Genomic DNA, 251,703 nt, shown 5'->3' with positions numbered 1-251,703 from the left:
ACAGAGGAAGAAATGGATGATCTCAGCTCAGGATCAGCTTTCCCTCTCTGCCACTGCTGTTCTCTGACTGTCTTTGTTTCTCTTCCTTTCATATTTCTTTGGTGCTATTTCATTCTTGCGCCTTGTGTCCCTGTTTGCACTCTCCATAGCTTAATATCGTTCTTTCACTCTCACTCACTCACTCTCTCTCTCTCTCTCTCTGCTTCTTGCTCTGTCTCTGACTCTAGACACTGTTAAATGTAGGTCAGCCTGTCTGGAAGCTCCTCTCTCTCTGTCTGTCGCCATCCATTCAGTCCACCGTTCTCTGCTTCTCATCCACTGAGGCTGCGACGTGTCCGTCCAGGGCACCGGGTGCTGGATAGCTCGCCTGGCTGGACACCGCTGGACTGGATATGATTCATATTGCATATGGAGGGTGCAGGATCTGCACAATTACAAGGCCCGGCTGCATCTATATCCTGGAGTGGGCACAGCAGATTTCCATTGCCTTATCAGCAGCAACATTGCAGGTGGAGACAGAACGTAGCCAGAACCCGGGGGTCAGCTGCTGCAAGAGTATTTTCAAAAGAGAGCAGCGAGAAACCTTTTGGCATCGCTCCTCATCCGAAAACGACCCTTGGAACACTGCATGTTCGAACACTTCCAAAATCCACCACATAGGTCCAAATTTCCTTTTTCTTTCTTCGCACTTTGGTGTGTCTCTGTGTTGGTAGGCAGGTCGAGTTGTGCATATTCCTCTTGTAATGTCGATACTCCAGACCTCTTTGAAACAACTTTGAGGACAAGGCAAGAAAACAGCAATCCCTGAAACGTTCTCTGGATTTTACAGCAGATCTCCATAAAGAAACGCAAGACAGAAAAATAAAACGCTGTGCTGTCAAGCTTTAGCTCGTTCCTCGTCTCTTCCCTTCCAAAAAATAAGGGAGTGGAGCAGAGAAGAGTGTGTGTGAGTGTGTGTCTGCTTCCCCTGCCTGCCGCAGTGCAGAGCGACTGGCTTGGAGAAGTGAGGGAGGCAAAACGCAGACTGTTGCTAACTCTGTGGTGGCAGACTGGCAGAAAGTGTTTGAGCGTGGAGCTGTCTGGCTGCAGCGCTGAAGCTCAGCAGTCATCTGAGGCCATCAATCAGCAATCAATCACTGTCACCACAGACTTTTTTGGCTTTACAAATAGCTGTGTGTGTTAGTGGGAGGGTGAGTGGGTGTAGAGTGGGTGTGGACACTGCATCATCACTCTTCAGACCACGCAGACACACAACACAGACACCAACACTCAGCACAGACAAACAATTTTGCTTTGTCATTCTATCTAGTCAGTTTATTTGAGTTTGGATGTCTTCCAAATGTGAATTCTCAGTGGATTTTGTAACCAGCACACATGTTAAATTCCCTGTTGTCCGATTATGTTTTAATTGACTGAAGTGATTATATTACGGCAACTAGAAGTGTTTATTTGATCTTAGATTTATGTTCACCTGCCCAACAGTACCTCTGAGGCAAACATTATGTCTGAGACACTACTGATAGTAGAGTCATTAAGTACTTAAATATAACTCACCAAACCACAGCACACTGCAACTTCGTTTGCACATGACAAATTGGAATCCTTTGAAAACCAAGAGGGAACATCTGATGAGATGCATCTTGGTAGCAATTAGGAATTTATATCTAATAAATCTCAAGTTGTGTGTGGTTTTAAAATAACTTCAAAGTAGCGTAGAGCACATAATAGTGATGCTCTGTATCTAAGAGCATTTCAAGCCTCTCTATAGATGTGATTATTCTCCTTTGTGCATGGACAGCTGCAGACACTACAAATGTGTAATTGTTTTTACTAACCTACTTTCTGGTCCGTTTGAAGGCTACTGAAAGACGTATGCATTTATTGCCTATGTATTCTGCACATGCATACTACTGCCATTGTAGCGTAATGCAGGAGAATGGTCTGTATGGACAAAAGATGACAAAATTTACATCATGTGGACCTCTAATATAATACAGAGAGTATAAGACATACTTAAGGAGCTCTGCAACTACAATGTCGGCCTGCTTGCCTGTGAGAAATAACAGGGAGTTGCTGTTTTCTTGATTCTGAAGTGAAGAAGATGAACTCTGTTGTTGTTCTTCTCGTCTTCGTCCCCTTTTCTTGCTCCTCCAGTGCTATGTTTCTCAGTCTTTCTGCTGATGTTTTCTGTTGTCCTACAAATCAGCTCCAGAGGTGATGCTTTGGCCCCATTTGGATGATACTTATTTCTGTAATGTTGCTGATCAGTGATTATAATACCATCCAGATTTTATGTATGTTCATCATTGTAACCTGGTTCTCTGTTCTTTTTTTATGGCACTTCTGGTCCCTCCTTTTAGTCAGAGGTAAATATCAGAATCTTTGTCTCCCATTTCAAGTTTTATAATCTGCAGTGTTCAGCCTGAGTTGTATGCCAAAGGATGGGAAAGAGAAAAGGTTTCCGCTAACGTGGCAGATGCCTACAAACATGGCTTCACTACAACTGTGCAAATAATTACATTTCAAATTTCAAACTCATGTGAGTGCAGGACAAAATGACAGTTTCATCTTTGTCTGCGTAGATTACCATTAGATACTCCAATTCCACAAAATGTAATATTCCCTCTACTGTAAGAAAGAAAATAATTGCACTGATGTAAAAAAGGCAAAGCGAAAAGCCAAAGGCCATACAGCATTCTAAAGGCTGATAAATGGAGCAGTGGTGGTTAATGGTGCCATTTTACTGTCAAAAAGATGAAAAGTCAGTTAGGAAGGATTGCCTACTTAGGTCTGGTTTCAGTTTGTTGCTTCCTTCACCTCATTTTTGCTTTCACATATTTTGTTCTTCATGTAAAGCTCTCGATGCTAACTTGCATCATGTCTGCCTGCTGTTGAGATAAACAGGAAGCAGCACAATTGTTACTCCTATAACTGCTCCAAGACCAGTGGACCTTCCTCTGCTTGTATTTCCACTTATTTATAGAGTGAGCTCCCGAAAGAGAGAAAAAAAAATCTATTTTCGTTTCTCAAAGTAATCTTGCTGTAAGAATCCAACAAGTCAATGCAAACTACAAAAATAACCTTATGAGGCACCTAAAGCAGATTTTTCTGTTTGATCAGGAGTGTGACTGCTGCCCTTTGCTGGCCTAATGAGCCTCATCTCCTCCAGATTTTCTTTTCTTTTCCAGGACATTATGGACTCACCTCTACCAGCTCTATTTCACTGCTCGAGTCTCTTCTCCTTGTTGTTTTCCGTGTTTTTCCATCTCTTTTCTCTCCAGTTCCTGCACTTCCTCCTTTACACTCAGCATGGCCAAAGTCTTGTGTGTAAGCCTTCCTTTTCTTAGCATTTTTTCTTTCACTGCTGTTGAAGCTAGCTCACCTTCTCCTGCCATCAGTCTTTCAGTTCCTGTAACTGGTTGATTCACTCTACCTCGACCTCTTGGGCATTTTTCAAAGGCTTCTCTTATCTGATTGTTCTTCTAGGCAGCACGGATGGTGTCATTTTCCTGCATCAGAATGTGGAGTTTTTCTTATAATGAGCAGATCTGCTTTCCTTTCTGCGTTTATTGTGTCCTCTGCTTGGAGAATTTTGCCTCTTTTTCTCTTCCTTTCATAGATGGAAACAATTTATTCTCCTATTCATCATGCACTCTGTCAAGTTGCTTCACTAGTCAGTTTCCACATCCACTTCCCTGCTGAAAACCTTTGCTGTTGGTCTGCAGGTTTGCATTTGCTGTATGCATAGGCCTGTATGTGATAGTGGAGGCACCTCTGCAGCTCGTCTGTGATGGTGTTTTTATCACAAAACAGTATCCGATCAAATGTGTAAAAATGTACAAAGACTGTAGCTGTTAGCTATGTGTACTCAAACATTGCAGTAGAGAGTGATGTTTTTATTTAATGAACCATCTGTTATGTGATCAAACATAGATGTAGATTTGTCCACGTGATAATTTACAAGAGAATATGTGTCGTAGATATTTGTTCAATGGAAGTGCATGCAAATCTATAATTCTTTGTGAGATCTGAACAGTTGCACATTACTAAATTTGGACTGTCACCAGAATAAGGCTCCACTTGCAACACATGGCCTTCAGCTTTCAGACTAATACAGTGATGACACATAGAGACTGATTTTGACATGATTTTTCAGGATTTTAAACACCTCTGGTTTTAAAAAAAACTCCACAAAGTCTTGTTTTTGGAAGTTTATAACTAATCATTATTCTTGAGAATTGGTTACTAGTTCAAACGTGACGAAATTACTAAAAATGTCGTAAATGAGCTGGTTGGTGAATCTCACTCTACATATTTAAAAACAAGATGTAAATATGTAAGTTTAATTCACAGTCATGCTATTTTGGTCAAAACTTCAGGTTGTAACCATAAATTGTATTTGCAGATGCAACTGAGTCTTAGTTTTGTTACAAACCCACACAAAGAAGTGTGAAATGCTCACTGCAAGGTTGACCAGAGATGACCTGCTCAACTTTTTCCAGTTTGCATTAAACCTTACTACACAACCCTACACAATTGCTAACCTAATTTAACTTAAACCACTTTCAAACTGCCTTCTAAAGGTTTCTAAATACGAGGACGCCAAAAATAATGTCATTCCAAATTTTCCTGATTTTATCCCAAAGTAAAATGGCCATTTAGAATACAAAAAGACATCATGTGAACACGGGAAGTGTGATATCGCAGAAACACAGATATGCCATTCAGCTGATGACGACGGAGGAGATGTAAACACAAGTGACAGCCTCTTTAAAGCCGCTCTCTGACTTCATCTCTCTCGGTGGCTCCCGCTGCCCTTTCCCCCCTTTACCTCTCGCTCTGTCACACACACACATGAACACCGTCAGCCACATCCTCTGCCTGCCAGGTGTGAAGAGGGAGATGGCAGTCTGTAATTGGTGAGAAAGCACTTTGTCACTTTGCTGCAGGATAGATTACATCCAATATGTTTCTAATGTGATGGAACAGAGAATAGAAATCACATCTGGCCTTGTTACCGAAGCCCAAAGGCAAAGTCCAAAAGTGAAAAATGAAATGTAATGTCACATCTTACTGCCGTTTGTTAATATAATGCACTTTAATGGCACATAAACAAAGCAGGATGCCAATTTACTATTTTGAAGTCATTTGAGGTCTCCATTATGACTAAAACTGTTGCATTTAGCACATTCTATTGGATATTTTCAAGGAATAGTCAGACTCAAGTAACACAGAAACACAACAAAAGGAAACATTTTCAGACATTTAATGTACATCCACTCCCAAAGATAGAAATTCAAAAAATGTTCTAGCCTCCTAAATGGCTCCAATAGTTCCAAGCAAAGTCTCCTTTTGAAGGCAAATTCATGTCTTCTGTGTCAACGTGATGCAGATGTCGTCATCTGTCCAATTCTATGTGTAGCACAAAATTCGAAAGAAAAAAAAAAGAAAATTCTGTATGTTTTAAGGGTCAGCTATGTGTGGACGCTAGCCGTTATCCACACCACAGCTGAAATTGCCAATGGTGCTTTGATTTGTACATGTTTTCTAGCAATGGTGCTAAAAGGGAATTTTCATCTTCTCCAGAATCCTGTGCTTTGTCCACCTGCTGTGCTTGGTATGGGAAGGCAGCAAGCTCCAAATCAATGGAGCCACATTGAATTCAGACCATGACTGGCCTTTAGAGCGAGCCACTAGTAACTATCACAGTGCTGAGGGACTCTTTAGCGAAGGAACAGTTTGACCCCAGCTGCTATAAATGACAGAATGATTCTGAAATAATTTACTCACTGCATTATTAAATTGATGCTTTAGAAATACATGGACTTTGGCTTGATGAACTGACAGCTACGTAATTTTGAGTTCACCTGTATTGCTCCAAAGAGCTACAGGGAGGTTTTAGGGATTCACAAGGATTGTCCTCAACTTCTCACACACTTAAAACTCTTCCTAAATGTTTGCTTGTTTCTTTTCTTTCTTCCCATTTCCTCTTCCTTCTCTTTCTTTGACCCTGATATTGACTGACTGCACCATCAAGCCCCTGAACGAGCAGAGCTCAACTTTCCTCATGTCAAAACCATCTACGTGTGTGTGTGTTTGTTTTTCATCCATGCTCTAAAGGAGGTAGTTGATCTCAGGAGATGTGAACACACACACACACACACACACACACCGACATACACGCTGCTGCCTCATCACCTGAGCTTCACTCCTGGGACGCCTCCACGCAGCCTGCCTGGGGCGGGCTAGGAGGAGTCTAAGAAGGTACGCCACACACACATACACACATGCACACACACACACACACACACACACACACACACACACACACACACACACACACACACACACATATTGTGTTTTTCTATCATTGTGGGGACATACCATTGACTCCCATTCATATCTAACCCCTAACCCTTACCCTAACCCTAATCCTACAGTTGTGGGGACATTTGGTCCCCAAAATATAGCAAAAACATGGACACACACACACATACACACACACACACAGAGATCGGAGGTGACAAGGTGACACCACGTCTCCCTGATACCTGTCTCCTGTCACAGCTCAGTGACAACTGGTCACCTCTGACACACATGTGAACACACAGACTTCACACACACAGAAGTACAAGCATTCCTGTGCAGAAGAACTCAGATATGTGTACAGATATGTATATATATATATATATATATATATATATATATATATATATATATATATATTTTTTTTTTTTTTCAGGACTGTTGGCACAGATCATCTCGCTGTTTATACATTCATTCTGATTTGAGCTCCTCTACAACCTGCCGGTGACCATTACTGCTGTGATGACATGATGTTACACAATGTGTCAGATGTCAAGTATCATAGCTACTTTAATATAAATACGTTAATATGAATCTCAGAATGACAGCAAGAGTGTCAGTCCTTTTGATACACCCCAGAGTCCTTTACAGCCTGCAGATGTTTTGTCAACACTTTTGGGATCAAAATGAAAGTTAGTGGACAGGGGTCATGTTTGTGCTTTTTAGAGGTCGAGGATGATTTCTTTTGTCTTCTTGATGTTCAGTGTAAGAATGTTGTCTGTACACCATCTAGTCAGACTGCAGACTTCATCCCTGTCATCCCTGTTTGTAATGAGGTTCACCAATGTTGGGTAAGCTGCAAATTTAATTATTCTGTTTGAGGGGTGTGTGGGAATGCAGTCAGATGTGTAGAGGGAGACGATCAACACTGAGGGACCGGGTGGAGGAGATCAGTAGACAGAATTAAATGTCTGTTGGGCAGAAAGTCTTTGATCCAAAACTACAGAGAGTTTGGAGACCAACCAGCAGGGGTCTACTGTATTAAGCTGCACTCATTTGTTTGTCCTGAGAACTTTTGCCTCCAATAGTACTCAGACATGCCAGAGCTGGACACTAACACAATCTAGTCCAAGACAGTGTGACAGATCTTCTGAAACAGACATTTTTAGTGTCTTGGATATTGATATTTGTACTGACATACACTGAGGACATCACAACGACACCCAAGTTCCATCTCTGCATCGAGACAGAAATATAATTTATGTCTAAATTGCACATGCTTCTGAAGCTGACGTTGCTATGCAACAAGCACATTTTTGGGCTACAATAAATGAAAACTAATTAACTAAACAAACCCATTGAACAATGTACAGACTCACTGATGCTGAACTTTAGTTGTTAAATATTCTGCACTGCCTTTGCTGATATTCTTACAAAGCAAATAATCGAATCCATAAGGCTGCACAAGTCTAAGACATATTTATGATCATGCACGTATAGGTTTGCCACACATCTACCTGCTGAATGTGTGTTCCACCTATTCACTTCCTTGCTAGTTTAGCCCTGTGTGTGTGTGTGTGTGTTTTCTCTCACCCACAGAAACAACCTTGAAATGCGACAGATGTTCAAATTCACCTGCTGAACTTCACAAATCAAAGCTTGGCCACTAATAATGAGCTCTTGTCAGTTGCGAAAAGGAGGGATTGTGAGGTAAAATAAGTACATATACACACAGACACACACACACACACACACAGTCCGAGTCACACACCACCAATCATTAACAGCTAAGCTAGGGTCATACTTTGCAGCTGCTCTTTCTGGATAAGATAAGACTTTGCTGCTGAGACAGAGTGTGTGTGTGTTCTTGTGTGTGTGTGTTTGTGTCTGCATCTTTGTCTGTTTCTGTGCCTGAAGACACCTGTTCAAACAAAGCTTGAGAAATATGACTGAATAAATACATTTCACATATACAGTAACCAGCCATCTGTCTGTTACAGGGTTGTAAAAGACTTTGCAGGGAACACGGACTTTGAAGACTGTAAAAATATAATAAATCAAAGAGCTTCATTGTGTGCGCTCTGGTTTACTTATACACTGTGTCGACTCTGACAAGTGAGCCAGTAAAATTTGCAAAAAGTTGTGTTTTCTTGCCGAGTTTGAAATATCTGCCACAATGGATGAAGAGGAGCAATAGGGAGTCATCTAGCGGCTCACTGTAATTTTGATGTTTCTGCCAAGCTGTTTTTTTTTTTTGCATACACATGGACCCATGCTGTTTTAAGAAAAGTCCCAGTTCTCCGTTTTTTACGTTCCAGTTATCTGAATCTCAAATCCATTTCGCTTTCGTACATAAAGGCTCTCTCATTCCACTGATTAAATCATTTTCCAGGTACTGGAGGAGGCAGGTATGTGGTCCATTTGCAGGGTCTAATTTGACTGCCACGCATTGTCAGGGCGTTATTAAACACATCAAATCCACTGGTTATCTTGATTAACTCTTGCGCAACCAACATCATGCTGTTGCAAAATGACCCGGCAGATTTCCATGTGTTTGTGCAAATTAAAGCGGTAACTTACTGCTTAGTATTCCACACAACCTGCCAGTTTATGCACCGAAAATAATGAGTGTTAGAGATGGCGACATCTCTGAGATGCATGGGGATGCAGAGTTTATTCATTTCCATCAAAAAAATCCTGAAACAATTAAAATGTTTCTATCTTCTTTACATCGCTGACACCCGTCCAGACAGAGCATTCCCACCTGCTCTCTTTCAATCCTCAATACCACAACTCTTTCTTTTTAAATGGGTCTGACAAAGGTAGAGCCTGAAGCACTGCATTTTTAATTGCAATAACGGTCGACTCGTGGCAGGGATGAACAACACAGAGCACAATCATGATTATTATTATTAGAATTGTGTTGGTTTTTGTTAAGGTTGTCTATTACGTTGCTTAGCTTTCCCATTAAATATCATCATCATTTTTGAGAAGCGTATTTGTCATAGAACAGCATATTTTCTGTCTTTATTGCTTATTTTTTCACTCATGTCTGGATGTAACCCATTGTTTTAAGAAAGATCTTTCACTAATTTGCTTATTCTGTCATTAAAGATCAATATTTCTGTAATGGATCGGCTGCTGATATGATTTAAAGTTCGAGCAGCTAAACTCCAGGCAGGGCTTGTGACAGCTGTTCAATACACACCTCCATCAATATTTAAATATGGGAAGATTTTAAGTTTTCATGAAACCGAGTGGATGCGCTCTGAGTGGGTGGCTGACCATATGGTGTCGGTGTTCTGAATAACAGATGACCTCAGATCAGATTTATCTTAGGAGGGAGACGCGGAGCAAAAAGAAAGAGAGATGGGGCTGCTTTGGCAACATTCTTCATCTAACATTCATGCCAATAAAACAAACTGACCTAAAGTGAAGTGAGAGAGAGCTGAGAGGCAGAGGAGGGGATGACAGAAGAGAGAGTTCAGAGGGAAGACAGTGAGAGATAACTCAGAGGGAGGACGCCTGTTTAAACAGAGAAGCACCAAATTCCTCACCAAACCAAAACTCACACTCAAAGAGCCTGACATGCTCCCTGATCCATGCAAATCTGTTTTGCAACTGAAGAAATGTTAACATTGTCATACCACTACATTAGATACCAGCAGAAAACTATCTCAATCTATACTGAACTTCTAGAATCTTTGAATCTGATCTATTTTCCTTTACAGCTCTACAATTGCTATTTCGTTTATGTACTACTCTACATCTCATATCATTGTTTTAATAATTCCTGACTGAGTTTTCTTAGCATAGCTGTATTACTGGGTGTATATGTGCATATATAGTGCAATAATGTGCCCATTTGTTAACTTGTTTCCTTACACTTTGATTCTTTGATTGCAAAGCCTAATTAAGTGAACTTAATTATGGTCTTTCTAATGAAGTAAATTCAGTTTCGGGAGGGCGAGAGAGCTAGCACAGTGGTTGGGAAAGTGAAGAGGGGAGTTGAGAGACAGCGAGAGTGAGAAGCAAAGAGTGAGGACAGACAAAAGAAAGTTGGGGGTGGAGGTGGGGCACAAAAAGAACACCTGTTGAGATTAGGGTTGGCACGCGACCCACTCCAACTCGCGTGGCAGCTGCACCTCACTGGAACAATGGCAGTAAAAGAGAGAGAGGGAAGAAAGCGAGAGGAAAGTTTGAATGCGCTACTTATCCTTTCAGGTCATGTGTGCGTGTGTGCACGTGTGTGTGTGTGTGTGTGTGTGTGTGTGTGTGTGTGTGTGTGTGTGTGTGTGTGTGTGTGTGTGTGTGTGTGTGTGTGTGTGTGTGTGTGTGTGTGGCATAATAATGAGAGTGAGTGAGAGAGGGAACAGGGAGGGAGAGAGAGAGAGAAAGCGAGTCAGATAAGTGTGCCAAGAAAAAGACGCGTGTATTCAAGTTAACCATGAAGCCAAAACTGGGTGAAAGGTCTTATTTATCCTCGGGATTAAGAATAGAATAGAATAGAATAGAATAGAATAGAATAGAATAGAATAGAATAGAATAGAAGACACCTGCTCAAGGTACTGAATGAGGTGTTATCTTGAAAAGCCACCAGCTGTCCCTCCAGGTGCAGAGAGTTGCCAAGGAAGACGTATTGTTACCTAAAATTTGGAAAACATTAGTCATCAGTAAGTTCATACTGACCTTAACACATCCCCACAGGGAAGAGTATTTGCATTTATACTTGTAAAAGAAGCCTCAGTGTATATTTTAATGCACTCTCAGGTTAAGTCATCCACCAAAGCAGAACCTCTTCTATAGCGTATAGGCTTATATGCTATAATGTTTTCCTTCATTTTCTTATTAAAATGGCATTGTGCAGCAGTGTGAGTTTATGAGTTAACACTCTTATTTCCACTGCAGTTCTGCTCCATGAACACACAAATTGGAGCCCAATTACCCGTTGCTTTACTTGGATGCACCGCAGATATGAGGCCATACTGAATATAATTGTACTCAGTGAAATGCATCCAGCAACGTTGGTGACTTTACTTTCATACTAATTTCCCAGCGGTGGTCCAAATCACCTCTGACTCTCCTTTCATTAAGGCACAGAACATCTGACCATCTCTATCACACACACACACACACACACACACACACACACACACACACACACACACACACACACACACACACACACACACACACACTTCTTTCATTTTCAATTCATTCCATATTTTTGACGGTATTTTTTAATGTGCAGACTCGTGCTCCCCTGGAAGCTGGAATCATTAAAGTGGTGACTGATTACAAGCCGAACTGATTTTTTTTTTCTCTACTAACCACTAAATTGCTTTAATTTACCATAAATTTCGCAGCCTGTTCTACCTCTCTGTGGTCTGGTATACCTTGCTGTAACACACACACACACTCACTGAACAACAGCATCGCTCGGATGCCTCCCTGTCGCACAGAGACATTATGTAATTCACCCCTGGTAACTGTTCTCAATGCTCGGCCTGATCTCTTTTACCCTCCTAAATTCTCTGCAGCTCAGCCACGCGGCCTTCTCTCCGGCTCTGCGACGCCATCTAGCGGCGCTCCAACTCAGCATTCCAGTTCGCTCACTTCTGTGAGCCTGCCTTCAACCCTCCTTGTTCCTCTCATTTTTTTTGACTCGTTACAAATTTAAAAGTGGGCGAAACCAGAAATTATTGTGTTTACTGGATGCATTCCGAGAACATACAACTCTGTAATCATTAATACTTTCTGTATTTTGGTAAATATATCAAATACAGTAGAAATAGACAAACAACACTAAGAAAATGTAATTTTGGAAATGATGCCAATGGGTTTGAAAGTGTCTATGATAAGATATTAGGCAAAAATGAAATATTTCATTGGTCCTTATTCGTTATCTGTCTTTGTATACAACTTTTACATTCATGTGGGTATATTTACCTCCGTGCATAAAAGTACTTTTGCGCACAGAGCGCAGTGCCGTGCGTCCTTGTGCCACCCGGTCTTGTTTGTCTCACAGCTCACACAAAACTGCACTCAATGTCAGTTTCGGGGTGTGCGGATGTGTAGGCAGTTTGCACACACAGATCTTCGCTCCCCTTCTCTTCTCCCCTGTCTGCTGTGCTGGAGAGGGGTTGGTTCGATGTGTGTTATGTGACAAAAGACCGCCCAACCCCGCCTCGCAGAGAGAGAGGAGAGAGAGAGAGAGAGAGAGAGAGAGAGAGAGAGAGAGAGAAGGGGGGGGGGGGGGGGGAAGCTTGGCTCGGAGTCTTCTCTCACACCAGCATAACGATTATGAGGTGTCCAAGAGACATTTCCCTGTTTGTGCAGCAGTCAGTAAGAGGAGCTCAACTGTTGAACGTGGTCTTGTTTAACATCATGATGAGCAGTGACCACCTGTATGCAAACAGCCACCTATTAACCCAAGGCTCAGTTTTAGAAATTAAGAGAATGATCCCCTTATTCAAATGTATTTTTAATATAAACACTATGTGTGTCTTTATTATCATACACGGTGTGCGCCTCCACCAGCTGCACTGCGCTGCCTCCAGGTCCTGTTTTTGCGCACCATTCACAACATCCCCACTGCAAAGGAGGCTGATATAACAGAGCATATTTCTTTTTTAATCTGGCACAGTGGGAAACTGTACGTGTTTAAATTGCCATATGGCAAAAGTATACTCAGTTTTCCCATATAGCTGCATGTTAATGGTCCACACATGGGCTGCGGGTGAGAGAGTAGGAAGGGGGGTTCATAACATAAGCCAGTGTCTCTTTAAAAAAAATTTAAGTTTCTTGTTGTATTCTGGAATGAGGTCAGACACGAGGCTCCTCATTGCACGCGCTGATTATTATTAGATTCCATTTTGGACCAATCAGATGCGAGGGGGCGTGATTTTGGCGCAAAGGCAGGGTAGCGACAGCGTGCCATTGGTGGATTTTTATCGCCGTTGTATCACGGGAAGGGATAAATGCAGGCGAGGGGGGCCGGGTCTGGAGGGCTGGTTAAAACGCGACTGTAGGTCTGCAGATGGGAGGCGGACAGTGTAACTCGCTCTAGCTGCTTTTTTCCTTCCCCAGCATGCATGGCTTTTGTTTCTAGGAGAGCTGATGCAGAGAAAAACACTTACCTTACACACTCTGGGAGTCCTTTGCAAGTGCCCCAAAACGCAGAGAGTGGCGCCCCGTCTCAGCTGTGTAGACTGTTTCACTGAACTGATTTTATAACACAGAAGGAAGAGACTGAGAGCCATCCAAGGGGGAACAGTGGGCAGTGGGCTGCACCGAACGAGCTGTTTCAACTCCAACAGAAGCTGGAGATTAAACTTTTTTACGCATCCAACCGTTTGAGGCTCCTCTGGACTGAAGTGTTTCCGAGTTTCCTGCGCATCTCAGGAGTGAATTATTTCTTGCACTGTTTTTTCTCTCTCCTCTCAGCTCAGACTGTGAAGAGGGGGAGAAAAGAGCTGAGTTTGCTTTAAAGTGAATCAGAGGACCACGGAGAGAGGGAGAGAAAGAACCAGTACAGCCCTCTCCCTCTGTGTGCAGAAGCGGGCAGCATGGTGCAGAAAATGAGCCACACAGAGAGCACCGCTGAGGCGCTGTCCTTCTTCGCCGGGGATTCGAGCTCCGACTCCGGGGCGTGCATGGACCTGGACCCGGCCGCCTCGCCTCTCTCCCCGGGCTCCACAGCCTCCTCGACCGCCGGCGACAAGTTGGGAGACAACCCGGCGTGGTGTAAAACTCCGAGCGGTCACATCAAGAGACCCATGAACGCGTTTATGGTTTGGTCGCAGATCGAGAGGAGAAAGATCATGGAGCAGTCCCCCGACATGCACAACGCTGAGATCTCCAAGCGGCTGGGGAAGCGGTGGAAGCTGCTCAGAGACAGCGACAAGATTCCCTTCATCAGAGAGGCGGAGCGGCTCAGGCTCAAGCACATGGCGGACTATCCCGACTACAAGTACCGGCCCAGAAAGAAGGTAAAATCCAGCGCATCCAAGCCGGGCAGCAGCGGAGACAAGGGAGACAAACTTAGCAGTAGCTCGAACAACACCAGCACCAAGACATCCTCATCTTCGAGGAAGAATGGATCCAAATCTACCAGCAGCAGCAGCAAACCCCACAAATCACTTTTCGGGAGCAGTAGCACCAAAGCATCACTGTTTGCCTCTGAGCACCCGTCAGAGCACCACCACAACTCCCTGTACAAGTCCAAATCCGTCTCCTCAGCCAAGCAGATACCGGACGGCAAGAAGCCCAAGCGGGTCTACGTCTTCGGCAGCAGCGGGGCAAGCCTGAGCGTCAGCCCGGCTTCCTCCGTCGTGGTCCCGGCCAGCCCCACGCTCAGCAGCTCGGCGGACTCCAGCGACCCACTGAGCCTGTACGAGGACGCGTCCAGCGGCCGGGAGGAGGGCGCAGACTCCCCGGGCAGCAGCGGCAGCCTGAGCGCGTCTTCGGAGCGCCATGGCGGCCACACGTACAGCAGCCGGCGGACTTCCTCGCCCACTCCCTCCGGCTCCCACTCCTCCGCCTCGTCCCACTCGTCCTCCTCCTCTTCCTCGGAGGATGAAGAGTTCGAGGACGACCTGCTCGACATCAACCCGAGCCCCAGCTTTGACAGCATGTCTCTGGGCAGCTTCGGCTCCTCGGTGCTGGACAGGGACTGGGATTTGAACTTTGAGTCCGGCTCCGGGGGGTCCCACTTCGAGTTCCCCGACTACTGCACGCCCGAAGTCAGCGAGATGATCTCCGGGGACTGGCTGGAGTCCACTATCTCCAACCTGGTGTTCACGTACTGAGGAGGCAAACGGGCGACAGACGACAGGTAACAATTCCTGCACGTAAAAATCTGACCACAAACAGAAACAGGGGTTCCTGCGAGTGTGGGCGCAATAGTTTGTTATGACTACAGCAGACTAGTAAAAAGCCACTAAACTAGTCCCCGTCCCTTCCTGCCTCTAGAGGCAAGAGCTGCGAGTCCTTGGAAAGCTCAACTTTAAAGCGAATAACTTGCTTTTTGTCCTTTTCTTCGGATGAGTGGACCGTGGGACTCGGTACCGGTGGAGGAACCAGAGGAGGAGCAGACTGACTCAGTCCTGGACTGTTTGAACTTTACTGTGATTGATTTGCACGTTACGCGGTCCGCCGTTCACTTAATCAATGTTGTTGCTGAATTTGAAAAAAAGGGACATTTCACAACTTTTTACCAATCGCCAAGTGAACTTCACCACTAAAAGGTACAGAAATAGGACTGACTGCCGTGCGACGTTTTTATTGTGGTGTGTCACCGAGAGGGATTTTTAAAATGAGACCGAGGTGGGTTGATGTTTTTGTTTTTTAAAGTCGGATATTTTTCTCAAAAGCAAAAAACCTGTTAAGCATGATAGCCTACTTTGTTTCCTATCTTGTGCTGAGATTTTCTGTGAGACTGTCGAGCAGTTCAACTAGTATTAGGGTTATTTAAATGGATAGGTGGCGCTCGCTTCGGTTCTTCTCTTTAAGAAAAAAAGGACATTGAAATAATCACCAGCTGTCGTAATTTTTCAGACTTCAGGACTCAAACGCAACTTCAAATCTGTGCTGAACTTTATACACGTGTTCTCTGATTCAGGACCAAAATTCTTTAATTTCAGATGATAGCTATAGAGAAATCCTCACCGATTTTTTTTGTTTTGTTTTTGTTGTTTTTCATCCTCTGAGCTTTGTTTTTGTACATGTATTCAGATGCCATTTTATATGGGATGTTGTATTTATATACTGGGCCAAGCATTTTTAACTTTATCACTTTTTTTTAATTTTCGTTTTTGTTTCTTGTACACACGATCTAGTCCATTTCTTTTTCTAACACGGTTGTTTGTCAGTATGTCTGTCACATTTCCTTCTCAGGCGAAGGGCTAGAGTTTTAAAAACACACAACTTTTTTGATTTCTTTTTTATATTTAAATGTACACACTTTTGGACACTTAAAAGAGAGGAAACAGTTTGATTATTTTCTCAGTGTATTTTTGTACAAATCTATATAGAAAAATGGGGGAGTCAACAATCGGTGTGTGTAGCCTACTAATACAGCTGTATTGGATTTCCTAATTTTTAATACCCCGGCAGGCTGGTTTTCATGCTGCCTTCAAGTGCTCATGACAAGCTCGTATTTCTGAGTTTCTGCTGACTGTTGAAATGCTTTTGCAGGGGCAGACAGCAGAACAGACCTTATGAACACTGTGGTGCCTGTTGTTTGATTTTTAGCAGTTAGAGGCACCAAACTTTGTACTTTTAGAGACAGAGCAGAATATGAACCAGGTGTGCAATTCGTGTTTTAAGTCACCAAAATAGCCAAACCTTGTGTCACTTCTACCAGCAAATACTTGTAACTCTTATCTGACACCCAACCCCCCCCCCCCCCGAATCTCCCTGAATATTGGCAGTGCTGGAGTAACAACAGACTGCGATTTGCATTTTTCCCGACAGCACTTGAAAGCAGCACCAGTCTTGTATCAGCCTACCTTCTACGTTTACAGTGCCAGACTGCAGGCTTCTTAAAGACACAGGAGGCTTTATTTCCAGGGGCTGTTCCTGTGCACCACGTGGGTTAAGCAGCAGCATCACTGTCTCCAGCAGCCACTTGTTTTTTTTTGTTTGTTTGTTTTTGCATTTCCTGTCAGATATCTTGCCTATGACAACAATGAGGAGATTGTAGCTTTAAATTTGACGTATTTCTTGATGTTTTCATTAACTGATGTCACATTTGCCAATCAGCCACTGGATCCAACAGGTTCTCAACACAGCAGCAAAGCAAACAGCAAAAGGATGACAACATCAAGCATATTCAAATTTCTGACTTGAGTTCCGCAACACCTACTTGTACTGCGTTTCTCATTGTATTTGAATATATAATCTTTTCTACTTGTCGGCTAACTATTAGCTAATAATTGTTTTAGTATCTTTATGGCATGGTGAATAGCATTTGTATTTCAGATTCAGGTTACTAGCTGTTGTGTTTTTCAGAAAAAAATGAAAAAATGAGCAAAAACGATGAAACGTGAACTCGATCTTTGTATATTTGACTGTATCATAAAGCAAAAAGATTGTGTGTTTATGTACGTTGTTGCTATTGAGGACAGGCAATGTCTAGAACTGCTATCTTTTACACATCCTTACTTACATTTAAGGTGGTCAGTTCAGACTGTTTTTTATATATATATGAAAGCATTTTTAAATATATTAACTTTATTTTTCATCCATCCTGTGCAATATGCTGTGTAGAATTATCATTTATTGTCTCTAATCATGCCATAAACAAAAGAAACCCCCCTTTTTCTGAGACCCAGAGAGAGGACGGGGAACTCATGCCAGCTAAATTGTGTCCATTCACTGCCTGTCAGATTGTTGATACAAACTTGTGTACAGAACTTTTTCAAGGAAGGAAATAAATATCAGCTGGAACTGAAACTCTACAACTCTCTTCTTGATTCTTCAGTGTATTGTTTCCCTCTTGGAGCCAAAATGGAACATGTTTGGTCCACAAATAAGGAAGAAATGATGTAAAATCAGCTCATTACCAACACTGTATTTTGATCAATATTACTTTAAGCATGGGACTTTTGGCACTGCTTTTCAAAAAACACATAAAATTACAATTTAAAGCAACATATAGGTCACTGAAAGCATTTTCTTCAACTTTTTTTTAGCTGCAACACATAGTTTAGTTGTGGAAAACGCTGACTGTTGATAGCAAATGTGTGGGTTGGTTCCCAAAACACTTGCAATAACTGATAAAAAGGGTCTACTTTGTTGAAATCCTGTTCACTTCTATGGCAGCATGTTCCCAAACAACGTCCACATGCACACTTCTTCAAAGAAAAGCAATAAACTAGAGTTCATTCTTTAGTGATAAGTTAGTAAAATCTTGCTGAGAAAGTTCTTGGTTCTCAAAATATTACATGAAGTCCACAACTGCACATACTTCTGACTTTTGTCGCACAGCATCTTATGCATTGAGAGTAAATGGTCCACACATAGTCTGCAAACCTTTTAGAAATCTGACTGGAGCACACTTATTCCCAGTTACAGTAGTCAGGCCCGATCTTGAAAGAGCTTCATGTCAGGCTCCCCCTTATTATAATAAGGGGGAGCCTATAGACTCTATTCAATAAAAAAAAAGCATTTGGGAAGTTGACGACTCCCCTGTAGATCTAAAACATAGATGCCTTTATATAGACTCAGACACAGACAATCAATGAGATTATTTTAACCCCACTGTGATATATATTTAATAAGTTTTCACATAAAGCCCCCATAAGGCCTAAGTCAACATCATACATTCAGACTGCATCTTAGCAGGGGATGCTGACCTGGGACCTGGATGTCTCATATCGATGATTTTATGACCATATGGCATGACCTCGCTCTCAGTCTACAAAACTACGATAGATCTGGTTCTTTAAACTGTGTTGCTCAGGAGGAATATCAGGAGGAAACCACATGAAACCACATGAAAAGCTCCACTCATCTGTTCAAACAGCGATGTAAAATTGATTTGTGGCTTAAGGGGTTAAGAATCAAATGCATTATGTATAACCTGAATCCATGATGTTACTGGGAGAAAACAGAAAATAGCCCAGTGTCACTTGTAGTAAACAGAATAAGCCGCTTGTCGTGCAAACAACACGGAGTCGCATTGATTAACCTGCGCCTCAGATCATCTTATGATGTGCATCATCAGAAATTTCCTTAAATTACTAGAATATTCAGGTTCATGTGATTCTTTAAGAGCATAAAATACCATTATAAATATAGGATGGAAGGAGTGAATGATCTTTCCTGCTGCATATGCCTGCTTATGTGAAAGATTTTCTGTACCTTTTGTCACATAACCCCCCTGGATATAGTCAGAAAACACATCAAAAGCCAAGAATTTAGAACGAAAAGCTATTCTCAGCAGCTGCAGTTGACCACATGAAGCTTCAGCCTGAGCTCAGCTTGTCACAAAGCTTAAGTTATGCATGTCTAATTGCCTAAAATGTGTTCCTTCTGCAGAATAACAGGCTGCACATGTGTAAAATGTGCAGCATTTAGTTGGAGAATGAGCAGTTCAGAAGCTAAACCATCTATTCTATTCTATTCTATTCTATTCTATTCTATTCTATTCTATTCTATTCCAGCCTGTTGTGCTGGATGCAGCCGCTCAGACAGTCATGTTTCCCCTTCCCCCTCTCCCAGACAGACCCTCACGGTGGGGGAAGGGCTGTTTAGGCAGCAGCCAGCCAAGGGCCCTCCAGCATAGCTGACAAGCATGTCTGTCTGTCTGTCTACAGTATGTGCATGTGTGTGTGTGTGTGTGTGTGCATGCATGTCACTACATGACATGGTTATCTCTGGTGCAAGACAAGCCCCTATATGTTTATCTCAAATACCAACCATACATACTTTTTCTATTCTCTTTTCACCTATTGCATAATTGTTTAATTGTCTACTACTACTTACTATAAAGGCTATTAGTGTAATTGACTTTATGCATTCATTATGTATTCTATAATTATGTATAGTACAAACACCATAGTTGTTTTTTCCCTCAGTTTATGGCTCTGTGCATTTTTTAATGCTGTAATTGGATGCAAAATTACCTTAAGATACCAGGACTTTGAGTAAGAGAATTAGTCTTGGTGTTATGAGCGATGATGCACCGGAAAATAAAGACAGGAGGCTAGATAAAGATAAGTGTAAGACATAAAACAGACTGTAAAATGCACTTACTGTATAATTGTCCATATGTTGTGCTACATTCACTGTATGTAAAACATGCTTTATGTATAAAAAAAAAAGAAGCAGCGGGACTAGAGGAAATACAATGAGAGTGCATGAATCCATGAGTGATATTATGATGCTGCTGCTGCTGCTACAACTAAGCCCTTAGCATCAACGTAAAAATGCAGATATATGCATTTTATTGCAGCGTAATTGGCTGTATGCAACAACTAACAGCCTTTTCAGCTGGCAGTCATATGTGTTTTTGTAATATACACTGCATATTATTTTATTTCTTAACATCCCAGTGATAACTATGTATCATGCATAGAGATAATATCTGCAGTGCATGGTATAATCTTACATATTTCCTTACAGTACCTGCACTGGTGTGTGTGTGTGTGTGTGTGTGTGTGTGTGTGTGTGTGTGTGTGTGTGTGTGTGTGTGTGTGTGTGTTTGTGTGTGTGTGTGTGTGTGTGTGTGTGTGTGTGTGTGTGTGTGTGTGTGTGTGTGTGTGTGTGATTAAGCCCCTTAAAGCTGTATGTAGCCTGTTCAGTGTGCAGTCTCATGCCTGGCTCAGCTGACTCCACAGTGGGAGATATGCAGGCAGCAGCCAGGGCAGAGCAGAGCGAAGCAGAACAGGCTGACTGCTGGAGTCAGTGGCCCAGTAAAACCACAGCAGGGGGGATAAGAGCTCCGCCGGAGGGGGGTGGGAGAGGTATGACTGTATGCAGCTCAGCCCAGAGGGGGTGGATGGAGCAGTGGCGGCGGGGTTATGACTTCTTCTCTCCTCTCTCTGGTTTATGCGTTTTCTCCCTTGTTTCTGTCTTTGTACAAATACCTTGTTTTCCACTTGTTTCCACTGCATTCCCTTTTCATTATTTATCTCCATCTGTCTAGCATATGAATGGAGGACATGGTGGTGCTGGACTCTGTTATCTGTAGTTTTCCTACCTGGCTGCCTCTGTCTGGATGTTCCCACAGGGTTTCCTTTACACAAACAGAAACATCACACACAGACGAGTTCCTGTTTTATTTGGCTGTTTTTATTGGACCCAGCTCTGGGGTCGAACAGGTAGAACTGCAGAAACTACATTTTTATCTGGCTGTGGATGAGCGTGGGGTTAATGAAAATATACACCTGTTTGGTTGTTTTCTTTCCAGAGTAGACTTACAATTGGGAGAGAAGAGACACGATTATGACTTTTTCCCAGCATGCACCACAGACTCGAACTCAATAACATGTTGTGTTGTTTTCAGGTCTTGTGATGCTTGAAATAAAAATATTTTCACACATCTTCTAAACTCAGACAGGCCGTCCATGTCACTAATTTACGTATGTTAAAAGTGAAGTTGTCTGACTGCCGTCTTCAGTACATTCCAGGATGTAATCAGGTATATTTTGCATCTGAATGATTGGAGTAGTGTACTACTACTAATAAAAACAGCTAATTTTGCTCATACATATGCATTTAAACAATAAATTTAGTTGGATATAATATTTTTTACTGGATTGCAATTAAGTAGTACACTGAAGAAAGATAATTAGTGAACCAATTTAAATTAATTGCATCAATTAGTAGCATGCAATTGAATTAAGTTTATCCAAATTAAGCGAACAAGTTATATTAATGTCACTGGTTTCAGTTAAATCTACTTCAATTATTTATCTTTAAATGAGTTTTGCTGCAACTTCATTTTACAGAAACTCAATCTGAAGCTTCCAAGTTTACAACTCAAGTATTTGCCTTACACAAACACACAATGTAAAACACGAGCTTGTCATGAGATTTACTGTTTTTGTAATCCTGCTTGAAGAAAAGTCGATTGAGTTTCAGCAGAAAAAAAAATGAAGAAAGGTTGACATAGACATACAAAGCTAAAGGAGCAGAGAAATGGAGTTTGCTGAAATGAAAATACCACTTGAAGGGGGCAAAATGTAATTTTTGGTTGACAGAATCCACTAAAGTGGGTAAACTGCCTTCATCAAAGCATAAAGATCAGTGAGAACTAGTCAAAACAGTATTTTACTTCAAATGCAGTTCAAATGCACTTTTCACAGTGTAATTATACCTTTTTTAAAACCCGAATAGTCAATATATTACATTGAATATAAATATATGTGTATATTTAGTTGTTTTACATAGAGGAAAAAACACAAAGAAATGTATAATTATCAGTTTAGACCCTTCTTTCCTTTTCCTTTCTTTTTTCTTCTGTTTTCACATGTGTGAGAAAGATGACAGTTATTCTAAACCTCATAAGTCCAGATTTAGTCTAATTAATGCTTTTCAGTTACGTTTCCACCTTAAAGCAGCTCCACTGGTCCCTGCCATTATTTATACTTGCATACATCTAAAATCAACCAGACTTTTTTTTCTTTCCTTTTGTCTCCTTTGTTCCTGTGCTGTCCAGACACAATGGTGGTCTCCAGGCGCTGCATCCAGCAAAGTTTCTGTCAGGCAGCCTGCACGGTGAGGACACAAACACCGAGACAAAACACAGAAAACAAGTGGAACAGAGGCAGAAATGATGAAGCTGTTTAATGTGGAAGTTTTCTCGGTGTTTCTTTGAGGGGCCACTATATGCAGACAGAGGAAGAGGTAACATTCCCCAAAGGGAAGAACCAGCCAGACAGCTGCTCCAAAGAGGCGTTAATGCATAAACAAATAGCAGACGACTCAAAAGTGACATAATTAAAATGGAATAAAATATTTTAAAATAGGAGAAATGGCTAAATGTATGACGATAAGATGGAGGAGTGAATGAACTGATTCTGGGAAACTTGTCAAGAGAAGTTTAAATCACCAAAAATGATCTCCAATTAGCCTCCATGTTTGGGATCCTCAGTCCGATATTGTTGTGAGCAGAGTTGTTTGACTTTGAGAGGGCGGGACTCTGTGGAGAGCGAAATGAACTAGGCGCGGCCAAAAGGAGCCCCATCCATCTATCACACGTGTAGACAAAGGGGGACTTCACAACACAAAGCTAGATGTGTCTTCTCAAACTTTTTTTTTTTTCCCGCGACGCACGGCAGCGCGCAGCGAGCCAGCCGACCCCCGCAGGTGAGTTGTCTCCGAGCGGGATCCTGCCGCTCATTTCGGAGCGATTTTTCTGAATTTATTTCCAGTTAAAAGTTGCGGCTGTACTTGGTGCGTCAGCGCTCAAACTTGAGCACAAAGCAGGAGGGAGAGGGAGAGAGACATAGAGAGACCGAGGCAGCGGGAGAGAGAGAGAGAGAGAGCGAGAGGAGCGGTCCCCTTTTCCTTTGTCTGATGCGGGGCTCTTTGAGGAGAGAACTTGAGGGGATGCTCAGACACGCATCTCCACAACGCGCAATAACGCTCAACTTGTGCAAATTAGAATGAAGTGACAGCGCGCTTTCATGGAGGTGAGATGGAGTTTGTGTTGGTGCCGTATTTTTTGTCTCTTGGGGATGTTGCGACACACAAGACAAAGCAACTGGCTGTCAGAAGTTTGCGGAGGAAAGGAGCTTTTTACGCACGCAGAGACAAAGACTAAGTGACCTGGCTCAGAAATAGTTTGTGACTAGTTTTTTATTCTTTCTCCTGCAGTAGTTTGGGGACAGCGGTGTTCGCGGTTTGGCCAAGTTGCCACTGCACTGTGGGAATTCAGCACAATGCAATCAGGTGTAAAGTCTCCAAGTAACTAAACGGTGACAGAATTAAACTTTGTGCACGAGTGAGGAAAGATGTTTGGAGGCAGAAAGGTACCAGGGGATGAAAATAAAACAGGTCCGTCTCGAAAATCTCCGATAAACTTGTTGTAGTTTATTGGAAACAGATCAACAGGTATAAGTCGCTGCAGCTTCTTTGTTACTGTAAAGGCTCCTTTGTTCTCAGTCATACAAAGAAAAGCAGCAGAAAGACGCGCAAATCCTCCAGGAAACAACTTTTTTAGAACTCCTTAAATTAATTTCAGGGGCTAAAATATTTTCAACTTAATAGTTCTATTTTGCAAACTTTTAAATAAGCTTTTATTTGCTTCTTTTACTTTTAAATTTACAAACAAAAAAAAAAAAACCCTGCCGAGCATCTCCAGCTTAATAGTTACTGACTCGAGGTTTATTCCAGGATTTCCTCTGGATTTTTGTCTGATGACTTAAAGTTAAGAAATGAAGTTTACATGATTTTACAAAACTTTCTTTATCTTGTGAAGGTGTGGCCAAACAACTTGTTTGAATTTGCTGCATTCCACTGTACAGTAGCCCTTCCCTTCAACTTTTCATCAGGAAACATACAAGAGGATTTACATTGAGAGGACTGATTTGTAATGTGAAGCAAAATTTGTTTTATGATCTGCAGAAAACTATTTTTGGTTTTGTTTGTTTTTAACCTTTTTCAAGTAATTTCACGCTCTTACAACTTTTTAGGTCTGATTAAGCATTTAATATGTAATTTAATTTTCCATTTCATTTTACAAGTTTTAAGCAATGAGCATATTTGTTGTTAATATAAAGTTTTGACTTCAGTGTTCTCATTTTTTTCCCTTGATTTCTCTGTTAACTGTCCTTAGGTGGAATTTGGACACAGATTAACCAGCAAAGCAATTCCTCCTGCGCGAGGCCGAGGGAATAAAAATATGTGGAAATCACACGGAAGATGTACAGAGTCACCTATCAAGCGACTTTTAAGACGAAGACGAGGATTAAGAGACTGTGCGGTTTTCTTTTGGAGAAGGTGAAGACTTATCTCATAAGGATTTAGACTTCAGCAGCAGCAGTGCCAGTCGGATTGGCACACTTGGAAATCTAAACTCATGGAGACACTTTGAGGATTATAAAAAATGTGTAGTAAGTCTCTCTACAAGACATGTCCCGGGCCAAAGTCCCCCGGATAGCAGGATATTGCATTTCTGATCCTCCTCGACCTTCGCATGGGTAGGTAATATTACTTTTTAGTGGGATGTGGGATTTGGCTCTTGATCAACCACTTGTTTGCAGGACTGGAAGAGCCATACACACTCACATGCACACATCATCCCATTTATTTTTTGGCTAAATTGAGTTGCTCCTGTACTGTAACATGAATGTGTCTGGATATCACAGTACGTGAATGGATGCAAATCATCCATTGAAAGTTAGTTTTGAGGAGAAACTTTAAAAATTGCATCATGATAATTCCCAAATAATTTTTCCACTGACATGCAGTACTTTGTAGCTATGGCATTAGCCATTAGAGATCAGAAAAGAAGACAAATTAAGTGGTTAAAACAATGACGAGTCTGGATGCAACAACATTGCTCTCGCCTACGGTTTTGTGAACTGGGACCACAACTTTAGAGCAGATTTTTTTCACACTTGTCGTGCACTTGGATATGCACTCGGCCGATGAATGCCGAAAGCCTCTCAATGAACGTCTGCAGTTTGTCAAGTTTATGGCACATGAGCAACAAACTAAAAGTTCACATTATCTCATGCAAATTTATTTAGCCATGCATATGGGTATGAGCCACTACCTCGTCAACTTTTATCCTTGAATTTAGGTATATTTCTACATACATGGCCCTGAATAGTTATAGATTATCACACACACCATCACAGTGTGTGTGATCAAAGTTTTGATTCAGCAGGTTTGACTTTGAAAGCTGTCCCACCTCATTCAAGTCTCCTTACATCTGAGATGGTTTGTAAAGCCAGCATTTGACTACAAGTTGTGTGAAGTGCGATCTGATTTGCCGTTTCATTGCACTGTGATTTTGTAGTCAGAGAAAATGTGTCTTCAAGTCATTCAGTTCACTGAGGGGACAAGACGAGAGCGACAGCATCTCAGACTGAAGAAGCTGCTTTTGAATTCTGCCCGTTGCTGCTGCAGCAGTTAATTCAGGCTTCAAGTCTTCTCGAGTTAGAAAAGAGTCACACGGAATGCAGGCGGCCTTCTTAACCTGTACTTGTGCTTTACTTTTTGTGAGTGTAAAGGAGAGAGAAAGCTAGATTCACTCCTTTCTCTCTCTTTGCAGCCCAACCTTTATCAGTGATGTCATTGAGAGCCAATGAGAGAGTACAACGGTGCTTGTCAGCATCCAAGCTCCGCCCCCAGCCTCTTTGTGCATGGCAGCCCACATGGTCCTGCAGCATCACATTTTCTCCATGCAATAAGCTGCAGCAGAGAGACACAGATAGAAGGGATGTGGCTGTAGGCTATGTGCTCTGATGTTAATCTGCCATGTCTATTCATAAGTTAGTTGTTTATCACTGTGAGCATACAGTATGCAATATTTTTTACAAGAATTATTTGCCAAAAATACATGAAACGTTCAGAAATTAAATTTAAATGAGAGCTGAAAGACTAAGACAGATGCTCTCTATTTCACACTTGGCATGACATTCTATTCATGTATGCTGAAGTCTAGAAAGTTAATTATAAAAAAAATGATTTTATATTTTCATTAAATCGGCTAAAATCCAATCAGTAGCTAAAAGAACCTAATGGTACCAGACAGCATGTGTCAGCTTAAAAACAAATTGCATGAACTTGTCAACAGTGGAGTTTTAAGGGCATTTACTCGCCTCCTGCGGCACTTGTGGCAGAGCTTCAGGTCACAGCCTGGAAATGACTGGATCAGTGGGAATCGAGGTCAGTCAGCACTGACACACAGGTGGGACAGATATAGGTCAGTGGTGGAGTATGGCTGCTGATGAGTCATGCATCTACAGTAAGGAAGGATCAGAGAGAGTCTGCGGAGCGTTTTATCCACCAGACACAGGAATCCTAACCTTAATTTCCGCTTAGGCTGCTCTTGAATTTCACCTTTTTCTTTGGCTCCGCTGAACTGAACTGAATTGCATGATGCCTGCAACATTATTGCCACTGCACATTTCGCTAATTTCAGTTGCTTTGTTCGTGAATAATAACTTCAACTTTGGCTCTTTGATGTAGCGTGTAAGTGAATCTGATGTTCTTGCAGATTACAGTGTGCACCTGGAGCTCCACATCTCCCCTGCCCTCCTCTTCACCTGTGATACTGGAGATTACAGATTACAGTGTGCAGATTCAGTCCTGGTAGCCAGATAACGAACCTGTGAATAAAACAGAAACATCAGATGCAGCATAAATAATCATTATGACGGGCCCGGCACTGAGCCTTTAACAGGCATTGCACTGGCATGGTTCCTCTTACAATGCAGCACGCTCCACTGTGTGCAGCTTAATTACATTGCTTATCGGTAAATGCTATTATCAAGTACAGTGCAGTTTTTCGTAGCATTTGCCATTCGGTGGACAATTTACGAGAGCGTACGTTCTTTTGTAGCATCTCTCCAGTGGGAGCAGCTAATCCACTGAGTTACATGGGACAACATTAACACAGCAGTCTGTGGCATCTTCCCCTTCTGAAGTCTCAATATCCATCTAAGCTGGAATGCTCATTAAAACGGGCCATGGTTTAACATCCCCTCTTTCTTTGCAGCATATGCACAACTAAATCTGTGTCACCATAATCTCTCATTCATCTGTATCTGCTGCTACAGTCACATAGAGTTCATTCTCCTTCTGGTGACGAGAGCCGCAAATCATATTACAGAGCTGGAGCGATGTCGTACCTGAGGCTCACTGATAGCCATCCTGCAGATATGAACATATTTAAATCTGCATCATTCTCATCCAGTTATGTTACTGTAATGCGCAACGTGTCCGTAAGCTGGACTGATGTTATGCAAAGTGTATTAGGCTAGAATACAACATTAGGCCTGGAGTAACTAATCGCTCCCATAAGCCTAATTCTCTCAGACATCCTGTGGACAGCCTCAGGAAAGCTATCAGGTTTATTTTTACCGCTCATTGCATGTAGCTCGTGGGCACTGCAGCTCGCAGAAATCGCTATAATACATGTATGTGTACGCGAGTTGTATTTTCTGGTTCATCAAACCACAAAATGACAGCAAATACCAGTTATGGTCCAATCTGTTCTCGCGGCATTTGATGCTTGCACACGCAACATTTGACCCGACGCTGAACATGTTTACACTGCGCTTTTTTAGAATTCGTACTATTTTTACCCTCAGATATGTAATGTTTGATGTTCGGATACAACCGCTGACAGATGGCCAAGTAAATTTTGAGTTGGATCTTCAAAGCGTAACAGCCGCTCAGACCGATTTTGTGTGTGTTATGTACTACAGAAAAAGAGACAAAAATGAATTGGTGGAGACGAGCAAGTTGTCAAAAACAGCAGCAATAATAATCTTAATTTAGCCCATCAGCTGAATGTAGGTTGATGCTCCTTTTGTGAGCAGCAGTGAGCCACACAGGGTACAGTACAGTGAATTACAGTGCAGTAAAACATTAGGCCAACCATTACTAATCATGACGACAGCCCTAATTCTCCGAGCTACAGGCATTCTGTGGTCATCCTGTTGCAAACTATCAGGGCTTAGTTTTACCACTCAGCGCCTGTAGCCGCGAGATAAGTTAACGTGCTCTGCTGGCACGCTAATACATACCAGCACTGGGGGACAGGAATAAATTATTTCTTTATGACTGCGCACAAGGCAGAGCGTTTGAAGGAGGGGAGAGAGGGAACGTAGGGAGATGAAGCAGAAAGAAGAGGCATGGGGCTAAATGATGGGCAGGAGAGAGAGGAAGCAAGACAGGAAATATAAGGGCGCAGACTGAGAGGGGAGAAGACTTAGAATGAGAGATGAAAAGGCCAAGAATAACACAGATAGTCAGCTTTATAGTGCTTTTTATATCAGCCCTGTTTATAGTAATTCTCTCACCATGACTGTGGTGAGAGAAGCAGTCGTGAGTGGAATCTTCATTTTATTTTCAACTTTGAGACATATTTAAGAGATAACCGGAAAGCCTTTCCTAGATAGGTAGCGTTTGAAGCTGTGAGCTCAGCAGCCACACAAGGTTTGTTTTGGGAAATAATAACTGTACAGATGCATTTCACTGCTCTGACCTGAAAACTGCTCAGCCTGAATCCACAAACATGTGACCTTTAGAGGGATTATGTCCTAGTTTTAAATACCCAAATCATGCAATGAGAAAGAGCTGGTGGATAATGTTAAAAATAGTGAAATTATCCTAAAACATGCTGCTTTTAGTGGAAAAGTGATGATACAGAAGCAACATTTAATAGCCACTTTAGATCTCGTAGGAGAAATGTGTACTTGACTTTATGATGTCGATTGCTGTTTAGTTATTTTATGTTTGGGTTTAAATGTTAATGTCTTGTTTTGCGCCACATTGTGTGCTTATACTTTTATGCCGGCTGCACATTTGCCCTGTGGGATTTTAGCGAAGTCAAAACCAAACTGCAGAAAATTGCATGACAAATCAGTCGGAAAACACATAAAGGTAAGCGCCAAATCAAAATGCACCGGATGATGGCTCACATGGTGTGTTGCACAGCAGGTTTAACCGTCTCTGAAGGTGCTGCTTTCTGTCCCGGCACAGGTACAGATACTGGGACACATTTCCGACAGCAGCTTTAACCAGTTGTCTGTCTGTCTATCGCAGATCAACTTATTACCTCCATAAATGCACAGCATGTTGCTGTCTGGGGATGGACTGATAATCCCTCTAAAGACTGGGGTTTTATCAAAGCTAAATCTGCTCCACACACACACAGAGACACACACATAGGGACAAACATGCATCAAGAAGACCCACAAGGGAACACACAGACACACATGTGACGACGGACTCGGCTGGCAGAAACACAGACATACGTGTAAAGACGAGGATTTTATCACAGACAAATCTGTTATTGTCTGGTTGTTAGGAGATTATGAAGCGGTGATTTTATGGGCACAAACACACATGTGTCATTAGAGGATGAACACTGAAGGTAAAGTGCAGTTAAGTGATATCAGCACTGGTCTGGTATATTATTGTGACTTTATTAACGTGATAAATACTCAGTAAATCATGCTTGGCGACAACTTTTATTGTATGCACTGTTGTTTTTTCACCATATATTCTTCCACATTTAAAGCCAAACTAGTATGTTTCTGTCAGATTTGGATTTTGGCTTTTCTAAAAAGAATTAATAGATTCCAGTGGTATCTTCTCCAGTCACCAACCACTGCACATGCAAGCCTTTTTCCTGTTTCTTTCATTGTTAGGAGACATCCTCCCCCCCCAAACCTCAGATGTCATATTTTCCATTTTTAAAACAAGAAGCAAAGAGAAACGATCCCAAAAAGGTGGTGTGATTCCTGCTGTGTCTCAGTGAATCAGGGAACTTTAAGTCAGGCGCCGTATCGTTCAGCCTAATTGAAATGACATCTGTCTCGGGCTAATTGATCTACAGCGGTGCCGGACCACAGTGAGTGAGGAGATGTCAAGATGGGGGTCACAGAGAGAAAAGCTGTCAGTGATGGAGCTCCAGCCTGCAGCTTAGCATGCTGCTGTCCTGAGGTTGAACCTAGACTGAGCTGTTTTCTCAGACCAGTGACTATGAGCAGAGTGAGGTCCAGCATTAGTTAACGGTTCAGCTGTCCTCTGTGTTCATATGAGAGTACATGACCTGACTGTCGCTGCTCTGCTTCATTGCAGAGTCATTCTTCAACTCTATGGACTGTGGTCAGTGAGTTTTGAGTTTACCTTCAGGTTTTCATACAGGTAAAATGTTTCCAACACAACACAAAGTAGTGGTGTTTTCTAGGTTATGCATAATTTGGTAAAAGCAGGAAATGACACAGGACAGGGTGAGGCTGCTTCTCTCCCTTTTCTACTTGTAAACAAATCTACTGTAATTTTCCCTCACATTCCCCGCTACAAAATCCTCCTGTCAGCCAGAGAGTCACGTTCCTTTACATTAACCTGCACCAAGTGTCAGTTGCCACGCAATTGAGTGCCGAATAAAGCTTTTTCCTGCAGGCTGAAAGGAAAATTAACATCTCTCATTCTGTTTGAAACTGGCATCCTTTGATTTTCTGTGGACTTGCAATGTTTTGACAGTAATTATTTAAAATATTTACTTTACAAAACATGCAAAAAAAAAAAAAAACGATTACAGCAAAATAGCAAATACTTCATAAAAGGATAAAAGCAGGAGAGAGTGATGCAAAACCACCAGAGGAAGCTATAAATGAGCTCCAGTCCTGCTGCCCTGGAAGTGTCACTTAGCATTTTTTTCTTGCTTTCCTTCAGTTTTTAGATAACACATTTTGTCTTCACTTACTTAATGATATTGTGTATTTGCTGCAACAGTTTTACAGCTCAGATATGAAACCAAACGTAGAACAGATGTTTAAATGTGACATTGCACTATCTGTCTACTGCGATGCTAATCCACAGGACAGTGGCTATTTTAGAGCTCAGAGCTATTTTCAGAAAGTTACGGCAAGGACAGATTCAGCTGTCAGATTATAGTTAGGTGACATATTAGTTTTAAATAGGAAGCATTTTGCCGAGAATAACTACAAAATCCATCTTTTTGTGTGTTTATTTAACACTCTGTGCTCCATGCTGCTGCTGGGGTATATATATTCGAGCAGGCTAATCCAAAATATTATCTTGTGTCATCTTCTCTCTGCACCTTGTTAGAATTGAGTACTATGGCTGACTAGTGCTGAATCTGATCTGTTTTGATGGAGATATCTCTGAGCTTAGCTGGATATGCTGTGATAAGTCAGATTATGCCCCGTAACAGTAGCCGAGATATCCGACTTTAAACTGTCCCAGTCTCTGCCTTTGTGGGTCCAACACGCCTCATTCTTCCTTTGTGTGTCCAGACAAACAGCTCTGCTTTCAGGAATATGAGATTATTTATGGGTAATATCAAGATTACGGCGTAGGAGTAAAGTCTCTGTATCATGTGACTCAGTGATAACAGATCAACTCAACTCAGTGATGCTGTTTGTGGCCTTTTTTTTAAATCAAATAATTCTTCTGAATTCTTGTTTTTCACTCTAATTTTAATCTGTACATCAGTATATACAACTAACCTATGCTTTTGGGAAGTTTAATCCATAAAAATGTTTATTTCTATTATCCCATGCTGTCTTTTATCCATAATCCCAAACCTTATGTTCTTGTAAGATGCAGATTTTGCTGATTCTTTGCTGTATGAAGGTGTTTATCAGATCCTAAGATGACTCAGAATTTATAGCTGATTACTTAATTTTTTTCTATGATTTGCATCTGAGATCATCCTCATACGGGAAAGTCTGTGATATAACCATGACAGTAAAAAGTTGGCTTTCCTGGAGGCAGATTATGCCTCAGACTGAGAGCTTTCCCGTAAGAGTATCTGCGTTGACACGATTTTCCAGTCCAGTGCGAGGCATAATCTGAGTGCCGGGAAATAGGCTGAATAAGCCCGAGTAAATGTCTCGCTCTCAATAATGTAGTAGTTCTGAGCTGGATGCAGCCTCTGGGATGGACACAGGTGGATGTCTGATTTCACGTAAAAACACAAACATGAAGATGGAGTCGTTGATTCTGCAGAAAGATTGCAGATATTTACTTTGGTCGCTTATTTAGATAGGTAGCATGTTCCTACTGTCCTCATTTCCACTGCCCTGTGCACGAATGCAGACGTGCACGCAATGCACTGGTACAGTGTTGTGTGGATGGTCTGAGTCACTTTGTTTTCTATTTTCAGAGTCAGGGCTGAGTACAAACACTAGATTTTGTTTTTCAGCACACACATTTATTTGGTGCAATTGATTTGAAAGCAGTTTAAAACTGTGGGGACATTTATCGAAATAAAAATATAGAATTTAGCTCGAGGAACGCTAACAATGTCAATTTGTTCCATTTGTATTTGGTAAGAAATGAAAATAACATCAAATTGCAACTTGAAGCGAATGCTTTTATAGACGATAAACAGAATCCAGTGAACAATAAAGGCTGACATGTTTCTTTTCAGGTTTTTTTTTTCCACATGAGGTCAATGCGTAATGTCTGGTGGGAATGTGGCTGAATAAGGCCAAGTCATGCCCTGCTCTTATTATTATGCATCTAATTAATATGCGTCAGCTGGTAGCTATTCTGTACTGTGCTGTGTTGCCAGCACCGGTTCACAAGGTCAAATTCATGGTACTTGTAAATGTCCTTGCTGAATAAAATTAGATTCAGGCTCAGACTGTGTGTAGTGTGTATGTGTGTATGTGTGTGTGTGTGTGTGGGTTGCTGACAGTCATTGAAATGATCACACACAACTTGCACATCCAGCCCACACAGTGTTTGGTGTGCAGCCTGTGGCAAATGCTCACAACACCTCAACTTTAAGCTCTTATTACGACGAACCATCCGATGCTGAATCACATGTGGACACAAATCGTTTCTCAGACAAGGTCAAGGCTGCATCTTCAGCCAACAAATGAGCTGAGTAAGCATGAGTCATGCGTTCAATTATGCATTAGCCAATTACCGTGTGCACTTTGACAGGCAGGTTGTATTAGCTTTCACATGGCTGTCACAGACTAGACTTACCAGTGACTCTGTAATCTGTTGACCTTCCTTGGAAAACGGTGAAGGGTGATTAAATCATCTCAAACAGAAAACCTCACAATGTTATTAACATTTACTTTTGTGTTAATTAGAAATAATCCAGCTAATTCACATCTCTATAAGTAGTTAACCAGTGTAGCCAGTTAACAAGTGTAAATGCTGCACTGTATCTGTGCTATATTCAGGTTAAGAACTCGTTAACAAGCCTAATTTGCTCTTTTTCCAAATTAAAATGGTCCCATGTAAACACCTAAATTGGTCGAGAGGGAACTGAGGATGCTGAATTACAGCTTAATTGTCCATTAATATGACTCATTTAGTTTTATTACAAATTACCTGCCTTCACGTCACCACTTCAGGCGTCCTGACTGGCCTCATTCTGGAAAAAATTAATTCATCTCAATGTTCCTGCACATAGAAACTTAATCCTTTTGCACTATTTTGGTGAGTTTTCTGTTGGGCTTGGTAGATAATCCACTTCCAGCCTCCACAATATTCATGAGCGTAAGTGTTTCCTGCGTACCAGTGACTCTGTATTCATTTGAGAGCTTTTGTGAGTCTTTTTCCTGCTGTTTGTGTTTGCTGTGTGAATGTGTGTCTCTATGCTGCTACTGTTTGTATGCAGATAGACTGAGGCTGCTTTACCAGCTACTTACTGAGCTCTCTGATGTCCTCAGCTACATTTGTGGTAATGAGAGCTGCTGACATGGTAAACTGTGGCCACTCAGACACAAAGATATTCAGTATAAAAGCAGGTAGACACAAGGACACTTGCAAATAGGTGTTTACTCTTTCTTTTTCAACACTCTCCTTCCATTTCACTGCATTTCTTGCCATCCACCCTATAATCTATTCCATCTTGCTCTCCCGTCTGTCTCCCCGTCCTCTCTGCCTCTGTATTTTTTTCTCTTTGACTTAATTTTTCTGTCTGATTTTCTGTATCACACTCAGACACACAGTGAGATGCTGCCTCGCCACAATAGACAGTGAGAGCGCTGCGCCAGCCTCCTCTTCAGTTCACCGCCAGTTCATTTGGCTCCACACTGACAGAAATGATGCGAGACAGAAATGCAAATTTGACAGTGACAGCTATACCAGCCACAAATGTTAGCATTACGCCTCAAAACTTTAGGTACCAATTTGCATTCACTTGAAAGGGAGACTTCAGACTTTTAGACACGAGTTTGTATTATTCTCGTCTCGGTGGAACTCAGACTGCCTTAAACTGATAATATGCTGTCACTTTGTGCTGATTCATCTATCCTTGGAGCTTCCAAAGAATCTAAAAATACTCTGTCAGACCTTGTGAAAACAGAAGGCGTCTCCTTTTATGAAAACAACACACAAAGTGGCATCAGTACCTTTTCAAAATACAGTGTTTTCTGGGACATTCTCAACAGAAGTTAGATATTAATCCCTCTGTAACTTCCTTGTAAAGACTATTGATCCAGTAAAGCTGATGGTTTGGTGCAGTCACTTTTTACAGTGTGGCTGGCTGCTGATCCGGTTGGCTGACAGTGAGAGGCTAGTTTACAGGCTGTTTCACAGCCTCAGAATTCAAGCTAAAGAGGGTGTGGAGGAAAGACAAGTTGTCCTTGTCATGTAGAGTATTTTTTTTCAGTTGGATTGTGCCCTTAGACAAGAATGTAAGAATCCCTGCTGAGTTATGAACTCTCCATCAGTCTGTGTACGTCTCTCTCTCTTCATCTCAAGCTCTCACCCTTCTCCACCACCTCATCTGTCACTTTTTCTCTTTTCTCTCTCCCCTCTAGTTACACTTTGACTTCTTTTCTCTACTTTTCTCTCCCTCAGATTCATGCTGGTATATATTGTTGTCTTTCACAATTTACATTTTAAGTTTCCTTGCTCCAGTGCAGTCCTCCTGTCCTGACTGGGATGCCTGTCTGTCTGTCTTTTCTCTCTTCCTGACGGTTTCTCCTGATCTCTGGCTGCCTCTCTGGCTGGCCGACTGTCTGCTTCTATTTCTCTCTCTGTATGTTTCTGGCTGTGTCTCTCTGTCTGCCTCTTCCTCCCACTCTCCACCTCTGTCTGCATTACAGCATAAATGTGCTCAAGTGGAGAGCAATTTTAATGCCTGTTTCCTTCTTCTTCTGTGTCCTTTTGTCAGCCACTACAGTTCTTCATGTCTATAATAGCTGCTGATCAGTTCTTCTTTTTGCAGGTGCACTGCTCAGAATGACTGAGTCTCTGTCTTGCAGTGTCACCTGTGTTCATCTGATCTCTGTGAGAGTTTGCTGCTTTAGAAGGTTTCCCTCCTCACATTACGTCCAACCTGCACGGGAAGGATCACAATTTATTACTTTTTGAGTGAGTTTCAGATTACTTTGCTCATTTGTCGGGTTACCACGCTTGTTTGACTGCACAGATAGACTGTGGCAAACAAAAACTAGATCAGGTTAGGTTCAGGTCAAATTTATTGACGGTACTTAAATTATGGTGTAGTCTAGAGCAGATTTGCAGAGGTGTTGATTTTAACCTGCTTCTGTCCATAAGAAATTGTCTTGCAGTGAATAGAACATGTGCTGTCCAACATTTACACAGCATTTATGGAGATAAGTTGCATTTAAAGAAAGAGCAGGCAGATGTAATAATTTCAATATGATGTAGTTTGGTTTTGCTAGACAGTTTGTGTCCATGTACCTGCATGTGTGTCTGCGTCAGTGTGTGTCTGTTTATTCCCATGTGTGTGTTTTTCTGTGCTTTTTACGAGTGCATAGCGGTGCGTATGTGTGTGATTTTCTCCAAACACTGTGCTGCAGAATTGCTGAGTTTGTCTGTGTTTACTCTGAGGTTCCAAACCAATCCAGGACATCTCTTAATTGTTGACACAGAATTTCCTTTCCGCAAGCCCAAACCATTGGATCCATTGTCTTAAACTGGAGGCCATAAAACCCAGTTTCCCATAGAGAAGGGAGGTGGAGGGGCATTTTGAAGTCCAAATGTTCTTATCTCATGCACTATTAAGCGAGGCAGTGGGCTGTGTGGGTAACACGGTTTAGAGTCCGTCTGTCACAGCCTCGGGGTATGTAGCTCCGAGTGCACACACACGTGTATAAAAAGTATGCATATTCACACACATGGAACCACACTCTGCAATGCACACAAACACCTCTTTCTCTCATTCAGCCATTAGCACACACAAACAGGCCCACCGCCTCGGGGCTCTGTAGCTCTGGTCCTATACGGCCTTGGCGCAGGTCACAGGGGTCGACTGAGACTCTCACTTCATTAATCACATCTGGGAGGCGAGCAGCTTTTTATCTGTGTGTTTCCATATGTATTTAGCCTTTATTCAACTTTGACTGGAGGCTAATGTATGGAGCTAAAGCTGTCTTTCAATTCTTTGATTTGATCTGGGGAATAATGAAACTTAATGAATAGTACTTGCTCGTTGTATATGAGAATTTGTTCCTTAACACTTCACACTAGGTGGTATGTGAGATTTAGTACAAGTTTTGGCTCAGAATTGAACAGATTTTTGCACAGAGTAATTATTTCTTGTGACTAGCTTGCAGATAATTCAGCCGTACAACTGCAGACACTTTAGTAAGGGTGGACGATAAATTTATGCACAAAAGTGATAGGTAAGAAACACTGCAGTAAGATGTTGATGCCGTAACTTTTTTTTTTTTTTTTTAGAAAAGCAGCGTTTTGTCTCTGTATCCTAGGTGGAATGTCACGTCATGCAGGTGTGTGTGTGTCATTGACAGACCTGCCGGTAGAACCACTTTGGCTGTTTGGAATCACAAACAAAGCCACTAATTTTGGAGAAATAGTTTGACTTTTCAGCTCACAAATTTCCATGAAAGCCAGTAAGCACTTAATCTCCAATCTAAGCCGCCCTCGGAGGGATTTGTGCGTTCCGTCACATTTGATTGTATTTTGTTGAAAATGATTGTATATTTATAACATACATCAGCAAAAACAACTGGCTGCTTTAATTAAGCTTTTCTTTTCTTGCTCTGTTTTTACAAACTGAAGCGCACCAACCTTGATTCCTCCTTCAGCAGGGATCATCATTTGCCAAATCATTTCAGCATCTGTTTAAGTCCATAATATGCCATTTAAAAAGTAGTGAATCAACACTTGCTTGAGCTCAGAAACTATAATCTACACAGATGCAACACAATGGCATGACTGTAACACAGCACTCCTAAATCAGTTGCAGCTTTAAAGCATGAACTGATTAAATGGTACAAAAGCATTAGCATCATGTTGTTATTGAATGCACATGCAAACATGTTGTCATCATTTACAGTAAGCCCGGGAGTAATGCTGAGCAGGATGAGGTGCAGTGTTACTGATGGCACACTTTGTGTGTTGTGTGTTTTACCCTTGACTGCTGCCACTCCCGCATGCTTAGAAATGGGTAGAAAGACAGAGAGACGCTGCATCATTAGACTGAGGATAAAGATTATCCCCTTAAATTCTCAGACAGAGGATTTCTCTACTACAGGCACCACAGTCACACCTCTCAGTTGACTCCAGTTGGCCAACATCAGGTGTATCTCTCATATGTAAGGTGGCTGTTGTGTGTGATGTGTGTGTGTGTGAGGGAGTATTTGTTTGTCTTTGTGAGCCTGCCAGGAGAAGTGATGTTTGATGTGTGTGCACATATGTGAGGGTGACAGTGGGTGAGGGGTGTATTTGTGTCAGCACAATCAACATGGAAGCAGAAGAGAAAGGAAGTGAAGGATGTCGGAGCATATGTGTGTGTGTACCTGTGTGTGTTTGCTGTGTGTGTGTGTGTGTGTGTGTGTGTGTGTGTCGTCGCCATGCTGACATAGTATTCTTTGAAAAAAAAAAAGCACTATGCAGAGCTACAGAGAACTTAATTGAATAAAATGCAGTTTACATTGTATTAGTGGCCCCCTTGTGGTTAATGCTATATAACATTTCACTCACTTGGCAGGCCAGAATAAAATACGCGCAGCTGAAAGGGTGTGTTACCTCTGAGGGTAGTTCATCACTTATCAAACATCACTCTGCTTCTGGCTTCATTCTCAGCTCATTTAAAAACTGGGCCTTCACCAACTAAGTTAGAATCAAATCTTCTGTTTCTTTTACTTTGTTTCCAGGTTATCCAGGACTGTGTTTTTTGGGCCGTCGCACAAAACACTCGCGCACGCTTCAAGCTTTTGCTGAGTGAGTAACACAGAGTACGACAGACTGTGTGTGAAGTGCTAAGTGAGCAGAAGACTCCATGACAGCCTCTCACAGTGCTCGCCAACAGCATGTTGCCTTGGCAGAAGAACTGTCCTTTTTGCACAGCTAGTGGTACCACTGATCAAATGTGTTTGTGTGTATATGTCTGTGCATGTGTGTGTGTGTGTGTGAGAGAGAGCTGTACTTCATACTGAGTATTTCTCAGTTTGTTGAGTCCAAGGAGGCGAGCGGCTTCCTGCTCTGATAATGACAGAGTAAGCATTATGCATTTTGCATTTTAACATGAGTTTGGTGTATCTGTTGATCACATCAAGTTAAGTCCACATTAGAGGGTTTTGTATTGAGATCTGATATCAGCGTGCCATTTCAGCTCATCTGTCGAGTACAGTGGACATTTTTTGCTCATGCATACACAAACACAAATTTGTCCGCAACAAACAGAGTGAGCGAAATCTTCTGACAGACTGGTGAACCCTAAAGTGGGTTTATCAACAAAGCACTTTGCGGCGGTGAGGAGGAGTAAGAGGAGATGGAGAGTTGAAAGTAGCAACGGGGGTCTTTTATAGTTTAAAGTTTACCTGAGAGTGAGCTCAGGATCAAGGCCCATCTGGCTGACTCTCAGTTGACCCAAAGTCCGGGGGGAAAAAAAAACCAGAGCAATTTCAAACTTTAGGAAGATGTTGTCAAAGACTGAAGGTGGAGAACGAGAGTGTGAGCGTTTAAATGATGGCTGATGAGTCAGAGTGACTATTTGTGTCATCTGTGTCCTTTTACTGTATCCTTTCCAGAAAAGCAGGAGTGACAAAATGATAACCGCAAATGAAAACAGACTTACGCAATGAAATCCGAGTTGTCACGCTAATCAAAGTTTTCCATCAAACGAACGAGGGGAATTTGCAGTCTAGAGTTTTAGTCATGATGACCTCACTGTCAGAAAGGTGAGACAAAGAACAAAGATAGATGTCTGAATATGCTGCATTATTCTCTCAATGTGACTTTAATTACCCACCGCTCAGCCTCATCACGATTTTGTAACAGTATCCAATCCTGTTTTGATATGACTCAACAAGCCCGTTCTATTAATTAAACCGCAAAGTTGCCATCGCAGCCAAATTTTCAAGTTTAGGGATGTCCTGAGGCGGCTGGATTTTTTTTTTTTATGACCACCACAGTCTTCTAAATTTGGATGAGCAGACTAATTAGAGGGTGAATCTGGTTGCATAGCACTGACTGCACCACTGATTTTTATCCAACCTTAAAGCTCACCAGAGGGCCGTCTTGGTGTCTCAGCAGAATTCATCACATACCATCACAAATGTTGATGCAGCTCACAGCCCTGGATGTTGTTTCTTCCTGACACTCTTCATTTCATGCTATGAAATTTGGATATTGTGTTTAAAGAAAGCCACCTTCCTGTAAGTTTTTGAGACAAACATAAAATGAAGGCAAAAATTACAAATGTGGGAGAGAACTCCAGGATGCACTCATGCGTATTTTAAGTGTTTTATGCTTGTTCTTTTTCAATTATACATTCTAGCCTGTACAGATTTCTGTCCTTCAGAAAAAATCATCTACAAAATTCCATAAGAATGAGGTCTATGGCTCTTTATAAGCACCATTATGTGAAGTATCAGTCTCATGGGATGTTACTTTCCACTTACAGTGCATCTGCATTGCCAAAAGCAAAAAGCCTGAAGTTCAGCCCATTAAATGGATCCAAGTTATCCTCGGGCCTCTTTTCAGTCCGGCAGGGTTTTATGAGGGTATATTTCACTGACTCACTGGCACAGCTGAGCAGGGAAATCCTTCTCTTCACGGTCTAGTTGGGATGACTGATGCAAATATGCTGCTGCTGAGTCCAGACACTGACACCATCATCACACTGACCCAGTTAACGAGAGAGAGAGGAACAGAGGCGCACAGAGATGTTCCAAGTCATTTGTGTTTTACATTTATTTTTGTGATTCCACACGTTTTAAAGAAGTTTCCGAAGCTATTAAAGCTTTGAGTCATTCATGGGGACTCTGTGATGTGGGAACGACAAGGCGAATGTGCAAGACGTTTTCTGGACATGCAAGAAAGGGATCTGCTTCAGATCATTTGTGATGTACAGTATATTGTATTGTCTCTGTGTGACCACACATGTTTTCCATCTGCACTTTCCTAATTGACACATATGGCAGACATTAGCTTTGCATAGAAGCTCTGTAGGTCATCTTATTCACAAGCAAGATGATGTGACTGTATCATCTTGCCTTACTTTCAGAAAATAAACATTTATTTGAACTTTTTGGCCTTATAGGGCATTCTAGTTCATAGACACGCATTTTCTCCACATGCACCCTAGCGCCAAGTCCGTCAACCCTCTGAGTGGGTCACCTGAGATGTGTTACTTAAAAAGATGGTGGAGCAAGTTCCTGACTAGTGGGTTGATTATGACCATGAAGCTCATTTAGCAAGGGAAGCTGGCAGTCTCCTTTGGCCACAGCTTCCATCAGAAGATGCAGATGCAGATGGGGGTGACAGGAGGCCCAGGTGGCAGTGGACAGGAAGCGGAGTAAGCCGACAACCGACCAACACCTCCACTGTGTTCGAGACCATGCAGCTCGTTTTCTCTCTACACTGTGTAGTTGTCGCAGGCTGTTGGTACAAGAGAACAACATGCCTGGTAAATAAATGGCTGTTTGCATGTCCCTTGTGGCACGCTCTATAACGACAGACTGTTTAGGAGCCGGGGAGGAAGTATACTTGGGGTTTACTCATGCAATTGAATTTTACATTTTCATTATGAGCTAGAGGTCAGTTTGCATCGTGTGTATCCAAATTGTGCCAAACCATACATCACTGGTATATATCAGTATCATTTTATCACAGACGCCTAGATGCATTCATGATGTGTATTTTTGCACCTTGCAAAGTATGTTAATTAACAGCATCTTTGTTCCTCTATGCTAGAAAAATGAATCAGATGGACATTATGTTTGCTTCAAAATCTCATTTTAGTGGTAAATTAGTTGAATGTAAACACTATTAGGAAAGGGCTAAGGCAAAGATACTGTGCGATATGAAAAGAGAGGAAGTAAAATTATTGTAGTTTGACCCACTTACCAACTCGGTGAGCAGTTGGATGTTGTGACACAACTCATGTAAGCAATCATGGTGTTTAACACCTCCAGATTGCCCCCATTTACCCCAAAATCTGTAGGTCTGCTCCTTCTCCGAGTCAGAATTCCGCTGAACACATTGACATGATACATAAGGCTGCAACTAGCCGTTTATTTCACATGGCTGTCTGCATGTCACCGTTTTTAAGATCCCTCTTTTCTACAGGAAACAACAACATCCAAGCTAGCAGCCTTCACAGCAAAAACAAGAAAAGCACTCAGAGAGCGCAGGAGTACGCCAAGGCTGCTCAGTCATTGTATGATTTCCGACAGATAACTCTTGAAATGCACAGCAGTGGATTTGTAGTAGGATTGTGACCATGTGATTGTCAATAGGCAGCTGACGTAGGGTTCACTTGTTGTCATAGTTACAGTGATGCCGTGCTGCTATCTCACAATGATACAGAAGTCTTTAACAAATCCGTGGTTCCAGACTACAAGCAGTATCACTGCCAAAAATTAATCAGTTGGTCCTTGTGTCATTTCTGACCTTCCCTGGAAATTTCATCTAAATCCCTTTTTCCATTTTTGAGTAATATTGAGTACAGACAGACAAACGCATGCAGATTGTCACATAGTTCCAGTTTTCCGTGCTATTAAAGTAATCTAGCGAAAGTTATCTCTATCCTTGGATACTCAGCAAAAAATAAAGTGCTGAGAGACCATTCTGCATGTTTCTAATGATGAAATTATGCAGAATAACAAGTTAGCAAAGAATTACATCATAGTTTAAGCAATCCAGACATTTTGTTTAACCCTTTGAAGCACAACATGGGTCAAAAGTGACCCATATTCAATGAAATATGGGTATCTTTTGACCCTTTATTTTCACTGTAGGGAAACAGGATATGAACTGTAGCCTCATGTAACAAGATCAGACAGTTTTTAATGTCACATTCTCCAAAATGGGTTTTACGGACTTTAACAACATCACAGAAGTTGCTCCTTAGCTTCTGGGAGAGGACAGCCATTATTCTCGTGACCACAGAGTCACTTGTGATGAAACATGACAAGATGGGCATCATGAAAAGTTCTTTTTTGGCTTCTTGGAACAGTGTAAAGAACAAAGTCAACCAAAGATTCTTTTAATAGCTTTTGGAGTTTTTTGGGGGAAGTTTGAAGAACCGTATAATGACCATCCTTTATCCTCACTTTGCATTATAGAAGTTCCATGCTTAGGTTACATGGTGACACCTGAGCCACGTCTGTTCTTTTAAAGTGAAAGGCTTCCACTATTCTGCTCAGTTTTTGAATTCTCAACAAAATGCTGGTTGAATCTTCTATAAACTATGAACCCCTTTGCTGTTATTTCCCTATAAAACGTATTGTCACCATCAAGTTCATGCTTTTCAGTGTCTATGCCATGCAGCTACTGTAATTACATGAATATAAATATGTTTCAAAGCTACTGAGAGCCACATGGCTTCTGTGTAGGGTTAGACTTCTGCAGTTCTTGTTTGTATTCCATGTGAGTGGTGCTGGCCTTAGAGCTCGTTAACCTTTCCTAATACAACCTGCATGTATTAATAACACTCAGCGGGAAAGGTCAATCAATGCATGTGTGTGTGCGTGTGTGTGTGTGTAATTGTTTGTCACCAGGAATGCTTATGCAACATATAAGTGGTTCAGTATAGAAGGTATATGGGCTTGTCAGTGAGCGGATGAGGCTAAATTGAATTTGCTCTTAATAATTAACCAGGAGTGATGGTTTGGTGCTGTGGTGTGCTCGTGTGTCTGAGGCTGCAGGGAAAACATATCTTGCTAATAAGGATGTGCAATCAGATGTATTACATATCATGGTGTTTGCACTTGCTGCACAATCAGAGCAGATTAAAGTACTCCTGCTTTGCCACTTGAAATGAGATTTGGAATGGAAAAAACCCCCAAAAAAGCACTAAACTGTGTGTAAAATGTGTGTGTGTTCTGTGAGATTCATTTCTACACATTTTTTTTTTACCTGAAATTCAATCAGGATATGACAAAACGACAAAAGCTTCATTTGCACAGAATTATCTTGGATGGATGTAAATGCTGTGTAGACATAAATTATTTAATTGAATTCAGTTTGACCTTAAGGGTTACTATAATGATTGTAAATGTATATATCTGACCTCAGTGAGCAGGTTAAGGGCTTTGGATTGATTGGTTCATTGAGATGTTGTATGTGAGTCCAGGCTGACCTTTTTAGTGTGACAGAGCTTGAAATGTGGTTCTAAAAACAGAGCACAGACAAACCAATGCAGCTTTGCATGTCCATGGAGAAGCTGCTTTATAGAAGAAAAAAAGACACTACAAATGACATGATGAGCCACATTGGCCTTATCTAACTGTATTTAAATTGCATTATCATTGTAATGTCATCTCAGGTCGAACGTTGTAAAAAGGACATTCCATGTTCTTAGTGAACAGTTGCATGAGTGCAATAACTTTTATTTTGTTTACTGTCACTATGAGGTCGATGTGCATGTGGATTCAGGAAGCAAAATATAAAAAGTACAAAATAATATCAGCATGCAACTCTCCATTAAACTACTTCATTTCCTGTTACATTTTTACACACTGTGGGCTCATTTTTCACTACAATATAAAGTCCTACACCTCTATGGAAGCAGCAAAACCATGAAGAAGTAGGAAGAATTCAAACAAATTTTATGCATAGTGTGACAGTTATAAAGTTGAAATTTTTTGATGATTTTTTTTTTGCAAAACATTGAAAAAGATTGCATTAACATGTACAACATATTTCCAAGCGCTGACAGGTGTTACTAATGCTTGAAAAATGGCAGCTCTGCAGATATTTTACTTATTTCATTATTTATCTAATCTCTATTTCCATACTTGTCTCTGACCTACTCTGTGTAAACAACCCAGTTTAGCCAAAAAGTTCGCAATTTTTTTTTGTCACGTGACAGTTGGTCACAGTGACGTCACTAATGGCTTCACAGTTTCACCAAAGAGCACAGAGTTCTTGCAAAGCATGTACTGGAACAATTTAAACGGAATATTGATTATTCTTGTGATTTCTGTGGACTACATAAAGAGACAGTTATGCACCTGTTTTTTGAATGTATGTACTGTAAAATATTTTGGATTGATGTTCAGAATTACCTATCCCGATCAATTGGACAAATCATTATTATAAATGCCAAAGATGTATGCATTTACTGTGATCAAAAAATGGAAAAAGATGTAAAATTTGTAATTCAGCTTTACATTTTATTAGGAAAGTATCACATCCACAAAATGAAATGGGCTAATAAAAAAAACAAAGTTTAATGAATTTATTGTAGACATTAACTTATACATTTCTACTATAAATTTAACTAAAACAAAAAAGCTGAAAGATCCATTAACAACCTTAAAAATTCAAACTTAAACCTGGCTCCTCCTAATTGTTTTGTTTCGTTGAGTGTCATTTAATGGTTCACTTTATCTCCCCCTCTTGTGTGATGTGAAGTAGAATATCCCTGGCATTTTCCTCTTTGTTGTATTTTTGTGTAAAATTGCAAATAAAATTGGTTAAAAAAAAAAAGAGCACAGTTGTTTGTGTTCCATGGATCTGTTTAGTGCATATGCTATAATTTTGATGATTTTTTCAGTGAGATGTGAAATAAAGGGATTCTTTTTTCCCCATGGGAGAATAGTACATCACAGATGAGTAGTACAAGAACAGTCGGAAAGTAAAGTAAATCTAACTGAGAAAAGAACTCAGAGAGCGCAGTACTTTCCCAAGGCTGCTCAGTCGTATGATTTCCGATGGACAAGTCCTGATAGGATAGGATTGCAGTCATGTGATCGTCAGAAGGCAGCCGATGTAGCATTCACTAGTCATAGTTACTGTGACACCGTGACGCTGTCTCACAATGATACAGAAATCTTAAACAAATCCGTGGATCCAGACTGTAAGCCGCATCACTGCCAAAATCGAATCAATTGGTCATTGTGTCATTTCTGACCTTCCCTGAAAATTTAATCCAAATCCGTTATTCCATTCTTGAGTAATGTTGCACACAGACAGAAGGACAGACTAAGTCATCATATAACTCTGCCGCATTCCTTGGCAGAGTAATGATTGTCGCTCTGATGTAAAATATGAGAATTTTTAAAAGATAACATGCGGGTTTCAGGGTGCAGATGGTTAATTATTGCACTTGACAGGCATTTAATGAGACAGAGCTTTAGTGTTCATGCTAAGCTAATTGCTCCTAGAGGCTAATTGCATACGTTAAATAATGACATAGAAGTTATTCAGATTTTCACATCCAAGTCTTTTGTAAAAGAAATAAATAAGTATGCTTCCCAAAATGTCAAGCTTTAGGATACTATTCATATTTGCATGCGAAGGGAACTTTTCAAGCCAGTGTGAAAAGCTTGAAGGAGCATTTCTAGAAGAATAGGAGTTCTGTGTAGAAGCAAAGCCTCTTCTCTGAGAGCAATAATCTAGAAGTAGAATGTTTTGTATGTTTAGGTGTTTCGGGTTCATGTTACCAAAGTACATCTGCACCTAAAAACATAACATCAGCTCATAAGAGGCTTGTTTTTAGTTACCTGCTGTCCCTGGTGAGAGTTTGGCAGAGTCAAAGCACACCTGATGCCAGTCCTTATAAATCCAGCGAGGGATGGCTTTCTGCAATGAAAACCAGAGGAGGTAAAGCAAAGAGCACAGTTAGTTACATGATAGCAGATTGTGTCATGACATGCAAACGTTTTTCTGCGTTTACTCAAGTACATTTGATCACCAAGATGGAAAAAAAAGCTGATATTTGTCTGTACTTCCCCAGCTTTGTCTTTAGTTTATGAAACCTTTGATCTGACAACTACAAACTCATTATCTGTCTCAGATATCAAAAAAATATGTTTCATTTAGGCACAAATAATTGGACATTGGCTCCTCTAGTTTTACTGGTTCTTACCCAGAAAGTATTAAACAGAGCCGCTGTTAAAAACTGCACAGAAAGCCCACATATGAGTGTCAGTGTGAACACGGTCGACTGCCAGGTGAATGTGAATGATTCACTCAACCACTGCCTTCCCCTCCAGCCAACAGCAGCCAGTGAAATATATCTATTTACCAGCCTGTTTGTTGTGCAGATCAGTGGCTTTGGCGTGTCAGAGCTTAGCAACATACACACAAAGTTCAGCTTTCATTTAATTGCAACCCACCAAAGACCCAATTTTGGGTCCCAATCCATGTTTTAGAAAAACACCCGACACAACCCACTGCAGATGAACATTTCATGTTTTCTCGGTGTGTGATTTCCAATCTGACTGAGGCCCGATAACGGCGACATTGCTGTTGCTCATTCCCTCAGATCCCCTGCCTTCGTCTCCCCTAATCAGATTTCTCTGGTTGGGTTATTTATCATCGCCAGCTCTGACTGTGAGTGATGCTTGGCTAATGGGTTTAGCATTCAAATCTGCTGGCTTGATGCGACAGAATCCCAACAAGGGTTGTCATTCCGGTGGCAGCAGCAGCTTCAGAGTGGCGTAAATAAGAGGGAAATAACATTGTTGAAATTTGCATTCATGTCATGTTTTTTATTTGAAATATTTAGTTCAATTTACATTGATTTTGAAGGAAAGAAAGAAAGAAAGAAAGAAGGAAGGAAAGAAAGACAGAGGAGGTGAACTTTTGTGATTTATGTGTAATAAAACTTCCTAAGCTTTAGATATCCGTCCACACTTTCATCCACCCTTGCATTGATCCAACCGTCCAAAACCAGTTCTTTTCGTTCCAGAGGTGAAGAGACAAAACAAGAATCATGACTCACCAAAGGAGAGTCAGGAAATGAACACGATGAATGCAACAAATCAAAACACAAAACAGAGGAACTCTGACAGCACACACACATAAAGGAGACGATGTGGTGTTGAATGACAGTTATGGTTATGACAATAATTGTAAGTCATAAACCAACAGCTGGGAGAAACTCTGTCTTTGGTCTACTTTCTCGGCTGCACCTGCGCTGTGTGGTAACATTATGTGGTGTCTAGTTGTCAGACGGCCCCTTTTTGTTCTGCACTGAAGACTAACTGTAAATTACAAGACAGATGTTAGTCGGCCTTCATTCATTTCTTCTTTTTTCGTGTTCCATTATTCGTGGCTGCGTGTCAGGTGTATCATTTCCTAATGTGTGATCTAAGACCATAAATTAACTGAGAGCAGTGATAACAAGACAGTGTGTGTGCATGTGTGCTGTCAGACTCTTCAGTCTTCGCTGCCCCACCACCTGTTCCATGTAAATAGCTCCATATGTGTGGATGAGAGACTTTATGTGGCTCCTGGGAAACATTGTGGACACTCTTATCACCCCATCAGTCAGCAGCACCCTGGCTACAGATACTGACATCACTTGGAACAGACGGAGGGAGAGGATTAAAAATTCGAGCGAAACAAGGTCAATGTGAAGATTTGTGACACTGTGGTGAACACATTAATTATTCTGTTTCCACCTTTAATTCTGCTCCTGTGTGCACATTTTCCTCAGTCAATTCTCTGTCACCCATTTTGGCAAAATTCCGGACAAGTCTGGACTTGCATCGATGCTCTGATGCGGTTTGTCTTGTTATCACTTGATCTTGTTCCAGGATTCTGTTTCAGGCCTGCGAACTCATAAACACACACGTGCGTTGACCAGGAGTTTGCGTCTCTATTAACAGACGCCATAAGAAAACTGGTGTTACGAGTGTATCACAGCACATCTGTAAGACTCATCATGCGTGTGAAGCCGAACAACCTGCTGATCAGGTAGATTCTGACGAAGCAGGAAACACTTTTGCTGCGGTGATTGTATCATTACCTATGTGTTTGGGTGTTTTGTGGTTTAGGCGAGTCTCAGCTGATGTTATGGGCAGACAAACCGACCAAGATGTTTACTTCTGGGTAGAAAATAGTGATTACTTCAGAGTAATGCACTTAAAGTTCCGGCAATTTAATACTTCTACTCATAGCAGAAAAGTCATCTGCTGTCTTCTCTCTTACTTTTAACTCTACACTTTAAGCCACTTAATATTGTTTCGGTGCCTTTCTCCAGACACATTATGCATTTCTCTTTTCTGTCTTTGACCCTTAAATCCATTACATTTGAATCCCTGCATTCTTTGTGATTCACTGGAAATGAATCTGAATTTATTCTTCCATTTCTCATTGCCTTCTTACTTATTCATATAGAACTTCTTCAGCGGTAAAAGCTTAAATGACATTTAATTGTCACAATGTGACTTATATTTTGCTCCTGCCAGGTTGACAAGCCGTCATACTCGTGTATCATTTTGATTTGGTGTCAGTGCGCGAGTGTTTGTTTGCAAAAATGTGCGTGTGTGTCTACATTATGTGTCTCAGCATGGCTTCAAGCCTCCCACTTAGCTTTGTAATTACCTTTTTCCCAGCTATGACTGTTAATTGGAGTACAGGAAAATCACTGCTGCACACACGCAGACACACAGATTAATACGAGCACAGTCGAACTGTCTCACAGAGAGACATCGGAGCTCTTAAATGTTCTTAATTAAGTTAGAGCTCCACAGTGATGTGTATTTGTGTTTATATGTTCTGACTTTTCATTTATCATTTGCTGAAAGGAATCCTTTGTGCCAAGTGGCACTTTGACGGCCTGATTTTTTCACCTGTTGTCGACAGGTTCAGTACATACATTAACGAGAAACTGAGAAATGTCTTTGTTCAGTCAGACTCACAGGAGGAAACCCCGAATGAGTGTGAGCAATTTTTAATAGACTGCACAGAATGGTAATTCATTTTCATTTTTACATATGTTATTACTCAGTAAGTGGAAATGTGCTCATCAACATGTGTCAAGGTTACTTTTTACAGCCTGAAAACGTGACTGACTCTTAAACTATAATTAAGGATTTGACATTGACACGTTTCATGTCAATCCCACTCAGGTGTAATTGCAGTGAGACCCTTTGGTCAGCAAAGTACTTAGAAGCTGCCAAACCGAAAAATAAATGAAAGGAAGTGTTAAACTCCTGCGATTTAGTGCAACACCAGCACAATTAGCCACCAAATAAGTTGGACACAGGTGTATCAGATTAGTTAGGAAACCAGTATGTATAGGAGCTCAGTTTGATGTATGCAGTAAAGACACGCAGACAGAGCATGTACAATAATAGCCTGTGGTTTGCTTCACAGGTTAGCATATATCAGAGTGTCAGTGAAACAGGAAAAGCAGCTGTGTAGGCAATTAGAAGTGAGTTGAGTAAGACTGTCTTTCTGTTTATTACGCTGCCAACATATCCAATGTGTTTGCCTCAAGATGTCACACTGCTTTACAGCTTATTATGAATCCTTCTTGCCTCTCGCTCCCCCGCCTATAGCTCCCTGCTCTTCAAGTTCACTTCAGTCTCTCTTTTTTTCTGCCATCCTCAAGACATCCTTAAATTTTTAAAAAATCTAAATGATTCCAGATGTAAATCTACACGTAAGCTGGTTATCACCTGCAATCTATCAGTGATGGAAAGTTTCTAAAATGACACTTATTTATGTAAAAGTGACACAGATTCTCACTTTGATATAGATTTTGACAGAAGCAAAGATGAGTGTACATCTACTCATTTCACGGTGCTGACAGAGTGACAAAAACAGTGGGACTGAAGAGTGCAGGGAGACAGAGCTGCCAAAAGTGATAAAACTCAGGCTTATTTCAATTACAATGTGAGCAAGTGTCACTTACATATCCCCCTGCAGAGATGTTAGAAGATATATAAAAGTGTTTTAAATAATAACTTGTGTCTGGTATGTTTCTTTCCTCCAACAAAACATGAAGCTGGTTATAAATTCTTAAAATAACATCGACTCTCATTTCAGAAGTTTAACACCTGGACGTTCTGAGGGTAGCAGGCTTCAAGTTTCCACATCACACTCGTATAAGTTGCCTACTGGAGCAGGACTGGCTGATTTCACATATTCCCACAGGAGCTTAAACTTAGATTTTAGAGAAACTTTACAATTTCATCAGTAGACTCTGAACACACATCATTTTGTAGAGTGAAGGTCAAACATCCAAGAGAAATAACACTGATCAAAACTCATTTTTGGCTGGAGTTGAAGTTTAAATACAGTTTCTAACAGTGCAAAAATGTCATGCATGAAATAGTGAGTCCATATGATTTTTTATTTTTTTGCATCTGTCCCTGCAGTCTGTCTGTCTTTCCATATACAAAGACAGAATGTGTGATTGTGCTTATAGTTGAGCCCATTTCTCGTGTGTGTGTGTGTGTGTGTGTGTGTGTGTGTGTGTGTGTGTGTGTGTGTGTGTGTGTGTGTGTGTGTGTGTGTGTGTGTGTGTGTGTGTGTGTGTGTGTGTGTGTGTGTTGTGTGTAATTTTGTGACAAGAAAGCCACAGATTATTGCACATGAAATGTTATTCATACAAAGCAGTTCTAGCGTGACTATCCCCCTGCTACAGCACTCAACAGCCTATTGGAGAAATACAACAGAACAAATCTCAGTGAAAATAACAGTCTGCAAATCTCACAGGGGAGATACTCTCTCACCTCTCTTCATTTTATCATTTTACTTTTTTTCTGTTTTTCCAAGAGCGGTCCTTGTTGTGGGTGACAAAGAAAGTGTTTTTTTTTAATTAACAGAATGGTTAGGATGGTTTATAGTAAGTGTGTATTTGTGAAGACTATTACAGAGAAGAAAAACAGAAAGGTGTTTAACAATTATTAGATTAAGAACTGAGGAAGAAATGTAGTCATAGAATCTACTTATAGACTGTCGTATTGATGCTATAATCTGCAGAAAGTAGTCATAATCGGCTAGTTGGTGCATCTGGTGCACAGAAAATGACTCGTTTGCTGTATTGTTTTGTGTCAGGAGTAGTAGCCACAGAAAATAAATACTGATCAGCTGAAAACAAGTGAAGTGAATGACAGTTTTGCTGGGAAATCTTGAGTGCTGGCATTCATACAGAGAACACACCTGTATATATATATCCATATCTAAGTTTATCATGCCTTGTACATCATCCTTTATTATATCTTTATCTTTCGCCTTATTGTACTTTTGTAGTTCTAGTCCTGCTTCTTCCGTGTCTCGTATGTATCTAGCTGCTGCAACACGCAAATTTCCCCACTGAGGGATCAATGAAACTTGTCTTATCGCTCACTATGGCACTCCTCAGCATCAGTGGTCTTCCCCAGCATCACAATGCACACTGCATAATCTGAAAAAAAGTGCTCATGAACAGCTCAAAGAAGACATCCAAGAGCCTAAGGCATTGAGCCAGCCTCCAAAATTTCCCAGTCAGATCGACTTTCTACAGGATGCACCAAAATATTAGCCTAGCCATGCTAGACCCATGTTTCTGACGGCACAAGGGTCTAGGGAAGCTTGACAGGGAAGGAGGCGGGCTAAAAGGTTGTCTATCAAATCCCTCTGCAGCAATTGGGTAGGTATACAACCAATCAGCGCAACGAATAGGCTGACGGAGTTCCGAGAGCACCGGCGGATTGTGGCTAAGTCCCATTAGCTTCCCAACCAGCGGAGCCGCGGAGCCAACTGGTATATTAAGGATTTTCCATATCCCGTCGGCATAAGTCCAAATACGTCTTCTCAATGAAACACTTCAGTGCCGTCCTTTGTTTATCTTTCAAGTTGAATTTTAGCTTCAAATCTTTAAGGGCTGTGGCCAAAGCCGAGTCGAAAGATAACTGTTTATTGTGCGCTGGTTGTTTCTGTCAGAATCGTCGCGCCTCTGTCGTCACTTCGTTACGCCCGCCTTCTGACTCTACACTTCATGGTGATTTGTCTGGCCAGTTTTAGGAGAATCCAGCCTCGAGCCTTATGGAGGGTAACTAGACCCACCCTGGCAGAGAATTAAATTCGTTGCCGTGGGTTGTCTAGCGCGGCTAGGCTACCAAAATATCTGATCCAGCCCCACCCTGCAGCCGACAAGGCCCAAAGGATCTAATCCCAACATCCCAGTACAGACACCTCAGAGGTGTTCTGCAAAACTAAAAAAAAAAAAAAAAAAAAAAAAGTTGTGTAAAGAGTGTTTTCAATGAATAACTACTGGCTTCTTCATTAAGATGCATATCGTAAAGAAAACAACCTACTATATTGTATATTGTATACTATATACATTTATAGAGATTAAATCACATGGCTGCACTTTCAGGTCCAATTGTTTTCTCTAGTTCTATCAGTAAGTTTCCAAATTGGACAGTCACTCACAAACTCCCCTTTGAATCCGTTCCCATCATCCTCTTCCTGCCCACTCCGCGTTGACAGGGTGTGACCATTCTTCTTAAACGTCCAAATCCATACTGTGCTGCCTGCAGTGGTGAGACAGTAACACAGCTGCTGTTTGATTCCGGTCTCTGCTGCACAACTGATTCTGTGCTTTACCCAGGGATGTCTTTGAAGTGCCACAGAGGTGGATCAGATCATTTATTTAGAGATCTTTGCTGATGTTGGGTCCATTGTGTCTGCTCTACCTGGGCTTTGTGATAGTAGATCCGGATTCAGTAGTAGAGCTAAATGACACAGATTCAGAAATACGTGCAGCTCCACGTAGGTTTAAGGATATAATGATGATAATTATGACAAAAACAATCTGTGCTATGAAACAATCTTGCATTAACTTTTGCGTGCAATCCCATTTTCTGCAAGAGTCAGACTAAAAAGCTGAATAAACAGGTAAAATATGGAAATAAACAGGACTTGACGTCACTTTCTTATAGAAAACAAGGTTTTTCTTGACTGCAGATATTAAAACAGTGCAGGAAAGATTGCAACGATAAACAGCCATAATTCCACTGCAGCCATAAACAAATAAGCAGCTTGTGTTCAAAGTTAATCATAGATCACTCCTGTTTCCTTTCTCATCTCCATTTTTGTTTCTTTCACTCACTTTGGATTCTTCCTGTGTCCTCTCAGTGTCACAGTGATCCAGTCATCCTGCCTCATTTGGTTTTTCTGCTTCGAAACACTCGACTGTTTCTGAGCCAGATCTTGTTGTTTTTCCCCACTTTGTTTCCCTCTTTCTCTTTCCTCGCTGTGCTCTGTGATTTCTCCTCTCTGCTGCTCTGGGTTTGTCTGTAATCTCTGTGATCTCTATGTGACTTGTTTATAACTCCTAAATATGCCACTTCCATAGCCTGACTTATTTTCCCAGAATAACAGTGGAGAGAGAAATGTATTCATTTTCATAGTGCTCGGCACACTTATCTTTTATTTCCCTCCAGATAATTTTTTTATGGCATTCAGTTTTTTCAGATGTTATATGGAGAGAAGTGATAGGTAAAATGGGAAACAGCTTCCTCTCATTGTGGTATAATGTCTTAAAGCTCTACTTACAAATCTTTCACTCTTACACTGATGCTGAAAGTGTTCCTAGATTTCACATTGGAATGCAAACAAACACTTTTTGCATCGTTGTACCTAAAGCTCCTTGTGCCATAACAACAACTGCTGACTGCTCTACAATTGCTCAGATAAAACTCAGGTAATATGAGGGAGCAATAACAAAAAAACAAAGACATATTCTTTTCAATAAACAAGATTTAAATGTTATTTTTCTACTCAGAAAAGTCCTTGAGTAGCAGCTGAACAAGTGGTGGTTGCTCAGCAACATCCAAGAGGTAACTTTTGGGTTGGCATGTTAATTTAAAAAAAAAAAAATTCTGGCTAATGTGGTTATTTGTGTGTTTGCGCACTTTTAAACCTGCATCAGTCAGTCAACAAGCTGTTTTATAACAGTTATTATTTCCACGACGGTGTTCTGGAGGCATTGGGTTACAGCTCATATAATCCATTCAATGCCCTGCAATTGCACGGATGAATATTAAAAGGATTTTTCAAATTCCGAATTCATTTTGAAGCGTTAGAAATGTCCTCTATTGTTCGGTGCATATAAGTGGAACATCTTTATTGTATAGGAATGAACCATATTTCAGTCTAACACCGCAGCCTGGTGTAAAAAGAGATGACAGAACAGGCAGCTGGAAGAATAGCCTCGATTCTCTGCGCCTGACGCTTATGATGCCTTCGACTTTTTAACCCCAACTCCCATTGGATGGAGGAGTCACCCTCTCAGTCTGTTCTGTGTTCTGATTGGCTCTCTGCTGTGTCCGTCAGCCTCCCCCTCCTCACCTCTCTTTCTGTGTCTCATTACTTCTCTCAACCCCCCTTGCACGGTTCCTTTCTTTTCTTTCTCAGCGCCTGTGGTCATTTTCAGTTGGTGATTGAGCCGACTGCGTTTGAAATAGGAGGAGGATTGGGATAGAGGAGGGAGATCCGGTGAAGAGGACGAGGCAATAGAAAGTAACAGGATAATGGGGAGGAAGAGTGGGGAAGATGGAAACAGGGACAGAAGTGTACAGCGAGGTAGTGCCTTGATGTTGGTGCTGACCTACTGACCTTCACATAGTGTCTCTTTCTTCTTATGTGTCTCTTTCTTCGCACTTTCTTTGTAAACTCTTCTTTAAAATGACCAGAACCAATTAGTTTTTGCTCCATTTAGAACTCTAAACTTTCTGCAGCTTATGCTCAGGGTCTCGACCTGCTTCGCAGTCTTTCTTTCAGAATATAATCAATCTTCCTCTGTGTTCCTCAGCTGTCTGTTATCAGCCCATTCCTCTCCTTATATTCCTCTCTTCTAACCATGTAATTTGAGAAGGAACACAGTGAAAAAATCCCCCAGTAGTCTGACCCACCCGTGAACCTTTGCCTGCTTTGACAGATCGCTGCAACACAAGCCTTTCATTTCATCAGCGAAAAAGGGTCTGTCTCGCCCGTTTCTTTTTCAATGTGTTGTGTCTTTCACTGCAAATGGACAGCAGTAAAAAGATCAAGTCCAGTGCCATTAACGTGTGTGATATGTGTTCTTTGTGTATGTTTGTCCACCTCGCTGCTGCTGATGTATAGGATGATTGTGCGCCTGTATAGGGCCCATTTGTGAGATAACAGTAGCTATAGCCGAGATAAGGGACGCTCAGAAAGAGGCTTTGTTTTGTCCAGACGTGCTGAGAGGGATCACAGACGGTTGTAATGATTCATTTTGTCTCACTTTGAACACATCTTACCAAGACAGCGTACCCTGAAACACACATTCAGCCTCTCTCAGCTCGTGTGTTTGACAAGTTCTACATCCCTGCAGATGTTCGGCATTAAAACATGTGGATTTGGTTTTCCAGGTGGAGTGCTTTTTGGGTTTTTTTTTCTAAGGAGGGATACTTTTCTTTTCAAACAAGACAAGCATGAAGTCTGTTTATACAATTTTACATTTTAGAAAACAGGAAGTCTTTTCTTATTAATTGTTCATAAAATCTTGTGTTGAGCAAACCATAGCAGAGGTGGCCCAGAAAGTATTCTCTTAATACTGAAAGATGTTTTTAATCAGAATTATCATCACTTGGTATTAAATGTCCTATTATAAATCCCCATCGGGCGAGTATGAACAGAGCAGTCCTTTGTTGTGGACAGAATGGAAGCTTATGGCAATTGAGAGTGAAATTAAAGGTAATAAATGAAATCAAGTATTTCCTGCATGAGGACATTAAGAAGATAGAGATTGTAATCATTACGGTTGTAGCTGTCAAAGGGTAAAATGGGTTTGAGGTCTATTGTGTACACTAAATGAAAAAGTAGGAGCTTGACATTGCAAAGGTTAGACAGAGTGTATGACAAGAGGAGGAAAGACAGATGTAGGTGGATGGTATCGATGGAGGAGGAGGAGGGAGGAGATAAAGGAGAGCTGGTACGAAAAAACACTGAGGAAGAGGAGATATGAGACAGTGGGAGTCTGAAAGAGGTGGTGAGGAAAAAAAAAACGTGGCCAGGTTGATTTGAGAGGTCTCAGGAAGGTCATTCATTTGACACGGTTGGCTGCTCTTTGCCAACTCCGACCACAGGGTCATGCTCTCCCTTCCCATCTCTCTCTCTGTGGAAAGTAATGTCTCTGAAGATGAAGTTCTGGCAGCATGCCGCCACAACACTTTCTTCCCACTGTGTCCTTCCTCTTCTTTTTCATCACTATTTTCCATCCCTTCCTCCCTCTTTACTGTATCTTTTCTTCTTTTCTCTCTATTCTCCATTTAAAGACACAGACAGAGAATATAATCATAAGAAAACAGAATAGGAATAATTGTGAAGCTACCAGGCACACACATCAAGCAAGATTGGGCATCAGGAACTGGTTCATATTAAAGCTGTCTCCAAAGATCAGATTCTGCTTATCAACCTCTTAGCAAATTTTGCTTGCACCAGCAAATAAACAGCTACTGCATATCTACCACCATCCGTCTGTACCATTAGTCATGAGTTGAATGCATGCGTGTCTTCCTGTCCCGTAATGCATTTGTCTTAATAAATCCTGAGTCCAGCATTATTCTCAGTTAACCTGCACAGCCACTGCAGAAACTGCTTGTCTTGTAACAATCACCTTAATTTAGCAAATGGTATGCTGCAAAACGCTTTTGAGGACGGTGTTAGACAGTAAAGTAAACATGAATATATAAGCCAGGAAGGAGATGGTTAAAATGACTTCATCAAGCACTGTGTTTCTGCTGCATTTATCCATTTAAGAACATTTCACACAACTCTTCTGTGAAAAATGCAAGAGGACGTCATAGTAGCATCACATTAACAGTGACTTTTTATTTTTCTTCTGTGACCGTGAACACAAAACACAGACTTTCAGTTACTATCATGCATATCTTGGCACATAATGGCCAACTAAAGCAGCTTTACTTCACAACACCCCCCCAGGCTGTGCCTACACTAACATCCCTTATTTTATTTTTTTTAAATGTTGAGACTGTGTCAATTCATGTAATTGATAAGTCTTTGTTAACCTTTATTAAAGAATTTGGACAGTGGTAGAAGAATCCTTTACTAAATAAATGCCACACTGGAAAGACTTTGCCCTGAAAATGTTATTCAAGTGTTTTTAAAGTATACTCAGGAAAATGTACTATGGTATTAAAACTTATACTATACCATGCTATGCCATGCTATGCTATGCTATGCTATGCTATACTGTCATGCTATGCTATGCCATCCTATAGTATACAATATAGTACTATAATATAGTGTGCTATATTATGCTGCACTATACTATACAGTACTGTTCTGTGCTGCACAATACTATACTATCCAATACTACCCCGTGCTATGCTATACTATACTATACTGTACTGTCATGCTGTGCTATGCTATACTATACTATAGTGTATGGTATTATACTATACTATACTATATTCTGTGCGTTATGGATTTCAGAATCCAGTTTACTGCAGAGAAAAACAATCATCTCTGTGCTAGAAACCTACTAAAGGAAATTTGAAGTTTGTATTGTGCAGTGAAGCAGCAAAATCAATAAACAGAATCTGTAAAATACAAACATACACAACCCTAACAGTTAGTGATGCCTTTCAGTATTGATCAAGAAAAATAAGAAATCATGGTTTTCTGTGCTCATTGCATGCATCTTCCTTTCTGTTGGTCACATCATGTCACATTCTGATTAACTTCCTGCCTTCACTGAGATATTAGTATCCTGTTGTTAAAGGAAATGTTTTTATGTTTGGAAGCAATGCTTTTTTTTTGTGCAGGGTAAAATTCAGAAATCTGAAATCTTGGACCCTTTTCCTTCGACAGTCTGTATCATGTTTTTCTCAGTTTGTGCTCAGTAGCTGGTTATGCATTTTCTCCACTTTTCTAGGAAACATGAAAAACACTCTAATTGACAAGCTTTCTTATCTCGTGGGTGCTAATTTTAGCTTTCAGTGCTGCTGGAAAAGCCTTTTGGGTTCTTATAATGTTTATCTCTTTAATTTTAAAGTGCCAACTTTTTCTGAACTTATTGATTACAGTACAGCTTCCAAGTGATTAATCCATAAATCCACTGTACATTTTGAATCATTGCACTGCAGGTGTTTAGCGATGGGAGTTTTAGGGATTCTGTCAGGAGCTTCTTCACTTGAACTCAACTGTTTACAGATATGGTGTTGCTTCTTCTTGTTTTCATGGGGTGCTTGTAGAGCATCTGAGAGTCCTACAGGTATGGATGTGCATTCATTTGCTGCAGATTTCCCAGAGCAGATATTTCAACATGTCAAATGCAAGTGAACTAAAAAACATTTTTAACTGCTGACCCACTTCCGGGGTCATAAGGGTGCACCTAAATATATGTAAAGCTTGTTTCCTGTTACTATTACTTTCCTGTTACTATTACTTTCCTGTTACTTGTTTCTGTTACTATTCAAAGTCACAACATTTGGTGTGGCGTGGTGGTTAGCACTTTCACTTTGCAGCTAGGAGATCACTGGATTGCATCCTGGCCTTCCTGGGATCTTTCTGCATGGAGTTTGCATGTTCCTCCCACAGTGCAAAACGTGCTGAGGTTAACTGGTAATTCTAAATTGTCCGTAGGTGTGAATGCGAGCATGGTTGTTTGTCTGTATATGTAGCCCTGCGATAGACTGGCGACCTGTCCAAGGTGTCCTTTGCCTTCACCCTAAGTCAGCTGGGATAGGCTCCAGCCCCTCTGCAACCCTCATGAGGATTAAGTGGTGTACAGATAATGAATGGATGACTCTTTTGTATTTTTGTAGACGGAAGGTCTGTGAGAGTTTTAAACATCTGTGAGCACAAGTGTTCATATTTTTATATTTCCGGTCAACTACACATCTGACATGCACTGAATGCTTAACCCCTTGCAGTGTAGATCTTTGGCTGTGTCGCTTGGCAGGCAGCTCAGGAAACGGCAAGTGTGTGTTTTTGTGTATGTGTGTGTGTGTAATCACTAGGTGTGTGTCGTTGCTTTGGTTTTACTTGGGCTTTTGCCCTAAGAAAAAAAAGTATTTCAAAACAAACAACTAAGCAGGCAGGACCACATTCAAAATATGTATGAACATATCACCATTTAAACTGAGCTGTAACTTCTTATTTTGTTTCTTTTAGTTGAAAGAAAAATGCTGCTGGCTGAAGGCGATGCTCCTGTGAACTCTTGCCATTTGAGCATCTAATAAAAACTGATGTATCTCCTCTGTTTGCACTGTTCAAAGTTACTATTCTTAGAAATGCAACATTGCAGTTTCTTTCAAGTGCAATCACTGAACTACATCTGCATCACTTCTGCTCCCCTCGGAGTCATTAAAGCAGTCAGGAAGACGTCAGTACTCGCCATGTGGAGATTCATCAAGTCTAGAAGTGGCTTCATTTTTGGTTCCAAACCCACAGAGTGGAAAATCAGTCTCTGTTTACCTTCCAAGACCAAGTATTTCCAAAGGAATTCCTCGCTGATTACAGTTTTAAGCAGGTGATCTGGAATCTGTAATAGATTACATTCCAAAAGTAATCTTCCCGGCCTTGTTCACACTATAAATGCTTCTATGAGCCCCAGGCCTTGTACAGTATAAGTCTTTCATCTATAAGACTTTCAGCTGTGTGTTAGCTTTGCCAATAAGATATGCTGTTTAAGACTTGGCAGCTCGTCTCAGGCCTCCACAGTAAATGGTTTGCAGCTGACTTTTATGAGCAGCGGTTTCTAACTTTTCAAATATGATTTTTGTTGCAGCCTAAACTGATTTTATGAGAAGAGGTTACTGACCTCCGGTCCGGCACTGTGTCACTCACCCCTCCCTTAAAGAACCTCAGCTCAACCTTAAAGAAAGTTTTTCCAAACTGATTAACGCAACAATTTTCTGCCTTATCGAAAGTATGAAGTTGACTCTTCTTGAGCTGATTGCAAAATCAAAGTAATTTGCACACTGTAGATGAGGACATGTGTGGAAGCTTGTGTGTGCTGTGGAACCTGCAGACATTGCTCTCTACCTGACATAGCTCAGTAACTACACACACGCACACAGACACACACGCACCTTGTGTTTTAACAAGCCAAGCCTGTTGTGCTTGTTCTCTGTAAAACTGACGACTAATATATATCAGGAAGAGAAGTTAAAGTGAAGATAATGGAGGTTTGCTGTGTATGTGGGTGCAGGGAAAGCTGCACTTTAATTATTTACTACCGAGCAACTGAAACTCCCTCCTCTCTCTCCCAGTCTACCCTATAATCCACAGTTAAGTTATAAACATAGTTAAAGTTTCCATCTCCGTCTCTCATCCTGGGTGGTCAAACTGTGTGTGTTTGTGTGCATCTGTGTGCATGTGTATGTGTGTGTTTGACTCGGTCTGTCGATTTTTTGTTTGTCCATTTGCATCTCTGTTGATGAATGGCTTTAAAAATGTGCAGATTTGTGGCCATGAGATGACCTTTCATGACCTGAACTATGTTTTTTTTACCTACTCAGATGTAGTTTAGGTTTCTTCACCAGGTAACTACAGGAAGAATAACACAGAAAACAAACAAGACATAACATACAAAAAATACAATGCATTTGCATGTTTGTCTGCTATCTTTAAGAGTAGTATTGGACATATTCACAGAATTTCTTTCATGCAGATCCTAAGTCTATAACAGCTATAATCTGATGCTCTGTCAATCCCCAGAAATAGATTTCTGCTTTTACTGAGGTCAGAGGTCAAGCTTTGCTCCAGAAAAGCAATGCTGCAGTTGGAACAGACAGACTGTGGAACAATATAACCCTTTATTGCCTTTTGTCGTTCAGTGTTATTTCTCGTTGGAATCGAGTTTGGATTTTGCTCTCATGCCATGACTGCAAATTGATTGATTGCACTTGCACCAACTGAGATGTTGCAACTTTGCTCCATTTCCAATAATAATCATAATTGCAACAGAAATGGACTTTTGACAAAGATGCTGAGTTGAAAAACAAGGATAAGCAATGACAAAATATCTCTGCCAGCTGTTCAACTACACACAGTTTTGTCTTTCAGTGACTGTTTCCACTGTTGGATGGCAGTTACTGCTTCCCACTTTCAGATGGGCAAGTGTATGCAAAGTTGTTCAGATGTCAGAGTCAGACAGCTTTGATATATGCATGAAATGGAGCTCAGTTAAAAACAAAAAGAGAGAGAGAAGGGGCTGTGAAGTTTTATGGCGTCTCTGGGTTGTCAGGTTTGCTCAGTCTGAATAGAAACAGTGCAGTGAGTCTCTGTGTGTGGTTGTTCGTGTGCTGTGTGCCCTCATTCCTTTCTTCCTCATTTTCTCTGTATGTTATGGCCTCTTTGTCCAGGAATTCTGGGTTGAATTGGTCACAGGTGGGCAGCACTTAGAAAGAGACGTCAGAAGTCTGCCTTAAAGGTTAAAAGCAAGAAGAAAAGAGCTTAAATATAAATATATTTTTAATAACTGAGTTGCAGGTCCTGTGAGTTGGTTGTGCATGGGTGGTTTGGCTATATATAAATATATAGTTTTGCTTATATAATGTAAAAAAAAAGATTAATAAAAGCAAGTAGAGCTTTGAAGGTCAGCCTAAACAGACAAGGTAGAAGAAGAGAGAGAAGGGTAGAGGAGGCAGCAGAGCAGGATGGTATGAGAAGTTGCTGACACCACTCTTCAGCTGCACAGTGTATAGAGTCTCTATATGATCTGTGGGTGGCCTGAAACACTTTGCGAGAAGCAGGAGGGTAGTTTGAGCTTGTTCTGTGGAAAGTGAAACCAGCCAATCCTCTCAAGTCTTACATCAACATCAAAATGTTATTGATGTGCTCTATTTTAAGGTGAAAGCTTTGAGACTCTCTCTCTCCCTTCCCCCCTCTCCCTGCTCTGTCGGCGTGTCTTTAAACATACCTCTCACTGCACAACTATGTGAAAAAATAAGCTGGCTTGGCTAACTTTCCCCAAAGTTAATGATTCAGAAGAGGTGTTGGCAGACTAAATTATCACCCCGTGAAAGGGCCCATTGAGATCCTCCATGTGAACCACACATATCTGCAGTAAAGCTCAACTGTGTCAAGGAAGATTGAACCTTGAACCTCCCAAATAAGCAAAAAAAAATCTCATCTAGTTTTTGTCAATTCACATGTTGCCAAAAGAGGCGCGTTAACCTAATTTCAGATCTAAAATGCCAAATGAAAAACAAACGTAACAACAATGTTTTCTCAGTGATGTATTGCAGAATTTTTTTCCTTCAAGGCATTACTTTCTGAAGCACTTGTTTTCCTGCTCGGTTGGACTCAGATGTGTGCAGGTTAACCATGCAAGCCTTAAACCACTTAGCTGGTGTTTCAGATGGTGCAGCCTCTGAGGCGTTCTGCACATGCACCTCCTTGGACCAATCCTCCCGTATGAAAATCATGAGAGGAAAAATCCCCCCAGATGAAAGAGCAGAAAGTGAGCCGGTGTAATATGACAGCTAAATTGACGGCATTGGGCAGAGTAAGCTGAGTGTTCTGAAGGTCTAATGAAAGGTTTCTTTGAGAGGCCATGTCAGCAGGTGAATGGAGGTGAAATATGTAGGCTCCCTCCTCCTCCTCATCCTCCTCCACCTCTTCCCACCTGTCCTCTGCTCTCCCATGTCTCTCTCTACCTCTTTCTCTGCGCTGAATAGAAAGCCTGTCTGTGCTCTGATAGCCGGAGTTATTATCAGCTCCAGTGGTGGTCTGAGGCCTGTGCATGTGTCACAGAGGCCACAAAAACTCAGGAAAACTCCAAATCTATATCATGCACAAGCCTACTTTGACAGAACTGGTGTCTATCTATCTATCTGTCTTGACATGCATAAGAGAGTGGTTTAGTGATTTAAACAAAACAACATGCTTTTCAAATTGGCCAGCTTGTGGAGAGGTTCAGAGGGTAAATCGCATTCACATTTCTCTGGATTTGTGTAATACTGGATTCTATCTATCTCTCTGTCTGTCTGCCTGTCTGCTTGTCTATCTATCTCTAACAGAGGGAGTGATTCCACGCCAGCTAGCAGCTACCTTTGATGGCCCTGCATGATTTATAGCAACATTAAAAGGCTGTTGCCAGCGTTTGCATTTTTATTTTATGTTTCTTCCTCCTTGCATGAAGAGACGTTGTGACTTATTAGTGCGACAGATTTTGCCGAGGACAGTGTTTCGGTGTGCGTGTAGAGGCAGGTGGTTGGGCAGGGGGCAGATCAGTGAGACTGCACTCTGTGCCGCATTTCAATGATTAGATTTCAAAAATCACATCACAGCTTTCCTGGAAAGTTTTCTTGCTTTAGAAAAAACAAGACGCAGGAGAAGTGAAATGCCTCCGTTGATTTAAAAAACTGCTTTGCTGAGCAAAAACTATGCCGTTTTAATTTACTCGAAGGTTCCTGTGATGTTACTGGTCACAGTGAACAGTATCAAGAGGAAATGAAATTAAATAAACTCACCGGGATGTGTATAAATGATAACTTGATAGCTGAGGGTTTCATTATGGATGTTGTTTTGAAAACATCCTCTGCAATGCACCAGCGGTTTGATTGACTTTGGCAATTCTATTAGAGTTTGGCATAAACGCATAATAAATTGAATCACACTCTTCATTCTTCGTTATCTCCGTTTTTATGTTTGTGTCTCAATGAAGAGTACTTTTCATTGTTCAAACTCCAGCTTCAGACAGAAATGCAATCTGACACCACCTTGCATCAGGCCTCTGGGCTAGTGAGACACAATATGTTGTTCTAATATGTTAATTTTGCATTACAGATTCAGTGAAAATGAGCATGTGAGATGATCACACCATTAAAAGTTAGCATTAGCAATAGCGTATGCTAATCAGGCCAGATGGGACTATTCTGTTTGTGTAAATTAACTGTCTACTTCTTTGTCATTAGACCTGAGAAGATAATTCTTGACAGGCCTTTGAAAATGTTTTCATTAGAAATATGCTGTATTTGTACAAAATATGTTGACTGCAACATATGCATCTTTAAGTAAAAACAACTTAGAAACCCCCATACAAAAATATTGATCTGTTTCAGAAATTGCTATAATTTACTTTCTTTGACAACAAGGACCTACACAATATTAGACAGGTGGTTTTAATGTTTTGGTTCATAGGTGTACATTCAAATTGTCAGTAATGTTGTACTTTTGCAAGCCTTGAATACTCAGCTGTGCTTTTGTCTGTTTTTATACTCTGTAACACAAGACAGAATGTTATCACTTCCCTTTTAAACAATCCAGCTGTTTTTTGTTTTGCTTTCCTTCCTCACATGAAATGACAGAACTGTGGTATAGACTCTAGTCAGTCTGACTGTCATTAATGTAGGATTTTACTTTAAGTTACCGAGTGAGTTTTGGTTGCAGTGAACTTATGGTGTCATTATGTTTAGTCCTTTTGATGAAAACTCTGAATTATTGAATTCATATAACCACAAATGTTCATGAACTTATCTTTTCAAATGGAAATTTCTTTGTGAAGTTGTTTGAAATTACATTTCTGCATGCATCCCCTGTACAAATGCTTGACTTATTCAAGTTGAAAACATATATGTTACATATGCTTTGCTTTTATCAGTGGTTTATCAGTTTTAATTTAGTCACCACACCACTCGTGGATATATGTGGGGAGAACATCAGTCGTAGTACTAAACTACCTGTTGTCTAACAGCAAACTCCTCATGTTAAATTCCATTATTTCTATCCACAGAGTAGTGTCATTATCCTAACAACACTGAAGAAACTGTCTCTCACACAACCTAGTATCCCCCTTTTTTTGGCCAAGACCAGTATTAGTTTTCCACCACTGTCCCCGGGCATGGTCTGGCTCTCTGGCTCCATAATCCAGGGCATATTCTAAGATCCTTCACCCAGCAGCAAGCTTTGTTTTTGGGCTTTAGTCCAGCTCTGCTCTTGGGAGGTCCAACAGCTCCTCCAAACCCCCTCTAGTCATTTTTTTTTTTCGGTGTGAAGGATTTTTATTTTCAATCATGCTGTCCCAATCCCCAAGACAATTAGAGGTTTTCACAGAGCAGTTTACAGAAAGTGCAGAGCAACAGAATGTTGTTTTGGAAAGTTGTAATGGTCCCTTGTGTGAGTGAATGGGTTTGGAACAGCAACATTAATAGAAAGAAAAAAGAAGACAGAAAAAGAAATAGGTTGCTATCTTTTAATAATTTTGACTTACCAGAAATCTTGTTTATCTAAATCCCTCAAAAGTCAAGGCTATCCAAGGAAATTAAATGTTCTGCATTGACATTCATTGAAATGCCTCACCAGATCTTATGCAAATTCCAGAGTGAGAATAGAATATGCTTTCATCTTTTCTTTGCTTGTGCTATTTATCTTGCTTCAATCCACAAGTAGCATCAGAGATCTAAGGCTCTGACACACAGGTTGCACAGTAAGCCTATCACAGAGTGTTAATAGATCTTTAAAACCTGTCAGATTGATGCTTCTAACATTGACTGTTTGTTGAGAAAACAGCAATTTTTTCCTCCTGCGTCACATTCCATCTTTCAACATTATATAAAACACGTAAGTTTCTCTAAAAAATTAACTTATTTGACTGACTTCCACTAAAACAAAATAACTTTGTAAGTTGTTTGTGCAGCAGCTTATTAAAACAAAGTTTTGTTTTACAGTTAGGTGACCTCTTACAGCAACACTAGACAGCATCACTCTGTGCAGTAAACTCAGCAAAGCAACATTTTGATTATTCATGTGGCAAAGCCCTCTTGTGGCCATAGATGGGAACAAAGCAGGAAGTCAAGTATCTGCGTAGAAAGGAGGTTGGGGTGGATGGATGGGTCAACAAAACATTAAATTTTAACACAAGAAACCACTGTTTCTTTATATTTAAAACTACTTGAGTTTAACACAGTTTCATTTAATCCTGACTATTCATATTGTCGTCCATTCTGCAGTGCATAAGGATCTGACTGGTCTTCATTACTATCCTTCTATGGGGGCAAAAACATGAAACATCTGCATGCAGGGAGACGAGCTCTGTCATTAAAATATATAATCCATGTAAAACTTTCAGTGTGGTAGGTTGCTAGCCAGGAGATTGTTGTAGCGGTAATGAAGTGGGGTCAGACCATTTGTAATGTGACCATTTTAACCCCAAACACATTTTTTTCCCCATGTAAACTTAACTAAACAGCCAGCATAGCATTGCTACATCCAAAGAGGGTTAGTTTATTTTTGGCATATCTCCTGCCACCACTGTGCTCCTACATGTATGGGTTGTATTAGAGCCACATATGACCTACATACGTGTGCATTTGAAACTACTCAGAATGAACTGCGCTGAAGCTACAAGGCAACTGTTCAAACAAATTCTCCACATTCTTCTTGTGTGAGAGAACATTTTAACTCCAAATATTTGCCTAAGAAAGAAATCAGGTTACAAGCAATTAATGTAACATGAATAAATTAAAACCAGCCATCGTTGCTCTGCAGCCTTTCACCAAATCCACTAAGTAGTTGATTTTGATGTTTAAAATAATGATGTTGAACTCATTCACCTCTTATGTGTACACATGACTCCAGCTACCAAACCAAACACTGCTCTCTCTCTCTCTCCCTCTCTGAGCCATTATCTTGTCAGCATGAAGTCATTGTCTTGAGCCAAGCCCAATGATGTAATTTCCTTCATAAACAAGTCCAACTTCCTCTTCAGGGTCCATATCAGCTGAGTTTATCCTGTGAGTGCCCCAGAGGGACTTGTTTCAGAGTTTCTTGCCTCCCTCACATGTGGCTGAATTACTTTTTGCTTCTTTGCATGCGACTATAGTCTCTGTTTTCTCTTCATCAGATTTTGTTTAGTTCTGCAGTGTCTGACACAGTATAAGAATAGGCTATTGATGTACTGTAGAACCACTAAAGACTTTCATGGTGAGAGTCAAATGCTCTATAAATCATCTCTGTCTCTCTGTAGAGCCTGCTTTAATTACCCTGACTCATAGTGCAGATTAACTGAGTGAAAGCATCTGACTTTTTTTCTGGGTTTTTAGTGCACCCGTGTTTGGTTTGTTGAGCAGTGTGGCTCAACTGTGCAATCAGCCAAAATGTGGTATTCAACAGCTTTACTCTGACCATTTTAAGGGCACAGAACAGAGGCTGTGTTTCTGTAAGCAAAGGTACAGAGAATGACGGCAGTGCGAATGTTTTTCGGAGGTTTTTATGGAGTTAGGCACAGCTGTAGCCTGCCTGCAACAACATGGGCTGGGTTATTGTATTTAGCCAATATAATCACAATCTAGATGAGTTTTAAAGCTGCTGGTTGCTGGCGGGGGAAAAAGAGCCCTGTTTTCTTTGCCAAATCCCCTCCTTGCTCTGTTTCTCATGGAAGGTTGATATGGGTTAGAAGTTTAGAGCTGCTACACACCCATGTGTTTTAACAGTCCTCCAGCACATGTGTTATCAGCTGAGCCATGAATGTGGGAAAGCCCCGCAGGCAGGATGACATCACTGTGTAAAAGTAGGTATATTTTAACACACGAGGGCGTAACTGCGAGAATGTAGGAAATGGGAGAGATTGTTGGAAACAAGTGAAACCAATGAAAACAAACAGAGATAAAGATGCCAGCTGACTGCTGAGTGTGACTTTCAGATTTGGTCTTTTGTGTACACAGTTTTGGAACGTGCAAATGCGCATTGCATGTATAGCAGGGGAACATAGATGCTAGAATCAAACGCAAGGGTGACGATATTAAATTAATATTGACAGCACGGTCTGTATTGATCTGTGTTAGTGCAACATGGCTAAAACAATTGATTTTTAGCTCCAAGTCATGCATGCAATACCCCTTTAAAAGCCCTGACACTGTGTTGAAATGTTGTTTATTATTGAAATGCTTTAACAGCTAAGGCTTCTCTGCATGTGCTCTCAGTTTAGCCATAATGAGAAAGAAGCCCAGTGGCAGAGTGACATAATTTATAGTTTAGTACTGACACACAGGGGTGGAACTGGAAAATAGTAGGGAATCTTTGGAAATAAGTGAGCATTAAGAGAGATTGGAAACAATGGAAACAATGATGGCTGCAGTTTTTCTGGAGAAGGGGATGATGATATGCTGTAATTCACTTACATTAGAAACTTGAGCATGTTGAAGTAATTGCCTTTGACAGGAATACAAACAGTGAGCACAGTGCCTCATCAGTGCTGAGCAGAGCAATAGAAGACAGACAGCCTCTTCAGCAGTGGAGCCTACTTTTTAGACTCCTGTGAATGGATGTGAGCTCTGTTCAACAAAACACTGGTAATGACACAAGATCAGCCTAATAATTGCAGCTATAGACGTTTCTTTCAACATGTCAACTCACAACTGAGTGACACACAATTTTCTTGTGGATTTTTAAAATGGAGCCAACGTTTAAATCAGACACTGAATAGTTGCATCATCTCGTCACATGAGGCAATTTGAGGTTAGAATGTAAAAACTGCCAGGCACTGCAGAAGCTTTCTCCAATTTAGTGTTGCAGTATCCAATAGAAAAGAGTGCAACATCATCTAAATGTCAAATGATTAAAAATTATAGCACATCTCAACTTTAATCAGTAGGCATTTGGTCCTGTGTGAAATTAAAAGGCAACATTTTAGATTTACTATACTTAAAATACAGGTCTGACACTAGGAACTGAATGCAACAAAAGTCATAAACCTTTTAATATTAAGACTGAAATCCCCCCCCCAAGAGCTCTTTTAATACCATTTCCAATGCCCAATTCTCTTTGGAATGGAAGATACCAAATTTCTGGAGAGATGCCTGCCACTATACAGAGACAGTTTTTAGCGGCTGGAGGAATTATGTTGCATTACCTTCCTCTTTAAATTATTCTTAAATTACAGAATAGGTGTTTAGAATAGTATGTAAGTCACATGGCTTATTTGGTCAGGTCATGTTTATTTTTCGGTGACTTGGATTAATCTTGTCTGCCAGAATTCTGTTATAATCACAACCATTCGTCTATGTGTCTATAAGTGTCATCTGATCAACACTTTTTGCACTAATGAAGCTCCATGTAGTGACCCTACCACCTGCGTGCTGCACTGTAAGGACTATGCATTCTCCGTGAGCAAAGAAAGTGCTCCTCCCAATATTAATCAGGCTTATTTTCATGCATTCTTAGCCAAGTTTAATTTGGCAGTTTAGTACCAAAAACAAAGATTTTTTTCTAGGAAGTTGTTTTTGGGTTCACGTAACTCACAGTCCTTCACACTGTCACAGAAATTTCCATTTATAAGGTCCGTGCCAAGCCTGAAGCTATTGAACAGTCAGTTTTTAGAGATAGATTGTAAAACAGTGTACTGTATTTTCCTTCATATCAGAACAAATACATAGTCAATATTCAGAATACACTGAGGCCCTGATTAGTGGTACTTTGGTTCATGCAGCACCACCCAGTTACTGCTCCAACTGTTGATTTTCCATCTTTGTGAAGTTCCAAAATCAGATTTTTTTTAAAGTGCTTTAGTATTTATTTATCACTTGGAACCAAAATGTAGACATGTAGATAGACACAGGTGCAAATCTGACAAAATTCTGGTGTTCACATGCAATTTATAGCCATGTACATGCAATTAAGCTAATTGGAAGTCACAACGGTATTACATTTTTGTTTTCGAGATCATAGGTTTTTTTTCACCTTGGTTGTATTGAATTTCTACTGCATATGGTACATTTAAAACAAAATGTCTATGCATGGTACATGAGAATGCTGCATGGTGGGTGGGGCTTCTTTTTATTAGCAGAAGTTATCTTTTATTAGTACCTCATTGTTAGACCAACACAACATGTAATAATTCAAAGCAGACTCCATTTCTCCTCCAATCTGTGGTGAGTTAACAATATTAATATTAATAGCTTCATTTCTTATTAGGAGTATTACCCCTCCTACAGTCCCCCTATCGAACAACACCTTTGTTTGATTGAAAGAGGTGAAAAAGATGAAGTCATATACGTCTTTACAGCTCTAACTAAGGAGAAGTGGCGAGCAGCTCGTGTTATTAAACTAAAAGGGAAAAAGCTTTAGGGAAGATTACATCACCATTGTCATCACCACTATGACCACTGCACTGACCAGCACCATCATCAGCACCAACCGCCATCATCATCATCATCATCATCATCATCATCATCATCATCTCCCAAAGCTCAGTGCAGCAGCGCAATAACTCAGAGATTTAAAGCCCTGTTGGAAAGATGACATCACTTCGTTTTCCCCCCATAACTCTCTATTGTATAACTGACAGAGCTGAGGAGCAGGGAGCTAGTTGTGTAAATGATGTGATGTGTTGGCATCTTTGCAGGATTTGTCAGCTGCTTTGCCGTCTAGATCTCACAGAAAAAGACCCCATAGGAAAGCTGACATCATTCACACACTGCAGAACAATAACTGCCATCCCTAATCCCATGACATAAAATTGACATGTGTCTAGAGGAGGGAAAATATATGCAGACGATGGAACTCGTTGGCCCTTCTGCAAAAATCTCCAGCTGTTTGGCGTTGTGGAAATGAATGGAAGGGATTGTGTTTTAGCAGAGCAGCACACTTGCCAGAGACATGGTCCATGAACTGTGACTGCAAGGGTTCAAAAACCTTCTTCGTGAAATGCTGTCACACATCCCTCTGTGATGTTTCAAGTGTATCTACACGGTAATGTCTAAGATCGCTTAATAACCCTCTGGAGTGTGACTTCAGTCTGCCCTCTGGCTAAATGACATAATTCCCAGACAGAGGAAGCTCAAGTAAAATTTGAAACTGATATAAAAAAAAAGGGGGGGGGGGGGGGGCAGAGAAGGTCGAAAGCATTTGAAAAATTAGAAGCTCTTTGGAGAGCTCAAGGTTAAAAATCCAATGTAAATAAATCTTGGTAGCAAAGGTTCATCTGTTACTGGTTCCTTGAGGGAATCATTCAGGTGTGCTAAATTGAAACCAGATGAGCTATAGGCAGAATTAATCCAACTGACTGGGGAAATGCCAGCTGTCTCAAAAAGATGTGTGTAGAACTCCTGGATTAGCAGCCTGAAAATGACAGCATGGTGGGAAATCATGACCACAGTGCTGGAAAGGCCTTACACAATATATTGCACATGTTGTCATTTTGCCCACCAGCCAACCTACAAACACTGCATTAACCTTATTGCTAATTTTTCCTCTCTCAACAAATGTGGCTCCCCTAGTGGCAATTAGATTCTGACCAAAGATAAATGAAAAAACCTTGAAGTGACTGAGAAGATCTACCACTTTAAATTGATAATTTACACAAGATGTTATGCACTGAATTGCAAAGTTTATTTCCTCTGATGTTTGTCCTGATCACAAAGCTCAACTGATAAAATCCCAGTTCAGGTATCAGGAATTCTCTGGCACAAAATACTACGTCTCTTGTCAGGGTGGCTGCATGTGGCACTTACTTCATTTAAATCAACATTTCATGAACATATGTTATGGCAGGATGAAGCATTGTTCTCAGGGTTACTGGGGCACCTCATATGAACAGGAAGAAAGATGAGTAACTTGTTTATTCCTTAGGACCACCGGATATTGCAAAGTCCATAAAAGGACCGATGGGCTTTAACAACCAGAATGACTGAGGCAAAATGAATCGTTCCAATGAGATTTGCCATGAGAACAGAGTTTTTGCATCCTCATACCAGCAGGATACAGCGCACTCTCAAAGACGTGACGGCATCACCGTATGAATAATGAACATTTGCTGCCTCAAGTGTCCTGTATACTTTGCACTCTCTTTAGGCACAATGTAGTCTGGTCTCTGACTCAAAGTGTGACTCACATGAGTCATGGTGAAGTCTATGGAGAAAACACTGTGCATTGTGTTGCAGTCAGTGAGTGAATGCCTCTGCCGGTTGAGTCATTAGGGATATTCACCGCATGTGGCTCATTTGCCTATATGAGATCCAATAGCAGGATTTTACGGGAGAATCTTGTAGTCACGCGGTTTTGTAATTAGTCAGTAAACTGGTGAGTTCTGATATACGAGGGGAAAACTAAAGTCTGATTGCATGCTGCATATGTCTCTGTAAGTGCTTGGAGCTCAAACTCTCACACAAGGATGTGAAAGGATATATGACGAAGCTTCCGCTGACTGACAAAAGGAGCCTTGGAATAAACATTTTTATTGAGGTCGCCTTTGGGTGGAGGTGTTTTGACATTCAGGAGGAGACGGGCGAGGGTTTAAATTAGATGGTGGATGTAAATCAAACTTCAGCTTGTGACTGGGTGATGACTGCAGGGCCTTCATGTGATTGGAAGGATCACTCAAAGCGTTCACCTAATCGTTTTTTTTTTTTTTTGGAATGCCTTACAACAGTCACACACCCAGACACACCGTTCAACTTGTCTTTCTTCCTGTGGAGTGTCAACTCTTCCCTGTTTATCCAGTTGCCATAAAAACATAATCAGCCACAAGTCAACACTGAATGACTCTAAACAAGCTGGATTATTGCTCTAATTAAGCTTTAATAAGCCCTTATTAAACGGCCGCAGGCCTCGTTAGGCGGTTCATTAAGCTATTTCATCCTTTTATTCCTTCATTAAGTCTCTTTTCTTCTCTCTTTTCTTCTCAGGGAGCGTGGGAGTGGTGAGGTCTGGGAGATCACGACCTTAATTCTCTCCAAGACAGACAGTTTAATTAACACTAGAGGAATCCTCACCAACTCCAGACCTCCACATTGAGAGTGTACAGGGGAATTGGATTGCCCAGGTAAGGCGCTACGCTAATGTGTTTTTTTTTTTACAGGCAATATACACTAATAAGCTTTTAATTTACAGGAACTGTGTTTCCTGTATTTATGATGGAATGAGATGGTAATATGGAATGCACAAAAAACATGCAAAAAAATGTTAATATATGTGTAGTTTAGGGTTGTTGTTTTTTTTTCAGAAAAAGAGACACCAGTGCAATTAAATGTGTTTGACTCTCACAGACTCTTTTTATTTTACTTCTGTGAATTAACGAGTTAAGTGGAAAATATAAAACAATTTATTCAGTGTTCCTGACAGTAGAAAATGCTATGGAGTGTTACCTGTCAGTCCCTCTTTATGTAGCTATTTACATGCAGTTTTCTCACAGTCAAAACTGACGTGTTTGCTGTACTGCAGCAGTTCGAAAAAAGTTCAAAATATGACTTTCACACCGCTGTGTAGGTTGTTTACAGTTTGAAGCAGGAAATGTTGACCTATTACTGTAATTTCCTAAACCCACCAAACCAAGTCTGACTGTTAAAGTAAAGAGAAAGACAGTTAGAGAGCAGCCTGGAACTAGCAAATCTTTCTAGATGTTCTACCAGTATTCAGCCATAAACTCATTGATTATTTGCTTTTACATATAAGTTAATGTTGAAAGAAAGGATGACGGATTTTACAGACTTTATGTTCTTTTGGTGCCGTTTTGTCTTTGCTTTTGCTCTTTGACACAAACTCTCCTCTCATTATGTCCCACCACAAAATTCTCTCTATTTAAAATAAAGTCTCATGAGGACACGACGCACATGGTTGTCATGCAGTTTCAGACAAATATTTACTGTATATTTGGACTTCTCCTGGCAGAGTAAAGGGAATAACTGAGACTAGATGCAACAGGACACATATGTTCCAAGCTGATTTCCAAGATTACAATTTTTAAACAGTCCCTTTGAACAGTGCAATAAAAAAGAAAAATATTCACCCCGAAGCTCAAAAGTTAAAGATTATGCTTAGTAGCACCTGCATGTTTTTAAGCGTCTGCTGGGGATTTCCAACTCTGTGTGCAGTATTCAGAGGTGAACCTTGCACACACAGGCCTCTTCCATTTTCACATGTTGTTAGCAGTGAAGAAAGTTATAGCCCTGGGAAATTCTAACAGACAGGTGTTTCAGTTTATCATTGCATAAGAATCAGCAGACAGTTCAGTCTCTTGAAATTGTGAAAGTAAGTAAGCAGAGCAGAGATTAGGGTGTCGTAGTTTGGTGGCTGTGGGTGCAGGTGTGTGTGGAGACAGCGATAAAATAGTGACACATAGAATCAAAGCAGCCAAATTAATCTTCTATTTTCACTGAAGGAGGTGTGTGAGAGAGAGGAAGCCGAGATAATATGTGTCTGTGTATGCACGCCAGCATACGTTTGTATGTTTATTAGCTGTCTGGATCCTGCTGAGGTGACAGATGTTAGTGGTAGCGGAAGGCAGAGTGTCCAAATGAATCCACCAGGGTGTGTATGGAAGAGTGTGTGTGTTTGAAGGAGGGTATGCTTCCAGAAAAAAAAAAAAAAAGTCAGAAAATCTGTCCTTCATCTGTCTCTGTTGTCTCCTGTGTAACTGTATGCGTAGGCAGGTAAAACTTCCACCTTCCGCTATGAAGTGACTGAGTTTCTGCAGATGTCCAAACCCCAGGATTCACCTTCTGCCTACCTCCATCTTTTTCTTTCCTCCTGTCTTTGTTGTTTTGGATTTGCATGAGCTCCAATACTGTAGCTCTGCTTTATTCTTCCTGTCTTCCCTGTCTCATTTGTTTTCTTACAGTGCCACAGTAGATCATGTATACACCTACTCAATGTACACCTAAAGTACATTTGTAAACAGAGATGCACACCACAAACTGTTGATGCTGATTGAAGATGCAGATAAACATGCACCCACACGCAGTCACAAACATGAGGAAGTGTCGGTTTGGACGTTATGCAAAGCGATATCTCCTGCATCGGAAGACACATGAGCCAACATGCACTCGCCCAAAACGTCAAGTGATTGGTTACACAATTAGAACCGTAAGTTCCATCAAAAAGCAGAAGCTCAAACTGTTTGTACCTTTGTGTGGGGAGAAATGAAACTAGTCAAACTCACCAAGCATGATCTAGGACACAGACAAACAACACCAGAGCTGAATACCGTCATGCATTGTATAATTCTGCCATCACTTTGTTGATACTATAAACAAACTTCAAAACTCAGCTTTGTGATGTATAATAACACATTCTATGTCACTGTAACAAATTTCACATTACATATTTGTAACTATCATGGAATTTTTCTCAATTTTGATGTAATGTAGGCTAGTCCAAATGTGCAAATTAAGGGGAAAAGAGGTTCGGACAAATGCTGAACACACTAGATCGTGTTGTCTGCAACTTTGTCTGCTGAGCAAGCCAACCCTTATCTGAGGGGTTTAATTGGTTGTAATTGTAGCTGTAGTCTGCTCGATGAAAGCAATCAAAGGCAAGCCATTACAGGACCTTGGTCACCAGCCCTCAGGGCAGAACTTCAGACCGCGACACATGCACATACAAACACACAATTGGGGACACACTCGCACACAAACACACTTATATACAGGCAGTCACCCACACATTTCCTGAGTGTTTCATGTAAGACAGTCTTTTCTTCCTTCTCTTCTGTTTGGAGAGGAAGTGCGGGTCTAATGACTTTTCCTTTGCGTCACAAACACTGCATGTGGGAGGCAAACAGCCGCACTGCACGTGTGTGCATGTGAGAACCTTCATGCATATATGTATGAGTTTGTGAAGGGCTTGACACATGCGGGTTTGTTATGCATTTGTTAGGAGCCTCATGTGTAGTTACAAGTTTGTGTTTTGGAGAAACCTCACGTTGAATTTGTTAGTGTTTTTCAAAGACAGTTATACATTTGTTTGTGTTCACAGGAAACGTGCACACGTAGCTACCGGTGAGTATTTCTGGTCAGCCTCTGAAAAATAAGCATCTCTGAGGAATTTTGTTTCACTTCACATGTTTGGTGTGACCTTGTGCACCTGTGAGCTCTGTATGTGTGAGCTTTTTTTTTTTTTGCAGGTGCTTCTAGCTTGATTCTTGTAAACAGAGCTACCACTGAGATCCCACACAGGCTGTGAAACTGTTTTTCTTTTCTTTTTTTGTAATACTCACGCCCGATCAATCGTGATCAATATTTTATTCCTTGAGAGAACTGCTATATGCCAGGTTGAAATTTTAGTTATAATTTCATCTAGTAATGCATCACATATTTATGATGGTTGCCGTCAATACTTCTGCTGGCTTTCAGTGTCCCGCCGCATTATTTGAACACTTTGAAAGAAAATTCTACCCCGAAACCACCAATGAGCCGTCAAAGTCAGCTTTTCACAAACACATGAAAAAAAAGAAAACTGTAAACATTTTAAATTTTTGATAAGATACAAGTGATGCAAAGAATCAGAGCTATAATTATTACAGGCATCCTGTGTATGTTTACAATGCATACAAGTATATGCTTAACCTTAATTTTGAATTCATATGTTTTGACACGTCAAGTTTGTCGAACTGAGGCAACCAATCTGTGTTACTGAACTTTGAATTTAAACATATTGTATAAAAAGTGCCTCAATACTGCAAGCTTCTCATACTGAGTAATTCTATTCATGCAGTCACACCTGGCGCTGCTCCAACACCGGTGAGGTTAAACATCTCGAGCGACGTTAAACAATCAGGTTTCTCCTCTAGACTGCATCTCCAGAAGCCTGAATAATTCTTCATGGTTTTGCCAGCGTGAAACACAGTTAGCTAATCCCACAACGCTGGGTTCCCCAAAGCTGCAGCTGCAGTGAGCTCACACAGTTCACCGGGGGCCACGGAGAAATGTTTTGCTCAAAACGAGTACCTATTCAAAGACCAAGGTTGGTTCTTAGCAATGAGCAAGTGACTATTGAAAAATGATTTTAGGTGAAATGAAAAACAGAATCAAAAACAGTCTTTTGATTGGATCCAAGGCCTTTGCTGAACCCTTCCTCCAAATTCATCACTCCCCGTCTTTACCTTTGCTCCTTGGTGCCAACTCCATCATTTTCTACACTGTGTCTCACCCTTATGAACACCCACTCGCCTTTCCTTCCGCATCTTTCTCTCTCTCTTTCATGTCTGTCCTGCTGTTTCTCCCTCCCTCCCTCCCTCCCTGCCCGTCAGTCCCACTCCATCCTCCATCAGCTACTGTGCATCTCAGCTGTGGCTGTTCCTCACATTTTATTTCCTCGTAGTTCTCTCTCATTTTGCCATCACATCCCTCAGTCCTTCTGTTGTCTGTCTGTGTCTGCAGATTAAACTTCTTTCAAACATGGTTTATTGCCAGAGCTATACAGATTGTGTTTATTGGAAGAGTGGACATGTAGACATTTCAGTAAACGAAATAAACGATTCAATTCGAATAGCTACAACAGCGACTGAGAATGATGGAACATTATTCGATACAATATATTTTGGGGAAATCTCCCAAGCAAGATTTGAATTTTGTTGAAACAAAAGTTTTTTTGGGAGAATGTTTATTTCCTTTCTTGGTGAATGAGAAGATCAATAACTCTCTTGTTTGTTATATATGAGGCAACAGCTAGTAACTGGTTAGATTAGCATAGAGAATAAACAAATAAGGTATAATGTGTGAATTAGTGAGTCTTGTAGGTGCTGTGCTTGGATTTTTCTCACCTTAAAGAGCCAGGCTGGCAGCTACGCTATCCTTACATGCCTCTGGCTGCAGCTTCATTTGGCATACAGGCATGAGAGTGGTATTGATCTTCTCATCTGACTCTTAGCAAGAAAGTTGAATGTTGAACATAAATTTTTCATGTCACCATGTCAGTTTCTGCTACAGTTTTAACAAGGCATTGAACTGGAATGTATTCTTAATATAGCTTAATACTGAATTCTGCATTCCAGCAAAGGGCTCACATACTGTTTTATTGATGTTTGAATACGGACTCAGTTTCAGTCCTATTAATTTGATAAAATTTCCTGACAGTAATATTATAAAAGGGCATGTCTTTGGTTTATCATCATCTCCACCAGGAGCATGTAAAGGGAATGAGCTTCGTTCCCCCTCAAGCCTTCTTTTTTCTGCTCTCTTTAGCTCTCCTCCCTGTCAGCCTCCACATCATCAGCTCTGAGACTACTGGTGCAGCTGGGCTGAGTTCAGCTGAGGTCAGACAGATAGTGTGTGCAGCCCTGGGGATATACACACTGGCTACCAACCAGAGCACCAGAGTAAGTTCGAGGGAGATGTCCTTGCTTTCCCTCTCTGTCTCCTCTGAGAGCTTGTTGCCGACACTGGAGGCAGACAGGAGCTTTTGGAAAACCAAAACAGTCCATTAGAGCAAATACAAATAAGAATAATGCTAATCAGTAAAGTGCTAACTGTGTCTCATTTCACTATCACTCCTTCTCCGCCGTCCTCACTTCCTGTCCCTCTCATCTCCCATGTGCACTCTCTCACACAGATTCCAATGATTTATTTATGTCAGCATAATTTACATCGCTGGGAATCTGATCCTGGTGCAGTCTGTGTTTTAGCAGTGATGTTTTGTGGGGCCTCAGTTTCAGCTAATTTTGATCAGTGTGTGCGTGTGTTTGTGTGTGTGTGTGTGTGTGTGTACTTGCTACATTGTGAGGACCATTTTCTGCATTTAACTAGCAAAGTGAGGACATTTTTACAGAGTGAGGACATTTTGGCCGGTCCTCACTTTGAAACAGCCATGTTTGAGGGTGAAGACTTGTTTTCAGAGAACAGGTATGAATTGAGGTTTGGTTCGGGTTAGGGTAAGGATTAAGTTTAGGCAATCAGTTGTGATAGTTAAGGTTAGGGTAAGGCTCTAGGAAATGCATTACGCTTATGGATGTCCTCACTAAGATAGAAGTACAAACGTGTGTGTGTGTGTGTGTGTGTGTGTGTGTGTGTGTGTGTGTGTGTGTGTGTGTGTGTGTGTGTGTGTGTGTGTGTGTGTGTGTGTGCGCAAGTGTGCTTGTGTTTCTTTAAGCTCACTTGACTTTCCCTGACAAGTCTGATCTGAGTAAACAAGGAGCCGGCCAAGTAACTGTGGATAGAGGGGGGAGAACGAGGGTAAGAAAGTGAGTGAAACAGTGAAAAAGGGAGAATGTCAGAAGCAAACACTTACTCAGGCGAAACCCTGAAGCCATGAGCAGGAAGCTGATATTTTCCCAGACTTACTTTACTCTTTTTTTTTTTGGAGCCTGATCCGACAATTGTAGCTTCCTCCAAGGAGCTAATAATACAACAGAATCATTGTGCAACGCGTCGTTTCCCCTCGCCTGATTTAGCAAGAAAGAAGGCGTTTGCGTGCAATCTCTCCACTCCCAGTGTGGTTAGGTGGAGTTTTTACTGCCATCAGATTGGATTGTCACACCACATTGTAATAATGCACCATTATAGTCTGGCTCAGATGAACATGTATACATAGATAACAGTTCTCTTGTTGTGCAGTTCTCAGTTTCTCATTTCCATCTTGTGCTGGAGCTCAGATCACTCCTTCTGAGGCTGTGTCGCTCTGCAAGTGTGTCGAATGTGGGATGTTTAATAAAGATCATATAGATTGTGTTTGAATAGAGGGCCTCACATGGTTTAAGACAGAATCTGGTGTCTGCACGCAGATGTTAGCTGTATGCTAGTTAGTAAGATATGCATCAACCCGTTTTGTGGGAGTGTGTCTGTGTGTATCTCAGCCTCTGACTGAACTGAAGAGTCATTACAACAAAGTTCTTCTTCTCCTTCTATATAAAGTTCATATGGGACTTTCTGAACTTATTCAGATGTGTTTCATGCCATTTTGCTTCCTGTAGTTGAGCTCATGTCTAATCAAATCACAAGTTCATTGACCTCACACAGTCTATGCACGGTCTGTTTCAACACACAGTGGGGGATGCTGGAGTATATTTTTAACTTGCAACTGCAAAAAAAACAAAAACAAACCAGTCTGGACTGCTGTTTGGATTTGTTCTGTTTCTAATATCCAGATTTGCTTTAAAGAATGTACAAAATGGCTTTAATTGTACAGTTAATTCACATTTTATTCAAAGTTCCTGTTAAATTGGAAACTGCACCAGGAGTCACTATTATCATATCACCCCATTAGGAGAACTCAGAGGGGATTCTGACCCAAATGGTGCATTTAGTGGAGAGCGTGACCATCAGCATCATTGCTGCTGTATGAGTTTTGTGTGAAATTTAATTACTATTATTGATTGGTCTAACCATGTATTGTTTTCAGTAAGTCTAATTAGATAACTCCTGTAGATATTGTGTATGAATGTATCTGTGATGTTCTCACATTTGAGCTTTATTTTTCATTATTTCATTCACTTTTAGTTCCAGTTACCTTTAGATGTTTCTGGTGTTTTTTTTTTTTTAAAGAAAGTCTAATAAGTCTGTGTAATACACAGCTGAGCAGCTGCATTAGCATTTTTTAGATTGAACTGATCCATAAGGGCAATATGTGTCTTAGTTGTCCTGTGGGACTGCGCTGAGTTTTATTAGAAACTGTGTTGAGGCAGGTGTAGCAGTAAAACAGTCCCACACAGACTTGAAGGCTGAATGTGTGATGAAATTACTTGTTAAGATGGATGTTTTTTGTAGTGTACTTGACACAGCCTATTAAAAAATATAAATGGTCTTGCAAATGTAATATTAACCCAGGCGTTGCATCAGTATTCACCTGGTACCTATGTTGTGGGAGGCTTTTCTGTGGAGTGTACGCTTTGTTGAATCTTTAAGCACAAAAAAGCCTCACTTATTATTCACCTCTCCTGGACACACACAAGATCAATGGTGGGTTAATAGATTAGAAGATAATATAGCATGAGAAGGAAAGCATTACTCTTACATGAGTTGTGAGTTGAAAAAAATGAGATTTTATGAAGGAGCGCAATATTAGTGAGACAAATCACAGCGAATCCAGAGTCCCTTTGATCATCCTCACAGGAAAAACAGTCAGTCCCTCTAGCCACGATGACCAGTTTGTCTGTCTGTGCTTTTGTGTATGCATGTGTGTGTGTGGGTGTATCTGTTCATCTGGCTTCTGGCCTATCTTGCTGTTTGTCTCCATGTTTGGCTGACCATGCATCTTTCATTTTATCAGTACGTCTATCAGCTTGTATGTGTGTGTGTGTGTGTGTGTGTGTGTGTGTGTGTGTGTGTGTGTGTGTGTGTGTGTGTGTGTGTGTGTGTGTGTGTGTGTGTGTGTGTGTGTGTGTGTGTCCATGGGTGAAATGACCACTGGGTTTCCTGCTGTGTTGACCACATGCTCGACTCCATTCTTTTTTTTTATCCTCAGTCCCCTTCTTTACCCCACTTGGCTGCTCTACCTTGACTACCCGTGTTGTTCTGTCTGGCCTGGCTTCTTATTTTGTAGTGACTGGTCATGTTATTCAGGCTTTTCCATCCTCGGGGTTTGGGACACCGTGTGGGGTCCCTGCAGGTGAAAGTGGAACTGCATGAGAAGAAATCTCACTAGGAAAATAATGCTGATGCAGAGTGGCATAAAGGAGTATTTCAGACACATTTTGACAACTGAAAATTTGGATTTTATGGTAAAATAGCATCTCCATGCCAGGAGATAAAGGTCTGGGAGCCACAGCATTACAATGAGCACCACCTACAGTGACTGAAAGGATACAAAATGAAAATAACAGCAACAAACCCACCAGAGTCTCAAAGAGGGCCTAAACTTTAAATCTGTAGTGTTGAGATTTCTGATATTTTCATGCCAGTGCTGAAGGCAGTTCTGTGAATGCACCACAGACACCTTCATTAAAATCAGAAAGTATAACAAAATCCTTCATCCTTTTTCTCTCCATGATCTCAGGTCTTTTCTCTCTCCCCTTATCGCCACAATCAACAGTAGTCACAGACAATCAAGGTCTCCTTTTTCCTGCCCACAGCTTATGAGTACAAATACCTGAGCAGTAGGCCATATGGTTGGGAGTCAACGGGAAGTGCCTGTCTGTGTGCCTGACCTTACCTGTCTGAAAGCATGACACATTTGGTGTTTGTGAGCATGTGCAGATCGTGTGATTAGTGATTAAGTGTGCAGATATACTAATTTGTCTGTGAGTGTGTGCATGCATACATGCCACTCAGGTTCGTGTCTTTTCTTTATGGCACTAATTAACCGGGTGTGGACTTGAAAGGACAGGAGATTTTCAGTCCACAGACAGGAGGTGAATTAGCATGTCCCGGTCTAGACTGATCTGGATGATTAGAAGGTGTGCGACAGTCGCATTAAGTCAAAAACAGAGGATTTGGCACAGGGAGTGTTTTTGTTTTACCTGCTTCCTTCCTCTGTTTTTAACGGTTTACAAAGGATGCCAGGAAAACAGGGCTAATCTGTGCAATGCTTGTGGCAAAATATCAATACAAAAGGTTTCCAAGGTTTTCTCTGATCCCATTACATTATTGCATGTTTAACTGCGTCTTTCTGCTGATCAAATTATCCCCCAGCAAAGTGCCTATGAATTCCTGAAGGCGTGTTATCGATGGTGAGTCCACTCAGAACAATTGAAATAAGTTCCTGCACCTCTTTGCCCTGCTCTAAACATTCACTTGTGCCCTCTTTAAACTTTCTTCCAGACTCTATTTAAAGGGCAGACACCAGTAAAACTCCCCAGCTGTCTGTTCTCTCTCTCTCCCTCTGTAAACCCAGCCAGCTGTCTGCCCTCCACTTCTGACCTTGTTTTGATGAACACTGTTGTATGTGTGTGTGTGTGTAGGTACACACATATATGTCTGTGTGTGTGCATATATGTCAGTGGGCTTTCAGTGTAACCCTTGACCTTTTGAGACTGACAAGCCAAATCGAGCCACCCTGCCTCTCGTTCTCCCGCTCTCGTCTCCTTTTCTTCCTCTGTTTCCTGACTGATAGCCTGTCAGTGGGACAAGCTCTCTGCTGCAGAATATATATATATAATTTTTTATATAAGATATATTTTTGTTTACTTGAGATAATATCAATCAAACTGAAGTTGAATGGATTTGATTCAGTAGAAAAATAGAAGACAGAATAGAGAGAAAATAAATTATTATTATTATTATTATTATTATCATTATCTCAAGCAAACAATAAAAAAATGGGTTTTCTGAAAATTTATAAAATGGAGTTACCTGTTTTTGCAAATGAACTCTTCATATGTATGTGAGGGTTGGTGGGTGTCTGAATGCCACTGAGACCAGCAGAGAAAGAGAACATGTTCAAGTGCGTTTTTGAGTAAAGAGGTCACACAGGAAGACAGTGTCCAGACATTTCAGAAATAACAAGTCACATAGGTGTGTGTTGTTGGAAAGAGTATCTGGTACTTATTTAGTCAGGCTCTGACCTCCGACCTTCTCCTTTGACCCCACACATCCTGCTCAAACAGGGAGATGGCTGTGAGTAAATTTAGTGGTTTAGTGGTTTTCTTTGACGTGCAGTTTAGGGTGGAACAAGCACAAGTAGACCATCAAGGAACGAGCAAAAAAACTGATCAAGCCGATGTCCAATATTAACTAGAGGAAGCAAACATTCAGCTTTTTTACAGCCTGTATCTCAATAGTTCCTCCACATATACCTGTATGTAGTGGACAGATTGAAGCAAACTCTTATTGAAAGATTTCTGATGATTATTGCCAACAACATCACTATTTATCGATCACTACATGCATCAGATTTTTGTCCATTCAATACAATGACAACAAATAGTTTAATGCATCGCCTTGGCAACCAAGGCTCCCGATAACATAATAATAAAGAAAAGCAGCTTCCCTGCAGGATTGTAAAGTATCTACCCGTAGTGTTTTGTTGGCCTTCTTTATTCATTATATGTTTGTTTGGACAATTGAATGCATATGGGCCAGTAGCATTCATACTAGATACAGCATGAACAGTTTCATTCATTTGATATATATATATATATATATACTCACTCAATCTTTTTACATTGTTTCCAATCATATCACAAGTCCATGACCCATCTGTGCACTTTTAGTACACAAATGGAGTTGTGTTTAACTGCATGGATTAATTAAACACTAAAACCTCATTTCTGTGCATTAACATTAGATTTCCTGAAAAATAAATCCTTTTATGCTTTAAAATGACTTACATGTAAGTCAAGAATGTGCAACTCTATAACGTCCCCACCTTCACCCACCTCGCCCCATTCGCTGCATCTTGGTCACACCAGCTCACCTGCAACCGTTTAAACACTAAAGTTCCTCTCCGCTACACAATAGGAAGCTGGCATATTGGAAGTTATTCACCCTGTCTGACTCACTGGATGTTGACTTTGGATGTAAACCTGCTATTTCCCTCATCCCCTGCAACCATTTGTGTTTTACGGTTTTCAGAATCTCCTTCACTACAGGTAACAACAACAACAAACTCCTAGCAGCAACACACTTGCTTGGCTTACTTGGTTATTTTGGTGAATTTTTCGTTTTAATGACAGTGCTTGCCTTCCGATGTGCAAATATTTGAAATATGCAAGGGCACCTCTGGTGCATCCTGGGCTGCTTAGCTCCACCATGTCTAACTGTGATTGAGTCAATGAAATATGTCAAAAAATGTAAAACAAACAAACAAAAACACTATATGGACATATTAACAAGGTAAAATATATCTATTTTCACTGGAGGATGTTATTCTGTGTGTTGTACTGCAAGCATCGTGGTTGTATTGCCATACCCATGTGTTATCATCCCAAATATCCAAACTGAAATAGCAGTAAACAGAATTGAAAGATGCTTTAAAATAAAGCATAAAGTCAAGAATATATTGGCACCCAGTGACTTTTATTTCACTGGTCTTCTGAAGATATCAAACAGTAAAACACACACACAACCAAACGGAATGCAGCAGTACAGAAAACTAAATAAAAACAATAAAAAACACAGCAGTGAAGTGGAATTCAATAAAATAACTTGAAAGCACAGACTCGGTTACGGTCAGGCTTGAGTTTAGCTGGAGGGAAAAACTTTGCTTTTAACTGCCGGGGCAGGGTGAATAGGTTGACTTAGAGACTGTGTGAAATATTTGTTTGGGCAGTTGTGTGTGTGTGCAGTGTGTTAATGTAGTGAGGCCCCGAGTGTGTTTGTGTGCGGATGTTAACAGATGTCTGTGTATGTAAGCCAAACAGCCCCTATCCTTAATTTCAGGGTGAACTTGAACTTCCTCCCCTTTCAAGTTTTTCTTTTCTTTTTCAGACTGACACAAGACAAATGAGTCATCTTTAAAGCATTTGTGCCTCATTGTTCCTCCCTGAGATCTCTATTGTTCTTAAAATATGTCCCGGCAGAGTGTCCACACATAGATTAGGAGTTTATTAAAACAAAGTTAACATGCATGGAAGTGAGAAATGTAATGGATGTGTATCATACTGTATGTGTTGTGGAGAAGATATATTGAGGCGAGGTGGATGTAAGGGAAGACAAGAGTGAGTACATGGGACATTTTGAAGACCAGGTGAACCATATCAGCCGACAGCCCTTCCAGCTGCCTCCTTAAGTCAGTCAGGACAGTCTGGGCCTGGATTGTGGGAGGAGTGTCGCAGTATTAAGCAGCTTATTCAGCAACTGCAATATACGTGTCCCTCTGGGTAGCCTCCCATGTCACTTCAATTATTAAAAGAACTGTAGTATGTCTTTATGTCCAGTATTCTGGATGCTTCCCATGTGAGATGTTCTCTTAAGTGCCTGAAGGTGTCGAGCCTGCAGCTGTGTGATTGTTCAATGTCACCTCACACCAAACCTAACCCTGCTGACTTTTCACCTTTTGGAGGAGTGAACTCTGACCTTTCAAGAAATGACCCTTGATCTTAACAGGTCCTAATGGTGCAGAGAGGATTGCTGGTGACAGGAGACAGATGGAAACTCACAGTCATGTGAAGGCAGACACGCATGTGCTGCTGTGCAGACATCGAGACACGCTAATAGAGTGAAAAGGGTTGTTCTGCAGGCCCGAGGAGTGACGGCAGAACCGCTGGGACGCTGAAACACACAGAGCTCAGCTTACACAGGAAACTGCTGAGACATGCAGGTCATGTCTGCTTCCATGTTTATAGAGCTTGCAGACACACAAATGCAGGCACTTACAGACAAACACTCATTATGTGTTATCAATTCTCCTTTTTTGTGCAAGCTTTTGCGCAAAGCTTGGATAAAGCTTTGACTGAAACTGTATTGTCGGCTTGACAAAGTAGGACCTGGTTTTGTTCACTCAGAACTACAGGTCAACTTGACATTGTTTTATTGTTGTTGTTTGAGAACATGTATGCAAGTCTGCACAAACTGCTGCAGAACATACATGAATACCACACAATACCACACCTTACCTACAGTAATTGAGCTTCCTGAAGGTTAAACTGGACACAAACTAATTTGTTTTGGCCTCTGAGGGCTTCCTTCTCTTAAAATAATGAGCCTCATAGTTTACCCTTTACTAAACCTCCCCAGTAGACCACAGATGGCCTTTCAATTACTGAGCTAAAACATGCAGAATAGCAATGCATAGTATTATGACTGAACTGCATGAGGGACCACATTCATATCTCCTCGTGAACACACACACATGTAAACACACACAGACATTTGCAAACATGCTTGGGCACATATGCACAGACAAATATGCAAGCATATGGCACGTTCACACGTGCAGGCCCAGATTACTTTCCTTATTTGCTTAGCAAGCAATCTTTGGTAGGGTCACTACTGCTCACCTCTGCGCTGCACCGATCCATAACTGCAGCCCTCTGGGGCCCAGCCAGGCCGACGTATTTGGAGAGTGATCTGAAGTTCGTTACTGTGCTGCTGCTGACTTGCTCACATTGGACTGGGGATTCAAAATTTGAGATGAATGCAGCAAAGGGAGTTTGACTGTCAGGTTATTGTTTCTGAAGTTTCCTTCATGTGACATCTGCCGTTTGTTTTCATTCCTCCAGTCTGTTAGGATAATTCATCTGCTCTCGCTATGTGGCCACAAGTAATATCCAAACTAAGAACGCGGATATTGTGGTCATTAAAATTAGCCCAGGAAGGGTGAAAAGTGGATAGTGGGAGGACTAGAATTATTCTTTTCTCACTCTGGCCATGAGGAGCAGGGGATCAAACCACTAACCCCGCAATTAGCGGCTGACCTGCACTACCTGCTGAGCCGCTGCCACCCCCATGTGCAACAAAAATTTCAGTCAGTGATTTGAAGTCTTTTTTTTACAGCAGTGCTCTTTAATATTCATGGCTGACTTATCTAGTAAAACTTTTATGTAAACAGTCTTGTACCATTTACTTTTTTCTGATCAAAATATTTTCAGTGGATGTCCATTGTTGCTCTACTGATTAAACAGCAAGAACGTTGTTGGAATGTTAAAATGTTCGCTCTTGACATTTTCTATGTGATAAAACATCATCTCTTACTGTCATTATGATATGACACGGTTTGTGTTTTAGTGTAGGCACACAGGCTGATAATTGTGGGTGATTAAGGAGTTGAACATCAACCAAATGTCACAGTGTGGCTTCCATTAGTGTAAACAAGGACACAGCGAAAGAAAAATAAAGTTTGAGAGTCTGGAGTTTGCCAAACTTGTACTTTCTACTCATTATAATTCAGAAAATAACATATCTGAACTTGCTTATACAATATTTATACAATATATGCTGATAGAGGGAGAAATACATCATGACAGGAAACCTCTGTAGTCTTTACGTCAGTCTGACAGCTAAATGCTACTTTTGGATGTTTTTGTGTGAAATGTTTGCCTAAATTTGCCTTTTTTTTTTAAAATAGGCTGATACTGTGACATGATGAGATGAGAAAGTTGTGAAAAACTGTATGTATGCAAGTCCTACTGTTTAGGAATATATAATTCTCTATTGATATGCTAAAAAGACATTTGGGATTGGGGTTTTAAAGGCAGATATCCACCAGGGAGTTGTGGGCTAGCAGAGGGTAGCTGCATAATCAGCTCTACCATCAGCTAACTGATATTCTGCATAATAGAGATGGGATTTCTGGGTCAGTGTGTGTGTGTGTGTGTGTGTGTGTGTGTGTGTGTGTGTGTGTGTGTGTGGCAGTAGCAGTGTTGGTGGGGGTTTGTCCTTTTATCTGCACGGATGTGTTCATGTCTGCATGTGTCCTATCTGCATGTGTGTGCATGTGTGCCATCCATGTCGCTATGTTTATCGGGCTGTGTATTCGTGTGTGTGCGTCTGGGGCGCTGACCTCTTTCCCCCAGAGGAAGGACAGTCCTCGTCTCATTAGGGAAGAGAGATTGAGAGTGAGACAGGGAGACAGATAGACAAGACGGCACAGAAATAACAAAAAAAAAAAGAATCAGAGGGGAAAGAAAGGCAGGGAGCAGCTGAGTAAGGCGAGCCACAGAATGTATTACAGGGTCAGAGGTCACTCATCCATTATCACAATGAACAGGGAGGTTCTCGGCAAAGGAGGTCATGAAGTTTTCTTACTCGCACACACTCACAGTTGTACTTCCATGACTTTGGAGGACATTACATTGACTTACATTCATTTTCCAGAGACTTCTGCTTAACTTACGTTAACCCAGAGGAACATTAAGCTGATTACAACTTGCTCTTCTACTGCCCCCGAGACAAAATTGTCGTTCTCATTTCGGCCTTGTTTTTAGTTTAGATTTTGTCTGATATGTTTCAAATGTCTTTTCTGATAAAATTCATAGCATTGAAGTCGTGCTCCTGTGACTTCAGAGGACATTATGTTGACTTATATTCATTTCCTGAAGATTTCTGCTTAATTTAATCATCAATAGTACTGGCCTACCTCCAACTCCAACCCTAATCTGAACCTAAACCTTAAAATTACTGCTCAGACTTGCTCTTCTACAGCTCCGGAGACAAAATAGGCGTTCTTATTTCAGTCATTTTAGTTTCATTTTTGTGTCATATGTTTCTCAGCAGTCAAATTTCCGTCAGGGCACAGAGTCTTGCTTCCATGACTTCAGAGGACATTACATTGACTTACATTAATTTCCTGAAGATTTCTGCTTAATTTAATCATCAATAGTACTGTCCTACCTCCAACTCCAACCCTAATCTGAACCCACACCTAGAGAAATACTCCTCAAAGCTTGCTCTTTTATAGCTTCAAAAACAAATTTGTGATTCTCATTTAAGCCACGTTTTATGTTAGCTTTTTCCTAATATGTTTCTCATATTTTTCTCCTAAAATTCACTAGGAGAAATAGGTAAGACAAGAGTCATAATTGAGACTAAAAGCCATTATTTTTTCAGTTGAGCTACATGTGAGCTATATATGAGCTTTATTATATACAAGTAGTATACAACATGCTATTTTGTCAAACCTATTTAATTTCAAGCTCATATTTAGCTCACATGTAGCTCAGTTGAGGGAATAAAAAGTATAAGTTCGGGATTATCTTGTTTAAATCTCAAGTATGACTCCTGTTGCTAATTGTTCTCCTCTTTTCTCAACACATTTCTCTCAGTGAATTTTAGGAGAAAATTATCAGGCAAAATCAAAACTGAAACACGACTGAAATGAGAATCACATTTTTGTCTGTAGCTGTCTGTCTGCTCCAGCAAAGCAAGCCTTATGAAGTAAGATTTTTGTGTTTCAGTGGACTTTTAGTTGACTCACATTAATTTTTTGGAGACTTCTTCTTAACTTAACAATAGTATTTACCTACCTACACCTCCAACCCTAATCTGACCTTAAACCTCCTTAAAATTTAATGACTTAAGTTATGAGGACTGTGTAAACAGATGTAGGTCCCCTTAACATGACTAATAATGTGCCCATACATACACACACACATGCACACAACACAGATGAACGCACCCGTTTCCCCTTCTCTCCATGGGGGTATATGTCACAATCCAGACTTGACTGTGGTTTAATTGAATCAAGAGCCAGTGTGTGGGTGTTTGAGGTTTAGGAAATGGGGGAAGAGAGGAGGAGTGTGTTTGGAGGTAAAAGGGTAGAAGATAGTGTGGGTTTGTGTGCGCGTGCGTTTGTGTGTGTGTGTGTGTGGTTTCATGTGTGTCTAAGTGCACCCAGAGCTCTGCTTGCGCTTGCGCGTGTGGTCGTGTACTTTGGTGCATCTGTGCAAAATGTGTGGGTGTAAACACATATGATTACTCAAAACTCAAGAGTCTCGATGCAACCTGCGTGCCAAGTGATGCAAAAGGCAGATTCAGACTTCTTTTCAAGGTATAGAAAAAACGTTTCTAAGAACAGAGAGACTATAAGGGCAGCTGTATAGCTTTTTAAAAAAAATCAAAGGACCGAATGTAGCTCTGGTTGTTGCTCATATTCAAGTCATTAACTGAAATCTGTAGGGGAAAGAAAAAAGACGGATTTGGAGTGAGGGAGAGAAGAGGTTGAGTGATGGAGAATGTCATGATAATCTTAGGAAAAGAAACGAGGAGCAATGAAGTACAAAGCAACCACAACAGAAGCCCAAAACCTCAACAAAGCCCACCACCTCATGATCACAGAGTGGTGCGGTTTATCTGACAAGAGGTTCCTGTACTTATTACAGTCATAATCTAAAATCCTCCTGTGTTCACGCTACAGTATTTGGGTTTACACATGCCTAAAAGATCAAGGACTGTCAGTGGGGCTGATCTCACTGATGCTTTTTCCTGTAGAACATACTTCCTTAGTGTACATTTTGGGCTCTAAAAGCTCCTCTCATATTCCTTTTACCATGACTGACTTCAGATTGCCGAGCCAGAGTCACGCCTGCCTATTTGAATGCTTACATGCAGATATCATGATGTTAGATCGTTGCAAAATGTTATTCGTGTACTGCCTTGAAGAAAGCCAAAGATGAATGGGTTAAGGATGAGAGAAAGATTGATGGCTATAGAGAGAAGAAAATGTGGAGAAACAGCCGAGGGGAAGCAGAGCATTGGACTGAGAAACAGATAGACAGCGAGGACGGAGATAGAGTGAGAGTCAGAGACAGGAAAAAAAAGAGGCAGAGAATTAAAGGAACCACAACAGAAGCCCAATAAGTCCCCTTCTCCTCATGCTGCTGGGGTGTGGTGTCGGGGATCTGGCACAACTTCCTACAGCGCAGCCCCTTTCTAAACATCTCATATATATACCCAGTCAGACACAGAGTCACAGTAAACCACATCACAACTGCATGCGTGTGTGTGTGTCTGTGTGTGCGTCCATGTGTGTGGGTGTGTAACCGCTCGGCTCAGCTGCTCCCAGGCTCTCAGAAAGCACTCGCTGCCTGAGCGTGTCAGAACTGTCTCTTGATCTCATCTGTCTTTTTATTGCCTAATCCCTGTCTCTCTGCTCATTCCTCTCTTCCTTCTATACCCAACTTTTTGTCCTTCATCTTCTGCCTTCACCCCCAACAACCCCTCTCCAGATTGCTCCATGGAGTTCGACTGTAACCTCAGTTGCTCTGGCAGCATCATGTTTTTCAGTTCGGGCCAATAAATGTTGTACCTCTTTCCTGCTTTTCCTGCATACTGTACTTGTCTTTCTGATGTCTGCCTTGTGCACTGAACCCAACACAGATCTCCAGTTTGCGAAAGATGAGTTTCAGATAGTAGCCAACCCACCATATGGGTCATTTATTCTCCCTCCCAATGGGTTGAGAGTGAGACGATGGTTTGCTCATGAATGTTTCATTCTGGTTTACATAACAGTGGCTCAGCTCTTTGGTAGCACCCACTGAATGTGTGATTAGAAAATGCTGTCTGTTCCGCTCACCCTCTTCTTACTCTGCGTCTGTCTGTCAGTCTCTCTTACATTCTCTGTCCCTTTAAATTTGCCTCTCCTTTGCTTTCTGTCTCATTGCATGAAAATAACATCAAGTAATCGAGACATATTCCCATCACGCGGCATCCCCTGCTCTCGTTGATTGTCAATTTGTCTTATTGGCATGGCATGTTACATTTGTGTTGCCAAAGTATTCACAGAAGGAAATAGTAAAGAAACAGGAAGACAGTTGACAAAATATGCCAATAGCAATAAAACTACTGCATTATGGAAAAACATAGAACAACTGAAAAGCATTCAAAAAGTCTACAGGCCAATACAACTGCATGGTATTTATTTGTTTGGTATATTCATATTAAATATATAGATACATTTCCATATGCACTCAACTGGCTAAAAATTCATGAAATACTTGGAGAATGGTAAATGAATGCTAAATTTCAAAGCACCATTGACAAACTTGAGTATGGAAGGGGAAACAAAAATAAATCTACAGATATCTTTACATGTGAAACTTAACATACACACAGCAGCTCTATCACCTAAATGCTAATATTACCATGCTAATGTGTTTGCAGTGACAGTGCCAACATGCTCATGTTTACTGGTGATAATGTTTACAGTGAAAACTGTCTTAATTTAAGGTGTGTGCATGCAAAGTTACAAAATTTGGCAAAATATACAAGGTAGAGCTAAGGCTGATGGGAATGTCATTGGTATGGCAGGATCCTGGTTATGCAAAAGTATGATTTGAGCAAAAATTCTGACTCATTAGTAGAATTAAATTTAGGAGAAAAAATAATGAAAAAATCAAAGCATTACCAAAGTTATTATAAGGGGCCGTTTACACGAGGACGCTTGCTGGTCAAAACGTCAAAATATTTCAACAAAACACCCTATCGTTTATACGAGGACGGCGTTTTGGGGGCTTAAAAACGCAAAAATTTGAAACCGCCCTCCAGATTGGAAAAGTTGAAAACTCTCCGCCGTTATGTTTCCGTCTAAACAGCAAACACAAAACTTTGCCGAGATCTGACCACGTTGCGTACGCGATTACGTCACATACGTGCGCCGGTGCTGTGGTTTGCTGGCCGGTACAAGGAAGTAAACAAAGATGTGTGATTATTTCCATCCTTCGTACCTTCAAGCAACTCTGGCAGCTCTATGTACACTGCAGGAGTCGTATCAACAAACGTACAGAATCTGTACAAATTCCATTCATGAACATTTACCGTGGCGGAGATCTGAAAAGGGAGATTGTACGCATACGCGTAGACATGGCGGAGTTTTATCACAGCGCCACCCAGCTGCCTGGCATGCGTATCCAATCGAATTCCACACACTATAGAGTCACCGTATATACGCAGATTTCCTTCAAAACCGCTTGTCTAAACATGAAATGACAAGATGCCACTTTTGCGTTTTCTGTTAAGATGGTCCTCGTGTAAACGGCCCCTAAGTCATCCTGAGGGGGACATGCAATATATGAGTGGACCAATTTTGATGGCAATGGATAAAATAAATCAAAGAATATCTCTGTCATACTGATGCAAATGTAGGGGACAGCTATGGTAGAGCGGGTTGTACACTAATCGCAAGGTTTGACGGTTTGATCCCCAACTCTTCTGCATGCCGAATTGTCTTTGGACAAGACACTAAAGGCAGGTACCTTGCATGGAAATTCTGTTGCCATTGCTATGTCAATGTGAAGCATTGTAAAGTAGATCACATACCGACAGGGTAAAAAGGCGCTATATAAGTGTACAACCATTTCCCATATAGATGAGCTGAAATGTGCCACAGTTCCTTAGTTAGTGCTCAAGTTTAACTAAAATGTGTTGCAGTTTTTAGATGTTACCTATAGCAGGCTCAAAAACAAACAGGACCAGTACAATACCATCTGTGATAAAAGTATATTTTCTGTGAAGCACGAACAATTGTTTCTTTTTCATCCATATTTGTCTTGTTTATACTAGTTTGTACAATAAATGTAAAGTCTGTATTGCAGTATAGCAGGTAAACGCAGATGCAAAGACTATTTGTCTTTAGCCTGTCTTCCATGGAGGCGGTGGGAGACAAACTCAGTTAGTACTTTGTTAAACTACTGTTACTTTAATATAAATGAAAGCGTTTTCTACAAAGGTCATAAAGCTTGGACTGGCTTTTCCAAATTTTTGGTGCTTTTTATTTCTTTTGTTTTTTGAAATGTGCAATGTGTAACTGTTTGTGTTTTATTTTTTCATCCAGTGATACTGTGGTAGAAGTAGAATTTGCAGACTGCTTTGCTAACTTTTCTAGTCCTGTTCATGTGCACTTGGTCTCAGCAGGTCAATACGTACAAGGTGATGACTGAGCAGATGAATTTCTTTTTGTCTGCAGTTACTTAAGCAGTGACGAATGTTGTCCTCTTTGTGGACAGCTAGAAACCTCCATTGTGTCAGTCTGTCTAATATGCAAACATATAAATCAATGTCTTGATCAGCATGCTAATGTTCAAACTTCAGAATCACATGCCTCAACGAAGTCCTTGCCATTAATGACATAATCTACATCAGAATCTTAGGACTCTATGAGCCAGATTTATGTACATGAAAACACACATTTCATCCAGTTTGTGCATGCAGTCTGCCTGTAATTAGGCTCTGATTTACTGCAGCAGCAGATAATTACATAATCAGCCACTATGACTGCATTGTTACCCATTCCATGTGCATTATGGACTTTGGTTCACATAAATCTAATGACAGAAGTTTTGTGAAATAATTCAAGAGGAAGCTACATGTGTGATACTACCCAAAGATTAATAAAAGAGTTAATATCTGCTCATAAAAACTATTCCTTTGCTTCAGAAGAGGAAAAGAGGGAGAGACATGAATTAGAGCAGGATCTTTCCTTTATTGTGAATGCATTATAGATAAACCAGCTTTAATTGTAATTGCACTGAATGACTCCTCCATCAGTTGTGGTCCGACACTCGCTCCAAAAGCTGCTATTATAATTTAGCTGTGGTGCTAAGTAGAGACACCGCTGTGTATGAGTCAGGTTTGAGACGAGTCCCTCTAACCACCCATAAATGTGAAAATAGCTAATGTGTTTCCATGCTGGTTCAAACGTCTATTTCTGAATCAGTTGTGGTCCCGACCTCAGTTCCTTCTCCTTTAAACCAATACTGCGTATGAGTCAGGTTCTGTTAGCCATTTATAAACACTGTGCTGAGCAGACAGTCACCCATAGTGTCTGCCAATGTCTCCTCCAGCTGCCAGATATCTTACTGCTGGGGCTCTAAATGCTTCCTTAACCGGACCCTGAACATAGTTCAGGATGCAGCGGTATTAAAAGATTTTAGTATGTTTTTGATAGATGTAAATTTCACCTCTTGTATATTTTCTCTCCTATGAATTTTCACCTTTCACTCTGTCTACTTGTCTTTCATTTTGTCGATGCCTGTGTACTTGATAACCGTGTCTGAATCTGGCCTGCTGGTATGTGTAGTTAAGACTTTCCCTTTTTCTCCCTCTCATTCTGTGTCAGGTCCTCTTGGCCATTTAGTAGACTGAGATGCTGACAGACGATGCCCATGAATGATGAATGATGACTGGAGGTCTGTCCGGTGCCAACAGAATGCATAATACAGCGCAGATACAGCATTTCCAGTTCCCCTCACCAGGAACATGGTGCTGCTCCTGTATCATATTATTGCAAGATTTGCCCTCAGCCGGACAGCAGGAGCACTTAAAGTGGAAATCAGCTGCAAAACCGCCTTCAGGAATGTTGTTTTCTACTTGGAATCCTAAATGAAGGAGCTTTATAAAGGATTGGCTGGTGAGTCCTGAGGTAAACTGTAAATTTACAGCAGATGTACTCTGGATAATGTGTTAAGTCTGTATTTTTATATTACTAAGAATCAAAATGAGCTTGCATCTAATTCTATGGTGGGTTATAAACTTTTTAGTGCCCCAATAGTATGGGACGGAATTAATTTTACACTCTACCTAAAGCATCAAGCTATAATGTGGTTTTGACGCAGAGCAAATTATTATATTTTACAGTTTTTAATATGAATATGTGTTTTTCTTTAGTTTACTTTTTTGTGAAGGATAAGTGAGAACATTTTAGATCTGTGTGTGCATACTGTACATTCCTGTATACAGTGGATGCGTGAAAACAGACTCAGCATATAGACGTGTTTACACTCCTGCGTCTGATTGTGTGGGTGCAACTACACCGGCGGTTTGCAGATATGTTCCCGTGCATGTGTCATCATGCAGATTGCTGTGCTGTAGATTTGTGTCCCAGTGTAGAAGCATGTGCAGTTATCATGTTGGTGTGTGTGTGTGTGTATGTGTGTGTGTGTGTGTGTGTGTGTGTGTGTGTGTGTGTGTGTGTGTGTGTGTGTGTTTCTAGTATGTAGGTCACCAGTATATTCCTGATGAAGACTAGTCCTCTGGAGAACTCTACAGATATGAGGGCCTAAATTAGACACTATTATCTGTGTGTGTGTGTGTGTGTGTGTGTGTTTCTCTGTGTGTATGTGTGTGCGTGTTGAGAGAGAGACACTATTATCAGATGAGAGCCTCACAGGCATGTGTTTTCAATTTTGTGCACATGCATGCTTTTACATGTAAGAGCAGCATCATGAGTGTGTTTGTGCGTAGGTGTTAAATTGCATGCTACTTCCAACATAATGTATTTATATATGTGAGTGAAAATGACACGCTGGTATCATCTGACAGGCTTGTTACCGCTGACCTGAGACCGTAAACCCTCAGCCCGCAATTTTACCGACTGCTGGCACTGAAAGCATGTCCATATTGCCACATTACCAAGCCAAACAGCTATAAGCCTCAAGCACCACTCCAAGAAAACTGTGTAGTCACTGGAGCTGCCCCATAGCCACGTGCTAGGGTTCTGCTCAAGTTAGGAAGTGCATCCATGTAAGGATGAGCAAATGTGCTGATGTTCCTTTTTATCTTGGTTAAAATAAGATTTAAACACCCAAATGAGCCCATGCACTGCTGTTATATTCTGGGTTTTTGTGTGACTACTGTTAAAGATAATGAGGTTTCTTTTCCAGAATCACACATTTTATGTCACTTCCAAGATGATCTGTGCTGTTTTGTTGAAACATTACATATAATCCACCCTCCCCTTCGTTCCAAGATGTCTCCTTTGGCAGCAGCCTACTGTCTGTAAGTCGCAGGGACAATACCACATGCAGTCAATCTGTCAAACCAATTCAGAATTTTGCCAGAGCTCAGCCCAAAAGTTATACTCAACCTGAGAGAGATGAATGGGAGCGAGAATGTCTACCTTTGAAAAGCTTCATGCTTTGACCAAATCATATGCTGTCACTCCTAAGCTTTAGAAGGCCTGCACTTTTCATCAAAGCCCTTGATGGCTACCTTTCACAGCACTGTCGAATACACCCTCAAAAGCTTCCCTCCCTCCTTTCCTCCCATCCCCTCCCAAATCTCTTTCTTCTTCCCTCCGATGTCTACTACCCCTCTTCCCTGCCTCCGCCTCCCCCTCAATCCTTCCATTCCCCTTGTCCTTAATCCCTCCCTCCCCTCCTCAATCAAACCCTCAAATCCCTCCAGGTTTTTTTTCCTCTCAATTTTTTTTTCTGTGTCTGTGTGACTTCAGTACTGTCAAGGTAGATGAAACAAGAGAAATTCAGATTCATCACAGTCATAACCTACCATGATAATAATCCACCACTGTTCTTCCCTTGTGGCGGTAGACCGATGTTACTGGCCTTTTCGGGGGTTTATTTGCATATTTGTTTCCCCCTTTGTTTCTTTTGATGAATTATTTACCGTGGAGAGAAATGACAGCAGAGATCAGTGATGATTGCTGTTGCGGGTGGATGAGTGCCTTTCTCCTCTTTGTAATTGTTCCCCTTTTCCCGATTTTCAATCAAGTTTTTCACTCATGTTTCCCAGTGACAACAGACAAGAAATGGGGGGGACTCACATATTTTAGCACAGTGGAACCTTTTCACCGTCTAGCGGGAATGCGAGCTTCCTTTGTTGTTAATGATTACAGAGTAGGAAAAAGCAGCGAGAAAAGAAGGAAAAAAGGGAGAGAGTAGAGATCAAATGGAAAAATACTGTAAACACAAATGTGCTGGGAGGCCACTTCACACACCTCCCACACACAGGACCAGTGAGCTAAAACACACACATCCTGCTCTTCATCATGCAACCATTAAAGAGACTTGATTAGACTGAGATGAAGTGATAATAGTAGTTGCAGTCAGTGATCCTTTTCAGTTAAGTTTGAACACAAAGTCAAATTGAGCGTCTCGGTGCTCAAGGTTCCGGCTGCACACGCAAACAAAACAACGAGCTGTAATCACAGCAAGTTGTGTCCACATAGATGCCTTGATTTTGTGAGACTCCGAATCTGTCTTCACAGTGTGTATCAGGGATTTACCACATGTACACACATTCATACAACACACACTGCCACCCTGTCCCTGCATTGCCCTATCCAAGAATAACAATGCATAATTCATGTCCCGAAGTCTCGTCTGCAGACAAAAGTCAGTGTTTGAATGTATTATTTATTGAAAACAGCTCACATGATGAATCCTTTAACAAACAGACTAAGCACTCTACCTATTTCATTTTCTCTTGCTGTTTGTGTTTTGGCATAGATTTAAGTGGGCTCATTAGCTGTGATGAGGATGTGAGGAGAGGAGAGGAACGGCGGGGGAGAGGGAGATATATAGATGGAGGGAGGGAGGGAGGGAGGAAATGAGGCCGAAGGATAAAGGGATAATTTTTGTAAAGGTATGAATTAATGAGAGACTTGTGCATTGCAAGCTAATTAATTGAACAATGAAATGCTGTAGGGACGGAGCTGTAACTTTTCAGACTTCGACGGATCTAAGTAGTAAAAGTTTACTCTTGCTGCCCAGTGGGAATTTAAATTTACTTAACTGCATTTGAAAAAAAAAAAACTGGATGTAATAGATTTGTGTCAGAGCATGCTAATGTGATGTTTCTGCTGCAGTACACTCCAGTAAAATTAGTACAAGAAAACGCACACACTCGCCAATGTCACGGTTGCACTTGTTGTGTGGACAGTTTGCCTTGAGGATGGGAGCAATTTATCGTGGAGTGAAGGGAGCATTTGCCATCCTATGCTAATGCAGTCATCATTTATTCCAGTGTACTTGTATTCCCCCCCCCCCCTTCTACTCCACCCCTTCACCATCCATCACTCATCTAAGGCATGAGGTATTATCTTTGCCGAGCGCTGAATATTCAGTCTCCCCTTGGATGGGTGGAGACACACACATACGCACACACACACACGCACACGCGCGCACACACACACACACACACACACACACACACACACACACACACACACACACACAGTCATTTTTGTTAAATAAAAAAGTCAAATCTGGTCTAGCAAAGGTTGAATAATTGATGCGTTATGTTAAAAAAGGAATGAAATAATCATAGCCTGTTGGATGTTGGAGGAACATCAAACTCAGAGCTGGAGCTTGGCAGACTGGGCTGAGCGGGATAGCGGCCTTATGTATTTGGGATGGCTGCCCTGTAAAATAATAATGAATAGCAAAGAGTTGGGAGATTAGGAGATTTTTGTTCTGCACTGTACCTGACACTTTGTGTGTGCCCACCCGTGTTTTTAACAGCGTGACCGGGGTACATCTATCCGGCATTAATGCAGGAAGATTTCCTTTGGTTTCAGTGTGTCGGGGGAACGTTTCAGCCAGGCTGCGAAAAAACAGATAAACGGCTGCAGGAGAAAGTGGCACAAGGTTCACAAAACGTGTGGGAATAAGTTGGTGCAGTGCCATAAACAATGCCTCTCAGGGACGCAGCAACAAATTAATAATCTCACTTGATGTTGCTTATTGATTGAGGTTTGTAATGCTAGCTTGAAAGAGACATTTGCTTTTTTTATTACTTTACCATTAAACAAAATGTTGGATAATGTTATTATCCAGCCAAAATGTGAGTGTGATGTTCTGAACACCTGACTTGGCAAGTGGTTTATAATAAACTAGCAGCAGCAGGTTTACTGTTCTATAAGCTCACGGTGGTGCTGAATGAGATAATATCTGTCTGTTTGCCACTGTGGGCCTCGTTTTAATGGCTGTAACAGGCAGCTATGAATATATACATACGGTACATCTCTTTATAGATCCACATTCACATGCACAAACCCAATGCATCATTATTTCTAATGAAGATAAGCTGTTTTTATGTTTAGGACCACCTTTTCAGACTGTCCCCATTTGGGCTGCTACGGCTGTGCATGATGAAAATATTAATTCCGGCTCCAGTGAGATGTGTGCAGCCGTGCATCTCTGACCGACACTCTTTCATGATTCATAGATTTTCCTATAGAGCAGCAGAGGGATGTAAATGTTTATTATTATTAGCACTGTTTCAGTTTTTCATTTTCCCTCTGCACTTTTGTCCACTGGCTCCAACTTGGTTTTAATGGATGATCTCAGGGAATGAGTCACATTTGCCCTGTTTTTCATTGTTGGGTTGGAATTAGGATTCTATAGATACTTAAATACACTATACGTGCAATAAGGGACGACATGTGAGTAGCATGATGAGTAGCAGGAGGAATGATCAGTGATGAAATGTGTCCAGTGAGTTGACTACCTTTGCAAGAGAAAGAAAAATGGTTAATTTGATTTTTTTTAGGTAGAAATATCATAAACATAATTGGACAGAATTCTTTTAAGTTTGTGAGAATGTGGTGTGTGAAATACTCCAAATCAGCTATAACTGCTTCTTGATACAGTAAACTTCAGCAGGCTTTAATAATTTCAGAACACCATGGTGAACCACTAGATGCCCCAAAACATTTGCAAGCAGCGACATTTTATGTGGTCCCCACTCTGTCTTCCGCCAATCCCTTCCCTCCGTTATGTTTCGGTGCCCTCTGACTAGTCAAACAGTGTTCGACTCAGGGGGGCTTATTTTATTAATTCACTGTTTCCTCCGTTACAGGCCTCCTTCATTGTCGTCCACATCGCACGAAGACCACCTCACAGGGATTTTCCTCTTCACCAGGTAACCACAAAGAGTAAAAGGAGCACATTATCCACATGTACAGCACTCCACCCCTCCCAGAAATGCAAGCTTTCGCTGCTGTAAAATGCTGACCACCAGCACAGCAAGACACACACACACACACACACACACACACACACACACACACACACACACACACACACACACACACACACACACACTGCATATCTTTATGAGGTGTTATACACCAGTGACCACCAACACAGGGGTCTCAGTGTTCTCTAATCCACACTCAGGCTGAAAAGACTGCCCCATGCAGTGGAGGGATTACACTGTCGGATTAATGGGAGTTTTAATTTGAGTCATTGTAAGAGCCCTTGATAATAAGAAAAGGTAGAGGAAAGAATGCCACCGCTGCTATTAAGATATGAAACATAGTGCAGCTTTACATTATATCTACTACATTATTTCACATCGTGCTCTTTATGTGTCGTCTAAGACTGTTAAACCTACTATGACTATTAAAACTACTACAGATGTTAACATGGCTATGTGCTAGTTGCTGGTTTTACTTGTATAGGATTTAAGGAAATTAAGTCTCATGTCAGCCCACTTGTTGGCAACTGTGTAACTGCACTGTGTAGCAAACATATTTGCAAGTGAATGTAGTCAATCAGTCTCAATTCACTGAATGCCACATGCCTGACCATAATAAGTTTGACTGATTTGTTTTTAAAGTGGTGAATACTGATTGAGCTGTTTGTGTGTAAAATGGGGGCTCATGGGTAACATTAGTCTTGGAGTTAAAAATTCTTTCACAAAGGTGGGATCATGATGATTTTTGCTTCATTTTACTCCACTAATCTGTGGATAAATGTTTGAGGTGCCACGATTTGCTAACTGGCTGGAATCCTGAAATTTTGCAAGCTCATTGATATCTACATATGGTCTTCAATGGTACAACCCTGTTTTGATAGAAGAATATAAACCAGTTATATGATGGTGCAAATTTGGTCCAAAAAATCCACGGTTCTATCATCTCTAATATTCCACAAACAATAAAACCTTTATTTTTCACCCTAAGAGTCAGATTTTTTCCCTTGGTGATTGGCACCAACAGGAGCTTTAAAAGTGTAGAGTATGGTGCCACTCGGAGGTATACTGTGAGAAAAAAATATTGATATTACATTGTGTGCATTTATGGTCAATATTACAACAATTAGCAGGCATGATAGTGAAACCACTCTAATAGTGCCCCACCTGGAAGAGTTATATAATATTTGTTACTGGGCTTTCCAATTCATAGTGCTTCAAGTAATTTTTAAAAACCATAAACAATTTCATCCCTGTCTATCATCTGTATGTCATATACCAATAAAGTTCCTGTGTACATATCCAATGAGCCTGCAAATCTCAGGATTCTTACCACATTATTTCTCAATTTATGCCACTTCAAACATTGATAATCGGATTGGCATGAAGAAAACTATGCAGAAATTGACATGACCCCACCTTCTTTAAGAATTTTCAACTCAAAAACTAATGTTTTCTGTGACCCCATATTGTCTACACATTTTACTTAAACATACATGTTCATAGAAAAAAAATCAATTGTGAGAAGGTCAGGCAAGAACTTTTTTCATGACCCTATTATATAAACTTGGAATGAAAGATAGCAAAATGCATTGGTTGAAATGTTTTACACAGGAAGCATGACTGCACTTTGTTTGGTCCAGCTTTTGTCCGTTCAGATCAGCTTTCCATCTACTTTTTTTTTTAAAGCATTCTTTGTATGCTTTGTTGTTCTTTAAATCTTGAATAAACTTCCTTTCCAATGCACCATGGACATGTAGTGTGCAATGTGTTTTGTCCAGTTCTGTTCCGTTTCAAGGTTACAACAAAGAGCTGTCTTTCAACATGAGAAGTAAAGGAGTGATCTTGTAAGCAAAGATAAGTGTCATCGAATAATGAAATAATGAATGAGGATAATGCCAGAAGATGCAAAACTCTTAACATCAGTGTCAAAGGTCGTTGGTTTGCAACACTAAACAGTTGTTACTTTTTAAAACTGCAGGTGAGCACAAAAATATAAAAGAAATATGAAACCTGGTGCACAGCTCTTGTGGTGTCAAAGATTTTCAGGCAGTTGTTTATAGTTTTCACAAAATATTATTCATGATGAGCTTGCTTGACTTTGTGGATATTAGGACTGGCCCAAATACACACGTGGACAAAATTGTTGGTACCCCTCAGTTAAAGAAGGAAAAACCCACAATTCTCACTGAAATCACTTGAAACTCACAAAAGTAACAATAAATAAAAATTTATTGAAAATTAAATAATCAAAATCAGCCATCACTTTTGAATTGTTGATTAACATAATTATTTAAAAAAACAAACTAATGAAACAGGCCTGGACAAAAATGATGGTACCTCTATAAAAGATTGAAAATTATTTGACCAGAGTGACATGATTAACTCAGGTGTGTCATTTAATTGACATCACAGGTGTTTCCAAACTCATAATCAGTCAGTCTGCCTATTTAAAGGGAGACAAGTAGTCACCCTGCTGTTTGGTGAAAAGGTGTGTACCACACTGAACATGGACAACAGAAAGCGAAGGAGAGAATTGTCCCAGGACATCCGAAAAAAAATTATAGACAAACATCTTAAAGGTAAAGGCTATAAGACCATCTCTAAACAGCTTGAAGTTCCTGTGACAACAGTGGCTCATATTATTCAGAAGTTCAAGACCCACGGGACAGTAGCCAACCTCCCTGGACGTGGCCGCAAGAGGAAAATTGATGACAAATTGAAGAGACGGATCGTTGGAATTGTATCCAAAGAGCCCAGAGCAACCTCCAAAGAAATTAAAGGTGAACTCCAAGGCCAAGGTACATCAGTGTCAGATCGCACCATTCGTCGTTGTTTGAGCCAAAGTGGACTTCATGGGAGACGACCAAGGAGGACACCACTGCTGAAAAAAACTCATAAAAAAGCCAGACTGGAATTTGCAAAAATGCATGTTGACAAGCCACAAAGCTTCTGGGAGAATGTCCTTTGGACAGATGAGACCAAACTGGAGCTTTTTGGTAAGGCACATCAACTCTATGTTCATAGACTCAAAAACCAAGCATACGAAGAAAAGAACACTGTCCCTACGGTGAAACATGGAGGAGGCTCAGTAATGTTTTGGGGCTGCTTTGCTGCATCTGGCACAGGGTGTCTTGAAAGTGTGCAAGGTACGATGAAATCTGAAGAGTATCAAGGCATTCTGGAGAGAAATGTGCTGCCCCGTGTCAGAAAGCTTGGTCTCAGTCGCAGGTCATGGGTCTTCCAACAGGACAACGATCCAAAACACACAGCCAAAACACCCAAGAATGGCTGAGAGAAAAGCGTTGGACTATTCTAAAGTGGCCTTCTATGAGCCCAGATCTGAATCCCATTGAACATATGTGGAAGGAGCTGAAACATGCCATTTGGAGAAGACACCCATCAAACCTGAGACAACTGGAGCTGTTTGCTCATGAGGAGTGGGCCAAAATACCTGTTGACAGCTGCAGAAGGCTCATTGACAAATACAGAAATCGTTTAATTGCAGTGATTGCCTCAAAAGGTTGTGCAACAAAATATTAAGTTATGGGTACCATCATTTTTGTCCAGCCCTGTTTCATTAGTTTGTTTTTTAAATAATTATGTTGATCAACAATTCAAAAGTGATGGCTGATTTTGATTATTTAATTTTCAATAAATTTTTATTTATTGTTACTTTTGTGAGTTTCAAGTGATTTCAGTGAGAATTGTGGGTTTTTCCTTCTTTAACTGAGGGGTACCAACAATTTTGTCCACGTGTGTAGTGGTTTCTGGTCTCCAGATATTCGTGCCCCATTAAAGATGAATATCCGAATATTCGTTGCGGCTCGTAGTATCCGACAGGGGTGGGGTGGGAGATATGTGGCGGAGACGGCCGGAATATTCGGATCCATTCGTCTGGTCTCTCGGACGCAAATTTTGCACACTGCCTTTGTTTTGTTTTCAGTTAAACTGAAGAATTCCCAAACACCGGAGGTCTTCGGCATCTTGTCTTGTGTTTATGCAACGAAGTGAAGCGTGACATCAGAGTCGGCAACCACCCGGCCATTCGGGTGGTGGTAACAAACACGAATGGATGAGCCGAGATAAGCTGAACATGGCGGGATGAGCCGAAGTGAGCCGAAGGCGAAGGGAGGAGACGAGCTCCGAATATTCCTATTTTCATCTGGGGGGAGGAGGTGATCACATAGACAATCGCGTATATGTCATAGACATATGTGTATATGTTTATGTGATCACACGACGGGATGAGCCGATGTGGGCCGAAAGCGGGTGGGTCGGGGAGGGTGGGGGTGGGGGTGGGTGGGTGTAATATAGGTAAGATTCGGATACCAAAATTAAAATCCAGATACCGCCATAGCAAACGAATATTCGGATATTCGGGATATTCGGGTGCATCCCTAGTGGATATCAGTGTATTTTCTACTGAACCCCTAAACTTTGGCACCATGTGTTAAAAGGCCAATATCTTCAGCACTGTTAGATATGATGAGTATTCAAACATTCTCAAATTAAAACTGAAACCTTAATGAAGCATCCATTATTTGATTACAACAACCAAACCCCCAGATCATTGTGGTTGTTGATCCATTTTACTTATTAAAACCACACTGATGATAGATTTCTGAAAACTGCTGGTTGGAACTTTAATCAATCCCTTTCCTTAGAATTAAAACTGGAAACTCAAAGAGGAATGTGAACACTGATCATTTCACTCTTCTGCACCGTATGCAATGGTTGAAAAATGAAAGGAATTTCATCACTGACATAAGCTGACAACACCCCTATCGTCTACTTTTGGCTTTACTACAGCTTTATTGCGTTCATCATTCAACACAGATTTCAGACTGTTAAGATTTGGACAGTTTTTTGTTAAGCAGGCTCTGAGCCTCAGCATATTACATTTAAAATAAATAATGGATATTGCATTAAAGTGCCAAGCCTCAGCAGTAATTTGGTGTTTATGTGAGGTTTATGAGATTTATGAGGAGGTTTATGTCAGGACTGAAAGAACTATGAGGGAGAGTATCCCATCTAAAATGTAGTACCTAAATTGCAAGGATCTAAAAGTAATGGGACACTTGGTTGTGCAATGGTTTTTTTGGCTAACTCGGTATTGTTTCAAGGTTACACTAAGGAGCAACATTTTTTTTCAACAAGAGAAGTAAAGGAGTGACCATGCAAGTGAAAACATGCATAACAGAAGAATAAAAGCAGATATTGCAAGAGGATGCAAAACCTTCATCATATCAGTATCAAAAGTTGTTGGTTTGCCAAAATGAACAGTTTCTACAAATGCAGGTGTGCACAGGAAAAAGGGTAAAACAACATAGTACAACAACTGTTGTGGATGAGCAAAAAACCCTGTATGTATGAGAGTAAAGGAAAACTTTATGCCCACATTCTCAAAACATTCACTCCAGCCGCAACCCTCTTCTGAAGCTCAAAAACTGAAATTTTTACCGAAGTTTTGGATGAAGTGTCGAGGAATATAGAAACGACTCATGACCCAGAAAATACAGCCGCATCTGGTCATTCTGTTCTGGCATGCATGGTTGCAAATGGAGATGGCAGCGTTTATTGATAATTTCAGATCAATAAGTCACAGAAGTAACAAGCCAGATGGTGATGTATGTAAGAACATTCTCAGGGCTCAAAGAGTTCTCAACATGGATGACATTTCATTATTCAGCAGAATCCAGACATACGGCCAAAGCAACCAAAAAACTTTCAGGGTACTGAGGTGAAATATCCTTGACTGGATCACAGTCTGAGTGAGCTGCAGTCCAGACTGTTAACAACCGGACTGAAGGCAGAGAAATCCCACAACAAGCCCTGAGCTAACGGTGTCTGCAGTCGAGACCTTGGAGATCATCACCTGGGAAGATGCAAACGTCTGCTGATGTGTCAAAGATTTCAGACAGTTATTGACCGCAAAGGAGCTTCACAAAATATTATTTATGGCGACCTTGTTTGAGTTTGTGGATATCTGTCCGTATAGTTTTGAACCGTAAAATGTTGCCACTCACTATGTATTACAATGGCAATGTCTTTATGGCTAACTCTAAAACTAAGACTTTAATGAAGCATCCATGATTTTATTTCAGAGCCAATGGGACGAAGAACAAAAGAGAAACTACCCAAACATGTACTATTTCGACTGGAATTAATTCTATGCACACCAATCAAATGCAGCAAAATCTTGCACATGGACACTGCAAAAACTGCCCTGAATTTTTCTCAACTTTACCTTTAAGTTTAAAAGGTCTGCATGTGGGATTTTATTTCATGCAATTGTATACGACTTACTCTGCAATAAATACTTTCTGAGATGTTTGATTGGAAACACACTAACTGCTCGGCTGCTGCTTCCGAAGCCACACACACATTTCAGTATTTTGAAGATCTTTTTCCCATTTTCATGACATCCCACTGACTCAGTATCCTGCCTGCAGCCTTGTTGACAGCTATAAGCCTCATAGGACTCAATTGCCATCACCAGACTGAAAGAGCATTTTACAGCTCTGTTTGGCCGCGCTGAGGAAGCTGCATGAATCATGCTGTGTTGGTATTACGAGGCAAGATATTGCTGCTCAGATCTGATACATACAGGGAGTAAAAGACATTGACAGAGAGTGAAGAAATATTATTAGGAAAAATAAGGATCAGGCTGATAGTTGGCTATCAGTGCTTAGTTATCACTTAATGTATTGAGCAAAGCCGCCTCGCACAAAAAAATGTATTAGCTTCACAACAAAGAGTGTGAAATTGTGAGATGGTCTGAGCTTTGTGTCGTCCATTTATTTCTACTGGACTACGTTCTTATCATGACTTGCGGGTTTTACATCAGGGTACCACAACTGTCTTTACACATAAAAACACCAACAACGACCACATTTGTAGGTTTCAGGGATAAAGTGTCAACTATGGGTTCTTCATTGAGGAGAAAAAAGATCAAGTCCTGTATTGGAGCTTTTGTTATTTTTTTTTCTTCAGTGTTTTCAGCCAGCTTTTGCCTATATTTTTGGTACAATATTACTTGGCTAAGTTTAGGCACCAGAATGACTTGTTTTGGAGTGGGGGAAATGCCTTAAAATACATCCGTGCAAATGCTAAACAAAAAGCTCTGGTTGTTTTCTATGTAGCCAGGGGTGAAGAGTCCCGTTCCAAGAGTTTCCCCTTAAAATATGCTGCTTTTTGTGAAAATTATATCTGTTTGTGCAGTAGACCAACATAGATAATAATTTTGCGAGACTGGACTGTAACATTGGCTTGGTGTTGGAATTAAATGAGTCCCATTATTTATTTATTCATTTTTTCCCTGTATGCCGTACATTGATAATCCTTCCCCTGCCTGTGCTATTGAATGCATAATTCACCCAAACAAAGCCAAACTGTTCATAACATACCTGTTAATCTCATGTCCCTGAATTCTCCCTTGAGCTTAGTCAGAAATTGTAGACTGAGGTCGACATTTTTCATTCTGTAGAAATGATGCACGCATGATAAACCTGAACATTGTAAGACATTAGAAGGCTGGAATTATCTTTATATGTTTTCTGTTAAAATACTAACACGACTACAATAAAATGCAACATGAGCAGCAAAAAAAAGAGCATCTTTTGTGGCTAGAGTAGCTTTTCATGCTGAGATGTACATCTGAATTGAATATAACCTAGCCGCTCAAATTGTAATGTTTTAAGCACTAAATTGGGATGTGCCTCAAAATCGGCAAATTGGGACATCCTCGTTGATATGGAGATGGTTTTGGCAAGGAAAATGGCACGGCTCATATATTATGCTAAAAAAATACGCATTTGAAAGAAAAGTCTGATGCTGTAAGCAGGAAATTGGGGGTAAATTGGCACATTCTCGCAGCTTAAGCTAATTGTGCTCGTGCTATTGTCAGGGCGTTGCAGGGTGACAGACAGATGGGTGAGGGCTGACACATGTTTTTGGAGGAGTTTAAAATTCAAATGCTCCTCATGTGTGAATGCAGACACCTGGGGTAATCAGCTGGCGGTGTGTGTGTGCGGTGTGAGTGGCGTGCAGCGCTGATTTTACCCATAAGCCTCTCTGTCCCTGCCTGTCTTGCTGTCAGGGTCTTGCCTCGCTTTCTGGTGTCAGGTACACTGTCATGTTTGCTGAATGATTAAGAATCATCCTGGTAGAAGGGAAAAAAACGTACTGTTGTTACATATTGTAAAAAAAAAAAAAAAGGTTTAAAATGTGAAGGCAAAGTATTTATTTCTGTTTGAGCTCCTGGGTACGGTTGATCTCAACACTATTAAAAATTCATTCATTGGTAATACCCTCCCACGCGTCCTTCCCCATCTCCCTCGCCCTGTCTCTCGCTGTAGAATGCTCATTTTCTCAATGGTATCTCTGCTTCTTTGTGTCAGTTCACTTCATTTTATTGGCATGGGGTGTGATTCACTGTCTCCATCTCTCTTTGTTCACTTTGTCTCTCCTTTCATTCTGCGCTTCTATCCCTCCCTCGCCTCTCCCTTCAAAAATCTGGCATGGAACCGAGACAGAAGAGCGCCTGCTGCTTTTCCTGACACACTCTTCCTCTCTTAAATCAAAACCAACTGAGGCGAAATCAGGTTATTACCTTAGCTGTGTTTCATCTCTCTCCCTCGCACCCATTCTTCCATTTTTGCTCAAGGTCTATGAAATTTTACACTTTTGAAAAGAAAGGGCAGCCGCTCAGTCAGATGAGCGGGTGCGAGTTGAATTTGAAAGGGGGATTGCCGCATAAATAAAGGAGGGAAAAAAATAAATAGTGAAGTGAGAGATGGATGTCTGACAGGATCTGACTATGGTAGTGTTTGTGTGCTTCTGCCTTCCCTTTATGGCCCTCCGCCCACAGTCCCATCATATGGCCTGATGCTGCCTGGTTTGTTGTGGTCAAATATTTGTGATTTCTTCGCTGTCTTTCATCTGAGGAGAGAAATAAGCGTGGACCACAACGTTTATCGGCATGTGATCTGGGAAAAAGGGAACTGCATGTGGTCGGCAAAATGAAACAACTTTTGTATGTAGGGTAGAGACATAGATGGAAAGACGGGGGAATAGACGGAGAAGTGGACCGGCGGGGAATTAGGACGAGAGATGTTGGATAAACTCAAATAACTTCAAACAACTTCTCTGGGGGAGAGAGAGAAAAAGAGAAAGAGAGGAAAGATGAAAAAAGTACACGAAAAGGACCAAACCTTGGCAAAGGTGAGCTGGATAGAGAGATTGGGAAGAAAGAGAAAGTGTTGATACCCCAAAAAAAAAAAAAGTCCACGCTGAGGTGATGGATAGGTGGATGGAAAGAGATGAAAGAAGTTATGATAAATAGGACGGGGTAAAAAGTTGAAGGAGAGTCGTCATAAAAGGAAAAAAAAAGCAAGGGCGGTCAGTAAACAGCATGGCAGAGAGTCAAGCAGACATAAACAAGCGCTGCTAAAGATGGATTATAAAGATGGAGGAATGGCTGTATCAATGATGGATGATCAGCGACGATGACGGATGAATGAATGATCGGAGGAGAAGAGAGGGAGGAGGAGGTTGTAAACAAGTCTGAATAACCTCATAAGAGAGTCAAATCCACAAGAAGTAGGATGGATGGTAAGTTGTTATGCAAAAGATAAAAGAAAGTCAGAATGAAGTAACCTCTTGGTAACCTTGAAGACAAAGATTGGAAGGAAAAGGGAGGAAGATAAAAGGTAACACTGATCATGGAGATGGATGGAGAAAGGATGAAGGTTACAGAGGAGGTAAACAAGGAATCATGCAGAAATGTAAAGCAAAAAGATACACGGAGATTGACATTTTTTTAGTTTGACCAAAAAAATGCAAATAGACTAAAACGTCATTATCCAATAGATGAGATGTAGAGGTCAAGTTAACTGTGAAACTGTTGCTCTCTCATATCAAACATAAGAAGCTTGTATATTTGCAGAAGTGTGTGTCTGTGTGTCTTTTTGTGTCACTACACAGCTCATGTGATGGGGTCCGACTGACACTTTTGTGTGTCTTTGTCCAGCCAGCGACGGCTCCACAACATCATCACGAGACGAGCAGTCGACACAACGGCCCGAAAGAACACAACCAGCCACTTGTCCACAGAAAAGCCATGAAAATAAACCAGACCGGATCAAATGTAACATATTTAACACTAAAATAAACTGGATTTTCCCCTCTCCCTCCTTTTTACAGCCCCGCAGATGAAACATCTTTGTAAGATATTTGTGTTTTTTTACAAAAAAATTTCTGTAATGAATTTAGTTGAAATTCCATTGAGACTGAGTTTGCTTTGGAGTTAAATTTACCTGAAATGTGTTTGTACTGGAGGAAACTTGAAGACCTTGTTAAAAGCCTCAAAATTATCTGCAAAAACATCCTGGTCCAGGATTAAACCAATAAAGGCAGAATGCAACTAAGGATATTTACTCAAGTACATATTTGAGGTACACGCAGTTTACTTAAATAGTTATATTTTTTTAAACTTTATACTTGTGCTCCACTGCAGTATTGTACTTTTTAGTCCACTGCATATGCATTTTACTTGTTAGTTGCTTTTCAGATTTTCCATTCCTACCCTGAATGATTTCAAATGTTTCTTTGTGGCTTGAGGAAACTGTCCTACTTCTTAAACTAAAGAAACTATTTAAACCTCTACCAGATTAGCTGGAAAATGCATTGTCACAAAGCTAACAACAGGGCTGTTTCTCTGAACTCCTGAAAAATTTACTTAATGTGAGCAACAACAATAAAACCATCTGTGTAATACTGCGTAGGTCCAGCTTGGGCCACCAAAGCAGCTCTGAGTCATGTAGACATGAACACGGGTCTAATAAACGTATCTTTGCTGTTTATTTTACAGTGTTGTTTCTGATTATGACATTTTTTTTCAAAATCTAACCACGTCATTTTAGTGTCTAACCTTAACTGAACTTGTAACTTGTAAAAGTGTTTAACAACGTGATATTTTTCGAAACTAAAACAAAAAACCGAACAAGACAGTGGGTGAAAACCAAGCAAATCTTCATTGTGAGACTGGTAGCCTCTCATCCAACGTGAATCCAGAAAGCCCATCCACTGGTTTATGCGACCAACTACCACTATTACCCTGGACTTAGTTGGTCTTTCAGACTGGTCACTTTTCACACCATGACAGAGGTCACAAACTAGGTATATTTCAACCTAAAATGATGTTTAATTCAGAATGGTATTTGAGATTGTAGTTTAGTTGTCTAAGAACAACATTTTACTGAGACAGGGCTGGATTAGAACAGGGCATGTTTTTTTTCTTTGATCTTTGATCTCTGTATGTATCAAAGTGTTTTTGGGAAAGATATCGCGCCCAAAGTTTCTCTGAATGACAGGTCAGTTTCTTGTATAGTAGCTATGCCACCACTGGTGCACGTGAATTAGTAATACAGTAAAGTGCTTTCTAGAACCTAAAAAAGCACTTTATACTGTATATTAACGTGGACTATTTACAGCTCTGTCACATCCCACAGATGCCTGATCAAACTGCGATCTGGGAAGTTTGGGGCCAGAGTTATTGCCTCGGGGTCTTCTTCATGTTCTTCAAGGTGTTTCTAAACAGGTTTTGTGGCGTGGCCTCAAAGTTTCAAAGAAGTACATTGGATTTAAACAAGATAATCAATGTTTTTCTCTTCACCTGTCATTGGTTTTAAAGTTGTGGCTGATCAGTGCCAGTGGGTTTTTCAATGCAGGACTTTAACTTCAAGTGGAATATTTTTTAGAATGTTACTATTTTTATTAATCAAAATACGTCTTCCACCACTGCGACCCATTGATAAAAGTACTACCTTATTTTTCCACAGATCTGGCTTTAGAGAGTTTTGTTATTCAAAAGTCACCTACAGCTAAAGTTTCCAAGAACATAATACATTAAACTGCTGCACATGTGCCCAGTATATTATGTAGGTTTACTATATTCAAGTCAGTTAGGGTAAAGTTCTCACCTTGAAATAACTCTATTTGACTTTAATATTTGTTTTAGACATGTGATTTAAAACCTGAACAAATCTAAGTCTGGGATTGATGAATGAAATTAATTCATGGCTTTCCCCAACGACCTCAATTCCTCAGTGTTGGGGACTGAACAGGACGGCTGTGTTCACCCCAGCAGCCATCCTCTCTCACCTGTGCAAATTACAGTGTGTAAACAGACTGGATCACACTAGTTTCATGTGGTTAGCCACTTCCCTAGCTGGGACAGGCTCTCCTCAGGAGAAATAAACCATTTCCTGTTCACTGAGGGAAAGATATGCCCAACTGCAACATACTGTAATTCTTTCCAGATGGTGGGTGGATTTCTACCTTGTTGGAGTGTGAACAGTACTCAACAGGACATGCTTAGTAATGCAGTCTCTTCAACACATATGTTCATTGGTTTAATGTCTTTAAAACTAAAATTAACTCTCTAATAAAAACATCGAGGTGCACTTGTGCTTATTTCAAATAATTCCAGATGGGAAGCAGGGTGCGGTGGTACTTGCATTTTTTGTAATCCCATATTAACATGCGACCTTTACAGTCATGTTCCAGACTGAAGTATTTTAATTTCTTTTTTGTATAAACCTGTTATAAGCTCTTAAAATCAGTTCCATGTCTTCAGCACACGTGGTCCGCTAGTGAAGGTGAAATCCAAAACATTGTGCACATTAGATGAGGAATTTGAACAACTTTTCACTTGTTGAGTTAACACTCAGTGGAAGTGCAATAGCAAGATCTGTGTCCACAAACATTACTGCATTGTCATTTATTGCGCTGTATACTAACAGTTTCATTTCCTTAGAAGAAGGCACATTTGACATTTTATGCTTATGCTTTCTACTGATGTTTATCTTCTTTTTTTTTTTTGAAATACAGAAATTTCTATGACTTCAGCAATATAAGCAATTTCTCCTCAGGAATCAATTAATTATGTCTAATTATGATCCTGATCTGAAGCTTAATTGTTGTCTTTCTACTTTATGCACACCAATCAGCCACAACATTAAAACCACCTTCCCAATCTTGTGCAGGTCACCCTTCTGCTGCCCGAACAGCTCTGAACTGTCGGCGCATGGACCTCTGGGGGTGTCCTGTGGTGTCTGGCACCAGGACGTTGGCAGCAGATCCGTTGGGTCTTGTGGTTTGCAGGGTGGAGCCTCCACAGTTCAGGCTTGTTCCGATGCATCCCACAGATGCTCGGTCAGGCTGGGATCTGGGGAGTGCATCTGCTGGGTCAATGCTTTGGGCTCTTGTCTGTTTCTTGAGCCGTTTCTGAGTAGTTTTTGCAGGCAAAAGGGTGCATCGACCTGCTGGGGGGAGGCCAGGACCAAAGATGTCCCAGCAGAATGTTGCACTATGATAAAATAATCAACACTTTACCTGTCTGTAGCTTTAAATTTGTAGCTGCTCAGTGCATTTCCCATCCTTGAGCCTCTCATTATGATTTGGAAACAGAAGCACATGTAAGATCCTCTTTCAGCAGAAGATGTAAGAGAATACATCTTCTACTCTTCTGATTATTTATTACGCTGATAATCTTATAAATCTTGTGGGGGAAAAAAGACTCTAAATTGCTTTAAATCATATCTCTGAAAACCATATAGTTCACTATTACTTTGTCTCATAATTTGATGTCTTTTAATGAATGATATAGCAAACTTGAGCAGAAGCCTGCTGATGCCATCTAATCTCCTTGACAGCTTATTTTGGAGGCTGACTCCTGCTGATCTCCGGCAGCGATATGCGCAGTGTAAATGTTCTTACAGGCAAATTAAAAATACAAAGAGAGGGCGGTTTAAATATACATGCTCAAGATTTTTTTTCTTTTTGATAATAATGCAGTAAGTATTGCATTAATTACATACAAATAATCAAATATTTACAGTGCATATTAATATTAAAAGTGGTTTCGAGAGTTAAAGTGTAGGAGTTAGGAGGATCATAAATACACAATAAGCTTGACCTACAAGAATATATGATGTGTTTGGGTGGATGTTTTCTAAATTCTATACATTTTTTAGCTGGTTAACACGAGCAGCCTCACAAGGTCATTTCTAACACGGCTCTAATTTCCAGGCCTGACCTTGTGTGAGTGTGTGGACAGTGTGTGTGTGTGTGTGTGTGTGTGTGTGTGATAAAGAAGCATTCCAGTCAGTGTGAAGGCATGTCCTGGCTAATCCACAGGCCAAAACACACAGGCGGTTAAGTTTCCATGACCTCAACTCCATGCTGTTCAAACATGCACACACACTCAGACACACAATGCCGCTTCTTCCTTTTGGATTTACTCTGTTTTTCTGCCTTCCTGCTGTCTTTCATCTCTCCCTCCTCTCTCTGAATTGCAACATTTTGTCATTTACCATTTAGTTCATTGTTAACCCACAGAGGGAAAAGCGCGCCGTGTTCTGTACTACCACAGGAGTTCTGTCATCTCCAGAACAATTATGTCAATTAGCTCGAATTTAAGTGGTTTCCAGAGAGGAGTTCCTTGGCTAATAACAGTCCAATGAAGTGACAACTAAACAATTAATCTCACTCTAATTGCTCAGTAGGTACAGTCAATCAGTCACCATGCCCCTCTCCCCGAGCCTTATTTCTAGCTTTCAGCACACTTTCCTCGCTCAGTAGCCTGACTCACCACTTGTCAGTCAAATCTAAATCCGCCGTTCCACTCCTCAAGGGACGGAGGTGCATTCCAGTGTGTTGACATCACGGCCGTGCACTAGTCAGCACATTTAACTTCTAACAAAACACAGAGAAAAACTGTGTTGACTGAGAAAGAAGCACTTCATGGAAACGATGAGAGCAACAGCAGGGAAAAGATTAGAGAAATGTATTTATTTCTCTGGATTTTGAAGCAGAGGGGTGAATTTTAGTTTAAGACCAACAGCGATCCGTGATCAAAACCGGCCGGCGTCGCCTCACTTTCATTTAAAAGCTGCATACTTGCAGCTTAGATCAGGTTACATAAAGACAAACATTAGCTCACTGCTGCAGTCTGTATATGAGATTCTAGATTGCCGGATCGCCGTGTCACATCTTGAGAAGTCATCTTTGAACTGATAGCTTCACAAACTCAAATGTTATGATATGTGTCCGGTGAGATTTACAGTATGTGCAGCTTTCTGCTATTGGCAATGAACCCTCGCACACATGTACTGAGAAACACATGCAGTCTAAAAATATTTTACAATAAAAATCCATCTTGTGCTCATCCAAAAAAATTGCTACATGTGCGACTTGCAGCTGTTGCCATTAAAGCCATTTTCAATAGCTTACATATGCAGATTTACTGTGACTTTTCTGCATAGTTGGTGTAGCCCACAATGGTTAAAAATGCAACTTGTGCAGACAACATGATGAAGATTCAGGGACAGAAAGTGGCTCATAAAGACACAAAACTTGCAAAGAATGCGAGTCTGGGTTGTGTCTTAAAGTAGGAAAAGCCTCTCAGCTCTCAGAGAAAGTATTACAGATGTAAGACAGACACTCAGAAGGGTTTCCCTGAAAGTAATCTCAGTCAATAGAATGTTGGAAATGGTCAAACTGTAAAGTGCAACCAAATGTTCTCTTTATGTCTGGGATTTGGCTTTTCCTCTTGCCAGAATAAAATTTATCTCAGAACACATGTAGAACAGTATCTGAGTGTGAAAGTAGTTTTTATTCATACTGGTGCATGTATTGGCAAGAGCTGCTCATTAGAAGTGTTTCTTTCGCAAAACTATTGGAGATCACTGATGTCTAAGTCACCTGCATGTCATAAAACACTCTAAACCCGCCACAACATTAAAACCACCTGACTAACATTGTGTTGACCTATAAAGTGCAAAATCAAAAGCTTTTCTCAAACCATTCCAACTGCTTTTTTTTTTGTTTTGCTTATTCAACTGAAAGATGCCACTGCATTCAGGGAATACTGCTGCTATGATAGGGTGTACGTGATCTGCAGCATGTTTAGGTAGGTGTCAGAGTAACATCCACACGAATAGAAAGACCCAAGGTTTTCCAGCAGAACATTGCCCAGAGCATCACGCAGCCTCCGTCGACCTGCCTTCTTTTCATAGTGTATATTGTGCATGATTCATGAGACCAGGCCACCGTCTTCTAGTTCTGACGCTCATGTGCCCGTCATAGGTGCTTTAAACAGAAGACAGGGGTCAACATGGGCATTTAAGCAAAGCAACCAAATATGCAGCAAGCTATGATGCATTGCATGTTCTGACTCCTTTTTATCATAGCCGACTTTACGATTACTTCTGGTAGATACCAACCACTGCATACCAAAACAAACTAGGGATCAGACATAATCAAAAAAGACCAATAACCGAAATTTGGAACTGATATACATTAAATGTAATGTTTTGTAATGTTTGTGATTGCAAGAAATTGTCATTCATAACTAGGCTTCTTCATTTATGAGGGTGCCTATAGCTGAATATTTAAAATAGAAATATGAGTGATTAAATCAGGACACTCTCCTCTGTTTATGTGACTGAGATTGATCAGTTTGTCTCCAGCCGTTAGCATAGCCTCAGCCATTGTGAGAGGAGCTAATTTCCTGGTTTCTTGTTCAGTTTTTCTGCTTAAGAGACATTTCTGAGACCACAGAGTGATGGAAGTCAGAGAGAAGAGGCTGCATCACACTTGATGTATTTAATTGATCAATAATCGGCCAATAAAAATATCAGTACTTTGGTAAGCAGTCTGATCCGACCCAGTCGTGCAGCCTTTACAACTTTGCTCTTGTCACAGTTATTTTAATCCTTAAGCTTGTCCACTTATCCTGCTTTCAACACATCAGCTTTAAGAACTGACTGTTCACTAACTCCCTGATATGTCTCACCTCCTGACAGGTGCCATTATAAAGCGATAATCAATGTTATTCACTCCACTTGTCTGTAGTTTTTCATGCTGTGGCTAATCAATGTAAATCAAACTGACACCTCTAAATTTGTCATTCATACCATTCTTATCATCTTCACCTATCCGAGTTGCTGTATGTGTCTTTCACTGTGACAAATGTGGACAAAAATGTGAACAAAGAACCATCTCGTTTACATAAAGTTCTCCATTTTGCTATATTCTGTTCCTGCTTTCAGTACAGTTTATTTGTAGACTTGAGTCTTCAAAGTTCACTGCATGCATCTGTTAGTTGAAAATTTTCCAGCAATTCTGATAAACATCTGCAGTCAGTCATTAAACTGTGTGTTCTGAATGGGTCATTCTGTTTGAAGTGATCCCACACAAACCACAGGGTTCAGTTCTGTGAGCTACAAGAGCATCACAGCTTACCAGAGCTTACAAAAACACACATTTCTGCACACGTCTTGCATATTCTATTGATAAAAATTTGTATCAGTCCGCATTTCTCAAGACATCACTTAGATTAGATAGATAGATTCAAGATTGATCACCATTATAACAACAGATACTTTTTGAATTTCAGTTTTCACTACAGCTAAAACTGATATGTGACACACACATTTCCAATCCTTCGCTGAGCTCTGAGCTTTTTACGAGGACACATTATGAGCCATATGTGGTATCATCAAACCCCATGATGTGAAATATTGTTTGAAAATATTGTTTTCCCTCAGTCATGTTTAATTGTTCCTCAACTGATTCGCCTCATCTCATTCTCGTTCCCACCACTAATTAGGAATGGAATCTGACTGCCGATGACTTTAGCGCGGGATCAGAACACACCCAGCCATTATAAAAAACCCAGGGACCCATAATGTGGTGTGGACTTGGCCACTAAAACCATGGGGTGGAGAGACAGAGCTGCTAACTCTTTCTCTCTGCTGCTCTTTGAATTTTTGGTTTTGGTCTTTGTCGCCTTTGGCCTGTCATGAGACGCTTCTCTCTCCCCATTTTGAGATTGTTTTGCGTTTGTTTCTCGCACTCTCTGGCTTTTTTTCCTCTTCTCAACATCTCCCCTGTTTCTGTCTCGACCTCTCATCTCACCGCCTCCTTTACCCTCCATGCTCTCTCACACTTCCTCGTCCTCCTTCCCACTCTCAGCTGCCACAGTGAGACCTGATATGAACTTTTGACAGGAGCTGGGATCTTTGTTTTACTGTCAGCGACACTGTGAAAGAGCTCGTAAATCTAATGCCGTAATGCCTTTGAAACGCCTCACAATCCTTGTAATCAAACACACACTTTCTATTTTTTCCAACCCCCCCCCCCTTCCACTTTTTCTCACTTTTTTTCCATGTACACCCAAAACGCATGCACAATCGCACACACAGATGTGATGTGTGAACGAGGGCTTTGAGGTTGTTTGTGCTCACATCAGACACAGCAGCCCCAGTGTTTGTTTGCAATTTCCACTGGCTCCGGTCCACTCCGCCAAACCCATGGGAATTTGTGGATCAGCATCTTCTCAAAAAGCTCCTGGGCGTCACAGCGTATGACCGAGTGCAATGAGTGCAGTGATGTCGTTATTTTTCTGTGGTATTTCTGATATACTCTGTGTATCACAGTTTATAATTGGAGGCTGACAGGGGAAAAAGGAGCAAGAAAAGCTCTGGGATAATTTGAGAGGTAATCTGACACTAAATAATGAAATCGCGGTGGAGAAAAAAGCTGAATGTGATTCATTTTGCTCAGTGGAATGGCATTTTGTGAAGCTTTACGTGCCTTTCTCTTATTCTGCATACTGACTTGTCTGTTTGCTTTAATTTTTCATCAAGCAGAACAGTAAACAATAAATTACAATAAGACAGTAAAAATGAACTCCTGCAGAAAGTTTTATGGATCTTCATTTTCTTGATATGCATTTAATCAAACTAAACTAAAAATACATCAAACTTTAGTCATGTATGTCGCTGTTAATATGTTCGGTGTTCAATGTGCTACTGTATTAGTTCAGCCCACTAGCCTAGCCGCGCTAGACAACCCACGGCAACCAATTTAATTCTCTGCCAGGGTGGGTCTAGTTACCCTCCATAAGGTTCGAGGCTGGATTCTCCTAAAACTGGCCGGACCAATCACCATGAAGTGTAGAGTCAGAAGGCAGGCGTAACTAAGTGACGACAGAAACAACCGGAAATAACTAGCCTAGCCGCGCTAGACAACCCACGGCAACGAATTTAATTCTCTGCCAGGGTCGACAACAAAAACGACAACAGTCGTTGAGCTCCATTAGCACCGACTCTGAATAATCTTTCTGTTAACATGTCTGTAATATACTTGAGCTTCACCCATTGACTGTATAAATAAGGCTTCACCGAACTACCGCATCCTCTGATTTCCGGCGCTCTAGGAGACTCTTCGTTGCGTTGATTGGTTGTATACCTACCCAATTGCTGCAGAGTGATTTGATAGACAACCTTTTAGCCCGTCTCCCTCCCTGTCGAGCGTGCCTAGACCCTTGCGTCTTCAGAGCATGGGTCTAGCGCGGCTAGGCTATCAGCCCACATGATTATTTGGAGATTATTGCCTGCAGGGTTATTTGTACTCAGTAAATAAAGCTACAGTATATAAAAATCTTATTAATGTTCCCTTTTCTCTCAGTTTTTTGAGTTTTTGCAAAGTGAAACAAACCAAATTGAAAGCTAGCATAGCATTTATTCACACTGTAAAGTGTCAAACATTTAGAAACAGCAGCACTAGTGATGACAAGAGGAGTTTTTAAGGTCAGTGTTGTCACTCGCTTTCAACATTTTACCACGGAACTATACCCGCATCGACAGAAGGAAACACAAGCACATATAACACGTGATGGAATAAGTAAATAAGCAAAAAAAAAAATGCTGTAAAGGAACAGAGACCTTTTTAATGCCATAGGCCAGGCTCACAATATGGGTCATGACTGTAGGATTTTCAACAGACATACAAAGAGCTCTTATAGCCAGAAATCTGGAAAAAAAAAAGGTGACAAAATACTAACAAACATACAACAATAACAACAAAATCCCACTAGAAGCTGAAAATATAACCCACCTCCTATCTGGGATTTGAACTCTTTTCTCTCATGATAAAGTCTTGTTTTTTCCACATTTCACCACTACATCCTAGACTTTCATCCTAGACTTTTAATTATCAAATCTGATCTGGGTAAGAAGGCCACGTGATTGACCAAAGTCTCCAGTCATGGGTTAGCCAGAAAATGGAGCCCCAGCCAGAGCCAGTTTCCTCAGACTATCAGTTCAAAGACTCAAAATCATCCTGTAATACATGTTTAGTTGTCACTCATAACCTGGAAGCAGAAACCTGAAGCTGTTCATGTAACTGGAGAGTAGCGCCTGCATGTAAACGCGGTTACTGTTTCCCTCAGGTGTGGCAGAGTTAGACTCTGGGAAACATCACCTGGTCTAGACAGGACTGTCAGGGTGAGACTTACATTCTCTCTTTGTTGTCTCTAACACTATACAATACGTGTCTGTCTCTTTCCTTTATTGTTTGTGTCTCTCTGTGCTCCTACAGCTGATTGCATAAATAATTTTCTGTATGTAAATCCTTGGCAGCTGCTTGCTGTTTTGCCCTCCTTGTTCTTCGCTCTTTTTCTGTCCTTCAGGTTGATGTTGGAGTTTCTTTCTCAACCTTGTCACCTCTCCTTGCCTTTCTCTCTTCCTGCTTCTGTGCCTGGGGTGAAGCTCTCTTGCTCTTTTCTGTCTCGTCTCTTTCTCTCTAATTACACCGTTCTCAGTTCCAGCCCTGTGCCTTCCCATGGGTTTATATGTCCTTATGTAAGGTCTGACTGAATGGCAACATTTTTTTCTCGTAATGATGGGAATTTTAACTCACAAGTTTACTGTTGTCTGTGTGTGGATGTGTGTCTTCTGCTGTGCTGCAGATTTCTGTGATGCAAACTTGCTGGATTTTCAGATCTTTACAGTCAAGGTGTGGACTCTCTGAGTTCTTCAGCAGATGCGCCTGTTTACAACTTCTTTTTTTCCCCTGTCACTTCAGGCTTCAAATCCTAAAAAAAACAAAGGATCTCAAATTCAAATTGTGCTGTCAAATTAGCTTTTCTCCTTTTCTTCTTTGATTCCCTTCAATCAAGTCCTGAGGTTGGACTGCAAGCAGATTTTTTTTCCAAGTACATTTGAAGCAATTTCATGTTGAAAAGAAAGAAAGAAAAGAGAGAGATTACACACAAGAAAATCTATCAAAAATAGCATGAAGGGAAAAAAAGAGAGACAAGGAACAGGCAGCATTACCTTTGGCTCTGTTAAATAATTTCTTTTCCCTATTTGGTTTCTATTGTTCAAAGCTGGAGCTGATCTCTTCAATATTGCTGCTAATCTAACTTCAAAGGGTTGCAGTCATGTTAAAACACTTTTTAATTGTGATAAGGGACCCAGAACCCATAAATACTGAGGCCTTTTTTTTCATTGGCAATTAAAATTCGAATTGGTTACATTTTTCACTGTCAGCCATTTCCTTTGCACACACAGACATGTGTGGACCACGCACACACCAGCACAGACACGTGGCCTGATCCTGTCGCATACAGCAGCACCTACAGTGTAAATGGTGTTTCTGTTCACTGCATTTACGTGCTTTGGACATTTAAACGTTTGCAGAATTCAAATCTCTCACAGACTGTGCTGGTCTGCAGGACTGATGATTCACCGCAGGCTTCCCCCTGGTCATTGCTCTGACACATAAGATGCAGACTGTCGAGGTGTCCAGCAGTAACGCACCAACATGATTCTTGACTGAATCACTTGCGCTCCATGCTTCTGACAGAGACTGTTCTTCAAGCTTTGATAAGCACACAATACAGTGAGGCGGCAAAGCAGAAAGATGTAATTCTGTCATCAGAAGACATAAGAGTGGCATGAGATGAACTACTGAGTGCAGATGATAAGGAAATTGACAATTTTGCCTCAAAGCTCTGAATACATCTTAAAGTCTCCAAAAAAAAACCCATCCCCATACAATTAAACTGCATTCTCAGTTACATTCTGAGGGAAACACTGGATTACGTCAGTTTGTGACGCAGCCAGTTTCACTTAGCAATTTATTTTAGGGCTTTACTGTCACATTTTTTTCAGCTTTGTCACCGTGGCAACCCAGAAAATGGAGGAGAATCTTCAGACATGTTGTGAAACGAATCAGATTTTAACCCAAATTATGATATTTTCCTATTTCTAGACAGATGGGTTTGTCGCCCAAAACAAACAGGGAGTTAAAGGAAAGTTGAATCTGTATCTGACTTATGCATTCTACCTTTAAAATGCTCTTTGATAATAGATATGCTCCCTAATACACCATTTTGTGGAGAAAATATGCCTTTCTCTTAACTTAAACGCAGTTTATTGTATAGGAGCATATTTTTATAAGACAGGGTTGAATAGGAGGAGGAATAAAATGCTGCCAAATCCACCCACATGGTCACTTTAATCTTTGTGCTTCCAGTATGTAGATAGATCAAGGATGTATTTATATTAATACAACGCAAGTGCTGGCTCTTACAAAGGTGAAAATGTGCACTTTCCAACAAATCAATAGCTGTTCTTTTTGTGGAACACAAAGTTTCCTCAGGTGTGAAAAAGTCCAGAGAGTCAGGAAATGTACAGAGCAACTTTTCTTATCTTTAGATTAGTCATTTACGTCTGACAAGAGCATTAGGATCATCATTAAACATCAAAATGAAACTTGCTCTCGTGCCACTCTGACACACTTATTTATCAAGCCATAGGTGATGTGTGCATAAGGCCGAGAGGTTGGTCAGTGGATCCTCCTTTAAATGGATCATAAAACACTCCAAGAGCATTAAGCTGCTTTTCCACTAATGAGAATCTAATGATCTGTTAAGTAGCATGAAATCTGTCAGTGAGACAATACCAGCGATATCAAACACTTGTTGAGCTCTCAGAGATACGACTGCTCCCCCTGTAGTCCCTCTTCACACATAAAACCAGTTTGTTTTATGGTATGTTTTACACAGACAGTTGCTAATAGTTGAGATGTGACAACACATTGGCTCGTGACAGCTGATTGACAAATTACAGGCTAGCAGCTGTGTGAGCGACCACCACTCCCCCCTCCCTGCTATCTGCAACCTGAGTCACGAACATCTCCTGGAAGGTGCTGAAATACAGCTCCAGGAACTGGGAGACTGGAAACAAACAACAACAGCAGCAGCAGCAGCAGCACCTTTCAGGACAACAGGCGCAAGTTCAGGTTTGGGTCATTAAGTTGCCCCGTCGTGGAAAAAACAGTCCTGTTTGTGCCTCTGCAGTCAGACAGGCAGCTCCACATTTCACCACAGCACAACCTTGCGTCGCTGTCAGTCGGGGTTTCTGACATACTGCAAATTGTTCAAGCTGAGTGTCTCCTCGACAGCACTCGGAGCGAGACTTGTTTCTAAGTTTGGAGAATAAACTATTAGTGACGGCGAAGAAATGGAAAAGAAGCTCGACTTCAGTTCGTTCCCCCTCACATCAAATACAGCGTGCCTTTAACTGTACAGTCAAATGTGGGTGTCGAGTGTTTTTGGCTGACACGGCTGCTTTGGCTCAGTGCTTGTTTAGCAGCCGGAGCCAAGCATATGCACGTGCGGCTGTGTTTGATTGCATGCATGTCTTTGCTTGTGTAAGTGTGTGTGTGTGAGCCCCTGCGTGACCTGATTGTGAATCTGCAGTATGTATCAGTGAGTGAGGGCTGTGGATCTTGGTGTGTTCTTTGTCAGGTTGTTGTGCAGCGTGGCCTCATTACCCAGGTGTTTACCCCTAACCACAGGAAGCCCTTGTCAGTGACGACTGTCTGCCGGCAAACATCGCCTGAGGGAAAGAAAGACAGGGAGGTAGAGAGGAAGGAAGGGGGAGAGAGGAGATAGAAAAACACCATCTATCTATCTATCTATCTATCTATCTATCTATCTATCTATAGGCAGAAAAAGGAACAGTATGTCATGTCTGTCTTTAAAAAGTAGACAAACTTCAATTCGCATAAAGGTACATTATGGCTAGTATCTATTACCTTTTACATATTAGTGACTTTACTATGAACAGGGTCTGTATTCTTTATAGGTCAGTGAGTCTTAAAGTGACAAAAAGTCTATCAATCTATGTTTTTATGGTCATAATCTTAATGTGTGAAGTAATTTCAGATATTAAAAGTTGATACCTGAATCTTAATATTCTTCATTAAATGTTAAACAGTCAAAAACAAACATAACCTTATGTCAAATCAAGACGGCAAAATGCATTTTACATATGAGATGGGCATTTTCTGTCAATACACAGTGCTTTTTTGACACCTCAGCTGCCAGTACATTACAGTTTTCTTTGCTTTATGTGTTTTTTTTATAAGTGCAAAAGTGTAGGGCATGACAAACTCAATGCATGAGCATGCATGAGTCCTGCACTATCTCCACAACCTATCCTCAACCCATCTATAACCATGTTCGTCGGCCTATGTGTGTTTCTTTTTCCCCTGAACGTGTGTGTTTATGTCTGTGTCGGAGTGGTTTTGCCAGTCAAGCGCCGGCTGGCAGGTCACCGGGTTCCTCCACTCCTTCACCAGTGCTTGGGAGGGAGGAAGGGGGAGGCAGGAGAGAAAGAGGGAGGGAGGAGGGAGGGAGGAGAGGAGACATACAAGCTGTTGACAGGGATTTATGAGCTGATAGTGTCAGACTGCAAGCACAACAACAGTCTCCCTGTCTCTGCCTGTCTGCTCAGAGAGAGAGGCAGCGACTGACAGAAAGAATGGAGGGGGTGGCGGAGAGAAAGTGAGGCAGCGAAAAAATGAGAATGAAAAACCAGAGCAACAGAGTGAAAATAGGAGAGAGAGAGATGGAAAGAAAGAAAGAGTGAGGATGGGGATGTGATTTAATTTGGGTTTTTTTCTCTCCTTTCTCTTGTCAGAATGTGTCTTTTTCTTCACGGCCCTCGTTATCTCCTCCTTTGTGCGAGTTGACTTGTGTTGTGGCTGCTTTTGTTTTTGCTTGTTTAGACTCATGTGAGTGAGAAACCGTGTGTTTTCAGAATAAACCGAAGGCTGTTGTTCATCCATTATGGCCATCGTGGTGGTGACTGTACAGGGACTGTAGAAATGCAGAACAACAACAATTCCTCCACTTTACTGTTAGAAGAAGCGGTTAATGAAATATGATAATGAACAGAAACATAAAGACTTTTCATCAGTTCTAGCACATTAGACAAACGCTCTCTGTGGCTGTGTGTCATGGTGAGTCATGGCTGGGATGTTCCCTGTTGGATGACACACCCTGATATAGTCGGACTGTCTGACATATGAGAGAAACTGTCTGCTGGGTAATTTTGTCTAATTGCTGTTCTAAGCATAAATCCATAATATCTGTCACTATTTCAGTTTGATGGTTTCAACAGTATATCCTGTTTTCTTCTCTTCCTCTTTTCAGTTGATGCTGTTGCAGTCACCGTTCTACCAGAGCACATGGCAGGTAATTCCACTATTATCAGTTCCATTCTGATGTGATACAAGCCTGTAACTATATCAAAGCCACTAATAATCTGCATTTATTCCACTTTGTGTGTGGGATTCAGACATGTTAACTACTACTGTCAGCTACTTGTACATTCTAAAGTTTAAAAATATAACCCCGCATGTATAGATCTCTGACAATACATTGATTTCCTATTGGATATTTTATAATGGTGCCAGAAATACCTGTTAAATGTTGTGATTGTCATAATAACAGTGATCCAGATATGAAGTCTGCCAGACTGACATGTTGGGAGAAAGACAGTCTGACGGTGCACAGCACACATACCCCCTGGGAATAATGCAGACAACTAGTGATTTATATGTCAGGCCTTTTTTTAATGACATAGTATTAAAGAGTGGTGATTTATGAGGCTCTTTTCATTTCACATTGACACTCAGACTTGTTTCAGGGTATACCTTACGCTTTCCAGTATGCTGAGTAATGAGCCCACAATGAGTGTCCCAGAATTCCTTTTTTTTTTCTTTTAAGATTTCCTGTCTGAAGAAAATAGGCCAAGACTTTATGTGTAGCACAAATACAGTGTCAGAAAATGTTTGCTAATCATTTTTATCTGGTGGCAGCCCAAACATCAACTAAAATATGCCACAGCTACAGCGAGAAACATATTAACTTCATGCCGACGCTATACAAGGACCATTCAGGTTTTCTTGCGTATTTAGCATTTGCAGGGGTGTATTTTAACCTAAATCAAGCTCCTCACATAAACTAAACCAAGTAGTTTTGTGGCGCCAAACAGTGACTGAAAACAAAAGTAAAAATAATACACTAAAACACTGTTCCCATATGAATGTCAAGCACTGATCTCCTGGCTTAAAAATCCTGTTTTCACTCCTCTAGCCTCAAAATATGAACTTTGTTGCTTTGTTCTGTGCAAAAGGAAATAAAATTTAAGAGTCATGTGATGTGGATACATGCCAATAGAACAAACAAAGCCCCAAAAAAGTCAGCATTTCACAATTTTACAGCGTTTCTTGTGAAAAATGTACATTTTATACTGTGTCCAATGTAGCTATTATATATATCTATGTTGGCAGTGAAAACAACATCAGGGACCCTGAAACAAGATCCTCTAAGATGCAGACCTTCCATAAGCAGAGCTGGCCCTGTGGTTAATGCTTTTATTCTGCCAGCAGCAGTTCAGGGTGCTAAGGATGGCAGTTAGGGGTTGGTTTTTATGGTCAGCTAGCGGTGGAAGATAAGTACATGTGAGGGAGACACTAGCAGTGGAATTTGGCAAGAGCTTGTGTTGTGCAGTTGTGGCCTCTTCTTAATACTGGCATAAAGGAACCTAAATTCCTTCAAAATAAAGCTGAGAATCTCCCAAATCTAGACAAATATAGCAGCCGCGGATGGGCACAAGTTATTAGTGAAATTTATCTGGCTGCTAAAGGAAGAGCTGTAAATATATTAGAAATATACAACATATCTGTGGTGATGTGCATCTATCATGAGAACATCATCACATCACAGGAACCCCCACATATTTCATCAGGAGTGAAAAGTTCAGAATATTTCGGTGTAAAAACAAACACGTTTCTACTAGTTCTCTCTTTCTGTGTTTATCAAAAACGTCACTGAACAAAAATGAAAACTGTAGTGTTTACGTCTACATGCAGGTCTCCAATTGTGCTCTCCGTCTGCAGTATTTGTCTGTTCGGGGCAGATCTACAAAGAATCCTGCATGAAAATGGAAGATGAAGAGGACAACAGCTTGCTGGAGACAAAAAGAAAACAAGGAGAAAGACGAAACCTGTCGGTGTTTTTGAGAATCTGTAACCGCTAAATTATGCATATTTCTCTCATATAAGGTGACTTCTAATTGTTCCTCGTCGTGAGGAAAGTATTTGACTTTGGGGATAATGGCAGCATCTGGTGAGTCTAAATTAGAATCTGAGGTTGTGCTTTCACATCAGTCAGGTACACAGTCGCCATATTTCACAACTGCCTCTGCCTGAAAAGAAGTTTGACATTAAATATGGACTGATATAATTTTTTATGAGTTGTACAGTAAGTTTATGTTCTTTTTTGACAATGATATGTTTGTAATAGCCTCTGTAATGCCAACCAGTTTATTATAACCGCATGATGCAGGGACACTGCCATGGAGTTTGCATGTTCTTTTACGGAGCTTTTACCTTGTAGATTTTCATGTATGTGGATTTGAGAAAACACACATTTGGAACAATGTATCTGGTGCAACTACAAGTGTGATACAATTACATTTTCATGTACGTGCATTGTGTGCCTTGAGAAACAGTGATCGTAACTTCATCACAGGGGAACAAAGATGATATTAAGGGCATGTACTCATACAATATACAAAACTCTGAGGAGAAATATACTCGACTGGAGCGCTCTCCTGACAATATATGTGAAGAGTTCCACTTTTATCATCACAACATAAATTCTTAATGAATATTGTATTGTTCTGTGAAAAATCTAGGTAATATAATGTTGGATAAAGGATTTTAATGGTTACTCAACAGACTCATGAAAACATGGAACTACACTTGTCAGAGGACAGTATAAAAGCAGTGTGGGAATAGTGAAGCTGCTGAGGGTGTCTGCAGCATCAAGAGGAAAGAGTTCCTTTCTCCTCCAGACCTGCGTGTTGAAGCTCTTTAAATAGCTCAGAGAGGAGAAGCTTTCTGCAGTGTGCTGTGATAATAATGGTAGAGACTTTATATGAAAAGTGTCTTACTTCTGGCCACAAGGTCTGAGGTGTGTAAATCATCCCTGAAGCCTCGTTTTACAATACATTTGTGTTTAGCTTCTTTATTTTCACGCCTGACCTGTAATTACAGAACCCACCTTATAGTAAGTCATCTACAATTATGTGGTTTGCTTTTATTGACTTCACAGTCCATAAAGACTTTTTTTTTTGTAATTAAACAAGTTTGTAGTGTCTGTATTTGCATTTAATATTTAATCTGGTTACCTGCTAGCTGGAAAAGCCTTGGACAATTGCTTTAACAGGGCATTATCTAACATTTATAGCTTCAATAAAACCCCAAAACTATTGGGTTATTCCTCTGGGAGCCACGCATGTCTGCAGCGAAGTTCATGGCAATCCATTCAAACCTTGACAATTTGATTTAAGTCTGGACCAAAGTGGTGGACTGACCGAGCAGTTCTGTCCCTTGAGCACCTCTGCTGGCATGGCTAATTAACAGCTTTAAATGCTGGGGCCAGTCGTATATAATTTGCCATTTAGGAAAACACTCAGAAAAGAATGTTTTCTTTATATAATAAAGCACATTTCAAGCCAGAAAACTAAGGAAGAAGGGTTGGAGCTGTCACATATCAGTTTAGAGGCCTCCCTATCTGCCTCCCTCCATCTCTGTCTGTGGTTACTGCACATTAAACCCAGCTCCAGTGGTCAGAGAGCCCTTCCGATATTTTCCATGAGCAGTTTATCGCACTTCCTTTCCCTTTGCTAGGCCCCCAGTCAGTCTGTAGGCAGGAAAATCAAAGACTTTGGGACATATCATTACAGTGCAAATGGTATATTTCACAGTACAGCATGCTAATGAGACTTTTCAAAACCGAAATGTCTCAGTATAAAACAGAAAAGGGAAATGAAAAGAGCTTTCACAAGAGATGTAAAGGTTTGAGATACACATTAGATTGAAAATTCAAGCCAAGCTGAAAATGACCCTGAGTACAGAATAACAGGCTAAATGATTTCACTTCAATGTCCATTTATGCTGTTTCTATGGAAATTAATGCAATTTAAGTGTTATTGAATAGCACTGAATAAATAATTTGTTACTCAGTGGCACGCATGCATGGTGTGAATCTAAATGATCAAAATGACTTCATTATGTTCTTGGGCAGTTTGTCACACTTTCTGCTTTACAGTTATTCTATCAGAGACTGAGATTCTCAAAGAAAGAATCCACCTCCGACATCACCTCAGTCCAACACCTGCTGTGGTTCAGCTGCTATCCGGGTAATATTGTGCTTGAAACATCAAATCAGTTAAAAAATAGGAGCACTGTTTTTTATGGACGTACAAACAGACATGTGCAGTATCATACAAACTAATATGAACATAAAGTTTGTATGCTTAATGAGACAAGTTCCTGTTTTATTAACAATATCTGGTAAAACAGAGCAAGCGCAGAAGAAAGTGCAGCTTAAGTGAAGTAGTAAACATATGCTCCACATTCACTTCATAATAAGTTTAGTTAAACTCTAAGTCATAGAACAGTCTGCATAGGCCATATGTGTCCGATATATATTTAATCTGAAACCTCTCATTTTTGAACTGTAGCCAGGACGTCACCATCCTGCTCTTCAACGCCCAATTCACCTCTTGTTTTTCACTCCAGCAGCAGCCTCTTTCTTGTTGCGAAACAACATCAGAGTAATTTTAAAAAGGCTGAAAGTTAAGACAGGTATTCCTGACCATTAAACAGCACATGCAAAATAAAGCTTTCTGCTGCCGTTCTATAATTTTCTGGAGGAAGTGAATCATTTGAGTAATGGCACCAATTTTCGCATTCTACAAATAACTTGCATCCAAATGCACATGTTTCTTGTGTTGTTTATACCACCTCCTCCTCCTCAGCTGTGTGAAATGCTTATTTGCAAAGCTACATAAAAACTACGAAGCAAAGAATGATGCCACATGCACTTCTTTTGAACTAACTCAACTACTGTAGCGCTCAGACACCTAGAAGAGCAGAGGATGAGAAACGACGGATTGTATGAGACAATTAAGGAAGAATTATTGCTATCAAAGCTGTATAGTGCTGTATGACACCTGTTATCGCTAATTAATTAGACTTATAAAGCAATTACTCCGAGGAATGCCACTGCATACGTGTCACTTTCCACTTGTTAGCTGCCAGAAGTGTTTCATTTTCCCTCTTATGTACCTCAGCCAGGATGTGCACAGGCCTGCCAGCCGTTAACCCCACAGAGGAAGTGTGCAGGAAATGAGATCAGCCTTAAACAGAGGTAACGCCTGAGCCTGAACCACTGACACCAGACCAATAACTGTCACTCACTGCACCTGATGCGAAGATACTAAAAATGCAGCAAACAACAGGGTGGTCAGAATACGACAGACACATTCGATACAGCACTAAAGTGAGGAGCATGTACAGTAACAGGGGAGCAGGATGGAAAGAGATCACAAAAACAAAAGAAAAGGAAGAGATTAAAAGGAGAAAAGACAGCACAAACAAATTAAACACAGAGGTGTGTGAAGGTAGAAAGCTCACCACAACTCTGGGAAAAAAAGAATATCTGAGAAAGGGTGAAGGTTTAATCTATATGTGTCTATAACAGTTTGTGGTATTTTCCTTGGCGTTGCCACAGAATAGAATAGAATAGAATAGAATAGAATAGAATAGAATAGAATCTAGACCAAAGTTTTGCAGTCAACACCAGACAAGAATAAAGCAGCGTATGATGTGCAGAAGAAAGAACGTTCCATGCAGCATATGGTGCAAGAGGAGATTAAAGACAATACAAGAACAGCATCACCCAAACTATCTATCAGACAAAATCTTTTGGAACCAAAAAAAAGAAAGAGAAAAAAAAATCCAATAGATAAAAATACCAGCAGGGGTTGGGCCTAATTCAGTGGCTGTGCATGTGAGTGTTACTCTGCCCTGCACACATTCTCTTTACAATGATGAAAGCCACAGTTAGCAACTTCACTGAAGAAAGCAGGCCTGACAGCAGCGTGTGCATGTGTGTGGTTGTGTGTGTGTGTGTGTGCGTGTGCACTGTGCATATGTATACGTGCATCTCAGCATGCACACAAGCAGCAGAATATTTTTATTTATTTTTTTGCTTTCTCTAAGATTTTTAAAGAAAACATGTTTTATTTTTTTATTTGCCGAGACAGGAGGCAGGATGAATGATGAAACATTTACAGTGCCAGCGATCACCTACATCCAAGAACCCGAACTTTTTGATAACGTACATAGATACAAACACAACGCGTGCTTTTGTACCACAATACACCACTGCAGGGAGAGAACTTGCTTGTTATGTTGTTGGGTTTATGTTGCGTTTGATATGACTTTTTATGTGTTGGTACAAACTCCTGAATACATTTTGCCTGATACCTTTTTTTTAATGCCAGAACGATGCAGATAAACTTACAATGCTGCAGTACACTGACGCTGATCTGCAAAGTAAATACATGAAGAATATTGGAGCTGTCAGTCACATTGTTATTTACTCTGCTGCTTGGTCACTCGAACTGCTCAATAATCAGGCTGCTTGACATGTTAGTAGAACAAATACGAATATTTGTTTCGGAGCAGCATTTGTGATGCTTTTACACTCGTGAATAAAAGATGACAGGTGAGTAATGCATGCATGACCCGCTTGTGTTTACTCAACAAACATAATGAGGCTTGTTCTATGCTTAAGAGCCATTAAAAATACCGAGTCAAATTTATCAGTGTTAATCTGTGACTGCAGATGTGTCTCTGTCAACACAAAACAGGCAGATATACGACACTGCCGGCGCGAGAAAAAAAACATTGCTCAAATGTCCGAATCCACTGTGAATGATGAATAATACTACTAATAAAACAAAAAAGTAGTAATTTGTTGTAGCTGCAAACTGTTGAGTCGCCCAAAAATGTAATTAATTTATGACGATATTAAAGTCTTTGTATCACATTACATGATTCAATGAATGACTGATGAAATGGGTAAATATATGAACAAATAAATGAATAAGTAATGAAATGATTAATTATTTAATTGGTGAAACAATCCAAGTGAGTGTCAGACACTAACAATGCTCAAAAGCATCATTAACATCGCTGTACAATCGCACAAATGCTTTCGGATAAATTCAACTGCATTTTTACACCAAATATACATATTTGTATATGTTTTGTCATGCATACTTTAATGATATTACACCACAGAAAACACACGAAGCAAATGATTACTCAACGGGAAAGAATATTTTTTTAAGCAATCTATTAAATCGATCATGCGTGTCATATTATATCTATTTATTGACTTTAAATGTGGCATCTAAGTGTCATTTGCACTGCACTCCCCACTGCGTCATTTGGTCTAGGAAACAAGGGCAAACTAATTTAGCAAAAAAACATTGCGCTGGCTGATGCAACACAGTGAAATTTTAGGAGCACTCATGCACAATGAACCACTTCTGTCAGGCCACCTATTGAGCTGCATGTGTGTGTCTGCCTTTGTGCACGAGTCGGTGTCAATATTTCTGTGTACTGTACACGTGTGGGTGTCTATGTGTGCACCTGTCACTGATGCACACAAGAAATAGACGCTTCCTCTGTTCTTCGCTCCTACGGCACAGCCTGGAGGCAGTTTTCATCACCACCTCTGTGTTCTTGCAGGTTTCTGCTGTGGCCTGTTCCTGCCACAGCGCTCAACCTTTAAGATCCTTAAAATCCGCCACACTTAGCTGTGTCGTGTAATTCAAAGTCAAGTCCATAATCAGCGTGTGTAGCGCAGCGCCACTGCAGTGACTCAGCTGTCACCGCCATTATAAGATTGTTCTCTTTTTGGGGTTCTGCCCTGGTGGTCAGTGTGTGGCAGTAATAATGGCACTGAATCACCTCTCTGTCTGCAGGAGATTGCTTTGAATAGGATCTAACTCAGAGTACTGAGTGTAACAGCAACTTTATCAGCACTGTTGTAATCCCCATTTGAGAGTTGTGTCTGGATTGACTCGCTCTATTTCTTAATGAAACAACCAAAACTGAGAATATATCACATTTAGAGAGCCGGCGTAATGTTAAACTGCTGACGTCCATCCATCAATCTATATACTACCTTTACCATGGGTCTGATCGTGTTTTTTTCACCTGATCGATTTAAAGAGATCCTTAAAGTAGGTAATGTATTGTCTCAGAATCGACAGACAATAGCATGTGATGAAAGGATAATGGACACTTTTCTGAATGACATCAGTAACTACATAATATCTCTTAGAGGTGTGACGAAATGGTCAACTCATGAAACGATACGAAATACGAAACAGGGCTCACTATACGAAATACTCACGATATGACATAAAGATTAAAGAAAATCCCCAACAGTAGGAAGTTATACAAAAATCTCATTTTCTTCCTTATGCAGACATACAAAAATAATGCTGCATCAGTACAAAATAACTGCTCTTTGAAAAAATAAACAAAATTATCGTTTGTTCCCTTTATTTAGACTACAGTGCAAATACAAACATAAAATCTCAATAAAAAAGTTCTTTGTTGTTGTAATAATCAGGATAACTACATTCTTGAATGAAATGGAAAACAAATAGCAGTCCTAGGAGCTGCAGTCTAGACCTATAAATGTCTGAACTGTGAACTAGTTGTACTTGCCGCAGTATACGGTGAACTGAAGCAGCACATTTCGCACACGGTTTTTATTTTATCCGCAATCTTCTCACCGTTCTCTCGTCATTTACAAAGAAAGCCAAAATAGGTCCACACAACCGATTTATTTGACGAAGGAGCGTCAGCTAATTCCTCAACCTCGTCTTCCTCTGTTTTGAAGCGAGTGTTTTGCTACGGTAGGCGAGGAAGGTCAAAAATCATCAGTCTCTGATCACCTTAAAGAAGCTTGGTCGAATGAACTGGAGTTTGAAGTCTCTAATGATATCTGGTCTGAGGCTTTGACTAGAATCCACACGTGTTCTATCAACGTGAGATACAGGTTGATTCAATTCAAAGTTATGCATCGCCTGCATTATTCAAAGTCCAAACTCCATAAAATCTACCCTTCACTTTCTCCATTATGTGATAGATGCAGAGGGGTCTTTATTGCATCTTTTCTGGTTGTGTTTTCAACTGCATACATTTTGGTGTGAGATTTTTCAGTGGTTTAGTAAGGCCTATGGCTTGGACATTTCCCCTGATCCAGAGCTGGCACTCTTTGGGCGCTCAAAGACTGCCCTTAGATACTCACCTGAGATACAGCAGGCCCTAATGATTGGCATGGTTGCTGCAAAGAAGATAATTCCTCTGGTTTGGAAAACCCCTACTCCCCCTTGCTTTCAGAGATGGCTCAACGAAATGATAATGACTATCCAAATGGAAAGGATTCGCTTCTGTAAATCAAAATCTCAAAGCAAATTCCTGGACATATGGGGCCCATTCATTGACTGTCTGAAAAGCAAATAATTGTTTTGACTTTTTTTTATTATTCTAAACTCAGTATATACAGTATGCATGCATGTATATATATATATATATATATATATATATATATATATATATATATATATATATATATATATATATATATATATATGTGTGTGTGTGTGTGTATGTGTGTATATGTAGATATATGTATACTTTATTGGCATTTCCGTGACATCTGACCACGTACCCATTAATAATACTGTATTTCTTTAAGTTGGTAACTTCATCTGGCAGCTCTTCTGTGTTGTTGTCTTCTGTTTTGCTGTTTTTTCATCTTTTTTTTCATTTTGCCTTTTGTATAAATATTTGAAAATCCTGAAAATAAAATATTTTCAAAAAAAAATCATCAGTCTCAGTGGTGCGTGTGCCCCTTCGCGGTTTTTTATTTCGTGCTTTTATTTCATGTGTTTTTGAATTTTATTTCGCCATTTTTATTATTTTTGATTTTTTTATTCGTTACACCCCTAATATCTCTTATTTGAAGCTTTTTAAATCACTTGTTTTGGTATATCTACATGGTACTAGCACAATAAGCTTTAGCACACAGCTTTTGGTCCTCACGTGTTCTTTCCAGATCCAGATGCACCATTGCACATTTTTGCATGTTTCTTTTTATACACTAAAAATCAAAGATGCGTGAGAAGTTGTTTTGTTGTATATTATTTAAATCAGTCCCCAAAATCCGTGTTTAATTGCTCTGACCAATCACGACATGATTGGTCATCATTTGGCAATGGGGTCTTTGGGTGCTCTAGCTTTTGGGGTCCTCAGTAAACTGGGCTTGTTCTGGAAGATCCTCTATAGGCCTCTTTGGTTGGATGTGGAGCAGTAACATTTAGGCAGCTGGTGTGCACCAAAAGAGCATCCACATAAATGCCAGGACTAGAGGTTTCACAACAAAACATCGCATTGCAGAGATATTCAATACATCGTTGTTGGTTTTGGCTTCTTCATTTGGTTCCAAAAGGTTAGCAAACTCCTCAGCAAGCTTAGAGGCAAATAATCAAATTTAAAAACAATAAATTGTTTGTTTTCACCAGAAAGCACATTAACATGCATGATGACTCGATGTTGCATCTACAGCAGCACTGAATCAACAGTTCATCAACTCCTTTCAGCCCTTCCTGGACACTTCTCGTCTGTTTCTGGGCTTTAACAGGCGATTGGCTCGGCTCAGTCAAATCTTCATCTCATTCATGTCTTCCTCCATCATCTCCCTGACCCTCGCCACACAGTTCAAGATGCTCTGCATGGAGCTGCTCACCCTTTGGCAATTCCTCTCGATTCATTCCATCTCCTCCTCTGCCAACTTTCTGACAGCTTCACTCCTGACCTTCGTATTCAGCTGAAGCTCAACATGGAACCTTGGCCTCTTCATGCCTACAGGTATACCTGTCAGGGAACTTTAAATATGGCAGGCTGATCCAATAAATCAATCTGATAAAATGCATTAGGGACACAATACCATATATGCGGTTCAAATGTTAGGATTTCCTGCATTTGTTATCCTTCTGAAATGAAAATAATTTCATGTTTGCAGTGCACCCTCCAAAAGCTCAGTCCATGTATTCCTTTTCTGCCCTGTTCATTAATCAGTCAAATCAAGTCAAAGATTCTTACTTTAGAAAAAAATCACAGAGGACACAGTAGCCTCTGGCTTGCTGCTGCACATTCCCAATCAGAGTAACACAATCTCAGCTTTGAGTTAGTTACAGTATGAATATTTTACTAATGCTTACAGATTGACTGATGCATTGTCTTCTACTGCAGTGAGAGTCAAGAAATTTTCTTTCCTGTAAATGGAAACCTTTAAGAAAATATGGACCTATTTCACAACAGACATATATACTTGTGCTTAAAAAAGGCACAAGACAGACTCAAGAAGAATAAAGTTGCAAGCTTTGATTAAATGTACAAAAATGTCACAGTAAAGCCCATATTAACTCTCCAATAAGACACTTTTTAATTTTTTAAACTGATTGTTACATTCATTTTCTAAAGGAGACTCTTTATTTTCTTTCTGTTGCAGCTGGATGCTATTCAAATGATAAGAAGCAAGTCATTTAATCTGCATTTTACTGATGGGGAGTAAAATGAGAACTTGATTCCATCCTTTCTAACCCAAACTGTAGGAGGAACATGCTTGATGCTCCGTCGACTGCAGGTTCTGGTTCTGTCTCTTTGGAGTGTCTAATTGACCTACAGCCTCCTCATTTCCTCCTCAGCGTTCTTCATTTTAAAGAGCTGAGTACGCACAGATCTGGCCTCCTTCTGGGCTGCCTCCAGCTCAGCTTGGCCCTCCTCATACGTGTGCTTCCAATCTGTTAGAAGCCAGCGTTATAAATATATCAGTGGAAGGCGAGTTATGACAGGACGGCTCTTGGAAAGAGTCGAGGAGAAGCTGGAAGCCAAAATTGAAGCCTACGATACTGTAAGCACAGCGTGTGTGTTTGAACAGCCCGGCTTGTTACAGTACATCAGTAATGTGGGTACAGCAGAGAGTTTTAGTTCTCAATACTACATCTGCTGCCTTCTCATTAGGATATTTTCCTATTCTGTAACAATATGTAGTAAATTTGTTTCCTTTTGTATGTCTTTCAACATGTGACAGATTAAAGCACATGAGGTGAAGGTACAGCGCCCTCCATAATTATTGGCACCCTGGTTAAGATGCGTTCTTGAGCTTCTAATAATTTTTTTTTCGAAATAATATAGGACCACAATGAAAAAAAAAAAGAGGAAAATCCAACCTTTAATTCAGGTGCATTTATTCAGTGGGGAAAAAGTCACAAATTAAGAAATAATTATTTTACATCAAATCATGTGTGCCACAATTATGAGCACCACTGATTAATACTTTGTACAACCCCCTTTTGCCAACAAAAACAGCACTTAAGCTTCTCCTATAATACATTTGTCAACAATTTTCAGCGTGAGAGTATGCTTCTGCAATAAAAAGTGAATTTATTTTAAGGCTTTCAACGCATCTTAACCAGGGGTGCCAATAATTATGGAGGGTGCTGTATGCATTTGTAGAATATCTCTTTTAGCAAGGAAAATGGTCATTTTCCCCTGAACTTGGATAATATATACTGTTAAATACACTGAATACGTCTACTATGACAGATTTTACTGAAATATTTTTTAAATGACATTGTTTTCTTACATATATGAATAACTGTAAAAGTTCAGCAAAGCTAAATATGCTCTTTAGGAAGCAATGCTATTTTAAGATATATGCTGTATATGTAGTCCATATGGTAAATATTTTAACAGTTATGCATTATTTGTTCTTCGGCCTTCACTTTAAAGTCATTAAAGTGCCAAGGCTCCACTTTCCTTTGGCAGGAAAAGGGTTTTATACTAATAATCATTGATAAAAAAAATAACCTAAACCTACGTTTGTGGGTTAATGTGCTTTTCTGCCAGTGGGACTATGTTCAGTTAAACTCTTCTCCTCTTTGACGCATTAAATGTGCTCCACTTTTTCCAGTTTTGCTTTTATATGAATGTCTTTCATTCAGACACTCTTCATTTCATCAGTATCCCTTAAAGTTCCTCTGATTCTTTTCAAGGTAATGACGCGCCGCTGCCTTTGCTCATATCAATCATTAGATGAGATGCGACGTGTCACATCAAGTAGGATTACACAAAGTTGTGCCTGCGTTTGTGAAGGGTTTGAGGATGATGAAATAACAAATCAAACCATATACAGTACACTTAGTGCCATCGGGATCAACCTGCTTACTAAATTTTGTGTCATTCTGTCACAGAGACCTCATTAGAAGCTCAGGATATCAGTGGAAGCTGGAATTCACAGGGAAAAAAGCCTTTTGGCCTTTGAGCTCATTCTTCCGTGTATTTTCTATGATTGTCTGCATTAGAAGTATTTGGACAGCAACACATTGTTTGATATTTTAATTACCTCAGATATGAAATGACAGCAGTTATTTAATTGTTTAGTCCATATGGCTGAACGTAACCTTTAATTAAAGCTGCCAGTCACTTACCTCATAATTACTGTGTCATTTCAAATTCAGCAAAGTAATAACAGTAGGGAGTGAAAACATCAAACAGTGTGTCACAGCCTAAATCTGTACAGACCTCAGCAAATTACTTTCCACTCACTTACATCAGTGACACGGAATTCTTTTTTTTTTTTTGTGCGATTAATCATTTGACAGATATTTCATCTGGGATAATTAGCGGAATGTCAGAAGAGTGCAGGGATGGCTCCTGCAAGAAGTTTGAGGAAAAATAAAGGTTTTCTTTTTTAGGAAACTGCATGAGGAAGTTCATATAATGTTACTTCTAAAGGAGTTAGGGATAATTTGCAAACAAGTTAAAACAAAGTAAGATTAGAGCAAACAAATACTTTCAAGAATGATGAACAGCAGGCAATCCCATGATTGACTGAAGAAACAAGAGTCTAGTAACTGATTAGCCACAACATTAAAACCACTGAGAGGTCAAGTGAATAATATGGATTTTCTCATTGTAATGACACCTGTCAAAGGATGGGATATATTAGGCAGCGAGTGAACAGTCAGGTTTTGAAGTTGATGTAAAAGAAGGAAAAATGCAAAAATCTAAGTGACTTTCACAAGAGTGAAAATTGGTAAAACTTGATGACAGGTCCTGAGCATCTCCACAACAGGTTTTCGTGGTAGCGCGAAAAGTGGTCTAAGAAAGGGCACCGGTGGACCGGCAATCAGTTCATGAGTGACTAAGAGTAACTGATAGACATGAGGAGTGAAGATTGGCTGGTATCTGGAGAAAAGATGGCAGCAGGTTGCATTATGGGAAGAAGGTGAGTCAGTGGAGGCAGTGTGGAGCTCTCGGTAAGCTTCTGTGGATGTACCTTTGATATTGACCACCTATCTCACAATGTTGAGAAAATGACATTCCCTCATATTATCGGCCACACTTTGCAAAAAATGTTCAGAAATGGGGGCTGCACAGTGAAGGAGTGGTTAGCACTTTCGCCTTGCAGCAAGAAGATCCCCGGTTCAAATCCCAGCCTGAGCCTGGGATCTTTCTGCATAGAGTTTGCTTGTTCTCTCTGTGCATGCGTGGGTTTTCTCCGGGTACTCAGGCTTCCTCCCACAGTCCAAAAATATGCTGAGATTAATTGATTATTTCAAATTACCTGTAGGTGTGAATGTGAGAGTGATTGTTCATCTGTATATGTTGCCCTGAGACAGACTGGCGACCTGTCCAGGGTGTCCCCTGCCTTCGCCAGAGTCAGCTGGGATAGGCTCCAGCACTCCCCGTGACCCTAGTGAGGGTAAAGCGGTGTATAGAGAATGGATGGATGGATGTTCAGAAATGTTTTGAGGAACATGACCAAGAGCTCAAAGTGTTGACTTTGGTCTTCAAATTCCCCAGATTTTAACCTGATTGGACATCGATGGGATGTGTTGGAAAGTTTGATCCATGGAGACCACACCGTGCATCTGACAGGACTTAAATGATGTGCTGGTAACATCTTGGTGTCAGATACGCCACAGATCTTAGGCCTTAATATATCACAGATGCTCTGTTGTTGCGAGGAGAACAATACGGACAAAAGAACACTAAAAGCTACATCAGGTCTATTGGGCCAAGACGGATCAGAATGAAGTGACGGAACAGATCACCTGGTTTCCACAATCCAAATCCAAATGTGCCGTTTAATAGATTGGAAGTCTTCTACACTGCTCTCCAATGCAGAAATAGCAAAAATTATGACTAACTCATAAACAAGTGTCACAAAATTTTGACCCTTAAATTTTGTATCTGTTTAATCCACACTAGTATAATCATAGGTTTCATTATATGAATCTGTTTTGTTATGCTAAACCTTAAGTTTTATTATTATTATTATTATTATTATTATTCACTGGGATGAAGCTAACACCTGTTCCATGTTTTATTGCTTTCATAATCTAGCAATGCTGGGAGTCCAGTGAACAACTGATGATTAACAAAAACACAATGACCAAAAAAGGTGAAGTATTCTGACTTTGACTTTTGACAGAAATGTTGTGTGTACTGCATTAAAGCCAGTTTATGGCTAAATGTTCACCTCTAACTCGGTGACAATGCACAATAAGCCAGTAATGTTCCACTCTCGGCAGCTGACCGTCCACAGGTGTAAAGGTCATGTAAATGTGGCTGTTGTGGTTTGAGTGCTTATTATTTAATTCACTGTTGAAATGAAACTTTGCTGATATAAAGTAGTGTCATGTTTTGCTGGTAAAGTATAATAATATCAGTAGCTCAGGAGCAGATTTTTCCAGCCCTTTTCTACAGGCTTTTGCCAATGCCACTGTGTCAACAACTGCACTGTTGATAACATTTAACACTGCTGCCGCCAAAGAACAGGCCGTCCTGTTAATACCTTGTCAACATAGTGATATACTGAAAGAGGCTCCAATATAGAGGAGCTAATTTTGTTAACAGCTGCAGAGCACATGCAGCTGTTAACACATCTTTTTTGAGTTAGTAGAGCACAGTGGCATGCGGCACGGTCACATACCAAAATATCTTTACCTTAATATTAAACCTGATGAATTCTGCTGCCTTGTAGCCTTCAGTGGCTACACAGCACTCAGTGACATAGTGTTGACAGTCTTCACAGCACCAAACCTCAGATGTGAAAAACAGAGCTCAGCAGTTGCTCCAAAATATGTGGCTTGTTCCAAGAACCAGGTTTACTGAGATACCTTGATGACATATTTACAAAAAAAGTGGAACCCACTCAAATTTGCAACATGAACCGATATGAAAAGTACCAGACGAAATTAGCAAAACCTGCTTCTTGGAACACATCCCTCATGGCAGTCAATAAAAATTATCCACTGACCAGACTAGCTGGACCTGATCGGACCTGGTTGATCCACAGCCAAGAGTCTGGCAAGAATTTCCTTCTTAATTTGAGTTAAAGGCCAATTTGGAGCTAAAAAACATACTTGAAAACAGCTGCTGCTATTATAAAAAGTCTGGGCTTCACTTCAGTATTGGATCATTATAATCCATTAGTCTAAATAAAGCTCAAATAAAAGCAGAGGTCAGGTTTTGCAGCCCTGTAAAGTTTATAGTCTTCTTGAGAGACTGATGATCATATTCCTGTTCACATTCTGCCAAATGTCAGGTGATGGCATGCAGATAGTTTAGGATTACCAACACATAAACAAACCCAGTGAACCATGTTCATATAAATGCACCATGCGGAAGCCACATTAGCACACGCAGCATTGCATTACACTCAGAAATGCTTCTTGTATGAGTAGAAGCAAGCCTGTAACTGTCTAAAACAAAGGTGCCCTGTTAAAATAAATGGCTCACAATTAGCCCTTGAGTGAACCACATGATGCAGTCATTATCATTATTGGTTTAGATTAACACCACATGAATGTAGGCCTGACAAAAACAGTTTTTTATTATCATTACACCATGTTATTTCGGTTTTCTTCGAGCATTTACAGCACATTTAACAGTGTTTGAGAAGACGACGATATTTGGGCCAAAACTCGCTTTCTGTAAAATTTCAGGTACGTGTGCAAAAACATGAAAGAAAAATACTGTCACTGTTTTCCATCTAATATTCTAGATGTCACCTATGTAACATGGCCTCAGGAAACACTCACATTTCCTGCCTGTTATCTAAGTGAACCAAGAAGAATACGTGGGCAAAGATACAGGACAAACCCCCACCAGCCACACTACTGCTAGCATGTTTCCATAAACACACACAGGGTGGCAGGAAATAACCAAACCCCGAATAATACTGTAATTGTTCGGCTTTCTCAGATGCTCTGCCTCTCTGTCTCTCATAATAAAAGCTTGTTTGACAGGCCAGCGCAGTGTATATGTGGCACAGGAGGGAGTCTTCTATTGCTGCTGAACACAAAATTGTATTATTGAAGGCTGCACCCTGCACGGTGCCTTCTTATTCCTCCCTGTGTGTCTGTCCTTATATTAGAAATGTTTTCAGTCACCAATAAAAGCATAATGCGGTCTTATACATGCAACATTTGCAAGTGAATTGCAGTGCCCCATATTGCCTCTGATGGTAATCAGAAAAACATTGTGCTATGAGGGGAAGAATAGCCGGTCCAATATCGAGTGCGATTGTGCTGAATGTTATCTGATGGAGATGTTGGAAATAGAGGCATACTGTATGTAAACCGAATGCCACACTGCTTGGCCATATGGGTAGCAATAAGATACAGGCATATGAAACAGCAGGGACAAATTATTCTTAAATTATAGCCACAGCACTGCTTGCATGTGAAGCTATAAGTAAATGGGACAAGCATATGGTGTAGAATAACTTAAGAGTGTGTTATATGTGAAATATGGTTGAATTGTTTATGAAGGAATGCGTGTGGCATTCTTTGTGTTGTCAACAAACCGCATATCAATTCCCCTGCTCTCTGTCTCATTTGTGTCATCTCATTTTCATCCCAATCAAGCTTTCATTTCACATTTCATTCTTATCTCTGCGCTGCCTCACCCTGTTATTATTTCCCCTGTCTGTGTTTCTCAGTGTCTTCTACTCTCTTGATATTTTACTCTTGATCTGTGCGATTTCTTTTCTTTTCCTGCGCAGTATCGCTCCGTTTCATCTGGTGTTGCTTTTCTTTCTGTCCATAAAGTATGTTTTGATTCCGTTTTGCACAAGCTGTGTCTGGACAAAAAAAATAATACAAAAAACAAAAACAAAACCTGTACACATTTATTTCTGCAAAATCTTCAAAAAACAAATTACAAAATTTATCACCCTTCATCCATTACTGGCATCTTTTATAGTGCCTCCCTGACATCTCAGATACTGACAGTGTGGTGACAGGTGCATGCAGGTATATGCTGCTGGCTGCCTAAAATAACAGCAAACATGGAAAACTGGAAGATGGAAGGGGCAGAGATCAGAGAAAAGAGAGAGCGGCGGAAAACAAAGATGTAAAAATAGAGAGGGAGAATTAGAGGAGAGGGGAAATGACTTCTGCATCAGAATGTGGCGTTAAAAAAGTAACAAGAGCAAAAGAAAAGACAGAAAACTGAGAGACATGATTGCAATTTAGGCATGCTAGCATTCTGTCAATGAATACTGTAGTTAGATTCTTTACAGATTCCAGATCCACAAAAGAGATTCCAAACCTGATCGACTTTGAACACCTGGGAGCTGAGAACAGTGAAGATAAGTAAGAAAGAGTATTTTTCATATGGTGAAGTTCTTTTAAAGATGATTTATTTGAGAAATATATTTTTATTTGAGTGAATAATCCTTTTGCAGTTTAGGCAAACATGTGGAAAAGCACTCAGTGGATTCTAATGTAATACAGTGAAGCATTTGTTGCAAAAGCAGAAAAGGGAGAAAACGTGAAAGTGAAGGGTAACACAATGATGGCAGTTATCTCTCTTTAAGCACCCAAACATTGTGCGTAAAGAGATAAAGCCGGAGAAAGCGGAGCAGCGTAATACTCCGTGAACACTCCTTTTTCCTTCCTTCACTATCTCATCTGATACTCTCTTCTACTCTGTTCTGTTTTGACCCAGTAAACTTAGCGGTGAACCTGAGTCACCATTTCTGATTGGATGCAGATGTTTCAGTGAGTCATGTGATCACCACACTGGTTCAGCTCCGCCTTCTCAGCTGAAGCTGCACTTATCTGCTAAAATGACTTGGTCGTTTTACCTTCACTGTTTTGAGAACTGCTGAGCTGCTCTTCAGCCCTGTTACCGACACCCTACCTCACCCTCTCGCTTTTTCCCCCTCTCTTGTCTCAAATCCCCTCTTCTTGACAAAAAACTGTTGTTTTTTAATTTGTTTTTCTTTTTCACAAAAAAAAATTGTCTGTTGGACCCTCAAGTATCTGTTTCTATAGACGACACTTGCTGCATAAATAATCTTTTTTTTTTTTTTTTTTTTTTTTACAAAGAATGGAACTATTTCTGTCGCAGCCCTGTTTCCTCAACATGATGTTCCAATACAACTAAACTCAAGATTCAAGAGGGTTTTTTGTTTTATTGTCACATACTCATACAGTATGTGCAGTGAAATGCAAAATATGTCACACAATGCACTCAGTTGTTTTGAGAAAGAGAGAAAAATAGCTCACAAATATCTCAAATCAACATACACTCAACAAAAATATAAACACAACACTTTTGTTTTTGCTCCCATTTTTTATGAGAGGAACTCAAAGATCTAAAACTTTTTCCACATACACAATATCACCATGTCTCTCAAATATTGTTCACAAATCTGTCTAAATCTGTGATAGTGAGCACTTCTCCTTTGCTGAGATAATCCATCCCACCTCACAGGTGTGCCATATCAAGATGCTGATTAGACACCATGATTAGTGCACAGGTGTGCCTTAGACTGACCACAATAAAAGACATCATTTTTCCCCCTTTTTTTCTTCTATTTCTGTGTAACATTTTTTCAAAACCCCCTTTGCAATGGGAAACAACAACAACCTACAAGCTGCAGCACTGACAGTTCAAAGTTAGAGGACAGATCTGATAGTTTTTGCTTTTTTTTTAACTGTACTAGCCATTTTCATGACAGGGTTTTGCCTTTCTGCATGCAGATGTTCTACCAGTCCAGTTCTCCCATCTCTAGTTTGCAGTTGCATCATTGTTGTACCTTTGGTTTAGCAACTTCCAAGAAAATTGTGGCTGGTTTAAACAAATACAAATCATTGTTTTTCCCCTATATCAGAATGAAACTGAGGTGCAACCTGACCATTCTTTGGAGATCAATCTGGAAATGCAAGGCTTGGTGAAACCTAACCAAACAATGAGTGAAAAACAAAAGTAACCTACCAGTGCAATAAGTCTAAACATCATTGTACTATATGAGACACAAATCCCAGTCTCTTGGGTGAAAGTCCGCAGATCCGGTTGCTCCTACAAACCAACTAAAACTCCTCTAGACTCGTGGTTTTATCTTCCAGTAAATACTGTATGAGGCTTTGTGCTTTTGAACAACATACATTTTGATTCCGAGTGACTTGATGCCATTCAGAATACAACTGTGGAGTTTTCAATTGGGCTGGTGAGGGTTAAAATAAATAGAGCAGGTGATTAATGAGAAATTATGACTTCACTGTACAACAATTTATTCAAAGGAACAGTTTGACATTTTTGGAAATACATTTGTGTACTTTATTGACATGAGTTTAATACACATTAAACACTGAAGACCGAGGAGGTGTCTGTTGGTTGTTTAGTTCCTCATTAGTAAATAATCGATATTAAATGGGTTTAATACATGTGCTATAACCTGTTAATTACTCAACTTTAGAGGTGGATCTGGTGGTAGATTTAGCTGCTGATAGAGTCATGTTTGCAGTACACACAAATAAAAACATTGTGACTAGTGATAATAATCTTTCCATTTAACTCTTGGCAACAAAAGGAATATTCACATTCTGAGAAAACTGCAAAATGTCAACTGAAACTCATTTTGGTGCACTTTTATTGTGTTATTGAACAAAGCCAACGTTTTGTTAAATAATTCAAGAATAGGTATGAATAACTAAAAATGTTTTGCTTCATGAATAGACTATTTATTTATTCATACATTACTCGGTTTGCAGTGGTAGGAAGATACTAGAAACCATAATTATTTAAATTTCACTAAATCAGCATTACTTCATTTCACTTCAGTGCTGACTTCACAGGCCAGTGAGACGCCTGCAGTGAAGCAGAGCCAACCTGATCTGTCATGGGAAGCAGATCTTTATTTACTGCCCACATGGATGTCAGTTTAACGGCTGGACACACAGCCAGCTCCACTCCACTTTCCCACAATGCAGCACATTTCTGGCTCTTCTTCCCCCTGTAGTTCTTTCTTTCTTTCTCTCTCTTTCTCCCTCTCTTCCTTCCTTCCTTCGCTGTTTCTCAGGCTGTTTTGTCTGCAGCCGACCTGGGAACTCTCTCTCCTCTCCTGCCCTTCTCCTGTTCGGCCTCCAGTGGGAAAACCTTGGTTGAAATTCTGTTGTGTAACACGTTAATACCATAATACAGATGGGACGACACGAAACACCACTTATTTTCGCCTCCAATTGTCTGTTTGATTCATTGTATTTTTCTTCATTTTCCATTTCACCACTCCAGCTGAAAATAATTTCATCCATCTGGATTCCTTCAAATGCTGCTAGTGTATCTTTGACTTTACAGTCTCCCCTCTGTCTGTCCTTATCGTCTTCCATATGGCACATAATCTCCTTCCTATCTATTCTTACTTTATGTGCGACCCAAATCAAAAGGCAGCTCTTATCTCAACAAAAACTTCTTTATAAGCAACTTTTGACCCGGTGACAATACTTAATTCTTAATAGAGTTGGATTTATTTCAAAGCCTTATACAACACAGTAATGGCTGCGGCTGGAGGACATTTTTATGGGTTTGTTTTAGTTCAGATGCTATCTGACTTTATTTTCCTGTACTTTTCAGCAGCTAAACTGTGGTGCAACATAACTGATGTGAATCTGGTAAATGAGGCTTGTAGCTCCAGCTGTTGACGAGGCCAGACACGTACAGAGGGCTGCTGTTGGAGAAAGTAAGGAGTGGATGTTGTAGCCACATCATCAATAAAGGGCAGATGTATGATTATTTGAAATAATAAATCATCAGTCAAATTATTAGATGTTATCACAGTACCTAAAAGCTGTGACACTGCATGCATGCGAAAAAACCCTAAACATTTAGTAGTTGATGTCATAGAAAAGATGGTGAATCAGATTTTTTGCCACATTTTCTTCATTGAAATGAAGAGGTGCGGTCAAATGTTGCATGCCAGTCTCATTTTCTTCAGCTGTAAATAAACTCTCAAGTGGACGGGTGTAATATTAAACTGCCCATTCATGAGTGAGTCATCTGTAAGCATGTACATCCTCCAGCACTCTGTCTCCTGCAGCCTCGTTTCTCTCAGATGTAATCACAGAAGGACTACATAAACCAGACTGCAGACGATGAATGATAACATTCATAACCTAACATCTTATGTTAGCACTTTTCCCTTTACCAAGCCTGTAACAGAACACCTCAATACAGCAGAAATGTACCCGAAAGAAGAACTTGTTTACACACCCAACATCTGATATAAAATATAACAGGTAAAAACTGTGTTCTATTCTCAGTAGATGAGCAGAACTGACAGACTACCAGCAAATGTAACACAGTGTGTGTTTTCAGCTGACCCATGACCTCCCTGTGAAGACAAAAAAAGATGAATTTGTCTTTTTATATAAAACCAAGGAAAGAGAGGTAGAGACAATGGGCTTTGATAGGTAAAAAAGGGCAAGATGTAACAATGGAGACTGAAAGATGGGACTTCGAATAAGAGGACAGACGCTCTGATGCAAATAAGATGTTCCTAAATAAGATTACAGAGAATATTCAGTTTAAATGATGAAGCACACGTCCACCCTGCTCATGCCTCTCTGTGATTTTCTGATATGAGAGACGGCTGGAGCTGTTAATTGCATTTTAACAGAGTAGGGCTTATCATGCTGTTAATTATACCGATGCTGACTGGGATATTGTCACACACACACCGACATCTGAGACTGAAAACCATAAAAAAAAAAAGTTCTTCTGACCTGAACTGAGTTTATTAAGGTAAAGAAGCCAAACCAACTTTAAGTAAACAAAGTAAACGAAGTAAATTAATTATAGCCAAAATAAAATCAAGCAATCCCACGAACAAATAAAAATCTAGAACTGTAAATTTAAGTTCTGCTAAAGTGGTCTGACTTAACACATACACACAGGCACACACACACACATACACACACACACTAACAGTGCCTTTTCCAAACTCTAACCACATGAAAGCACAGCTGGGTGTGTGTGTCTGTTTTGTATCATGCAGCTTAATCTTGCCATGTCTGTCGTGCCCAAAGTCTTAAATTTCAACGTCCTGCCTTTTATTATATTGGCATTAATTATCGAAATGATAGGGATCTGATCCCTTGTGTGTGTGTGTGTGTGTGTGTGTGTGTGTGTGTGTGTGTGTGTGTGTGTGTGTGTGTGTGCGTGCATGTGTGAGCCTCCCTAATCTTACTTAGTAAGAAGGTTGAAATGCTAATTATACAGTGAATATCGTCATTTGGGGATTAACTCCATATATCAGGCTGCTTGCTGCATGAGATCCACTTCTAGCTGTCATAACTTGGAGATCTATATATTATCTAAAAAATATTCCATGTGATCACTGTATTTTATTCTGTGCAATGTTGCCAAGCAGCATTATAGACAAAGATGGGTCTGTGTTTCTGGGTGTCCAAGTGAGCGACACGAAAATGTCTCCCACAAACAGGGTATATCTTCTTTTTAAATCTCTCCATGGAAACACACAAAACATTGTAATGTTGCAGTGCATGAACAGTCCTTCAACTATATGCTATACTAATATTCTCCACTTTTCCTTAAAGGTACCATAGACCGAGATTTAAGTAAAATATATTAAGATATGAAGACATTTACCTCTGCCTCAATTGAGGAACCATTAATTGTTGCAATTTGCAGAACTCAGCCCCTCACTACCTGCTGCTTGCAGGTGAGACATTCAGAAAGAGCAACTGAATGTCAGCCAGGTTTATTCACTTTTAGACCTGTTTGTGCTAAATCTAAAATGACTCAATCACAAGTACAGCACAGGAAAAGTTCTGCTGCTGGCTGCAGGAGTGAACACAAGAGGATTCATGCATTCCCAGCATCTAAGAAGATTTTGTTGATTACCTTTATTTTTGATGGCAGTGTCACCACAACAGCAGGAAAAGCTTCACTATTAGCATTTGGTGCAGCTAATGTATCTAACATTACTGTTAGCTTTGATCGTAAAGCCAAAGGTCATAGATATGTGGAAGTAGTAATGCTGATGGATACCTTTCTGCCTTTACATCTATTTGCTTCTCTCCTTCTCTCTGTGCTCAAATTTACTGCACTGAATTCCCAATAAAACCTTTCTCATATACATTTGTGTGTGTTTCTGTTAACAGACTAATATCAATAGTAGTTAACCAGTCGTCACTTCAGAGCTCTTTCCAAGTCGCCATATTGCACTGTTAAACTACTGATTTTTAACTGCAATGTCTTCGTACAAAGTCACCATTGACTCAGTTTCAAAACAGCAGTTGTGTTGTCAATTTGGCGGTCATTCCATGTAAAACGATGGCTTGGGGAGAAAGTTAGAAGTTGGCTGCCATATAGTCAGCAGTTTTATAGTCAGCTATCAATCACAAATGCAGAGAGAGTTTTCTTCCTGAATGGGGCATCGTCAACAGCAGTTAAAGCAACGGATGCTGAAACAGCCTGCTGAAAATGGGCCTAAAACCAATGGTTGTACAGTTACAGAAAAATTAACCATCTTTGCAGTATTTTGAGCTGATAAAATGAAAGGCACACTCTGGGGACATGTGACGTTCATACATTTGCTGGAAAGAGGTAAAATAAGGATTCATTTCAGGCTCTCTGTTGCTCTTTTTGCACTGTATATGCAAATGTATCATATCAAGTAATTTAAAAAATCTGAATTATTTTTCACTTACCTGCTATAGAAGATGTTTTCTTTACTGGGGTCAGCTCTGTGGGGTGGATTCTTTGTTTTAGCAGAAGAAAAGCAGGGAAGAGACTGAATCACAGTATTCAGCCACGTCTGACACATGCACACATGGTCTTTTATCAGCAGTTATATTTTAATCTTCAAAGCTTATGATCTTCTTCATTATCACACTTGCCATCATTCACTGCCATCTTGGTAAAAGCTAAAATTTAGCTGGATATTGCATGTTGATTAGTTGTGTGTTATTATTTTGTGAATTGCCCATGCACACAGCTGACGGCGTCCCCGCTCTCGTTTTCGCCTTGCTCGCATCCCTGCTCTTTCCCCTTCTACATTTCCCACCTCTCTTTATCTGTATTGCTTTTACAAATAGTTCAGAACTCCAAGGGAAAGGCCACAGTCCCGCACACACAATCACACACTCACTCACAGGGTGCTGCCGTGTGTTTCCAGAAACTGGAGGGGGTTCTGGGAGCAAAAATAATGAGCTCATCAGTTCAGCCTGGAGGTGGTGCTGGCAACACACACAGACACACACATGCACACACATAATTTTTCTTTTCTTTCTTTCTATCCCATACACAGACACAGAGGCAATTACCACGATCCGTGCTCGGTAGGATATTCCCTCTCTCTCCAGCCAGCTTCACTGTGACTCACTCACTGTAAAGACTCTGGCTGCTGAGGAGGTCGCCCCCCTCCCGCCCTCTCTTCCCTTTGTTGTTGCAGAGAAACGTATGTACTTTCAAAAGCGGAGTGTGTAACGCATGTGTGCATGTGTCAGAGTGTGCGCTCATGTTTGGCACCATGGATATTTGTTAAGACGCAGAAATGTGTGCGTGCTGGGATCCGCTATTGTGCAGCTCTCATATGGAGATTTGCAGTTGCATCTGTGTGCATTAATTTAAGTTTCTGGGCGGCGGGGATATTGAATACGTGCATGTCTGAATGCATCCATACAGTTATGAGAGTGATGGTGATGATGAGGAAGGGCGAGAGGCTGGCGACGCAATGTTTTCAAGTGGTGTCTGCAGGAAGTCTTGGCTTGTTTGTTTGAAGTGAGGATTATCATTTGAATGAACTGCATGAACCCAGAGTTAAAGCGTGGCAGTTCTAGAGACGGAGGTCATGAACTAGTAGATTGAATAATTGCCTTGGTTTTTCAGCGCTCACGGCAAAGTAAAACATCAAGTGGGTGGTCTAAAGCCATACGAATAGAGGTGAAAAATATCAATAAGAAATCCTTGGATTTTATTATTAAAGTATTACTGTGAAATTAGTAATGAAATGGTATAATATTTGGAGAAAAAGAAAGCAAATACTGTTGGAGAAATCATCTTAACGGCAAATGAGTACGTTTCTGAAAATTGCACTTATTTCTCTTCCAGTTTGCCAAAGTGCAGATTATAAATGCTATAACTGGCTCACAGTATGCTTTAATTAACAACCCTGTATGTATAAAAGAGCCACTGAGCTACACTGTCTCTCAACAGCACCTCACTGAAGAGACAATACATTTGTCCTAAATGATCGATTCCAGGTTAATAAACACATGGAGGTTTGTTACAGCTCATTAATCATTCTCAGCTTGGGCTCTTTGGCTTTGGTGCAATTAGCGGCTTTAATTGAGATTTCTTAGTTGGAGTGAAATACAAAGACAGAGGACGTCTTGTGGATTATTGATTCCATTTTCTGTCTGTTCTTTCTACTGTTCCTGCTAATCTCTGCATTTCCGCTTCCTTGTGTTACATCTGCAGACTCAACTATTTCTTTTTTCTTCTCCTTTCCTTTTCCTCCCCTTATTCTCCATCTTCTAATCCCTCTCTGCTCCTCCCTTCACCTCCATCTTCTCCCTTCCTGTCCTTCACTTGCCACATGTTTTCTCATGTAATGATAGTCTGCTATGTGGTCTCACAGCTCTTGGTTATTAGATCCAATATCATTTTTAAAGCAATAAATGGGAGACAGCACTTGTGTGTATTTTATTCTTTGTCTTTATTTTTTTCATTACCTTCAGAACATATTAACAAGCTTACTTTTTATCCTTAAAGGCTCAAGTTTAATTACATTCAGGGAGACGTCACTGCCAGCCGTGGAACAGAATAAGTAACAAAGGCTTTTTTGATTAAGAAAGTTTCTGTTTTGGGTTTCATTTTTTATGAGTTAATATCTGGATTCGTGGTGATATCAGTCATGGCTCCAAGTTGGAATGCATTTTTCAATAACCTCATCTTCATATGGAAGGTTAAGCTCTCCAAATCCTGGATGGTGAATATTTAGCAAACAAAATGTCACATAGGAATATGACATTAACCTTTTGATATTGAATCACTTATTATGCAAGTTATCAGCTTCAACTTCTTCCCTACAACTGCAGCCTGTATATGCATGTGTTTGTGTGTACATTTTAGTGAGAAAGGCCAGAATATCTCATCATCAGTTGCATCTTTTTCCTCAAAAACATACAAACGCACACAGAAAAACAATTCCAGCTTGGTTCCACCTCACTTAGCCTAGTAATATTTGCTTAATAAATTGAAGATTCAGTCACAACTGAGACGGTGTTTCATCAATACAGTATGATGGCAATACAACACATGCACCAGTCTTCTTGATTATATGTCATGTTGCTGCCATGTAGCTGCTGCAGGAGGCCTATGGGTCTGTTTAATTCATCAAGGTACAAGTGGGGAGACGCCAACACTATCAGATATTTAAGCAAACAATCTTACAGACAGGATTGGTATGACAGGAGACAGGAGAGCAGTACGCAGTTAGAGATGAGAGAGATAATGAATCCAACTCACAATTAAAAGATGCTCCTGTATGTATATAGTATACTGCCTGGCTTGCATGGTGTTGCAATCCAAATCAGAAAGATTTTATTGCAGAGTAGGTTTTTTTTTTTACAGATAAGGAATCTGTTTCAGTGCATAACAGTAACTTATGGATTAAACATACACTGCCCATCCAAAAAAAAAAGTTGCATACTCTAATATTTCGTTGAAACACCTTTAGCTTTGAAAACAGCACAAATTGGAAGTGGCATTGTTTTGATAAGCTTCTGCAATGTCACAGCATTTATTTCTGTCCAAAGTTGTATTAATTTTCAGCCAAGATCATGCATTGATGATGGGAGAGTTGGACCACTGCAGTCGTCTCCAGCACATCACAAAGATTCTCAGTGAGGCTGAAGTCTAGACTCTGTTGAGGAAAATCCATGCGTGAAAATGATGTCTCATGCTCCCTGATCCACTCATTCACAATGTGAGTCCCATGAATCCTGGCATCGTCATCTTGGAACATGCCCATGCCATCAGGGAAGAAAACTCCATTGACTTAAAGACCTGGTCATTCAGTATATTCAGGTAGTCAGCTGGCCTCATTCTTTGGGAACATAACGTTGCTGAACCTGAGCAACCCCAGATCATAACCGTAACACCCACAGGCTTGTAGGCACGAGACATGATGAGCGCATCACTTCATCTGCTCATCACTTTGCAACAGGGTAAATCTGGACTCATCAGACCACATGACCGACCACATTTCTTCCTTGAAGATGATGGTTCACCACGATCCTTCCAGATTTTAATGATGCGTTGGACGGTTCTTAATCTGATTTTAGTAGCTTTAGCAATCTTCTTAGTTGTTTTCTTTACTTGAAGCAGGCCAATAATTTCACCCTTCTGAGGCAGATCAACATCATTTCCATGACTGCAAGCTTCATGTCTTCCTACATGGTTGTTTAAAAATGAGAAGGTCCTCACTGCTTCCGGTAGGGTTAAATAAGTTGTTGCCAGCTGAAACATATTCATCACTGCAATAATGATTCAATGTTAGGCTCTTACCTATTTGCTTGTCCTGGTGGCAGTTTTTTTTGAACAGGCAGTGAATAATAACACCATGTAAGCAGGACAAGATTTCACTGCATGCTTATTCTGGTAAATACTATACTTGATAGTCTCATTTTATAAGGAAGCTGGACTCGTGAACCTGCATTAATTACATTTTTTGGCTACTCGGCAGTGACGCAACAAGTTTTAAACACAACACTGATATCAATGGTTACCTATTTATCCTGTAGCATCCATTAGCATCATTATTTTCCATTTGGTTTCTTACTTCTGGCCACCTGATGAGTATGTTCACCATTTCTACAGCTCAATTTGGTTTACATCAAACCACTTGATGCTTTAGGTGGGTTAATTACAGCTAACTAGCTGCCAGTAGACCCAAACAAGCTAAAAGGGGCTAAAATACCCTACATCAACAAGGTGGATGGACTGTGGAGTGTAAACTATCTGTGGTTGTGTTATTATATGTGACATCTTTCAGGTAACACAAATTCATTTTAAACATGGAGAAAGAAGAATCACAACTAAATTATTAATCAAAAACATAGTTTGTGCATTTTCAAATGAGATGAGGACATCCGAGTTTCATGAACCTGTTAGAATAAAGTTGGACATCTGAACATTAGATTATGCTGATGGATGGATGTAGGAATGATTTGAGCTTTCTCTTTTGGGACACTTTTTTTGTCTTGCCATAACTCTGGCCTTCCAGTTAAATCCATTGTAACTGTTCTGAATTCAAAAAGATTAAAAGTACAATGGGGAGAAAATGAGTAAGTGGCTAAGACGGGGGAATTTTAAAAAACTGAGCAAAATGGGAGATTAAAACTGAAAGAATGGAAAGTGTGACAGTAAAAATGTAGAATGAGAAATAGACCCAGAGAAAGAGACTGAGTGGTTTTAATTACCATTATGTAAACTGGTTCTTAAAATTCAAAAAGTGTTTCCATGAATGTTTAACAGTGTTCCAATTAATAACTAATTGCTCCACAGCACACATTAAAAAGGAAAGATTATCATACTTGTAATAGTAAAGAGGGATTATTGTTCCGGCTGTCATCTTTATCTTACTAATGGAAGGTGAACATCTAGTAAAGGATATATGTGCAGCTGTTTTGCAGTCATTAAGTGTATTAATTGCATCAATTCAGCATCTGAAATGGTAAGACAGAACATTTGCAGACAACAAAATGCCTGAATCTGTTGTTGTACACTGATCAACCACATCCATGTATGACATATAATAAGGTTTCCTGTGGTATCTGGCACCAAAACCTTAGCAGTACAAACTTTAAATCCTGGAAGTTGAGATGTGGAACCTCCATGGATTGGACTAGTCCCTTCAGCACATCCCACAGCTGATAGAGGGGACTGAGATCTGGGGAATTTGGAGGCCAAGTCAACACCCTGAACTCTCCTCAAACCATCAGGGATCATCATTGCCATGGAGGGGTGGTGTTTGGTCAGTAGAAATGCTTAGATATATCATAAATGTCACACTAACATCCAACTGAACGCAAGAATCCAAGTTCCAAGGAGCATTAGACTGAAACCATCTCTTCCAGGAACATAGACGTTAAATCTAATGCGATTAATCAGACCAGACCACCATTTTTGATTGGCTTATGGTCTAATTCTGGCAGTCTGTGGGTGCTTTTGCAACAAGCTGCAATACACTGTGACTTTTGACACCTTTCTATCATAGCCATCATTAATTTAGTTTCAACTTTCTTGGGATCGGACCACATGGGCCAGCCTTCACTCTCCACAGACATCATTAAGCCTTTGGGCGCCCATGGCACAGATGTCAGTTCACTGGTTGTCCTTCCGCAGAGAGACTTTTTGTACATTATAGCCAGGAACACTCAACAAAATCTGCTATTTTTGGGATTCTCTGACTCAGTCATTCAGCCACTGCAATCTGTCAGAGTTGCTCAGACACTTACATTTGCCAGTTTTCCCTGCTTTTAGCACATCAAAAACTGACTGTTCACTTGCTGCCTCATATATCTCACCCCCTGACAGGCACCATTATAATGAGATTATCGGTGGTTTTAATGCAGCTGATCGGTGTGTGTGTGTGACCCTAAATGCAAGTTCTTTATGAAGAGATAAAAGCATTGCTGTTGGGATAATACACCATATACTGTTACTGACCTCATTGAGGGCTGACTTATTGGTGATTGTGCCATGAGAAAAATGTCATTGTCAGAGCTGATATAGCCTTAATACTTTGCATAATGTAACCTTTTAAACATTCATCTTATATGCCCTTAATGTACATTTGCATGGATATAGGTGATGCTGATCTGATTAATGCATGTGTCCTCGTGGTTATATTGCCAACATTGCAATATGGATGTGAAATGAAGTGAATGTACTCGTATATCATTAGCAACCTGTTTCCATGAAAAAAAAAATCAGCTATTCAAATGTTGTGTGAAAAAGGTTCATTCGTTCAATAACATCCACACACTTAACATTTTACAATGTTGTAGAAAGACTTTGCTGGTCCCTGAGTCATAAAACTTAATTAGAAATTGTCAGCGGTCATTTAGAGAACAAGACAAAAATTGAGATACAAGGTTTTTAAATAAAAATGACTGAATGAAGGGGGAAAAAAACACAACCATTTCTGAAGCTTACTTTTCTCTTTTCATGAATACTGATGTGAACTACAATCCATTTGCAGCCGCACGTTCGCTCAGTCTGCAATTTATGATTCAAGCTGTAACTACCTCATTTGATCCCATCCTTGTTATGCTAATTTCCTCTCACAATGGTAGCAAATCAGTTTGATTTAACTGTGCAAACTGTGTGAGTAGAGGAGTGGTTGCTCCTGCAGTTTTGCTTGTGTGGGCTTACATTCGTGTGTGTGTGTGTCATATACAGCATACAGTTGTCAGTGAAGTGAGAGGTGTTTTTGTGCCAAAGCCAAAGCTCCCAATCTGCATTTTGATGTCATTAGCTTGCCACATCAGGCTGCTTCAGTGGTACTTTAAACCCAGATTTGTTTTCAAGAGCACTACACAGAATATGGAACGGAAGGCTTAAAAAGCATAAAAAAAGACCCTTAAAATGAAATCATAAATTATTTGGGAAATTGGTTGTTTAGTATTCTAAATTTTGGTGTAAAATCGTTTTTTCTAAAAATCAGTATAGCGAGAAAGTGAAAAGCAAATATTGACCTATTTGCTGTTGCTGTTATCATGTCCTATGTTTCTACCAGACGCACATTGCTGTCTGTTTCCAAGAACAAACTGTAGCTGTGCAGCTTTAACTGAAAACAGGACACTTTGCTCATCTCCATAGAGTTGTAAAATCAGAAGAGGTCAGTTCAGGTGTCGATCTTTAGCTCACAATCTCTTCTAATGCGAGACTCACTTTGGTCTTTGCCTGTCATTTTCTTTCACTCATTTGCCTCCTCTGAATGTCTTTTAATGGTTTAAAATTATACAGTTGGATGGTCTCTTTTACCGAAAGTGCCACAGATTGCTTTTTTGAGGAGCACTGGACACTTTATTAAAAGGAAGGCTTTTATCAGGTAGAGATCACCTTTTTATACTGGATCCAGGGAAATATATATTAAAATGTGATTCAGAGAGCTATATTTACGTAATCATCCCTGCAACAACCATACATTTCTGTAGCTCATGATATACACGGCAGGACACAAAAAGTCAACCTGTACGTACAAACAATGGCACAATAAAGAGGAAGCTTGAACTTAAAGTTACACAGACACCTCCTGCAGCACAGCACCACAGTCCACAGAGGATGAGGCCTTTGTACGACCCCTGCTTGAAAACACAGAATCAGCAAAGCAGACACACGCACTATTCCCTGTTCTTTTGAGATTCGGCCTAAAGGTGCGTTAAGAAAAATCCCCGTAATTTGTTGGGGAAAAGAAAGGAAGGAAGACAATGAAAATCCTGTGAGAGTGAAGCATTTTTCAGTGCAGCCTGTGCAGACCCTCACAACAATGGCCAAGTAGAAGTTTCAAGACAGATGCTGTAAACACACACACATTAGCATCTGAGTAGTTAGCGGCTAGCAGCCCATGGTGACCACTGAACTCCAGTCCTTGTTTTTTCTCAAAGCTGGCTGATGCTGCTGCTGTTCAGAGAAATGTGTGTGTGTCAGAGACAATGCAGGTGAATTCATCCTAGCTGTCTACTATTTGTTGTTTTTCTTTTTTTCATGCTTTCCTACTGGAATCTCTGGAGCATGAGGCAGAGGGAAAACAAACCGGAGAGACGGGTAGTGATTGACTTAGCATGCAAGTAATAGTTTCTGTCTGTCTTGGTCTAAGAACCGGAGGCTGAAAGCTGAGTCAGTGTTTATCACAGTGAATTGTGTTGAGCCAATACTGCCTCACATCATTGTGAAGCAATATGGATTGACAGTTTTGATGAAATATACATTTCATACAGACTCACTGGCTGGGTTTTGCATCAGGATCAGAATGGGGCTGTTATTTAAAAAGGGCTGCAGCATGAACATAAATCATTGAAACACAGTCAACTATCATTTTATTTTTACCAAGCCTTGTCAGGTTCTGCCCACCCTGCCCTGGTCACTGTTTCTTTTATCAGATCTGCTTTAAGTGATGTATTAGTCCATCAATCTTCTGCTATTGTGCCTCCTTTTGTTACTGAACATCAGGAACTGGGTGCTGAATAGTTGGAGAAGACAATGCCTGAATAGTTAAGAACAGTACACGTCAACTTATCTGCAAAATACACTGTTCAGGAAGTCAAACCAAGTCAAAATGCAAACAAGTAAACAATTAGAACTTATCAAATACTGATCAGGTGTTTTGGAATGACTGAAAACAAGTCTCTACAGCCCAGTGTCTGACAGTTTCTCGAGTCAGTGTATATTAGAAGGTGATAGTTTAGGGGGAAATGGTGTGTGTTTGCACCAAAGTACTTCTGTCCAGCACCTTTAAGCCTGTTCACTCCACGCTGAACACTTCACTGTACACAAACTCAGGTAAGAAGTGTGTTCCCTCACCTTGAAACTCAGCTTTAAGGTATTTGTCTCACATGGGGGCTCAAGCACAAGAGCAGATCCCTGCTGTTACCCACAAAAAAAACATTTTGAATCCAGATCTATAGTCCAAAAACACACAAAAAGGAAAACTACCTCCATGTGTGACTTTCTAACTTTTGCATTAAGCTATAATTTCTTAATATGTATGCTTTTGTTGAACTGATTAACCATGAATCAATAAAGATATGCGCTGATAATGTTGTAATGAGCAAATCTTGGCTGTGAAATTAAGTTTTGGAATTCAAGGTTGAAATTAACACAAGTGAAGCATCGAGAGGGATAGAGCAGCGAGACTTGTTAATCCTTAAATCCTTAACACCCCAGAGAAGGAAAAAAAAATATGATTTAACAAGGGCCATATTATTTGAACAAACTTTCAGCTTTGCTTTGCATACTGGCAGTTATCCTCAATCTACTGCACTCTCAGTATCTCTGTGTCTCTGTTTCCTGCACCCTAAATCTAACGGGTTCCCTTTTTTCCCCTCCTCTACTTCGCTTTCTCTCTCACTCTGTAAATCAATTTTGGGCTTGAGGCTGCTGTGCCTCGCAGGCATCTCTCTCTTTGATAGCGTTCCCACCACAGCTCTGTATGTGTGTGTGATAGCACCCACCACAGCCGAACGCAGGAGCCAAGCCAGATTTCCAACTTCTTTGTAGGATTTTGGTTTAAACTCAGCCCCGTTGTAGCCAAAATGGCAACTTGAAGACACACACACACACACACACACACACACTTGAACACACACATCCACACTCTACATCTCTTTGCACACAAGGCTTTGAATAATGGGGATGTAAAATTTGGAGTTTTGTTCTCCTGCTACACATGTGTAGGCTTAGCATTAAAGAGATGGAGACAGGCAGAAGGAGAGAAAAAGAGCAGCAGCGCTTTGAAGGCAGATGTACCTAAAGGCAATGTCCTTCAAAGAGTTTGTTGCTCAAAGATTTTTGATGAAAAACTGTTTACAGGCAGACAGGGAAGAGAGGAAAAATTATGCATAAACATGAGAGATGATGAGCTGATTCCCACATGTTTCTCGTAGGTATGCACGTACACACACACACACACACACACACACACACACACACACACACACACACACACACACACACACACACACACACACACACACACACACACACACACACACACACACACACCACACACACACACACACACACACACACACACACACACACACACACACACACACACACACCCTTTCCTATGTGGCTTTGTCAATGGAGATAAGTTGGGACGATTCCAAGCTCAAACAGCATCTGTGAAGATAATTAAATTGTGATTAAAAAAAACATTTGACAATGAAAAAGTGATCTTTTAGAGGTTAGAGGAATACTTACTTGCAATCTTTTTGATGGGAAGTTAATATTAGAGTGAGATGTGTGTTTAAAGTACTACACTAGCAGATCCTCCTACAGGTTTGGATATGTACAAAGCTCCACACACTTGTATTTCAGGACGTAATACTGTATACTAAAATGATTCTTTAGACTGAGCTATTTGGATTTTGTCATGGTGTTGTCACCCAGCCGTATCCTTATTCTTCTAGCAGTTTAACCGCAGGAGAATGCACAACACGCTTTTCTTTTGTTGGAGCAGTGTCTGTCTTTCCATCTGACTTGAGCATGATTCATCCCCTCAGGTCATACAGGCCACACAGTTGCCACTCAAGTCCTGGGCTTCAAAAACAACTGGCTTCACCAGGTTTGTGTGTGTGCGCTTTGGAAACTGCTGCAGATGCATCTCTGAGAGCTCTGCACTAAACCCTCTGTGCTATTCTCAACTGTGACTGTAAACAAGTGTGTGGAAAAGCTGTGTAATAAATAAGTGTGGAATGGAGCACATATGCTGACATCACGGCCACCTGTCTTGCAAGAGATCCCAGACTTTGAACTCACAATAGCAGACTGCAGTCAAGACCTCGCAGTGGGCCACATCGGATAACTGTCTCCTGCTCTATCTCGTGTGGAATAGCTCCCCCTGTTGATTTCTGGCTGTATAGCTGGTCTGTGTAATGCAGCCATAGTCGTGTAATAGTGCAAAGCGAGGAGAAGCCAGCCTGGCAACATTCACAGAGAGCTTACAAATTCCAGTGCTGACAGAAGACAAATTGAGTTGCTGTCCTGAACCGGCACTGAGCCACATTTGAACAAAAATAACCTGTATTCTGCTAATTAGATTGTTTTATTCTGGAAAATAACCACAATTGCATCCGTTAATATTCTAGTATGTGCTGAATCTGACTATTTCCTGGTCAAAGTCATCAGAAGATGCAAGTTTCCCAACACCTCCTTAGTAACTCCTGCATTACAGCAATGCAACAGATCTGACATTGCATCAAACTGAGCCTTCAAGTACAACACATTTCCAACACATTTCCAACATTTTGTGAGTTTTAATGGCGTTTTTAGCTCTTTCTATAGATATACTTGAGAATAGACTTGTTTGTAAAGTTTAACTGTACAGTAAAACACTGCAAAATGTCAGAATCTGTAGCCTGAATACAGTAGTATTTAGTATTTTATATAGTGTATTATTGCTGGGAGATAAGCTGATGTACCTTCACTGTGGAGTTCATAAACATGCCACTGCAATACCCAAACATGTCTTTCCACCGTAAGATATTATGATAAGAATCAATGGGTGAAATGATTTTTTTTTTAAAAACCCTCCCTCATTTAAGTGCCAGTACTTTGACTGTGTCCCTAGCCTTTACTCCTGCTTTCAACTTGTTTCCTTGAAGAGATATGCCTGATAGCGAGACAGTAAAATGGATTAGAGCTGCCATATAATGCAGAGAACTGTGTGTGTTTCCGGTGATTTTCTGTTAAGATTATGAAACAGGAACTTTGAAGTTGTGACATTCAATCAAAGCATGACATAATGACGTGCTCCAGCAGCACTGCTGTCAGATCTTCTTGCATAGTGTTTAAAGTCAGTGAGCCCCGGTGGGTGGAAGTGATTTCACAAGATTGCCCAAATGTAAAGACATGATACACAGTATCTTTGGGTTGATATGATCGTTTTCCTAAAATATCATTCTAAAAAAAGTTTGGTTTTTTGTCTTTTTTTATCCAGTATGCAGCTGTGAAGTGTCAGAAGAAAGAGAAGCAGTAGAACTTGTGATTTATGCCACGATCCCTCATCTCAGTTTAATGGAATGTTCCTCAAACATCTTTCTGTTATAATGTGACCTTGTAAGTCTGCATAATATCACAGATACACCTTAAGATATTTCAGAAAACTCTTTCAACAAAGACCTCCCAGACAAGCAGTAGGAGCTCAAATCCACCATGTGTTTGCAGCTCTCTCATTAGACCTGCTGCTTAGTTAACGCTAAGCACTCACAGATGAGCCTCATAAAATCCTTTAAAGATCTTGGACTGCAGATATCAGTGAGCTAGTTTATTTTTTTAACAATTTAATTCCACAGTAAGTAGTGGGGATTCTCTTAGACTTGATCAGAAGATTTCAGACCCAGACTATTAATGAAATACCACCAAGAAACAACAACAATTAGTGCTCCTTGGTTTCCATGCAAAACATTTCTCCTCTATGCAAACACAGTGAAGGTTTCCATGGAAAACATGCACTTGATTAAACATTTTCCCAATGAAGTTAAAGGTTTCTCATATTTCCCATCTTCCTCTACTCACTCATTAGGCCTCTGCTGCTTTACTGAAGCTAAATACTCACAGCTGAGGGAAAAAGTTCAAAACTGATGCACATGATGAGAAAGTATTCTGTTGTAAGTTTTCCTGCTGAGTTTTCATAAAGAATCTCCAAAATAATGTGGCTTTATCTATATATGTATATGAATCTAATGTGTTAATGTGTTGTAGAGCCTAAAACATGGAGGAAGGAATGAGTTTTGTCAACATTAAAGGCACAAAGGATGAGACAAATACAATAGAAGAGTTTCAGCTTTTGCTCACAGCGCTCAAACACATTTCTCCAACTTGTGTTCTCCAGTGTAATTAAATCTCTCAGTTTCTCTCTGGACTGAAATCACTGTTCTTCAGTTGTCTCGTCTCGAACAATATCAAACAGCTCTGACAGATCCTTGATCAGTCAACTGCAGCGTTTCATAACGTCGTGTCAAAAGTCTTAAGTGCTGCAGCAGAACTCTTTATGATTCAGCTCCAAGCCTGCAGGTCTCAGCAAGACATACCAGGGTCAAACACTATCAGCAGCCCAGAATAACTCATTCAGCTCCACAGATCTTTCTGAATGTCTGGTTCACTCACACAGGCCCTTAACTTCCTTGCCTGATTTTTTTTTATCTCTTTCTAGCCAATGCTATTTGAATTTGTGATACTGTATTTCAACATTTAAAGAAGATTTATAGCTTTTTTTAAAAAAAAAAAAAGCAATGATGAATTTATGGCTGACACCTATGTAGATTTTGCATAAGTATTAGAGAACTGTGCAAGAAAGTCAGTAGAAAACCAGATTTAAATCCCATATAATACCACTTTACAAGTAATGTGTCATGTTACACACCTGGAAGTTTCTGGATAGGAAAACGAGCAAAATAAGATTTAGAATTTTCATTGAAACTTCAATATGAAACACTAACCGCGAATTGCATGCTGATATGGGTGATTTGACAGCTTATTTTTCCAACACACTTTCTCACACACATGGACACCGGTGCTTTTTGGGGCGTTTTAGCTATACATGTGCTGCTGTGTGCAACTGGAGGTCCAGTGGGACAGAAAGGAATGCACAGTTGGCTTTGTACATACAGTGGGGCCTCTGTGCTGCTCAACGCTGTAGTGTGTACATGGAAATACCTGTGTTTTAATGTGCGTTAAGTGCATGTGCTTGCACTTACATGTCTGAACATACAGACAGTCCCACTCTTTCATTTACACTCACAGGCACACATGAGCCCCTAAATCTGACCTCTGGTGACCTGTGAGGGATTAAACCTCAGCAGGGATTCTACGGCTGTCAACCTGTCCTCAGTCACTAATATGCACACAAACAGACACACACACACACAAACAGACACACACACACACACACACACACACACACACACACACACACACACACACACACACACACACACACACACACACACACACACACACACACACACACACACAAATGCAAAGTGTGTAGTTGTCCTCCTGTCCTCCACCTCTGGAACATTTTTCACAGACATGCAGATGTTTCCTGATACCAAACTCAGCCTCTGGGGCAACAACTGCACCTTGTCGTCACAGTCGTATTGTCCCGTTCTCGTCTATGATGGTATCTTGCTAACCAGCCTTTCTGGTTTAACACACTCCTCCTGTGTTTGACAGCAGAATCATCTGTTTCACTGGGCTGGCCACGCGGAATTGTTCTGTTTTAGCAATTAGGGAGGCTCTTTCAAGTCCTGGTGCTGCAATGTGAGGCTTTAAGAAAACACATCCCCGTCTCCAAGTTAAACACACTTTCTTTCTGCTCAACCATTTCTTTTTCTAATATCATGACTGAATGACTGCTGCTACACATTCCGTTGTAATTCTGCAGCTCGGCCTTCCAACTTCCCACATGATGACGCTGCCACCTAGAGGTGCATTTGCATGGTCTGGATGAATGAGCCTGCACAAACTACAGCATGTTTTGCACCACGCAGTGCTGCTGGTATGGAACGTATCACTCTTTTACATCATGGTGGGGCATGAAGAGGCGTTATTATGGATTTCACAGGTTTAATAAAATCTTTCTGTGGAAAACTACAAAAAGGACATGGATGAAGTTGATTTTAATGCTACATTCACAGCCCAATAGTTACAGTTGAAATTCAAATCTCCATTAAAAGGGAACTTGCAGGAACATTCTGTAATTGCTTAGCTGCCAGTAAATCATGAACTGATCCTTCAGTAGAGTAAATACATACCACATACTGAGTTAACAAATGAGATGCCTGTTGCCAGTTTCAATTTAGCTTTTAACTCTGGTTAATGATTTAAGTGCGTCTGTCTCTAATTCACACACACACACACACACACCTCATCCTCCCGGTCCCCTCGTCTTTGTGGGCTCCGGAGATAAGATGACCCTCCTAGCGTGTAACAACGTGAGCTACCACCAAATAGCACCTCCGGGGTAATAGAGAGGTTGCTGTTGTGTGACTGTGTGTGTGATGTATGGTGGAATATATTCATGTGTGTGTGTGTGTTGTGTGTGCAGGTTTTCATGCATCTCTTGGGGTCCCCCAGCTGAAGCCAGCTGTATATCACACGAGTCTCCCATGTGTAACTTCAAAGTCGCAGCATGCTCAGTTCAGGCTATTTATGACTCAGTCACAGGAAGGACACACGTGTTTACGCTGGGCTTTGTGTAACAAAACCTGGACATATATAAAATACTGCTCACTGTCTGTGTTCTTCCTTCAAGGATATCATGTCAGTAAGTTTCTCACTGAGTTTGGGCATAAGAGGACTGCAGAGAAGTCTCTCTGGCCCTGGACAACAGCAGTGTACATACATGCCATGTGTCCTTCACACAACTTAGAACAACCAGGCTTTGAAAGCTGCCTGCCATAGAGAATTTGATTCTCTTCGGAGTGTTCTGACTTTGTTTTTTTGCCTGAAAACTTTTGGATCATCACAACTTGGGAGAGGAGGAGATGAACAAAAGGGAGGGCAAAAGAAAACTCTATAAATAATAAAAAAAAACATATAGTATAATCTGTAAATAAACATAAAGCAAAGCGCTCTGCATCTCTATGCTGCATTTCCACAGAAACAGAAGAGCCGTTCCACTCCCTGTGGCTTTAACAGGAGATGCGGACCTCTGCTGCTTGTTCCTACATCTTGTTTCTGTTTAAATTGTTTGCGCTGGGTTTTCTCAGCTTGCCACCTCTTTTTCCAAGAAGTGAAGATCAGTCCATCAGGGGACGATGAGACGTAGCTGCTCAGCTCAGGTCTAGTCTTTACACTGACTATATAGTACTTAAAGGTACATTGTGGTATTTTGGCCATTAGTGCTACTGAGCTGATTTTTTACATGTGGGTCAAGGACTCACATACACATGCGTGAACATATGGGCAGCACAATACACATCCTGTCTACTTCACACTGTTGTTAGCTGTAAATTGAAAGCGATGTGCCAACACAGGTGGTGAAGAAGAAGACTGCTATCAAGGCAACAGATGCAGTGCAAGATTTTAAACATTTCTAACAAAAGATTTTCAAGTGTCGTATGGAGTAGGAGAAGTGACGCGGTTTCTTGTTTGTTGCTCCCATAGATATTTCTAGCAGGCTCATCATCCGCCTACTAGCACGTGACCTCTTTAAATGGCACTGATGGTGCAGACTGGACATGGCATTACCGACTGAAAAAGTGCTAAAATCTGCATTCGGAGGCAATATGGTTGATGGTAGCATAAGTCAGTTGTTGACCTTTCACTCAGGATAGTAATGTTCATATTACTAAGGTAAAATTATTTTTAAACTTTCTATTTATAGTTGTTTTTGGCTTTTTATTTTAAGTTGCTGTTCGCTTTTAAGTGGCGAACACTACTTAGTTAGGTTTAGGCACCAAGATGTTAGGATGAGGAAGAAATCATGGTTCAGGTTTGTTTTTGTCATAAAATAGTTGTAGTTTCATGCCTGATACAGTATCCTGAATTATGAATTAATAAAAAATAATAAAAATCTAGCACCAAGGTGCAAAAAAAACATGTAAAAAAAAAAAAACCTGTGAAATGTTGTTCAAAACCTTTCAAAAACTGAAAAGACAGTCAAAATAGCAGAAAAAGTCTCTAAAATAATTTTATTTTTCCAGATATGAACACAATGTAATTCTATGGTCACATACTGTAAAAGAACAAATTACTATTTGTATGAATCCAGATTTTTTTATGTTGACACTATTTACAGTTTTTGTTGTTATTGTTGTTATTTAGTTGGTAAATAATTGTCTACCATTTTCAGTCCCTAACATACATAATTTTTCTTTCAAATAATCATAAACATCAGTGAAAAAAAATCTTTACTAATTTAAATGTAGTAAAAATAATGTAATTCCGTGGAAAGACAAATTGTGATGTGACTATCAGTGTACAATTTTGACCCATTTATTTAAAAAAATATTTTAAGGTAATTGTGTTCGTCAATATTTTTTTTCTGTAAATTTACTGGTCATTGTCTGCACTTTAGCAAAACAGGGAATACAAATAAATTGTTTGAAAGAAATATGGTTTAAAAGTGTTTTTAAAAAGTTGATGTAATGGATCTCTATGCACACTTTGCTGTGATACAAGTGTGGAAGACACAAGCAAATTCTTTACATACGTTTATTCACACGAAGAGATTCAGAAGCTTGGATACTTGTTTCTGTTTATCTGTGAGCAGAGAGTGGTGACGCACCAACTGGTCTACTTGTAGGTGCAGTTTGCTAAATCTGAACCACAAAACATTTGAATCAGACGGAAAGACATTTGCTAGACCCAAAGAAGCCATTAATGGAGCCATAACATTTCCTTGTTTGCAAGAAAGTGCCACAGAGTTCGTTCAACGTCGGAGTCAGGGAAATAAAAAAACATTTCAGTCAGTGGCACCAGGGTGAGGAGAATTACTTAAAGGAGAGATGAGATTTCTGATTTCTTATACAGAATATAAGGAATACAGAGGCAGTTCAGAGACATGACTCAATGTTAAGAACAAAGTCTCGTTTCTGTCCAATATAACAGCAAATATGTTTTGTAAGAAATGTGATGTGGTTCTGTTTTGCAAATGTCAAAAGTGAATGATATTACTTTTCACCAAAACCTATTAAAAGACAAAAGTGTTTCCTAAACAACACACAGGATTCAGGATGTTTTGGTTCCAAACTGTTACTGTAGGTGAATATCACAAGTTTCTTTCAAAACCTATTGCAAAACAATCAGTGAGCAATCTTGCAGGATTGTGAAAGTGTGGCACAGGAGTGACATGGGATTATGAAAACGAGTAGTGCTTTACAGTTGCCAGTGCTAAAATGGTGTTTTAGGTTGAATTTCCTCATCCAAAGCACATTTACAGCATTCGATACAGTGGGAGCAAAAAGGCAAGTAGAGCATCTGCACATTCCTCAATCAGAAAAAAAACATCAAGCTGTAGTGTTATCTATCTTTCCTAAATAGTTATTATTCTGCAGAAGTTGCTTTTTTCCCCATTTGAGACATCTTTCTTATAAGCTGCAGCAGATTCACTGTTATAACATTTGCAAACTCTACAGTTTTACACGCTGCTCTCAAGCTATCACATTCTCTCCCTCTCTCACCCTCTGTCTCTCCTTCTGTCTGTTCCTGTGTGACAGAGTCAGTAACACCACAGCAGGAGGTGAAAGGAGGAGAGCTGGAGGCAGGAAGAGGGAGGTGGAGGAGGGAGAAGGTGCAAAAGTGCAGCTCAGAATCAAGCCTGACAGCAGAAGAGAGCAATGCCGAAACGTGTGACACCGCAAAAACAAGACAAAGGGAAGAATTTGGTCTGCGAGTGTCAGTATGTGTGATAGGGTTCGAGTGTGTCCCAGTGACTGAATCATTGTTCAAATATGTGAGCCCGTGTTTATTTGTGTGTGTGTGCACACACTGAGTGGGGTGCCAGGCGGCAGCAGCTGGGAAGGCCTTCCTCTGTTCTCCTGTCATCAATAAATGATCAGAGTGGGCCATCTGGAGAGAGGGAACCACCAACCACCAGGACCTGGCACTGAACGAAAGACCGAGAGAAAGAAAGAGAATGTGAGGATAGATCAGCGAGAAGCTACAAGAGACGGAGACGGGACAGAAGGAGAGAGAGGAGGCAGGCAAAAGTAAAATGTAAAAGGACACGGGAAGGCAATTAAAGAGAAAGGTGAGCAGAAAGGAGGTGAAAAGGAGCTAAAGAGAAAGCAAAGAGGTCTGTAGGTGTCTCACACACACACACACACATATACGATAATATATATATATATATATATATATGTATGTATAGACACACACAGAGTGTTCTACAAAAGAAGAAAAGAGAAAGATAGGAAATGCAGAGAAGATGATACTCAAGAATGGATGCCGTGAGATGTCAGGGAACGCTTAGAGCGGCATGTACACTTGATGATGAACAGATACACGCACGCACGCACGCACGCGCGCGCACACACGCACACGCACGCACACGCACACGCACACGCACACCATACATAAAATGCACAAAACGGTGTTTTATCGCTATAGCTACAAAAGAACAAAAACATTCAGGATACTTGTATTTTAGTGAAAGTGTTTCCTTAATTGTTATTTTTTTCTCTTTGGTTGTGTGCTCTTCTTTAAATTCTAACACTACATTGATTTTACTCCTTGTTCAAACCACAGACTACCACGTTAAGCTAAATTTCTGGAGTCATCTGTTATTCCTCTGCTCACAGAAAGACAGAACATTTAAAAATTCAATTCTCACCAAAGCAAAGGGCAGATTTTTACGGAGGTGCAAAATATCTGTTTGACTTGTAATGCCCACATATGTTTTATCCAGTTATTATATTATTCATTCATTCATAAATTTTCCATATTCACTTATTCCTTCTCAGGGTCATCGGGAGGCTGGTGGTTAGACCGACACGGAGCAGAAGGCAGGAAACACTTTTATGCACACACACCTGTAGGCAATTTGCAGCCTTCACTTTACCTGACCTGCAAACTTGGTGGATGATAGAAGGATGCTGGAGGACCTGGAGGAAACCCATGCAGACACAACAATGTTGATGTATACCCAGTGCCATTTCCTGTGGAACCTTTGGTGTCTTACATATAATCTGGATAACCTTCAGCTATCAACAAATGATCTCAGGAAGCCTCTCTGGGCCCATCTTCCTCCGTCTCTCTGCAGGCAGCAGTATACCTCAGGTCTTTTCAACTACCGCGCTCTTTTCCCTTTGTCTGTCATAAATCTTTTTTTTTGCACATCAACAGGGAGAACATAAATACTTCTAGCACCAATCGTGTTGTAAGGTGAGAGTTTTCTCCACTGAGTCACTGCACTGGCTGTGGTAAAAAATCAAATCAAATGTAAAATGCATGTTTATCCTCTCTGGTTACTCACACCAAAAACTTTTTACTTAACATGGACAAGCACCTGACTTTACTGCCTTATGACATCATTGGCTCAGATAATGTGGTTTCTGATCATTTGTGACACAATAAAAAAATACCAAATGCATACTAATTATTCAATTCAAAAGGCCTAGCAGCATCATCCCTTTCTTCTGCCACTAAAACACTATAAAAACTAGAAAGCCTTTGCATCAGTGGCTCTCTTGCTAGATGGTGAGTTAGTACGCTTACTACAGTCTACACTTTGCTAGCTAACTACACAAATCAATTTTCCCTGAATACAGAGGAACCAGAATCATGGACATCTCAGGGTCACCACCAAGCTCTGCAGTAACTTTTATACACACATCCACTGAAGACCACTGAGATTCATAATTATCTGCTACTGGTGAATTGGCCCAAACCAACTATCTCTTCCTGCATGCATCTGGTGCTATGGGTGACTGTACAAACCCATCAATGACTTGTGTGCTTACTTTTTTATAGTAGGTAACTTGATGCACAGCTGCAAAGTCAAGAAAATACTCCATAGCTACAGCGCACGAGTGTGTTGTGGCATCTAACTTGTTTAGTTTAGTTAAAATGTACACAGCTTAGTATGTTAACAGCTGTTTTTGCACCGGGTCTGATTTGCGTCATCTCGACTCCAGCTAATTTTCATGGACTTGCGTATGCGAAACCCTGGACTTCCAGAATTAGCTAGGCAAAAGCGTCGTGCTTTATCTCATCACTGGTGTGTTTTATATGCTCAAGCTAACATTTTGTATCATGTTAAGCCTTGTAAATTCAGACTTTCTCTCTTTACCGTCTAAAGTTGCTGCAATAAATCGGCATAAATAATAAAATCAGTACTGAAAATGCGTCAACACAGCAGTATTTTATATCAATACATATGTTTTGGTAAAATGTAATTTGTTGCAGTAAACGTTTTCTTTCTGTTTCATTGCATGTTTCATGATGTCAGGTGTCGAACGTATGGGATGTTCCTCAAACTCCTACAAAGTAGAAAGGTTAAAAAAGGTGGATTTCATTGCTTTACTACGGCAACATCATCCAAGAATCTGAAGAGAAAACACACGGTCTGTATTCCTGCCAGAAAAGACAGAGGTGTAGTAAGTGTTGTATTCATCATTGCTCCAGGGATAGGAGTTGAAAATTAGCTTAATGCTATACACTGTATATGCAATCCATCAGACGTTTTCTATGTTAATTTCGTGGTTCCTGATCAAATAAATTAGTAAATAATAGTAAGGAGAGCTCCTCAATAGATTCATAAAGCTAAACAGTGATCTGACTGCTATGTTACAAATTCCAATTAACAAAGATTTCAGAAAATACTAGAAACTGGGTTTATTCCACACTAAAAGATGGTGCCAGTGTGTGTACTTTTGTATCTATAGAGTGTGTTGACGCCTGCACTGTTCCATATATAAAAACCATTTAAAGAAATTTTAAGAAGATTAATCGTTATTAGTTAACTTGATGCGTTAATCAATAAAAAAACAGTCTTTTGTGGCAGCCAAACTCAACATGGTGACCGTAATGTGAGGTGTCAGGGAGAACGGTGGAACAGAGCAAGTAGTATATGTTTACCATCTGTCAAACAACACTCTCAAACATGTATATATTACCAGAACGCTTGGAGGGATGACATTTAATAAAATGTTGTTACTGTTACCATAGCATTGCCTCTCTGTTAACCAAAAGGCTTTTGCTAGTGTCCATAGCAACAGAGCCTTACATTTTGGGGTCCAGCAGTTCAATGTATGCTGGAAGAAGATGACACAGATTCAGAACTCTGTATCTCGTATGATGGAGGCAAATAACTTTCTCATTTTATTTTCACTCTCCTGACATTTTGTTGAACTATACAGAAGTAATGTGTGGATTCTTCCATCACCTAAAGCATGTATGAAAGTGTTAGCAGTGAGCATATCAGAGTCATAACATTTTTGATCTACTCAGTCATTAAGTTGGATTTAAACAGAATTTTGACCACACAATCTACTTATTACACAAGCTAAAAGAAAAAGAAAAAAAAACACATAATGAGCTGAACTATCCATTATTAGTCTCACAGATTGTCTTTAGTAATATTTCAATATCCACATGTGTTGACCATCTCCCAAGATGTTCTTCAGTGGCTATTTAATTATGTGAGAATTATTCTAAGCCTGCATTGTAAGATGTATTCAGCCTCATTTAAAGTCAAATCATTAAAATTACAAATCGATATTTATTTTTACATTAATGCCATATTGTGTATTTCATTCCTTCCTTCACGGTTTTAATCAGTATTTTTCATATGCACATTACAGTATTCAATGTTATATAAACACAGTCAGACAAATAATTATACTTTAACATTGGAATGTGGATATTTGTTTCACTACATCTTTAACATAATAACTTTACAGTACGCTACTTCTTACCCTGGAGTGAAAACACTCAATTAGGAATTCATATTAAAGAACCTCCAGCTATAGGAAGCACTCTCTCTTTGTGTCCAAGTGCTTGTATGTGTACATGCATGCCTAAATGCAGCTCTAATTTGCATATGCATGGTCATTTCAGATTTAATTTGCCTCACCATGTGACTAATTTGTGCTCCAGTAAGTAGCATATGCCCCTGGCCATATAACCTAGCCATCCCTTGGTTCTAAATAAGCTTTTATGATTCTTAGATGCTAAAAATATGTACAATGATTAGCCATTTTAATTCAATTAACCTAATAGAGGTCAGTATGGAAAAGCCAAGTATAGGTAAGGCACACAGCATGCAACAAGCAATTACTGCAGACTGTGACAGAGGAAAAATAGAAGCACTATGTGTTGCTGTTCTTCATTTTCTGAAAGTCCAGAAAAACAGTAAGTGAAGGCTGCACAATGAAGGCACTCTATTACCTGTTCTTACTGGCACTGCTGAAGCCCAATTTTTCCCCCTATGAACAACCAGCGTTCCTCTAAATGTAGACTGCTAATAAAATAAAAACACACATAGAGGTTTGGATCCATCCTGCCAGCAGCATTTACATAAAGTCTGCTAACCTTCACAATACTTCAACCCAAAGGTTTGCTTGTCACGTTCCTCAAACGGGAGGTGATGAATCAATTATTTAAACTCTGTCTCCAAAAAAAAAAAAAAAAATCACATTTCAGTACAACTCAACTGCACCGGTAAGGAAACAGTATGATGAAGGAAAACCTTTCAAAGGTCAACAAAGTCTGCTTTGTTTGGAGAAAAACTGGTCGTGAGGAACTGGTGTTGTGGCCAATGTGGAACCATTATTTTTAGATAATTAGAAGAAGGCACCAACATCACTTGATTAGATTTATGAAAGCAGCACAGTTTAAGTTAAAACAGACCCTTTCACAGCCTGGTGGAAGCTTTTCTTCCATTTTCTAGATTACCAGGATGATGAGTCCTGCTGCACCTAACACATGATTGTTTGGTTGAAAAGTTGGAAAGCAACTCAATAAACAGCAATATTAGGTTCTTTTAAGCAATGTTTTTTGTGATATCTCACAAATAAATGCAATGCAAGAGGAAATATCTTTTCATAAAACAGAACTGAGAATGTTGTTTAGTTGTACAGGAACATAATTGTTAGGAAACCGATCTCAGTAGGCAGGCTGTGGCCTTGAGAAAGCAACGCTGATCGGCAAAAATTCTTAAGATGTGGTAGTGATGTGATGTGAAATGGCCATATAGAGCCTTCAAAAACATCAACTCTTCACTGCTGCCAAGTGCTGCTTAAAGAAAATCTAAACCAAACATTGGATTTCTTTTGGATCTCTGCATAAATGTTATAAGATCAACTCAGAATTGGTGCTATAATAACATAACTGGATTGAATTGAAGTGCGTCTGATTCTGAAACATACAAAATAATTCAAACACAAAAGTGTGTGTCTGAAGGTTCAGTGTAAGGTTCAGTTTTAGGTCTTGCCCTTCTATAAAATCATATTTGCATTCATCTCTTTAGTGTATTCAGAAGAAACAACATTGTGTACAATGGCAACAACTGAGCGCACATTTAATAAGCTACAACTCAGCTTCTCAAAATCTCTTGGCATAAACAGGAAGATATCAAGTATGTTACTGAGTTATAATTTACACAGCAACATGTCTGTGACAGTCTGTGACGTTACTTTGAAGTGGAAAATGAGTGGCTGTAACATCCGTTGCTTTTTGTACAGAACAGAAAGTATTTCACTGAATAAAACTACTCTCTCATTTGTGATAAATACCACACATCACTGTAGGTAATAAATAAACACAAACCGGGCATAATCCCAGCAGTGCCACATTAGCTGCTTTCCTATGCGCCAGCATTTCATGTCTCTTTAAGTGCAACTGATATGTACAGTATGCAACGTAAAATCCTTTAAAATCAAAAAGTCTAAAGATGTATGTCACCTACATTATTGATTTATGTTTAGTTATGCTCTTTGAACGGTGGAATTTTTCACCCCTCCTCTCCCAAAGCAACACTCGCACGCTATTACAGAATAATCTGTCACTTCTCCAGGTACCAACAGTGGCATGATGAATTGTCTCCATCTCTTAGTCTTCAGATTGGATTTCAACACAAAGACAGATGTTGACCCACTGGAGGATGAGCTTCATATAATCTAATCCTCTCCGGTTGTTTAACCTGCTGTTGTTGCTTTACGGGTGGAACCGTGTAAAACCTTCTAACCTGTGCTCAGGTATTAGAGCCTGATATCTTGTGGAATGTGTTGTGAGGATAGCCTAGCCGCGCTAGACCCATGTTCTGAAGACGCAAGGGTCTAGGGCCACTCGACAGGGAGGGAGGCGGGCTAAAAGGTTGTCTATCAAATCACTCTGCAGCAATTGGGTAGGTATACAACCAATCAGCGCAACGAATAGGCTCCTAGAGCGCAGGAAATCAGAGGATGCGGTAGTTCGGTGAAGCCTTATTTATACAGTCAATGGGTGAAGCTCAAGTATATTACAGACATGTTAACAGAAAGATTATTCAGAGTCGGTGCTAATGGAGCTCAACGACTGTTGTCGTTTTTGTTGTCGACCCTGGCAGAGAATTAAATTCATTGCCGTGTGTTGTCTAGCACGGCTAGGCTAGTTGTTTCCGGTTGTTTCTGTCAGAATCGTCGCGCCTCTGTCGTCACTTAGTTACGCCCGCCTTCTGACTCTACACTTCATGCTGAATGGTCCAGCCAGTTTTAGGAGAATCCAGCCTCGAGCCTTATGGAGGGTAACTAGACCCACCCTGGCAGAGAATTAAATTCGTTGCCGTGGGTTGTCTAGCGCGGCTAGGCTATAGTGAGGACATGATGAGATTAGGAATTCACTAAACATAACAACACCAGCAGGTTTACCTTTAAACTAGTCTATTATCATGCAAAACTGAACATATAATGTGCAGCACCTTTAAATTACGATTAATCTGATGGAAATTAAAACATTTTGTCACATCATGGCTTAAACTAGATAATCTTGACGTGCACTAATTCAAAACACTAAAGTAGTTTTTCAATATGAAGAATAACTTGTAGCAGGTTACTGTCAGGAGATGTAGAGGATTATTTTAAAAAAAGAGAATAAAAGATCGCAAGAGGAGAATGAGGGGAAGAAAAGTGGTCTGATTGTGTTGTCATACTCAGGAAGGAGTCACAATTGGTTCTTTTACTGAAACTGTAAATTTACACACTAGTTTATACGCGTAAACAAATGCATTGTTTTTCTGATAATTGCTCTGAGTTCATTATTCAGCCCTCTCATCATCAATCTCGCTTTGCATTCATCTCCCCATCTTCCTCCTCGTCTTCCCCTCTTCGACAAATACACCATATGCAGCAGCACAAGATCCTACCACAGTGTATACAGTCATAAATCTCCTCACAGCAGGAGGCCCAACTGTACTGTGTGTTTATTAGGGAGTGTGTATCACCTCAATAATTCATTATTTGCCTAAACCCAGCGGCTCTCAAACTATTTGTTAACTCCTGCAGTGCCACTTGTCGGGTTTGGAGCAACACTTTGAACAATGCTGCAGTTGAAGGGTTTCTTTCTGGGTTTTGTTTCCCTTCTCTCACCTTGCCGGTCGTGATCGCCACCAGAAAGCATCCGCTCTTTGCGTATTCACGTGTGCCGTGGACCACCTGCCGAGAGAGCTGCTGCTGACAGCCTCGCACCACCCCCAGCAAACAAACACGCTCAGAGCGTCTGTAATGTAACCTCTACCCACCTTGTCAAGAAAAAGTATTTTATGTAAATGCTTGTGCAGGACAGAGAGCGTTATTGTCACCTCTGTTTCAACAGAAAATGAAATACGGGGCATTTAAAGCACATCAAACTGCTTCAGATGTTTGTTTCAGTGCTGCATGTTCTCTGGAGTATTCAGACAGACTTTAATTTCAGCCCCAGTCTAAATATGACAAGGACTTTATCACAAGCAATCAATTAGCTGATTATTAAAAGGAAACTAATTTAAAAATTAAGCCTATTTACTTTGGAAATCTCTGCTTCATCCAGCAAGTTGTTGAAATTCAACCAAGGAAGAACACAAGCCAGGAAGTGAGTCCATTTATGCTGCTGACTGCTTCTAATAAGCAAATTAAGGTGGATTTTGTAGTATTTTATCCTAATGAGCTGGTGATTCACTGCACTAGCATGCATCATTGCTATCCGTCAGGGTCTCCGTAAACTGACATTTTGTGGCTCACAATGCATTTACACTGCACCTCCCTCAACCCAGGAGCCACAGAGGCACCTTCGGGCTGCATTAGGAGATTTCCCTGACAGCTTTTCATGCCTCTAACATCCTTTTTTTCTCCCTGCTGGAGGAACTCTATTGACACTTCCAACTACCCTCTAAAGTTTTGTGCCAAGCAACCGGAGTCAGCAGTGAGGTCTGGAGTGACAGGGGTGATGAAGAAGGCTGTTTTCTTGATTTTTTTTTTTTTTAGAATCATCATATTGGCATCAGTATTGGCAGCGCAGGAGTGATTGCATATATCAACCCTCAGGGAGGCAGACTACAGAAAGCTACATAAGACTCACAGAACAGCATGGTGTTGTGGAGCAGTTGCACACAATGGTTGTACTGGAATAACTGAACACTGGGGTGGGGTGGGGGTCCTCTCTGGAGGAAATCCACCAGACAGAGAGTAAAAAGTGAACGCTTAGGCCATCAGCCAGATATTGAAGAGATTTTATCTTTGGATTGTATGGAAATTCACAATGTTCACTTCTCTGTCTCTGGCAAATGGCAGCGTTTCTTTGAGGGCTGATATGATGATTTTAGAGACCCTCAGCAAGAAAAGTTGAACTCCTGACCCCGGCCAGGTTGAGGAAATGCAAAGTTGCTGACTTTAAAATCAAAGATAAAGGCATCATCCACTCTGTTCAGTGGTTACAGTAGTTGCACTGTCTGCATTTGGAGTGAGGAACCGTGCTTGCAGTGAAGTTACACATAGGCACTGGACAGCTGCAACAGAGCCCATCGTATTAGGATGAAATTATGATGTTTTTAAAGAACAGGAATGTGAACTTGCACTGTTCCGCTGTCTGTTGTCATCAAATGAACACGAGGTGTGACTAGAACATTTGTGTGAGTGCTAGATTTTGCTTTTCGTAACAATTTTAAGATCCCAATTGAATAAAATATGACAATATGGCTGACTTTCACTGCAAATCTTAACGTAATTCAAGTATTTGCTTGAAATCCAACCATTTATCACAACATCAGTGGGACTAAACCTCTCTTCATCTGATATTTTACTAGACAGACAAGCTTGTGTATGTATTCCAACCAAAACTGGCAATACTGAGTATAGGAATATGCATGAAGTGTCTGTCAAGCCACAGAATAAGCATTTAATTTGTGCACACAATAATTGCCGCAGAAATATGAACGTGATGTGAATGAAGCAAAAACAAACAAATGAAAATAAAACATCCGTCTCTGCTTTGGTGTATTTTTAATAACTAATCCTTAATTGTGTATAGTACGTGTCTTTCATTTTCTTGACATTTAGCCGACCGTCTCAAGCTTGATGGGGCATGAAGACGGAGTAACAAGCACAATAATTTCCTATTTTTCCACCCCCTCCTCCCGCCTCCTTCTTTCTTTCTCATTCTTTATTTGCTGCGTACATTTTCACTGTTAAATGGAATTATGATCAAAGAGTTTGTGGCTGCGTATTGTGTGTCCTAACGTTAGTCACACATCAGTGAGTTGAATTTTGATCTGCCTGGAGCGCCGCAGACTAAAAAGCAAGGCAGACGGAGGGAGCAGCGGGGAGGGGGAAGGAGGGGTGCAAGGAAAGCGAAAATAGGAAACATGGCAAAGAGCGAAAACAATGTACTCTGGTGCCAGATTTTTTTTTTTCATTTTTATTTGCTGCTTTTGTATATCACTGCTGCCTCTCTCTACCTCCTTCTCTCTCTCTTGCCATCGCTTTTTCTCTCCGTCTCCCTTGAAGCTTTTCAGTTAGAGCCTCGGCTGCCACCAGGGGAATTCGAGGATAGAGGATGTGTGTGGAGGTGTGGAGGGAGGCTAAAAGACAGAGAGAGAGAGAAATGAAGGGAAAGAGGGAGAGTCATGGGTGGGTTGAATAATGAGGTAATGTAATAACGCTTGCCTCTTCTTTGAGATGACACTTCTGAAGCACCAACCTAGAAACGTTAAAATGTGCAAATTCCCCACCGTCACGTGTAAAAACATCTCCAGCAAATCCTGTTTTGTCAACCTAAAGGAAATGCAAATATAATGTGATGTTTAGTATATTTTGTACACAGACTTGCATCTACATTTTTAATGTGTTTTTATAGTAAAAGTTTGTCTTCAGCTTTTCTCTGTGGATCTTTACAGCTTACTCCTGAAAACAAGTTTTATTATTATTCACAATGTGTTTATGCTATATGCACTGCATAGTTCCATAAACAACCAGTATCTGAGAAATTTCTCTTTTAAGAAGGAAAGATTTTATTGTCTCCCATATTTTTGTATGCGAAGATGAGGACTTTTCTCTTTAATTTCTACCAAGAAATTCTATTCAAATCAACCCTTTTTATGTATGTTCCAAAAAAACACAGCATGGTTAGAGTCAAATTACACAAATTTTTAAACGAATGACCCTGTCAGTGGCCTTTTAGCCATATAGTGCAATCATCATCAGCTGTGCATTTGGTTTTAAAGCCATAGTGTCATATATAAAAGGAGCAGCAGGTCAATACATTGTATTCATAAAACTGTCCTGCATTAGGATTGCTACTGTGTTCAATAGGAAGATTATTTCTGCACTGCAAGCCGTTTTCATTTTCACATTTTATTTTTTTAAAATTTGCTCCTACTGTCTTTATTTCTGACAAGTTGTCTTACTCACTGACACAGCAGATACTTTAAGCCTCCAATTCCTCTCAACCTCTTTTCTTTTGAAGGCTTCAAGAATCGGTGTGTTAGAACAGCAAACCCAAAACTGTCAGTGAGCTTCAGCTTCTACAATAAAAGCTTGCCTAAGAGAGATCTTTGCAGTAGCTGTCACAAATAACACTAACCACATATTAGATTACTATAACCAATGCACACACCATGAGCAAATGTATACAAGCATATACACACTATTTGAAAAGCCTGTGCAGTATGAATATGTGTGTGCATGCATGCATTTGCATATGTGCACTGACATATGATGCACTTATGACTCTAAATGGGCATTTCACTGTTTTAGAGATGAAGATAATTTGCTGTGTGGTCTGGTTTATGTCCTGTAGAGAAAGGATGGTCATACTTTTTTACTAGTGGATCAAGAGAAGCTCTAGTTGTCAAACAGATTCTGAGATCATTTGTCTTCTAAACCCTCCTGTACTCCAATGAAACAAGCATGAACTAGTCAGTTGACAGCTTCAAACTGTCCCACTCTGTTCAGATGAGTTGCTAGTCTGCAGAATCTGCTCATGTTTGTTTCACCTCAATGGGCATCCAGTCGAGCGGGTGCGATATTGTACAATATTATACAGTAACTTCACTGTCTCTTTTGGGTCATTTTTATTTGGGTGTGACTGCATTTAGCAAATGTTTTACATGCAGAGTATGAAGAGTCCAATTGTGACAGTTCATGACATGTGCAAAACATGAAATGTAATGAAACATTGTTGCTAAAACAATATATTGCACAGCAACATATTGCAGGTGTGTGCTGGGCCAGCAGGAGAGCAGTCGCATGTTGCTTGCACAACAATCCACATCAAGCCCCAGGCAAAATTCTGCTGTGGTGTCAAACCCAAATACACTGGTTGTGGGATCATCCACAGTCTGACATGCTGGCCTTCCTCAGTCCTCCAAGACTTCTACTCTGAAATTTTAGTGTCCAATACTAATACCAAGATTCTGAATGATCTATACTGAAGCAAACTATCTCAACCTCCAATGGTCACAGTTGGTCAGTGATTACACTAAAACAGTCTTATGGACTCTACCAGGCAACGCTTTGTATCTGGACACTTAGAGAGACAGCTAACTTTGGTATTTACCAGTCAAAAAAAAAAAAAAACAACTTTAAATGTGTTCTCCTTAATATGAGATGTCAAACTACTGAAAACCTAATTTACACTGCATGCAGGAAAGGTGAGGTATAAAGAGATGAACAACTTATGTTAAGGCTATTAGAAAGCTTCATTAACTTAAGTACAATGGACCAAAAAAACAAAAAAATGCAAAAATTATTCAGACCAATGCAACACTCCTGAAAAATTATAGAGCATCAATCAGTTAGTACAGTCAAGAAAATGCATGAAGAAGAAAACCAATTAACTGCGAAAAAGAGGAAAAATAACACACAAAGCCACCAGGAAACTTCATTTTCCAGATCTGTCACATCCCTGGAGAATCCAGAAGCACAAAGTCAACTGTTTGGAGGGCTAAAATAAAGACACCTGCAACATGAAACCCCTGAATCAGATTCACAAGTTGAAGTAGGAAGATTGGGCCAAGAATACCCCAGAAGACAGAGTTTTCAGAACATCCATGGACTGGCATGATCTGCTTTCATTAAGGATGAGCTAGTTTAATCATTTTGGGTTGAAGGTAGACCAAAAACCACCCTCCAAACTTACTGTTAGATTCTGGGAGGAAGTAGTGGTTGAGGAAGAACAGCATTCAAAAAGCCCTTTTTTTTTCTTTACAGGGCAGTGCTACATAACATCCATTGTAGTACTTTACTGCTTGGGTAGCCAAAAAAGTTCTTAGAAGTGACAGAATAATGACCTGACCCCCATCTAACCCCATTTCAACCCCGTTGAGACCTTGTGTGCCATTCTTAAATGTGAGATTAACAATGAGAGAAGACAATGCACTTCTTTGAACAGCATTTGGGAGGTTGCAGTTGCTGTTTCAGAGGAAGTTAATCATCAATGCATCAAGAAACTCACAGACTTTATGGATGGGAGGGTCAAGGCAGCTACTGAAAAGAAGAGTGGCTTTACTAGTCTTGTATGTCTCTTATTTAGATGTTTAATAGTTCTGCACACTAATAGTACCAATAATGTTTCATACTGATATATTCCTGTGACACTCACATTTCCGTATCACATCAGTGACTATTGACACTGAAGATTTTTGTGAGAGTACAAAGATCACATCTCACCTCCCTGTTCAAGTCTATGTACACACGTGGACAAAATTGTTGGTACCCCTCAGTTAAAGAAGGAAAAACCCACAATTCTCACTGAAATCACTTGAAACTCACAAAAGTAACAATAAATAAAAATTTATTGAAAATTAAATAATCAAAATCAGCCATCACTTTTGAATTGTTGATTAACATAATTATTTAAAAAAAACAAAGTAATGAAATAGGGCTGGACAAAAATGATGGTACCCATAACTTAATATTTTGTTGCACAACCTTTTGAGGCAATCACTGCAATTAAACGATTTCTGTATTTGTCAATGAGCGTTCTGCAGCTGTCAACAGGTATTTTGGCCCACTCCTCATGAGCAAACAGCTCCAGTTGTCTCAGGTTTGATGGGTGTCTTCTCCAAATGGCATGTTTCAGCTCCTTCCACATATGTTCAATGGGATTCAGATCTGGGCTCATAGAAGGCCACTTTAGAATAGTCCAACGCTTTTCTCTCAGCCATTCTTGGGTGTTTTTGGCTGTGTGTTTTGGATGGTTGTCCTGTTGGAAGACCCATGACCTGCGACTGAGACCAAGCTTTCTGACACTAGGCAGCACATTTCTCTCCAGAATGCCTTGATAGTCTTCAGATTTCATCGTACCTTGCACACTTTCAAGACACCCTGTGCCAGATGCAGCAAAGCAGCCCCAAAACATTACTGAGCCTCCTCCATGTTTCACCGTAGGGACAGTGTTCTTTTCTTCGTATGCTTGGTTTTTGAGTCTATGAACATAGAGTTGATGTGCCTTACCAAAAAGCTCCAGTTTGGTCTCATCTGTCCAAAGGACATTCTCCCAGAAGCTTTGTGGCTTGTCAACATGCATTTTTGCAAATTCCAGTCTGGCTTTTTTATGAGTTTTTTTCAGCAGTGGTGTCCTCCTTGGTCGTCTCCCATGAAGTCCACTTTGGCTCAAACAACGACGAATGGTGCCATCTGACACTGATGTACCTTGGCCTTGGAGTTCACCTTTAATTTCTTTGGAGGTTGCTCTGGGCTCTTTGGATACAATTCCAATGATCCGTCTCTTCAATTTGTCATCAATTTTCCTCTTGCGGCCACGTCCAGGGAGGTTGGCTACTGTCCCGTGGGTCTTGAACTTCTGAATAATATGAGCCACTGTTGTCACAGGAACTTCAAGCTGTTTAGAGATGGTCTTATAGCCTTTACCTTTAAGATGTTTGTCTATAATTTTTTTTCGGATGTCCTGGGACAATTCTCTCCTTCGCTTTCTGTTGTCCATGTTCAGTGTGGTACACACCTTTTCACCAAACAGCAGGGTGACTACTTGTCTCCCTTTAAATAGGCAGACTGACTGATTATGAGTTTGGAAACACCTGTGATGTCAATTAAATGACACACCTGAGTTAATCATGTCACTCTGGTCAAATAGTTTTCAATCTTTCATAGAGGTACCATCATTTTTGTCCAGGCCTGTTTCATTAGTTTGTTTTTTTAAATAATTATGTTAATCAACAATTCAAAAGTAATGGCTGTTTTTGATTATTTAATTTTCAATAAATTTTATTTATTGTTACTTTTGTGAGTTTCAAGTGATTTCAGTGAGAATTGTGGGTTTTTCCTTCTTTAACTGAGGGGTACCAACAATTTTGTCCACGTGTGTAGATGTGTCTAACCCTTCTCCCCCCGTCTTTCCTTCACTCTCTATTCCAGCAGAGAACCACAGGGGGATTAAATGGAGCCTGAAGCCTCCTGTAGTGAGACAGCACTCTCCCCTTGCACCCTGACTCTCAGCTCCCTGGGTGTTGCAAGCCTTTCCTGGTTGCTTTAAAAAAAAAAACAAAAAAAAAACCATTCAGTGTCCCAGATGTGTGGTCTACATTTGTGATTAAAAAATAGGTGCAAATGCAGTGACTGAATATGAACAGTTTGCATATTTTTGGAAATGTAATCTTTAGTCATAGAACAGTTGCTTCTTCTGACTTGAGTCAACCTTTTTTCCCCCCCTTGGTGTGTCACTGTTGAAACCAGAGAGTGATTTGAGCATGCCCATGCAGCACAGCAATCCATAGTGAGGAAAATATACAGACAACAAGAAGGAAGTGCCTTGATGCTTTTCATTCTTCTTGGTGCACTAAAACTTAAATGGTGAATGGTCTGTATTTATATTGCGCCTTATTATACCTGCAAGGTACCCAAAGCGCTTTACATGATACATCACATTCACCCATTCACACACTGATGGCGGAAGCTGCCATGCAAGGCGCTAACCACGACCCCATCAGGAGCAATTAGGGGTTCGGTGTCTTGCTCAGGGACACTTTGACATGAGCACGATGGGCCGAGGATCAAACCGGCAACCCTTCAGTTGCAAGACGGCCACTCTACCCACTGAGCCATGCCGCCTTACACAATATATATACATATATCCTGTTTTATTATGTCAGGTCTACATGTGGTGGGTTTCAATGTTTCTTTTCAATTGCAGACTTCTGCACATGCAAGTCATAGATAAATGTCTGTCTTTTGCACTTTAAAAAGTAAACAGTGAAGTTCTAAATTGTAATATTTTGTGTATTCATGTATATATAAATAAGCATGTGAGTGCACAAGAACTGTAAGCAAAAAGGTGAATTTAATTCCACTTTATGGATCCATGGGATTATCGAAGACAAAATTAATTAGATATGGAAGAAAATGAATCTAATCTGAAACATTTAGCTTCCCCTCCTTCACAAAATATGTCATGACAGTAGAGTGCGATTGCTCCTGAGTATCATACAAGTTTATGAACAGAATTTTGTAAAATCAAAGCAATGATCAAAGAAATTCAACCAAGGCAACATTAGCCTTCAATATGCCAATAAGACAAATGATGCTACCCTAATTGACTCAGATATTAGCAAACATACTAATGTATCTATGACTATCTAAATATTGTAAATCAATCTTTGTTTACTACTATTTACCAAAAATACAGTTTTGCTTCTTTGTTACAGATTCAAATTGCCAGCTGAGTACTTCCTGGAACTATCTCAAGTCTATGGGAATCAGGTGACGATCAAACATTTTGTGCATCCGCTGATGAGACTCTGTATATAAGAACTCTGGGGGATGTTCCCTAAACCGCTGTATAGCGTTGCTGCTAGTTTTATCTTCTTCCTGCCAATAACGGTAAAGAACACGGAGCTGTAGCCAACAGAGAAACTCCAGTACATGTTAGAAAAGATTTCAGTAGCAGCAGCAACTAAGTAAAAATGGCAGTATTAGCTACGGGAGAAGCTATTGTGTGGAGTTATGTTTGAAGAGAAGTTACTGTCAAATGAAACCCGAAGGGTGTTCGCTATAGAGTGAATTCTCTGTTGAGTTAGCGGTTAGCGTTGACATTTAATCCCAAAGGGTATTACTTGTGTTTTATTTCATCAGAAATATGCTTAGACAAACTCTGCTGTGATAATATAAGACAAGATAAGATCAGATAAGCTAAGATAAAACTTAATTAATCCCGAAGAAAATTCTTTGTAGTGATATCATGTTCTCCTGTTGTGTAAGATGTAGGGCTGGGGGATATAGTTCTTAAAACATTCTTTCATTTTAGTCAACAATGATAATTATTGTTCATTTTAATGGCAGATTTTTGATAAAGTTTTGCTTGAATCCATCCATCCATCCATCCATTCATCCATCCATGCATGCCCTAATAACCTACAAAAGATGGCGACCAGGAGGTTGATGCCTCTGCTGGCTCCTTTGACTCAAAGGGACTTCATTGCAAATTCCTCACACTATCTCTAAGGCCCTCAATGTGTCTATGAGACCATCTATCTTTGCACAATGGCTTTTGCTGGCATGCAAAGAATTTGAATTTGACCATGAATTTGAGCTTTGTTAATCTATGCACTGTGAAAGGATAGACATGTTTTTTTTTCATTTGTTTTTGTGTGCATTTTCAGATAGAGGAAGACAAAAGAAGAGGCCGTAAACTTTGAGGTAAATAAAAATGTCCACTGAAGTGAGAGGCTTTCTGGACATTTCTAGCTTTTAGTTGGGGAAACATCTTCTGTCAACAAAGCAGACATTTTTTTGACACTCTTCACAGTTAAATGGTCATCACTGCTTGTGGATGCTTTCCTAGCATCTGGGTGTCTGCTTGTAGGTGCCTTACCATTCCAGGGGGGCAGAAGGAACTAATTAAAGCAATCTTAACTAGGGAGGATTCAAACTGTTTTCTTTGCACCTTTCCTCCCCAGAAAATCAGGTGTTCTTTTGGCAGGTCCATTAAAGGAGTGGTGAGAAGACACTGTTAAATTAAATAGAAAAGCTGGACAGGAACCAGAGAATTGAAGGGCATTTGAAGGAATTTTATTTCTTTTAACTTATTTGGTATTAAGGAACTGCTGTTTTTTTTTTTGTTTGTTTTTGTTTTTTCTCCAACTTCATTGTTAGTAGTTCTTTGGGTTAATGAAACAGAGAAAAACAAACAGATTTGTTTTTATTCTCATTGCTCTCTTTAAAAAGCCACTTCTACTGATCTCCTTGCTGGACACTGTGACTGATAAACCGTAAGTTATTACACAAGTAAAAAGAGAAGAGAAATAAGAGCTAATTTTCCAATAATTGTCTCATTTGGCACAGATTCACTTTCAATATTCAAAGACAACTTATATCCAGCAGGTGAAGTTGACTGTAAACTGAACTGTACACAACAGTGTTTCCTTTCTCCCTGACTGTTCATACAAATCTTCTGAACTGCCCAACCCAGCCACAAGCCGGCAGATATCCTGAGTCTCATTGAAGCGGCAGTGATCGGACCAACCTTCAGTGACACCGGTACAGCACACATGGGATCCTCACGTCTGTCCTGAAAGAAGAGAGTTCAGGGGTCCCGGCTTGGGGAAAATAATTGGGCAGCAGACAGACAGGCCACAGTGGAGCCAGGCCAAATTTATCCAAGTAGCAAACAGACAGATATAAACTAGGCAGTTAGTGAGTCCAGTGAGGCCAAAGCAGCACTGACCGGGCCAACCAGTGTGTTGACATGTTTTCACAGCCAGATCTCACCAGGGGATATATAGTGTCTGCTATAAGATAGATATAAGGTAGAGGTGCACAGCTGCTCCGAGAAGAAGCTGGACATCATATCGGTGGCTTTTCACTCATTACTTACATGCCAGCATGTTACGTATAAAACAAAGGCCTTAAATTAATAAGTTCAAGCTTGAAAAAACATCAACTTCTCTATTTAGTAGGATACATAATTGTCCCCATGTAGGACACTAGCACAAAAGCTGTTCTAGCTGTAGATGTTTCAAATGTAATACTGATGATGAACATGTGAGGCAATGAAGACAGAACAACACTGTTGGTATATAATCGCCCCCCAAAAAGCTGATAAAATGCGTAACAGTCAAAAATATAAGTTTTGTTTCATATACTACAAATCAAACCAATCTTTACCATTTCTCCAACATCCAACAGCAGCATTGCTAATTGTCCTTTCGCAAACAGTCATCTGATGTATTTAGATGCGGCACAGAGGAGTAATGAAAGTCATCAAGAGTCTCCTTATTTAGATTCTCTGGCCCAAAGCCAATGTGCAGGAATGGTGGCCAAAGCAGCAGTAAGTGACCAGGCCAGGCTGCCAGATGACATGCCCTCACCATGCCTTCACATCCACAACACACCGGGGATCTGTGGGGACAGCTGGGGCGCACAAGGTGAGCACCTCAGCTCTTGATGCCGAGTCCGATTCAGTAATTGGCCAACAGACACACACAGAAAGCACAACCTGAGCAGCACAGTTCTGTCTAGGGTACTGTTACTGTGAAAGAAGCACTCATCACCTCATCATACGTCTTTAGCTCCCAATCTATCTCTATTAGACTTCAGATTAAGTAGTGGTCAAAGGCAGTTAGCCATTAAACATGAAAGAAACTTCCTCCCTGAACTGCTTCTTTTCTGCTGCTCAAATTGTGTCACAGTGCAATTCTGTGGTTTTTATGTGGCTCCAGTGAAGGCAATGCTAAGTCAGTCCACCGCTTTGGCTGACACATCGATGCAGTTATTGAACAGATTGCTGTGGAACTTTGTAGTGGCATTTGTTGGCTCTCGAGGATGAATCCTACAGAGATCCCATGACCTATTCTCTAGCAGCACGTGTGTGGTTCTGAGGAAAGTGTCCCAGCAGCTTCCATCAGGAATGTAGCACAATTTGGTGCATACATTCATGTTCTGATGACAAATAAAAAATTGGGGATTCTCAACTTTTTATCCACCTTGATGGTTACTAAATTATCTCACCACTGACTACTTTCCACAACTAATAACATTTTTGTCTGCCTCAGATGTAAGAACTTCAATATACAAGCTAGACATGTTTTTTTAAATATTCATATTTGAGTATCAAATTTGCAATATTAGTAAAAATCTCAGGTCGTCATCAAAGCATACTGACTTCTCTGCATGCAGGAGGTGTGTTAAACTGAACACTGTTTGTTTTTTTCCACACGTGGACCTCTTGATCTGTTGTAAAAGCTCTTGACGTTGTTGCATGTGTTTCTCCTTAATGTCCTTCCAAAGAGCACACCCAAATATAGTTTGGCTGTGGGGATTCGAGCCAGGTTTGAGACAGTGCACGTGGACACGGGTGCGTACCAGAGTGTGATTATGCGTGTGTGTGTGTGTGTGTTGGGTTAGCGGATGTGTATTTTTGGCCCCAGGGAGCCGGGCTCAGACCAAATTACCTGTCAGGGGTTGACATCACCTACCCCCCAGCCAACCATACACAGAGGACAACTGGGCCCTGCTCCAAGGCTCCTGTGATCTGTCAGCTCAACTAGCCTCTCCTTCTTCCTCTCCCCATCTGTATCTTTCTTTTTCTTTTCTTTCTTTTTGCTAGTATATGCCAAGAAAGCCAGGACAGTCTGACAAAAAAGGTACCCAATGTCTCCCTCTGGTGCCAGTTACTATCGCAGCCTGCTGACTCTACAGCACACATACCACGCAGGAATGCTCGACACGTATAAATGCCGGTGTCGCTGTCGGACACACATACCTGAAGGCAGCTGTGTCAGGGGTCTTTACATCCTCGGGTCTGCGGCCCCCTGACTGTCTCTCATAATGCCACTATCACCAGTTGTGAATGGATGCCCCTTCAACCCACCGATACTCATTCAGACACACCACAAATGGCCCCCAAACGAGCCCATGCACATAAATGAAAATGAATGTCACCTATAAGAATAACACCCACGCAGACGCAGGATGAAGCAAGGCACCCCCCACCAGCTTCCCTCTCTATTTCAGTATCTCTTTTCCTCACCGACACCCTTTGACCCCCCACAGTCACCAGAGAATGAGAAGATGGAGCCTGAACCAACATGTCTGATTGGGCTGCACTTGTCAAAACAGCAGTAGGAGGCATGGAATGAAGCCGAATGTTCTCAAGACTGCTCTCTCAAGGTCACAGATTTTTCAACTAGCCTTCCTACGGGGAATGGCTTGACTGACTGCTGACTGCACATACAATATGTAAGGTGTATTATGTATTTTTTAACACCACGGGCAAAAGCCAGACACTACTATGGTTGCTTGTGGTGAATGCAACAGTGTTTTGCAGGAGATGATACTCTGTGCCACAGATGCCCAAGAGTTGCATCAACAATCATTGAAAACTGTAGTATATCAAAACGTCTACTTATCCATCACTCTCAGCACCAGAGAGGCATCTTACTCATCTCAAACTCATCCTGCATCCAGTCAGAATCATGCAGAACTACCATGAAAAGCTTTGTAAACTAGAACCATGATCTTAACATCACGGCGTATGTCTGGAAGTACATAGAGAAAAGCAAATGCGACCGTCTAAATTTTGGGGAAAAAAAGTTAGGGTTCTGGTTAGAGTTAGAGATGTTTGGGACAAGCCATCTGTGTTGGCATCAATTGAAGATTCTTCCCTGACAACCATGTTGGATGGTTGAAGCCATCACAAGTACAGGATATGGTGCATTTATCCAACAGGCAAGAGCACAATACAATATTTGTTTGTTCTTATATCAGCTTGATATCTATTTTAGCAAACTTATATTTACTATATCAGCCTGTTTATAGAATATAATGAGTCTACACAGAGCCACAACAAATAAAACTTCTGTGAAATACTCCCAAAAAAAAAAAAAAAAAAGAGCGTAATACTTTTTCGAGGCAATAGTCTAAAGGAAATCAAATACCTAAGCTTAATATGGGATTTTTTGCTACACCACTGATATTGCCTGATAAATCAACTTCTGCATGCAAGTAGAAATGCATCATCTGATTTATTCAAGCACCGTGAAATACTGGAATTGCTTTTTTTCCCTGTATGACAACACTCCTGCTCCATGCTGAAGGGCTTCTTTTAAGACCTAGGAACTTCAGCCAGTTTTTCAATACGTCAGGATTTCTATTCTTCTCGAGTCCAGGCGTACAAAATCACCACAGGCTCACCAACATGTAAATGCTTTCAGTACAAGTCGACTTAGACCCAATTTCCCAGGCAGGGACAGCCGGACTTAAAGTTATTTAGTGATGCTGTCAGGCGATTTATTCCTACTTCGTCCAATTTACATGGAGCTTTCTCTGTCTTGAGCTCCATCGGCTTCCTTGTTAAGATTGAATGTGTGTGAGGAAGATCCGTCCTTTTAAGGAGACTGGAGTTTCAGCATTGAGTCTAAGATTGACTAGCTGTCACCAGATATTGATTTCCTCTCACTTACTTAGTTCATAGCAATAAGCCAAGGGTAAATCCCAGGGTACCGCAGAGTTCCTGCATGGACGGAAGCCTGCACTAAAGCACTGTTTTGGTCTTTCTTTACCCTGTGATGCAAAATCCATGTTTCACTAAGCAACTTTGAAACATTGTCCCAGCACTCATAACACTCATGACTCCATCATGCAGCTGCACATCCATGTGTATGTTGTTAAATAATGCAAGAATTGATGGTAGAAATAAGTTAGAAAAGACTATGTGTGCATAAATAAATATGAAACAGAAGCACAGACAAGCTTTATGGCCCAAAGCTTGTTAAGGCACAAACAAACTCTGTTCCTGACAATTAAAGGTTTAATATTAAAATGTCATCAAGACAATTTACAAGTTCCTGAATTATGATGTTGTGGTGTTCATCAGCTGATTAGTGATCATGATTGTTACGATCGCAGTGGTTAATCGGCTCTCTAAAAGAATAATGAGAGGATGCTTGTTAGCAAGCCAAACACCTGCAAGGGCAGACGCTGTGCATATGTATATGTGTGTGTGTGTGTGTGTGTGTGTGTGTGTGTGTGTGTGTGTGTGTAGGTGTGTGTGTAGGTGTGATGTGTGTGTGAGATTGGACTTGGTCCAAATCGAGTACTAATACCTGCACTTGTTGCCACTCTAATAAGAGAATTTGGCACAGACTGTGCTCCACTCATCACCCACAGCATACAGTGGGATAATCACTGGAGTCAGAGCTGCTACTATGTGTTTTCTGATCTTCTTTGATTTCTCCTGTATTTTCTCACTCCACTGTCGCTCGTTTTTTCTCAACTCTCTCTACAAACACTCTTGAGCGTAGACTGCACATGCACAGTGTGTCTACCAGGATCAACCTTGATAGTTACCCAGTGATAGTTACATAAAGTTAATATGTCATTATTTACACATAAATGCAGAGCAATTCAGTAACACAAGAGCTACAATATGATGTATTTCACACATGAATGCAATTGGGGAAGATAATAACAACAACCACTTTGAGCAAGCAGCATCACAAACCCCAAAAGTCAGTAGAACCACATCTCTAGGAAGAGGCAGATAGATAAAGCAGATAGAGAGAAGCAGTGCAGACAGTGTTTTCACTGTTGTGGCAACTCAGTAGGGGGCAATATTTTCTCCTGCTAGTGTAAACCCAGATAACTAATAAATGTTACATACAGCCGGATGCGAGTGTGTGTGTTTGTGTGCAGTGCGTGCATGTGCAGTGGGGGGTGATTTGTGTGTTTGTGAGGTGAGGAGATAGTTATGTATTCAGGACCACTAAGTCACATCTAATAGATGTCTGGCAGCCTCCAGATCTTAGTTGAGGAGCCTATATCTATGGAGACCATTACATCTCAGCAATGGGAATTTTTAAAGATTTACCATTACACACAGTCCATCCCAGTTAACCTTTCCTGCTCCCATCCATAAACCTTCACAGAGGCTGGACATAAAAGAAACCTTAGAAATGTTATTAGGCCTAATGGAATAAAATAAGCTGGTATTAGACTCTCATGTGTTTCCCTCCTCATGCACAATAAACTGTGTGAAAGCAAATAATGGAAGTTATCTGCCAGAGGATAATTTGAATTAAATCATGTAACAAAAACAAAAATAAATTCAGTTGCAATAAAGAATCTTCCAACTTCGCTTTTTTTTTTTGTTCAGCGTTGGCCATTGGAATGGAACGCTGTTGGCAAATAGTTTCCTAAGGAAAGCCCCTTTTTGTGCATTGTTTTCCAGTAAACGTCAAACCAGACTAGGGCCAATGCAGAGGGACGGTGGAGGGTGCAGGGGTGCTTTTGACGTGCATCGTGGGCTGAGGGAGGACGGACCCCCTGCTGGGCGGCCTCTGCTGTCGTAACCTTTAATTACAGCTACACTGACAGGATTGCAGATGGTCCAGCTGAAGAGGGATTAAGGAAACAGGATAGTACACATCCTCTGTGACTCCATCTCTATCTTTAAGGTGCATGTCTGGCTCTTTGGCTCACACTCTCTCTCCATCCTTTAGCATTTATTTAGCTTGTGCTGACTCTTCTACTGTATTTGCCCTTTAGTAAGCTGACTTAAGGAGACTTTGATTAAATGACATTCACACTTTTAAAGTGAGTTTATCACCTTTCTTTGTAAAACACCTGAAAATTTCCACCCGATGGCCATCGGACAACCCACATTCTACAGTGCATCAGCAGTTATATCAGTATTAGTGTGTGATGTACATGTAGTGACTTTAAAAAGTAAGATGGCTTGACTCTGGTTTTGTATCCCATCTCATACTTGTTAATTCTCTTTTTTTTTCATTTTCAGTTAGGACCATGATCTTTCACTAACCACCTTTTATCAAGCCATTTGTTAATTTACAAATATCTTCTAGCTAAAACTAAGCATGACACAGGAAATGGATGGATGTTTCTTTTTGATCCTAGAGTGTTTTTTTTTTTCTCTTTCCTCAATCGTAACATCAAATCTTGCATTCAAGCCTCTGAAAGCCCCTCAGTCGCATAATCATTATTTGTACTTTTACGTCTGTGTTTTTTTCTGAGAAAATAACTCTCAGTAATTGATGTCATTACCGTGCATCACCTGTCTTTGTCTCACTAAATGCGCAGGGATGGAGATTCACCTAAATGGCAGGGAGGAAAAGTCAGGCCCAAGGAAGGTGGAAGCAGATGACGGAGTGCACTTGGATAATGGTATGAATTTGTCCCTTTGAGCCACAAACGGATGTGAACAGGGACAGAGAGGGAATCCAGTGAAGAAGGAAAAAGAGAAAGACACAAGAGAGAAATAGAGAGGAAACGCTAATGAGATAGAGGAGAGCAATCATTTCTTCAAGTGATTGCATAGATGAGGGATAATTTATTATGAATGTGCGCTTAGCTTCCTTTGACTTGGATGCATTAGCTTTGCCCCACAAGTGTTTCTCAATAGATCGCTAGAATCGCAATTTAGTCCCCCAGTATTATGCAAATGGCACTGCTGGCCAGCTCCTAATTCATAGATTGCACTTGGTGGCCCCTCGCCAAACCATTGTCCCATAATTAATGACTCATTCCCAGTTTTTTTTTTTCTTCCTGCAGTAAGATTATTGCTATGTACAGAGGGGGGAAAAAGAGTGAAGACAAACACAAAATGGAGAACCACAAAGGATGGTATAAAAAGATTTTAAAAACATAAATGACAAATAATATGAATATGCATGATTATATAAGACATCATCTACAGATAGCTATAGGAATTAGTGTTGTTATCATGTCACCTGTGTGTAATAAACGCAGCAGCAACTGAATGCTAGAGAGCTTCAAAGCAAATGGAATTATACCATCTGTGGTTTATGCGGTTTTAAGTCTCGAGAGACAGCTGAGACTGATATCTGACATGCTGCCATTATGGTAGCTACAGTATTTTGCTTTGTGTTCATAGATCTAAGCATATTTGCACAAATACATACAACTCGTGTTAAATGATGAAAACACAAAATCTTTAGGTATTATTTTTGCAAACACACAAGTACATGTGTACTCCAGGTCTAGGCATGCTTCCAGTGCACACACCCACAACTTGGTTGGCATATTGATATAACCATGCTGGAATGCTTAGATACATTTTTGCATAAGATTTCTCCGTTTTTAATATAAGCTATCACAGTTTCTTTATTCCCAAAATGTGCCTAAGTGTTGCACATCCATGCAGCCTGGGCCAAAAGCCAGTGATGTCTCATGTACTTGTACAATCTCACAGGAATAAACAACATGCAGCCTACAGTAGCAAATGGTAGAAGCAGAAATAAAAATCTGCCTCTCTGAGTAAATATCATCTTGCCTTCTGAATCACACCCCTCCAAGATAACCTGTCCAAAGAACACAGCTGCTTGACACACATATGCAGGCACACACACATAATAAAATAACACAAGGGTTGCTGCCTATATATGCATGCACACATGCACATACACACACACAGCTGGGTGAAAAATCAGCCTTGGACATGACAGGAATGCAGACAGACAGCCATGTGTAAAAATGCCTATCCATCCATCCATTCACCCATCCACTTATCCAACCATCCATTTGTTCATCCGTCCATCTGTCTGCCAATTCGTTTATCGGTCCATCGATCCCCCCATCCATCTGTCTGCTCATCCATCCATCAAACTTGGTTTTGAATTACGGTCTGAGACAGCAGCTCCAACCCAGACGCCTGGATGATATAGAGGGGTCTTGAAATGATTTAAGAGATGTGAAAAGGGTGAAAGTATTGACAATTTACAAGTACAGTTTCATGTCTTAATTGTCACAGAAAAAGGCCTTTGCTTGTGTGAAACCAGGAGTGTTGACTTCGACTTCCTATGTTAATTCTACATCGTTAGCAAAAGATAGTTCAAATATGTCTCTTTAGTGAGATGAATTACAATAAGTTGAAGAAAACAAATATCTTTTGACAATGGGCCAGAGCCATGTTTATTTATGCACTAATTTATGAGAATATGGATTACCAACTCATTTGGAGAATTCAGGAAAACTGGACTCTTAACTCCTTCGGTTAGGAAAAGTAGTAAATCATAACATTACATTTTGATATAAAAAAAAAACACGATGATAATCAGGGGTAGAAAATAGACTGTACTTCCAAGTAAATATCATTAACTATACTCGATTAAAAATTTGTCTCAGTAATGTTTTTGACACACAAGACTAAACCCCTACAAGTCATATGCAAGTTAGTTTCCATGCATTTATATGTAACTCTACAACATGGCTTTACTCTAAAATTTGCAGACATGAAATTCCTGCTTTAATTTCCACACTCTGCTCCATTAATTGTTGCAGCTCAGGCACACCAGCTCACCTTAGACTCTATTCAAACACTGCAAAACTACTATGCACTACACAATGTAAAGTTGTAATATCTGAGTCACTCTGCAATACATGTTGGAAATGGCAACCAGTTCTGAAGAAGAAGAATGATATGTACAGCTTCACCTCGTAAGTTGACAGGATTGGTTCTTTGAGTTTGTTACGTACAAAACTCCAGCCAGTCTTTGGTGCGCTGTAGCATTTCATGACTCCATATTCTAATAAAATGACACATTGCTGTAACATGAGTCATTGTAGAGCTCAAAGGTCAATTGTGAGACCAGCAAGTGATGGAAGCAGTCAAGCAGATAAAGATGGCGGCCCCTGCTGGGACTTCCATGGTTGGCTACAGCAGGACTATCTGGAGCTGGAATAACTATATTGCCTTAGGACCAAAAAAGTGGAGATAGCCTTGTGTAAAAGGACCAGGCAATTACTTTTCCCTAGCATCAAAGAGTGTATTTTGTTAGTTGACTTCCACCTCTTTTTGCTGCCATGAAGTAAATACCATTTTTACTGCAGATACAAACCAGGAGGAGGAATCTGCCAACCAGCCAAAATTACAGCTGTCATGGACGATGACGTCCAAAAGACGGTCTGAAAAATGCTGACTGTCAGAGAAAATGATTCTTATCACTTTGAGAACCTCACTGGAAAGAGTGTGTGACTGACAAGATATACAAATGTTGGTTTAACATATTACTGTATGAAAGGGCCTAAATGATGAAGACTCTTTTTCTTGGATTGATGGGGTGTCGGGAAAACGATCTTACCTGTTTACTCTCCTTAAAAACTCGGCTGTTGGATATGAGGAGGTTATCTTAGAGTCTCACTCATGTTCACTATTAAATATCTGACATCACCAAAGGATGATCCAGTAGTTTTAAGTTGAATTGGATTTTAAAGCTAATGGTTTGGTTTAGTTAAAGTAATCGTGGGTACATTCAGCTGTTTTGTTAAGCTCAATCAACTGCAAGACTAAAAGTTTAGTCTGGTTATGTTCCACTGTATACGGCGTTTTAGTCAATGGTACCAACAGGCAAAGGCTTCTTAACCAGTTAAGCTGATGTAACCACTATCAGTATGTCTTCAGTCTATATAATATATTACTGATAATAAGAAAAACACAGCATTGTGCCAAGTTTAACTAGACACACATTCTACAACTTTATTTCCCAAACTCCTTTACTGTTTGAAGTTAAAGTTTAATATTCCATATTTAAATTACAGATTAAAATCTATCACTTAAGCATTGACATTATACCGCTACACATTTAGAAAAGAGTTCTAATACTGACTGACTAGATTCAAATTGCAGTTTTTAGCTGGAAAAGCAGTTGTGTTAAACACCAAAGTGAACTGTTGCAGTTGGTCCCCAATGGTAACCCAGAGTAACTCTATTGAATTTGTTCATCATGTTATTGATTAAGGTTTTTGTAACGTAATACCCAGTTTGTCATTGATTTTATTTGAATGTAACCTCACCAGTGCAGTCTGTAGTGTGTCGACAGCGTCAAAGACTACATTCATACTGAGATTAGTCGCCTCCACCACAGGCAGACCAGCATTAGCACCAATAACACAAGCTATTATGAATGAGACACACACAAACAGACACAAGCAATTACAAATGTATTCAGCACACATGGTACATGTACACAACCGGTGTGAATATTTGCCTGCAATAACATATTTGTACACTTGAACATCTTGCATATGTATCACCGCAATCACACACACATACGCACAAGAGCTAACCTGCCCACAGCCAAGGTCAGAGGGCTGCAATATAGATGAGCATATTTGATCAAACTAGGAGAGGTTATGCAAATAGGATCCCTGCAATTAAACCAAATTCATGCATAATACATCAAGCCTCGGCACTTGTCTTTGCATGTGTGTGTGTGCGTGTGTGCACGTCTGCCTGCAGCTTTATATCCTTGAGACAAAAAGGGGTGTGGCCATTACGCATTACTTCAAGTGTGGTATTGATATGTCAGATGAATCATTTCCAAGTCTTTGCAACACAAAAAGCACAATATTGAGGACTGTAAATTCCAGCAAAGTCAAAAATCTGTCTAAATTCTTGATTCACGTATCAATAAAATAGGTATATTTTCAGTATCAATGATAATGATTGCAATTACGGTTGCTATTAGTGGTAGTATCAGACAAAATTGGCATTCTGGGACACTTAGATCGATACAGCAACTCAGAGACACTTGATTACATTTCAACTTTTCCTGAAAAACTGCCTTGGTTACATAAATTGTTTATTCCTATGTACTTTCTCTGTGTTCATTTAAATGAGACAGGGGTGTTGCATGTCTGAAGTCTATCTTTGGACTTTCTGTTGCACAGGACAGCCACAAGATAATGGTTTAAAAAGAAATGTGCTTACAAATCAATTACCAATTTCTAGTATGCATATATGTATATACACACGTGGACAAAATTGTTGGTACCCCTCAGTTAAAGAAGGAAAAACCCTCAATTCTCACTGAAATCACTTGAAACTCACAAAAGTAACAATAAATAAAAATTTATTGAAAATTAAATAATCAAAAACAGCCATTACTTTTGAATTGTTGATTAACATAATTATTTAAAAAAACAAACTAATGAAACAGGCCTGGACAAAAATGATGGTACCTCTATAAAAGATTGAAAACTATTTGACCAGAGTGACATGATTAACTCAGGTGTGTCATTTAATTGACATCACAGGTGTTTCCAAACTCATAATCAGTCAGTCTGCCTATTTAAAGGGAGACAAGTAGTCACCCTGCTGTTTGGTGAAAAGGTGTGTACCACACTGAACATGGACAACAGAAAGCGAAGGAGAGAATTGTCCCAGGACATCCGAAAAAAAATTATAGACAAACATCTTAAAGGTAAAGGCTATAAGACCATCTCTAAACAGCTTGAAGTTCCTGTGACAACAGTGGCTCATATTATTCAGAAGTTCAAGACCCACGGGACAGTAGCCAACCTCCCTGGACGTGGCCGCAAGAGGAAAATTGATGACAAATTGAAGAGACGGATCGTTGGAATTGTATCCAAAGAGCCCAGAGCAACCTCCAAAGAAATTAAAGGTGAACTCCAAGGCCAAGGTACATCAGTGTCAGATCGCACCATTCGTCGTTGTTTGAGCCAAAGTGGACTTCATGGGAGACGACCAAGGAGGACACCACTGCTGAAAAAAACTCATAAAAAAGCCAGACTGGAATTTGCAAAAATGCATGTTGACAAGCCACAAAGCTTCTGGGAGAATGTCCTTTGGACAGATGAGACCAAACTGGAGCTTTTTGGTAAGGCACATCAACTCTATGTTCATAGACTCAAAAACCAAGCATACGAAGAAAAGAACACTGTCCCTACGGTGAAACATGGAGGAGGCTCAGTAATGTTTTGGGGCTGCTTTGCTGCATCTGGCACAGGGTGTCTTGAAAGTGTGCAAGGTACGATGAAATCTGAAGACTATCGAGGCATTCTGGAGAGAAATGTGCTGCCTAGTGTCAGAAAGCTTGGTCTCAGTCGCAGGTCATGGGTCTTCCAACAGGACAACCATCCAAAACACACAGCCAAAAACACCCAAGAATGGCTGAGAGAAAAGCGTTGGACTATTCTAAAGTGGCCTTCTATGAGCCCAGATCTGAATCCCATTGAACATATGTGGAAGGAGCTGAAACATGCCATTTGGAGAAGACACCCATCAAACCTGAGACAACTGGAGCTGTTTGCTCATGAGGAGTGGGCCAAAATACCTGTTGACAGCTGCAGAACGCTCATTGACAAATACAGAAATCGTTTAATTGCAGTGATTGCCTCAAAAGGTTGTGCAACAAAATATTAAGTTATGGGTACCATCATTTTTGTCCAGCCCTATTTCATTAGTTTGTTTTTTTAAATAATTATGTATATCAACAATTCAAAAGTGATGGCTGATTTTGATTATTTAATTTTCAATAAATTTTTATTTATTGTTACTTTTGTGAGTTTCAAGTGATTTCAGTAAGAATTGTGGGTTTTTCCTTCTTTAACTGAGGGGTACCAACAATTTTGTCCACGTGTGTATGAGTTCATTTGCAAAAACAGATAACTCCGTTTTGATAAATTTTCAGAAAACTTTTTATTTTATTGCTTACTTGAGATACTATCAATTAAACTGAAGTTGAGTGGATTTGACTCAGTAGAAAAATACATGACAAAATAGAGAAAAAAAATATTAGTGGTATTATTATTATCTCAAGTAAAGAATGAAAAATTAGTTTTCTGAAAATTTATAAAACGGAGTTACCTGTTTTTGCAAATGAACTCTTCATATATGTATGTATACACATATATTACAATGTATTGGGTGCCCCCAGCAGGTCCTATGTTGAATTTAATCAGGTGGAAATCAATTTCAATACACTGGGTTCATGCCAAGTCAAGATGAAGAGACAGACCAGACCACACTGATGTAAGGACAGTTCATATGCTTTCATGTACTGATGTGACTCAGCAGCATTGTGCTGCTGAAGAGCAGAAAGCATAAAACAAGCTTGCTTGCACTAACAAAAAGGAAAAGAAAAATGGTATTCTGGTCCTGGTATTCATCCGATGTGAATAAAAAACTGGACTGCAAATCACATCTTTCAGTAGATAAACTAAAATGATTTCAAATGACTTCAGACTTTTGACTGCACAATAAAAAGCAGTGCTGACATTTATTTTGAGTCTTTAGTTTAGAAAATCTGGCAAAAAACACACAGTGATTTTACAAAAAAAAAAGAAAAAAGAAAAACAGATAACCTACTGTACAACAAAAATATCGTATTTTTCTGGCTTGGACACTTGCTTCCAGACTTCACCATCCCTTGGCTGTCTGTCTGTCTCACTGTAATTATGCTTATCCTCTTTTGGGGTGACCCCCACCCTACCAACCCCATTTGCCCCTGAAATCTTTATGGATCCTGAGCCGGTTGTCATGGAAACTAGGAGTACGCCAGGCACATGGTCCCCCCTTTGAATACAATTAATATGCAGCCTGATTTATCCCTGGGAGGGGGTGCAGATGGGGGGAGTTGAAGGGTGGGGGAGTCTGCTAATTGGGGTAAGAAAAAAAAGTGGGATAGGGGAAATGAATTAGCAGTTTTTTTCTTTTTTTAAATTCATCTGAATTTTGAGGTGTGAGGGTGTGAGATGGTGGGACGGCTAGAAGAGAGAAGGATGGAGAGAATAGGGGAAAAAGAGGATGAGGAGAGATGGTTTAAAATCAATCTTTAACTCCTTGCAAAACAGTTTTTCTTCATTTCATTTTGGAAATGTGACAGCTGTGACAATGTGAGGATGCTTGGGTCAATGGATGGATGACAGAGAAATGATGTGTTGTCATCCACTGTACGGTTTCTCCTAAATCTGACGTTTTAATCCATAGCTTAAAATTTAAAATGCATAGCCGCAGAAATAACTGGACAACAAGAGTACGAAAAGACTCCGTTAAAGCCACTTTTCTCCAGAACACAAAGAGAAAAAAAATACAGTAAGGATGTTAAATGAGACACTGCATATTTGTAGTTTCATTGGAAGCTAATACTTGAAATAATTTGTGTATATACAGTGAACATCCATGCATGTGTGTACATTCTTTCAGGTTCAATCCATCCATTTTCTCTCCTCCGTCTCCTTTCATATGTCCATCAAGTACAACAGCACACATTATCCTTCCTCATTAGACACAACATGAGAGTCCTTCAGCTGCAGCAGAGGGCTTGATCTTACAAGGAGGCCATGACACCAAGAGAGAGCAGAGAGGAAGAAAGAGAAAGAACAGTAGAAGGAGAAAAAAAAAGGAACATAAGGAGGAGTGAGAATTACTGAAAAGGAGAGATGAGGAGAGAGAGGGAAAAGCGGGAGCGGAGCCAGGTGACAGCCACGCAGAGGCAGTCGGGTGGAAAGAGCCAAACGCTGGAGCCAATTAATTCCCTCCACATGTTTTGAGACAAAAGCCTGTGCACTTGACCCTCCTGTGAGCCGAGGGAAAAGACGGAAGGGTGTAGCACCGAAGGGGGGCGTGGGGTGTGGCGACAAACTGTAGAAGGAGTAAAGAGGATCAAGAGAGGGATGGAAGAGAGGGACAACAAAATGGAGGAAAGAGCAAAACAGATGCAGTGTTGGGAAGGAGGGTGAACGAAGATGAGATGGAGAAAATGTGAGTAAAGTGGTGACAAAGAAAATGGGGAATATGGGAGAGACATAAGACCTGGACCAAATAAAGAGAGGATATTTTGTTCAACTTGTGTCAGATTTTAGACAAGATCTCTAATCTAAGGTTTGTTTTTTTACACGTTGGATTTTTGTTCTTTTGTTGTTTGTGTGATGGATTGAAATACCTATAATACGAGCAGTATTATTTTTCAATCCCTGATCATTGAATCCTGCTAATTGAGAGAAACCAGTTTATGAATCCTAATAATTGAGGGCATCCAGTTGATTCCATGGTTCATTCTGTTTCAGTGAATGTTTGATGTTGATTGCAGAGGTCTTAGGACAGTAATTGTCATGCAATTATGATTTATGTCTAAGATACAATTGTAACAGCAGTTACCGGAGGATGCCAGCAGGGGGAGTTTCAATTTGTTGAGCAAGTTCACGGTACACTCCATGCTCCTCTCAGTCATTATACACACATGGCCAAGCAAAGATTGTGTCCGTGCATTCTTGACTCATTGCTCCCCTTTTCAGGTATGAACTCCTCAAAAATAATAGTTATTGTTTATAAGAATGTTGGTTGAATGTACAGACGTTACCAGGAGATGAGTTGTGATGTATATGACCATGTTTTGTGAAGTTCTTAAGTGAAATAACTGACGGCGATTCAGTGAGCCACATGAGCTAACCCGTTTCGATGCTAACAAGCTACATTGTCATCTTCAAGATGGTCTGTAGTTATGTTTATTCTTGTTGTGTTAAATGTTGGGCTATTGTAATGTTTAATAGAGTAGATTGATGGTTTGATATGAGGATGATATGAGTTACACTGCAGTGCTTTGTGTTTTCCCGCATAGCCATTTTACCATGCTAGTATATTTAGTTTGTATCGTCAGTCGTGTTGCTGCGTTGCTTGTGTTTCAGTCATTATACACACATGGCCAAGCAAAGATTGTGTCCGTGCATTCTTGACTCATTGCTCCCCTTTTCAGGGCTTTTACATTTGCCTGGTGTAATATTTGGTATGCTGGCTCCTCCGTTGGACATCTAGATTACTAATGACTCCACATGGCAATATGATTCACAAGAGCTGACTGCTTTTGTGTGTCAACCAATCCTTGGAGCTCAACATGGAGTTATTTTCAGGCTGCTAGACAACGAGCAGACTTTACCACGAGGCACCTTCACTTGTGTGCCAAAACTCAGCTCTGGTTTAGACAGAGAATGGACATCCCTCAGGTTGTTTTTTAAAGACAGCAAATATAATACGCCCAATGAGTTCCTTGCAATGTATTGGACCATGACAAAACTAATAAAGTATAAACTGCACTGTAGTTTATACAGCATGTTTGGAAAAAGGGATGGAGGCCTTGGGCCTTTTCACACCAACAAACATTGCATGAAAAAAATAATGAGCCCCATTGGTGTGGCCATGTTGCTACAGGTATCGATCACAAGATGAAATTTGAACCTGGGTATAGTACAGCAGTTTAAACTAAATTTTAAGTTGTTTTTGTTTGTTTTGTTTTTCTTTATGTAGAATTTGGATTTACTTCTACAAACCTGGCCTTACCTGATACTGGATAATGTTGCAGCAAAATAAGTGTAAGTTTATTTTTCATTTTGTTAGATTTTTTTGTATATTTTTATTCATTTATTTTTGCCTGAGGCTTCTGTAGTTGCACCATTGCTGCAACAATGTAATGGTCTCATTGAAAAAGGAAGCTGCTTTGTTTCGGTACAGTACTATTGTTTAATATGGCCTTCATTAGGGCCAGAAAATCTTTAGAATAAGAGATCAGTAGTGCTAATTACGGTGCTCTGACAACACCATCCTTCATATTCAGCAAAAAGGATTATCAATGAGCTGCATGAGGAAAGTTGATATTAGTTCATCTTGAGCTTTAACAATGCAAAATAAACACAATGCTTACTTATCACAGATACAATCATATCTGAGAGATTAGCTTATTATTCTTCGCACCATTTTATACCCAATGCTGTGATCACTGCTGTCTGTAGCTGACATGTAGAGGTGTTCAGAGGAAATCTTTATCAGTAATTCTTCAAAAGACTCAAGCTGGTCACAGAAAACTAAGCATGAGACTTGTAGAGCTCCTCACTTATGATTAAGAAAATTAATAAAATTTTTTATTGGTTACATTTTCTTAATCATGAGTGAGGAAACTGAATAAATTAATTATCTGAATCAGTAACAGTGGGTCAGTGGAGTATTATAAACATAGTCAATAGACAGCCTGAAAGAAGAATGATGTGCTTGTGTGTGATCCATGGGGACTATATGGATTACACAAAATGTGACTGCTTATTTATTGCTTAAATGTGGAATGTGTGGTTACAAGAAGAGGACAAAAAGCTTCAGTTTAAGTCTGTTTTTTTTTTTAGCAGAGAGAGAAAAGGAGAGAGAATATCCCATAGGTAGTTGCTAGAGGTACGGACCCGTACCCGTACCCGTAGCCTGTGGCCTACGGATACGGCACTTTCCATTTGCCAATCAGATACGCGAGATCTGGTCACGTGACTCCCGGTAGACGCTAGCGGTATGGACCCGTAGCATCGGTACTACAGGTACGGACCCTAAACCTAACCCTAATCTTTGCTTACCTTTCAACAGTTTGCAGTGGTTAGCAGCTTCTTGACTCGCGAGACTCGCGTACGGGTCCGTATCTGTCTGGCAAATGGAAAGTGCCGTATCCGTAGGCCACAGGCTACGGGTACGGGTCCGTATCTGTAGACACTACCTATCCCATATGTCTTTGCTGAAGTTATGATCCAGGACATATCTGCTGATTTATGTTAAATGAAACCTTTACGTTGTTTCTTGCATGGTATACAATCTATCCACAGATGTATGCAAGTATTTCTATTTTAGATTCTGTTCTTTCATCTTCCATCTGTCTATTTCTGTCCTGTGCCTCTTCTTATTTGATAACGTGTCTTTCAACAGGACACATTATTCTTCCTCATTAGACACAATGAAAGAGTCCCCCAGGTGCAGCAGAGGGCTTGATCTTACAAGGAGGCCATGGCATGAAGAGAGTGAAGAGAGAAAGAAAGAAAATGATAATAAATAAGAAGAAAAAATGGAAACACAGGTATAAGGGAGAATTACTGAAAAGGAGAGATAAGAGCAAGAGGGGGGTAGAAATGAAAGGGATGATGAATGGAGAGAGAGATTTATGATTTCTGTTACTACTGCCCTCGTCATATTGGCAGTAAAAGTCATTTGTGCTATCCTAAACAATTACAGCTCTTAAAGAAACTTGATTATGGTAGACAGAGATCATGGTTGGGTTCAGATAAGCATTTAGTTTAGGTTTCATGTGCAGAATTTGAACATAAATATAGCATTAATGTCATAGCAAGCAACTATCGGCTATGCAAAGGTATACTACTGATGTCCTGAGCAGAGAATGAAGCCACATTCATGCTGTTTGTGTTCTAATCTGAGCTTCTGTGTTTTGGTAGCTGATCTGGCTGTGTTTCTAGTGTATATGAGTATTAAGAACGATGCTCCACGTCACTCTGTAAAAGCAAAAGAATGCTCAACCGATGCCCAAACAAAAACCAGTGCCAAAATAAAAACAAAAACCAAGCATTCATTCATGTTTAGTTAACTTAGGTACATTTGTTTCCTCATTTTATTGTCCTTTGCTTCCCCTTTTCTCTAGTCATGTCTGTTCTGCTCCAGTCCACGTGTCTCTTTGTTTGTGGAAACAGACATACATGAACCGGAGCACAACAGATGCAAGCAAAGTGAAGAAGAGACTTGTAAAGTGAAAGTTACTTATTCAACGAATCACTGTGAGCCTAATTCTTTAGCTGTACAGATTTTCAACTCTTGTGCACATAGACTTTCATTCTGTAAATGAAACATGATGCAAGCTGTAGCTAACGCTCCCATTTGTTGTAGTCTGAGATGCTGGTTGTTCAGTGACATCCAGTTCCTCTGAAAATTACATAGAGGACCTTTAAAAAAAGCTTGTTGGTTACATTAAAATTACAGAGTTGTTGAGGTTAAGAAATCTTGTTTAAAGCAAACATATGCCTCTTGTGTTTTAAAGACCAAACCATCTATCCCAATCTCTTCCCTACTCTTAATTCTTTCTCAAGATTAATCTCCTTTGACTTCTTTACTCCTCCATGACAGGCCAGAATCCTCCGGTTGAAGGCTTTGCATGTGAAGACAATTTTGTAGGGGATATTTGCCCACATGACTGATGCTGCCAATATTCTTGGGAGGACATCCGGATGTCCAAAGTCATGCTCAAACCAGCAAGATGTTTTTTTGGTAGAAACAGGACCTCCCACTCCCTTTCTGCAGCAGTACATTGACTTTGTTTAGTGAGCAATTGAACTTGTGTCAGTTGGCGTAAAAGTGATGCTAATTGTAAACAATGGCTCAAGCATTAAACAAACAGAGGTGGTGGGGTGAAAAAAAGTCCTACCAATGCGTGAAATCAACCATTACAAAAATAGTCTGCTTGTAAATGTCCTCACAACTGTAGGAAATTCAAAAACTACGTCACTTGTGGGGACATCTTTCGGGCCCCACAGGTTTAAACAGTGTTTTCTTGGCCATGTTGTTGTTACTGAAAAAAAAATAAAAGTGCAAAAACATTTCTTTAGGGTTAGCCATTGTTTTGGTTAGGGTTTGGTTAAGGTTAGGGTTAGGGTAAGGGTTAGATATGAATGGGAGTCAATGGTAAGTCCCCACAAAGAGAAAAACATAGTGTGTGTGTGTGTGTGTGTGTGTGTGTGTGTGTGTGTGTGTGTGTGTGTGTGTGTGTGTGTGTCTCCACAGTTTGCCAAAATGACACAGACTCAGAGAGTGAAAACAACACCAACTTCACTGTCACAGCTGGAAGATGGACTGATGTGAAGAGTAGAAAAGAAATGAAGTAAACTGAACTGTGCAACTTCAGTGTTTTTCTCTAAATTTAAGTAGTACACAATTTTATGACTCAGAATGCATTTTTATTTTATTCATTTCATTAAAGACATTAATTTATGAAAGCTCATTAGACTCTCTTCTCTGTCTAGTATCAAGGGGGTGGATTAACAGTCTATTGCAGTGTAAGCTACCGATTTACCATCCATTTGACTTGTCTTGTTTCACCATTCACCACCACTTCCATTTATATACGTGTATATATATATATACACACACACACACACACACACACACACACACACACACACAGAATTCCAGTTAGGAAAATCATGATACCATGCTTGGAAGATGGGGATGCTATTCCAAACACTGTGGGGTAAATCGGTAGCTTACACTGCAACAGACTGTTAATCCACCCCCTTGATACTAGACAGAGAGAAGAGAGTCTAATGAGCTTTCATAAATTAATGTCTTTAATGAAATGAATAAAATAAAAATGCACTCTGAGTCGTAAAATTGTGTACTACTTAAATTTAGAGAAAAACACTCAAGTTGCACAGTTCAGTTTACTTCATTTCTTTTCTACTCTCCACATCAGTCCATCTTCCAGCTGTGACAGTGAAGTTGGTGTCGTTTTCACTCTCTGAGTCTGTTTGTGTCATTTTGGCAAACTGTGGTCAGAAGCAGCTCAAGCACAAATGCAGATTGTGTCAAGAAAGCAGCATCACAACTATGCAAGATGCAGTCACAAAGTTTTACAGTATTTGGGATCAAAATGAAGGCTGAGTTCTTGGATGGGTGTGGTTTGGCAAATAAGTAAACGTGTAATAATGAATAAATGACTACGGAGTACTCTTTGTAGTTGTGACCCATATTTTCTAGGTCTCCAGGTTGTGATCTGGATGATCGCTTGCCATGTAGATTCATAGAGATATCACCAACAGGGAAATAAGCCTCCAGCATCAACTAGAACAACAGGTTAATGTACGAGTTAATGATATATTAACAGGAACTCCTACAATTCCCCACGTTTTTTTTCCCAGCATCACATTTGCTGGATTCTTAAGAGAGGAAGGGGAAGCTGTAAACCATTTTGCATTTGTTACTCTTCTGCTGTTGCTTAATGTTTGGAACATACTGAGAAATAGCAGATATGTGGAATTTCTTCCAAGCTCAAAGTGCAGATAGACTCCTTTTTTTTTTTTTTTTAAGATTTTGATACATATTTTAGTCATCTGAACCACTGGGTTTTGCTGGTTGTGAATAAGCGGCGGCAGAGCATTTATATCTATGGAAAGGTGAAAAGACAGAAACAACAGATTATTTATTCCCCCCCCCAAAAAAAGAGAACCAAATGGCAAAAGACTGAAGGACAAATTCATCATTTTTTTCTATCTTTGTCCATTTCCTTGTCTTTGTCACACCAGAAGCCAGAGGAGAGGAAAGAGATGCACTATCAAAAATGATTGGAAGAGAAAATCCTATCATTTGATTGTCTGATAGACTGCCTCCCTCGACCTCCACATGTTCAACACCCCATGTTAGGAACATCTCTCCGGGACAATAGAGTGAAACAAGTACTCTAGCGGGGGAGGCAATCTGGAGCTGGAGATGTCATTAGGGGGACCTAAGAGCAAGCGATTGAGCAGAGAGTGCTTCCCTGGAGAGCCGGCGTTGAGTCTGTTCTTTCACTGAGATTCTCTCTTAACAGCCCTCTTCATCTTTTCTTTTTTTGCCTGCTTCTCTCTAATACGTGACGTCCTCACAGATGTATTTAATACATTTTGCAGTTTTAAAGCCCGCTGTGAGACTGTATCCGTCTGAAAAGTGATGCTCTTTTGCTCACAATCTTATCTGCTCTTGTGCGATATTAAAATGTCCGTTAATCAAACACTTAATCGTGAACTTTGTCAAAAGCATGCTAAGGACTACTTGTTTTGGTTGAGCAATGCCTACAATCTGTCACATGCAGTATAGCTGCAGCAGAGGTGATGTTTTCACAGAGTACTTACTTATGAATGCTATAGAGGGTAACTGTCCTGACGAAGCCGCAGGATATTTTGGGCACCCGTGGGGCCTTATGTTTCTTGCCTGCCCAAAGCTGGCTGGGTGCTAACACAGCAGCAAGGCCTATTTATTTACTTATTTTTCTCTTTTTTGTGCCTCAGTCTCTCAGGAAGAGCAGCCGCCCAGTGGCCATAGATGAAGTTTCTACTCACATGATGTGCTTCGGCTCAGACATTTTCAATTTAAAAATATTATTAAAGAATTAATTATCAAGCAAAGGAAAAAAAAAGTCCATCATGCTGTTTATTTACAAGGAGCTGGTTGGCTCACAACGGCTGCGGAAACAGCAGTAAAAGATACTAATTTTACATTGAAGTTGCACTTGAGTTCCAGTTAAACTTACCGTCTTATGAGCAATTTGAAATTTTATCGCCATGTTAACAGCACCGTAACCATATGAACCATCAAACTGCCTCTCATGTCACCGTTTTAATTACACAGTTAAGATTCTAGATGAGTAAAGCCCTCATATCTTTCCTTAACTTGCCAGTCAAATGAAATAAAATCACAGATTTGACAATCACAGCTATTCTCAACTACGCCTTGAAACACACGCCAAAATACAAACATCACCATCATTTCGCACTGCCATACGATAATTCCTGTGTAATAATGTTTCCGAATGATGGCTGAGCTTTTGATCAGGGACCAGATGGTGTGTACATTAAGCATATCAGGCACCGTTTTATTACCGTCACCTCTTCTAGCAAGAGGTTAAGCACTTATAGAGCAGAGTGTGTCCCTTATGGCAGACTGTCAGTCAGTCTGGGCCCATAATAATGTCTGGCGGATTTGACTGCTCTCTAACAAGGTACTATGTCAATGTGTCACCATGGAATTGAGGTTATGATTACTATAAGACCAAGGCTTACTCACAGTGTAAACAGAAATGTTCGGGGGACACAACAACACACACACACACACACACACACACACACACACACACACACACACACACACACACACACACACACACACACACACACACACACACACACACACACACACACACACACACACACACACACACACACACACACACACACACACACACACACACACACACACAAAATAAAAACACTTCAGAGAAACTAATGCAAGCATGAATTCATAAACATCAGATGGATGGCCAAGTCAGTTCAGCAGACCATAGCATCATTAGAAACAGAGGACTGACCTACTTTGAGTTCCCTTTATAGGAAGCATGTAGTTTGTCACTTGCAAACACATCAACAGACACGCACTCAGGAACAAATCAAATCATACTGAACATAACACGAGGGGAAAGGTGAAAAAAGGGGCATAGTAAAGCTAACAAGGGAGAGACACAAGGAAAAAAAGCTGAAAACGGGAAAATGGAAGTTTAGAGAGATGTTTTAATAGAGAGTGAGTGATGAGTGGGAGAGAAGAGTGAGAAAAAGAGGAAGGTCACACAGCTTGTTGAGGTGACACGATGGCAGGCAGCAGTCAGCCAGAGATGGAGGAGAAGGAGCAGAAATGAATGAAATACAAAGAGAAGAGAGATTAAAAAAAATGGAGGGAACATAGTGGATGTTGGGAATATCAGTCAAAGACAAAGTGCAGAGATGTATAGAGAGGAAAATGTTAAAAAATGAGAGACCACAGGAGGGCAAAATGTTAGAAGAGTGAACAAGGTTGGCGAGAGCAGGCAGAGGGGTTGTGGAATAGAGCCAAAACAGAACAGAGGTTGTGTAGTTGCTGTGGGATTTTTGCGGTGTGTTTTTTTTTTAACCCTTTCACATTTTTGCATAACAGATATATATATATATATATATATATATATATATATATCAGTTCATCTGAGAAAGAAAAAAAAGCTACACAAAACACATTGACAAGCTAATTTTCTTGACTCCTCACTAAATCTGGTCAATATCCTGGACACAGCTGCAATCATGAGATTCTGCAGGCTCAACTCCATCTAGAGATAAAAAAAAAAAAAAACTGTTGGTTGAGGAAATTTAGGTTTAATGTCTTTGTTTTAATGTCATCTATGCATTCAAAGATGTGACATTGAAATAAAGTGGGTAAATTTGACACAAACTAAGGACAGAAAAAAGAGATGAGGTGAGAAAAGAAGACCTGAGAGCTCAACTAAATGCAACTTAAAACACATGCAAATATAATGTATAATGACTCTCAAAAGGAAACTGAGTTACAGTCACTTACTCCAATTACTTACGAATATAATGAGTGATTTGTATGATATACTTTTTGCTTCTAATTTCTATTAATTCCATTACATTGAATGTATAAAAGAACTTGTGTCTTGCATTTAGCTGCAAACTGGCTCCACTCTCTTTGACAAACTTTGGCAAGGCACACTATTTGAGCAGACTCAGGTTTTTGCAAACATCACGTGCTGTCTAATAGACACACTGACAAGGGTGTAACTTGTCCAAACGGGTGCAAAACCAACAATTGTTCTTTGAGCCGGATGCTCAAGAATGAATCACTTGTCAGTTGTGGTCAGCACAGAGGTATAAATGATTTGCTTTTGGTGCACACATCCAAACTGCATCTACTTCCAAGACTACTGCTACTGCCTCAGCTTCAAGGTAGGTCTTTGGTAGAACAGAACTTCATTTTTCTTGTACTTTTTTCATATGTGACTTTTGTCAGTAACAAGCAAAATTTAGTACCATTTTATATAACACTGAAGAATACTGATGTCTTGATTAGGTTAGGTTAAAGTTTTGTAACTGATAATTACTTGGTATTAATGAGAGAGTAATTATGCAATAAAAAAGATAAATTATCAATTGAAAGCTGAAAAATCAAATTTTAGAATATTTCTCTTTCATTTGTAATCATGACATTTTATATTTTCTTCCCCATGTTTGCTTGGTTACACTTGGAATAAAGTTTACATCAAGAGAGTAATTTCTTTTTTTCCTCAAAAATAAAAAACTAAAACCTGTCCCATAGAAATGTGGTAACTCTTCTTAACAGGACGATGCCTCCAACTGTGGTGTTTGTCTTGTTTCTTATACTGGAACAGATAAAAGGATATTCTGGTAAGACTTTTTTTTTTAAACTGGTTCACTCGTATTGTGGATATTAAAATTTTAAATGTAAAATATAGCGGAAAGTTCACACACAAAACATTTTATCATTTAGATCCTGCACTATGCAAGTAGAATTTGGAAATTAAATTGTTCAATGTTTAGTTTCTCATTAAAAATGTATTTAAAATCCTGTTTTCTCAGTGTTCACAGTGAAAACTTCAATTAAATGTTGTGACTGTCTGTTTTTATGTGGCCTTGGTTAAATTGCCACATATAATGCTTCTGAGATGTTGTCAAACTACATTTTTTTAAAACAATATATTTATTAACAGTTTTTTGTATGCAGGTACATGTCAAACTACATTTAACTATAACATTTTGCACTTGTCCAGGTACAAATATTGCCAGAGGTGGAAAAGTGGATCAGTCTTCAGTGGGTTGGTCGGGTATCCCTGAAAGAGTCGTTGATGGGAATCGTGCCTGCATTTACAAACAGGGGTCGTGTTCCCACACCAAACGTGAACTGAAGCCATGGTGGAGACTGGACCTCCTGAAAACGTTTAAAGTCAAAACCGTCACCATCACCAACAGAAAAGACTGTTGCTCTGACAGACTCAACGGAGCTGAGATCCACATCGGAAACTCCCTCATCGACAACGGCAACACAAATCCCATGTAATGTAACAGAACTGTCACTACTAGAACTTCTACTGGTCGTCACATTCATAATTATATTTTTGTCTGTTTTTCTTCAGATGCACTGTGATCAAGTCCATCGCTGGTGGGAGAACTGAAACCTTTGAGTGCTATGGAATGGAAGGCCGCTACATTAACATTGTGATTCCTAACAGAAAGGAATACCTGACACTGTGTGAGGTGGAAGTCGAAGGAACAGAAGTTTCCACTGGTGATGACTGCAAATTCACCTAAAAACTTTATTTGAACCTTTTTTTCTGCTCAGTTGATTGTCATGACTACTCTTACAAATCAAGCCCTCAGATTAATCGAAATGTCATTAATTCCACGGTGATCATTAAATCATTTTCTTAAACATGTACAGTCCGTATGGACATCAAACCTTAGCATCACATGTTAGATTTAATAAAATACTGGACTTTCTGTCTTTTATGGGAATGCTTAAATTGATAATAAATGTTGGCCTCTGCTTCTTGCATATTATGAAAGACTATTTGGCTTTTTTGCTTCCTTTCTTAGTTTGAACTTTATTGTAAGTTTTAGCCAATGTGTTAAATCCTTGTGAGCTGAACCAAAAGGTGAAGCTCTCGATTTATAAGTCAGTCTCCACCTTCACCTGTGGTCATGAGCTCTGGGTAGTTAATGACAGAACGAATTTCTTCTGTAGGTGGCTGGACTTCAAGATCAAACAGCTTGGATTAGGTCACTGCACCTTTGCGTCAAACTAGGCAACTATAAGGTTTTTCAGGCCAACTGGGTCCCACGGTGAACTCAAAAAGTAAGACCTTGGGTCCTCCTCCTGAAGAACTGGAAAACTTTTATGTGAAGGGGATAAGTGGATATGGATGTGTGGATTTTATTGAAGGTAGATGATAAGACAGATATCCGCCTAGAATCTGTAATTTAGATAATTTTAGATAAAAACTCTATTAGACTGACTGACCATCTAACTCCATTAACAGCCATCTAACTCACCAGAGATACAGTAGGAAGAGGGAAAGTGGGAGCCGGGCTTTGTCCAACTTTTAACTTACCTACAGCCAACTAGCTAGCTAGAGTTCAGCAGTCTGACCTGAGTTTTATCTGTCCTGGACAAAGTGTCAAAAAAGTGCTTGCAGGGTATATATGATTAATGTTCAGATTTTGTGTATTGTAGGGAAAACAACATCTACAGACTACAACTCTACAAGGGATAGCTATTGAGGAAAGATCAGCTTATACTTGCAAATTAAATTCCAAGAGAGTGATCAGCATTGTTGGTTATAGTATACCACTAGTTTGATTAAAAATACATTCACGTTACGGTCTGAATACATGATATTTTCAGTTTAACCACAGTGTAAAGGCCAGAACAGACCTGTACAGGCAGGTAATGGTGCACATTACAAACACAACACCTATGCGGACACTTTCTAAACATGCAATAAAAACATTGAACAAGATTGCAACCTCCTAACAGCCAGAAGAAAAGCGTCTGTGCTTGCTTGACTAATAAAAATGATAAGAAAAGAAAAGTGAGTATGACATCTCAACAAGACACTGGATGGGGGAAAACAGAAGGTTTTTCCAAAGTAAATGTAAAGTGCACTTTCACAGCTCATGCTCAGTTAGACCAACAACAAAAAAAAGCATGGATATCCACACGTATTGATGTTTGTGGTTCTTTTGAGATAATCAAAAGTTATGAGGACAATCCATGCATTTATAACAGAAATGAGCGTTCCATCCTAGCAGATTTACAAATCAAGCATGCACAGAGCAAGCCGAGCCATCTAACAGATTCCATAAAGAAAATAACTGAGATCAGTTCGCTGTTTGACCCCAGCAGGGCCCAAACCACTGCTTTACCATAGGGGGGTGTAGGTTAGGCAGCAATATCAATATCAATGGGATATACCACCAACCTTGTCATATATTTATTTAGTTAGTTTTTAGAAAGGTTAAACATACCACAATATTCAGAAAAAAATATTTAAATGTGATGTCAGCGGGCGAGAACAGTAAGATGCACTGGAGACATAATGACAGGTGTGACTATCTCACTTTGTACACAGATCCTTGTTCTAATTTTGGGTCTCATAATCTCAATTGACCATTGAAGTTCATTTTCCATAGCTTTATGTCTTTTTCCTTTCTTTCCTTCCCCATATCTCCTCATGTCTTTAGTCTGTCACTCTCTCTTCAGTTGTAAGACTCTATTACACCAACGCATCCATATTTCAGAAGTATTCTCTGGCCATTTCTACCATCACACATGACACATCATCCATCAGTCTCACAGGCAGCAATACTTCCAACATGGATGCTCCATCACTTGGCCACTGCAGGAGAGGGGCTGGTAGTCGTCCACCCCCAACACACACAAATATAGAATTTTTTTGCCTGAAAAAGTGTCTTTCTTGTATATAACAAATTGCTGGAGTATAGATCAAGACTCCATGGGGGCCAAATAAATCATCTGGTCAACAGGGGGTAGAAGAGATGGACTGACAGCTCTCGATGCAGTTACTGCATCTTAAAAAAGTTAGATGAAGGCTTTTTGTTCTGTTTAATGCACCACTCAATATATATATATATATATATATATATATGCTCACTATATATAGTACAAATCCCTGTTGTGCAAGTAAAAAAGCTAGGATATTAGCAAACAAAGGCTATATATATATCATGGTAGAGACTGCAATTTGGTAGAATTGGAGTCTCTACCGGTAGAGATTGCGATCACAATCTCTACCAGTAGAAACTCCAATCCTACCAGTAGAGATTTGTCAGGGCTAAGGTTACACTTTTAAGGTTAGGGTCAGGGGTCAGGGCAGGGGTTAGATTAAAAGGTCAGGGTCAGTTAAGGTTAGGGTCAGGGGTCAGGGCAGGGGTCAGATTTAAAGGTCAGGGTTAGTTAAGGTTAGGGTCAGGGGTCAGGGCAGGGGTCAGATTTAAAGGTCAGGGTCAGTTAAGGTTAGGGTCAGGGGTCAGGGCAGGGGTCAGATTTAAAGTTCCATCTCTACTGGTAGAGATTACAATCGCAAACTCTACCGGTAGAGACTCCAATCGCAATCTCTACTGGTAGAAACTCCAATTCTACCAAATCGCAGTCTCTACCCTGACATATACATATATATATATATATATATATATATGATAGACGATAAACAATATTGTCCTTAACTCTGGCCAGAAGCAACACAAAAATACCTGGAAAGTAACTGAAAGATCATATATTGTAGCCATCAATCAATGAAAAAAATGTTTTGATAGTCCACATAGCATTAATTTGTTGTTCTTTGCAGCTTTATTGATAGGACAGAGAGAGACAGGAAAGTGGGGAGAAGAATGGGGGAAGGACCTGTAGCAAAGGGCCATGACGATAGCTCTTGTTTATGAGCCACCTGCTCAACCTGTTGAGCTACCGGGGCACTCAAATAACATTCATTTTCAAAGTTGTATGATCAATCCATCTTTAAAATTGTAATCATCAGTGTATGAATATGTAAGCACAATAATACCAATTGCATATGGTCCACAAGCTTTCATGCATTTTCTTCACTCCGCTGAGGGTTCAAACTTTTCATAATTAAACAACTTCAACATATAGCACAGTGCGATATACTAGTATATCATAACTCACTGTCAAATGCTCATCAAGAACAATATTGCTACATTATCGGGTTTCCTTTGAACTTAATCGGCACAAGCACAAACATGTTATACACTCTCACGGGTCAGCTGTCCCTTTCAAACTGTCAGCATGTCACTTTCCTACTGCTCAGAAAAATCTAATTGTCTAAAGCAAATGTCTTCTTTTTTATTTATTCAGGTTTATATATGAAACTAATCCATCAGACTACCGTGAATGACTGCTCTGGTGCTTTGGGCAGAGCAAATAAATTCCAAGCCACGTGACAGCAACATACACGTTTTGCTCAGAACAAGTGGACATTTACTGTGTTAAAAAAAAAAAAAAAAAAAGACAACAACTGGAATTAAACTGTAGACTTGCTGTGGAGTCATCCTGGCATGACCATAACATCTGAAATCTCTCAGGAATCATCATCAAGTCCACGGAGGACATTAAGGCATTACAAGTCCATTTAGTAATTACAGCCATCTTTAGTTACCAGTTAGACCAGATCTCGTGTCCTTCACTGCCACGGCTCGTTTTCTTGATGCCGTTTCTCCTTTCCAGACTCAGCTCTGTCCTACTGTGTCTTTACAGTTGTCCAAGATAGATCAGGTTTACTCTAGCCTCCTAGACACGATGCAGGTTTGATACTAGTCGTTCCCTGCATCTCAGGTCTTGCATCTCAAGACCTAAAATTTAGTATGGCGACTTCTTCAAAAATATACATAAAAGGACTCTCAGCCACTTCAATTCCAGTTCTATTCTTAATACTAAATATCTGCATGGCTTTATTAAGAATCACTCTGTCTGCATAGCTTTGCTTGCTCGCATGCAATTTTTGTCACTTGAGAGATAAAATATCAACAGCACTTGATAAAATCCATTTCTTTGAACCATATTTATTACAGTGAGCCATGACATTACAGTTCATGAAGTGTAGAATTTGTGTTTGTTTTCTTGACATAGTTATTGCAAAGTTTTCATTCTTTTTTTATGATTAACATTTTTTTATTGAAATTTCCAGAACACGTACAATGACCCACCATAACATGTACATGTATGCATATATAAAGATACAAATATAAACTTGCTCACACAGATATACATATCCAAATATATATATATATATATATATATATAGACATATATAAACCCATACATGTATACAACACATGTCATTAAAGGTTAATAAGAGGCCAAAAGAAAAACAAATGAAAAATAAGTAAATAAATCAAATATCAAAACAAACAAACAAACAAACAAAAAAAGCCCAACAACAACAACAAAAAAAATAGAAATAAAAATGGGGGGGGGGGGGGGGGGGCGACTCTATACAATTTCAAGAGTATCATTCAGTAAGGATGAAACCAACTCCTAAATATGTCAAGGTCCGCAAAGTTTTCATTCTTAAAAGATTCCTATAACCAAAATTTCTGAAGAAGACAACTTTGGTTTTGTCACACCTAAATCACTACATTCTCTAATGACAGCAATTCAAGAAGTTTTATTTTATTACTTTGAATGGCACAAAAACATCTTCAAACAAAGATCTCAAGTGCAAAAAACTAATTATTTGAAATAATTCCAAAAAACCCTAGGTGAGACATTGACAATGTCAATGAAGCCTTTTACAGACAATGGCTTTCTGCCCTTTATTACTTTTTTAGTATCTACCCCAACTTTTCATATTGTAATACAACCTTCACATAGTTCTTAGAAAAGTTTTCTTTTACAAAGACACTGTCAGAATTCCCACCACTCAAATCTACATGCCTAATCTACTCTTCTACCTCAAGAAACTCTGCTTCTCACAATTTATGGCATAAAAAAAGCAAAATATAAAGTGTGCCTTTTCATATATAGGTTACAAGGACAGGAATGAAACATTCCGAGTTGGTCAGCTGATCTTAATCCTCTCAGGCATTTGAGGGTCCAAACTAATAGAAGTGTTTCTTAAAATATTTTAAGGTGAATTTCATAAGTGCTTTAATTTATTGCAATTTTATTTAGGCATTCAATAAGACCATTTGGACTTTTCTCTCTCTCTCCACATTAAATTCAGTCTTCTCTGGATTTTTTCCATACAAGATACATAAATTCAAAAACTCACAAATGGTTTGTCAAAGAGCAGGTTCTGGTAACCGACTGTGTGGTCCCTCAGCAGCTCTCCTGTGTAAAGGTGGCGTGTAGGTGGAGGGGTGACTTGTAGTGTATTCAATACATATTACATAGCATTTGGTTGATGTAACCTTCCATCACTTGTCGCTTCTTTGAGCCATTGAGTGAGGGGATGCGGCGCCAGGGGAAATCTTCCCTCCAACCATTAGTGCTTCGTGCTCCACCTAGCATTTAATCACTCTACGGAAGACTGGACACTGACAAGGTACATCTCTGTTTGGTGCATGTGTTTTTTACCGTGCATGTTTGTGGTCAGATTTCTGGCATTTTTGAATTTATGCTTTTTATGCTACACATAGATATATGCTTGAATGCATATATATGTGGCTGATATTGACTTGTCCTTGTCGTCATATGGTCTACTTTGTACGGTGATTACTGGTCTCTTAAGAGTAGCTTACCTCACACTGGACGTCTACTCTGGATCCATCTTGTTGCACCTTTTGGTCCCTGAAAAATCAACATATAGACAAACGAATATCAGATAAGAAGCAAGATGGAAAAGCACAGTTCCATGCATCAGCAAGTACGCTATCTATGCTTTTACGTTCAAAACGCACTTTAACGCTTTCTCAGTACACACAAATCGACGCAGGAAACATACACCCACACAAAAACACACATGCACAAAGCCATCAGAGCAAGGTCAAGCCTGACAGCTGGCAGATGAAGAGCCACTTAGGAGACCTGTCTCTTGTCTTTATCCTGCGCTTCGAAGCCCTGTGAGAGCTCTATACTCACAGAGCCTATTGATAGGGAATAAACGATGAAGTCATAGTTACTCACAATGTCAGGTGGAAGAGAAATGAAAGGAAAATGTGTTAATGTACAGAAGTAAAGTAGAACATAATTGTGTAAAATTGCAATTAATCACAGAATTATGGAGAATTAATCATGTTGGGCGTCTTTAGGGGATGCAGCTTCGAGGGTTAAGTAAGACGTACAGTCACCTCTAATGCTGTGCAAAATGAGGAGAAAATGGAGAGTGGAAACGGCAGACAATGCACAGAGTGAACCGCAAACAGGACATCCGCGTCAAGTTTGATTTAAAGAACACAACTGACAGGGAAAGAAAAATAAATCCTGAATAAATAATGTCTCACTGCAATATGAAAACCTAAAGCAACCTTCCACCACACCCAGTGTACACAATGCCCGGACAAACTAGAGTTGGAAATGAATGCTTTATATCATCAGAGCTTAGAGGAGGGATTGGAGAGTCTGTGTGTGTTCGATATTTTTGATTTTGCTCCACGGAGCAGGCCTATCACCTCTGAAAACACTGGAGACCTGGTGGTTCAGCGCAGATTATAAATATGCATGGGAATCAATACATATTTGGCGGTGGGGGAGAGAAAAATTAAGAAGAACACAGAAAGAGAGCAGAGGCCCTGGAATGTTCATCTTCATTTATTACAGTCATTTATTCTCTTTCTCCCTCCTCCCTCTGCTGCACATGAACACACGCTACACTACCTGTGCACACACACAAACACTCACATGGACGCACTATTCACGCACGGCAAGAGAGTGGGTGAGAAGGAATCTGTCCAGATCAGCAAATTATCCATTCTTTTCTCTGCGAACATCCCGGTGGGGCTGTGCAGTGTGTAATAGCGAGTGCACTCCTCTTTCCAGACTGAATATTTGTCATTTTGGGTCCATAAGGGAGGTGAGGGAGCAGTCGGAGACGCGGGTTTATTTATCCACTGACTTCCACGTGACACGTTTGGGCAAACTCAAAACTCAAGAAAAACAAACGGGCAAATTCTAGAATTGTGGTAACAAACAGATTACAAATCTTGCAGCGCCAACGTTGCTGTAACCAAAGCACATTTTTACCATAAGCCCAGCAGTAGATGTGAGGTTTTTTTGTTGTTGCTTTTTGCACTCCAGAGTAGTGTCTTCCATATAGGCAGCTCTTAAATCCATATTTAATCTGTCTGACACCGTCTGCCTCCCCACCTTTTTTTCTCTCTCTAACATGATTATGAAACTATATGCTTTGGGCAGAAAAGAAGGTGTTTTCTTGCTCAAGAGCCTGAAAATTTCCAACCAAATGAATAATAAAAAAATAGCAAAAGTTACAATAACTTAATGGTTCCTCCTTATCAAATTTCTAGTAATGATGGTGTTATTGCACAAAAAGCGTAAACAACAGATCCTCTGAGTGAAAAGTAAAGCGTATGACTGATTCCATTTTGAATGCATACGTAAGGAGACTGTCATTATTTTGAAAAAAGAAAAAACCTATTGTGTGTGTTTTTATTCTGTCCCACAAATATTGGCACCACTTGAAATGTGGGTCACCGTGATTACTATCAGTCTGCAGAGAGAACACTGGGTGAAGAAGTGCATTTTGTAACTAGGCTTCAAATTGAAATATTGCTGCAGTATCCTTGGCCCAAAAGGAAACATCTTAGCTTCTTATTCCTTTTTTATGACTAATAATAATGGCGCTACTTGTCTTGCCTCAGCACATCTCTTCCATTCATTCAGTGTGCCATTTGCTGTGTGTCCGTCCATCAAACGCCCCGACACAGACTCAAAGTGCACCCAAATGACCTCCATGCAACATTAACATTTGACAACAGACAGTATAAATGCACGCTGGTGATATTACAACTTATCTTTGTTTAGTAATTGGTGACACTGGGTGGTTGTAATATAGCCCGAGGGGTCATTTGATACTGTAATGATAGCAGGTTGTCATAGAGGCTGGATCCTTGTCACTCTTCTCAATCACTCATCGCTTAATAGTGTAAAAAACACACCTTCCTTTCATGGTGGACTACATACAACTTCAATCCATCTGTATTTAGTAGAATAGATTTTTGAATATATGTTTTATGTTTTTATTTTAAAAAAATGCCATCTTGATAAATAGTAGTACAAAAAATCCATGAATATTGGTGGTCATGCTGTTATTATTCTGTAGCTACCTTTTGAACTGTCAGTTGGATCTAAAATAATATTTAAAATGTGCAAATTTCCATGACAAACAGCTAGTTAACTGGTTAACAAGGAAAAGTTTACATCTCGCCTCGGTGTTAATGACACTGCTGTAATGTTTTCTTACCATTATGGGAGATAAATGTGTCCTCTGCTTACGCTTCTTTATTGCCAGCACCATGAGCTCCGCTATTTAATGGACATTAATTTATAGTAAACCCAACACAATGGTCTCTTTGATAATACTATACGCATTGTGGCATCTATGTACATGTATCTGATTAATTTAGTGTGCTTTCTGGGAGCACTTGGGGTGTATTCCACTGTCTAATGAACTATTCACGTTCTCCCACTCCGTCTCTGCCTTCCCATTATAACGGCTTTCATCTATTTCTCCCTTTAGCTGGATTCCTTCCTTTGCCTTTTTTCTTTCATTTCCCATTTGTTTCTTTTTCCTCTTTTCTTCTCTCAAGTCCTCTTATGCTCATTCAATTTCTATCTCCAGCTAACTCCCTCTCTGGCATCTTAATAAGTTCTAATACATGCAAGCCATTGGGTTTTATCGTGTACTCCGTATAGACCAAACAGGTGCATCATTAATCTAACCCCTTTGCAGTGCTAGCTGTGTGCAATGGTAACTGAATAACACATTGTTTCCTATGTGAGCCAGGGCATCCATATTATCTACCATCACTGCCTAATAAATTACACCTGGAGATGTGGCATTTTGTCTCCGTGTGCCAAAGCATTGTGTTGCTGGACTTCCCTGGTGGATGAATGAATATAATACGAGCGTGTTCTCTAATTACCCCTTCATCTCTCCTGCTAACACCCACATATACTCCCTCTCTCTCTCCCTCCCTCCAGGTTTTCTGGTTATCGGAGTATAACAGACTTGATAAAATGACCCAAACATTATAGAAAATTGTGCACTCTTCCAAGAGAGCTATATTATGGAGCAAACTGGTGGCTTAAACATGCTGAACAAGACAGGCTTTTTATAAAGTATTTTGTGTGTTAATAGGGCAGAATGCATTCAGTCTGTAGTACTGCTGAGCATGGAAAGTATTACCGAGTGTGAAAGTACTGACTGGTGACAGAATAGAACATTTTGGAAAATCACATCTCTAATCTGATCTTTGAATATCATGTCTCATGAGAAATATGGAAAACAGTGATAAAAAAATAATTTGCAGCAAATTATAAAACAAAGAAGCATTAATTGTGAACTGGCTAGAATTTTAGCTATTGGGTCCAATAAAGTGCACTTTTTTCTCAGCAAAAACAATCCACACACTTCTTTTTATGAATGTTATATAAGTATTTTAAGACAGTCAATAAATGCACCTAGCTCCAATATTGAGGCAAGTGGGACTTTAGCTAAAGCATTTATAGTTTATGCTAGTGCTACATGAAGCTAACGGACATTTTGGCAAAACATACACTGGTGCCCCCAATTATAACTAAATGTTATACTAATTTTAATTCTTCCTTTCTTTTAAATGCAACTTTATTCAACTCCTGTGAACCTTTGGTCATAATATCAACATTTTTTTGCAAATAAGCAAGCTTAAGTGGAATCTCCTCCCTGTTAAAGTCTGGTATCATGAAAAAGCACGTGAATAGTCACTTTGTATTTTGTCCAAATGCATTTTTTGCACTTGGTGTGTCATTTTATATCGTATAGTAACCTTTTTGTTTGTAAAATGGCACAAGAAAAGCTCAAACTGCAAGAATATGTTGCAAAAAAGTGTCTGAAGTAGCATGCTACTTGTACACAATCCCATAGCACATTACCTGTTACGACTTATTTCTATTTTTAACCGTATTGATATAGAACATTTGGTTATTCACTGCATAATGTTGTTCTAACATCATTACATTATCTCTGAACAGATGTGCAGGTATTTAGTTCACTAATGGCTGTTTTATGATCCATGATAAAATCCTACAGAGCACAAATGGAACAAACGCCACTCAAACAAGTAAATGTTGTTTCCTATAGTATTGTTATAGAGTGTCACTCTGCATCTGTCGCAGGTCATTCTGGACATTTAACCTCACAATTAGCCATAAGCTTTCAACCAACAGCAGTATCTGGAATGTGTAGTTCACAATATCACCAAAAAAGACCCAAAATTACGCTGCTTTTTACAAATTGTGCAGATCATGCGCTCACTTGCTCACAACAGACTGAGGATAGATTTGTAATGGGGAAAAGTGTGATGCACATTTTGAATGGCAAACATCTGGATTTGTAGCCAATAACTGTTAATAAAAATGCATAAATTGGTCCTAATCAGGATGCTGTGAATCATTTGAGTGTTCAGAACGGAACATATTGTTTCCATTAGATATAAGTGACCTGGTTATTTATCCACATTGGTGTGACCTAACCATGGGGTCACAAAGTAACTGAGAAGGTTAATGTGAATCTGTACCAACACAGTCTGCTTAGTGCAGAGTGAGCAGTGGGGTTTGTATTTCCACAGTGGAATTCATGCATTGGACAGCAGAGATAGACTTTTAAAAGTAGAGGAGGCATCTGAAATCATTTCAAGAGATTTCTTCCTCCTCATTGGCACCCCTTCAGTTGGTGGCACCCTTAGCAACTGCCTGGCTCGCCTATCGGGGCTCCCTGAAAAACAGAGTTGAACACTGCTAGATTCAGCAGGGAATTGGGGAAGATTTGCATTTGACAGAATCTGGATTTCAGCTGAATCTGTTATCAATCCTTCAGCGTAGAGTTTGGCCCAGAACATGCTAAAAACACAGACAATGGAATCACAGTGTAACCTCTATTAAAAATCTGTTTTAAAGAGCTCCAACATTTGGCTCATTTTTAAGTTGTGTTTTGCTTATAAGCAATACACTAATAACTCTAAGATTTACTTGGAATGTAGGCAGGCAGGTGTGCAGTTACTGGCAATCAACGAATACTGTATCTGTGATGCATATATTAATTACACTTCAAACGACATAGTCCAATTTTCTTTTATTATATACAAATTAAAAGTGAGTACCTGTTTTGAACTTATCTTGCAGAAAAACACGGCGGGGCATGAAGAGGCTTTGTTTCTATGACAATAATAGCTTGACAACAGACCACAACAGTCTGTTGTATGATGGATATGATCGCTTGCCAACATCTTTCCGAAAAGTTCAGAAATTTGAACAACTTAAAAAAAATGCGTTGCCACTTTGAAAAGAAAATGCTATATGTTTTTTAAAAACACAAGAGTTATGGACCTGCTAATAAAATGCCTGTAATGGATGCTAGCTATTCCAACCTGCCACCGGCCTTTACCACTAAACTTGTCTTAGACCAGCCTATCAGACAGACACGCTGTAATTAGATTGATGATCTCATCTAAGTCTCAATAACACAGCAAGTCTATTTCCTGAAATGGAAATTCTTTTAAAAGACACTGAGAAGGGCATTATACTAAACATGCAGTGCTATGATCTAAGCAGATTGTGTAATAGGCTCTTTAACCTTGCACTCGTTACAGTGGTTCATTTGTCCCAGGGCGCCTCACAAAAAAATACTCTCTTCAGCCTTGTCATCTAACTATATCACTCCCCAGAAATAAATAAAAATTTAAACACCATCTGGAAAACTTTGCTTCTTAAAGTGACCCCTGTGTCCGTCATTCTTTGCTTCTTTGCGGCTTTTTCCCCTCCGTCCCTGTCGCTTCTCGACTGGTGCTTCGTTTCCAGTGTGCCAGCGGTAAAGAACGTTTTGTCTTTACAAGAAAATGGCACCCTGTGGTTTTATTTATGTGGGGTTTAGTAAAATATAGGGCCTACAGCCCCGTGATAGCCCCAAAATGGGGTTAGTGCTGATTAATCTCTGTCACATGCACAGTTTGACGTCTGGAATACACACGCATGTGCACTTACATGTATGCCTGGATGATCATACACACACAATTACACATAGGAACTCATTCATATATCATACATCATAAAAGAAAGAAAATAGTCTTGATATTTGATACTTGGGTCATCATGATTTATGTTTTCATTTTCAGATTTTTTTTTCTTCTCCTAAGCAGCATTGCACTTCATTTTTGATAGCGGACAGGAAGGAGGGAAAATACTGTAGAAATGAAAGAAAAAAGTAAATTATGAAAGTAAAAATAGATGAGATATGTTAGTACATTGCCTGTACAAACTGTAGAAACTGTTTTTGCGTTCATTTGCCTGTTTTGCAACTGACTGATCCACATGCAAAGTTTAAAGGAAAGTTGCCGTTCCGTCATCTCTCTATACAGCTCTTCCATTTCAGTGTTGCGTGCCTGTCTGTGCAGCTTCACCACAATATGCACACAGACAGACAGACAGACAGACAGACAGACAGACAGACACACACACACACACACACACACACACACACACACACACACACACACACACACACACACACACACACACACACACACACACACACACACACACACACACACACACACACACACCACAATGATACAGTTTGTTGTACTCGGTCCAAGTCCAGGGATAGCCTGAGGACGGGCACCAGTTGGCTGCCACATTTGGCTGGTTCCACACTGTTAGTCAGATATGGGCTCCGGTGTACAGGGGGAATCGTCTTTTTAAATGATACCTACCCTGCTCTATTCACGTGTGTGTGTGCGCGCTGTATGCAAATGTGAGACACACACCGACTGTAGACGCATATGCTTATACATATGCATATTTGTATGTAAAGTCTTGTGCATGTGTGCGTACTTGAATTTGCTTCTGTCATTATTTGACAAGTTTTTCCTGAACATAAGCAAGCTGTCCTGTCCAACTGGTCCATTACGCCTGCTAGTGGAAATGCGTGTGCATGTGTGTGTGTACTCATGCAGGCTTAATTTCCTAATTCTCACTTTTTCCTCGTTCACAACATCTTTTTGTAATGGATCTGTTTGTCCTTTCAAAGAAAATAAAATGTGTGTTAATGTTTACTGCTTTGCAGCTACCAGTATCATTAGTGAAATCTCTAATGTGCTGTTAAAACATTCGTAGGCCCACAGTGCGCTCACATCACCGCGTTATTACCTTGCTTCATTTGAATATTGTGCTCCTATACTTTACTTTTTTCATGTTGGTGCACACTGTAGTTGTTGCTTTTAAAAATAATAATAATGATAATTCTTTCAATGTGTCAAGCCCGATTCATCTATTAATCATGTTCACATTTCTGTCCAATAAAAATAAACCAAAACAAGGATTTTACATGTTATAACACAAAATAAAATAAATTATTTGTCATGAAAAACACATGGTCAGTTGCATGCCAAATTCGACTGGTTGCTACTCAACAATTATCATGGAAATCACAACATTACAAGTGTGATGTTTTACTTAGCAAGTGAAATTTAAAAAAAAAAATCCATCATTTTTCTTTTAAGTACAGAAATTCTTGCAGTTTCTTTGTTAGGCCCTTGATCGTGCAATACTGTAGGAGGAAGGCGCTAAATTGTCCCATTTAGAAAGCTTGACCTTGCTGGAATCTAATTAATTAGTGTGGTATGAAGGTTAATTAGTAACGAAGGATGTCCATGCATCATAAAGCCCCTTGTCTTAACCCACGGTGGCAGTCAGGCAGAAAAACAGTCATCAGTCATCCCCTTTGCGAAGGAAATCTGAAGTGATACTCATACATTTAGTTCATTTCTGTCCAGCTCCTGCTCGCTGAACCCTTCTGCCATGAAAGGCAAAGGATCCACCAGGTGGGATTCTGTATTTGAATAATCAATGAGTTAATGGGATGTCCCATTGGATGTGATGGATGAGGTTTGTGATGTAGAAGGTGAAAGTTGCAGCTCTCTTTGCTGCAGAACGGACAATATAACCATAGACCATATGTGAGGGGAAAAAAACACATTAAAACTAGAACTGCATTTATTGGAAATGCTGGCGAGAAAACTGTACAGGTTAGACTTTGAACAATGACTATGCTTTTGCATCTTACCCGATTCCAGATCCCACTTTTAAATAAATACCTTACTGTCTTGGGAAATAGGTGTATTTGCTTTCCTACCAAGAGTTACATAAGATGATTGATATCACTCTCATGTGCATAAAGTAAACATTTGCCTGAAACCAGCAACTAATTGGCTTAACTTGGCATACAGGTTGGAAATGTGGGTAATTGGTTTGCCTGGTTCTGTCCAAAGGTAACAAAAATCTGCCTACTAGCACATCTAAAGCTCAAATCTTACTGTGTTTACATCCAATAAGTTTAATCCATACATAAACAGGCAAACATAAAAACACACAACATTTTGCCAACACCAGTTATTTCCTGGAGTTTCCACTGATTTCCTGACACCTGGTCCTAACCAAGAAATAGTAATAATTCATCCATGCAGGGCTGGAAACAATGTTGTTTGCAGGTACCTATAGAATCTATACAAGTTCTGATTGCTTTATTAGATAGTAGAACAATCTTGGAATGGAAAACATTGATTTATTTTAATATTTAGCCCATCAGAATGGCACATCATGAGCATTTCTTATTACTTAAGACCATTATCATGTGTTAATGAGCTGCAACTGTAAAGGCTATTATGGCAAAAGGAAATATCTCATCACTAACTAGCCTTGGATTTTCAATCATGAGTTGACTTCCTGGGTGGTGGTGGTGGTGCTAGTGGAGGTTATGGAAGCTGTGTTGATAGATGCTAACCACACATGTCTATTCATAAAGCTGTAATTGACTGTCAAGTAGTGAGGAAACAACTGTGTTACCGGCAGAGCTCCAACTGCTTCCTGTGGAATCAATGTCAATTAGGTTTAAATACGCAGATCCGCCGCCAAAATGTAAATAGGGACAAAGAAAACAATAGCTAAGTAATTGATATGGTAATGAATCCGCAGTTTAAGTTAGCCTTCTGGACAGTCATCGAGACAGTGCTGGAATAGAAAAATATTTTATGCGGGCTATAAATTCATGGCTATTTACAATCCTGTTCAGAAATATGAACATTGTTTATAGGCGCTTGTTGTACAACACACAAGCTGATGTTTACGGTGGCAGTTGGGATATTTATGCTTCTAGTGCTCAATTTAGCATGTTTCATGTTCTACATAATGATGTCAGAATCATTTTCCTTGCATTACAGACACCATTGACTCTATTATAATTATGAATTTCCTGTTTGTCAAACAAGTAATCAGTTTTGCAATAACGTTCAATTTTAGTCTGGTATTTGAGCTGAGTGAAGAATGTAGAACTGCGCCTGCATCCTTCTCTTTAGAGCTTCATTTGAATGAGGTAGACTTCAGGTCTTTTGTAACAGAAAGAACACTCACAGTTTCTTTCCATTTTAAAAAAAAATATTGCGCTGGCAAAATTCCATTTCTAGTCCTACAGTTTTGCCAATATACAATAAATGCTTTCCCTCTTTTTCTTAACTCCAGTCAAACTCTCCCTTTCTTGCTTTCTTTAACTCCAGGGCCTTGTTATGTTCTGTTAGGACTTAAATGCAGCCATTTGTATGCCCTTACATCCCACAGGGAGCCATCCTCAAAAGCTACTACCTCGAGCTTTTCATATGATTTTGCAATCAAAACCTTGGGAAATACTCAAGCAGACGTGGCTCTCAGACTGCTGAGATGTGCAGTTTTCCATCTATCTGTGGGGTAGTAATTGACAGGAAAAGGTAGGTAAGAGGAAGGCAGGAGGAAAGGAGCCTTTTATTACTGTCACAGGTGTAGGATTGCACGCCAGCCGCTGAGTCTGCATAGTGGGTCTGTGATTGGGGCAATTCAGCTTAGGGAATTTGAGATTTAAGGGCATGTGGCTGGATAGCCTGTCTGTCATTGCTTCCATACTGTACATACTGGTTCTGTGATTGTGTTTCAGACAGCACAAAGGATTCAGAATGGAGTGACAAGGACAATTTATCAAGGAGCACAACTGGCGGTGTGTTTTGTGTTGTTTGTACGTTTTTGTCTCGGTAAAAATGAGAGGGTTTCCACGAGAGATTTCAAATATTTTCAGAGTATGATGATGAGTTTGTGATTGCACATGCAGGTGCAATCACAGGTGCACACTTGCCAATGTCAGCGCACAATGTCGGCATGCAATGTCAATACAATATGTGCACAAGCGCGTGTGTGCACGTACAGCAGGACGAAGCAGAGAGTGGGAGTATGTGTTGAATGTGTAGGTGTAAAGCCGAGGTAAGTCGAGAAATTGCAGAGGACTTGCAAGTCTTGCATGGTAATGAGAAAAGGGGACACTAATTCTTTCATTTGATGTTCTGTAATTATGGTGTCCACGGCCCAGTCTGGCACACCAGCCAGATTTATGTCCTCCTCTGCGATGGAAGTGTGTGTGTGTGTGTGTGTGTGTGTGAGGGAGAAAGAAAGAAAGAGGAGATAAAGCCAGATAGGGAGCAGAGAGCGAGGAGCTAACAGGCGATGGGAGGAAGGGGTGGGAGGCAGAGTGAGCGCGAGAAAGAAATTTAAGGAGTGTTATAAAACAGAGTCTCCCGTCTTAAATCACAGGTTTTGCCCCAGTGGAGGGAGGCTGTGATTACTATGATATAAGACGCCGGCTGAATACATTTACATCTTCTCAATGACAAATTCACCTTGTTGGAGACAGATCCACTACAGTTTTAGTGTTATGAGGGATTGTGCGCACAGTACGTCTGTTTTCATTGTCTTCATACTGTTTTCTTTTGGGCTAAAGATTTTTGTTGCATTATTTTATACTCAACACATTTTTTCTCCTAAGTGTAACAGACAAACAGAATACATTCAATAATATGCAGACAGTAACTACTTATATGGAGCCACTGATCTCAAGGATGCTAAAACTAAGGCTTCTTAGACATTTCAACTAAGGACAGACTGACTATCAGCCTGATAAATTATTGTGGCTGATATTTGGCAGGTATTTTGGTATTTGTTGACTGATAATTGATAAATGAATGTGCTACTTCAGGTGTGATGCAGCCTCCTCTCTCTGTTATCACTCTGTCATCTCAGACATGTCTCTCAAGTTAAGGTTGCAAAAACTTAACAAAAAACACAAGCCTATGCTAATGGCTAGCGACTAAGTTAGCAGGCACATGCACATGCCAGCAGCCACAGATTACCATGAAACAGAGTCTGGAAAATAATAATAAAAGTTTAAGATCTGGACCTTAGTCTACCATAAAAGTGACAGTGAAAGATTAAGAAAATAGAGAAGAAAATGAGATGTCATCAATGTCAGTAGATCCCACATAAACAGAGGAGATAATTTAATCACTAATGTTTCTCTCTTACATATTCAGTTATAGTCATCCCTATTAATGAAGAAGCCTAGCTATGAATGACAGGTTCCTGCTATCACATGCAGTTCAAACATTACATTTAACATGTATCTTTTCCAAATATCAGATATTGGTCTTCCTTGATCACCAATTATCGGAATCAGATCCAAATTTGGGGGCATCAACATTATACAGAAACTTCATGGGATTTTCACTGGATGTTTAACAGTGGCGGCCCGTGACCAAAATTACCGAGGAAGCCAGCGTGAACAGCAAATTAGATTCGGTGTTTTAACTGTTATTTTCATGTAAACAAATCAGCCTACTGTTACAGTACCTTTAGTCTACCGACTTCTCATTCATTTCAGTGAAAAAAAAGAGGTTAAGTGCTCCAGGGGTTGTTCAGGGAGCCGGTAGACCGGTCAAATATGAGACATGGCCAGCAGAAAAGCCGGTTAAGCTTGGTACTTCCCGTTAGCCACTCGTTTCTGGCATAGTTAGCTTCACAAAAAGAGTGAGCTTTTCCATTAGCTCTACACTTAGTTAGACTGAGCTTTGGAGTTGGCCTACCGTCCCTTTTGACTTGTAGTTGAACATCAAAAGGAAGTTTTGTGAAGTCATTTTTTACAAGAAACTCAAGGTCCCTGTCACCATCCATTCTCTGGCTAGCTCGATGGCTATACTTGCTGTGTGGGCTTGCTGGCGCCTGGCGGGAGAGCTGCATTAGTGTGGGTATTGTTCATCACAGTTTGTGATTGGTTGGAAGCCAGATTTGCTCTGGCCTCCCTTATGTTTATTTTTTAATGATGCATCGACCATTCTTTTCTTTCTTTCTTTCTTTTATTTGATCCATGGGACATTGCACAAATAAACATTAACCCCGAAGGGAGAGATGCATTATGCCAGGTTACAGCATGAATGCTAATTTCCACCTGCAGTCCCAGAGCAGGCAAAGACATACATCAACATACATGAGCATAACAAATAAACGTTTCCCAACATTAAACACACAGAAACTCATAAAATTAAAGTCCATAGTCTCTACAAAAGATACGACCACCAAAGCACTTTCAAAATCATCATTAATGGGTACAAGATTGACCCAAGAGCAACCATCGCTTCAGCAAGCGTGAAAACTCACTGAAATGTGTACATTTCAAAAGCTCCGTGGGTAATTTGTTCCATTGGCTCATTGCAACGTCTGAAAATGTTGATCTTCCAAAAGCGGAGTCGAGTTTTCTTATATAACACTCGCCCCGAAGAGATGACCGAGTGTCTCGATGAGCGATGAGCCTTGCTTCAATCTGATTGGCTAATACGGGCTGTTTTTTTCTCTAAGGGAGGCAAGGCGAAGCTGGCCTCTGAACAGACAGCGCAGAGGGCATGAGAGACGTAGTGTAATGCAAAAAAAGAGCTTGACAAGAGGGGCGCTGTTTTGCTCCTCACAAAGCAGAAATGCCTGATGTAGTGTTTTGACAAGGAATGACAAAAATATAAAACATAAAATACATAGTGGTGAAGATTATTTATATTTTTTCTTTCTTGCATATTTTTTGGGGAAGCCAGGCTTCCCTTGGCCTCTGTGAAAAACTGCCACTGATGTTTAACCAGTAATTTCACTTTGCTAATGACATTCAGCTGTATTGACTTTCACTAATTAAAAAAAAGTGTGATTTATCAGTCTGACAATAGTGTTGAACACTTTTTTCAGAAGCATCCGCATCTTTAAACAGTTCTTCTAAGATATGCAAAGATGAGAGAAAAGACTAGAAACACAGTGTTTAATAATGCATAAAATACAACATCCCTTTGGGCTTTATGAAAGGTTTGCCGTAGCTGCAGTCTTCAAATGTTGATATTGTCGTTGACTTGAGCGTGAGAGTGAGTTTAAGTCAGTGACCTGTGAAGGTGGATCTTCACACTGAGGGCTGCAGCTTCGGGTGTCTCTGCTGAGCTACACCTAACATGCTCAGCCACGTCCAGGTGTGTCGCCTCACAGTCGACGTTACCTTCTGTTCTCCCAGCATGCAGCACTGGCAGAAAGGGGAGGCTGAACTTCTTGCACAATGTCCATTATCCTAATATTTATACATATTTCTTCAGATTTTTCCATTAGCTACAGTTCCGTAATTTGATATCATTTCTAGATTAACACATTTGTTGCTGGAGTTTACCACAGAAAATTGCACATATGTATTGGTAAATTCCCCATCTTCGTTTGTGTAAAGTATGTGTCCTCTCATGCCTTTTATCCACATGTATCCTACTGTGACTTAATCAGCTACCCTTAAACAATATGTCACTTTCAGGTTTTCATTCTGTGATAATTCAGTTTCCTTCTCTGTGTTTCATGACTCCCATTAGGCTCACTTTGGTGGTAAAAAATAACAATCGTAAAAGCTGTCCTTTGGTGTCCTTAATGACTGGGGGATATTACAGCCTGTTTGTTGATATTGTAAGCTACCTCCCTGACGACCCGCAAGACTTTTAACCCTTTTAAAGATGATTTATTGCAAATACTCATTCCTTTTAATTATCCCTGCAGTTAGGTGTCCAACAGTTTTGTAAAGCCATTACTGAAAATCGATACTCAGCTTTTAGGTGATGAATTAATTAATGAAGTGTGAAGTTTACCCTGAGTGAGGGTGATGAAGAGAGATGGCGACACAGTGATGGAGAGGGAGGAAGAAACGAGGAGATGTGGTTGAGGTGACTCCTAATGATTCCATATCAGTTGGTTTGGAGCATTTTAGCACTATGTTAATTGCACTTAATTTGTGTTTTGATTTAAACAATTTGAAGGAAGGGCTCCGAAACAAACATCTCTCTGCTGGAGTTAGCTGAGTAATTTCCCCCCTTCATGCCATTGGCAGACAATCTCCTAAACCAGCTAAATGGATCATTATCCCAGGACCAATTCTACTGAAAGAATTCAGTCTTTAAAGCTTCACAGACTCTTTTTTCATTCCTTTGTTTCCTTCACTTTGATCGATGTTCTTTGCATGTGTTGTTTCTTCAAAGCCCAAATGTTAGTGGCTCTATGACAGTCTCAAAAAATGAGCACCACTTGTTTAAGCATTTTTTTTATTCTTTAACCGCTGTGACCTTAAATGAACATCTAACAAACAATACCTGTCCAGAAATGTGCTCAGACTCCATAGGGCGATAAAGCAAACAGCATAGTCAATGTAGTAACTGGTAGAAAATGTTAACTGCAAAGGTTGTACTATCAGAAAGAAAATATGAAGAAAATGTAAAATATGTTTTGCCTATGTCTGCATGTCTTTGAGCAAAGGAGCACTGGAGAGAAAAACAGGTTGTGAGTGAATGGAATCCATTGTGGCCCTGGAGGACAGCGGAAAGAGCCATGTGAGATATATGTTTGTGACCTGCAGCGTGCTCCACATACAGGTAGATCTATATTTTAGAAGGTATGCAAAACATTTTGCAAAATGTCGCATTCTATCGCATGTCTAAATTAAACAGCCCTGCGGCTGAAATGACTACTTTTCTCAGAGTGCACTACCTTGCAACTAATAGTCCCCATTATTCATGGCCCTACAGCAGAGGTCACTGCCATGGGGTTTACTTTTTTTTACCTCTCTAAATTGGAAGTCAGGAGAAAATGAATCGAGACACCCACACATGGAATGAGCTATAGGTTTGACTTTGACTTGTCCTTTAACTGCAAAGAGAAAAAATAGTTTTATATGTGTCATATGGACTGTTGGAGATTGCACTGGAGGTCAGGATGGGTGTTGATGTCTCAAGAATTTTGGATGAAATATTACGATGCTGTTATTTTTCTTTGTCCTTCTATACGGTCTTAACTCTTCACCCAGATTTAGATTCAATTTTAGTGAGAACAACCATCTCTTCTGCATCATGATCATTTTCTTGGGTGAATATTAAATGCTAAGAAAGGATTTTTTTAAGGTTAGAGTCAAAATATTTCCCACAGTCTCCATTGTAAAATGCTTCAGTATCGCTGCAGTCTGGTTTGACAGGTCTAACAGTAAGGTAATATACATGTGCATGGATACTCATCAGCAACTACTTCAGCAGGAAAACTGTCCTTTTATTTATTTCCTTACTGATAAATCACGTTTTTCCAGCATTTAAACAAGCAAGAATTTAAATTTAATACTTAGAAAAGAAATTTGATATGTCAAGTCCAGTGCTCCCCAGTTAAAAAGCTGATCAGCTGATAAGAAGTACTTCTGGATCCAGCTTTCACTTTGTCTTGAAATCTGATATTGCTGATATCACCTGGAAAACCTTTATGAAGATATTATTCACCTCAGGCAATTTATCGGCCACCCAATCCGGAGAAGGTCTTCAATTTTCCACAACTGCCAAGAGGAAGTTATTTCTGATAAGAGAGACATCTGATGAATTGGTGATTTTAAAAAGCGGCGGCTGAATTAAGGTGATGGGTTGGAGCCTGGAACTGTTTGTCACCTTGCAAGTTCAAGGTCTGGCTTTCTGAAAATTGAGACATTTTGCCATAAGATTGAAAAATCCTCTTTAGCTGATGTTCACTTTGTTGAGCTTGACCTTTTCATCTGCCAGGCAAAGGAAATTATGTTATCAGAGAGAAGGACAGAATCATTCTGGCGCCCCTGCATGGCAGCAAGATTGTCGTTTGCAAGATTTGTGCGTTTTTGGATATCTGTGATATTTTGGTCAGAGCTGCATATATTCGGCACAACTACAACCAAAATTCTGGCAGAAATGGTCAAATGTATGCGATTTTTCTAGTGTGTATCCTTAATACAGTTATTATACAACCTCAAAAACATGGCTCAACAGCACCTTAAGACTATCACACACACTATGCACACACACCTTTACTTAAAAAAAAAATGCAGGCACCTTCAGATACAAAATGCATTGCCCGTACTGAATTATCTAGTATCAATTAGAACCCCATTCACATTTCCTGCCCTACGTATTATGCACATTCGCATGTTTCATTATTTTTCTAATTACAGGCGAATGGTGCTGTGTGATAGGATTTTATGTCTTTCAGCAGCTCCATTGTCTGTCAGGAAAGATGGATACCCCCTTGGAGTGTGCAATATATCAGTTTTGCTACTCCATATATTGTCCTAAGCATGAGGTAATGTAGCACTGATCCATCCACGTACTCTCAAATATCAGCATGCTAATTTATTGGGTATTCAGAAACTGCAGCAAAGTATTTGCTGTTTATAGGCTCCTGGGCCAATCAATATTTCATGTTTCATTTATTAAGTGCTTAAAGTTCAGGCTTTGCACAATTAACATGATTTCACTACATAGCAGAGATGTTAAATGTTGATTCAGGGTCATGTATGTCTCGTAGAAAATGTAAAGGGGATTATTTACATGCAAATTAACAAACTGCAGGACACATTAAACTTCCATTGTTGCTACTAAGAACTGAATTCTTTAAAGTCAAAGACACTGCGGGTTTCTTTTTTGCATAATTAGACAGCAGAAACTCCAGAACAAAAGGATGAAATTACTCAAAATGTGCTTTTATATTCATCTGATATAAGCAAAAGCATGAAGGGCCTTTTAAGGTTCATCTAGCGCATATTTCATGCATATACACTTCTTTTCACAGCATGTTGATTTGACAATAACCTGCCACTGCTCAGCTCAAAGGGATTTAAAGACTGCAATGAATAAGTTAAGGAAGGTAACACACTCTTAAATAAAATCTGTCACAAATCAAATTAGAGAGATTAATGCTGAGTGGTGTGAAGTGTGCCATAAAATGTCAGGGAGAGAAAGACCTACACTTAAAGTGGGACGTTTTTCACTGGAAAACATCTTTTTTTTTTTTTTTTTTTTTGATTTGGTGGGGAGACACTGTAATTTCAAGGAAGTGTAAGTCAGCAGAGACGAGGTGGCTATTAAAGTTGATGAAGCAAAGGCTCACTGTGATAGTGGGAATTAACTGTTCAATGTGAAAATAGTAAAATCTTTAGAATGCCTTCGTAAAAAAAAGTTGAATGCAATTTAATAGTATTTTTCAGAACCTTACTGTTGGTGTCAAATGCAGAGTCATTTTGACAACTACTTCTATTTGCAGGTCTAGTCTGGTGTACATTAAATTGCATCGTCCTAAGTCTGAAGTAGAATTTAAATGTAAACTACAGGCAAATGCATTAACAAATAAGTTAAAATATCAAGTTATGTGCTTTTATAAAATATCTTATGATCTAACAGGAAATAAACCAGTCAAATTCTAACCCTGTTACCCAAAAGTTACGCTCTTACACAGTTGCAAGTCATTTTCATTTACATTTTGAAAGAAGCGTGAATTATTTTTTTTTTACACATGCACAGGATTTCTTGTGGAACCATCAGTCTTTGATTTAAGTTTAGTTATCACTCAATGTTTGGTTATGCTAAGGCAACAAAATAACACAATTTAAGTTCAGCAAAATATCTAATTTTGGTTGATGCTTTGATAATCATGACTTCATGTTAGAATCAGAACTATTATGTTTCGGAAGATATCACGTTTTGCGTAAAAAAAAATAAAAAAATACGACCCATTCACATTGTTTTTAAAGCTTCTCTTCCATTTTGCTGGGCTACCATGATAACAAATCCCATTCCATCTACTATATGACTGGTTGGGTGAAAAAGAGGAACAGCAAAATGACAAAATATGTTTCCTATAGCAGTACATTGTAGTTGTACAGGAGTATAGTTTGGGGAAACATGGTTGCATATTCAGACTTACAAAAACTGCTTTGCTTTCACTCTCCTATATATATATATATATATATATATATATATATATATATATATATATATATATAGAGAGAGAGAGAGAGAGAGAGAGAGAGAGAGAGAGAGAGAGAGAGAGAGAGAGAGAGAGAGATCAGGAGCGGATTTTCTCTGTTAGTCCAGGACTTAAACTGAACGATTCAACTATTCCGTGACCCAGTCTTATAAAAATAAATATAATTTAGTCACCTGAAGATTCACTGACCAATAAAGAACACAACTCCTCTTTATACTGAAGTCATTATTATGTAAAAGGTAGACACTAGTCATACTTTGGTCAAAAATGTTTGCTGAAAAATATCTCTTTCTGTACGTTGGTTGACGTGAATTCAAATTTGTCTACAACCACTTTTTGAAGACAGGTAAGAAAAGTTGTTCCTTTTTCCACTTGGTGTTGTGTTTATTGATAGGTTGTTAATTTTCTGTTCATCAATGCTTTTAGATCCCCCATAGATAGAGAGACTACTACTGGTCAGAAGTTGAAGAGCGCCCCGATTTTCCCAGTTTTTCATGGAAATTCAAGTATTTTGAGTACAACGAATAGCTTGAAATAGTACAAAGGTAAGTGGTGAACTGCCAGAGGTTTTTTTTTTTTTTTTTTTAAAAAAGGTAAGGTTTCCCCAAACTTAAAAATAATGTACATTTCAGAATTATACAAAAGGCCTTTTTCAACGAGAACAAGAAATGGGTTAGCAATTTAAAGCTGTTCTGCAGCAATGAAGGTTAATCAAACTTTGGAAGTTGGTGCTATGGTGTCCCAGCTTTTCCTCATTACTTAACCCCCTCTCTCTGCATGAAAGTGATATTGGAACACACTGTGGCACCATTTGAACAGTATTGTACTGCAGAAAGTAGTGTGTTGCTTTAAATAAGGAGAGGAAAATGCAATAAACAACAGAAAAGAGACAGACCATCATAACACCTGCAAATGTAGGTCTCTCTATAGGAAAGAGAAATTGCAAAGAAAGTCAACGTGTCAGTGAGTAAAGTTTTCTTCACCATCAAAAGGCACTTGGGAAACTGCAGGACACTGACAGGAAGAGGTCTGGAAGATCCAAAACAACAACAAAATCAGAGGACAAGTTTCTGAGTCAACAGCTTGGTGATAGGCGGCTCACAGGACAACAGCTTCAAGCACAGCTTAATAGTGGTTGTAGTGAGCAAGTCTCCATTTCAACTTTGAAGAGAAGACTTGGAGTTGCAGCAAGAAAGCTGTCAGAATATGAAAAAGAGGCTTGACTGGACCATGAAACACCACCAATGGACTACTGAAGACTGGAGAAAGGTATTATGGACTGATGAATCAAGATTTGAAATGTTTGGTTCATCATGCAAGATCTTTGTACAGCGTCGAGTCGGAGAAAAAATGGTTCCTCATCATGTGACATCAACTGTTAAGCATGGACGAGGAAGCGTGATGGTTTGGGGCTGTTTTGCTGGATCCAGGTTTGATGACTTGTACAGAGTGAGAAGTACCTTGAACTAGAGCTGGGCGATATAACGATAGATATCGTCTGGACGACAGAAAATGTCTATCGTTTTATGTGAAGATCCTATCGTTTATATCGCAGTGTCGCAAAACACGCTTTACGGCAGTATTTTACGTCACTGACGGCAGTGTTGCCAACTTAGCGACTTTCTCGCTAAATCTAGCGACTTTCCAAAGCGTCCTAGCGACTTTTTTTGTCAAAAGCGACGAGCGACAAATCTAGCGACTTTTTGTGCCGTTTTGGAGACTGACAGGAAAACTCGGATCGTTCTGCAGTTACTGTCCTCAACAAGCAGCACGTGCTGCTGTGAGCTTCTCCCCATCCCAAAGTACAGGCTGTCAGTCCCGTAACCCCGCAGCAGTCCCAGTGAGGAGAGGGGGAGACCCACATCACTCCGCGGCCAGACGGCAGATGAATCAGATCCCACAGACTTACAGAGCGGGATATAAATGAAAATGTTTCTTCACTGTCATACTAAAATAAAACACAGCATTTAGCCTCTAGTTCAAAAACATATTTTGGGTGTTTTATACTCACTTTTTGGTCTCTTCCACAACGTTTTTCCTCTCTCCTACAACGTTGATTACAATTACATGCAAACTGGGAAATATGCACACAAACAACCAGCTCAAACCGACGAGCTTGTACCTAAAAGAGGGTGAACTTCTGTCATATGGCAGTGGTTTGGATTTAAAAAGACCGACAAGGATCAGACTACCGTACTTTGTAAGGTATGCCGCTGCCCGGTCCCATTCATTCATTGAATTTACCAAAAATATGCTATATCGTTATGTATATCGTATCGGGATATAAAATTTTGGTCATATCGCCCAGCAGCTACCACAGCATTCTACAATGGAATGCAGTACCCTCTGGTATGTTCCTAGTTGTTCAGAGGTTCATCCTACAGCAAGATGACCCAAAACAAGTCCACGCTGTGCCAGAACTACCTTATGAAAAAGAACAAGAGCTTGAAAACATGGAATGGCAGCGCAGTCTCCAGATATAAACCCCATGGAGGTGGTTTGGGATGAACTGGACAGAAGAGTGAAAGCAAAGCAACCTACAAGTGGCACACATTTATGGGAACTTCTGCAACAGAGTTGGGAAGAACTTTCTGGAAAATAATTGACTTCCATTGTGAAAAGAATGCCATGTGTGTTCAGCTGTGAAATGTGCCAAAGGTGGCTACTCTGATGAGTCAAAAGTTTAGAATATACTTTGGTTTCTAAATGGATTTTTTTTAAAACTTCATTTGTTTATTTGTTCTATGCTTTCATTTCAGAGTACAATGAGACATTAACATGCATAATAATGACAGACAGACAGACAGACAGACAAGGAGTGAGAGAGAAGGAAAGATGAAAGCGGATCAGACTGACCCAGCGAGATCATTCCCCGGGTGATTCCCTCGTTTAATATCAGCTCTGATTCTAATATATATTTATGAAGCTCTCCGGTGCACACTGACATCCTAGTTACCGCAGCAGCAGGTGTTCGGTCGATGCAGTATACAGCCCAGGTCTCAGACAAACACACACACACACACACACACACACAATGAAACACTGGGATGAAGACCAGCATATTACTTCAGGACACACGCATACACACACTTGTTTCTCAAGCAGGCATTTCCTGGAGGTCGACCAGATTCACTTTTGGTGCTTCCAAGGTCAAAAAGAACTCCGTGTCTCATTACACTCTACAGGTGCTTGTGGAATCCCAATGCTGGTGCATGTGTTTGCCGCTATGTGCAGCACATGAATGTGTTGTGTCTACGTGTGTTTGTGTGTGTGTGTGCTGGAATGGAAATGAGCCCTGTGAGTATGGCTAAAGGGCTCTCAGCCTCTCTCACAAGATAGATAGGATCTTAACAAGCATGAGGGCAGAAGGGAAGTGTGTGAGTCTGTGTGTGTGTTTGTCCTCTGGCCACAACATTTTTCAGATTTCTATTGCATCGAATCACAAAGACAATTCCCCAGATTTTCTGACTCGTGGCATGGCCAGTGGTGAGCTGAGAAAGCTCTTCGATCAAATATTTACCAGTATACATCCTGGCTCACATCGTACCAAATGTTATTTATGTTCTTGGTGGAAGCACAGAACTTGTACTGTAGAGGGAAAGTGAGAATTTAAAGGACAAAGCTGCTTAATTTCCGTTTTTGTTTTTTTTTTTTATTACGAGCAAGTCCTTATAAAGACAAAAAAATCAAATGAACTGAAATCTGCATTAAATGATTATTTTTATTTTTCTAGCTGGTATTGTTTCTGCAGCCAGCATCACTTGTACAGTATTTCTGTGCCATAGATTTCAAAAGCATATTAAAAAACACATAAACAGCTCTATCATTGCACTAGGTGACATATTCCATCATTGTGATAATCAGTTTATTCCTCCCAGCTGGTCAGAACAGCTCATCCTATATACATACACATACACACACACACACACATATATATATATATATATATATATATATATATATATATATATATACATATAAATAAATGAAATACTCCCTCCTTCATCTCAGTGATCCAATCTGAGCTCAGAAATGGCTTTGAGCCAGCATGACAGACATCAGGCTGCCTTCTTGTTCATTAACACCTTCACATGGAAACCTGTTCCCCCCTGGACAGTTAGCAGAGCTACTGTATGGGGTGTACAGACATTTGACTCCATTATTTCAATTAAAAACTTTGCTGGACAGCTTTGGTTTTATATAAACAGATGTAATCATAGAAAGGAATGGGCTATTTGTTGGATGAAAGCCTTATTTTTTTTAATTCCTTCATTAAACCACAATAATATTTCACACTAATTGCATATTGTGGAATAATTACATATTTCATAAATAGCTGCTCCATTCAAATCATTTCATTGATTATAATAGTACAGATTATTATGTCAGAGAAACCTATTAAAGTTACATAGACAACAAAAATGAATTTCTGTGGTTAAATTGGAATGGCAGGCTTTTTTTCTTCTAACTACGACTTCCAATATGGATTAAAAAAACGGAAAACGAAAATGTAAGGGAAGCTGGGCATGTCCACAAGGCACCAATTTGGAAGAATGACTGAGGTTCAGCCACTGAAAATAAGCCTGATATAGTCCAATTAATGCAATTATTTGACTTTATGTAAATATGGTGACTCACAAGCATGAAGAATTATATAAGTCACTGCCTTGGAGGCAGCCAAGAGTGGAAAAGGGAAATGCATGGAAGCAGAAACACCATGCAGACTTGTTCATACAATCGACAGCAGAGAGCACAATTACTTTGAATATTCACCGCCTTTTGTTCCACAATTCAGCTTTACTATATGTAGTGTGATATTATGTAATGATGTTAATTATCGTATGGTGTCAGCACTAAGCCAGACAACACACTACATTCAGAGAGAATAAGAAACTTGCCAGGGATGTGTTTTTCATAAAGGGAACTTTAAAGCCCAGCTTTACAGTGCTGTACATTGACCCAATACACACTGCCAAAGCTCTGGAAATAGACCTCCACGACAGGATAATAATCCCACATTCAATTTTGTCTACTAAAGTGAATTTGCAAGAGGGATGCAGCCAAAACAAGTCAGAGCACCCAGATGTTCACGGAAGTGACACAATAGAATGTGGATGGATGAAATCACGCAGGGGGTAGTTGGAGAAGGGTGCAGTGGGAAAGGAGAGGAGAGCCGATATCCTGGATGCATTCACCCTTCATTTAACAGGCAAACTCTCACCACCTTACACGAAAGTAGGAACATACTATATCATTTGACTTGCATGAAGTGATTTCTACATGCACAGAAAACGGGGACTGTGTTTTCGGTATTCTGTCCGCTCCACAAATGTCTTGCTACAGTGCTTGTTGAAATTGTGTTATATTTCCCTTGTGCATTAGCTCCATTTCACATTTTTGAGAATTCCACTTGCTGTGTATGTGAGAAATAATCCTTGCCGGTGGTGAAGTGTGGTGTGATGGCATAGCATTGGTGGTTCATTGCACAGTGAAATAGCAGGGCCAAATGACAGCCTGGATTCCAGTTGGGTGGGAATGTGCAGCTGCTGACACATTCTTACAATCTACTGCTAAAGGTACAGCCTTTCAGTTACACTAACCAACTACCTACATATGAGATTTAAACGTGTAACAGAGCAAACCCTAATCACAAATATACTGTACATGTGAACTATAAGTGATATTTTATGCTGCTTGAAATATTTTTCAAGTCCAGTCAAAATTTGTACTATTATTATGTGCAAGGTATCAAGATGTAGAAGGCAGTGGGGATTAAATTTCCATAAATAAAGATATTGGTGGGAATTTTTGTTGAGCGGTAGAGAAGGAGACTCAAGGCTCATCTCTAGGGGCTGTCTGTGTTTTAAATAATTTGGGATAAAATCTGTGGTGTATTGTGACCGACTGAGGTTTGTTGGTTGGGAAATCCTTCATCCATTTGCACAGCAATGTCTTGATTCCGAGATGTGACAGCTTGGCCATCAGTCACTGATGGATGATGGTGTTGAAAGCGGAGCTGAAATCCACGAACAGCCTGACTGAGGTGTTGTTGAACTCCAGGTGTAAGAGGGGGAAGATGCATGACAGATGCAATGGAATCTACACTGCTGCAATTCAGTCTGTATGTGTTCAAGTGGTGGGTCTGTTGTCACAGGGATAGATTCTTTGAAAGGACCCATGACCAACAGTTTGAGATGCCTCCTGACTATGGGAGTGGTGCCACCAGGAGATAACCATTCAGGGCTGTGATGGTGGTTGTTGTTTGAAAGCATGTCAGGACAGTGTCCGGTATGAGTGATATATTTAGAAATGTCCATCTGTGAACTGGTGGGTACATTGTCTGAGAGCTCATCCTTGCAGAAATTAAAGAAGCCGTATTATGACTATGTACATGTTTATAAACTGAACATAGGGGATACTACTAGAACTTGTTTGCATGCATGCATCGACAACACATCATTTCTCTAATACTATACACCACAGCTGCACCCCCTTTTACCCTAAGTCTGAAATGCTCCATTCTCGATCATGTCTTTTTAAGGCTTCCAAGCATAAAGTCCAGTCTGTGCCTCGCGCTAAACCGGCTCGCCCCATGTACAGCTAAACACAGTTTGGCTACAACTAACAACTCGGCACAATAAATGCCAACTGTCTAGTTTGTTTGAAGCTCAAGAAATCCACAGTTCATAGAGCAGACTTACAAGACGTGATCCTGCATCTCCAGGTAGGACCAGCCGGGTGGAAACTGCTCCATCTCTCAGGAGTAACCAATTCAAAAATCCAGCGCTGAACCGAGCCCAGTTAAAGAAACCAACATCTGTAAAACAAAGGAAATACAGTTAAAGGTTTAGGTTGTACTACTGAGCAAAAGTGGTCAAATTAACCCCTTTTCAACATGGTAATATCACTGACTATGCTTTTCCCAGCTTCCAGTCTAGCTAGGTTTGTTTGACGGCATGCCAATCTGGCCGCTTAGCAGGAATTCTGTGACACAGGTAAGTAACAGAAGAAAATCCTAGACTGCCAGCAAAACAAAAGCAAAGTTTTCTGTCGAAGAGTTCACTCGATTTGGCATAAACGATGGCTTTGTAATTTTGCAGACCTTCCATACACACAAAAAAGAATTATAACACACCCGAGTGAAGGACGAACCCCCAAAAGATGAAATACGTCCTACTTAACACACAGCAGGGTTCTCCTAACATCTGCTGCAGTGACACTGAGGGCTGTTCATATGGGGGAGGGGAAGCTTTAATGGTTTTCAGTGATGTTGACCTCAAATCAAGTATAAAAAGTGTTAAGAGCACTGGGGTCATTTGGACAGTCCACATCTCACCTATTGTAGTCTGCAAAGCTATTTAATATCCTCCCACACAATCCTGGGGCCACTGTTACAGAATAGAATCTATATTTTTATTGAGATTGCTCCCTTTATACGTGCGCTGAGGTTTGTCCTTGTTGTTCCCAGAGGAGAAATGGTGACCCTTATCCTCCAAAGGGTGCAAACTTGCGAATGAGCATTGCTTCTGGTTGGGGCCGTGGAAACTATCTTTGAAATAGTAGCTTCGTGCATCTGGGTGGTTGTTTTGCTGCAAGCTGATGAAGTGGCGCAGTTGTTTAAAGTTCCGTCCAATCGCTGTTGATTACTGTACCCTTTGCACACCAACCTTTGTTTATGCACATGCACAGTCCCCTTCTTGGTTTCCCTGACAGAATGGTGATGTCCACTTGGAGTGTTTGCATTCCACAGACTGAAAATGCATCGCTTGGCATGAGTTATTTAGGTTGAGTTTCCGTAAAAATCAGTGAACAGCAGATTTTCACGTGTGTACAAATCTTGAAAGTTCCTTTTTTTTATCCAGTGAACAGATGTTAGCTAGAAAGCAATATGGTACAGCTGGTCTAATCGTATTAGCTTTTTTGCCTTTCTTGCATGCAGACCTTGTAGTATAGCCTGGCATGCAAAGCTCTCAGTTCTGCTGCCGTTGGGTTGATGGGGAATTTATCCGAAGTTGACCAGGACTGTATCTTCCGTTTCTGCACGGTAGTCGTTGTCTAAAGTGTAAATACTGAAATTGTAAACAGAAGCTGAAGAAGCCGAAGAAATGGCTGAACTGTTGTAGAGGTTTCAGGGTCATACAGATTTGTCAGCTTTTCATTGCTTTATAAAGGTAGTAAAAGCAGTGCAGTCTTCAAGTGGGGGATGAAATGTCACTGGCCACCCCAGATCTGATAATTTAAGTTCTTTCATTGGACAATCTGAGTACCAGTGAAAGCAGCGTTAGATAACTGATATAGTTACGTATACAGCCGCAGTCAGCTAACTCGCCCATCCATAAAGACAGTCTGTGTGCTTTTAGTTGGAATCATGTACACAGAAGTCTCCAAAATCACAAAACACCTTTTAAATTTGTTGAGGTTTTTTTATCATTAATTTTGCTCTACAATTCAAATCTATTACAATTTGAAGCATCTGTAAAAATGCATCTTCAACAGATCAACACAACTAATGACACTAGTCTGGGTTTGACAGTTGCAGCAGTAACTGAAGTTCAATTAGTTGCTTCCAGTCATTTGCAAGAGGATTCATTTGAGCATCTCCAAAGAGGAAAATCTGCATTTGCGCTTGTGGAGCAACAGCCATAGCTTCATTAACTAATTAACGTTATAAATTAACCCTGACATGGAGACAGGATTGATTAGGAAATAATGATAAATCACATTGTGTACTTTTTTCCACAAACAGTTGGGCTGTTAGACATGGATGCACAGTGTAAAAGCTACCATTAAATCTTTTGTTATGTGAATGTCAGATCTCTTTATTAAGCTAAAATATTTCTCTGCCATGTCAAGTTTTTACAGTAAGGAATTTTTCCATTTCACCACAGGATATATTCAGCAGTGACATTACTGGGCATATGGATGCTTTATAGAACATAACCTCTCTAGTCACTTGACTGTACAAAAAGAAAACAAAATGTATCAATGTGTGATTCCTAAAATTCAGTTATGGTTTTTAGCTTTGGTAATGTAAAAGTGCTTTTCAACTAATAATGTCTCATGGATGAATGGTGAAACATCTTTCCAGCCAATGAATGGGCAATTTTAGCTCAATTTTTCTTTTTTTTCCAGAGTACTACTTCTTTATCATGCATCTGTACTTGTAGAATCTTATGTTTCCTTTCATTTCTTCCAGCCTCACTGACTCTCCTACACCATGCTGTGCTTGTCCTAGAAAAAAAAATGTCTGTTGTCCGTTGTACAATTTTCATCAACTCCCCGTATCTTTGTCCGCCTGTCTTTCTCTTTCCCTTCCATCTTTCTCTGAAACGCTCATCAGGAACTACAGTACATATTCCTATTTTCAATTATTCTGGCTGAGGGCAACATGTTTTAATGATGAGCTGATTCTCTGAGTGCAGTCTCCAGCTTTGCCAGCCTGAGCAGTAATGCCTTTTGCACATGTCAGGGTCGGGGCCTAGTTGTAATCTGAGGCTCATTACAGCTGGTGAGGCCAAGAGCAGAAACGGAACACAACTTCTCCCTGCAGCGCTGAATTACTTTTCCACCACCAGGTTCCCCTCTCCCCTCGTTCAGTGTTGCTCTCCTTGTCTCAGCTGCTTCGCTGTTTGTCTTTGATCTCTCTCTTTCCTGTCTTATTCCCTCCCTCCCCATCTCTTTCAATCTCAATATCTTGTTCTCTCCCCCCCCCATCTGCTTCTCCATTTATTTCTCGGTGTCTTTTTCTTGCTCTCCTCTCTCTCTCCCTTCATTCTGTCTCAGCCCTCATCAGGGAGTGCAGCAGGTTTGGAGGCTAGTTTTATTGAGTTTACTCAGGGTCCCGGAAAGGCCTATTTAACAATAAGGTCATGATGAGGTGCACCGAGTCTATGAGCAAATCCTCAAATCCCTCTCAAACCAGCATGTGTGTTTATATGGGTTTGTTTGTCTATTGTATGCTCTCATATTTTGCCAGTACTGTATATTAGATTTCTAGATCCTTCATAGAAGAGGGCTTATCGTGCATATTGACAAGTAAGCAGAGTATTGACAAAACTGTGAATAATCTTGTTAAGCAGATGCTGCTCTGCATCCAAAGTGCTCTCTCTCTGGTACATTAAATGAAAACATAAATCTTCTAATGTGTAGCTCTTACAAAGCCATCGAATTAAAGGATACAGAGATTCTAAATTATGCAATAAAGTGATTCAATAACCTTTGTGCAACTCACAAATGCAAACAGTGTTAATTTCATCCCACATTACTGCAAGTTGTCTATCACACAAACTAAAATATCAATGCAAGATGGGGATTTATAGAGGCACCACCTGATCCAATCTTCTAAAAAGAAACAGCTGATTTCTAGCAAGTTTGTTTAAAACAATAGAATGAACTTATAGAATCTTCCTCCGAATCACTGTATTTTAAAAGGTCTGGCCTTTGTGCTGTTTCATTTTCCAGAACGACTATTTAAAGAAAACTTTCCTCTGTGTCTGACAGATAGAAATGTGGGATTATGTTAAAGAGGGGAAACTTTTCTTGACTCCTTAGGGTATATACGGATAATTTATCCTTTACGGGGATTTGTGTCTATCAAACAAGAGTGAAATGTTATATAAGAAAAGTATATCTGGGAGGAATTTATTCAGCTGTAACTGATCCGTTCCCTTTCTCAGTCACTTTCTGACGTTCTTTGATATAATAGAAGAGCTGAGGAATTGACTGGTGTGGACAGCTTTTGAATGTTTGAATGCATGAACCACCGCGTCAGAATAAAGATAGTAGATTTTCTTCAATATTCATGGACTACAGACATGATGGACTATTTGGATGGAAAACTGGCTCTATAATGAAAGGAAAATGATCTTGGCTTTCTGAGAGGACAATAAATAGAGGCTGACCTCTTTTGTAAAGACATTTGGAGGAATTTATCTGGGATTATACTGCACATAGGAAAGATTTTTTAGGTTTTCAACATTATTCTGTAATTTTTAAATGATTCCTTAGAATAAATGAATCAAATAAAGAACAATTTAGCACTTAACTGACTTGTACATTCTGTGTATTTTATACTTCACACTGTGCAACAGGCTGTAACATTCACTATCTCTTCTTCGAGAAACTGCATATCAAATACTCTGGCTTTGTTTCATTTCAGTGCTTTGCTCTCACAGAGCAGATCTGGAATTGTTGTTATGGTCACTGTGTGATATCAGTGTCCTGTTATGGTCAGTCTGAGAGCCGTATGGGTCGGGAAGATGAAAACTCAGTTATCACAAGGGAAGACCTTGGAGATCCATCAGCTCAGAGAGGTTTGTAGGGGAGAGGGAAGGAGATAGAGAATGATAAACAAGCAGGACGACGCATAAAAAGCAAAAAAGAGAATCCAACCAGAGAACAATTACGCATGTCTAAGAGAGCGTCATCCACTGAAAAGTATAAAGACGATTTTTCAAGATGAAATCTGTTGGTGAATGTTTATCTGAGAGACAGCAAAAAAAAAAAAAAACAAGTCAGGGTTTAAAAAGAGAAGTAAATGTAGATAAAGAAGTACAGCAGAAACAAAGTGAATAAAAATACAACACAAGCATAGAAAAGTTATGGAGATTTATCAAGATGTTTGACTGATGCATTGATGTCAAAGGAAATCCAGGTAAATTTACAAGTTCACACAGATCCCATATACATACATACATCTATATACTTTCACATCTCTGTTGAAGTGAATGCATCCTGGTACCACAGATGTATTTTCTTCCTCACAGACCCTTAACCTTTAACCCCGTCGCTCCAGCTCTCTATCATTAATGCTGAGTCGGTGGCTTGTCCAAAATTTGTCCCAATCTGACACTCAAATTGACATCCTCATGGTTATGTTGGCACGTAGGATTCATGGCAGCAGGGTAAAGCTATATGTCAAATCAACAATAATGGTTTTATTATACGATGCTGCCCAGGACCAACAGACAAGACAAGGTATATTCCACTAAGAAGTCGGAGAATAAGAGAATCCTGTCTGTATGATGTATTCTGTGGGTTTGTGGTGATGGCATGTTTTCACTTTCACTGTATCTCTATTATGCAACTCCACAGACATAAGAACCGCAGACAGAAAGATGCAGGATTCTCCCTGAATATTAAAGAAAAAAAAAAAAAGAGAGGCAAGCCGTGCGTCCATGTGAATATAAGTGTCAGGAAACACTATGTGTTTTACTATTTTCGGAAATAGATTGCTATATTCCTGTACATATTTAAAGGAGGCTGTGAATATACAGAGTAGGGATATGACAAAACATTATGTCACTCAACAGCTTTTAAACAGCTTGACTTAAACTTCACAGAGGACTGCAGCTGAGTAAATGTTGTTTTTTTCTCCTCCTTAGTACTCAAAAAGCCATAATAGATCACTTTCTGCTGCTGGAACAAGCTCCACACATGACGTGGCACAAACATTTACAGGAACAAACTGCTTTACAACATCTTAAACTAAGACATCACCTCTGAGAGTGCACCAAAACACCCAAAATATTTCTGCAAAACTGAGCCGTTTGCCGTTTGTTGTGTTAACTTTATTGTCATGTTTGAGAGGAGAAAACTGAAACTCGAGGGTGGGGTGGCAAAAATGCCGCTTGTTGTTCAGTCAATCAAAGTCAAGGCCCACTCATCACCACAGTGTCTAAACCAGAGAAGGTACTTCTTAGGAGTCTTACAGTTTCAGTTTCTGCAGTTGGAACACGCACAAAGGTGCAGCCTTTAACGGCCATTTTTGGGTTTGAAAAATTTACTAGATATTTTGTAACATTTGTTTCACTCATTATTGGTTCGGCTCATTTCATTTTTCTGATCTGCTCAATGAAGTTTCACACCACATTTTATCCCATATCTTAGTCAACAAAGGTTTACCTGCACAATATATGTATTATTACTTATCGTCAATTACTAAAGTATTAGTAAATAATAAAATGTAGTAAAGAAATGTTTGAAATAGATTATACTAATATATGTATTGTGTTCTTAATGAAATCCACAGCAAAACAGACATCTACAAACTGACAATTTGATAGGTAATGAGTAAATGTTAGATGTAAATCTGACATAGTATAACACATCAAAACAGTTTTATTAAACGCGAAAAATGTGCTGATAAAAAGTCTCAGCAATTAACTAACACTGCATTCCCAATCAAAATGTTTTACTAATAATATAATGCCGCACAGAG

At 40.1% G+C, this 251,703-nt stretch overlaps 1 protein-coding gene and 1 long non-coding RNA gene across 6 annotated transcripts; both read left to right on the top strand.

Moving 5' to 3' along the window:
• Positions 1–13,298: 13,298 nt before the first annotated feature.
• On the top strand, positions 13,299–17,763 carry sox4b (SRY-box transcription factor 4b). Its single transcript, XM_022193048.2, has one exon. It carries the CDS (start codon positions 13,875–13,877, stop codon positions 15,114–15,116), a length of 1,242 nt encoding a protein of 413 aa, XP_022048740.1. The 5' UTR covers positions 13,299–13,874; the 3' UTR covers positions 15,117–17,763.
• A 5,191-nt stretch (positions 17,764–22,954) lies between these two features.
• Positions 22,955–130,438, top strand: LOC110950467 (uncharacterized). Of its 5 annotated transcripts, XR_007945647.1 has the most exons (7): positions 23,146–23,450; positions 24,596–24,959; positions 73,227–73,363; positions 95,680–95,970; positions 101,160–101,222; positions 126,637–126,678; positions 128,361–130,438. It is a non-coding gene; the product is annotated as an uncharacterized LOC110950467 (long non-coding RNA). The 5 variants fall into 5 exon arrangements; XR_002595654.2 differs by lacking the exons at positions 126,637–126,678; positions 128,361–130,438 and adding an exon at positions 78,501–78,634 and having other exon boundaries at positions 23,142–23,450; positions 101,160–103,029; XR_007945648.1 differs by lacking the exons at positions 126,637–126,678; positions 128,361–130,438 and adding an exon at positions 38,586–38,652 and having other exon boundaries at positions 23,143–23,450; positions 101,160–103,029.
• Positions 130,439–251,703: the final 121,265 nt, after the last annotated feature.

This window comes from Acanthochromis polyacanthus, chromosome 12, assembly GCF_021347895.1.
Source record: "Acanthochromis polyacanthus isolate Apoly-LR-REF ecotype Palm Island chromosome 12, KAUST_Apoly_ChrSc, whole genome shotgun sequence".
In the NCBI taxonomy this organism is placed as follows: Eukaryota; Metazoa; Chordata; class Actinopteri; family Pomacentridae; genus Acanthochromis; species Acanthochromis polyacanthus.
The sequence above is the reverse complement of the archived record's forward strand: the minus strand, read 5'-3'. Positions and strand labels throughout refer to the sequence as shown.

What these genes read in the sequence shown, in the direction of transcription:
- sox4b (XM_022193048.2), top strand. Translation starts at nt 13,875, where the DNA reads ATGGTGCAGAAAATGAGCCACACAGAGAGCACCGCTGAGGCGCTGTCC.